The sequence below is a fragment of the Xyrauchen texanus genome, chromosome 38 (genome assembly GCF_025860055.1).
Source record: "Xyrauchen texanus isolate HMW12.3.18 chromosome 38, RBS_HiC_50CHRs, whole genome shotgun sequence".
NCBI classification, from domain to species: Eukaryota; Metazoa; Chordata; class Actinopteri; order Cypriniformes; family Catostomidae; genus Xyrauchen; species Xyrauchen texanus.
Genome location: NC_068313.1, coordinates 25,025,757 through 25,302,359, shown reverse-complemented (window position 1 = coordinate 25,302,359; position 276,603 = coordinate 25,025,757). Strand labels below are relative to the sequence as shown.

The window sequence follows — 276,603 nt, the reverse complement described above, 5'->3', positions numbered from 1 at the left end:
TGATGTAATGCTATTTGTTGTGTATTCTCGATGAACCTTTGTCAAGCAATTACAAAGACTTAAAAACATCCATACGTTATTGACCAGTTTTACTGAGAACAAGAAGTTCTTCTCTAAGACAAACAAGACATTTGTGAAAAGTACACTCTTACATAGTTATGAGGAACCATCTCAGGAAATTTGGGCCATGAGACACATGGATGACATCCACAAACAATGACCCTATTTGTGAGCTCAGAATCCCAATGAAGATGAACAGTTGAGCCAGAACGATCAGCAGACTTTCAGGAGTTGTGATTTATTTTAATTTCCATTCCTCATGAAGTTCAGACTCATTTGTGCATATCAGTTTAAACAAAGTTTAAATCACAAGTCAATGCCAAAATCAGGTTGTCTTAGTCAAGATTTGTCTGAAGTGTTGGGGTAACAATTACAGTAAATTGCAAAAAATTCACCCTACAGTATATGCAAAATGACAATAATGCAATATTCCATTGTCCTGTTGGCTTTTCCATTTGTTAGGTTTATGTCTTTGAAAGGGGATTTTAAAATGTCATACACGCTTCCGTATTGAGCCATCAAAATAAATGTAAATGCCACAATAATGCTGTGCTCTGCTTTTGTTGCCTTTCACATACTCCTGTCTGGATGAAACATGACAGGCCAAAACAACACATTTACTGGCAGATGCATCTTGAGTCAAGCTACGGTGTTTTACAGAATTAGGACTGTCTGTTTTGATTATACTGTAGTAATCTGCTTACAAATTCAACCATTCTGTGGACCATTAGTGTAAATAAAGAGAAATGAAAATACCAGTCGCTTCTGATCAGAAAACCTCCAACATCTTGCATAATCAACTTGTCTAGAGTGGCATTAGTTCAGCAGTTGAAGGTTTAAGCCTTATGAGCTTATTAACAGTAAATCTTTACAAATACTCGACATTCCTCTTTTAAGACTTTGTCGAATTTAATTGAACTAATTCATCCCCCAATCCTTAATATTTCCCTCTGTTATAACAATGAATCTCAGATTTGTGGATGTCCTGCTGATGAAGCCAAGCCAATACAACATTTGCAGACAACACCTAAATATGTGATTATCTATAATTAGAAATTAAATGTAATTTAATTGAGAAATCACAAAGTAACTATTATCTTAGCACAGTGATATGTAAATATACCTGAAGTATGAAAGTTGCTGTGTTTGTCAGATTGAAGCACAATATCAGGTGAAAGGTCATTAAACTTGTGTGGTGTATCGTACATGTCTGTAGTGAGAACCTTTGCAACAGCCTGAGGTCGGTAGGTCAACCTGTAATGGTGTTTGTTTACCACAATTTAGCTCATTATTGTATTACTGCAGGATTAAAGCAAAATAAGAGTTTAGAGTTGCTCACATGGCTCTATATAATGATGGGTTTAGGGTAAAAATTTGATATTTTCAACATAGTGCCTATACTGTACAAGTGTAAAGTTGTAATCTGCATAACTTCAACAGAACCATGAAAAACCTTCAAAAAGATTTGAATTAGAATGTTTTCAGTAAATTTCAAGCACAGAGTAATACTGTATATATTCAAAAATGTGTTCTCAGACATACAAGCTCAGACACTTTTAGGAATGACCTGAGTAAGCTTGCTGTGTGTCTCTCATGTGACTGGCCTCAAAGGTCTAAATAATAAGGTTAAGAATGACTTCTGAATGTGCTAGACTGGTGATTCCCGGTGATTGTGTAATTAATATTATGCCAGGGGGCTCTGACTACATTTGATTGAGGAGGTGGGTGGGATATTGTGGTCAGTTCTGATAGAACAGATCTGCAGGGACACAACGTTAGTGATTTTATCAGATCAGGAAGAGTATTGGGAGATGTTTTTTTTTTGTATTATTATTATTGAATCTGTCTATATTTAATCGTTTAAACCAGGAAGAAATGGGAAGACCATGTAGTTCTGAATAAGACAACGGAAGAGAATAAACAAAGCCAAAACTGATGATGCTACATTCTGTGTGTGTGTTTTGGGGGAATAAATGTCGAAGCAACAAAGGCAGCATAAAATCTCATTTATTTTAAATCAGAATGGACTTACATACCATTTAAAAAATACTGTATTGCTGGGCAGTATATTAATTCAGATCCACTCAATCCTCAGCTTGATAACAGTTAAAAACTGTTGCTTTGGTGTATATAATGTTATTAATCTTCACACTGACCTTGGCAATTTATCGATCTTGACCCATGCAAGCATGAAATAAAAAATTCCTGGAGGCTTACATTTCTATGTTGTAGATCATATAAAGGTATATAAGCCTTTGTGGTTAATATAATACAACATTATAAATGTTTGCAACACAACACATTAAGGTTGTATACATTAACATCAATGTAAAAGTTAAACTAATAATGAACTATACTTTTTGTATATATAATATAGGTTAATATGAATTTCTACATCTTAATGTATTATGAACTAGCAATGTACAAGAGTAACCAAGATTAATAAATGGTATAAAAAAAATTTCATTCTAGTTCATGAAACTGAATGCATTAATATTAAACAACTTTATTGTAAAGTGTACCTACATTTTACACTTTCAGCTGTAGACAAGAAAAATATAAAGTTGCTGTTCATGCAGATCATCACACAATTTACTACCACCATTATGAAAAGGCTTGACAGTTTGTTATAAAAAAAAAATACATTTGTATGCATCTAAAACTGACAAGTAGAGACAAGATGTTATGAAAGTGCTGAAGCATGAATGATCAGAGCCTTAATTTTCTTAGTTTTCTGGATTATTGCAGCACAGGTTTATCTCGGAGATATTGAACAACTACAGATATGGCATAATGGAATTAAGTGAAACATTCAGGTGTCAATAACGTGACAACTACAGCAAACATTTTCCCATTATAGTGTTTTTCAATATATTAAAAATACACTTACACAAAAAAAAAAAAAAAAAACATGTCAAGCCGCTTTGAAACAATATATGTTTTATATTAAAGTGTAAACCATTTATTTTAAGCTAACTGCCACAGTAAGAACTTGGCGGCAGAGGGATGGACTCAAATGCAGGAGTTTGACAAGGAAAGGGATGAGAGGTGAAACAAACAGGTGAGGTGATACAAACATGGGTATCATAAGAACAGCAGGTGAATAAACTCAACAGGAAATTGAAGTGCAGATGATCAGAAAACTCACAACAATCTTTTGGTCTTTGTCAGAGGCGTTTCCAGCATTGATGGACATCTGGGGCTTAGCCCAGACCATTTTATTTTCACACTAGCAACCACTTCTCTGTAGTCCAAAGCTGGTGAGAGGGTATTCTTTGAGTTTTGCTCTTGCTGGGCCTGTTTCTACAGTTCCTAAATCTTCCACTCTAGTACTATCTTCAACATCCTCTCTCCTCCCTGAATCATCTGTGATGCAAAAGAACAGATACAGCACATAACTTATTGCAAATCAGCTTCAAACAACTAATTCATCATCAAGTGCTACATGTTTCAAATTGTAGACCAATACCATTGAAGAAAATGTATTGGGAAGAGCAGATCAGTGGGATTGCCCTAAGATCTATCATGATTCTTGAATTGTCGTGTACATTACCATAAAGTCATCACAAAAGAGTTATATTATAGTGAGTAAAGAGAAGTAAAAAATTTTTTTATATAAATAATTTATATTTTTTGACATAAATAGTCAAAATGATGTATAAGATCCTAAGTTAAAGAAATACATGAATGACTTTAGTCTAAGTTCATTGATACACCATGGCATCGAACTGTATATAATTCTCCATGTTCATCTGTCAAAATCCTTTCATTAGGATCATTGGGATAAACAATGTTTCACTTTTAACTTTCTCTAAAGTAAAGTGACTGATTAATTGTTACCAGTTTCCATGCCTGATTCTGGCACATCTTTGCTACCCTCAAAGTGTATATTTACTACAAAGTAATATCACAAAACAAGTCACACATACATTTTATGCTAATGCTTATTGGTTATCCTTAGAGAAAACAACACCTGATAAACAAGAAAATTATGCTCCGAATAGGACTCCAACCGTGGTCTCCAGCGTGAGAGGCGGATGCATTAACCACGAAGCTAGAAGCTATCAGTTGGTATTGAAGGTCTTGAAGGTTTATCCTACTGTGGGATCCATACAGCCAGATGATGATCTTTAGACTTTAGGGACAAAAACAAATGTGAATTCTTACCCACTGACTTCTTTCGGAAATTTTAGAAGCCTCATTTGCTTCATTTTTGCTGTCTTTCCTGCTAACTGCTGTTAACGCGCCACTAAGTAACGTAAGTTGATGTCAGCTCCTCCCCTACCTGCTGCATATTCAACAGAGAGGAAGAAACGGAGTCGCCCATAGGCTACCGACAGCAAAGAAACTTATTCTATAGGCTAGATTATGCCTATGTCTATTTTTACAGGCTGTATGCATTATGTGCAAAGCCAAAGCACAATGAAATAAGGCAACTTGTGATTTCGGGGGTTTACATAGGCTATTGTCCAGTTTCATATTTGTCAGTGAACTTTTCAAAATTCATTCGGGGCTACACTCAAAACATTCAGGGCTGAAGCCCCGGCAAAATCGGCTGCCGCCGCCTCTGGTCTTTGTAGGAAACGTGACAAACAATGGGAGAGTCAAATCGCTTGAGAAATACACGGAGGATGAAACACACTCCAAACTCAGACGATGGGAACAAATAACAAGGTAGGTAAACAAACTGGTAAGTATTGCAGTAGCTAGGGCGTCCGTAGTCTTAGTGCGTACATAGACGAGAACAGACGTCGAATGACAATGTGAGCGGTTTTTTTATGCAGTCCATGATTGGCGTTCTGATGACGTGCAGGTGCGTGTAATCAACTCAGGGGAGAGTGACAGCTGTGTGGAGTGATTGAGAGGGAGTCCGGTGGATCCGTGACAGGTGACACTAATAAGAGATATTCATTTTTAGATTGAATTCTAGTCTAACAAGGAAATCATTAGAACAACCTGAAGAGTTCTTGTTCCATCTAGTATTTCCTGAAACTGACTTGTGATCTGTTAATTGAAAATAACTGATAATGTTTGTGATGTATTCAAGTTGTATTAATGTATATTTTATAAACTTAAATTTATAAAGTTAATGTTGAAAATTAAGACGTTAGTCAAATAATAGATCATCGTTTTGAAATCATGTTTATTGTTTAGGGCATGTAAATAATGAAGATTACTTCAGTTATATGATTATGACAAAAAAAAAAAAAAAAATGAAGAAAATTACTCTTTAAGAAATTAAGTCATTAAGAAATATACATTTGATAGGTCTCCATTTGGAATCTTGAGTAAAAACATTACTTGAATAAGGAGAAACCATCCTGCAGCTTGTACATGTCTGAATAGTATAACTAACAAAATTACATTTTTAAGTTGTACTTTTGGGAGAAGGGCCTGAGATATGACAGATTTTAATTTGTTATGTCCTGATGCCATTCAGACACTGAAAATGTTTAGTTTAAATGCAGATGCTGTTCCTAAATAAAGGCAATATCAAGTGGAATACATTTTCAATGATTCCCAAAGCACTTAAATCCACTTGGCAATTGTTGCTGTAATTACTGTACTATATATATATATATATATATATAGAGAGAGAGAGAGAGAGAGAGAGAGAGAGAGAGAGAGAGAGAGAGAGAGAGAGAGAGATTCAAAAGCCACAAAACTCCAATTTTGATGTCATAGGGGTCTTTAAACCATGTATTGTCACTGCTGACTATGACATCATGCTGTATTCTGATAGCACAGAGACTACGGAAGGTTTATTGATATTTCACAGAAAAGTGTTTTTTAGATTTCACAGTAGGGACAATTCTTACAGACTGTATATAATGGAATAGCAATATTTGAAAAATGTAAGCACGAGATTAATGTGTGTGCAGATCGAGCTGTCTAATAAAGTTAACAAAGTTGACAAATGAACACTGCAGGGGTCTTGTTAAATAATCATTTTTGAAACAATTACTGTAGCTGTACTTAGATCCTAAACTTTAGTTGTGGTTGAAGTTAACTTAATATTGTATTTTTGTACACATATTTCACATTTTGATCTCAATTATTTTGCAATTAATCAATAGTTAGTGCACACCATTTTAAGACCCCTGATTTATATCAAGATACACACACAGAGCGAAAAAGGGAGAAAGAGAGAGAGAGAGAGAGAGAGAGAGAGAGAGAGAGAGACTGAGTTGAAAACAAAATAATAAATAAATAAATTATATAAAATTACAATATGCTAACAGAATCTACTTCAGTCAAACTAATATTTGCTCATTTTCAAACATCTTCCAAGAGTAATTCAGTGTTCAACTGAAGCTAAGCTCTTTTGGAACATATCCACGAGTCTGTGAGCTGATCTGATGTGTCTCATTTGCCAGCTGAGATTTAATACATACTTAATACCTATTACCTCAGTATCTGGCACTATTATCACCAGAACCCAGACTAATCACTAGATGCTGTAATTCTAGATTTTTCTAAAGGCCCATGCAGCTCTGAGAAAGACAATACAAGAAACCCACTACTTTTGTATTTTATCACATGTGACATACACACTACAGTGGACAAAAGTATATGGACACCCCCTTCTAAATATAGCCAGTGTGTTGCAAATAAACAACACAGATACAAAAATATATTTTGGGGGTTTATTCTGATGGCTGTTTAAATAAAAAAAAAGGAACAGTGGACGATGGGGATGTATTGTATTTGAGAAATAAAGAAAGGAAACAACAAAAAATGGAACAATGTAATATTCAAAAATAAAAATGGAAATTAATTATGGTAGAAGCTAATGTCAAATGAAAAAACAAACAGGGCATGGGTAGGCTTACCCATATGTTTCAGCATACATCACCTTAATACATGCTTATAACACTCACAGTATTAAAATTTTTTTCTTTCTTTCTTGAAGGCACTGTGTAGTAGGTAAAGGATGGGCAAAGAGGAGGCAGGAAACGGCTGAACAATCAACATAAAGTTTAATGATTTAAATTAACTTAAAACAACATAAAACATAAAGGAACACAGACACACATGCAGTGTGGCTGCGAATGCCTCTCTCTCTCTCAAACTAGCGTCTCCGGCTCCCCTTTATCTCACTCTCCAGCTGATTCAGCACCAGCTGTGTACCATCGCAGCCTGGCCACACCCTTTTCCTCGTCAAACACTGTCTGTTCCAATGTGAAAATGCTCCTGTTAACAAAATGATGTCCACAAAGAAATGGCTTTCTGAGCTTTGTGTGGAATAATTTTACTGGTCTGCCTAAAACCCAGACCTGAACCCCAATGAACACCTTTGAGATAAATCGGAATGCATCAGTAGCATTTTTCAATAAGGATCGATTTTTTTACATTAGTTAATGCATTAGGTATCATAAACTAACAATGAACATAATATTTTTACAGCACTCACTAATCTCTATAGTTCATTGTTAGTTCAAATTTCAGTAACTAATGTTAACAAATATAACTTTTAATAAAAACAATTGTATCAGTATATGCTGAAGTTAATAAATGCTGTACAAGTATTGTTCATTGTTAGTTCAGGCTAACAAATGATATTAACTACTTTTAAATGTGCACTCAGTAACTTTTGTCGTTGTGTCATCTTGGACTTTTACTGATACCTAGCGGCTTGGATGCAGCATAATTTGAAATCAATAGTTTTCAGTTTCAGATGCCATTTTAGCCAATTAATTTAGTAATCACAGTCAGCTATGATTACTTTAATCAATGAGTGAAAGTGTCAAATAAAATGACAGTTACTGAGAGTCGGCTAGCCATGTGATCTAACATGGCAGCCCCCTTGTGCAGACTCTCCCCATGTAGAATAAAACAACTTTAATAAGGTTACTGATATGACTAGAGTCTTCATTTTAATGTGAGTGATTATGATTTACTACATATTGTCATTGTCTGCTGAAAAGCACCTATGTCCAAAAAATTTATGTTTCAAGAGCATGAAAGATCTCTTTTTCTCATAAACAATCTATTATTCAGCTTTAGCACCATAAATAGAATTCTATCATTAAACGTCTGTTAGTGAACTGTTCGATATTTTAATTGGACTTACATGGATTTGTGACTAACATGGACATGCACAGTTTTCTTATCATGGGTTCAAATGGCAGTAACAGACTCGAGTCTAACTGTTCGTATTCCCAGAACTCAGTTGGTAGGTTATCGATTGCTAGAGAATTTATTTTTGTATATAATCTGAGCTTTCACCTATTATTTTAGAGTGGAATCAATTTTATGACTAGGGTTTCTAGTCCAGTTGTTGAGTGGGCAGTTCGGTTTTGAGACATTTTCCGCATCCGATGCATATTTTGGCCATCAGAATTAGCTTTCTCTTGTGGTTTTGTGAATATAGAAATCTGGCAACCATATGTGGCTGGTATAGTCTACTTTTTAAAGCCACCTGACATTGTGCATGCATGAAAGGCTTTGGCTGTCAGGGAAATCACAGAGTCAGCGTGATGAAGGCAATCTCAATCTCTACACTTCAGCTGGACAGCTGAGGTAAATTAGTTAAAGCTCTTCAAAACTTAAGGGTTAACATACCTGGTTTTGATTGACAATTCTCAAGGCCAATGGAGATACTTGTTAAACAAATAGCCTGATTAAACCTCTTCAGTGCACAAGTCAAACAGTAGGAAGAGGTCATTTGGCATATACCATCTATGGTAAAATGTAAAAATTGTCAAAAGTGGAGATACATGTTTTACATTAGACAGTGTCGATATATTGCAAAATTTCAATTCATGTCTTTGGGAGTTTTTTTCTGAGTGAACCTTTAACAAATGGAACCTTATGGAACCCAGTTTTATCCTTTTGTGTCTGAATGGGAGCAAATCCCTGCAGCCATGGGACAGCCGTGGAAGCTGTTATAGCACCAAAGGATTTAAATACTGTAATTCCAATACTTTTTAATTGAAATATTTAACAAGCACATATGGGTATGGTGTTCTGGTGCCCATATACTGTACTTTTTCGATATATATGTAGAGTATCTATGGTCTCGTAGGCTTATGCTGCTTTGAGAATCTTTTTTTCAGGTGATGTAATTGTGATGAGAATAATGAAAAAAATAAATAAAAAAAAATTTCTGAAATTGTTTAATTGTTCTGAGTAATGAATGCAGAGAAGATAATCACAAGGTGACATGTGGCCATGTGAAAACCCTGGAGGAACACTTGAGGTTTGAATGAACTCACTGGGCAAGTGACCAATCTTGAGTCACCATATCACTAAAGCCGTTCCACCAGAACTGTTCTCTGTCCTGAGTACAGTTTGCTAACCATACTGAGAAATCAATTTTGTGAACAGTTTATAATCAAACCATACCATGCGGACCGTGCTCAGAATTCTTCAGCCTGATGATGGAAAATCTGATGGAAAAGTGACATGGGCACCTGCCAATATCTTTTTGTAAGACCTAATATGAGTACAAAACATGCTTTACCACGGTGCTCATTGAGTTTCCCAATGCAGTTGAAGGATAGCTTGAAAGACAGCTTGGATTTCATGTGTTCTTTTTTCATCTGTATCTAAACAAAATAGCCTGTCTTCTTTTCCAAACGGCTGCTAGTAGCGCTGATATGGCTACACCATGCAGCTGTGTGGATGTGTCATTCTGCACCACTTCAGTCTGCCAAGGACATAAGAAAGACATTGGAGAACTGAGCGACCAATTATTTTAATGTTTGCTTTTTAAAGGAGGATAGATGAAGGTCCCAGGTCTACTACAGGTGAGGATTCTACAGTATGTGAACGTGGAGAACTATGAAGTATCCCATTTTGCCAAGAGGTCAAAAACTTGATCTTTTGGCAAGAATTAAAATTAGAAATCAATACAAGCAGGTGGTCAGGTGTTTCCAGTCTTTGCTTGGCGACTCTGTTTGTTTACCATCACCAGGGTGATGCTACCACATGTGCAAAGAATTCTTGACAGGTGTGTAGAAACATTTCCTTCAAAAAGCTAAAAAGTTAAAGATCTTTTGCAGCTTCCTCTGTGGCAGTGTGTGTAACAAGATGATTGGTCCTTTTGCCTCAGTTATGAGTGGTAGATATCTGAGCAGTTAATGAATACTGATATAGTAAGAGCATAGGTATCAATATACAGTATGTGGGTACGGCCCTTTTGAATGTCATGTTTTGTAGGTGACAATACAGTCTAACTGGTATACTTGAAAGTTTTTATCATGCAAACTGGTTTGTGTTGCACCTTCTGCAAGGCCAAATTCAATTTCCAAATATAGCATGTCTTTAAAAAACTTTCACCCACAGAAATTATTAATATGTCATCATTTACTCACTCCACCCTTACTCACCCTGCTCCATGGGAAAAAGAAAGTCATAAAGGTTTAAAATAACATAAGCGTGAGTAAATTATAACAGACTTTTCATTGTTGGGTGGACTATACTTTTAGCAAATAATATGGATCGCAAGTCATGAAAGCGTAATGCAGGAATGCAGTGGTACTTACTCTGTCATTGGTAACCTAATTACCTAATTCCACATTTACGTTTGTGCCACCTTAATGTACAGTTCTCAAGACTGACAATAAAGTTGATTCCCTTGTTGTCACCTACAAAGTGGTACTAGCCTGAAAGTATGACTACTCTATATTTTAAATGGGCAGTGACACACGCACAAGGGGCTGACCACCTCTGTTTGGGGTCATTATGAGCTTTGATATGGCTTACTTAGTGGAGTAAAACTGGGGTTATACCTACACTTATTAGAACTGCTGCTTTGGACACTCCTTTATACTGTATAGTTCCTTGATTACACACTGTAGAAAACATCCTTTGGTCTCGCAATGCCTAAAAAACAAACCTAACCTAACACTTCCACTTTGTATTGAAACCTCTGCATACACAATGGCATGATGTTCTTAAGGGGTTAGTTCATTCAAATAGGAAATTATGTAATTGTTTAGACCATCATTTAACATTTCATACCGTTTCAAAACTTGAATGCCGTTTTAAAACTTGGCTTGCTTGGCTTCAAAACTTGCTTCTACAGAAGTAGTAATCGTTACCATAAAACAAAAAACATATGCACTTTTGTTGAAGTTGTTTTGTGTTTGACAAGAAAGTGCTTGCCTTGACAATTAAACTGCAAATGTTAGAACTCTTTTGGAAGAAAACCAAAAAATGGTGAGCCATACTGTTCATGCATACATAATGTAAAACCATTGGACTTAAAATATTACTTTTTCCTGCTCATCAAACCACTTGATAAAATGTACACATTCACTTCTCCAACCATGTAACAAATACATTATAAAGCCACATGCAAGGTATCATGACAACATCAAACGTAACTTTCACTTAAATACAATGAGAAATGGATAAGACAAATGTCCTTTAGTCTCAATGGAAGGATGTTCATAAGAAGAAAAGGAAATGGGGTGACCCCATCATTTCTAGTCCTGTCTTTGCATAGTTGAGGTTAATGTCAAACAAAGGAAGGTGGAAAAGGCATCCTGGAGTGATGAACTTACTCTCATTTTCAAGTAGTGCTGGAGCATTAAAATAAACTGTTAACTGAAAGGCCACAACCCCATCCATATCAGGAGCTTAGTCAGATATTTGTGCTGATAAGAAGTAATAATACAGTCTTTTTATTGATATTATGCTATAGTGTCTGTCCAGTGGTGTCTTATGGCAGAATGATGGACGAATCTGGAAATCACAATGCAAATCTTTCTTGCACTCCCTCTGTCCACAACCCAATTAAAACTGCTCCATTCAACCTCAAATCGGGGGTAATCAGATAAGCTCTGACCTTACACAGTGCACACAGAGGGCATCTGCCCTTTGATAGCCATCTGAGATTTCTGTGTCCTCTCTGTGTTGGCACGTTGCCACTGAGGCACAAGATGAGAAGTGAATTGACAGAGCAATGGGGCATATAATACGCCCCAAGTACATCAAGTCAATACACCAGTTGTGTATCATAATGACCTTTCATAACAAGTCATTAACAAGCCACTGTTAACATTAACAACTCTTAATTTATGACTCTGATGACAGAGATGCTCAAAAACAGTTTGAGAGGTCGCTTCCTGATTAAAAGAATAGTTCACCAAAAAAGAAAATTCTATAAGCATTTTCTCACCCTCATGTTACAAATGCATATGACTTACTTTCTTCCATGGCATGACCACAAAAGCTAACATCTCACCAAATGTCCTGCTCTTTCCCCTGCAGTTACAATGAACTGAGACTGAAGACTTCTGAAGCCAAACAAAAGCTTTGTGACAAACAGTCAAAATGTAAATAATTAAAAGTCTTGGCATTGCCCTTGCACTATTTGGTATGTTAGTGAGAGTTAATAAGAGACCAGCAGCGATTTCTAGTTCACAAGTTCCTGATCAGGACCTGGAGGGAAGACCTCCTGGGAAAAATGAAGGTTGCTGCTGGAAGAGGTATTAGGGAGTCCAGCAGGGGGTGCTCAACCTGCTGGACATATGGGATGGCAAATGAGATGCTAATTTAAATGTAGGGTATATTGCTAAAATAGATAATTGAAAGTGAAAGTGCAGAATGCTTGACTGCAATATAAACAGTCCATCCTTTGTTTCAGCCATATCCTGTGAGCAGAATCATGTACCATTAGAACCAGAGTGGTATGGATTCTGATACCTGGGAGTCCATTACATGACAGTACAATACCCATTGTGAATACTTTCTTACACACCAAAGATCTATAATGAAACATCAAATTAATTAATTAAATTACAGGAATGCAGTAATTGAAAATATAATATTGATTGCTGTTTTCAGGATTCCAACTCTTTTTGAACCAATGAATTTCAATGACTTTTCTGAATTTTCCAGTCATTTATGATTACTAGATAAGGATTTTGGCAAATCAATTCGTAGAGATTTCTTGGGCTGTTTTTCATTTGTTCAAATCCTTGAAAATAATAGATTGTTAATTCCACTTTGTGTCCCATAGTCAACAATATATCAGGTAGCTACTAACATCTGCAGTTATGTGAATGTTGTCATGCGGGCGTGCAAGTTTTACTCTATACAAGCACTCGCAAAGAGCAAAATTTAGCTGATAAAATATTTCAGAGTAGCACAAAACTAGAAAAACTTCACTTTGGAAGTATGCATGACTTTTCAGATTGTATTTATTTACATGACTTTTCCAAACCTGGAAATCATAATTTTTAAATAGCTGATATTTCTATGTTCCCTTTACAAAAATCTTCACTATGATGCTGCGCTTTTGCTAAGCGCTACGGGGAACAATCCTGCATTGTGAACAGCTGTGAATTTGTGTGTAACACGTCAATGAACGTTGACCGGAATTTATAGCCTCGGCTGGTGATGATCATTAGATGCACCGGTGGCCAGGCTATAAAATAGAGGCGTCACCAGCGTGTCGTCAGATATTTTTCATTCAGAGCATACTGTGCTGTGTGTCTCACAAACCTGCTAAAAAACTTTCTTCCCTTTTGTTAGGACTTAGAAATTGTTAGGCAGTGCGCAGAACTTTCTTTCCTTTCTCTCTCTGCTCTGAAAGAGATTTTATATATATATATATATATATATATATAAAAAGAGAATGGCGGAGAAACAGAACAAATGATGCGTGTTTCCTTGTCAGTCACGCATGAGTTTTGTTTTGTTTGTTTGGGGGAAGAGCACGCGGCTCTCGCATTGGGGCAGGGCGGGTGCGTGCAGTGTGACCTTCTTTCGGTCAGAATGCTTCGCGCTCGCCTCGCTTACTTCCGAGAGCCAGCACCCGCACTTCATTTGTGGGGCTCTAGTATGGATCTGGCTGAGGAGTGAGAGACGGGTACGTCCCTTTCGCTCGCTCTCTTCCCAGATCCGGCTGGTCCTTCGCGTGATCTTGAAGTGCGCTCCGGCGCCTCTTCAGTTCAGGAGGGGGACCTCGATTCTCTTGGATCTGTAGATTTCTAGTTACCCACATCCGAGCACTCAAAGCATGACACAAAATCCTCTGAAGAGTGACTTGATGTGGTTACTCGTGCAGTGGCCAGACTTCAATTAGACTGGCCACGTGACCAAGAAACCCCCAAACGCTCCAAGTTAGAGGACAGATTTCTGTCTGGTGGCCAAGGGAAGGGAACACCTCATCAGTCCCTTCCCTTCTTTGTTGACCTCCACGATGAGCTTGCTCGTTCGTGGAGGAAACCTTATACCTTGCGCGTTCACATGCCCTCGACGTCGTTCTATTCGACTATCGTGGGTGCTGAGGCGCGAGGGTATTCAAGGATGCCACCGGTCGAAAAGACACTTGCGGGTTATACCGGGTTCGGCATCATCTTTGAAAAAAACTTGCTCTCCCCTCTAAGCCATGCAGAACTACCTCCATGCTAGTGGGGAGGGCTTATCAAGCGGCAGGTCAGGCTGGTGCTGCGCTGCACACCATGGCTGTGTTACAGGCGTACCAGGCTGACCTGCTAAAAGATCTGAATGCAAGTAAAACTCTTGACGAAGAGGCCTTTTCAGAGCTTCGTCGAGCTACAGATTTGTCTCTCCGTGCAACCAAGCAGTCAGCCCATGCCATTGGCCGGTACATGTCCGCTTTGGTCAGTACGGAGAGGCATTTATGGCTTAACGTTTCAGGCATTCGAGATAAAGACAGAGTTTTCTTACTCGATGCCCGGTTTCGCCTTCTGGTCACTTCGGAGACGCCATGAATACGGTTATCTCCAGATTCCAGGAGGCGAAAAGCCACGAGGAAGCCTTTGGGCAGTTTCTTCCTCGCCGCACTCAGGGGGCGGGGCCGTCGGCCACCCAGTCTCGCCCCGATTCTGCTAGGAGAGAGGCTCAAAAACAGAGCGTGGTGAGTCGTGCTCCCCCTCGTAGGGACTGGGGACAGGCTCGTCGCCCTCAACAGCCGCCCAAGAAAGACCTCAGGGCTGTGATTTCTAAAAGAAAGAAACCCTGACGGTCTTGTACCCAACCTTGTGAGGGTAGTTCCCTTCGGGACGGGACGCGTGTATCATCCACTTCGGCCCTCCCGATACCCTCACGAAACCACTTCACTCCTGCCGCCTTTGGTGTTTCGGGTGATAGAGGCTTCCAACAAAGAGTTGGGTGTACCGTTGCTTCCTGCCTTAATCCAGGACACGGAACACTCAACACCCCCTCAACAGGAAGTGTTGAAATTAGTTTCACATCTCAGAGAACCTGGCAGCGTGGAAACTTCTGCCAGGTATTTCTATGTGGGTTCTAAAGACAGTAGGAAGAGGCTACATAATTCAATTTGCTCGCCGCCCTCCGCGTTTCAACAGCGTGGTGCCCACTACCGTAAGACCGGAGCAGGCATGTCTACTGTGGAAAGAACTGCAAAATCTCTTGGCAAAAGGGGCCATAGAACATGTTCCCCTTCCAGAGAAAGAGTAAGGCTATTACAGCAGATACTTCCTGGTTCCCAAGAAGGGTGGGGGGGTTGCGTCCGATTCTAGATCTTCGAGGCTTCAACCGCTCGGTCAGGGTGTTCAAGTTCAAGATGCTAACTGTCAAGTCGGTCGTGTCTCAGATCCAACATCATGATTGGCTGGTCACGATCGATCTCATGGACGCATATTTCCATATTGGAATTCTGCCACAGCACAGGAAGTTCCTGAGGTTCGCTTTCGGGGATGAAGCCTTCCAGTATCAGGTTCTTCCATTCGGCCTAGCCCTATCACCCCGCACATTCACGAAATGCATGGATGCAGCACTGGCTCCTTTGCGACTCCAGGGCATCTGCATTCTGAATTATTTAGACGACTGGCTGATACTAGCACAATCTCAAGAACTGGCAGTTCAGCACAGAGATATCGTCTTGGCTCATCTAGGTTCTCTGGGTCTGGGGAATGGGAGGGTCATCAGCTCGATTGGCACATCAACTGCCTCGAGCTGATGGCGGTATTTCTGGCCCTGAAATACTTCCTCCGACATCTGAGAGGCTGCCATGTCCTTGTGTGGGTGGACAACACAGCAGCAGTCTCCTACATAAACCATCAAGGAGGTCTACGTTCTCGCCACCTGAATTTGCTGGCACGTCGGATTCTCCTTTGGGCCCAGGGCAAGCTCCTGTCACTCAGGGCAATTTATATCCCTGGACACCTAAATGTGGGAACAGATTTTCTGTCCAGACAAACATACCGAGGGGTGAGTGGAAACTCCACCCCGAGGTAGTACAACAAATTTGGGAGAGATTTTACAGAGCAGAAGTGGACCTCTTCGCCTCTCAAGAGACTGCGCAATGTCCCCCTCTACTTCTCTCTGAGTCACCCAGCCCCCCTGGGTCTGGACGCGATGGCGCATACATGGCCCAGAATGTGTCTGTATGCATTTCCCCCGGTTTCTCTGCCCCCGGGAGTCTTAGCCAGAGTTCGCCAGCAAGGGTCCCCTGAAGGGTACCAACTGAGGGACACAGGGCTGTCGCCTGAAGTTATCGAGACCATTCTTAGTGCTAGGGCTCCCTCCACCAGAAGAATCTACACCAATAAATGGGGTGTCTTTGAAAAGTGGTGCAGTTTACATGGGTGCAGATCCAGTTAACTGCCAAATTGTTTCAGTTCTGGACTTTCTGCAGGAAAAACTGTCAGCAGGCATATGCCCCGCTACTTTCAGGGTTTATGTGGCCGCCATTTCGGCTTGCCACGCCTTGATGGAGGGGGTGCCTTTGGGGAGGCACCCTCTACTCGCTCGCTTCATTCTTGGAGCCAGGCGACTGAGGCCTCCTTTTAGGACCAGAACTCCCTCATGGGACTTAGCAATAGTCCTGGAGGGTCTGGTTGAGACCCCCTTTGAACCTCTAGTGTCAGCGTCTGACAGACTTCTGACTCTCAAGCTGGTTTTTCTTGTGGCGATTACCTCTCTTAAGAGAATCGGGGATCTACAGGCTCTGTCTATTTTGCCGGCCTGTTTAGAGTTTGCCCCAGGTATGGCCAAAGCTATCCTGCATCCTCATCCTGACTATCTTTTTCGACACTACACCCTGTCACTCTGGAAGCCTTCTGCTCCCCGCCGTTTTTAACGCTGGAGCAGGAAAGTCTTCACGGACTCTGCCCAGTCCGTGCCCTTCAGACTTATGTCCACCACACTAGCCAGTGGCGTAAGTCAGGGCAATTATTTGTCTGCTTTGGGGGCCGCAACAGGGGGGCGGCCGCTACCAAGCAGACTATGTCACATTGGGTGAGGGATGCTATTGCCCTGGCCTATGAGGCGCTCAGTCAAGCTTCGCCAGTAGGTGTCAGTAGGTGTCAGGGCTCACTCCACCAGAGGGGTCGCCACCTCTAAAGCCTTGGCTAGAGGGGTCCCTCTGCAGCAGGTTTGTGATGCGGCAGGCCGGTCCTCTCCGCACACATTCATCAGATTTTATAGTTTGGATGTTCATGCTACTCCGGGCTCTTACGTCCTTGAGTCGACATCCCAAGCTCATGCCTGAACAAGTTTGTGACACGGCAGGCTGGTCCTCTCCACGCACATTCTTCAGTTTTTTATGGCAGGCTCATGCCTGAACACGCTCGTGATGCGGCAGGCTGGTCCTTTCCGCACACGTTCATCGAACTTTATGGGTTAGATGTTTCTGCTACTCCGGACACTTACGTCCTTGCGTCGACATCTCAAGCTGATGTCTGAACAAGTTTGTGATGCGGCAGGCTGGTCCTTCCGCACACATTCATCAGATTTTATAGTTTGGATGTTCATGCTACTCCGGGCTCTTACGTCCTTGAGTCGACATCCCAAGCTCATGCCTGAACAAGTTTCTGACACGGCAGGCTGGTCCTCTCTGCGCACATTCATCAGTTTTTATGGCAGGCTCATGCTTGAACAAGTTTGTGATGCGGCAGGCTCCTTTCCGCACACGTTCATCAAACTTTATGGGCTAGATGTTTCTGCTACTCTGGGCTCTTACATCCTTGAGTCGACATCAAGCTCATGTCTGAGACCTGTCGCGTTTTTGTGAGCACACCTCACAACCGTAGGGGTCCGGACAGCCCCAGTGCGGCGGTGTGGGTATTGCGTTCCCCGTAGTGCTTAGCAAAAGCGCAGCATCATAGTGAAGCTTTTTGTAAAGGGAACGTCTCGGGTTACATGTGTAACCCTTGTTCCCTGAAAAAAGCGGAACGAGATGCTGCGCTTTTTTGCTGCACTGGGACGTCCCAGGACTGCTCTTCAGAAAAAGGTATCTGACGACACGCTGGTGACACCTCTATTTTATAGCCTAGCCACAGGTGCATCTAATGATCATCACCAGCCGAGGCTATAAATTCCGGTCAATGTTCATTGAGGTGTTACACACAAATTCACAGCTGTTCACAATGCACTATTGTTCCCCGTAGCACTTAGCAAAAGTGCAGCATCTCGTTCCACTTTTTTCAGGGAACAAGGGTTACACATGTAACCCGAGACGTTTTCCATGACCATGGGAAACCTGTGTATCATTGCATTGGGATGCCAACACAACATACACTCAAAAATATATTTTGGCCTATTTTTGAGATTTACGCATTTCAATTTCATAACAAAATTCCATCAAATTTTGTTTGCATATTTTGTCAAAGATAACTCAATTTAATGGAATTTGGATATGAAGTTGAAATGTGTAAACCTTAAAAAATAGGCAAAAATATTTTTTTTAGTGTACCTGTTGTTTTAGGGGTAAGATTAGAGTATGTGTGAGATGTATGTCCTGCCTTACAAAATGTGCTACTTATTTATTTTTATTTTTTTACACATTTTTCAAGGTTGCAGTATGCACACCTTGTTATTTTCAGCCTGAGAAAATGTGTGCAACACATGATTTTCTACACGTTTATTAAGGTATATCCATCATTAACACAGTAGGATGCCATTTTACAGAAACGGTACCATATACTGTACATATAAGTCATCTCTTGTATTCAGATGCAATGTTGTTTTTATGTAGTGTCTTACATCCTCTGCGAGGACTACTCATCCTTTTTTTATTCCATTTACACACATTGCACTGATTAATATGCCTGATGTATCACCTCAGTAATATGTTCAATTAACATTCAATAAGCAATCACTTAGATTTCAGCTATAGACACTTTTGGAGCACTTTTTATGAAAAAAAATTCAGTCTTGAGGACCTCTGAAGTGAGTGTGATTACAATTAAATGACAAATACGTAATATTTAATCTATTAAACCTGCACTGACCTCTACTGTTAGATACTAGAAATAACAATTGTTCGACTGTCATGGACAAGGCTCAGTATGACACCAACATCATTTGCAAGTACCTTTCCGCTGATAAATATCTTTCGAGCGATTATACTAGGAAGTAATGATCTGTTAATCTCGTATACACTGTATGCATGTGCTGCGCAAAATAGTCAAATAGCATGATGGGACTTAATCCTCGGGGCGCCATAATTTGACTAATCTGTATCTCATATCTGAATTTCATACACGCTTCATGCTCATGTGGAAGTAGTAACTGCAAATTATAGGACTCCAAGAGTAAACATGCTGTCTTGTTTCCTGTGGGGAGCGGATCAGCAGTGAGGCTGTTGCTATAGAAACGCAGGCAGCACAGGTTGTCGTTGGCTGTATGGTGGAAAGGTATTGAAGGTGCACTCGTATGTCAGGAAAGAACTAGGCTGGTGGGTCTGGAGACCGGCGATTAAAATAATAATAATAATAATATAGGATTTGATAAAAAGAGACGGACATGTCTGAGCGAGTCGCGTCATGTGGGAACCTGTATGATACAAACACCCTTCTGCTTCGATATTGCAACGGTAAGTTTGGCAGCGACTTGACTGAACACATATGCGCGCGAGACAGCAAGAGACGCCAGTATTTGTTTTCGTCACACGCGCAGGTGTGATCGATTCAGATATATATTGTTTCGAATGTTGCACTTTTTAGTCATTATGAGGCCATTCAGAAATTAACATTCCACTAATGCTATGAAAATGCCGTGTCAGAGTGCGTCACTGCCTGCGCGGGTACAACAGAAAAACGGTCTCAGTGCTATTACCGGAGACTATATTTGTATAAATTGATAATCAGTTTTGAATACATGCAAATACATCATACCACCCTTAAAACACATTTTCTTATTATCGCATATCCGCGGTTGGTTTGCGTTGTCACATGGTTTCGTCTGTGTGAGGGTACCAAAAAGGGAATTACTCAGATTCATACAGGCTCTTGAATGATAACAAATATTTCTGTTGACAGAAAATCTATGATTTGACTTCAAGATTGTGTGTTTACATTTTCTAGTCTGTGTCAAGCAGGTGCCCTCATCAGCTTAAGCATATGATTCCAGCCTGTTCCCATTTTCTAAGACAGCACACATATTCAGCTTATTAAATCACTGTGCCTATGATTATTGAATTAAGCTATAAGAAAGCTTTTAGTGAAAAAAAATACATAGAGTTACTTATGTATTGTGATACATTAATCTAGTGTATAATATATAATCCCTTAGATGGATATGTCTTGGTTAAAGTGTTGTATCCCTGCATACCAATTTCTAATGGACAGTGAGTTTGCCAAAGCACTCTATTACAGATATAGTGTCAGGAAGCATTAGCAATATAGTCAAGTCGTGTTTATTTATAGGCATAAAACACATTTAAAAACAACAGAAGTTTGAGCCTAAGGGCTGTACATTATAAGAAATTATTTCAAAGCAATTAAGAATTTAAAAACAATTGAATTTATTAAAAAAACTATTGTTTACATGCATGCCCTCACACCGATTATAAGCCGGCAACGTGTATGGTCATGTAAGCCATTAAATGGTTTTACTTTATCTATGCAAGGTAATAAATGGCTTAAGAATAAACTGACTGACACAGGTAGATTTTTGCCCATTATACCAATTTCGTGAAACATGTAAACACCTTTACCAGTGTTCATGTAATTGTTGAGCGCATACCTTTTCGTATTTTAAATTTATGTTAATGTGATTTTCTTGCTTTGTTGGATTTTTTTTTAAATAAGCTGATTTTTGGGAGTGCATGTAAACTGGCTCATTATTTGGGTTTTCAAGTAGGTCAATATCTGCGACAGATGGTTGGCTGAATGACAGATGGATGGGTAGACCCTATATGATGAGAATAGGCTGGTGGTCAGAGAGAGTGTCAGTCCATGTTGTACAGACCGATTAGTGCACATCAAACAATACATGGTTCATGCCCTCTGTGTCTGTGTCTGTCTACTGTTTAGATCCAGGGTTTTCAACCCTTGAGGGACTGTGACGTGAAGGTACTGCAGGAGGTTAGTGGAGAAGGTCTATAAAATATATGCAATTTTATTTAAAAAATTGTCATGACATTGTTTATCTGTTTTAAAAAAAAACATAGACTAATGATCTGATAAACATTATATGATGTAATAAAGATTTTTGTTGTTTTTCATTAAACTTTCCTGCATTGGGGTTCCTGGGTTGGCTGAGGGTCTGGATGAGAGGGTTCCTAGGTCTGTAACGGTTGATAAACCCTGGTTAGACTGATTTAATATGTTGGATCTCAGAATCTGAGATTTAAGGTCTGGCTATGATAGAAGCATAATCACTAATGTGAACAGTATTGAATCAGATTATAAGAAAACAAGCATGCTCTCCAGGGATTTGATGCAAGAGGTTGTAAATTGCCAAACAGACAGACACACTTTTTGTGTGCTATTGGAGAGGCTGGTCAGTGCACTTCCTGGTAGTGCTTGGCCAATGCATCAGACAGGTCTGGAGTCCAGCCAACCCCTTTTCTCTGCCAACAGCACCACCAGCAGTTTTATACCGCATAAGAGACGGCAGTGAAGAACAGCATCCTATTACAAACATCACTCTTCTCTTTACTCACTGCACAGAGTGGTAAAGAGTGGGGGGAGGGAGAGGAAGGGACCTGGGATCAGTTATCCAGCAAGCAAGGGGAAGGTGGGAGAGAGAAGCCTTAGCCGGGAAGGCATTTAGTACCTTAAGGAAACCCCTAGAGAAGTACAGTGGCTCAGGCTTTCAGACTGGTTGATTGACAGGCGGACATAGCACTGACTGGAATGGCAGGTAGGATGGGAATACAAGCAGAGCGGGATCAATGAATATTTCAGCAGGATCGGTTATTGAGCATCTGGTTTCCTCCAGACTGCTGTTGTCTTTAAACATCGTTATATCATTTTCTTCAATCTCCAATCCTCTCTCCTCCCCTCTCTTACCTTCTACTTTTTCCTCCCATCTTGTTTCGCTTTTGTTATTGCAGATGACATGCTTGCCACCTGCTGATGGTGCCTTACGACTGTGATCTCTGTGTGTTTAGCAGGTGCAGGCATTAAAAGAGGTTTATTAGATATGCACATTTGGCGTGCAGCCCGTTGTATTGCCCTTGGGAAATGAAACTGAGACAAGCAGGCTTTGTGAAATATTATATTGTGGAGCTAAATTTGGAAAAAAGAAAAACTGTTGGAATAGATTCTGATTCTGTTTTCTGTCATATATGCATATGTAATATATAGAAGTTTTAAACTTTTGTTAAGATTTGCTTTTTTGTTTGAAGACGCATTCACTTTTTTAAATCTGGTTTGTGCTGAAGATCAGTGGTTTTCAACTGGTTTTGTGGAGACCTAAAACAAGTTATTTATAGTACTAAAGTAATTAAACATTGATTACCAACATACGGTAACATGGAACAAAGTTGGTTAGCTTTGACCAAATGACAGATGAGTTTGTACCAAAATATATTTGAATTTGATTGGATGCACTGCCTGTAACTTTAACAACAAAAGTTAAAGGAACCCTTTTTAAATACATAAGAATGTTTAATTTGCTACACCTACTCTGTATAATTACTGTATTTTATTAAGTTTTTACGACCATATCAGAACAGACTTTTCGCTATTCACCAGTTGAAAACCACAGATATAAATTGTTTGATTAATTATTTATATCAGTATGTACACATTATGTTGTCTTACCTTAGAGTGCATTTATGCCATGCTTTACCAGTTAAGCTACAGCAACAGCTTTTTGAAAATAATGCTAAATGCCAATAACGAAATTACATACAATTTTAACATTGTATTACATCTGTCTGTCTCCCTCCTTCTCTCTCTTGTGGTCAGATGATAACTTATCAACCGGGAGTGGGATGGAGATGGATGACCGTCTGTCTCACCTGGAGCAGAGGGTGCAGTTGCAAGAGGATGAGATTCAGCTCCTGAAGGCGGCGCTGGCAGATGCTCTAAGACGATTGGGCTGCTGTGAGGAGAACACCAGCAAGAAAGGGGGACCCACTAAAGGTCAGAATTCCATTTTGCCTCTCTGTTTAATACCAATATGGTCTGTAATACCAGGAGAGAGCACCACAAGAACAAACACAGTCCCAAGCACTTTCTAACGACTATCCTGAGCTCCTTCAAAAAAAAAAAAAAAAAAAAGTTACTGGCACAACATCTATAATGAAATGTGTTTGTTTTAAAAATGATGATTGCATTGAAAGTATGTCAATGTGCACAAGTAATTACACTGTAACGGTTACCCTCTCTTGTCCCTCTGTTGCCCTCTTGTTTTCCATCTTGTCACTTTTGCACTTCTTAGTTTTCACTTTAGTCCCTTATGTAATTCCATAGTCCTTGTTAGCGTTCGTGTTCACTGTTCATTGTTTACACCTGCCCTTGTTAATTTGCCTTTGGTTTCTGTTAATCACCTTGTTATCTTGTTTGAGTTCTGTTCTTTCATTGGCCACCTATCCCATGTTTGTGTATTTATACCCCGTGTCTTTGTTCTGTCTTTGTCGATCGTCGTTTGATGTTTAACCTGATGTTCCTTTCCTTCCCGAGTTCCCTGTTCGTGTCAACCTTGGTCAGCTCATTCAGTTTATGTTTCATTTCCCCATCGTGGGTTGTTGCTTTGTGTTTTGCCCTGTTTATTCAGTTAAATAAAGTTCAACTGCGTTTGGATCCGCATCTCCTCGTCAGCCTCATTAATCAAGCGTAACAGAACGATCGACCACACAATGGATCCAGCAGTTTTTCGAGCAAATTACGATCTGCTCAGCCTAAAGCAAGGGGACCGACCTATAGAAGACCACATCCACGACTTTCTGGCTCTGGCAAACGTTTCAGACTTTCCTAATTACTCCCTCGTGGTCTTCTTCCGAGGCAACCTGAATGACGGGCTGAAGGAGCGGCTGCCACCGGCAACGCGCGACTGGACGCTTGACGCGTTCGTTGAGGAGACCCTACAGATCTGCGGTTCTCATTTAACAGTGGACATCATCGAGGAGAACCCCGTAGCGCCTCCCGCAGAATTGACCCTCCATTCGCCCGTGGTTCGTCCTTTCGCGCCGGTCAACGAGCCAGCGCGGTCCTCTTCGTCTGCCCGGAGAAGGAGGAGAAGACAAGCTTCCGCCTCTCGGCCCATGCCGGCCCCTGTCAGCGAGCCCGTCCCCACGCCAGTCGCCTTCCACGAGCCAGCGCGCCCACTGCGTCTGCTCGGAGGAGGGAGAGAAGACGGGCTTCCGCCTCCCGGCCCGCGCCTGCCACGGTGAGCGAGCTAGAGCCCACGCATGTCACGGTGAGCGAGCTAGAGCCCACGCATGTCACGGTGAGCGAGCTAGAGCCCACGCATGTCACCGTGAGCGAGCCCGAATCCTCGTCAACCACGGTAACCCAGCTAGAGCCTGTAGCCTCAGACGTCAGTGAGCCAGTGCCGCAAGCCTCAAACGTCAATGAGCCAGTGCCGCAAGCCTCAAACGTCAATGAGCCAGCGCCTGTAGCCTCGACCGTCCCTGAGCCAGCGCCTGTGGCCTCGACCGTCCCTGAGCCAGCGCCTGTGGCCTCGACCGTCCCTGAGCCAGCGCCTGTGGCCTCGACCGTCCCTGAGCCAGCGCCTGTGGCCTCGACCGTCCCTGAGCCAGCGCCTGTGGCCTCGACCGTCCAAGAGCCAGTGCCAGTAGCCGTGACCGTCCAAGAGCCAGTGCCAGAAGCCTTGACCGTCCAAGAGCCAGTGCCAATAGCCATGACCGTCCAAGAGCCAACGCCAGTGGTCGTGCCCATCCTAGAGCTCCGCCTCTCAAGCCTCTCGAGCCTTCCAGGGCTCCGCCTCTCAGCCCTCTTGAGCCTACCAGGGCTCCGCCCCTCAAGTCCCTCGAGCCTTCCAGGGCTCCGCCCCTCAAGCCTCCCGAGCTTTCCAGAACTCCGCCTCTCGAGCCTGCCAGGGCTCTGCCCCTCAAGCCTCTCGAGCCTGCCAGGGCTCTGCCCCTCAAGCCTCTCGAGCCTGCCAGGGCTCCGCCCCTCAAGCCTCTCGAGCCCGCCAGGGCTCCGCCTCTCAAGCCTCTCGAGCCTCCCAGGGCTCCGCCTCTCAAGCCTCTCGAGCCTCCCAGGGCTCCGCCCCTCAAGCCTCTCGAGCCTCCCAGGGCTCCGCCTCTCAAGCCTCTCGAGCCTCCCAGGGCTCCGCCTCTCAAGCCTCTCGAGCCTCCCAGGGCTCCGCCTCTCAAGCCTCTCGAGCCTCCCAGGGCTCCGCCCCTCAAGCCTCTCGAGCCTTCCAGGGCTCCGCCTCTCGAGCCTACCATGGCTCCGCCCCTCAAGCCTCTCGAGCCTTCCAGGGCTCCGCCCCTCAAGCCTCTCGAGCCTTCCAGGGCACCGCCTCTCAAGCCTTCCAGGGCTCCGCCTCTCAAGCCTCTCGAGCCTTCCAGGGCTCCGCCTCTCAAGCCCCTCGAGCTTCCCAGGGCTCCACCCTTCAAGCCTCTCGAGCCATCCACGGCTCCGCCTCCCGAGACTCCTGCGGCTCTGTCTCATGAGCCTCCCTCTGCTCCGCCTCCTGAGCTTTCCAGGGCTTCGCCCCCCCGAGCCTCCTACGGCTCCGCCTCCAGAGCCTCCAGAGCCTTCTAGGGCTCCGCCTCTAGAGCACCCTACGGTGCCACCTCCCTCGGCTCCACCTCCAGGGCCCTCCAGGCCTCCGCCTCTGGAACCTCCTTCGGCTCCGCCTCCTGAGCCTCCCTCAGCTCCGCCTTCTGAGCCTTCTACGCCATCGCCTCCCCCGGCTCCACCTCCCGAGCCTCCCTCGGCTCCGTCTCCCGAGCCTTCTACGGCGCCGCCTCCCAACCCTTCTACTGCTCCGCCCCCAGGGTCTCCTGCGGCCCTGCCTATACCTCCTGCGGCGCCGCCACCCAAGTCTTCGACTGCCCCGCCTCAGAGGTCCTCCTTGGCTCCGCCTCACGCGGCTCCGCCAGCTCCCCCAGTGGCCACACCTCCCAGGTTCCCTGAACCAGCCCTTGCCCTGTGGTCATCTTCCAGGTCCCCTGAACCGGCCACTGGCCCACGACCACCTCCCAGGCCACCGAAGCCGGCCTCTATCCTATGGCCTCCTCCCAGGCCTCCTGACCCGGTCCCTGTCTTGTGGCCTCCACCCAGGCCTCCTGCCCCTGTTCCTGTCCTGAGTCCTCTCTCCTGGCCTCCTGACCCAGTCCCTACCCAGTGGATGTCCACCAGGCCACCTGACCCTGGTCCCTTGACACACCCCCATAGACTGCTTGCCTGCCCTCTCGGCCTCCATGGTCTACCTGTCTACCCTCTCCACCTCCCTGGACTGCCTAATGGCCCCCGTGGACTGTCGCAGTGCCCCTTGTACCCCCGTGAACTGTCTCTGTGTGTTTGCCCCTGGTGCCCTCATTTTGTTTTTTCTTTGTGGGTCTTTTTGTCTTGTGTTTTTTTTGTTGTTTTGGATCGTCTGGTATCCGATCTTTAAAGGGGGGGCTATGTAACGGTTACCCTCTCTTGTCCCTCTGTTGCCCTCTTGTTTTCCATCTTGTCACTTTTGCACTTCTTAGTTTTCACTTTAGTCCCTTATGTAATTCCATAGTCCTTGTTAGCGTTCGTGTTCACTGTTCATTGTTTACACCTGCCCTTGTTAATTTGCCTTTGGTTTCTGTTAATCACCTTGTTATCTTGTTTGAGTTCTGTTCTTTCATTGGCCACCTATCCCATGTTTGTGTATTTATACCCCGTGTCTTTGTTCTGTCTTTGTCGATCGTCGTTTGATGTTTAACCTGATGTTCCTTTCCTTCCCGAGTTCCCTGTTCGTGTCAACCTTGGTCAGCTCATTCAGTTTATGTTTCATTTCCCCATCGTGGGTTGTTGCTTTGTGTTTTGCCCTGTTTATTCAGTTAAATAAAGTTCAACTGCGTTTGGATCCGCATCTCCTCGTCAGCCTCATTACTCAAGCGTAACATACACTAGGGTTGCAGCGGTATGAGATTTTCACGGTATGATAACCGTCACAGAAAATATCACGGTTTTACGGTATACGGTATTACACAATTACTATTATTAGTGAAAACAGAAGGGTTATTTTATTTATTTATTTTTGAGCAAACACTTTATTATAATTAAAGCTTGAAACCATTTATTTTATTGAAGTATGTGTTACACTTTTAAGAATGATGTGGCGTCCACTCTTGGTACATATGTGTAAAAAAAAAAGTATCTGTTTTGAAAATAAATAAATAGAAAAAATAAGAAAGCTAACAGAATTATAAACATGATAAAAAATATCATATAGCTATAACATGTTGTACGATAAAGCATGTTAGTTTACATGTTATCATAGCATGTTAAATGAACTACTAAATTAAAAATAACATCAGCTGTGTGAGCTTTTAAAGTAATGTCCTATGATTATTAATAATTAACATATATTGCTCCTGTCTGTACCTTTATCTCAGTGCTTCTCAACTGTTTTTGCTTCAGGGCAGATTTTACATTGAAAATCAAGTGTCGACCTGCCATAGATTAAACATAACCTGTATTTAATGTATCCTGGGTTGCATTTCCTTTTATGTTTCATAGTTTTGTTCATGGTTTTCCAGTACAAGGACATGCATCAAGTGACATTATTTATGTTGATGATGTCAACAACAAAATCTACAGGAAGTTTTCTCTCCCCCTTTTAAAAATTGAACAGCATATTTACTTATATGAGCCCATTATTATCCCGTTTGTTACCTAATATTACATATTTATACTCATATTACACAGAAGGAAAGGCTCCTCGTTACCATGGTTAGGTCAGTGTGCTAGTCTTAAATAATAGTAATAATAATAATAATAATAATAAATGTATTTATTTATGAAAAATAAATTCTAGCTGAAACACATCTTGAAACGTTAACTAAAACTGCCACTGTTGAAATGAGGTCTAATAGATTCTACTTTTAGATTATTTCATATGAAACTATAACATTTTGTCAAAATATAACAGTTTGTTTTACTCATGTAAAATCCTGAAACAAATGTTTAAAGGTGATGTGTGTAATTATTAATATTTTTAACTATTTTGGTAAAGGGACCACATCGGGCTGTAAGTAGTGCATAGGGGGCCACATTGTATTGCTTTTGAGATACAATGTTCTGCATTGATTTGGTTTTTGTATCTTTTAAGCCCATAAATAGTTGTGACGCACACAAGACGAGATAGTCACAATGCGGGTTAAAACTGCTTTATTTGCAGGCAGGCAAATGTACAAAGGGGCAAATCCAGATAAGCGTAGTCAGAGGGAAGCGTAAAGTCGAAGCCGGGAGATCAAAATAACAAATACAACACGAGAGAAGGTAAACTGGGGGAAACTAGCGAAACACTAGAGTTGGCAAAGCGAAGGGGTAAACTAAACAATAACCAACAACTGTGGGGAGAAAGGGCAGGGTATAAATAGAGGAAATGAACAGTGCAGGTGAAACTAATATTCCGGTGATTGGGAGCGAGTGTGAGAGCCAGAGGGGGCGGAGTGAACTTGGGGATTAGAGTTCGTTACAGTACTTCCACCTCTGCAGCGGACGGCTCCGGACGGCCGTGCTCGGTTGCGAGGAGCGCGACCTCTGGGGGAATGGTGCGGGACGATCGGGATGCTGGTGATGGTAATCAAGCTTGAGAGCTTGGTCCAAGACATCCCTCGACTGTACCCACGACTGTTCCTCAGGTCCGTAGCCCTCCCAGTCTACCAGATACTGCAACTGACCACCATGACGTCTGGAGTCCAACAAGGCCCGGACCGCATATGCGGGATGACCTCCAACATCGAGTGGTGGAGGGGGTGTCTGGGATGCAGTGGGTGGGATAATGGGGCTGTAAAACACTGGCTTAAGTAGGGAGACATGAAACACAGGACAGATTTTGTAGCGGGGTGGCAAAAGTAATTTATAAGTGACAGGGTTAATTCTCTTTAAAATCTTAAAGGGACCTACGTACTTGGGGCTCAGCTTTTTTGACGGGAGATGAAGACGGATGTCTCGGGTCGATAACCACACTCGCTGGCCTGGATGGAATAGAGGCGTAGGTCTGCGTCGGCAGTCGGCCTTGGATTTCTGGGTTTGGCTAGAGTGCTGAAGACGGTCATGGGTGGCTCTCCAGACCTGGGTACACTTCTGGGCCCAGGTATCCACCGCAGGAACATCACTCGGATTTGCCTCCCAAGGGAAAAGGGGAGGCTGATACACCAGGACACATTGGAATGGGGTTAGACGGGTCGAAGAGCTGACCAGGCTATTTTGGGCGTATTCGGCCCAAGGAAGGTAGGTGTGCCAGTTACCCTGGTTCTGAGCACAGTAGGCTCTCAGATATTTACCTATCTCTTGGTTGAGGCGCTCAGTCTGACCATTCGTTTGGGTGTGGTATCCCGAGGAGCAGTTTAGCTGGATGCTTAGTCTGTCACTGAAGGCTCGCCAGAATCGAGACGTGAATTGGGTCCCTCTATCCGAAGTAATCTCCTCGGGGATGCCAAAGTTGCGGAAGACGTGACTGATCATGAGGTCGGCCAGCTGGGTTGCATTGGGTAGTCCAGGTAGGGAAATCAAGCGGCACATCTTGGAAAACCTGTCTATCACCACTAGGATCTCCGTCTGACCGTCTGAAGGAGGTAAGTCGGTAATGAAGTCCATGGCGATATGGGACCACGGCCGATCGGGTATGGGCAACGGTTGGAGGAGTCCAGCGGGAAGGTGACGAGGAGTTTTGGACTGGGCACAGACCGGACAGGAAAGGACATAGTCGTGGACGTCGTCCTTGAGTGAGGGCCACCAAATTTTCTTAGTGAGCAGCTCAGTTGAACGGGTGATACCCGGATGGCCGGAACAAAGGGAAGTATGGACCCACTGCTTGAGCTGAGGGCGAATAATGGTAGGTACGTACATCTTGTTGGGGGGGGTTTGAGGAGGCGCGGGCTCGTTACCTTGAGCCCGTAGGATGGCCTCCGTCAATTCCCACCTAATGGGGGCTACGATGCACGATGTGGGGAGAATAGTCTCTGGCTCCGGAGGTTTAGAGCCGTGGTTGAAGAGTCTAGAGAGAGCGTCAGCCTTGGTGTTTTTGGAGCTCGATAAAACGAGTGAAGAACATGGCCCATCTGGCTTGTCTGGGGTTCAACCTCTTGGCTGAACGAATGTACTCCAGGTTCTTGTGGTCGGTGAAGACAACGAAAGGGAACTTAGAACCCTCCAACCAATGACGCCATTCCTCTAAGGCGAGTTTAATGGCTAGCAACTCTCTATTCCCGACATCATAGTTTTGTTCGGGGGGAGACAGTTTATGGGAGTAGAAGGCACAAGGGTACAGCTTCGCGGGAGTCCCGTGTGGCTGCGAGAGTACCGCTCCCACCCCCACCACAGAGGCGTCCACCTCCACCACGAAAGGGAGAGTAGGATCGGGTTGCTGGAGAACAGGGGAAGTGGTAAAAGCGTTCTTTAGAGCTTGGAAGGCCTGTTGAGCAGGTGTGCTCCATGTGAGGGACTTCGGGTTGCCTCGTGTCAGAGCAGTGAGGGGTGCGGCGATCTTCCCGAAGTTTCGGATGAAGCGCCTGTAGTAGTTAGCGAAACCCAGAAACCGTTGGAGCTCCTTCAGTGTCCTAGGTTCGGGCCAGGACAGGACTGCAGCAACCTTGTTGGTTTCCATCCTCATCGTTCCTGCGGACAAGACATAGCCCAGAAAGGAGACAGAGGAACGATGAAAGGCACACTTCTCTGCCTTAACAAACAAATCGTGCTCTCGAAGTCTCTGTAACACCCTCGAGACGTGGTTAGTGTGTTCCGAAAGTGTAGAGGAGTGAATTAAAATATCATCTATGTAGATGACGAGGAATTGGTCCATCATGTCTCGGAAGATCTCATTCATGAAAGACTGAAACACCGAAGGAGAGTTAGCGAGGCCGTACGGCATAACCAAGTACTCGTAGTGCCCCCTGGTGGTGATGAACGCTGTCTTCCACTCGTCCCCCTTACGAATGTTGTATGCGCTCCTGAGGTCAAGCTTAGTAAAGATTTTGGCTTTGCTGACTTGCTCAAGGGCTGGCTGGATGAGAGGCAAGGGATAGGCGAACTTTACCGTTACCCTATTTAGGGCACGGTAATTGATGCAGGGACGAAGCCCGCCATCCTTCTTGTCTACGAAGAAGAAGCCCGACGCTGCTGGGGAGGTGGACGGTCGTATTATGCCGAGACTGAGCGCCTCGTCGATGTAGTCCTCCATGGCCTTGGTTTCAGGCAGCGTTAAGGGGTATACTCTGCTCTTAAGGAGCGGGGACCCCGGAAGAAGATCGATGGCGCAATCCACACTACGATGTGGAGGGAGATTAACCTGGGTCTTTTCGAACATGTCAGCATAAGAAAAATACTCAGGGGGAATGGAGACCGGAGATCTCACTTCGGGGCTCTCTACGGATGTTGAGCAAACAGGTAGGTGAATACAGTGAGACAGACAATGGTTATTCCAGCGCAACAGCTCCCCTGTGCACCAGGAAATATGGGGGTCATGGAGAGATAGCCAGGGGTGACCCAAAACTACTGGGTCCCTGGTTGATCGAATAATAAAAAACTGAATGATCTCCTTGTGGAACAAACCTACTTGAAGGGACAATGGCATAGTTCTGTGGGAAATTAATCCCAATCCGAGAGGCGCACCATCTAAAGAATTAACCTTGAGAGGTGGTACAACTGGACTAAGCGGGATACCAAGTGTTTGGGCCAAGCCATCGTCCAAAAAATTCCTCGCTGCCCCGGAATCAACTAGGGCTGGGGCAGAAAAGGAGACATCATTAAGGATCAAAACCACAGGGAGGCAGACTTGTTTCTGGGTAATGTTAAGAATGACAGATGTTCTGACCTGGCTTCTGGAGAGAGAAGGCTGAGGGCAGACCGGGCATGAGGCAATACGATGACCCGGCTTGCCACAGTACAGACAGAGGCTCTGTGTCAAACGTCTAGTACGCTCTGCAGGGGTTAATGGAGCGCGGCCAAGCTGCATGGGTTTAGGATTGGAAGAGCTTTCGAGAGGTGGGGGGTGAGATGAGTTGGAACCTACAGTACGCTCTTGGATGACCGAGGAATTTCTAAAAGCGCGATCGCGTAGGAGATTATCAACTGTAATGGAGAGTTGAATATAATCCTCCAGCGACAATGATTCTCCTCGACAGGCTAGCTCCATCTGCAGTTGACTACTCAAACCCAGGCGGTAGACAGTCAGAAGAGCGGGGTCGCTCCACCCGCTACCAGCGGAAAGGGTGCGGAAATCAAGGGCATAATCGGCTGCAGTGCGTGACGCCTGTTTAAGGCGGCTGCCCACATCTCTACCAGCTTCAGGGTGATCAAATACAACGGCAATCTGGTGACAAAATTGATTATATGAAGCTAGAAGTGGGCTATCAGCTGTCCACAACGTGGTGGCCCATTGCCACGCTTTGCCAGTGAGAAGTGAAATTAAAAAGTGAATTCTCTCACTGTCAGAGCATAAAAGGGGGTGATACTTCATGTAGACACTGCACTGCATTAAAAAACCCTGGCAAGTGTCAGAAGACCCATCAAACCTCTCGGGAGGTTGAAAACTCACAGCGCTCGGAAATACGTTGGGAGCATCAGCAGGTTCAGGTACATGCACAGGTAGAACAGGATTCAACTGATCAGAAAGAGCACGTACCGTTTGTAGTATCTCTTGGATCTGCTGCCCCTGGGTTGCAAGCGCTTGATCGTGTCTCCTAACAGTAGATCCTTGGGCAGAAATCGCCGCACAAATCCGCTCTAGTGAGCCGTGAAGGTTTTCCGCGGAATCCATCGTGACTAAATTCTGTCGGGTTGGTTATTTTGTGACGCACACAAGACGAGATAGTCACAATGCGGGATAAAACTGATTTATTTGCAGGCAGGCAAAAGTACAAAGGGGCAAATCCAGATAAGCGTAGTCAGAGGGAAGCGTAAAGTCGAAGCCGGGAGATCAGAATAACAAATACAACACGAGAGAAGGTAAACTGGGGGAAACTAGCGAAACACTAGAGTTGGCAAAGCGAAGGGGTAAACTAAACAATAACCAACAACTGTGGGGAGAAAGGGCAGGGTATAAATAGAGGAAATGAACAGTGCAGGTGAAACTAATATTCTGGTGATTGGGAGCGAGTGTGAGAGCCAGAGGGGGCGGAGTGAACTTGGGGATTAGAGTTCGTTACAATAGTTGTGTACTCAATTTTCTGAAGTGTATCTGTGACTAGTGAGACTATTCTGCACTTGCCTAAAGTATTGTATTGCTCTATTAAAAACTGTTTCTTTCAGTTAAGGAACATTTCGAAGATAAGAGCCTTAGTGTCAAAAGCCGAGCTAGAGATGATCATTCATGCTTTTATCTCGTCTCGCTTGGACTATTGTAACAGTCTTTTTATCTGCCTTAATAAGAAGGATCTTGGTCGTCTTCAGACTGTCCAAAATTCTGCTGCTAGGCTTTTAACCCACACGAGTAAAAGGGCACATATTACTCCAGTTTTAGCTTCACTCCATTGGTTACCAGTGCTATTCAGAATGCACTTTAAAATTCTGGTCCTAACTTTTAGAGCCCTACAAGGACAGGCACCCTCATACATCTCTGACCTGATACAGCTGCGTACATCCTCACGTAGTCTGAGATCAACAGGTCAGAGACTATTAGTTGCCCCCTTTGCACATTTTAAAACTAGGGGGACCGCTCATTCCAAGTTGTTGCACCCAGGTTGTGGAACGCTTTGCCTCCTTCAATACGCTGCTTGGATTGTGTGGAAAAATTTAAAAGTCAGCTAAAAACTTTGCTTTTTAAAGAGGCTTTTGATTAGTTTGGAGGATGGTTGACGCCGGTCTATTGTGTATGTGTTTGAGTGTTGCTTATTTTACTTATATTTTATTTTATTTTGTTTTGTGATTGAGATGTACTTATGAGAGCTGCTTATGCTTTCTTTTGTTGTGAAGCACTTTGTGATCTTCATCTGAGAAAAGTGCTATACAAATAAATTTTACTTACTTACTTACTCTACAAAGATAGATACTTTTCTATCAGGCATAAAAAAACTGAATAAAGGTGGAGATTATAAATGTATTTTGCCATCTCTACTTCCCTGTTAATTTATTATTCAGTTTTAATAATAATAAAAACATTTTGTAATGTTTGTCGCAAAGCGGGCGAGTTTACTTTTTTTTCTAAAACTTTACCCATTTACATGCTATTAGAGTCATGATGCGGGTCTCCTCGATGGATTGACTTTCAGCACACAACTGAATAACACAACTGCATGAATATGATAAATGATTACTGCAAGAGTTATATTAACATACAGGTGCGAAGGGACTTCAACGTTTCTAAATTGCACAAATAAAAAATACATTTACATATTCGTCTCTGGCTTGCTTTTGCTCGCATGTTAATGATTAACCCTCCGTGTGTCAATGATGCCGAGATCTACTTTTGTATTTAATTTAATCACTGAGAAGGTTTACCTGCAAAATTAGTAGCACCAAACATCACAAGCAGCCTCAAGAATGGACACAGAGTAGCCATGTAACACTTTTCGTTGAGCAGAATATTGCGCTACAGATCGCTATGTTGGTTCAAAGAAAGAGAGATGTGCATGGTTGCCAGATTGCACAAAATAAGTATAACATTAGGCAGAATATTTCCAATTTACGCAAGTATAAATCTCAAACTGGGGGTGTTTCGTTAAACGCTTGTGGAGTTAACTGAAATATCCAATGAAAAATAAAAACGCTTTTACGATAAATGAGCCGCGGGCCTCATTAAACCATGTGGAGGGCCTGATCCAGCCCGCGGGCCGTATGTTGCCCATGTCTGCTTTAGCTGTTTGCGAGATTATTATTAAATCTACGTCGGCAGTCCTAAATAGTCTATACCTTGGGCGGCCTCCAAAATCATGGCATTGCTCTTTCCCTGCTATCCGCGACCCAGTCCGAATAGACCAGTTGAGAAACACTGCTTTAACTCACACCCACACTCATGTCAGACCCCCTCGCCTCGCTTCTCTCAGAAATTGTCTCCGCTGCTCTCGCGCGCGTGCGTGTGTGTCGCAAGTTGATGAGTCTGACAGGCAGACAAGGAATAAAGGAGATGCGCATGCGCATGTGAGATTGTTCGGTTGCATTTTTTTTCAATAACGTAGATCAGCAAATGTACATGGTTTGATAACTGTCAATTTTCAAACCGTGGAATACCGTGAAACGGGCAATTGTCAGAGGGCAATGTTCAGTTACCATAAATAGATTGTATGTGGGAGGTGAATTTCATTTGCATATGCCATCTCAGTTCTTCTTTTTCATCCTTACTGTTTAGTTCGGCAGATATTGCAAGCTCTGCCATCCAAGCCTCTTGCCAATGGCTATGTACAGACAAAACGCTTGAGTGGCTATCCTTCCTCTCCCTCCTCTCCTAAGAAGGAGGTGTTGATGTCTATCAAAAGGTGAGAGTAATACGCAAGATATATAAACGTTGTTTACACATTTTGCATGCTGTTATAAGATGTCAAAAAAAATGTCTGAATCAACAGGGAACGTCTCAGTTTACTCTTGTAACCTCTGTTTCCTGAGATGAAGGGAACGAGACATTGCTAAATACTTTGGGGAAATTCCATTTCCACGACCTAGTTGAAGCCTTTGTATCATAACGGCAACCCAATATAAACGGGAACTCACACACCATTTCTTCATAATTTTCTGACTGAGGATGAGAATGCATCACTCATTCCTCTAAGTTCTGAAGTTGTAGGACAGCCAAGTTTGCTATGTATCTATCGTTCCCTTCATCTCAGGGAACCGAGGTTACAAGAGTAAACTGAGACGTTCCCTATTGATTCAGTTCACGAGATATTGTTGAACGCTTTGGGGAACAAAGTCCAATAATGCAGCGCTACGTAACTGTAAAGGTATTCAATGGAAAGGAGGAGGCGAGAACCGGCTTTTCAATATAAATAATATTTTAATGAGAAACTTAAAAGACAACATAAACACACACATGACGGACATGTCCGCTAACGATCTCTCTCTCCCGCACGACACCCTGCAGTCGACCTTTATACCTCGGAGGCTTGATTAGCCTAATACGGGACCGGGTGCATAGGATCACGACCCGGCCCCGCCCTCCGCCCTGCCACAGTAACGTAATACCCTTAGATTGGGTAGCGGCCTACATAGGCGATTATTGAATTGTATTGTATTATACTATATTAAAAATAACAGGTAGCCAGCCCGTGATAAGGGGTTTGGGCTCACCCGCCAGTTGTTGGAATAATAAGTTATCTAGACAGAGAGAACTCATGAAGCAATGGTCTAGGTTATAAAATCTCGCAAATGTGTTTTTTGAAGACCATTCTGCTGCAAAGCATATATTCTGTAGGGATATACCATTTGTCCATGCCCATGAAGAGGCCATGCCTCTAGTTGTATGCACTTTCATGCCATTAGCGCATTTCATGCCCTGTGATTCATAATCGAGGGCGATCGCTTCAACGATCCAGTGAGATCATTGCATTTGGTCATTGCATTTTGTGCATCCTCCATAACAAACAAAGAGCTGATCTGACAGTCTAAACTGGTGTGTGTGCAATGCCTTTACGGGGCATAATATATGCATTACCTGCTCCTCATTCGAATTAGATGGTGGAGAAGAGAAAGTTTGCAGGTGCTCTCTCTGAGCCCTAAAGGGTATGGAAAGCACCTTTGGCACATAGTCTTTTTTGGGTTTAATGTTGGCTTTTGAAAGCCCAGGACCGAATTCCAGACATGAACCGACAACCGACAGCACCTGTATATTGCTAACCCATTTGACTGAGGCCTGAGCCAACAGCAGTGCCATGTTTAAAGAAAGCACATGTAACTCAACGGATTCCAAAGGTTCAAACGGGGAGTTCGTGAGCGCCCTCAGCACCAGATTCAAGTCCCTTTTTGGAACTGTAGCAGGGCGAGAGTGGTTCAAGCGCCTCACACCCCTAAGGAACTTTATGATTAGATTGTGTCTGCCAATAGAGGAGTCAGCCTCTGGGGAGTGAAATGCAGAGATTGTCAATACATAAACCTTCAGAGTTGACGGAGTAAGTCATGCGTCCAACCGCTCTTGAAGGAATGTAACCGTTTGGGGAAAAATTCACTGTGTCAAGATGGTCTATGTGGTAACTTTAGTCACTTGCAGTGCCAGATATGTGGCAGTGTGGAGCTCTTTAACTGCATAAGAGTTCGGGCCTTGCTCATACACATTTTTGAGGAGCATTGCCTGAAAGACTTGAAGCTCTGCCATGCTATGGAGTGCCGAAGTAGCCTGGCCCACCACTGTGTAAGCTCTTCCAGCCAGTGTGGACATCAGTCAGCACAGCTTGGAAGGGTGGGCGTCCCAGGATTTGCATCCCACAGGGGCAAATGGACAGAGATGTGCTGCAACCTCCTCTTTAATAATGGGAACCTTAGCTTATCCTCATTTATATCCTCAGCATAGTCCACTGTTGTGAGGACCAATGCTCCTCTGATCTGGAAGCAAAATTATTAGGTGAATAGACTTCGGAGAAGAACGGTGCAGTTTTCCGCAGGAACGCTGCTGGCCTGCAAGAACAACTCGTCTAGACTTTGCCGGCTCCTCTCCAGGGTACCACTTGAGACTGAGCTCCTCAACCGAAAATAAGGCAATCAGTTACCATGAGAGTCACGGCATCGTTATCATTATTAGTCCTGCCAGAGACGACCACACCGCACTCATTCATAGAGGGCTGGAGGTCAATGTATAGTTAAAAATTAGTGTGTGAAACCTATTATGCATTGTTGAAAAACATTGCAAACAGTAGTATGCTACTGTGGCAGGGCGGAGGGCGGGGCCGGGTCGTGATTCTACACACCTCGTTCCTTATCAGGCTAATCAAGCCTCCGAGAGGGAGAAAGGCCGAATGCGGAGGATTGTGCAGGAGAGAGAGATGGTTTAGGACATGTCCGTCATATGTGTGTTGTTGTCTATTAAGTTTATAATTAAATTATTGTTTATATTATCAAGCCGGTTCTCGCCTCCTCCTTTCCATTGACTGCTTTACAGCTAAATAGTCAAATTGACCTCAATTTGTTACATGTTTCAACAAGTGGTATCCAGTTATTCAGTTATAAAAATGGTTATTTGAATTTTTTCATTCTAATTTTGTGCAAAAATGCCTACTCTAGACAGTCTGATCGAATAAGGAGTTAAGAAGGAGATTATAGCTTACCACCGGTTCATTCGTCACACTGAAAATGGAAGGTCAATTTAAACACACTGCATTGTGGAAGACAGTATTCCACACAGTTAGTTTGCATACTACACATTTTAGCAAATGTTGGTCATCCCATTCAGTGCATAGGCTACTAAACATTTGCATACTGCACACAATATGCATACTGCATACTGCAGGAAGTATTACAGTAAAATGGTAGTGTGATTTTCTGAATATTTTGAAGCCTTTGTTTTTGTACAAGCATGCTACAAACGGACTACTACATCAGTATATTCTCTGTACTGCATGATTTCTTTTTAAATAGTATACAATTCTGTACACAGTATTCAAATAAATGTGCAGAGTATTCAGATAAATGTGCATGTAGAATTTATTTTTATATTTAGCTTTATTGGTATGATTGTATGATTGCACACCTATGAACATCTTAAAAGACCAATACCTTATAGCAGATAAAGTCTTATAAGGGTTGTTCAATATTCAATGCCTAAACCGTGATTGTATTTTGTTGTCAGCCATCCCCAAGGTCTGCATTGTTCTTTCTCTTCTTCTCCTATTTTTTCACCAGTTCTGTTCAATCTCATGCTCTTGTCTCTTTGTGTCAGGAAGAGCATGTCCACAGAGCGTCTGTCCACGGTGAAGAAGGAGATGCCTGACTCCCGCAGCAGAACCACCTCATCTAGCAGCTCAACCTGCGGAAAGAGAGACAGGTGATCACACAGACATCATAAACTCATTCTTCAAGGAGAATGCATCACATTTCTCTTTTACCTTCGTTTTCGAGGCGTAGAGTGTCTACTATAGTGAACTAGTCAGACTGAAACAGTTGTGCCTTTTATCGGCTCTCTGTTGTACTTGATTCTGATTGGTCAATCACAGCATCCTGCCATCAGATTTTTATTTAGAATGACTACTAAATTGATAATTTAATTGAAGATTTGATTGACGATTGTCCTTGGCAACCCAACTCCTATGCTACCACTTGTACGTGGCCTCTTTCAAATTGCAAGATATAATTTCTACTTTGAAGAAAATGTAATTTCCATTTGTTTACTTATTTGCCAAGTAGCCTTGTAATAATTAGAATAAAATACATTCTGCCTTACTCTTTGACAAAAGCTCAGTATAGTCCTCTCACTCTTTTTCATTTAACTTAAGTGCATGAAACTTAATGGTTTTTCCAGAAACTGATATGGTGTATTGAAAACAGGAATGAAAAAGCTTTTCCTCAAAACCATGACTCTAGAAAAAGATCTTGGGCCAAGATAGACAAAAATAGTCCATGTGTTTAAGCCACAGCATCTAATTAGATGATAGCCACAGACCTTTGTTCAGGGAGACACCCAGCAATTATTAGGTTTCCATTATCGGCTTTGGCTCAAAGCAGAAGAGCACATGCATGTTGACACAGATATGACAGATAGGTCTACTGTTTTGTTTCTCATTTAAAAAAGACATTACATTTATTTTATGCATGTGATATATTCACTACTGGAGGTGCATTGTTGTGCATTAAGGCAGCTTAGGAAGAATATGATCAAATAGTCAAATAGTATAAATTATTTAGGATCCAGGAAAGAAGGTAAACCTGATGTTCAGGGTATATAGCGGTGGTATCGACTGAGATACAAACAGCTGTATAGCCACCAGCCTTTCCTACCACTGGAATAGGCTCATTAAAATTTTATATGCAAAACAAAAAAAAAAAATAAGAAGAAAAAACTTTAGCCACTGTACTACTTTAAATAAAAATTTATTATCAGTTTGTTCTTTATTATTATTGTAGTGTTTCCATGTTTTGTTGACACTTGACTTTGTTTTCAACATAAAGATTTTAACTTCAAATTGATAAGACTGTATAAGGGAATTTGTATCATATCTTAGACCATTTCTTTAAAATGTATAATTGTTCAAGTATATTTTAAATGGTCCTGCAGTGGGACAAATTAATTTGAAGTTAAAATATTCAATGTAGTCTCATAATTACTGAGGTTATAATATCTGCATGCATACTAATATTTAAATAATTTGAAAAAGTTTGTTAAAATCATTTTAAATTAAGTTTTGTTTGTCACAGGCCAATGTCAATGATAATGTCAACTTCCCAATAGTATTTCATGTACCCAAATACTGAGTAGAGAAAAATTCATGATTGTTGCCATTTGTTAAGCCTTTATTGGTACTCCAAACCACAACAAAATTAAAACTTCATGTCAATAAAGAGTTAACTGTCAGATCAAACAAGTTCCCCACTGAGCATGTGCAGGGTATTTGTACAATAGGTAATGCTTCATGATAACAGTGTTTTATACTGTATATGGCATGCTGATTGGTTGAGACTAAACATTGTCATGTGCATGGCAGCTCTGTACACACGGTTGGTTGACATGCTCACCACTGAAAAAGTCTTGACCACAAAATGCATCATGTTACTGCATAAAGGACTGGGGGGTGTGGTCACCCAAAAAGGGGCTGTCATGTCTAGTGAGAAAGTGTTCTGCCATTGGCTAGTTAGGTCTGAAGCTAGGAGCTGAAGTTAACACAAACAAGGAACTGATTCTTTTGCCAGACGGTTCTGCAAATTCCTACTAGTACTTGAACTACATAACGGAAAAACACCATGAAGAGGTCAACAAGGTAAACAGCATTTTTGTTTTGCTCTTTCTTGTCATCAAAAGACACAAAAAAGAAAAAGATAAAAAGTTTTGATAGCCTTCTTTGTGGGTAAGTTTGGTCATAGAGTGGTTGGTTTCATTTTCCTGTAACAAAACAAACAGAAGTAGACAAACACAAATGTTTTCAACAGCATCCCTTTGAAAACGCAACCAAAGACTTTTGTTGATAAACATAGTGTGCACACCTGAAAAGAGTTCATGTTTTAACTTTCTTTTTTCTTTGTACTTCAAAAGGATAGATTTCAAATGTGAAAACAATATTATTGGTAAATGTTAAACCTTTTAGATCCGGAGTTCACTCTGCTGTTTCATTTTTGTATCCAGTTTTATTTGTTTATCCTTATTGTACTGAAGGTTTTGTGCATGAATCATCTTGCAATAACTTGCATGTTTCCATCTGGCTTTGATTGCTCATCAGCGTTGTCAAAACAAAATGTAGTTATTGATTTCCTGACTTCTACTGAAGTTGAAACATGCAACGTATAAAACAAAAGTTTTACTAATTGGCTCAGCACATTGCTTATTTGGTATTCTGTGCAGAGTGAACTATTGATTTTCACTGCTGCTCAGCATGTATTAAACATGGAACCCACCCATGGAAAATTAGAGTGCTCTGCTGCAGCATGTCCATTAAATGCAGGCAAATGCTTTTAACGAAATCTGTCAGTGATTTTCTTATTTTAGAGATTTTAATTAATCCATTATACTTTGTGCAAGTCTTGTGTGTTGTATTTCTGGATATAATTTATAAATTGTGAAAATGGAGTACCTCGCTAGCACTGTCTAGCACTGTTCCGGCTCTCACGTCCTTTGTAGTCATGCACATTAGTGGTACACATACAAACAGCATTATATTGAGTGTGGTTGCTACACAACCTAGAGTGCTTGGTGGTAAAATGTATTTTTCCAGTATGTGCTAACAGGAAAATGGATTTGTTGCCTGGTCATCTAACATTGTATGTGCCATCTATAAACCTAAAATAAGATGTGTAGACCCATTTACAAATATAAATAGTTGTATTTATACAGTTAGGCATAATATGTTTCTGTGTGAATGTCAAGATATTTTCAATCCACACTACTCTGTAAAGGATGAGGCTTGCTTTGGTGTGGCCTGCTTTGGTTTAAGCTTAGCTTTTAATTAAGGATTTGGATGGTTTTAGCAGTATCGTCGGTACACAAACAGAGCATTGAGGGGCTTTTTTTATTCAACGCCACCCACAATCATTCTGTCTCTTCTTTACATACTTGAAGAGACTTTGTTTGGCTCTGCACTGTAAGGAAGATTAGCTCTTCATACCAAAGACTATATTTGCAATCCAACTCTCCCACTCTCCATTAGTGTACATGAGTTTCACTCACGTTTACCAGCAGATTCCTTACATCAATACTGGATTGACAGGTCTAATTTATCAGTGGGGTACATTTTGCTGTAATAAACAAGCTGTCAATCAAACCAGTCTTATATCAGCATGTAGTGGAAAGATGTGTGGTTGGGAAAACGTGATACAAAATGCACACACAAACACTTTTGATTTTTCTTTAGTTTGTCTTTATTTCATTAATTTAATCTACAATACAATACATTCTTAACATGTTGGTGCAAGTGCATAATTGTTATTAGAAAAATATTATCCCCAGTGCCGGCACCCCCAAATCTGTTGTTTTTGTCCAGCACACGGCTCTGAATCTGGCTGTATTGAAGTGGAAAGCAGTTTTGGGTGACCCTCTTCTCCTGTCACTTTAACTCTGTGTTCTCTCCATTGCCCAGCAGTATACAACTCTATGAGCAAGGCCACATGAAGCAGGGTCGGAAATAATTACAAAATACAAACAAGTCAAAGAAAACATGCAAAACTTTCAAATGTTTTCCAGTTATGGGGCCGTTTTTGGCTTAAAAGTCTATTTGGTCTATGAAGTAATGAATTAATAAAAAACTTGTCTCTCTTTTTCTTTCAGCAAAACCAAAGAGTGTACCCTTAATGCTGGTAAGTTTTCATACAGTGTATTCTTTTCTGAAGTAATATGATGCAAATTAAAAAAAGAAGTGTTTTATTGTTCATAGGTACATTTAATAAGAGGTCAAGGCAAATTATTAGTGGTCCTTACAAAGACAACATCACTGTTACTATTGCTCATATTAATGCTTTGAATAATACCCTAAATATTAAACTTCTGTTGGTTTTGTTTTTGTTGTATTTGTGGTTGAGCTCTGACACCCCTGTTTAGTGTATTGTCTAGTCTAAGTGAGAATGCATGGCTCGCCCTTTTGGTGTTGTTATGCATTCTCTTGTCTTGTTGGTTGTTGGAACGAGTGCATTGCTCTTATGTCACCCTTGCTGCATGCACTAGTGTCAGTTGTTTCATGTTTACCTCTCGTGACCTCGGGCATGCTTCGTGTTGTGCTCGCTCTGGACTGCGCATCTGCGTCGTGATCCTTTGTAATGTTGTGCTGGGGTTCGGCCGCTTCTTTCTTGGTGCCTGTTTATCTGTGGCCAAGCCCTCGCACAAATGTCACGTCTTGTCATATGGCATGAGCGCGTGTTGCCTTTGTCTCTGGCGATATGTGCTTGTGTCATTCGGGTGTTGTCTGTCAGAGAGCGTGGCTTTGTATAGTTTCTGTATTGCCACGTGTCTCTCAGTATTGCGTCACTCCCCGCCATATCTGCTCATTATTAGTTTATTCATTTCACATTTCTCTCATTTACCTGTTTGATTTCTTTCTTTATTAGCTGCTCATGTTTGCTGTCCTGTGCTGGATTGTCTTCATTCGTTTGTTGGCTTTCTTCCCTGTCTGTTCAGTTTATCGTGTATTTATTTCAGTTGGTTTTGTTGGAGTTCTTTACTCCTTCGAGAGAGTTTGTTTTTTATTTACAATAAAATATGCCATCTGCACTTGGGTCCTTCCTTGAAGCACCCCTTTACATGACAACTTCAGCTCCTAACTCATCTTGTACCATTTGTGGTGTGCTATTACTATTCTATGCAACTGTGCGATTTTTGCTTGGGGACCGATAAAATCGGTGAGAAAAAAAAATAAATACATATACTTTGCATAGTGGCATGAGTCTTGCATAGGCAAGCTAGCACCACTTACATTTTCTTCAGAAAACTTAAAATGAGTTTTTAATTGGCCCATTACTGTGTTTCTATTTCGAAAGGAGGACATGTTTTATCTGTATGCATGTTGTTTAACTGTGGTTAGTGCAGAGAGACACTGAGCCATGTGCTACCCTGTGTGGAATGGGAAAAGACTCATGAATTAGTCTGACCGCATCTGATTATTGTCTACATTACAGATGCAAACCATTTTAGTTTGACATAATGCATCCAACAGAAGCTTAGTGAGGCTAATTGTTTAATGGCAAGTTGGATTCAGTGGCAAGTAAAAATGTATATTTTTTTGTAGGGCCACAATGACTTGACAAATCATCCTTTAACAAACCAAAATCTATTGCTTGCATCTGCTTTTGCCACTCATGTTTCTTTTTATTTTTTAATCAAGCATCCATTTTATAACCGGTCACCTGTTTCACAAAAAATTCAATTTTTTTTTTTTTAAATGAAATCAGCAACAGTGTAGTTTTAGTTGATCACAGATGAGGTGATGCCATTACACTTTGCAATGGTGTTCATCACAGATTTAACCGTCTGTCACCACTGATACCATAATATGTCCCACTTCAAAATGGGCCTCATGGAAAGCCACTCATGTTTGTCACATTTGAACAGATGATGGTTATGTGAGGATGTTCTTACGAGGACGTCCAATTACCATGCATATTCCACACCAGCTGAGGGACAGCTACAGCCTTGAACACAAGGTGGCACTGCCAGAACGCAAGCTGAAGCTTCAATGGGTGTATCCTTGTAATTTCCCTGAAACTTTTTCTGAATGTAACTGAGAAAAAAATGAATGCTTTTCTTTGTTACCAGACAAATCCAAATGCATAAATATTTGATCTCATCTTCAAAAGCATTGTTGTTGCTGGATATATTAGACAGGCTTCTAGATGGGAGCCCATTTTACTATAATTCAACCAATACAGAAAGTAAATTAAATTAATAATATAATGTATCACTGACTATCAGTTAACTTTAAGCTCATCTTCTAAATAGATTGAACTGAAACAGAATTAACACCTGGGAAGAGTGGGAAAAGGAAACTGATTGAAGAACACATACAGTAGGCTATCTTAGGTGATTTACTGCAGCCCTTGGCAAGCTTTACATTTCTTAACACACTTCATTAGGTATGGCTATAGGGGCAGAGACTGCCGTTCTAACCTCTACTTGCTGCCGACGGGAGAGATTGTGTACTTCAATGCTTCTGTGGTGGTGCTCTACAATGTAGAGGAGCAGCAACAACGACACTATCTGGGCCATAATGATGATGTCAAGTGGTAAATATATCAAATATATGTACTTAGACTGTGCTGTCTGCATCTGCTATGTACTGTAAATAGGGTATATAATATATACAGTGGCCCCCAAAATTATTTGGATCCCTCATCTTTTACTCACACTCGTTCTATCCCAGATGTGTTTGGATTTCTTTCTTCTGCAGAACACAAACTAACTATTATACTGAATTACACCTATTATAACTTCTAAAGACATGGATTTAACCACTGGAGTCGTATGGTTTACTTTTATGCTGCCTTTATGTGCTTTTTGTAGCTTAAAATGTATGTCCACCAACAGAGCTGAAGTAGTCTTCTAAAAATCTAAAAAGTGTTCAGCAGAAAAAGAAAGTCATATACATCTGGGATGACATGAATGTGAGTAAACCAAATACTGAAGCACTTGGATGGTGATCTTTGATAAAGCCATTACCAAGTGTCCAAATCATTTTTTGTCTTAATTTTAAACAGAATATATACTGTTTTATATTGTGATGTTATACATGGAACACAGTCTTTTATGCAGATTGTTCTCAAATGAGGTTCACATGTCCATCCATAAGTGTTATCAATGTGCTTATCATCGAAGTGAGAAAACACATTGTACAACTGTCCATCAAGCAACAAAAAGAACCAAAGTACTCAGGAAGTTTTGCTAGTTTCTCTGCAAATTTGCATTTATAGGGCCAGATCTGACTTCGGTTAACAGACTGTTATATTCAAGATAAGCGAATCTTGCTGTATATTAAAATGAACCTGTAATCAAATCAGATCTTTTTTGCCTTCCGTTTTCTCTTTGTTGTTTGGCTGCTAGGCAATTCTTGTGTTATTAAAGGGGCAGCACAAAAATGGTTAATTCTATCATAATTTAATCACCCACATGTCATTCCAAACCTGACTTTCTTTATGTGGTACTTGAAAGGGGACGTTTAGCAGTATGTCCATGCAGCCCTTTTCTTACAGTGAATGTGGATGGGGACCAGGGTCTGTCAAGTGCCAAAAAGACAAAAACACCAAAAAAAACATCATAAAACATGTTCAAACAATCTGAGCTATATTCCAAGTCTTCAGAAGCCAAACATTAAGTGTGTGCTAGAAACAGACAGAAATTAAGTAGTTATTCACTAAGAATCTCGCTTGACATCTGTGGTCACCATTCACTTTTATTACATGGAAAAGAACAGCTTGAACATTCTGCTAAATGTAACTTATTTTGTGTTCCACGAAAAAAAGGGTTGTTTTGAACTTCCTATAACAATTCAGATGCTATAACAGTTTGTCTACACAGCAAATGAGCAATTTGTTGTAAACCTAGCTAATTAAAATTTGCTGAAATTAAAATAGCACTGTTGAATATGCAAAAGTATGTATGGAATGTTCTGCGACTTTTCAAATAATTTGCTGGTTGGCAAATCAGTCACAGTGTTCTGCTTTTCCTGGGATCAGACTGCATTCATTTCCTCTTCCCTGGAGAGAGAGATTGGAAATATTTTCTGACAAGCACTGATCTCTTTGCAGTTTGGCCATTCATCCAGACATGGTCACCATAGCAACAGGACAAGTTGCTGGAACATCCAAAGATGGCAAAGTAAGGTTAAAATTTACATTATTTAGGAGTATATCAATGTGTTGACCTTGTGGCTTTAATAAACACTCGAATTATCCCATTTTCCATTATCTATCTGACTACATATGTTAGATTATCAATTTGCCATTTAAAGTGCATTAGATAAGCCATATACAGTGCAATTTAATTCAGACCTTAATATGTATAAGAGAAGATCTTAAAATCGAATTGTGTTTACATAGCTTCATCTTTGTTTTCCCATTAGCCTTTGCAGCCTCACATCCGTGTCTGGGACTCTGTCAGTTTGAACACCCTCCATTCAATCGGAATGGGTGTATTTGACCGTGCTGTCACCTGTGTTGCCTTCTCCAAGTCTGTAAGGGTCTTACCATTTTAAATTCTGGATAAATTGTCTGTGCAGTTTATTGGTGCTAGTATTTGCTCTAAAATATATGAGAAAGTGCACAAATGTGTGTAGACGATGAGTATTTGAATACTTTTGAATGAACAATAGTGTTTTACATAGCTTTAATATCTCTCCCTTCACAGAATGGTGGTGCTCATTTGTGTGCAGTTGACGATGCAAATGACCACATTTTGTCTGTTTGGGACTGGCAGAAAGAAAAACAACTTGCGGAGGTTAAGGTGAGACTGGGTGCCTGACATGCTTAATACTTAAAACAAAGCAGTATTGTTGGGCTTAACTGTACAATTTCCCAGTATAGTGTGGCTTGTGTTAGATGTCTTTTTATACACTTAATCAAGGTTCCCACACATCCTGGAAAATCTGGAATTTTGCAATGCATTTTTCCAGTCATGGAAATGTCATGGAAAATGTACTTATTTTTCTAATGTTCTGGAAAATAATAATTTGTCCTGGAACATATTTTAGTATAATAAAATGGGTTGACTGTTGCTAGCAAGGTTTTCGTTACATATACAAAAACATGATCGGGACTAGGAATAGGTATCAAATAAACAAACTCGTATAGTTTTGTCTGTGCTGGTGGCTGCGCATTGTGTGAAAACGTCAATGGTTAAGGACGCTTACGCCCTCATGATTGATTGCAGCAGCGTCCAATCGTGTTCTTTGCAATCGCAGTCCAACCGAGGCAGTTTGCTTGATTAGTTACAGCTACAGCCAATCGCGTGCTTGGTGCGTGCACAGTGAGTGGCACTCATGAACCTTCTCATTCAAAAACAAACTGAATGACCTGGAACATGTACTGACAGACTGAATGAGAGGAGAATGTTTTTTGTTCACTTCAGCATCGGCATGTGAGTCTACCTTGTTCATCATTGAGAGAAAAGGGCGGAAAAGCTATTAATGCTTTGAAGTTACTGATGTTTCTACAAGTTGATGGGCTTTCACATGACTCGTGTCAGCGCTGCCGAATACATTGAAGTCTATGAAGTGACTTGTCAGCGCAACCTCGACTCGAACTTCACACCAGTGTTTTTCACATACGTTTTTATCTCACAAATAATGTCTTTGAGAGTACAAAGCTACAAGATATATATTTTTAAACGGTCCAAATTTATGAAAAGATATTGAATGTCTCATAATTTATTTTAATTATTACCTTATTGTTTCCAAGTATCCAGAGACCCCAATTATTGAACTACAGTAATTACATTTAACAAAAACAATGCTTAGACCTAAACAAGTCCTCTCTTTATTTTCTGCAATCAAAGCAATTGCCATTTTTTTTCTCTTCCAAATACATGTTTATAATGCACACTTCCTGCTTTCTTGCGTGGAAGTTGGTGCTTTTTGCTTATTCTTAAACAAACAAACAAACAGAAAACAGGTTCATGGATCAGTAATTGCCTGAAATTGATGAAAATGTAAAATTAAAATTGTGATATGTCCTGGTGTGATAATTAAACTAAAAAAGGCTCTGATTTAATTTAATTAATAAATAATCTGCAAGTGATGCACGCTTCAAAATGAATGTGTAGAGCCGGCCACTCATATAATGAAAACACCTCATCATCACGTGCACTCTTGTGTATGTGAGATGACAGAGACAGAGAGCACTCTGAAGTGCACAGCACATACAGACTATGTATTTATTAAATTCAATCACAGCTTTATGGGGATTAATAATCACACTGGGCCATGGAGCATACTGCTTATCTGGAGATGTGAAAATACTGTCTAAAACAAACAGAAACGCCAAAATAAAAGCTTGATTTAAATGGAAGCATGTGTTTTTGCTTAAATATTACACTTGTTGGGTACATAAAATGTCCTGGAGAATTTTGCCTTGAAAAGAGTGAGTTAATGTTTCTTACAACAGGAACCTGAGTATTTGACTTTTCACAGATAAAGTGGTTCAAAACCCTGACAGTACAGATGGCGTCTGTTGGATCTGGAAGATGTCATTTTAACCAGCGTCAGAACTTTTTTATGAAGGGGCAATATTTCCCCCTAGAGTTGATTTTCAGGGCATTTTTTACCTTTATGCTTTTTCTATGAAGCAAAAAAAAAATGTTTGCTTCATAATCTTCCATTAAAATATACTTGCTCTCTTATAGACATTTCTTTACGGCTAATAAGGTAAAGGCCACTTCTCACATCCAATCAATTCTGGAATGATACAATCAAGCCTGGCCCTACATATTTTCCCTGTTCACCCAGTGAAATGTGTAGCAAATGCTGTTTCATGTTGACTTTAAAGCATTAGCTTTTCTGCAACACATTATAAAACACTAAAACGTTCATTGTCAGGTGTTACAACAATATTCATCAGATGTATTCCTTGCTCCTTTTAAGATCTTAAACAGTTGTTTGAAAAATAAATGACACGTAATCTGTTCAAACAGAACAGATTACAACCATCTCGACAAACATCTCGTAATTTTTAATAGACTGCAATGTTTTACAAATGATGTACTCTTTCACACTTTGTACTCCTTCACACTTTGCCACTTTGTTTTAGGAATAGGTAGATAATGATAATGTTTCCTTTTACATTTCTCATTTTGTGTCAAATTTACTTCGCAGTGTTCCAATGATTCTGTGCTTGGTGTTGTCTTCCACCCTATGGAGGCCAACCTGATTGTCACCTGTGGGAAATCTCACCTCAACTTTTGGATGGTGGAAGGGAACATTCTGACAAAGCGCACGGGACTTTTTGAGGTTAAAATTATTTACTTATAATAATTTACTTATAATATTCTATATGATGTACAGCATTTGCACTTCTTTATCACAAACAGAATGAATTTCTGTGTAAAGTGTTGAAAAATCCAATGTTCCATAGATTATCAAGTTTCTGAATTGTTTTACAACCAATTTACAATAAAAAAAATTAAAGGCCACTTTCTGCATGTGAATCATTGTGTGTTTGTTACATGTGATTGCCCACACTTTTTTACTCATATTTTGTGTGGTTTCAGAAACATGAAAAACCCAAGTACGTACTGTGTGTTGCTTTCGCTGAGAACGGAGATGCAATCACTGGGGATTCTAGTGGAAACATTTATATCTGGGCTAAAGGTCTGGAAATAATTATGCCTTTACATGTTTCCATACTGTTATTGACTTATCCAGATGCCAGATTTGAAAGTCTGAAATTTCTAAATAATACTTCTGTTCATGCACTTTCCAAACAGTACATTCATATATTTGACTGCTATTTGTGGAGATTCTCCCTCAGTGTTCCTGTGACTTGATGGTGAATCTGATTTTATGATGAACTTTGATTTAAAGGTGGTAACAGGATCAGCCAGGTAGTTTCGGGAGCCCATGAAGGTGGGATCTTCTCCCTATGTTTGCTGAAGGATGGAACACTGGTATCTGGTGGAGGAAAAGACCGCAAAGTGTTGCTCTGGGACCATGATTACCGTAAAAAGAGTGAGATTGAGGTAGAATTATTGTTTTCTCATTCTTACAAAACAAACTCTCATAATTAAATCCAGAGAGCAGAGTGGAATACTCATCTCAAAGAGGACATGAAAGCAATTGTTTTTATTGTGTGTTAATGTTAACTAATGTTATCATAGTACTGAAATCCATTTCAGGCATTGCATTTGTCTTATCTATTAGATATAGCAGCATCAGCAATGCTGAGTTCACTCAATTTAGAACAATGTGGACAATTTTTGCTGCAGCTGAGATGAACAGATTTGATGCAGAGGTTACATGTTCCTTAAAGTTTTCTCTCCGTAATCAGGTTTCTGAGGCATTTGGCCCCATCCGCACTTTAGCAGAGGGAAAACAAGATGAGCTGTTTGTGGGAACAACCCGGAACGCTATTCTACGGGGCTCTTTCTCTGGTTCCCTCACTCCTATTGTTCAGGTATAGATGGAAAGCTGATAAGAAATTGTTTCTTTAGATGTCTTTGATGGAAAGTTGCCATTCTAACCCTGGTCTCTATGTATTCTCTTTATGAAAGGGTCACACAGATGAGTTGTGGGGTCTAGACGTGCATCCCAGTACTGAGCAGTTTGTGACATGTGGTCAAGACAAGCAGGTCTGTCTTTGGGACACCGGCTCCCATTTGCCTCTGTGGAGCAAGAACATTGAGGTTATTATGAACGCCAACTCTCTCTTTCCATTTGGAATCATTTTACAAATATTATCTGTTGTGCAGATTTAATTTTTTGTACTGTATTATATACCGTATGTGGAAACGGAAAAGTGTCTACTGTGTTTACATTGACTTTAGGAAGCTAATTACATTTTAGCCTGGAATTTGTTTTGTGTCTTCACATTTAAATGTTTATTTGATCATTTTTGTTTTGCCGGGGTGGCTCCAGGACCCTGGTCGTTCTGTTGGCTTTCATCCCAGTGGCACTGTGCTTGCTGTGGGCACCATGACAGGAAGGTAAGGTTGCTCTTGTGAACTTAACAATAAGGTTGTACCTGTCACATCAAGAGCTGACAGCTGATTTTAACCAAAAACAATTTAAACCTAAAGATTTACTTGGATATGTATATATATGTACATATAGTATTCCTCGACATATGCTGAAACCTGGTGGTATGGATGCAGCAAAAACAAAAGTTTTTGGTTATGATGTCATTATGCCTTGTTTGCAGTCAGTATTCATTCATTTATGCGGGGAAACATATTTTACTGGACTGTCCTGGTTTTAAAAACACTAGATATAATGTTTATATTCAGAAAATACTTTATTGGATGTGTTTAAAAAGGTTTCACCTGGAATTTTTTTTTATTTCTTTAAAATGTCATATTGAAAGATCTTGTAAAGTTTTTTGTAAGATGTAAGTAATTTTTTAGTTTATTGTTTGTCTTGTTTTCTTTAACGACTTTGATCTTGCCATTTAAAAAAGCCATTGATTAAAGTTAAAAGATTTAAAGAATTCTTTAGCTATAAATTACGATTAAAAGAATAATAAATAATTATATTCTGGGAGCAAGGGCATCCAATAAAAGAGGGGGCTAGTGAGATATTGTGAGAGTAGTATTCGACTGGTCATCTGATCAGCTAATAAAACCATTTTTATTAGGCTTCTAATATGACTGAAGTCATCTTTTTATGTGAGCCTATGTTATTTTTATTGTATATAAGTTACAAAACGTTTTTAACAAGGTAATCAAATACTGAGTACATCTTTTTAAAGCAACACATTTTTTAAAAAAAGCAATGTTTTCATATTAAAATCTCTTCTCAACTGTTGATTTAAAATATAAATATGTTGTTTTTATTTATTTCATGACTGCTTAAAATTTACCAAAAGTGTTTGAATTATTTTAGGTGGTTGGTGCTGGACACTGACACGAATGATCTAGTCTCTATGCATACAGATGGCAATGAAATCATCTCAGCTGTTAAATATTCTCCAGGTGTGTTGTCTTTTTTTTCTGCTTTTAGCCTTTAGTCATGACTTATTCATTCACTGGCTGACTGTTCCTTGGCTTTTGCTTTTAAACCTATTTCACCCAGGTGAAATGTATATGAAACTTATGTGTCCAGGAATCACTGCTCACATCCTCTCTCGCTTTCGTTCTCTGTCTCTCATAGATGGAGCATATCTGGCTGTTGGTTCCCATGACAACTTTGTTTACATCTATTCTGTTACTGAGAATGGCAGGAAATACAGCCGTGTTGGCAAATGCACTGTGAGTTCTATAAGGAAGCAAACAAATTCATCATCCCTTCAGAAATGTTGCTTTAATTCCAAAGCAGATTCACAGCTATAGAGGTCAGTTGCATGGTACTCTTTTTATAGCAGTCAGTTTATTTACTTTTCGTTGCATTTGTAGGGACACTCCAGTTTTGTCACTCACCTCGACTGGTCCGCCGACAGCCAGTTTATTGTAACCAACTCAGCCGACTATGAGATCTTATTCTGTAAGTTGTTTTATTATCTTACACTTGTTGCAGTGAATGGAGCTCATATTTCATTGTCTTACCAGCCTGTGTCTTGCCTCCTGTAAAAAGGGGAAGCGTCCAGTGGGAAGCATATAACTAATACAGAGTCCGTGCGTAACCTAGAGTGGGCCACCTCCACCTGTGTGCTGGGTTTCAATGTTTTTGGTGAGTCATGCCTCGCACATAAAATCTCAAACTCAACCCTTCAAACCATTTTATAAGCATCCATCTAATTATTTATTATGGAAACTGCTGTGAAATGTTGAAGTGATGTTATCTGTATGTTATCAAAGCATGCTTTTTTATTTCTTTCTTTGCTTGTATCTGTTTTGTTTTATTGCTTTGCTTTTGTGTTGTCCTATTGTTTTGCTTTTGTTTCATGTTTTTATTTTGCTTTTATTTAATGGGTTTGTTTTGCTTTATTTAGTTTCATGTTTTTGCTTTGCTTTCGTGATTTTCATTTTTGTTTTGTTTTGTTGTTCTAGGCATCTGGCCAGATGGTGCTGATGGTACAGACATTAATGCTGTTTGCAGGTCACATGACAACAACCTCCTTGCCTCAGCTGACGATTTTGGCAAAGTGCACTTGTTCTCTAACCCCTGTTCCCAGCCAAGGGTGCGATTCATAAATACATTTGTATCCTAGGCTAGCTTTTGTCTTATTGGGCATGTTTTTCCCTATTAGATCGTACAACATTTTTTAAAATATATTTATTTAATTTTATTTATTTTATTTCCTCAGGCCCCCAGCCATTCCTATGGTGGTCATAGCAGCCATGTGACCAACGTTGCCTTTCTCCATGATGACAGTCATCTAATCTCTACTGGTGGGAAGGACACCAGTGTTCTTCAGTGGGTGCTCGCTTAGTCATGTCTGAGCTATCCAGGTGCAACAACGCTGAAGATTCCTGCCCACTAGAGGGCAGCACTGCTGTGCCTAATTCTCTATATTACTTTCCTGTTTGCCTGTGCTGTGTAGTATGTTATTGTTTTTTTTTCCATGAACTGCTGGCATGGGGCCAGTTTTGTCTTTGTCAAGTTGTAATTACCATAATGGTTTGAGAGGTGGAAGCTGAGCTTCAAAGATTGCTAATGGGCAACCTCTTATCTAAAGTGAAATGTGCATTTCACAGAAGCACCACTAGAAGGAGAACTGGTGCAGGAAAATAAGCATGTTCTTAGCTCTTGACACTATTTAAGACTACTTAAAGTGTTTTAGCTGCTATTTGTGTTGCTGAATCCTATAGAAATTATTTACTGCTGCAGCTTAGTAGAAGTTGTATTTTAATATTGGAATAACATAATGTTGTGGCACTTAGCTTTTGACGCATATCTAGGGGTGAACTTAAGCTGTGCTTTGCCTTTTATTTGTTATTTAAATTTCTCATATAGCTATGTCTTTGTTCCCAAAGATATGTCATTGAATTCTAGTAACACATTTTCACATTTGCAACTGACAATAAAGTTGAACAACTTTGCATGACATACTAGGACAAAGTACACTGAAATTGACACTTTTTCTTTTTGAAAGCACCGTATAAAATGCAAATAATAAAGGACAGGTATATTCGTGGTCGGCCTATATGGATTTTCCAATGGCAAATAACGAAATATATGAAAACAAGTTCATATAATTTTTTTTACATAAAGATAAATCTGCCCAAGTTTCAGCAAGGCTGGAATCTTGCAGATTCATCTTTGTGTTGGATGCATGAATCTAGCCAATATCAACGTTATCCTGGAAGAATACTTGCTTCCTTCTGCTCTGACAATGTTCCCCAACTCTTGAGGATTGTTTTTTTCCAGCAGGACAATGCTCCATGCCACACAACTAGGTCAATCAAGGTGTGGATGCAGGACCATCAAAACCCTGTCATGGCCAGCCCAATCTCAAGACCTGAAACCCATTAAAAAAAAAAACTCTGGAATGTGATCAAGAGGAAGATGGATGGATACAAGCCATCAAACAAAGCCGAGCTGCTTGAATTTTTGGCTAGGAGTGACATAAAGTCACCCAACAGCAATGTGAAAGACTTGGAGAGAGCATGCCAAGATGCAGGAAAGCTGTGATTGAAAATCAGGGTTATTCCACCAAATATTGATTTCTGAACTCTTCCTAAGTTAAAACATTAGTATTGTGTTGTTTAAAAATGAATATGAACTTCTTTTCTTTGCATTAATCAAGGTCTGAAAAGCATCTTTTGTTATTTTGACCAGTTGTCATTTTCTGCAAATAAATGCTCTAAATGACTATATTTTTATTAGAATTTTTAAATATTCATTTTACTCAAACACATACCTATCAATAGTAAATTCAGAGAAGCTGATCATATTGCAGTGGTCTCTTTCCAGAGCTCTGTGTGTGTGTGTGTGTGTGTGTGTGTGTGTGTGTGTGTGTGTGTGTGTGTGTGTGTGTGTGTGTGTGTGTGTGAGCGTGAGCGTATTTATCACTTTGTGGGCACCAAATGTCCCCATAAGGATAGTAAAACCCGAAATTTTTGACCTTGTGGGGACATTTTGTCAGTCCCCATGAGGAAAACAGCTTATAAATCATACTAAATTATGTTTTTTGAAAATGTAAAAATGCAGAATGTTTTCTGTGAGGGTTAGGTTTAGGGGTAGGGTTAGGTTTAGGGGATAGAATATAAAGTTTGTACAGTATAAAAACCATTATGTCTATGGAAAGTCCCCATAAAACATGGAAACACAACATGTGTGTGTGTGTGTGTACACACCCACACATAAATATTTAGTTTTTTATTGCCATAACCATTATATTCTGTTTGCGATGACCTATTAACTAAATTACTGGAGTACAGCTCTGTTGCTTGTTTCTTTCGCCATGGCCTTGCACTTGTAACTCCTAGTAGAAGCTTATTTAGGAGTATTTACCACTTTTGTACAGAGACAGATAGAAAGGTCATGAGGTAAAACCTTACAACATAAGAAACCACCTACGCCATCTATAATTTCAAGATGTTGACATTCTGAGCATTACATGTGCATACATTATCAGTCTTGGTTCTGGCAGTAAATGGTATTTCAGAATAGTTCTTTTGAATTAAAGCAATCATTCATAGTACTTTTTCTAAATGCCCTTTCATAATTTTGTTCAATATGTAGGTACAGGTACATACTGTCTTGTTATTGCTTGTGAGACATTAATTGCTTTCTTCAGTGGCAAAAGTTGAAATTGCTGAACATCTGTCCTTCCATTCCTTCCTACTTTCTCTCTAATCATACGTTTCCTTGGAATAAAACGGGAGAAGAGACAGCAATATTCTTTACACCCATCCACCCTTTTCTATGCTGTTACAGCTGAGCACAGCACTATGGCAGAGCTCTGGTATAAGCTTACACAAAAAACACCTCTGTCCTTTAATTTCCTAATTTACCAGATGTTTAATAATTAATTGGGCATTGCAGCAATCTGATTCACTGAAGTCTTTTAAAGAAATGCTGAAATACCTTCATCTTGACATAGAGCACACATTAAAGTCTCCTGGAGGGGAAAATATATAATAACATTAATAGCACAAAAAAAGAAAAGAAATATCACTCCCTTCAAAGAGGAAGTGCAAATCTTGTGTAACTGGTTACACAGCAAAGGCACAGTAGATAGTGGCTGTGAGGGAGCACTAATCTACAGCTCTGTATACAGAATGGAGGAGGGGAATAATATCTGCTTAGCGAAATGAAAAGCGCATTCCCATCTATTTAGACAAACACTTAATTAGAAGAATTAACTGGAAAGAACTTTTCTCTACAATAGTAATGAGCACCTGCATCAAGTGATTTTTGCCAGATTAAAGCCAATATCAGATATAAATAGACTTGCTTTTATATCATAAAAAAAGAGGAGGCATCTTTCCATATGAATGTATTATGCCGAGTTTTATCCCAATGACTTTATTTATGATTTATTTATTTTTTGTGGTTGCCATTTGATTCTGCAGATTTCATACTAATTTAAAGGAATTTTATATATATATATATATATATATATATACACACACACACACAGGCGGCCAAAAGTTTGGAATGATGTACAGATTTTGCTCTCATGGAGAAAAGAAATTGGTACTTTTATTCACCAAAGTGGCATTCAACTGATCACAATGCATAGTCAGGACATTAATAATGTGAAAAATTACTATTACAATTTGAAAAAATAAAAATAAATCAGAACATCTTAAACTAATTCAAAGACTTCTATTCAAAAAATCCTCCACATGCAGCAATGACAGCTTTGCAGATTCTTGGCATTCTAGCTGTCAGTTTGTCCAGATACTCAGGTGACATTTCACCCAATGCTTCCTGTAGCACTTGCCATAGATATGGCTGTCTTGTCGGGCAATTCTCACGCACCTTATAGTCTAGCTGATCCCACAAAAGCTCAATGGGGGTTAAGATCCATAACACTCTTTTCCAATTATCTGTTGTCCAATATCTGTGTTTCTTTGCCCATTCTAACTTTTTTTTTTTTTTTGCAATTCTTCCCATAAGACCTGCACCCCTGAGTCCATGCTTTACTGTTGTACATGAAACTGGTGTTGAGCAGTTAGAATTAATTGAAGCTGTCAGCTGTATCGATTTCTCAAACTAGAGACTCTGATGTTTATCCTTTTTAGTTGTACATCTTGTCTTCCACATCTCTTTCTGTACTTGTTAGAGTCAGTTGTTCTTTGTGTTTGAAGACTGTTGTGTACACACCTTTATATGAAATCTTCAGTTTTTTGGCAATTTCAAGCATAGCCCTCATTCCTCAAAACAAAGTTTGACTGATGTTTTCTAGAGAAAGCTGTTTCTTTTTTGCCATTTTGACCTAATATTGACCTTAAGACATGCCAGTCTATTGCATACTGTGGCAACTCAAAAACAAACATAAAGACAATGTTAAGCTTCATTTAATGAACCAAATAGCTTTCCGCTGTCTTTGATATAATGGCAAGTGATTTTCTATTGCCAAATTAGCAATTTAGCATGATTACTCAAGGATAAGGTGTTGGAGTGCTGGAAATGGGGGCCTGTCTAGATTTGATCAAAAATGACTTTTTTGAAATAGTGATGGTGCTATTTTGTTTACATCAGTATTGTTCTGACTATACTTTGTGATCACATGAATGCCACTTTGGTGAATTAAAGTACCAATTTCCTTCCAAAATAGCAAAACCTTTACATTATTACAAACTTTTGGCCACCAGTGTGTAAATATATATATATATATATATATATATATATATATATATATATATATATATATATATATATATATATATATATATACATACACCAATCAGCCACAGCATTAAAACCACCTAATATTGTGTAGGTCCCAGAATGCTATTCCTCACATCAATTGCACAGAGCGGTTATCTAAGTTACCATAGACTTTGTCTGTTCAAACCAGTCTGGCCATTCTCTGTTGACCTCTCTCAACAACAAGGCATTTCTGTCCATAGAACTGCCGCTCACTGGATGTTTTTTGTTTTTGCCATCATTCGGAGTAAATTCTAGTGACAGTTTTGAAAATCCCAGGAGATCAGCAGTTACAGAAATACTCAAACCAGCCCATCTGGCACCAACAATCATGCCACTGTCCAAATCACTGAGATCACATTGTTTACCCATTCTGACGGTTGATGTAAACATTAACTGAATCTCCTGACCCGGGTACATATACATATATATACCACAGTTAGTTCCGGTCCTCGAATCTGATTGGCGTTCCATGAGCACTGATGGTGTGACAGCATCAGCACTCCAACGCTTCACTGTGTGTGTATCACTCTGCTTGTGTTTGTGCCATTCTAAACTAAAGTGTATCTGTAAGGAGTTACTGTCTTTATTTTTGAAATTACATATGTTAGCCAGCAGGTGGTGGCAAAATATCATTTTTGTGTGTAATATGAGCCAGTTGGTGACATAAAGTGAATCCGTTAATCATTGTTTACATAGAACTGGGCTCTGTGATCTGGTAAAAAGCTAGGAAATAGCTGTAAACTGACAACTTCATAATTAAGGCTCATACTGAGAGACACAACAGACTGATTTATTACAGAACTCAAGTGCTTACCTTTTATCTGTGTTTCCACATTGGATACATACTGTTTAAAATGGCGGAGGACATTGCTGTTTCTATAGTGAATGACTCTTGCACACCTGCTACCCCGAAATAGAGAGGAATACCCCCACTTGGACATCTATTTTCCATTGAGAAACATCTTATTGGGTGTGGCAACAGGTGATTGCACACACTTCCTCTCTCTTTCTCTCTCTCTCTCTCTCTCTCTCTCTCTCTCTCTCTCACACACACACACACACACACACACACACACAACACACATCCAGTATATATATATATATATATATATATATAAAACGCACACACACTCTAACGGTCAAAAGTTTTGAAACACTTATTCGTTATTTACTTTTTCTTTTTTTTCACATTTTAGAATAATAGTAAAGCCATCAAAACTATGGAATAACATAAATGGAACTATTTATGGAATTATGTTGTGACTAAACAAAATTCAAAATAAATCAAAACTGTGTTATACTTTAGCATCTTCAAAGTAGTCACAGTTTGTCTAGCATTTGCAGATATGACACTCTCAACAACTGTGACATTCTCAGTTGACTTTTAGTTTGTGTACTTTTATTTTGACATTTCCTGTTTCCAAGTCTTGTCATTTCCTGTTTTCCCTTCTTGTTCATGTGTCCGATTTTCATTGGTTCTTTGTTTGATTACTTTGTTTCAGTTCTAGTTTGTTATTGGTCTTAGTTAATTGTCTTGTTATCTTGTTTTAAAGTTCTGTCTGTTCATTGGCCTTTGTCTTCCTTGTCTTGTGTATTTAAACCCTCATGTTTGCCTTAGTCATTTGTCAGGTATTGTATTTGTAACCTTGTTGTTCTGCCATAGTCTTAGTCTTAGTCTTAGTCTTAGTCTTAGTCTTAGTCTTAGTCTTAGTCTTAGTCTTAGTCTTAGTCTTAGTCTTAGTCTTAGTCTTAGTCTTAGTCTTAGTCTTAGTCTTAGTCTTAGTCTTAGTCTTAGTCTTGCCATTATTAGTTAGGTCCTTGGTTTCTTGTTTTGTTTACTTTCACACTGATAGTTAGGGATTTGGTTTCACGTTTGGAAGAATAAACTGCACTTGGGTTCATCTTCACATCATCATCATCGTCTCAGCCTGTTTTGTGTCTTCATCGTTACAACAACTTCTTGAGGCATCACCCTGGGATGCTTTTTAAACAGTATTGAAGGAGTTAATCTATGTTGGGCAACTATTGGCTGCTTTTCTTTATTATTTGGTCCAAGTCATCAATTTCAAGAACTTTTTTTGTTTTTTATAAAAATTTTGTTTTGTAATGAAATAAATTAATATGGTGGCACAATTATATTTGGCTACAAAACTCATTTCAAAATTTAAGCGTACACCGACAGATCAAACGATTTTTAAGATTGTGAGAAACATTTCAATCAAGTGTTTCAAGTTTGACTGGTAGTGTAGACAGACAGACAGATGGATGGATGGATGGATGGATAGATAGATAGTATAGCCTACTATATACAGGCAGGCTAATAATTGCATTTGGAACCTACAGTATTTTTACATTGTTTCAGAAATGCAGAGCTGTATTTTGATAACAATTTAGATAAACACAGCCTGTATTTCCATGCCAGTTTTGTGCTCCACTATTTACATGTTGACACTATTGAGCCAGCACAAGGTAGCTTTTAGTCACTGTTTATCAATAAGAAAGGTGTATGAAGTAATTGTCTTTACATTTTTATACAGTATAATATTTTCAAAAACATTGGGTTTTCTTCCAAATTTAATTTCATTATAAAATAATTATTCAGATAGTAACACTATATTTTAAATGATCTGATAAATGGATAGTATTGAATCCAAACCTGTATGACTTCCAAGGAACTCAAAAGGAGATTTTAGGAAGAATGATAGACTCAGTCACCATTCACTTTCATTTTTATGAAAGAAAAAAAAAGATGCAATGAAAATGAATGGTGACTGATGGTAACATTCTGCCTATCATTTTATTATGTGTTTTTTTGAAGAAGATAAAGTAATTTGGGTTTGAAACAACACAATGGTGAATAAATGACAGATTTTTATTTTTGCTAGAGTGGTCTTTAAATATAGATTCATTCAATTTGCAGAATATTGCATTCTGTTATAGAATGCTACTATAAAAATAGAAATCTGAATAATTAAAACATCCAGGCTTAGTAGCCACTCAGACTCCATTGTGTCCTGACATTCTATCCTTGTCTCATTTTGAAGCCACAGTTTTCAGTCTGCTCCTTGGAGACAAGATGACAGAACAGAAAATAAACAGACTTGTCTTCTGGGATTGTCTGGGAAGTCAATACATCACTCTGGGAAATTGTCCAAGTTTTCCCTAAAACTCCACTCTAATGAGAGTTTGGAATGGGTTCTGACTTCTTCACAGATATGAATTCCCATTCCCCACAGTGTATTCTCAATGCACATCGAAACTGATTTATATCTGCTGTGAAATGTTTGCTGACATTGCAGTTATTTTCTTCCTGATTTAAAGATGGCTTTAACTTGGGTTCAGTCCACAGCTGAAAATGCAAATCCATCTCATGCTCTTTCTGACCACCAGCGTATACACATTCATTATATTGGCTCTCACTTTTTGCCAGGACACACCAGCACAGATATTTTATGGATGTGACACATAGGGGTTGATAATGGTGTTATTGGATTTCTCCACTGCATGCTCTGAGACAGAAGAACATCAGTGCTGATTGATGTTAAACTGCATGTGTGATAAACAGTACTAGATTCAATTCAAAGAGATGAGATGAGACGTCTCTGATAAATCAGAAATAATGATAGACTGGGTGAAAAATAGTTTCAGTATAGCATATTACACTGTGTGGCCAATTATTAGGTAAATGGCATTCCTCAGGATTCATTGGATTGTTGAACAAACACAATGCTCTCAGTCAATCTAAAGTGTTATTGAACCTCAAACCTGAATGTTTAACAAAGATAAAGTGAGTTTTGTTTTTCTCACAATTATTGCACAATTGTGTGCACAACTATTAGGCAACAATTAGTGCACACAATTATTAGGCAACTATTAGTGCGCACAATTATTAGGCAACTATTAGTGCGCACAATTATTAGGCAACTATTAGTGCGCACAATTATAAGGCTAAAATTGCAAACAGAATATCTATTGTTGTACTATTTAAAACCTAACTTGCTTGGAAAGTGTGCTTGTGCATTTTTCTTTAAAATGAATGGCATTAAATTACAAAAATTATTTCTCCCAACTCAGCTGTTTATTCTAAATTTTTAGAGTAGGTGCAACAAATAAGTAACACAAAATGACAATTAAATAAAATGTTTGGCCTTTCAAAAATATTCAGTGACCAATATATCCACCCTTCTTTTCAATAACTGCCATGAGCGTTCCATCCATGGATTTTCTTGATCTGTTCATGACCAACTATCACTGAAGCAGCAACCACAGCCTCCCAAATGCTGTTCAAAGAGGTGTATTGTCTTCCCTCACTGTAAATCTCACGTTTGAGAAGGGCCCACAAGTTCTCAGTAGGATTTAAGTCAGGTGAGGAAGGGGGCCAAGTCATTATTTGGGCATCTTTGAGTCCCTTGCTGGTTAGCCAAGCAGTGGAGAACTTGGATGCATGTGACGGCGCATTGTCCTGCATAAAGATCATGGCCTTCTTGAATGCTGAAGATTTCTTCCTGTACCACTGCTTGAAGAAAGTACTTTCCAGAAACTGGCAGTAGGTTTGAAAGTTGAGTTTCAGTCCATCTTCAACTCGAAAAGGTCCAAATACCTGATCCTTAATGATAGCAGCCCACACCAGTATCCCTCCTCCACCTTGCTGGCACCTGACTCGAAGTGGTACCCTGTGTCCATTAGTGATCCAGCCACGGGCCCATATATCTGGTTCATCAAGAGTCACTCTCATTTCACCTGTCCATAAAACCTTTGAAAAATCTCTCTCAAATATTTTACAGTTAATTTGCACCTTTTCTTCTCCGTGTGTTTTTTGGGCCCCAGTTGACTATTCGAAACAAAATGTTTAACGGTCTGGTGGTCACGGCTCAATAGTTTAGCTATTTCAAGAGTGTTGCATCCATCTGAAATTTGACTTTTCAGTGTCAGTTTAATCTCTTTTTTGGCCCATTTTACCTGAGGTAATTAAGCTGCCTAATAATTATGCACACCTTGAAATAAGGTGTTAGTCACTTTCGCCACACCCTCCCTCATTACACAAATACATACCACCTGAAAATGATTGAATTAAATAAGCATGCAAGTTTACATTGTTTGGAGTTGGAAAATGTGCATGGAAATATGATAAGATCAGAATACCGACTTGCCTAAAAATTGGGCACGCAGTGTATTTGGATTTGCATTGCACCATTACACAATACACACCAAACTTCAAGCATGCAATGTATGCAAACAATTAGCTATGTAAAAATTTTAATTATAATATTATATATATAATAATTCTGTTACATTCTGAAAATTATGTTGTCACTTATTCACCCTCATGTTGTTTCCAACCCATATGACATACTTTCTTCTGTAAAACATAAAGGGAAATAATTGAATTATCATTCCATTTGCTGAATTCAATACAATGTCAGCATGTACACAGATTAACTCTAAATAAACCACCCAAAAGTGTCATAAAAGTTGTCCATGTGACTCGTGCGTCACATTCAAAATTCCATGACATCATGCCACAACCCCACTGATTCTAAGTGTTAACGTGAATCACTCTTTATTGCCTTTGTATTGATTTCAGCAAACATTAATTAGATTATTTATTGATATTTTCCACAGGAGAAAGTAAGTCATGTTTGTTTGAAACAACATACTGTAAAAGTAAGTAAATGATGTCAGAATTTTCATTTTTGGGTGAACCAAACTTTTAACAATACAAGCATTGAGCAAGAAGTTCCACTGAATGTGTAGATGCTTATGAATCAGGATAGCGTAGTAAATCCAGCTTTCTTTTCAAGCTGCCAAATGCTAACTTATCTCCATGGAGATTTAACTGCCTTTGTTCATTGGGCTTGTTTGTGCAATGCATTTGACACATACCATTTTTCACAGCTGCAGACTGCATTTATGTAGCACTGCCTCATTACAAAGTTATTGTGACCTAGTGTTATTGTGAATTATGGAGCAAAGATGTAGTGGTTGCCAAGATGCAACATTCTTCAGAGTGTCCAATGCTAAAAGCCCTGCTTATGAGCATACAAAAGAGATTATTCCTCCTCAGATCATTTGCATAAAAAACAGATGTTATGATTGTTTAATCAGTGTAACCCAAAAGTGATTGCCAATGTGATGGGGGAAAAAAGCATGGCTCGTACTCCTATTAAAATTCACATTAATATCACATTTGGATTTATCCAAATCATCCAAATCATAAACCATGTCAAAATTGGTCACTCTTTGGTCACTCTTTTTTAAAAAGGACATGCAATCTTAAAGAGTATCTTAAAGTAGTTTATCATAAAAGTTTTCCATGCTCTGCAGTATAAGTCATTATTCACCAAAAATCTTGATGTCCACCCTAGTGCCACTGGGCACATTCAGGAGTTTATGAGAGACGTTTGTGAACTGATTTTTCAAATCATTTATCTGGTTTACTAAATCTGACCGATTGATTTCAGTCATAGCAGGGAACAGCTCACTGGACAGGAAGATTATCAGTGATTACAGATTAAATGATTGTTTCCTCATCATATGGGTTTGCAACAACATGAGGGTGAATAAATGAAGACAGAATTATAATTTTTGGGTGAACTATTGCTTAAAGTGACTGTGAATTCAACAAAGTGTGTTTTCTCAAAGCAAAGTGACTGGACAGTGAATTTCCATGACTGACCTAGAACAGAAGCCCTAAAAGTGATGCATTCTTTGTTTGTTCATCAAACAATCAAACTGCATTTCTACTCAGGCATAAGGTGCTCACTGTTTTTTTGTTTTTTATATATATATAAACTCGGCGCTACATCTAATCATGTTTTCCTGCTGTCACTCAGGAGAGGTCTAGGCACAAGTTAAATGGATGCTAATGGGCTTGTTAGGCCCTGGGGAACAGCATTGTGATGTGGAGCTGTTTCAATCCTATTCGCAGGTGAGTTTGGTTTTAAGTGATTTCTGCATTATGTAAGTAGCTAAAGATCCTTGTCGTCACTGCATTATTACTGTACAGAATTATTGAGTTGTATTATTTTATTAGGGAGTCCAATATAGTGTTTCCAGCACTGGTAGAGTATATAGAGTTAAGTCTAATAATAAAGATTGTGTGAATTTTATGAATCAAAGTTGTTTAGAATTTTAATAGATATGTATGATCACACTTTACATTATAATGTGTTACAATGTGTAAGTAGGATACAATATTGCATGTAAATGTATATATGAAAAGAATAATAATCATTAGATAACGTTCTTTAGCCTACATTATATAGCCTATAGGCCTATATATATATATATATATATATATATATATATATATATATATATATATATATATATATATATATATATATATATATAGGCTATATATATTGCTCAGTTCAATTTGATGGATTTTTATGGAACTGAAATGCGTAAATATTATTATTATTATTATTATTATTATTATTATTATTAAGTTTAATGTAAAAAAAAAAAAAAAAAAAAAATGCCCAAATATGTCTTTTGCCCAAATTAACTGATATGGATAAAACAAAACAAAAACAACAAGAAACCAAAGATGCGTTTTGAGACCAGCCCTCGTTTCCGGTTCGCTCTGGATTTCGAGGGATCCCGTCTTGATTTCTCAGTCGGCATTTCAATGGGACGGTCAGTGTTTGGTAACATACGTCACATTTCTCCGTGCCTCTTCAATAGCTACTCACTTGCAATTCGCACTATGACACTTCGCAAGTATTTCTGCCTGTCCGCTGCTGTGATGTGAACTACACGTGCAAGACGTTGCGTCCTATTATAAATAAGGCAGGCTTTTGATGTCTGGATCCTCATTCAAATGAGGGAAACATCAGTTGTGTCTGGAGATACGGAGATCACCTCTGCCAATGGCACGCAGAGACGGAGAGTATGAGGGTAACAGCTACTGAATGAGTTACGGACACAATAATGTAAGTATCGTACTTGTGTGTGTGTGTGTGTGTGTGTGTGTGTGTGTGTGTGTGTGTGTGTGTGTGTGTGTGTGTGTGTGTGTGTGTGTGTGTGTGTTTGTTTCAGTTTTTTTTGGACCATTTAAGTCAAGATAAACAAGCCTACTCGCTTTAGTCATATTTATGTTTCACAATGGTAAAAAACATGCATATAAAGCTCGTTTTCTCACTATAGTTTAAGTAATTTAAAATCACATCTATAAACTTACTGTACTCTGTTACATTAAAATTGAACACTTTTGCAACATAATCAAACTTTAGTCTCAGGATTACTGTTCATCACTTAAGATGCTTTCCAAGTATATTATAGCATATAAGGCAAACCATTATAATGTCAAACTAGACATTTGGTTGCTGATGCATAAACAAAATAAAAAATGCTACTTAAAGCTTTTGTTTACTTAAGGAAAAAGCAAACCTTTTTAAGGGGCCATTTTAACCTTTGTAATGAGGCATAATTGTAAAGGACAACAGTTATCCTGCTGTAGTAATAGATTATATATTAATGCATTTAGTTTGATGGCTGAGTGTTCTTTCCTGAAATTCCTCTGTTGAACACATGAGTTATGGAGTTGTGGCAAATGCACACAACAGTACATTTCCCACGATTTAACAAGCAATTTAACAAGCTATAAATGGTCTTTGGCAGTGTTTACATCATGTCAGTTGCATTGTGTTAAATATATTTTCACTCAAATCTGTCACGAATAATCGCATCAGTTAAACACACTGACAGTGTATCCATTTCTGGCAGCAAATAATAAAAAATATATTCATGAAAACCAGTACCTAAGCAGTCAGATTTCAGCTCAATAGCTGCTAGCTATACGTAATACAATATGAATTCAATACAGTGGCTCTGCATGTAAGTCCAGCACTTGTATGTATTCTCCACTCCTTCTCACTGTTATTTGTGGCTGATTTTGTTTCATGCAGAAGGGTGATGGCATATGATAATGTGGGACTTGAAATGGTTCTTTGGAATATTCCCTTGTGTTTTCGCCTTACATACGCATCTTCCGCTTGGTTTTGTTAGGAAACAAGTGGAACATTTAATAATTCCTTTTCGAGCAAACAGTAATTGCCCTCTTGGAGATGCGGGATAAGAACTAACATTAAAAGTATGATGAGAAGTGGAGAGTAATCACTCTGTGAACCTATGAGGTGTCTTCTCCAGTGCCACCCGTCTGCGCTAATAAGGGTGTTTTGTGAGGGTAATGTCTGGTTTGGGCAGCAGATTGTGTGAGGGAATCTATAACCCAGTGGCATGGTGGCCCAACAAGTGGCTGTTTTCAGACTTGTTTATGAACTCATACTATTTGAGCGTATAATTAAATATGTGGAGTAATCTGTAGTTTGAAACATTCACACATGGTTTTATTACAGCAAATGGTTCATGTTAATGAATGTTCTAATTATTTGCACGAGGCTCTTTGTGGTCAGCCTTTTAGTCCCCACCATAAAAGCAGTGTAGTTTCTCTGAAAACGTGGGCTGCCTTTGTCATCAATTTAAGGCACTTTCCAAAAATAGGGTTTTGGAAATTAGGGAATTGGAATCCCATTACTGTTTTTAAAGCATTAAAGGCACAAATTCTAACGTAATCACACATCAACATGTTGTTTCTGAGATTTCCGGTACCCTAGGATCGGTCAGATTATGGACCCCATTGACTTGCATTGCATGGACTATGGACATCATGTATCCTTCAAATACATTAGTTTGTATTCCGCAGAAGAAAGTTGTACGAGTAAAAGAATTTGTTACTTTATTTGAAATGTAAGTTTATATCAATAGCTAAAACTCAAACTAGCTAGCCCCTTCTGAATGGGGGCTTTCAGGGTTTCAGACCCCTCATCAGATCAGGAGTATCTCGGAATGTGATGCATCTGGGCTGCTTAGAAGATCTGGTCATGATGGCTGTCACCTGGAACATAAAGTAACAAACAGAAAAGTGCACAGAACTAGGCCGGTTAAAGCTATAAACTATTAACAATGGAGACTAATGCTTATGGATGGTAGCTGGGGAGGAGGCGGGTTGTTGTCAGGTGCTTGGCTAGGCTGGCAAGAATGCTTTGTTGAATATATATATAGGACATCCTTGATAGATAGACTACTGTGATTGGAGGAAGTAGGTCAGCTGGGTGTCAGCTGATGCTGAGCTTGTCATTAGTGAAGTCTGCGATGCACTATTTTTGTTGTAGCTTGTATACTGTATAGTCATGAGGTCCTTTGATTATTTCTTGGAACTCAATCATGGAACGCGCCAATATAGTTTGAGATCGCTCAGTTTCTACAGTTTCACGCTCTAACTAAGACATCTAAGTAGTTCGATAAGGAAGACTTCACGGAAGGCTGACAACCTGGCGGCCATGATGATTTGAGTTCATAAAACTCCAATATCTCTTCAATAACACTGTCTGGAGTTTTGTACGTACATCATGCCTGATCTCTGAGAGACATCTTGAAAATGATCCATTTAGTGATTTGGGTAACAATTCTTCAGCTGGCATGTGCGACAGTAAATTAAGGATCACTTATGCTATTTAGGCTAAAGCTTGGCTCCTCTAAAGGAAGCTTGGTTGTAATCAACAACGACAAATTCGTTGGTAATACAAGGTCAATTTCAATTGTTTTAGAAAATCCGCTTAGATTGTGTATCAAATATATATGGCTGCTGCATCCAAATGTATTCTTGCCAGATACAATTTAGCTGAGACTGGACACTTCTTTCAAAAATAAATGGAGGAATAGAAAGCCCAACAAAGAGCTCTAGCACCCGGTGGTCCACTTATGTGAAAGGAGTACGTCCTTACATGTTAGCCAATCACCTTAAGATATGGTTATATCACATACAGAGGTAGTCAAAACCACTTCGCATTTGAGGTTTAAAACACTGTCCTGATTCGTCCCGGATGGCAGCGAAGCTCCACCTCTCACCAGTCAATCACCCGCCGAACAGAGTTTAAACAATGTGTGGATTTAAAGTAAATAACCGACCACTCTGAAAACTTAAAAGTGATTACATACCCAGAATGAGAACATCTCAGTGTGCCTGTCTGATTTGAACATGCAGGATGACACAATGTATGTCCTCATGTAATCACAGACACTCTCCTCAAAATCCCAACGAAATAATAAATGAATGTACACCACAGCTGGTTACTTGACAACGGAAGTAATGCCCATGTTTCTCGCTAAGCATCACAGGACATAGGAAAAAGGTGGATACCTGCTGGAAAAATTGCTTGCATAATATAGGTAAAGAATCACAATTTATAATACCATTATACACAGATTTAATAGCTGATTTGATGAATATTCTTTAATCAGTTTTTACCAATTGTATTTGATATTTGGGCTTTCTCCATTCAAGTAGATATGAGCTGTACTGCATGCCTGGAAATTGCCTCCCAAGCATTCCAAAGATATCTGACAGTGGACTAACTTGCTAGATATACTGTGGCTTTATACACCTTATTTGGGACGCAGAATAAGCAGTGGCTGCATCCGGCGAATATGATGAAAGTCCTCTAGCATTAACCACAGTGTAATACTTGCAGTTATGCAGTTATAATATCAGAATATAGTGATATGGCTTATAACTATCACACAAACTCAGGATTCACAGCAGAATTATGTGCCGAAGCCGGAATATTTCCTAACGCCAGCATAAAAGTAAAGTGGTAGTGAATCGATCATTGCTTCTGTGTTGTATGGACTGAAATAAATCTGCTTCTCTACAGATATTGTGACAATGCAGTCTTTCTGTCTCCAGTGACAGTGATTCATGTGTACCTGCATAATTCCAATGATGCCTTATAATTATTTCCATGTGATATTCATAAGCCATGTTGAATGCGTTATCTGCATAACTGTTTCTATGCACCGCTAGAAGAGAGAATACTCTCTGACAAGACAGAGAGAAAAGTTTCTTTTCTCTGTCCTAGGTGAACAAAAATGCATTTGGTCTAAGAAAATTGAAGAATCTTGGGGGCATCAGACAGTGCCCAGGACTGTCCTTATCTGTGCCTGATTTCATGCATCCTGCCTGGAAATTTGAAGAACGAAGGCTAAAGCTATAATGGTAACTATATGTGCTCAGAGTTTATGCAGTCAAAAACAATATGTCGATATTTATTCGACATATTGTACTATAAACAGCGTGATGAATGTATTTTATCGCTAAAGCTCGAAGAGGTCCACATTCAAAGTTGATAATGGCGGCGCCCTAGTTAGCTGAAAATAAGGTGGATAGTGTAAGATAGATGCAGCAGTATATACCATTGTTGCCTCACTATGCGCCTCTGCTGCTGACTGATAAGATGCATTAACGACGGTTGCATTTAAGGAAAAAGGGGCTCTGGGAAATGTATCCTTATTGACACTTGCAAGACCTTAATTCATCAGCAATGACAAAACTCATGACCAAAAGACGCAATACAGTGATCGGGTGCTAGAATAGAGTTTGGAGAGGTCTTTGACGTTGACTGGTGAACGTCTCGTGAAACATGCATGTGAGGGGCATGCAAACTTGGTGATTCATCTCGCAACACTGCAAGTATGATATAACAGTTAGATTGCTAGCAATATCCTCATGAAGCTGAGGTTGCGTGGAAAGATGCAGCTAGGTCTTTCCTGAGATGGAGAATGAGTGTTTGTTGGGGATGTGTTAACTTGGCTGCGGCTACCATCCATTGCGGCCCATGGAAGTGAAGAATTGGTGACGGGTGAATGACGATCGCAGTCCTGAGTTTCAGAAAAACAGGAATGGCTGATCATGGTTGGGGTTGCAAGCGGCCTGGATGTCAAGGCTGTATGGTGCGTGTCTAGCTGCCAACGGAGCTGCACATGGGTGGGGGATATATTCCACTTCTCTGAATTAAGAATTGTGTGTCTTCGAGGAAATCCTTGAAGATCGAAGGCTCCACGGGCTATCCATCATGAAGGAGTAAGGTAAGACAAGCTAAATGTGTTAAATGTAATGGGAGCATGCTGTGGCGAGCCGTGTTGCTAGCTTGGTTTGTTGTCATGTGCTAGGCTAGGCTGGCAAGAATGCTGTTTTGAATATATATATTGGCTGTCCTTGAAAGATAGAATACTGTTATTGGAGGAAGTAGGTCAGCTGGGTGTCAGCTGATGATGACCTTGCCTCTCGTGTGCTGACTGAGCTAACGCTTGCACTCAATTAATATGCCATATATATATATATATATATATATATATATATATATATATGCTATATATGCTATATAGCTATATCTAATTACACCATCAGATGTATGCGTATCTTGCATACACATCTCAGTTCTCAGAATGCAAGCTGCCCTGTGGATCATGATTAACACAGCTGAAGTTTGGAATGGCTGGATCAGTAGAACCCTGTATAAACATTCCCACCATATCAAATGGGTTATATAAAAAGTGAAAACACCAACAATCCAGCAGGTCTCTGATGAAGTGTGTTGTTGTTTTGTCTCCACACTCGGTGGTGTAACTGAACACGTCCTCTGTTGTGAATAAACTGTAGCCTCTTGTGGTTTCATGGACAAAAGCAGAAGCTTTTAGTGAAGCGTCACTTGTGACAGTATTGACATACAAGAATTAAATAAAGAGATGGATTAGGTCATCGTCAGCAGTTTATCTCACTCAGAACAAAACATTTTAAAGCCTCTCCTTTGGCATTTATGTTTGACAAATATTATACAATAGTTTTATATCAGGCTTTCGTCAATAGCACGATAGGATATAATAACCCTTAGGAGACAAACATCTTTAAAAACTGTAGGTGTTGTTTAAAATTTGGAAACAAGGACACTGTTGTCCATACTGTATGTAGCCTACTCTTTGGTGCAGGGTTGCCTCAAAAGTCGTTTGGAGCTTTTTGGTTTTAGGAGCAGTTCCTGCAAAAAATTTTCAGGTTAATTTTCAGTATTATCATATAATATTAATTTTTTAATCTCTTGTGGCTTGTTGGACTTTTATTACAAGTTATTCAGCAATTCTACCCAGTCATTTTTTATTATTTTTCACAGCTAAAGTGCATTCAAGGAAATCAAAGTAGAAGCTTTTCTGTACCACCACTAGCGCCACCAAATAAAATAAAAAAAATCACGAGTTTTCAAGCAGGTTTCCTAATCAGTCCCCCGGCCACCTTTTGTTGACAAACAGATAGTCTTTCCCAAACTCAAGCCATTAGTTGAGCCAGTGTTACTTTGTCAGGCTGGTTAAGATACTAAAACAAACAGAGCATTTTGAGGAAATCGACCTTACTGTACTTTTAAATGGGTGGTCTGTATAATGAATTAATTGTGTACAAAACACTTAACATATGTGGAACTCTGCAAATATTTTTAACTCAATGTGCACGCTACATGTTGCACAAGGGAGCAAAATGACCCCCAACTGAACTGAACTGTTTCACTATGCAGTGCACATACACAAAATCAAACACAATCATTCACAGATAGACAAAATGCAAGCCCTTAACTGTAGTACACAAAAATGAACCTCTGTGCTTGCGGTCATAATGTAATTTAAGTTATTATGGGATTCATTAGAGTACACTTTCATTTTGACCCATTTTAGACTTTAACACAGATTTATCATAGCGTCATGAGTTCACTGGTTGATACAGTCCAGGAGCACATTAAGGTGTAACTTATTTGGTGTGCTGTCCATAATGGAGGTGCTTGAGCACAAGACTGGGCTTAAGCTCTGAGATCCCCCTTGGACTATCTGACTAAAGCAAGAAATATAAAGACAATTTTGTAATAATTGGTATAAGCATTATAAAATATAAAGGTGGAGATGGGGAGGTGAAAGCAGCCACTTATATATCCTTGGGATGTGATTAGCAGGCCAAGATAAACAAGCTCCTCCCGAACTTACAGTACATTTGGAACTCATTTAATGTCAAATTTCCAGCCAGGAACTTCATGACATCCTCCACAGATGTTATCTGAAAATGGCTATGTAAAGTACTTTCACTGTCACCATGTTTTTCACACAAACACTCGAGCTGTGATTTGTCATGTACTGTGTGTGCGCACGTGTGTGTGTATGTGTGTTTGTGTGTGTGTGTGTCTTTAAATGCAAATGAGCTGGTGCTCCCCTCCCCATATCCAGAATAGGGCAGAGTATTGACAACTTTGCTTCGGATAACTAGACATCATAAGCAATATGTCTGACAGTGAAAATAGTGGTGTTCGCCCCTATATGTTTGAACCAGAGTCATACAATGATGAAGAAAAGACTCCGTCAGAAGTAACAACTTTGAGAATGAACCAGGAAGTTTCCAAATGGTTATTTGATACATTTATTTATTATAGTTGTTTTGCAACGATGGATGAGCAACACACACACACAAATACTGTTACTACATTTGCTATGCGCTATAACGAAACAACACACACAAACATGTTCCGTCAGTAGTGTCCGTCAACAGTCGTGGGCAGGGCCTGTACAAAGTGACGTCACTTTGTATAGAATCTGTGAACAGCTTGTTCGGATTTAAAAAAAAAGGAGTGGGTGTATTTCTATCATTATAAGGTGGTTGTGTACACACACTGCCAACACACATTTATGTTCAAACACCATGTAAAAGTGAATTTTGCTTAATAGGTCCCCTTTAAGGATTTTCTCAGCATGACTCTGCATCTAGAGTTACCTTAAAACATCACTGGTTTTTAATAAGCAGGTGCCAGTAATCTCCTCTTGAACATACATTTGCAGGCAAGTTACAACCTGTAAACAATATTGTTGATGAAACTGAAAAATAACAGAAGTGGACCAGATGCACCAATGAGATGTGGAAGGGTTTCCTCTGTGCTTTATATACAAGAGCATGAAGCCTTCCGAGTGAACTAGAGGCAAAATAATGTGTTAGGATCCCTCCCTTTTTGACAACCACACTTCTACCCACTATTTCTGTTTTCAGAAAACATATTGTCCTGATACCTATTCTAATTGTGGTTTGGAGCAAAGGTGATTAGCAATTATGACCGTGGCCCAAGGAGCAGCCAGTTTAAGCCAAATTAAACCTCACCAATAAAACTCTTGAGTGGGGATTTGAGTGGAAAATGTGGCTCTTTTATTGAAGTCATTAATTCGCCTACCAGGATGCCTGCCCTGGTCTCTCTAGAGACACACGGCCACCTCTCCACCGAAGCATAAAACCCTGTTAGGAAAGGATTAATTACATGCCCTGAATCAATACCATGGGAGACAGGCAGTTTTTATTCAACACACCTGCCATGGTCAGCCTGCTAAGACACAGTGTACTGATATAATGGGCCATTCCTTTTAAAGCACATTGCCCCTCTCAGAACTTATACCTATTTGTGATCGGTCAGAACAAATAAAAGGACCAATGCTCAGTGGTTTTACAGAGGCACATTTGGTTAAGCATGGCTTAATTTAATGAGCAGGGATTTGATTTGACACAACTCAGAATTTTATCACAATTTGAAGGTGACGTGTGTAATTTATTCAATGTTAAAAATACTTTAATCTATTCCAGCTTAAAATGCAGAGACAACTTTAAGCAATTTGTAGGATGATTCCCTCTAAAATCCACCCTGTGGTGATATCAAAGCATAGCTCGGCTGCTCGACTCAACATTGAATGGCCGGCACTCCAAAACGCTGCTGATCAGGAGAGGGGTGTCTATGACGGGAAACTGTTGAGGCCCGCTGCCCGGCCCATGGAAACAGAATCAGAATCAGAATCAGCTTTAATGCCAAGTATGCTTACACATACAAGGAATTTGTCTAGGTGACAGGAGCTTCCAGTCAACAACAATACAAACAATACCAAAAACAGCAGCAAGACATAGGTAATTAAAAACAAAAAAGAACACAAAATAAATAATTATACATATATGTACATACACTCACCTTCATACATACCCACATACACACACGTAGTGCAAATCTAATACAATCTGTTATATAAAGAACAAAAACCTGTATATTATGTACAGAGCAATGTAAGTAATGGCAGAAGTGGATATGTTGGATAATATAAATTAAAATTAAAATTAAACTGTTTATTGCACATAATTATTGCTCAATGGGGCAATTTAATTGTTCATTAGATGGATGGCCTGAGGGAAAAAACTGTTCCTGTGTTTGACGGTTCTGGTGTTCAGAGCTCTGAAGCGCCGGCCAGAAGGCAACAGTTCAAAAAGGTAGTGGGTAGGGTGAGTGGGGTCCAGAGTGATTTTACCAGCCTTTTTCCTCACTCTGGAAGTGTATAGTTCTTGAAGGGGGGGCAGGGGGCAACCAATAATCCTCTCAGCAGACCGAACTGTCCTTTGTAGTCTTCTGATGTCTGATTTCGTAGCTGCACCAAACCAGACAGTTATTGAAGTGCAGAGGACAGACTCAATGACTGCTGAGTAGAACTGTTTCAGCAGCACCTGTGGCAGGTTGAACTTCCTCAGCTGGCGAAGGAAGTACAACCTCTGCTGGGCCTTTTTCACAATGGAATCGATGTGTATCTCCCACTTCAGGTCCTGTAAGATGGTAGTGCCCAGGAACCTGAATGACTCCACTGCTGCCACAGTGCTGTTTAGAATGGTGAGGGGGGACAATGTTGGGGTGTTCCTCCTAAAGTCCACAATCATTGCCACTGTTTTGAGCGTGTTCATTTTCCCTGCCTCACAAGCTGCTGCCTGTCCGTCAGAAAGCTGGTAATCCACTGACAGGTAGAGGTGGGAACAGGGAGTTGGTTTAATTTAGTCCGGAGTATATCTGGTATGATTGTGTTGAAAGCCGAGCTGAAGTCCACAAAAAGGATCCTTACGTATGTCTCCGGTCTGTCCAGATGTTGCAGGGTATGATGCAAACCCATGTTGACTGCATCATCCACAGACCTGTTTGCTCGATAAGCAAATTGAAGGGGGTCCTGAAAGGGTCCAGTGATGTCCTTCAGGTGGGCCAACACCAGTCTCTCAAATGACTTCATGACCACAGATGTCAGGGCGACAGGTCTGTAGTCATTAAGTCCTGTGATTTTAGGTTTCTTAGGGACGGGGATAATAACTGAGCGTTTGAAGCAGCATGGGACTTCACACTGCTCCAGTGATCTATTGAAGATCTGAGTGAAGATGGGGGCCAGTTGGTTAGCACAGGAACGAAGGCAAGCTGGTGAGATGCCATCTGGTCCTGGAGCCTTCCTTGTCCTTTGCTTCCGAAAGACACGGCACACATCGTCCTCACAGATCTTGAGTGCAGGTAGTGTAGCAGGAGGGGGGAGGAGGGGGGTTGCAGGAGGTGTTAATGGTTTTGTGAAATTAAGGTCCGAGTGCATGTGGGGTGTGAAATCAGGCCTTTCAAATCTGCAGTAAAACACATTCAGGTCGTCAGCCAGTCGTTAGTCCACCACAGGGTTGGGGGTAGGAGTCCTGTAATTAGTAAGTTGTTTCAGGCCACTCCACACTGATGCAGGGTCGTTAGCTGAAAACTTGCTTTTCAGCTTCTCAGAGTAGCTTCTTTTAGCCAATCTGATTTCCTTATTCAGTGTGTTCCTGGCCTGATTATACAAGACTCTATCCCCACCCCTGTAAGCCTCCTCTTTGGCATGACGAAGCTGTCTGAGTTTTCCTGTGAACCATGGTTTATCATTGTTGAATGACAAAAATGTCCTAGTAGGGATGCACATATCCTCACAGAAACTGATGTATGATGTAACAGTATCTGTGAGCTCGTCCAGGTCTGTAGCTGCAGCTTCAAAAACACTCCAATCAGTGCAGTCAAAGCAGGCTTGTAGTTCCAGCTCTGCTTCAGTAGTCCATCTCCTTATAGTCCTTACAACTGGCTTTGTTGATTTTAATTTCTGCCTGTAGGTTGGGAGAAGATGGACCAGACAGTGATCAGAGAGTCCCAAAGCTGCCCGTGGGACAGAGCGATATGCATCCTTTAATGTTGTATAGCAGTAATCCAATATATTCCTGTCTCTGGTGGGGCATGTAATGTGCTGTCTGTATTTGGGCAGTTTGCGTGTGAGATTTGTTTTGTTAAAGTCCCCAAGAATAATAATGACTGAGTCCGGGTATTGTTGTTCTGTGTCTGTGTCTTGTTGTTCTGTGTCTGTGTCTGTGATTTGATCTGTTGCCCATCATCCATGTGTGTACAAAGCACATGAAGTTCAACTGGGAAGACCTGCTCGACCTGAAGCATGGTCTTGTGGGCCTTGAGGTCAAGGATATGGCTGTGCATGGTATGCGTGACCTTCCTGCCATCTAACCTTTGATTGTCAGACATCTCAACCCCTCACAGGGAGGCTTGCTCGCTCCACCAAAAGCCCACTCTCCCTAACAAGATGGACCATTTTTCCGCCTCCATTTTTCAGGGCTCGCACAGAGCTTCCGCTCTCGCTGTCCGAGCACTGAATGTTTCCTCCCTTCTTTAAGCCTACCATGGAGGACATGGGAAAACACTTGGAGAAAGGCACTCCTTCGCACATGCTGTGGAAGGAAATTGTGACTGTCAATGACCTTGTCCTGCATAATGAGGCTGCCCAAGCCTCCTGTCGCTAAATGGCGTTATCCATCACGGGTGAACGTGCACTGTGGCTAAATCTCTCTGGTCTGCCGACAGCAAGAAAGGCGCATTGCGGGAGCCCCAGTTAAACCGGGAAAGGCTCTTCACCCTCATGCAGCAGTGCTGCGATGAACAGAAGAGTGAGGATGAGGCTTTTAAATCCAGAACTGTCGCGATATATGTAATAAACCACATAATTTTATTTTGCAAAAATGATGTCACAGTCATGAAATTCTCATGAGTTCACGCTGGCTCTCTCTGTATGAGCATCCCAACCAGTCCAACATGGCAATGGTACAGAAATTAGGCACTTTAAATATAGAATATTTAATCAGAAAGGAATTGATGAGTTTTCAATCTAGAATCTAGGACAACAGATATCATCACTTTGAGTTTGAAAATGTCTGATGCAGAACAAGACAGTCCTATGTGACTTTATTAGTATTAATTAGTATTAGTGCATAAATTGCCCATGTAAATTATTTTATGCTTGGATAGACGTGAAGTTAAAGCTTAAAAAATGTGAACCGTTTAAATATATACAACCTCAGATACTTACAAATCTTTACAAATCCTGTCCTCTTTCTAAAAACTGGTCTGAACTAGTATTCCTGGAACCTCTGCTATGAAATATAATTGAAACACTAGTGATGTCTCAAATTTGATTTATCTATGAAGTCAATTAATTAAATATTCTCTGAACCTAAACAGAGCATTTGCAAACATTTGTGTATATATAAAAATGTACATACTGTATGTAGAAAGCTTTCTAAATACAGTATATATTGCACTGTACATATCAGTATTAGTGTCTATTCAAAACTTACGTATGTGTGCTAGAACTACACCTTGAGTATGAATACTAATGAGAACACATTGGATAGTCAGAAGGCAAAATCAGTGGACAGAATGGTGAGGAATGGTGTTTGATCTGTTTGTGCCCTCAAATGGACACCATGAGTTTGTGTCCTGCCTAGCTACCTGCTTATTCATCGCACAGAAAAGGTTGGAAACCAATTGAATTAGTTCCCTCTCAGTTGCCCAATGTTCTCATGTTAAAAGCCTCTGCTGTTTGGACAGCCAGGTGCATCTTGGCAGTAAAAAAGTTTAGTGAGGCTACCCGACCACACCACCACTACCATCAGACTGAAGTCACGTTTAAAGCAGCCAGGTTTAAAGGAAATATTCCATAATCTCTCGTGATGACACCTTTATCAACTCTTTTGTAATTTTGGCTAATGCGGACCAAGCAAGACCAGAATGCTGTAAGTCTGTAATTACATTTGGCATCATGAAATGAATGTTTTATTTTTTGGTTTGCTTGTTTTTTCACTAACCTGTCACTGTAGGACAGGGAAGACTGGTTGAGGGAGAATATGTATGGCTAACATCAGGATTGTAATCGTATTTTCCAAAATTTCCAATGATCTGTCACTAAATATAATTCTGACATGCTGACATGTTGAATTTTTATCATTTAGTCCAATTCCTGCTCACTTTTGTTATTTGTTCCGTAACATATAACTGTTAAAGTATTTTGTTTGTAGTGTCATGGTAATCATCTCAGTAAATGCATTGCTGGTGATGATTATTTCATTAATAGAGTGATGATCATTTCAGAATAGAATGCTCTCTGCACTTTATGTATGATTAATCATAATTTACAAACTAAAAAAAGAGAAGACATTTAGACTTTATTGTTTGTGTCTCAACCAAATCAGTTCTGCCTTATTTTAACAAACTAAAATACATGCCTTGATTACAAGTAACCCTAGCCCCTTTCAATACAGGGACAGCTGTAATTATGTATGTGTGATCAGTCATTATTAATAATTATTCCTATTAAAGTTATCATAACAACTCACCCAATATTTTTGTCACAAAGGTATGTAGATTTGTTATTTTAGACTGTAAATTATGATAAATCATATACAGATGTATACACATACACAGCAGTTATTCAAATTACATCAGAGTGAGTAAATGGTGGCAGAATTGTCCATTTTGGGTGATCTGTTTCTTTAAATGTGTATGAGATTCAATCTATTGATTTTAAAATGTTACAATGTGTTTTGTGGCTGTTACTGACCAATTAGTTAGTGATTTATTTAGTATTGTTATCATTGTTAAAAGAAATGGAGGGGAAAATTGATTGGAAACCAACAGGTGAAAAGTGTCAAATCGCACCAGGCATTATTCTAGAAACAGCAGTTAACCGCAGGACTTGACCTTCCTTCTTACAATACCCTCCAGAGATATCCAAAGGGATTAACATGATACGAGTCTTGGTACAGTGTGGTCCTGACCTGGATAGGTCAGGTGGTCTCCTTTCTCTAAATTTTAAACACATTAAGCCTGAGAATGCATCATCTCACGGCAGCTCACATCTACGTTATCTATCTTTATTGACAGCTACTGTTGTTTGTGTCTTTCCCTCATAAAGTGGAATATAAAGTGGTAATTGCTGGGGTAAAACAACCTGCTAGGCGTGTGTATGTAAACATTGTGTACTTTTGTGATTTTTCATGAAAAGATGGATTGGGTTCTAAGAGCTGTTCTTGACTGAGCTCTTGCCGCTGAGCATCAGGGTTGGGGAGTAACTGAATACATGTAACTGGATTACGTATTTAAAATACAAAATATAAGTAACTGCGTTCTACTAAAGTTACAATTTAAATCATTGGTAATTAGAATACAGTTACATTCAAAAAGTAGTTTGATGACTGAAGAGATTACTTTGCAATTTATTGTCATTTGTTTCATTTAATATTTAGTCCTTTCAGATGGAAAACATTTATACATATAAATTATATGATCCAAAGTGCATTTGAACAGAGGTGAAACACTTTCTTATGATGTGTTACATTCATACGAGCAGACAGAGAAGTAAGTTTGAAAAATGTTTGGAACAGAAGAAATATAAATATACCTTGCTTAATTGTCAGCGTTACGCTAAGCTAAAATGCTATTGCTAGCCATTTTACATGCACGTTACCAGGCACGATCATAATTTTTATCAAGAAAATTCACGGTGGATCATAATTTCTTTTTTTCTAGTAAGACCTTTGATATTAGGGCAAAAATCATATTGTTTTCCTGTAAAACTATCTTAAAATCCTTAAAACAAGATCAATTTGATTTATCTTGTTTTAGAAACAACACTACATAAGATATTTAGGTTTTTCAGAGAATGTATTTAACATTGTTTTTAACATGTGTATTTTGTCTGACTGTACTGATAGAGTTTTATAGTCAAAACAAGTGAAAAAATCTACCAGTGCTGAAGAAGTAATCCAAAGTATTTAGAATACATTACTGACTTTGAGTAATCTAACGGAATATGTTACAAATTACATTTTACAGCATGTATTCTGTAATCTGTAGTGGAATACATTTAAAAAGTAACCCTCCCAACCCTGCTGAGCATCATTATCTGAAAGGTTCCAGGAACACTTTTGAAACCCTCAGCCTATTGCAGATTCTTTCACCTCAATTTAAAGAGGAAAGTTAATTTTCAGCAAACTGCAGTTTCTTTGTGCAAGAATTACACACACCTTGACAACCAAGAATTCTTGGTAATTGTGAGATTTGTGGGATGTATTTGTGTAGCGACAAAAACACTAACGTCTACGAATTTCAGTAGCATGACAGTACTTCTGTTTTCAAAACAAGAATAGCTTTTCAGCCAAGCTATAGACCCTTACCCTTTTCCAATAACAAGTCATATTTTCCAACAAGTTGTGGTGTTGCATGACAAAGCAATACTTTTATTTCATATTGTTTGCGCACACAGCTTTATAGACAAGTGAGCTGATTTAATAATCAACGTGCTTCCCTAAATGGTCCTCTATCATAGTGGATCATAGTGTTCCGATTCATTTTAGTGGACTGATTTGTTCTGACCGCTCGTGTAATTTAAGTAATTTAAGATGACATCATATACTTTTTTTATATATTTTTGATACTTATTCAATGCAACTCTGGGTTCAATTAACTAAATAAGCATAACATGGAGAGTGAATTCACCATGTTACATTACAGACAATTCTCAATTTCTTCAACGAAAGATATTGAGTCATATCACCAGTCTACAATATCGATTGAATGTTTACCATTTTCAAGTGCAAGTCAACGAGATCCTGTATCTTTAGAATCTAATGCTGTTAAAGGACTATTTTATCATCTCAGAGGACTCCATCTCTCAGTGTGTTCTGCATTTCTGATAAACCATTTTCTGTCGAATCAAAATTGTGATGTTTAGTTATGCTTTTATTGATGCTGTCTGGAAATGTTCAGCCAAATCCTGGGCCTCCTACCTCTGTGTAATGTTTATCTACACCCTCAAATTTTAAAAGTAGAACAGGACTTGGTTTTTAAACATTTAAATGTTAGAAGTCTTGTTCCTAAAATGGATATTATTAAGATTTGGGCATATACGACAAACGCTGACATAATGGTTTAATCCGAAACTTGGCTTAAGAAATCGGTAACTGATTAATTCATTTTTATGAATGGTTGCGAAGTCTATAGAACTTATTGGGTTAGTAAATGGAGGAAGGGTTGCCATGTATGTCAAATCCAAGCTTATTAGCCCTCAAAGTGGGTGTATCAAAAGTTTCTCATATCACTGTGGTTGGCTGTTATAGACCCCCGTCTGCATCAAAGGATGTTCTTAAATATATTTAATATATTGTACATAAATTAAATTATTTTGAATTCATCATTGGCTTTCAGGGACCTCAGATTGTTTTAAAGAACTGTGTGACTCCTTAAACCTTGTGCAACTTATTAATGAGCCCATATTATGCTAATTTACAGGTTCATCATTTTTCTCATACTGTACAATTCTTTTCCCTCTCTTCATACTCTGATTTACCTCCTGTCTCTTTAAAGCCCCCCTTTCCGAGTAGCCCAGTCTGCTCTGATTGGTCAGCTGGCCTAGTCTGTTGTGATTGGTCCACCACATAGAGCGTGTGTCAGAAATGTAATGCCCCTTAACAAAACCGAGTTTCAGCTCCCGAGTCTTCCTGAGCAGCTGTAAACACTACTGTAACTATGGTAATGGTGGTGTCAGTTTTTGGCATACCAGTTAAAGCCCAATAATGAATAAAATAATGAAAGTTTGGAAGAACAAGCTGATCGACCACATTTAAAATTTGCTGCAAATTTTTGTATTAAATTAAAGCAGAAAAAGCTGAAAAATTAAAGCAAAGTAATCAGAAGTGCAAATAAAATCATGTTTTCCTTGGTTATATGACTGTTTTTTGTGCTCTGACAATTTTGCTCATATTTTTCTTTGCTTTTGTTTCCAAGTTCTACGCTTGGTTTTCCAAAACTTGTGAGTAGTGTTTCATCTAAATCAGGGGTCATTTTATGTCCCTATTGGTCCACTAAGTTCTTGATCAACAGCTCCTCCTCTAGCCAATAATTTGAAGAGGGGAGGTAACGTCACTCCAATGCAGCTCCGATAGCTGCTGCTCAATATTATATAATTTATGGTTGAGTGATACGCTGCTTGTGTCTGTGTTCAGGATTTTCTCCCAGCTCTAGGAAACAAGAGTAGGTCATTATCACAGTCTGTCAACATATGTATAAATTAGTTTAAGCATTATTCAAGACTTCCTTGTTTGTAGCTTATTGGCTGCATATCTATAAAAAAAAAAAAAAAAACAACAAGGCTGGGTTGGTGTGAATGTTTGATGCATGTTTTTACTAGCTGTACTAATGTAGTCGCAAGTTCATAAGCCAACTTGATCAACTTTTCCATTAAATAAAATCCAGATCCCAACACCAAGGCTTATTACAATACTGTTGAATATAGAATTGCTTACATATAATTGGATATAGTTTTTAATTATATAAAAAATCTAAAAGGTGTGCATTGCTTCAAATGGTACTGAAGTTGTATACTCTATTGTGGCAGGCCGGAGGGTGGGGCCGGACTGTGATTCCTAATTAGGCTGATTAGGAGCTGGGTATGCAAAATCACAGCCTAGCCCCGCCCTCCACCTTGCCACACTTATGTTAAGGAAATGCTTTTAAATGTTTAGGATATGTTTGCTCAAATGTTGTCTGTATCTTTAGAGACTATCCCTAAATTTTACGACTATTTGTGAATAAAGAACTTCCAACGTTAAGCCAACTTTATTGCATTATTGTTTGACGTGGGGACGCTTGGTCACTTGTTTCTGATTTTGCTGCACTATTGTGGAAAAAGAAGCTACATGTAGCCATGCCAATGTAGGCACATTCCGCAACATGGAAAAGCGGATCAACTGAACTCGTGATTGGTACAGCTAGTAAAAACATGCATCAAACATCCACATCCAACTCAGGCTTGTTTTTTTTTTTTTAGATGTGCAGCAAATATCCTACAAAAAAGGAAGTCTTAAATAATGCCTAAACTAAAACTCTGTTAACTAATACTAAATCAATACATGTGTTATTGGACTATGTTAATGGCCTACTCGGACAACACATTGTGTCCTAGAGCTTGCAGAAAATACTGAAAACAGACACAAGCAGCATATCTATCAACCACAAATAATATACTATTTTATTTTCCATCTCTACACTTGACCAATTTTCATGATAGTAAGAACAACAAACAATCTGCATAATTCTACACAATTGTAAGTAAAAGTGGGCCCACAGCAGCTTAGCAAACTATTTCAACACAATAATATTAGCAGGTTAGCAGACGCCTACGGCTGTACTCTGGGTGTACACCATAGCTACAACACAAGACTCTGCATTTGAACTCTAGGTAGCAGATAAATCCACAAATAATCAAGCATACTTACAGGTTGTGATCCTGAAGCACCAGAAAAAAGTGAGAACTGCACCATCTTTCAGTGTTAACCGACTTGAAAATCCAGCATTGGTTGTGGTTGTACTGCTGAGGATTAGTGGTAAAAATACATTTTAACCACTGATAATTCAATTCGACTTCGTTTGGAAGTCCAAACAAAGAGGTTTTGCTTTTGCAGTGAAGAAAACAGTGTCTTCTCGACATGGTGACAGCACTAACCCAACTCGTCCTGGCCATGGATAAAACTATGTTTGTTTGAGGGCGGCCCAATATAACCCTTAAGTGGGCATTATGCAAATGTGCTAAATAGTGTTGTAGATACTTTATGGAAGAAATGGCTGGACTACAATCCAGCAGTTTCTTGTTGATCTTGGGCAGTGTTGTCTGTGGGAGAGGAGAACTCCCTTTTGTGTGGACTTTGTGCTTTGTAACTTTGCAGACCTTTTACATGCACATATTTTACACACTATAGGAAATTTAAAATTCCCAAATGCATAATAGGGACTCTTTAATGCATCAACAAGGCCAAATCCCAAAGTACAAAATAAATCTACCTTGCTTGATTTAATTATAATGAATACATCTTATAAATACACTGCAATTGGCATATTTTGCAATGACGTTAGCGATCATTGTGCAATTGCTTGTGTTAGGAATACAACATTTCCCCAGGTAAAACCCAGTTTAATTTTTAAAATAGAGCAGGCTTTTCTGCATGATTTGTGCTATAGTAATCTTAACAGAGTTTCTCTGATTCCAGATGTTAAAATGGCATGGGAATATTTTCATTCAATTTTTTTTTTTTTGTCTATCTTTAATAAATATGTTCCTATTACGAAGTTTAGAATTAGTGGTAGGGAAAATCCCTGGTGGTCTGACTGTCTTTCAGAGATAATTTGTTTAAGAAATAAATCATGGGCCCAAGCTAGATTGACAAACTCTTCTGCTGAATGGACTACGTTTATAACCCTAAGGAACAAGTGTATCATAATGATCAGAGATTCCAAATTAGAGTTTTATCTTAAGTCAGTTACAGAGAACCTAAATAACCACTCACAATTCTAGAAATTAATTAAAACTTTGTCAGGTACACATGTTCAAGCCTCCCTGAACATGTTCTGGTTGGTTCAGAGGAAATAAAGGACAAGGCTACTATGGTCAGTTATTTAACAAAAACTTTATCCATGCTGTGTCTGTATTTGATAGCACAAATGCTAGTACATCAGTCCCTTGTTCTATCTCCATGGAAATTGATGGAAATTGGGATTTGTTAGATTTTTTTTTTTAACCCATTTCAGTTGCTTAAGATTATAAAACTCTGAAAGACATTGACCACAAAAAGTCTGCAGGTTCAGACAATCTGTTTCCTTATCTTTTAAAGGTGGTTTCAGATTTAATTGCTGAGCCCATTATTTATATTTTTATTTTGAGTCTTTTTACAAATTCGATACCTAAAATGTGGAGAGCTGTTTATGTTCGCCCCTTCCTTAAAGGAGGAGACCCCTCAGAGTTGAACAACTACTGTCCGATTTTCAAACTTTCAGTCATGGCTAAAATCTTTGAATCCCAGATAAATTTGCAGTTAAAATAGTTTTTACATGATAATAATATTTTAAGTGATTTTCAATCTGGCTTTAGAACTGGTCACAGTACCATACTGATGAAATGGTTGTGACAAATGATCTCATTGGTTCCTTGGACAGAGAACAGCATTGTGCTGCCTTATTTGTGGATCTAAGGCGTTTAATTCAGTGGACCATGAATTGCTGCTGAACAAACTTAGGAATGCTGGTCTTGTTCCTAAGGCTACAAAATTATTTTGTACTCAGTGTGTCTATGCAGAGGACATGAATCTGTTTTTCTTGAGATAACTAAATGTGTCCCTCAGGGTTCCATTTTGGGACCTACTTTGTTTTCCATTTTTATAAATGAATTGGGTAACAACATTCAAGCAAAATTACAATTGTATACACTGTCATTTAGACATATGCTCCCTCCATAGTACAGGCAGTGCAAGGGCTTCAGACTGCATTTCAGTCATTACAAACTGCTCTGCTGAGTTTAAAATTGGTTTTGAATGCTCAAAAAAAAAATGTGTATGGTCTTCTCAAAAGCTAATTTACAGCTGCTTGATGATGTTAGCGCTCTCAGTTTGATGGTAAATCCATTGAAAGGGTGTGCTCGTACAAGTATTTGGGTATATGGATAGACGACAAGCTTTTATTTAATGTTCATATTGCTAATCTAGTTAGGAAGCTAAAAGTAAAGATTGGCTTTAGAAATAAATCTTGCTTTAATTTTAATGCCAAGAAAAAACTTGTGGAAGTTACGTTTATGCCTGTGATTGATTTCGGTGATATATTGTGTATGCATGCAGCCTCCTCGATTTAATGGAGCCTTGATTCAGTGTACCATGCATCTCTACGTTTCATTACAAATTAAAAGTCTCTTACCATTGTACTCTTTATGATTTAGTGTGTTGGACATCATTGACCACTCGCAGACAACTGCATTTTTCTTTTTTTTTCTTTAAAGATATACTAGGTAAACTTCCAGCCTACCTATGTACCCTTCTCTGTCTTCTCTCCATGGGTTGTGAAAGATCTGGAGAAAATGGCATTTTCCTACTATGCTCTTTGGACATGGAATAATCTACAGATAAAGCTAAAATTAAACTTATTTACTGTACATCTATTGATGAATTTAAGAGCATCATAAAGAATATGGTGAAGGAGGCATGTGATTGTTTTTCGTGAGAGACCGCTGTGTTTAAATATCTGTTCATGTTTATATGTTACATTTTAATATGTTGTTTGTTTGGCTGCTACCTTGGCTATGTCTCTCTTGTAAAAGAGATTTTTGATCTCAATGGTACTTTCTGGTAAAATAAATTTTTGCGACACCTGCTTTCTGGCACTCTCTCGTGTTAGAGATGTGAAAACATACTTTTGGAAAGAGAGCTCCTGGTTTTGTACATCGGTTGATAATTCTTTGGAAAATATAAAATCTTACACAAAATGCTGATAAATTGTATTAAATATGTGTTCACAAGAGTCATATGTTAAAATTGAGTGTTTGTTATGGATCATTTTTAAAGGATGCATATGGATTGCATGTGTGGAGTTTGACCACTTTTTGGTGCACATGCAAGGACTGGGTATGTAAATTTAGAATGAATTATAACTTATTTAATGATTTATAGTCAAGAGTGTTTTCCAATTAACTGAATATGTGTAATGTGAATTCTATTGATTTAAGCATGTGTTAAATGCATAAAATGATGTAGATTTCTTTTGTCATTAGCCTCTACTGTATTTCGTTGAGCCATATTTCATTTTTGTATTTCATTTCCATTTTTTTGTTTTAGTTTTTTACGGCCCCATCGACCGCTGTTTTTATTTATTTTTTTCTCTTTTTTCAACTGCCATCAGAATAAAACCCCCAAAATATATTTTTGTATCATGTGTCGTTTCTTTTCAACCCTCTGGCTACATAAATAAAAAATATATTACTTTTATAAAAGAGTAGCTTGGCTACTCTTTTTAAGTTTAATTAATTTAAATTATACATTTTCAAAGTAACTTCCAAATTCATCTCTGTTTGTCTCACTGTGCTTCCATAAACTGTGATCCATCTGTTCTCAGTTTAAATATGGGCTTAATTTCAAGTACATATATATCTGTCCTTTTGTCCTTCCCTTGAACATTTGCCCTCATGTTAATAAACCTTTTTTGACCCCGGTGCTTGCCAAGGAGTTTTGCCAGGCCTGGCTGTGCTCTCCTTGATCCGAACTCCTCCTAATGAGGGAAGAAATGTAGATGTAGAATAATCAGTCAGCTTTATTTTAGATTCAGCCTTTTTTTCTGGATTTCTCTCTCTCTCTCTGTATGTCTTTCTGTTCCTCTCGTGCCCTCTCTTTGCATCTCTCTCCAGCTCTTTCATTAAGGACTAGAGGAAAGCCACATCTCTCAGCACCTCCTGATTGGAAAGCAGCTGGCTCCTCTCTTCAAATGCTAACTATATTTGTTATTGTGAAGGTGTATTGGTAAGACGGGGTCCCATCAGACCAGGAAGGGGGCTAAAAGCAGAGAGAGTTTGTTAAGGCTGCATTGGGAAGCATTGTGTTTACACTCATTATTTAGCGTGACCCAAAAGGGCAAACCACAGAGACGACTGTCACAAAACATAAAGCTGTTAATAGCCCAGATACAATCCATCTAGCGGGGTCTGAACCTATATTGTTTTTCTTAGCTAACAAAAGTTATGCTGTTGCACTAAAGATTGAAAGTAATTTCATAATTTGTATGTAATAGTTAGCTATAATCAGACGGGATATCAAATCAGAGAAACAGCATTCACTTACTTTTGTGACAATATATAGCCATGTTGAAATCATCGAGTGCCTGATAACAGAGGCCAATTGGTCGATTAACAGAAGTGGTCAATATACAGTATCAGTTCTAAAATCTACAGAGTCAAATAATGTCAAATAAGTGCTCATTTAAAGATGACGTATATAATATTTTTGTTAAAAATAAAACAATTAAATTCCTACTATACCTAAACTATAAGTAAACCATTCTTAGACCGATTTCCCTGAAATGTGAAAACGTTCTGGCAAACTAAACATTGCTCTATTTTTTGAGTATCCCAACCAGCCCAACATAGCAACATTGCTCAACCAATGGTGTGAGTTTGGGGTGGGACTACCTGTTTGGCCAATGTTAGATGAGAGTGGGTAGATGGTGTTCAGGAATCCTGTTTCAAAATAATAATTTGGAGTGGTGGTGGTGTAGTGGTCTAAGCACATTACTGGTAATCAGAAGGTTGCTGGTTCGAGCCCCACAGCCGCCACCACCACCATTGTGTCCTTGAGCAAGGCACTTAACTCCAGGTTGCTCCAGGGGGATTGTCCCTGTAATAAGTGCTCTGTAAGTCACTTTGGATAAAAGCATCTGCCAAATGCATAAAATGTAAATGTAAATTTTTCAAAAGTTGTCAGTGAGTTCCTGCCCTATAACTTCCTCCATAAATTAAGAAGCCCCTTAGGGGGGTTAAATTATAGCCCAAGTCTGGGACCTGGGTAGCTCAGCAAGTAAAGATGCTGACTACCACCCCTGGAGTTCATGAGTTCGAATCCCAGGGGCATGCTGAGTGACTCCAGCCAGGTCTCCTAAGCAACTAAATTGTCCCGGTTGCTAGGGAGGGTAGAATCACATGGGGTAACCTCCTTGTGGTCGCTATAATGTGGTTCTTGCTCTCGGTGGGGTGCGTGGTGAGTTGTGTGTTGATGCCGCGGTGGATGCTATGTCTCTGCGGTAACGCGCTCAACAAGCCACGTGATAAGATGCGCGTGTTGACGGTCTCAGACACGGAGGCAACTGAGATTTGTCCTCCGCCACCCGGATTGAGGTGAGTCACTATGCCACCACGAGACCTTAGAGTGCATTGGGAAGTGGGCATTCCAAATTGGGGAAAACATTTTATTCCTAAAAAAAATTAGAGCCTGAGTCGAGCCTCATGCTCGAGCCCCTTCTTCGCGGACAGCAAGCCACATACGTTTACCCTTCATCATTCAAAGATTATATGAGTAAGCAAACTTGTGAATTATTTATATAATTAAATCGGAGCATTTTGCACTTCAGTAATCACACTGGGTCATATAACCAAAGTCTTATTCGGAAGTGTGAAACTATCATCAAAATCTTAGAACCAGTAAAGCCTTCACGTCAAAATTAAAGTTTGATTAAAAATAAAAGCTTCACACATAAAATGTAAGAAATTGTGACAGCAATATTGTAGCCTACTAATGTTTAGTAAAATGTATTTTATTTATCTCACAAGCAAGAGTGCTGTTGTACAGAATAGAAGTTTTTATCAATGTTTACATTTGGCAGACGCTTTTATCCAAAGCGACTTACAGTGCACTTATTACAGGGACAATCCCCCTGGAGCAACCTGGAGTTAAGTGTCTTGCTCAAGGACACAATGGTGGTGGCTGTGGGGATCGAACCAGTGACCTTCTGATTACCAGTTATGTGCTTCAGCCCACTACGCCACCACCACTCTATGTTTTTTTTATTTATATTGCGATGCTCAGTTGTACAACACTATAATTGACAAAAATAAGACCAATGTTGTGTTTTTAATTATGTTGTGATAACTTAAAAAACTTGAAGCAATGTTTGCTGAATTGAAAAACATTAAAAGAAAACATGCTATTGTTTTCATTTATTATTTACATAGATTTTTTACATTTGAAAAGGCAAGGAGTGTGTTCAATAGCATATTACATATTTTGCTGTGGTATCGAAAATTGTGAATTGGCTGTTAAAAAGCTCAAATAGTTCAGCCACTAGTTGTTTTTGTGTTAGAAGGTGTTTCCTATTTGCATTATTGCAAGGAATGTGCTATTACATGTTTATACTTTGCAGGAACTAACGATTTTAAATCCTAACAATAACAAAATTTGTCATTTTAAGACAGGGCCATTGCCTTGGGAGACCAGGGGCCGGTTGCATAAACATAGCCATTAACTTAAGACTGCATCTAACAAATAGTTTGAATAGCAAAAGACTGCATATAAAGCCTGTTGCATAAAACAAGCTCACATTTGTCTTTTGTAAGACAGTCTAATTTGCATTGCTTTGTGGGAAAAGTAAGACCCTAAAAAGCTTTAGAAAAAAAAATGGCGGACAGTGGATGCTCAAAACAGTTTTCATTTGATGAAAATATTTGCTTATTAGAGGACTACAGTGCTTCAAAATTGATTCTAATGAACGAATTTGGTGACGTTAACCCAAATAATAAAAAACATGACATTTTGTTACCATCTTTGAAGTCAAAGTCTTCTACAGAGTTTCAAATCAAGCCCCTTTCAGCCCTCAACTGAAGAACTCACAAGCTCAGCTGACAGTTATTTTCCATGGCAACAAGGAATGTAAACAAAAGTTAGCCTAGGTGTCTGCTGTCTTACATTTTGGCCTTAAAATAGACTGATCTAAGTTTTTATGCAACTGACTGAAAAAATGAAGACCAACATTTTAGACGACTAACTAGTAAGACCAGTCTAAAACAGTTTTATGCAACTGACCCGTGGTCACCCTGGAGTCAAGTGTCCAATGCTTTCCTGTTCTCATTAGTTTTCCCTGCACGTATCATGCCTGACCATGTATTCATACACAAGAAAGTGTGTTTCACACAACAAATCACACAACCACAGTGGCGGTTAAGAAAGCTGACAATTTAAGCCATTAGGGAAAAGCCTTATTTGATTGAGTACTGTATTCTGACACCCGTGACATTGAACCTATAATTAAACAACCATCCTCTGAACATGATAACATTTCGAGTTGATTATCACATATGAACACAGTAAAAGCACAATTTTGCTCATTGTCTATAATTAATTTGTTTGAAAAAGCAGTTAGTTGCTGACTGCCCACCTCTAAATGTTGCTTACACAACATGCTGTACTGCTTGGCCGTATATCCTAATATATCAAAAACATTAGTTATTAATAATATGTGTGTTCTACAATATCTTTGAAATTATTGCTTAATCTTTGCCAGGGAAGCCAGCCTTTGAGTTTTTGCCAATATTCTGGGCTTGAAATCAGGGAAAAGTTCAGAAATTCAATCAAAAGTGACTAGAGTCTGAAAGACCTGTAGATCACAAAAAACAACAACAACATGTTCCTTTTATGATCACTGAAATATCTTTCAGATTCACTTGCTAAATAGCAACATTTCCAGATTCTTTGAGTATAATTCATAGTAAAGTAATAGTTCACCCCAAAATTTAATTTATGTCATCATTTACTCACCCTCATGTTGTTCCAAACCTGTATTCTTTTCTTTCGCTCTTGGAACACAAAAGGAGAAGCTCTGAAGAATTGAATTGATGCTAAATTTGTATATGCAGAATCGTGCAGATTTAAAAGCTATGGTAAAAGGCAAGATGATCAATGACTGACATAAATCAGTTCCTTACATTAAACAATCATATGACTATAGAATACTTTGAATATAGTGCACAATTTGTGTTGATTATAATTTATGGCACTTTTATGATGCTTTTTTTGGTTTCAATATGTTTTCCCATATGTGTTCCATGGAAGAAAGTCATATGAGTACTATGGAGCGACATGATTTTGAATAATGATGACAGAATTGTCATTTATTCCTTTTACTCTTATTAAATATGATACAAGTGTGTAGTCGCACTGATGCTTTTGTAATGTTATGTGCACAATATGCATTATATTGGAGCTTATACAATCTCCAATACAGTTTCATATACCTGCTGGATTACAAATCTGTCAAACAGAATAGAGCATTTGGGAATTAAACTAACCTCTGCTGGTTTTTCACACAGTGGAAGACCCACCCTCACAGCCGTAAACACATTTAACTAATGAGTAACACAAGGAGAGCGATAACTTCTGTGAAAGAAATTCTTGGAAGAAGATCTGTGAAAACAGAGAACCTGTAATGTCACATGTAATGTGTGGGTTCCACAGCTGTGTGAATCGGCCTGGCCATTGTTAGCATGGCCACGAGGGAAGCTTATTCACTCAGCTGGTGTGCCAAACCACAGTTTGACAGATAACCCAGTTGTTAATCAGAAAGCTTGTCCATCTCTTTGGCTTTGAGACTGGATAGGCAATCACAAATCATTTAAAATATCATGTTGTCTCTCATGTTCTCCTAAATGCATAGTCTTACATTTACTAACCCTCATGTTGTTCCATAATCTTCAATAATGTTACCCTAAAGTTTTACTTGTATGCAGGTTTTTCCTGACTTGGTAGGTTCCATTCAACAGTTCTTTTGTTTGATGTCTTTCCAATTGTTTCATAAAATAACACTATTTCAAGGTATAGGCGTTAATACTCTTTCATTTCAGCCCCCCTAAACATCTACAATTAAGCTGTCAGTCCCCTTCAAATCTGTGATTATATAATCGCTCTTCAAACTTGCTGAAAACTGTGGCTGAAGTAAGATATGTTAGGGATAATGTACAGTCAGTCGGTTGTCATTGCAAAATAAACCCCAATAGGGCTGTCAACAGGGCTGAGTGACTAAATGAAAAAAAATTCACTTAAATATGACCAAAATTCTAATTATATTTGAATTTTAAAGACATTACAGTATTTCAGGTAAGGGAAAAAGCTACAAGACATCTGATTTTTAAATCGGTGTTGAGTCCTAGGTCCACAAAAGACCACAACGAATCAATATAAACCAAACACAACCGTGTTATAGCTATTGCTTACTGCAAAGAACATATCTGAATGTAAACAATGTGTCAGTTCATATTCGCAAGTCTTGACTTAAGGAAATAAGTAAAACGAGAAAAGAAACGCTTCAATAGATGGTTCTATGTTAATTTAGTTTTGCACATTAGTCTGTCTGCGATGGACTGGCGACCTGTCCAGGGTGTCCCCCGCCTTTCGCCCAATGTTAGCTGGGATAGGCTCCAGCCCCCCGCGACCCTGCACACAGGATAAGCGGTTGACGATAGATGGATGGATGGACATTAGTCTGTACCAGTGCCATGGTACTACCACAGACTCGAGTTTCATAATACCAACGATACCACAGTATTTTTCATTAAATACTGTACAGTTTAATGAATGCATCAGTGGCGATTGCTTTAAGATTAAACGGGAAGCACTGCTTCCCTTAAAATTGCGCTGTGACATGTTTATCAAATTGCATATAATCTCTCTAAAATTCTGATAATTATTGTCCCAGTTCAATATTTTAAGTAGCAAATGTGTGTGTGGCAGGGCGGAGGGCGGCGCCGGGTCGTGATTATACACACCCGGTCCCTTATCAGGCTAATCAAGCCTCCGAGAGGGATAAAGGCCGACTGCGGAGGATTATGCGGAAGAGAGAGATAGTTTACGGACATGTCCGTCATGTGTGTTTGTGTCTGTTTAAGTTTTATATTAAAAATATTATTTATATTGACAAGCCGTTTCTCGCCTCCTCCTTTCCATTGAATACAGTGTGCAATAGCATACTTCAATAACGGACGTTTGTTCCATTGATGTTATCTGCATGATTATGTCTGTCACAGTTTGCAGACACATGTCCAATAGAACACATCCCATTGAGTTCAGTGGAGCAAAAGATTGATGATCACCGGACAAGAGGCTCTAAACATGCCATTTTGATTCACGCCCAGATGGCGTGCCTCTCTGGGAGTCTACGGGAGCTTCATGAGCGCTATTTGCATGAGGGGAAATTATCTGATTGTTGATTGGACAGTGGTCTTTCAATCAATGTTTTTTATCCTGTCTGGAAGCCTGGCTTATCTATTTGATGATTAGTCGAGCTCTCAAATGGCCAATCATTGAAACGGTGATCCGGTGAGTGACAGCATTTTGAATTAAAACCCAATCGCTGTCAGTCAGCAGGTGCAGAGAAGCTTCCCCTGCTTTAAAAGAGTGAAGTCTTACACCTGCAACACAGTGGCAAAATCAAAATGAGCAGATTTCTCTGCTTGCCATTGGGAAGAAAATTGTCAAAACAGCTGGAGAAGAAACCATGTTAGTAATTGACCATTTCCTGCATAAAAATGTGAGATAGGACTTCACATTTAAGGACAATTCACTTTACATTAATGAACAAGAAATATTGATGTATGTTTAATTGTGTAGAGATCATTTTATTACGCGAGAAGAAATAAATAGCAGAGTCTCTAGAAACAGCTCAACATCCAGTATGCGTCTGAGTTATGTTGTTTGTTTGTGTGTTTTTTGTTTTGTTTTTGCAAAATTGACAGTCAATAGAAGATTGCTTGCTGGATAAATAAATAAACTGACACTTGCACCACGTCAAATATGCCAATATTACTGATATACTTGAGATTGATCTCACGGGAAAATTTGCAACAGAAGGTCAATTGTTTTGTCTGCTACAACTAGACTATGCTTTCCCAATGACTGAACCCAACTCAAACCCTAACCATAACTCTAACAGTACTGAGATCAAAACATCATTCTTTTGTGCAAATTTATTCTGTAATCTCACTAATTGAAATTTAGGAATATCCTGACACTGATAATGGTTACGGAATCATGTCCGATACCGCGCTGATGTACAGTTCTTGTAAACGTGCTCGTTTAATCCTTCGAAACAAAAAACGATACCATTTGACATAAGAAATAATTCCATAAACATTCAGTGCACAAATTAAAATCATGTTGTCCTAGTGGGATTATTAAACCACTAAGGCTGCAATTGAATAAGATAAACAAATAGTTTACTGTACATGTGCTGCATACTTCAAATGTGAGCACATGTGAATGTGTGGAGCCGGTGTTGTGCCGTCACAGGCTGCTTTTAGAACTCCTTGGCTCATATATGGAAAATATGTTTGTCTTTTTGTAGCACATGGCAGCGAGCAGAGCACTAATTCACTTTGTAGCATGAGGCACATACAGTCTACAAATGTATTTGATTAAATAGCCGCATCCTGCAGTATAATCACATTTGGTTACATAGCGGCCTGCATTTCCGAAAGTGAGAAGCTACCATCAAAAACATACGAAAAGGGCTTTACTCCAAAATAAAAGCTTCCACCTAAACAAAAGCTCATTTTAAATGGAAAAAATGATGTCAGAAATATATCACTAGTCCTTTTGTAGTTTTATTTCACGATTGGTTCTCCCTGATTGTTTCCCCAGGTGTTCCTCATTGTTATTGGTATTCCTTGTTTTCCTTTGTATATTTAAGCCCTTGTTTCCCCTGGTTTGTTTGTCAGTTTTTGCATGTTTGGTCTATGCTCTCTGCTGGTTTCCTGCATTTTGTTTACTTTTCTTATATTCTGAGTTAGCTTGTTCATTTTTTGTTTACATTAAAGCTGCATTTAGATCCTCATTCCTTGCCTATCTTGTCACAATAAGAATAGTAATTGTATTATATTTAAGCAATATCTCACATCAGTGATGCACTGTTATGCAGCACTTTATTTGACAAAAATAATACAATGTTATTTTGAAAATGAATTGTTCTATTTCCATTTGATTTAAATTTTAATTAATTTATTTAAACAATTTTTATGATGAAATTGAAATAAATTATCGATATGGAATTCACAAAAAAAAAATTAAAAAGCAGGTATCGGTATGGGCGAGTATCGGTACTCATACTTTTTCTAAAAAGAACCTACAACAACAAAAAAAATCAAAAGGGATCTGACATGAAAGGCACAGCGCAGGCATTTTTCAGGCTGTGAACAATCAAACATGGTAATGCTTTTCTGGTATTCGAAACATTATGTCCAAATTTGGGTTGAACTAACATTGATTTCCCATGTGATTATGTTGTATATACATCAACTGACAAACATATGCAATTTAAATTGGTTTGTTGAGAAAAATTGTATTTCATTACCTCTCGCTCTACAGATCAAATTAGGCAAGGGGCGAAGTCCCTGTACTGCTGAAATCCTTAAATCGCCCTTGTTTCAAGTCTCATTAAGTACCATAGAAACTAATTTCTTTGTGCTGTAGATTGTCAGTATTGTGATGAGCATGGTGATATCATTAACCAGTCGCTCTGGACAGGTGTCCCTGACTATTCATGGCCTCATTTCCAGGGTTATTGGAGATAGATCCAACATCGGAGTGCATTGTCCTTTATGATCGCCTGCCTATAGAGGGAAACTGGGAGTAACAGGTTTTTATTCTATGCTTGATGACACTGCAGTGATCGTTGATAAAGACCAGATATGTTTGTTTAAACAGTGTCAACAGATCTGCCGCCTTTGAGTAATTTAATCTGTGATATTATCAGAGTCGAAAATGCACACAAACTCAGTTTTTTGTTGTGAGACTTTTTTGTTTGTCAGCCTGCTCTTGTTTCCCCTTACTCTTTTTTTTTTAATCTCCTAACCCAAATTAAAATGAAGGCAGGCTGACAACTTTCCAGAGGTTTATATTCCATCATCTTTAAGTCTCTTTAGCCTTTTATCTATATTAAAGGCAGGCTTGGGGAGTAATGGATTACTTGTAACGCTGTTAGGTAATCAAGATACAAAAATAGGTAAATGTAATCTGTTACATCGGCAACGGCGAGAGAGGAGTAGACTATTTTATTTATATGAAATTCTGCACCTGCATTCCAGTTTACATCTTGATGTACCTCATGATCATACAGTGTGTTTTCATCTGAATAGGTTTAAATGTGACGAGACTGCAGTACCCAACTGACTCGTCAGTGCGTGCAAGCCATTCGTTCTTCACTTTGGGTTAAACACGCCCGCTTCACTTTCGGTTAAACAGGCCCGCTTTCGGCTGCGCCGATGACAGCCTACATTCCGTGTTTCATTTGTTTCTTTCTGTTTTCAGAACAGCACGTGATGTAATAAGGAAAACACCATTATTAATCCTTGAGATTTCCAACCCTCCTTAAACCTTGGTGACACTCAAAATGACATTAAACGATTAAAAGAGAAAACATAAAAATCTGAGTCTATTCAAAATGTAAATTAAACCTGGAAATAAAGTTTTAGGATTTTGCAGGTGCAATTCACTGAAAAGGGCTAAAAAGTTGATCGACTTGTGATGCTCGAATTGCTTGCACACACAGCGTAAGTCTCATCACACTTTAATGCTGTTTTGCCCCCCATTCAGCTGATGAAAACACGCTGCGTGATCATGAGGAAGGATTACATCAAATGTAGACTGGAATGCAGGTCAGGTGCGAAAAACGTAATATAAATAAAATAGCCTGCTCCTCTCTTGCTATTGCTTGTGTACTAGTGATTACCCCTCTGTGTGATTTTGAAAAATTTATGACATAATTTAAGAAATATTTAAGATTCCACACAATTTCGTGAACAGTAATCAAATTAAATTGCTTAAATCAAAGTAAGCAAATTTGTGACATTGACTATATAAACTCATTTTGTACAAAAGGATGGATTTTCTTTCATTAAATTACTTTTACAAGATGCTCTGTGAAAATTCACATGCAGGATGATGAATGAAAAAAATGGCACTCATGTCAAAAAGGTGGCCGACCCTTGGTTTAGAGTGAGAGATGGTTTAGATGAGTGTTCTCTTCGGTTTCTTTCTCATGACTCACTTGACTCCTACTGTCACATGCGCAAATAACACCTGTCTCACATCAGTACCCTACTCTCGAGGCAAACAGCTGCTTCATCGTGATGGCCACGGAAGAACATGCATTATTTTCTTGGAAATGTCGACATTTGTCTCACTTTAAAAGAGAAATGCGAAACAACATTAAAGTTCAGTGGCATTAATGCCTTCCAGCTGTGAAGATGCTCTCATTATCCAAAGACCTGAGAGATTTAAGGTAAGAAGAGCCACACAATAATCACATTAGCTAGGTTAGCTAAAATTAGTTAATAATTAAAATGTGTTAAAATGAGTTAGCCTTAGTGCTCAAAGAAATCCGTGGCCCTCATCATTTGGCTGCAGCAGGAATAGCTGCCAATACTGACATAGAAATCCCTTGGTTTGCATGGTTGCAAATGCAAACTGTACTAAATTAGTCAGGACGTCCTGTATGTTGCTTCGTTCTGTATTGAAGCTAAAAGAAAATGGCCCCTCTCCCAGATGTGAATGGTACTTAAACCTTCATCATTTAAGAATAAACAAGCATTGAATACAACAACAACACACAAATCAACTTAAAAAATACCTGCTATACTTTTTTTTTCACCTCTCATGATTTTGCATGACTGATCATTATTAACAAATCCAAACTGTACACATAAATACCAAATTAATTGATATTTATATGATAAGTTCTTAGGACAGAAAGTTCAAAGAAGAATTTATCGGAGTTTGTTAAATTATTGTTGAGAACAGTTCAAATGTCTGAGTGAGTCAAATGTTCAACACTTATAGTAATTAGGAATAAGTAATTTAAAGGCACACTATAAGTTTAAATCTGTTTTGATCTATTTTTAAAACTATATTTTGTTTTCATTTTGAAATCAAAACTTTTTTCCACCTTTAAAATCCTCCTTAAACATAAATATAGAAATCAGCCAACTGTTAGCTGGTGATGTTTGACTTTAGATCATGAGCAACAGACGAAAGACACTCTCCAGCATTTAATTATGACAATACTAATGAATACCGTCTGAAGTCAATGAATAGTGCAAATTACTATTCTGCCCTACAAAACAAAAAGGCAGTAACTGCATTTTTGGTCAAAAATGAGTTATTATCATTTTCATGACATTCAAGGCATCCTTTGTTATGTGACAAAACATCTTATCTCAAATGTGTGTCGTTTTGGAGAAAAATGGTAGTCGTTTGTACAGTAACTGCAAAAAGCCCTAGTGAAACAAAGCAAGAGTACAGTAACATCCATTACTGTATTCTTGTTATGTTTTACCTAACAAAAAATAACTGTGTTGCTGCGCAGTGAAGTTACTGTTTCCATGGTGAACACACACAGCTGACTTCGCGGCATCCTCACGGGACGGTTTTAACATTTGCGATTTCACACTTCTAACTTCACACAAATTTTGTTTGAGATGGCACAAAGCCGGGGAAAAAAGAAAGAAGATGGTCGAAATGGCATTGAAAAGAAAATACCCGGAGAATGGTAAGTAACAGTGACAGATTAAACATTTAGAGGCTAGGCTATCACAATATAAACACCTGTCAGCCACCAGGGCGGGACTTCCTCTCAGAGGTCCATTCAGATAGCATTATGCTAATTGACAGGCGATGTTTTAAATAGCTTTGCTTACCTGCCCCTGATCCTCCCTGCTCCTAGCTGTAACTTTATCCTCTGTAACTTCACATCATCGCCGATGCCATGTCATCATTTTGTTGTTCATGTCACAAAGTTATAATCCAACCAGCGGTGGAAAAATATTCAATAACTAGAAAAGCAATTTGGGCTAAATTTTCCCAATTTGGGCCTTGACACAGCTTAGCAATGTGAGACTTTAAGCAGCCGTTTCAGCATCAGAACAGCTTCTGGGTGGAAAATATTGACCTAAAATGGTCAAATTAGTTTGGGTTTGGTATATCCATGTTCAGGAAAACAAATGGTTCCAATTATTTCAAATACAGTGTATAAGACACCCAGAGCCCAAGTTGTGGCAAAATAGTTTTTGGAGAATCTGTAGTTACCGCCTTTTTCCTTGGTATGGTGCCACATTTTTGGTAAGTAATACAAAGCAAGAATACAGTAACTGCAAAATAGGGGTAAAATATCAAATTAAATATGAGGATTGATATGTACAAAGAATAAGCTAATATAAAGTAACAAAACAGCCACATGTCCAATAATCTACCTACAACTACTTAGGCTGGATGACAGCATAACTTTAAAGTCATTTTTCTCAGTTCTGCACTCTGCGTAGTTACTGCCTTTTTGCTTTGTAGGGCAGTATTGCCTATACACACTAACTGCAATACATGGTGGAATTACACTTTGCAGTGTTTTTGAATCTGAGGTATATCCTGTCAGATTTAGTTTAATGTTAACCAAGACATAGTTCTGTGCATCTGTTCTGATTATATTTGCTTTATGAGATATTGTATTTTTCTGTAGCAGACAGAGAACTCGCCTTAGTTGTGGGGCCTGGGTAGCTCAGCAAGAATTGACAATGACTACCACCACTGGATTCACGAGTTCGAATACAGGGCGTGTTGAGTGACTCCAGCCAGGACTCCTAAGAAACCAAATTGGCCCGGTTGCTAGGGAGGGTAGAGTCACATGGGGTAACCTCCTCGTGGTCGCTATAATGTGTTTCTCACTCTCAGTGGGGTGCGTGGTGAGTTGTGCGTGGATGCCACGGAAAATAGCGTAAAGCCACACACGCTACGACTCCATGGTAACGCGCTCAACAAGCCACGTGATAAGATTGACGGTCTCAAATGAGATTCATCCTCCGCCACCTGGATTGAGGCGAGTCACTATGCCACCACGAGGTCTTGGAGAGCATTGGGGATTGGGCATTTCAAATTGGAGAGAAAATCAACAACAATAAAAAAAGAATTGTTCAACATTAACTGCTCATTTTCTGTTTTCTTGATTGGGTGAGTGTACATGTTTCTTTTCCTTAGATATAATAACAGCTACAACAGTACTCATAATATTACTCAGACATGTTCTGTTTGCATTCAAGGCATACAGTACCTGACCTATTTGTTTCTGTTTTTGACTGATCTGATGACATGGTGAGTGAGTTTTTCCACAATCCAAGCCTTGAATGGATAAAGGCATATTGTAAAAACATACAGTACATGCAAATATTCAATATTTTTGTGATTATTAATCCTAATGAATTGTTTTTATTAATCATAAGCAGAGGCTATTTAGCAGAGACATTCATTAAAATGAATAGAGGAAATTGGAACGCCCAACCAAAGAGCTCGTGCCCAGCGGTCAATGAGTGTAGAAAGGATGTCCCGCCTTACAGTTAAAAGTCAATCACCTTTTAGATACAGACATCGCCTTTCAATAAACTCGAGAACGCACATTCGCATTAGCTATACAAGCCAGGAAAATAGTGTTTTTCAGCGTAATTTGAGGTGAAGATGTTTGATTTTACTGCTGATTTTAAATATGTCGTTTAAATGTAAGCTAGGATCTGCACTGTCATGACTGGAAACAGCCTCCCGGGAGCATCCAAAGATGGCAGCTAGTGGACTGACTTTGTCTTGAGGAATATTTTTCTTATCGTTTTACCCTTTTAAATGCCGACACTAGTATCATGGCCTACTGAGTACTAAAAAAAATATATTTTACATGGTAAATGTGTAAGTCTCAGTTACTCTAATGTCTACTGTATATCAATTGTTGAAGTCCAGTATTATAATGTGATTCAGAGCAGAATGATTTGGTTCATGGGAAACTGGTCTGGTTAAGAGTTCTGAATAGCTCTTAGTAATCCCTAGAGTCTGAATCATGTTGAGTCATTTCTCCAAATTGTTCAACTATTCCTAAGTTTAAAATGATTTCAACATGCTTTGAAATTGTCAAATTAGTTAGTTAGAGTAAAAGCCCACATAACAACAAAAGAAACTGTTACATTTTGTGTAGCTAAAATTCTCAGCTTTTTTATTAAATGTGTGTGAAATAGTATTGTCCTGTGGAAATTAGTGTCTGGAGGAATCCCTTTATGTTGTTAGTAGTGATGTTGTCACATATGGATGGGTAGGTCTTGCATGCCCGGTTTATTTCTATTTAGTTAGTTTGCATCTCTCTCAATTTATCTCTTCTGTAAAGTCTCTATCCATTTCTCTGAGAATTTATAAACAATCGCAATCAAACAGCAGGCTTGGTTTCCCACCAGGCACAGTAGCTGTGCCACACATCACTATGTGAGGGATAATGAACAGAAAGCCAGTAAGACACATTTAAAAAAAAAATGCTTGCATCTGCTAGGAGTGTTTAGGTCACCTGTCTGTAATGATGGCAGACTGGAGAAGGCAGGACCCAATTGCAGTTTTTCATAAAAACACAAAACACTAGAGACAATGTAAAACTACAAAACAAGAACTGACAATGAACAGGGGAAAACACAGGGATTAAATACACAGAGATGATGAAACTAGGGACTCCTAATTAACACAAAGACCAATGAACAAAGACCATGAAAAAGAACTACAAAACAAACAAAAGACTAAATTATCAATAAACATACTTATCGACCACAGGTGGTCGCCTGGGTAATCCTTCCACTGTCTCAGCATAATGTATTTTGTTTCTTATTTATTTAATTTCCTCCTGTTAACAGATATAATCAGTTTTATCTGTCTAATCAGAAATAAATGCTTATTTAAAAAATGTTAACCTAAAAAATGTGTTTCATGTGGTAGTAACTGCTTTTAATACAAAAAACTAACTTTAAGGATTTAATCAGGTAGAAATAACAATTAAAAGGTTACAATTAATGGAAAAAATGAACAAAAACAAGAAATACTAAAAGAAAGGTAAAAACTGCAGATTACCACTTTAGAATCGACAACAATACTTTTTGCAACTATGCATAGTCGCTTACGCAGATGCAGTGCAATACCAATTTGTTGCCAACGTGTAATAAGGTTAAACACATTAATGTGCTTTCCTGAGATACTGTGGCAAATATCAATTTCAAGGGGGTGATAGAGTTACCTTCAGAAGTCTGTTATTAAACTGGATGTGTCATCATTCAGGTGAGTTGCTATAAATATACTGACTTTAACTTACTTGCTCAGTTAAAAGTTGCTCCACCATGATAGTAGTTGGCTTGAACTAAAAAAAACGTAGAAGCCGATCATGACTTATGTCCGCTACAGCATCCCTTGCAGCAATGTGTGTATGCAATGCATGCTTGTGTTGTTGTGAATTGCAGTCTGACATATTTTGGAATCCAACAATGCACTAAATCTAGCTTGTGTAGCTAGAAGCGTCTGCACTCACATACTTATGTAGAGAATATTTCGGCCAGTGCCGTTAGAAATTCAGCTAGATATTTTGTTTCAGTATATGCAAATGTTGGAGAACAAATGGATCTTTGTAAGAAACAATAATTCAGTTGAACTACAAATAAACAAACCTGCTAATGAGGGAATTACCATGGTTAGGGGTGCACTGCAAACCATAATAAGTTAATTGCACTCATTTGATTGAGTAAACCCATTCCCTCAATGCCATTGAGTAATGGGGTCTCCCAAAACTTGAGTAAGTTCAATTAACTTGGTTTTCATGTAGAGTGAACTTAACTATTATGTTGAGTTATCTACATGCAAATAGACTTAACTCAGATTTGTTGTTTCTACTGCTGCATATTTTAATTTAATTGATTAAATGTTAGATCAAACAACAGCATAGCTCAAAAACAGATGATAACTGATTCTAGGTCAGTTATTAAATAATTCTTTACAGAAATGCATATATGCGCTTCAGCTGCACATGCACAAGGAGAACTGAGATAGTGTGACCTGGGTCCAACTTGACCAAAGAGACACAAATCACCCTAATGATGACATTACACCAAACATCTATTTGCAACAAAGCATAAATAATACAACAAAAGAGCTAAAACATCTATTAATTCTTAATAACAATTATTTAATTTCCCCAATCTGTTCCCTCTGACCTAGTTCAAGCAGCAAGGGATTGTGGGTATTCCCCGTAGCCTCAATTTTGTACTCAATATTTTGAGTTATTAGTTATTATTATTTATTTCTTAAGTCTATGGATTTTTAAGAAAAAACAAATTTTTCAATGAACTTAAATATTTGAGTTATGAGTCCAAAACCTGACATTTCAAGTAATACTTAATTAAGACAACTTGATTTTTACAGTAATGACAACTTTAGGGTTTACAGTGTGGGGATAAGAAAACATATACTCTAATCCACACTATATAACAAAACAAATCCAAAATGCTTCCCTGGAAACTTTAGAATTTCTCTATCATAACCAAGATAACAAATATCACAGTGACTGTAAAAATTGTAAATAAAGAAAAATACTAAAGCCCACTCCAAAACTCACTAGGAGGTACTAAAACCTCACATAATTGCTCTTTGTCCTCTTTTTACAGATGGATGTTCCTGGACAGACCAAAGAACATTAGTCATTGAGCATGACTGTTTCATACTGCTAAAAAAGCCCTGACCTCCATCTGAAAACACTTTGGTGATCATTTCACAAGGATTAATGGCATGTTCTCCATCCAGCTTGCATTTGCTCTTGTTGCTATGACTTGATGTCCTTCACTTGCATGTACAGCTCTCAGAGAGGCTGCAGCACTAGCCATGAAACGAGGTAGAGATATGTGACGTGTCAGACCCACCATGCTAGAACAGGGTGGGCTACAGTGTTATGATCACAACATAACACATGAAAGCTTAAAAGAAACCTCTGGCCCCCTTAGTCTTATCCATAAGTATGGCTTGAGTTGGGTCCTTAGGAAGCTCAGCCAATCTTAATGATTATATTAGTCTTTGATGAACCAAAGAGACCATGTGTAACATTTCAACCTCGTGCAATGTCGACTCGAACATTGATCAGTTCTTCCAGCCAGCGCTGTATATTATTATCATCGTACTTGGCTTCCCCACCAACTGCATGGCCCTGTGGGCTGCTTACATGCAGGTCAAACAGAAGAATGAGCTGGGCGTCTACTTGATGAACCTCTGTGTGGCTGACCTCTTGTACATAGCCACGTTGCCACTGTGGATAGACTATTTTCTTCACCATGACAACTGGATCCACGGCCAGGTGTCATGCAAGCTCTTTGGATTCATCTTCTACACTAACATTTACGTCAGCATTGCCTTCCTTTGCTGCATATCAGTGGATCGGTATTTGGCAGTAGCTCATCCCCTTAAATTTGCCAAAGTTCGTAGGGTCAAAACAGCTTTGCTAGTCAGCGCGGTTGTCTGGGTCACGGAAGTAGTGGCTAACTCTGCACCTCTCTTCCATGATGAACTCTTCAAGGATCGCTTCAACCACACCTTCTGCTTTGAGAAGTACCCCATGCAGGACTGGGTGGCTGGTATGAACCTTTACCGCACTTTCCTGGGCTTCTTGGCACCCTGGAGTGTGATGCTGGCTGCATATAGAGGTATTCTGAGAGCTGTACGAGGTAATGTCTCCACCGAGCGACAAGAGAAGGCCAAAATTAAGAGGCTGGCCCTCAGTTTGATCCTCATTGTGCTCCTCTGCTTTGCTCCCTACCACGTCCTACTTTTGTGGCGAAGTGTGGTCTTCCTCAGCAACCCCTGTGACTGTGGTGCAGAGGAGGACTTGTTTGGTACATATCATGTGACTCTAGCGCTCACCAGCCTCAATTGCGTAGCAGACCCTATTCTATACTGCTTTGTCAACGAAGGGGCCCGTCAGGATGTGGGTCAGGCCCTGGCCACCCTTTTGGGTCTCTTCCATCGGGGTCAAAAAGATGCACTGATGGGGGCGTCAATCACCGTAGAGACACCCCTGGCAATGAAGAAACCTGATTTCTATGGTGAGGTCAAGAGTAACGCCTATAAGTCTGACATTGAAGTGCTCAAAGAGGAGTGCCTCCAAATGACCATTCTCAGTGTTAAGAAGTGAAATTGCATGTGGACTCACCCCAAAGGAAAATTCTGTCATTTACTCGTCATTTTATGTTGTTTCAAACCCATGTGAATTTCTTCTATGGAACATAAAAAGAGACGTTAGGCAGAATGACAGCCCCAGTCACCATTCACTTTAATTATTTGGAAAAAATAAGTGAATGGTGACTGGGATTTTTTTAGGGTGAACTATCCCTTTAAGTGGACCCAAGAAGTATTTCAACACTTAAGCCATACTTTAAACTGTGTGAAATATCTAACCAAATGTTATCTGTGAATAAACTAATTAATGCAAGACCTTTCCTTAGAACAAATTAATGAAGACAAATACTTTTTTGTCTCAATTTAGACCATTATATCTAATAATTATGATTTGATGAATGGCACTTGGTTCAATATTTTATTTTATAATGCAAATACATTCATACATTTTTTAATTGTGGCTGAAGTTAGGGATGCACTGATATGGAAATTTTGGCCGATACGATAACTATATATTTGACGAAATTGCAGATAAATCTATATCTGGATATATATACATTTTTTGTGTCTGATTACAAAAACAAAAGGCTCACCTTATTAAGCCACATCTGGAGCTTTTCTAATAAAATCAATAATGTAAAGTGGATTATTTTTACAATTGCAGAAAACAAGGAACCAGCAAGAAACATCTAAAACTTAAAAAACTTAAAATAATTTACTAAATGTTGCCTAATTTCAACCAGTTAAATAAAGAAATGTTATATTCCTATAGCCAACTTCCTTTTATTTAAAAAAAGCTTAGACATTTAAAATTAATTTAATGAGTGAACTACTTTTAGAAATACAGTGCATTGCACTTGATTCAAACCCGTGAAAAGACAAAACTAAGGAATGCAAACAAGTCTCACACTCACTGTAAACACAAAAATATGCTTTAACATACAAAAAGAAACAAAATGCATATGACAAATAAATCCTGTATAATTGAGTGTTTACTCAGATCCAGAATGATCTTCTAAAGCAAAGCCAGAAGGCACCAATCAAAACCCATATGATGATTAGCATGTGCCTGAAAAATACATAACTAATTGACTTTAATATATCAGCTCAATATCAATCAGCTTTGATAACGGATCACTAAAGTTCCCATTTCTCGTCCGAGACCAACATGGCCGCTGATATATTGTGCATCCCTAGCTGAAGTGTAAATACGTTTTGGGATGTGTATGCATATGAAGACACACTTCTGAAGATAACTATAACAACAGCTGTGTACCTCAAATTTTACCCAAAAACACTGTCTATGATAAAATCTGATGTCTTTTATTTGGAGATGAGGATAACCAATGAGAGCACAATGTTGATGTTCCCTTCTCCTTTTGAATGTTTTATATGTACAGAATGTGTTCTCATGCCTGTCATTTGTGTCTGTTCTTTCAGATTGTTCAGGAAATATACTCTGATATCCCTGTTTTGACTTACAAAAGCATCGTTGCTCATTTTAAGCAACTTTGGTTATTTATTTTCCAACTCATATCACATGAGACATGTTTTAGAATGGTGCCTTATGATATGTCAATATTACAGACCTCATCCTAATACACTATATAAACAAAGCCTTGAGTAGCTTAACAGGACCATGTCCATTGAAACATGTTTCTCTCAGCTGTCTCTTTTGATTTCATACTTTCTTTTCAGTGATCCAGAGACACCCAAAATGGAAACTGTGTCAAACAATGGGCTTTGCAGTTGTTTAACTTTTTTGTTCAGTAGTTATCCAGGTGCCCTCTTTCAGCCTACTAAATTGTAAGTCCTGAATGCCAGCAATGTATAAGTGCAATGTAATGGATTTTCTGTTATGCCAAACTAAAAGAAATGATGTCAGTTCTTATTTTGTTGTAGTGCACATCTCTTTTTTTTATAGATGTAGTTAATTCTTCTGCAGGAAAGGGAAGCAAAAATGAAATGAAAAATGGAAGAGAAGTGATAGTTTACCCCAAAATTAAAAATATGTCATCATTTAATCACCATTATGTTGTTCTAAACTCTAGCAACTTTTTTCTTACACAACAGGATATGTTAGGTAGAATCACAACATCAGTCACCATTCACTTTCACTGTTTGGAAAAATTATGCAGGGAAAGTGTATGATGACTGAGACTCCATTTGACTTTCTTCCGAAAGTCATACAGGTTTGGAACAACATGAGGGTGAGTAAATGATGACAGAAATTTATTTTTGTGTGAACTATCCATTTAATGGAGCTCATTCATATTTCATTGAAGTATTATCTCTCAGATGTTTTTCCCTACGATTCCTCAAAATTAATAAGGATTGCCTATAGTTCAGATAATTTGGTCTTGATGAGAAATTCTGAGTTCACATTGAAATCTCTGACTCTTTATTGCAGACTAATATCTTGGCCAATCTGAGTACGGTTGTTGAAATCATTTCTGAAACTTCAGAAGTGACTTTTTAATGGGTTCCCTTCTCAGCAGAAAGAAAACTTTAACAAAAGTCTCAATTTACTCTCCATTTCATCTATTTTGTGATTTTTCTTATCCACAGACAAGGTTAAAAACACCAGGCTTTATTACATGAAAATGCTTTAAGAATTTCTACACGAGGTCGTTAGGTTTATTCTTTGGATAAACTACCAAACATTAAGGCAACTTACATTTGTGCCCTTCAAGTCAAGATGGTGTACTATCACAGATGAGTTAGTGTGACTCCCACCATGCTGTAAAGATGGTTCAGGTTACTTGTGAAGAGTCTCAGCTGATTAATAGAGCAGAACACATAGTTGATAGTAAAAATGCTCAGGTGGTGTAGGAATTCTCACATATTCTATAAACACAAGATGTTGTCACCAAAATATTTATGTATGCCATTTAAATCCACTGATTCCAGTGTGTCATACTGTACAGAGCAATGTTAAAACTTTCTGTCCCAAGCATCTGTTTTGTCATCACACAAAAAAAATATTTTATTTGTATTTTTTTGTCAAGGACATTTTTGTCTCCTTCTAGCTCTGTTAAACTCACCCATTTAATCTGTGTGTGTATGTGTGTGTGTGTATATGTGTGCACTTGTTCTGCATTGTGGGTATGTTATGGTCTCACCCCCTCGTTTCTCTGTGTGTGTGTGTGTGTGTGTGTGTGTGTGTGTGTGTGTGTGTGTGTGTGTGTGTGTGTGTGTGTGGGCATGTTTATGTGGTTTACGAGGATATTTTTTTAGGTTACAAACTGGTAATTACAAGGGTTTTATGCTATAAATGTGGTTTATGAGGACATTTCTAGTGTCCCCATAATTTAAATAGCTTAAAAAATATATATTAAACAATGTTTTATTGAAAATGTAAAAATGCAAAAAGTTTTTTTGTGATGGTTAGGTTTAGAGGATAGAATCTATAGTTTGTACAGTATAAAAATAATTATGTCTATGGAAAGTCCTCATAATGATAGGTAGACCAATGTGTGTGTGTGTGTGTGTGTGTGTGTGTGTGTGTGTGTGTGTGTGTGTGTGTGTGTGTGTGTGTGTGTGTGTGTGTGTGTGTGTTGTGGCTGATTTATAGATTTTGAAAAAACTGTTGTGTTATAGCCCCACCAGTTAATTTGTGTATGTGTCTGTATTTTGCACTCTGCATGTTGTATAGTCTTACCCCTTCATTTCTGTGTGTGTTTGTTTGCATTGTGGCTGATTTATAGATTGTATTTGACAAATAATAAAAAAATGCTCTATTTTTTAGACTTTCCCATTCATTTAGACTCCAATAGTCTGTCAATTTTGAAAATGAACAGGAAAGGTGTTGCTTTTTATGACCAATTAGACTTATCGAATCAATCGTCCAATTGTTTTTTGTGTGTTTAGATGGCAAGTGGAGGAAAAGTCACCAAGTCTTATAAAAAACATTTTTTCAAGTAATTCACCACTAATATTGGCACAGTAAGTTAGTGTAGTATTGCGTACAAAACTACAGTGACTTTATGCACAATTATTAGTGGGCAACACCAAGGTCATGTTTCCAGTGAACACAAACTAAATGTAGTGTAAGTTGCTTTGGATAAAAAAAGCATTTGCTAAATGTGCAAGCATAAAATGTAAAGCATATGATGATATTTGACTGTATTTTGGTGTTATTGTTGCTCGACTGGTAGAGTGTGGCATGAGCAACACCAAGGACATGAAGAAATATGAGAATGCCTCATGAATTGGGTGGGGGTAGATTGCAACAATCTGGTGAAAAATTAAAATCATTTAATGACAACAATAGTCACTAGATGGCTTCTGTGTTCTATGCAGCTACCTACCATATAGTCATTTTAAATTTGATCACAAGTTTTACATTTGGTTATATATTTAGGCAATATTTTGTTATATTTATGAAACTATTATTTGTCTAAGTTTAGCATTTGTTTTTTAATTGTTTTAAGTATCAGTTTTTGCAATGATGTCACATTATGCTTACAGGCAAACCTGACCATGGTGTTTCAAAGAGAAGATAGAATTATCGTTTTTTACCAATCATTAATTTCAAACATCAAAATGTAATAACTCAAAGTAAATTAATAATAATGTAAAGAAAATCAACAGTAATAAACAGAGAGATCAGCCACAATGCAAAACAAACACACAGAAATGAAGGGGTGAGACTGTAAAACACCATCACTCAGACTTTGTTCTTTGTGTGTGTGCGTGTGTGTGTGTGTGTGTGTGTGTGTGTGTGTGGGGGGTGGGGGGTACAAACAGGTAATTACAAGGTTATTATGTTATACATTTCTAGTGTCCCCCTTCTAGCTGTGTTAAGCTCATCCATTTAATCTGTGTGTATGTGTGTGTAAATGTGTGCGCTTGTTCTGCATTGTGGGTATGTTATGGTCTCACCCCCTCATTTTCTGTGTGTGTGTGTGTGTGTGTGTGTGTGTGTGTTTTACACTATGCATGCTGTATAGTCTTTCTCCTTCATTTCTGTGTGTTTGTTCTGCATTGTGGATGATTTATAGATTGTATTTGACAAATAATAAAAAATGCTCTGTTTTTTTAGCCTTTCCCATTCATTTAGACTCCAATGGTCTGTCCATTTTTGTGTGTTCATATGGGAAGTGAAGGAAAATTCCCCAAGTCTTGTACTGCTCAGATAAAGAAAACTATTTTTATTACATTGGAAAAATTTATTTCAGGAAAACATTACCAAACAGAATAGAAATCTTACAAGAAAAAAGATACTAAATTTTTGTCATGTTTTATGCTCATTTCTATACTCAGTGTGAAAGTGAAAAATATGCCAAATCCCCTTTAAGCTTCATCACCCGTGTGTTTATTTATAGAAATGTTCAATAGCACTTGCCTTACTTGCCAGTGTTTACCTTTCATCATCTGCTTGACTGAAGTCATGACTTTATGCTCCTTCTTATTCAACAATGTACTTCAGCACACCACCCATCTGTCCAAGGTCAATGTTCACAGGGTCACGTTTCTTCTTATGGAAACACAATGCCTTGGCACTTTGGCTCTGCGTCGGTGCAGTGTGGCCAGTCAGTGACCTGGAAAGGAGAAATGTCAATGGGTTCTTATCTGAAAGTGTCAGACTGTATCAACCTGCTGAACAAATGTTCAACCTACCTGTGGATCAGAAGAAGATATCAATTAACATTTTATTTATGATAAAATAAAAATGGTACCAAGAATGATGCAGGTACACAACCAAAGGTTTGGAAAAACTTTATTTATTTTCCTCATGGTCCTTAAAAGCTTTTGAAATTTGTAGACAAATATAAATCGTGCCTATATATTAATTTCTTTAAATAATTTAAATGTTGATTATTATTATTTTTCAATGGATGAGTCGAATTGGATGGACATACTGTTTAAAAAGTATAAATAGAAAAACTAGTAAAGTAGTAAATAGTAAAGACCGAAAATAGTAATCATAATTAATTAGTTGGTGTGTAGAATCTCTTGATTTAACACCACTGTCCATAGCAGACACATTCGTCCAAATAGCAGAAGAAAAGGTAATGGAAGAAACACTGGAGAGGATGGTCTCACCTAGTTCGAATAAACTAATTTTGCCATTTTGAAAGCATATGATATTGCTTATGATGGTAGTAAAAGCAGTAAAATTGTGTTTTCAGATAAAAAGGTGTCACTGTGTAAAAGAGGTGTTTTTTCTTCTTTTCATTGTTATGCTTGACAGGCTGTGAGCTATAATTACAACTTGTTTCACTGCACTTTGAACAATGGTTAAAGCAATATTTTGGACCTTGTGTCACAGTTGACCCATGTGAACTCTTGACCCATGCCAACTTATTTATTTGGTCGGGTCTTTAGACTGCACTCAGTGTGACCTACTGTACATATTGTATTAGGTTAAATTGCATCATCCCTGCAATATTTGGGTCTGGCCATTCACATCGATTTCAATTTGACATGTGCCACCTACCTAAACATTGTTGCAGACCAGCTACACCCGTTCATGGCAATGGTATTCCCTGATGGCAGTGGTCTCTTTCAGCAGGATAATGCGCTGTGGCAATGTGGAGGGCAGGGCCGGGTTGTGATTACACACACCTGGTCCCTTATCAGGCTAATTAAGCCTCCGAGAGGGATAAAGGCCAATGGCAGACGGTGGTGCGACGAGAGAGAGATAGTTTCCGGACATGTCCGTCATGTGTGTGTTTGTCTTTTGGTCATTCATTAAAATATTATTTATATTGCCAAGCCGGTTCTCGCCTCCTCCTTCCCATTGAACTCCTTTACACTCCAAAAGACAAACACACACATGACGGACATCTCTTTCTCGTCGCACCACCGTCTGCCATCAGCCTTTATCCCTCTCGGAGGCTTAATTAGCCTGATAAGGGACCGGGTGTGTATAATCACAACCCGGCCAGCCCTCCGCCCTTCCTCATGCGCCCTACCACACAGTTCGGGAATGGTTTGAGGAACATGATGAAGAGTTCAAGGTGTTGCCCTGGCCTCCAAATTCCCCAGATGTCAATCCAATTGAGCATCTGTGTGATGTGCTGGACCAACAAGTCCGATCCAGAGGGCTTGCAGGCCTGTTGAAAGATAGGTCCTTCCAGACATCACCAGCAACAACATTACCTATGTGCACAAACCCACTTTTTGCTGGACCAGACAGGACTGGCAAAAAGTGCTCTTCACTGACGAGACGTGGTTTTGTCTCACCAGGGGTGATGGTTGGACTTGCGTTTATCATCAAAGGAATGAGTGTTACACCTAGGCCTGTACTCTGGAGCGGGATCGATTTGGAGGTGGAGGGTCCATCATGGTCTGGGGTGGTGTGTCACAGCATCATTGGACTGAGCTTGTTGTAATTGCAGGCAATCTCAACACTGTGCATTACAGGGAAGACATCCTCTTCCCTCATGTAGTACCCTTCCTGCAGGCTCATCCTGACATGACCCTCCAGCATGACAATGCCACCAGCCACACCGCTTGTTCTGTGCATGATTTCCTACAATACAGGAATGTCAGTGTTCTGCCATGGCCAGGGAAGAGCCTAGATCTCAATCCCATTGAGCAAGTCTGGGACCTGTTGTATCGGAGGGTGAGGGGTTGGGCCATTCTCCCCATAAATGTACGGGAACTTGCAAGTGCCTTGGTGGAAGAGTGGGGTAACATCTCACAGCAAGAACTGGCAAATCTGGTGCAGTCCATGAGGAGGAGATGCACTGCAGTACTAAACCCAGCACAGAACCCTGGGGATACCCCGATTGAGAGGAGCAGTAGGAGATTTGTTTTTCTTAATTTAGGTGAAATATTTTCTGTTAGTGAGGTAAGAAAACCAGGATAGAGCAGTGCGAGTAATACCAATATCTGAATGTCGGGAAAGGAGTGTTTTGTGGTATACAGTGTCAAAAGCAAAGCTCAAGCAAGCAAGATCAGAATACTGAGTCAACAGAGAGGAGGATATCATTAATAACCTTCAAGAGAGCAGTTTTAGTGCTGTGGAATAGGCGAAATCCAGATTTGAAAGGGTCATAGGGATTATTAGCTGCAATATGTGATTGTAACTGGGAGTCTACAACTTTTTCCAGAAGTTTAGATATAAAAAGCAGGTTAGAAATAGAACAACAATAGTTGCAGAGGGAAGATGGATCGAAGTTGGGACCTTTAAGGACTGGTGTAACAGCAGCAATTTTAAGATCAGTTGGAACCATGGAAGATGCAAGTTATGTGTTTATCATATGCGAAATAGGAGCCAAAATGACTGTCACAGTGTGGGAGGTTGGGGCAGGGTCCAACTGACAGGATGATGATTTGTAATGTAAAATTAGATCACTGACTGATGATGGGCTAATGGGAGTGAAGGAGGAGAAAGGGTGGATAGGGTGTTCAGACAGACATTTGTGCAGAAGATCTTCAGAAATTGTTGATGTGGATTTTTGGTAAATGGAAACAATTTTATCTTGAAATAAGTGCAGAAATAAGTCACAATGTTCATCAGAGCTGTGTGAGTCCTAAGCCGGCACGTGAATTAGCTTGTTCACTGTAGCAAAGATGGCTCTATGTCTACAACTTGCTTTTTGGATGACAGAAGAGCTGTACGTTGAACATGCAGTGTTGAGTGCTGTTCAGTTGTATTTGAACAGTCAGTATCAACATGGATATTGAAATCACCAAGCCATATAACATGGGGAGACATAGCACAGGCAAGAATGAGTATTCCACTAAGTTCAGAGAAAAAGTGAGGCTGATATTTTGCAAGTCAATAAATCAATAACACAATGAGAGGAGTTTCACCAACAATCTTGAGAGCCAGATTTTTAAAGACGTGACATTATGAAATTCAGTCAAAACCATTCTCATGCCATCTCAACAAACAACAGCTAGCCCGCTCCCCTTTCCATGAGGTCGGGGTTAAGACAAATATTTGTATCCATGGGGGGTAAGCAAATTTTGTTGTAGAATGTCATTAGTTGTTTGCCAGGTTTCAGTTAGCTGTAGCATGTCCAGTTTTTATCAGTGATGAATTCATTGAGAATTGACTCTTTGTCCGTTAGACAGCGACAGTTCAATAGTGCCAAATCATGATGAACAAATACGATGTGTTTTGATGTGGAGTCTTTAGTTAAATGCCTCAGTGAAAGTGAGTTTGAGCATCTTGCCGAAGCAATATAAGTTTTACAACACTGTATTTTTGTCCAGATAGATGGAATTGCTGTGGGAGATGAACGATAGACAGACTAGATATTCTGTGGTGAGCGATGGATATGCCACAGCCGCCGGAGGATTCCGAGTTCACGACAGAGTTCATATGTCTCTGAGTCTAAATGCAGATGGCAGTTTAAGACTTTAAGTTGTGATATCAGTTGTTGGATTTCCATAACATGAATTCCAAGGATGAGAGTGAGGAAGATAAAAAGCACTTTAATAAATTATATCCAAGACTATTCTACTCCTAACAGATTATCGAGAGGAAGGCAACCCAAAAGAACAGTCGACACAGGTGATAAAGAGTGTGGAGACTCACTCAATACCCATGTCGAGAGAGGTGATTGACAGACAAAGAGTGGGCTCGCGATATATCTGTGAAAGGGAGCGTGAGCTGTCCCGTCTCCAATGGCAGGTAAATGTTGTTTTTCTCTGGTAAGCACAAAGAAAGTAATTCCAAACATGTTACAGTTTCAGAAGCTAACAGGATTTAACTTTATGCACAGACTAATAAATGAAAAGAAAAACAAATGGAAACAAACACGCGAAAAAATATAGTCAGAATGGGAAGTGGCAGCCAAACGTGCACAGTGTTCTCACACTAGCGGAAGTGATCAATGGCATGTTAGCATTGTGACAACATACTGTACATGGGGTATGTTGTCACAATGTTAACATGCCATTAAAACGTCTATTCTAGGCTTTTCACCAAAACTGAAAGAGTTAACTAAAAGTAAATAAATAAATAAAATCAGTTCATAAGACAGCATCAAACAGCATCATTTAACATATCAAACCATTGTTTTAGCCAACATTTTAAATACCGTATGTGACAACCTGATAGAACACAGATAACCCAGTGCAGACTTTCAATTTATTTATTTATTTATTATTATTATTATTATTATTATTATTATTATTATTATTATTATTATTATTATTATTATGTCAGTATGGTTTAATAATGTACTCTTGTTTACCCAAGAGGTATTACAAAAATATGATAATTCTGGTATATTTGTTCGAAGAAACAACAAACACACGCATGCACGCGCGCGCGCACGCACACACACACACACACACACACACACAATTATTCTATTTAAGATGATTTTGAATTCGGCATTGGAAAACAACATACAAAACCTCTACTAATGAAAACAAATTTGTGTAATTCAAAAACTCAAAAACGTATAATCACTTTGATATAGCTTCATCTAACAATGAACAAGCTGTATTAATATTTTTTAAGCATTTTTATTAATAGATTTTATGATAGAGCATTTTTTATTTTATTTTTTGGTCTCTAATTTGTCTCTGATTACGATTCGTCAATGATTGTTTTGTGCCGTCAAGCGAGTTTTTGTCTCTACGTCATCACTCCAGTCAAACTGGCCCATAGAAAAGCTTTATAAGTGCCCCCTCTGGTGTCACACCAATGTATTACAGCTCTCTGGTTGCAGCGACGCCACAGTGCTTCTGGTTTGATGTGTGCTCCCTTGCATCTACGTGTGCTTTACATGTACAATTGTACTCGGAGCAACATATTGGTGACACAAGTGTATGAATGAATTGTATTTGGCAAAGTTGAGAAAACGTCGTCCAGATTCTGTTGTTTGGTGTGTCGTCCAGTGAAGAATAGACTTCACTGGCACAGAAAGGTTGGTGCTACCTAGCTAATACTGCTAAACTCATACTACACCGAAATATATAATACCTAGTATGGTGATAACTTTATTTTCCCATCTAGTTTTAATATCAGTGCCCGGTGGATTTTGTCCCTCTTTTGTATGATTCCCCTTCAAGTGCCTTATTGGATGGCGATAAACAAAAGGAATTATAGCTCATCAAAGCACCTGCTTTTTTCGATCCGCAATGATTTCCTATAACATTTCTTGGGATCTATTGAACTGGAGATGCTGATTTGCTAATTGCAGAAATTATTTGGGATACTTTGTTTTAGAAATAGTGACATGGTTCCTACAGTAATCAAAAACATATAAATGGGGATTCATAAAATCAAAACGGACATGGAGTTTGTAAATTGGGTAAAGACGTGTTAGTTGGACACTACCTTTCTGTCATTATGATCTATCATGTACATTGTACTAAAACTAAGCATGAATTAATTTTATCCATCCATCCATCTTCAACCGCTTATCCGAAGTCAGGTCGAGGGGGCAGCAGCTCCATCAGGGGGCCCCAAACTTCCCTATCCCGAGCCACATTAACCAGCTCTGACTGGGGGACCCCGAGGCATTCCCAGGCCAGTGTGGAGATATAATCTCTCCACCTAGTCCTGGGTCTTCACTAGGGAGGTGGCCAGGGGGCATCCTTACCAGATGCCCAAACCACTTCAACTGACTCCTTTCGACGCAAAGGAGCATCGGCTCTACTCCGAGCTCCTCACGGATGACTGAGCTCCTCACCCTATCTCTAAGGGAGAAGCCTGCAACCCTTTTGAGGAAGCATTTCGGCCGTTTGTACTCGCGACCTAGTTCTTTTGGTCATGACCCATCCTTCATGACCATTGGTAAGGGTAGGAACTAAAATTGACCGGTAGATCGATATCTTTTCCTTCCATCTCAGCTCTATTTTCGTGACAACGGTGCGATAGAGCGAGTGCAATACTGCCCCCGCTGCCCCGATTCTCCGGCCAACCTCCTGCTCCATTGTCCCCTCACTCAAGACCCTGAGGTACTTGAACTCCTTTACTTGGGGTAATACCTCCTTCCCTACACAGATTACGTACTCCATCAGTTTCCTGCTGAGAACCATGTTAGTTTATGTTCATGTTAGTTTAATTTATGTTAGTTGATTCTAAATGGCACTGATTCTTGATATAAGGGACAAAAATTTTTAAGTCTTAGTTTTTATTGCTAAATTCATTTTAAATTGATATATTTTTAGACAAACGTCTCAGTTCCCCTCAGAAGGGAACAGGTTTTTATAAAAAAAAAAAAAAAAAAAAAAATTCTGAACATTTATTTACTTCATAACCTACATCTTACTCTGATATGTGTCAACGCCATCGAACACACTATTTTAATTTGATCCATCCAATAAGAGTGTAAAGTCTTTAATTATGTAATAATGGTGTTCGGTAAAGGAGTTAACAGCAATGTGAAAGAAAAGAGCATGTCAAGATGCATGAAAGCTGTGTCAGGGTTATTCCACCAAATACTGATTTCTGAACTCTTCCTAAGTTATAACATGAGTATTGTATTGTTTAAAAATTAATATGAACTTGTTTGCTATGCATTTATCGAGTCAGTAAAAAAAAAAAAAAACATTTTACTCAAACACATACCTATAAGTAGTAAACTTAATTCTGCAGTGGTCTCTTAATTTTTTCCAGAGCTGTATATATATATATATATATATATATATATATATATATATATATACGTACATACAACAGTTAGTTCTGGTCCTCGAATCTGATTGGATGAGAGACGTTCCATGAGCACTGATGCTCTGACAGCTTCAGCACTCGGACGCTTCACTGAGTGTATCACTCTGCTTGTGTTCGTGCCATTCTAAACTAAAGTGTAAGAGCAGTACAGATCTGTTAAGAGCAATGGTTTGTCTTTTTTGTTTTGACATTACATATGTTAGCCAGCAGGTGGTGGCAAAAGATAATTTTTGTGTGTAATATGAGCCAGTTAGGGGACATGATATGAATCTGTGTCAACCAGTGTTTACATAAAACAGCTCCTTATGAACGCTTACTACACTACACTACTAAAGCTAGGAAATAGCTTTAAACGGCTTTAAATGAACAAATTCAGCATTATGGCTCATCACAGTTGAGAGACACAACAGACAGATTGATTACACAATGGGTGCTGTTTAAAATGGCGGAGGACATTGCTGTTTCTATAGTGATCGACTCTTGCGCAACGGCTACCGCAAAATAGGGAGAATTACCCCCGCTTGGACGGCTATATTTCCACTGAGAAAGCTGATATTCCAAAAGCTGACAGCATCTCTGCTCGAGTGTGGCAACAGGTAAATCTCTCACTCACTCACACACACACACATCCTTTTTTATCCAATAACTTGTTAGAAACAGCACAAGCCATGATACTATTTCTGAAGTGACATTTTTTAATTACTAACAAAGGCTTGGATGCATCATTTGGTTTGAACTAGCAATGGCAGATTCTGATCCATCGTGTAGAAAGTAGTTCCATGCACAAATGGGTTTTTGTGACCGTACTTTTTAAAAATGTACTAAATGTACTTACTTAGCAATATCGCAATCGTGCTATATGGCCCTAAATCAGCACTGCTTTGATTACCTATGGCACTTGTCCTGCAACCGAATGCTGATGGATGGCCATATCACACTCTTTAGCCTAATACGGAACCGGGTGTGTAGGATCACGACCCGGCCCAGCCCTCCGCCCTGCCACAGTGCATTTGAACAGTGGTGAAACACTTTCTTATGATATGTTACATTCCTACGAGCAGACAGAGAAATACATTTGAAGTAAGTTTGGAGCAGAAGAAATAGAAATAAACCTTGTGTAAATTGTCAGCTTTACACTAAACTAAAATGCTGTTTCTAGCCATTTTACATGCACATGTTACCAGGCACGATCATATTTTTTATCAAGAAAATTCACGTTAGATCATAATTTATTTTTGTCTAGTATTCTTGATGATAATTCTTGTATTCTTTTCCTGAAAAAATATCAGAAAATTCTTAAAGCAAGATCAATTTGATTAATCTTGTTTTAGAAACAACACTGCATAAGATATTTAGGTTTTTCAGAGAATGTATTTTTAACATGAATATATTTTGTCTAACTGTAGTTCAACCAGTGCTGAAGAAGTAATCCAAAGTATTTAGAATACATTAATGATCTTGAGTAATCTAACGGAATACGTTACAAATGACATTTTACAGAATGTATTCTGTAATCTGTAGTAGAATACAATTAAAATGTAACCTTCCCAATCCTGTATATATAATGTTTCATCTTTTTGTCATATGGGAGAAACTTACCAGACCATTATGCACCATACCTACTATTGTATCCACCATGAGCAGGAAGTGAGAATGGGTTACTCAGAGTTATAGCTGACCATGACATTGTCTGATAAATCTATTCTAGTAGACCCCCAAAATAAAATTACGAACCTGTAAATTAGCATTATATGGGCTCTTAAAGTCATTTATGCTAGAAATTATTTTTCCCCGCCCGGTAGGGGGCGAAATGCATGAAGAATGTGAATCACCAAAACACAAGAAGAAGAAGAATGTGAAGTTGAGAGATTGACTGAGCAGGGAGGAGAATTTCTATCGGGAAGATACGCAGGCTTGAGTGAATTTTAAGATGCCATTTATTTGATAAATGTAAAACAGAAAGTAATGTCTCTCTCTTTGCCGTAGGCCCCGTCCGGCGGTCCGAGGGAGTTGTACCCAGAACCGTCATGTCCTGCCGGAGATAGGAGGCAGGGGCGAGGAGCCTACCCCCTTGCGGGACAGGGCTCAACTGGTGTTGGTGGAGGTTGCAGTGTTAGCACACCGAAACAGCAATGTGATAGATTGGCTAGGAATTACCCAGCTAATGATGTGATGATGTACAGCTGCTAGTCTTCCTGCTAGAACTACGCTGCGCTTCCATTTATAGTAAAAAAAACAAAGGATTTAAAAATTTATCTGTTTCTCACCCATACCTATCATATCACTTCTGAAGACATAAATTTAACCACTAGATTCTTAAGGATTATTTTTATGCTGATTTATGTGATTTTTGGAGCTTTCACTTCCATATTGCCACAACCATTAGGTGGTGATATGCACAAATAAATTTAATTGCCAAGAAACCAAAGAAGAACAATATGGAAGTAAAAGGGGAGATTTATATTAAAAAAGGACTTAAGTATTGATCACCCACACCTATCATATTGCTTCAGAAGATTTAGGATTTATTTATGCTGCCTTTATATGATTTTTAGAGCTTAACTTGCATTAAATGTCCCTACAGAGCTGAGGAATTCTTCTTTTTCAAAAAAAAAGTGTGTTCGGCAGAAGAAAGTCATACACATTTTAGATGGCATGAGGGATTGTATGTGATTGTCACTTTTGGGTGAACTATCCCTTCAACAGATTCATAAGGTGCCAAATGTTTCCTATGGAACACAAAGCACTGGTACAAATGGAAATCAACCTCAGATATCTCTACAAACTGATTTGTTAATATTTCTCTTAACTAGACACGTCATTGTAGTTCATTGGTTCTGAAAATGTGGGAACTCTTTGAGTTGTGTGTCATGTCTTTGCATGATCTGTGTATCCTCAAGTGTTGAAGGATTCCTTTGGTTGGTTCCCAAGAAGCAAAAGAAATATGTACTTTTTTGCTTTGTGTCCTCCATAGCTTTGTAAAACTCAGAGTGCCCTTATTAGGCCTCGAGATGGTCAAGTCTTGTGGCAGGACACCTCAGATCTACAGTGTTCTAACTTCTAAGTGGTAAAATGTTACCTTCAGACCTTCATTTGCTCATTTCCAGTGGGAAAAATTAGCAGAACAATTCCCTTCCCTCACAATTTCAGGCTTTGCTGGTGTCCTTAACATCACAGAAAGCTATGCAATCTGCAATGTGATCAAAGTCCCTGTTCCCATTCCGGCTGCTCCGGCTACTTGCATCCTACTTGGCCTCAAGCAACGTTTCCAGCCCTTTGGTAGTTCTATTGCAGCTCGCATGGAATATCAGGTCACCATAGTTCCTCCTAAAGCACCTAAACGAACAAGATTGGATCTGGAAGAGGGTGAAGAACGAAAGAAGAAGAAATCAAAGAGGGACAGGGAAGGGCATAGTGAAGAAATTTATATTAAACAAGAACAGGAACAGTTTGGATGTGGTCAGATACAGTTCCCTGAACCTATGGAGGATCAACCAAGAGAGGAGAGGAGGATGAAGAAAGAGAAGGAAAGACTGAGTGAAGAGACAGTTGATGCAAGTTTCTTATCACTAGTGACTGGATATGTCTTATGGTGACATTGACCATATTGAGAAAAAAAAAAGAAAAAGCACGTAATGAGTAGAATGTTACAGAACTAGAAATGTTTTATGAAATTGTTTGTCATGTTCGTAAATGCTTATTGTGATATTTAAAGGGATAACTCACCCAAAAAAAATTCAATAATTTTCTCATGTGGTTCCAAGCCTTTTTCGTTTTTCCATGGAACATAAAAGCAGATTGCATCTGTTTCCCATACAATGAAAGTGGATGGTGACTGGCTAACATTCTGCCTAACATCTCCTTCTGTGTTCTACTTAAAAAAGAACGTTGTACAGGTTTTGGAAATACACTGGGGTAGGCTAAGTAAATAATGACAATTTAATTTTGGGCTGATCTATGCCTTTAACTATCAATGGAAAATGAATCACTATGTCTTTGTATATCATGAAATAATTCTTAATTGCTGTACGACATTTTATTTTATCTCATAAGTGTTGATTCCTAAAGAATCTCCTGCTGTATATCAACATTTCTATTGTATTTTTTCAACTACTGGCGTATGTATAGAAAATGCACTGCCCAGCTTGGAGAATGGTATTCTAATACAGGCATTCAGTTCTGCAGTATTTACAGTTCACAGTTAGGTGGCGATAGATTCCTCTTGTCTGCTAGGAGCGCTGGTGGTCTGCAGCTTGTTCTGCACTGAGGTATGGTCATGTTTTCTAATGAGCACCCGGCGGGACTGCCTTCTGTAAATTCGGTTTCTCTGCCTCTGCCACTGCGCACAGGCAGGTAGCGCTCAACATTCCTGAGTCCAATGGGATAACGTCGAATTATATATACATGGAACGCTGTTCGATGGCGCTTTAGATTGGGGTGTTTCAGAATGGTTGCACCTGCTGATTCTCTCAATGGGAACTTCTTACAAAGTGATCTTATTTTGCTCTGTTTATTTTGCACAAGTGTTATAAGTGGCATAATTGTGTTTAGGTACAATAAACCCACACAATTCTACTTAAAGGAATAGTTGGCTCAAAAAATTAATATTCTTTCATCATTTACTCATCCTTATGCCGCTTATATCACAATATAGTTACATAAAAATAAAAACAGGAAAAATAAAAAAAAAGGTTGAAAAATTAAATAATTATGTTGTAAAGCCTATTTGTGAATAATCAAGTCAGTGAATAAATATGAATGAAAACTACTTCCTCAAATAATTTTCTCTTTATTTGGAACTTGACAAACAGTCGAAGTAAGAAAAAAATCTGTTTGGTTTTAAATCAACTTTACCATAATGCAAAATTTCACATTATGCCACGTTTCAGTCTAATGTTGTTCACTAATATTATGATTATAATAAACTTTCTTCAATAAACTTTATATTTTCTCCAAGCAATGATACAAAAGAAATAATACATTATATATATATATATAGGTGATCTGAGATCATCCGTCCATACAGAATCTCTACAGATCCTTCAAATTCAGAGGTCTATGTTGGTGGACTCTCCTCTTCAGTTCACCCCACAAATTTTCTATGGGGTTTAGGGGACTGTGATGGCACTGGCAGAACCTTGATTTTGTGGGTAGTGAACCATTTTGTGTTGATTTTGATGTTTGTTTTGGATCATTGTCCTGCTGGAAGGTCCAACCAGGGCCCATTGTAAGCTTTCTGGCAGAGGCAGTGAGGTTTTGATTTTTTTATCTGTTGGTATTTGATAAGAGTCCATAATGCATTTATCCAAACAAGATGTCCAGGACCTCTGGCAGAAAAATAGCCCAACAACTTTCAAGATGCAGCGCAATATTTAACCGTGAGCATTAGGTACTTCATCTCTGAGTATACCAATCCCATCTCTAGTGTTTGCTGCCAAAAATATATTTTTTGGTTTAATCTGATCATAGAACCTGGTCGCATTTGAAGTTCCAGTAGTGTCTGGCAAACTGAAGATGCTTGAGTTTGTTGTTGGATGAGAGGAGAGGTTTTTATTCTTGAAACCCTCCCAAACAACGTGTGGTGATGTAGGTGATTTCTGAATTTTATAATTTTTTTTTAGACTTTCTGACCCAATACCCAACTAATTTCTACAATTTTCCAGCTGTGATCCTTGGAGATTCTTTGGCCACTTGAACCATCCTCCTCACCATGCGTGGAGACAATATAGACACACTTCCTATCCCAGGCCAATTCTTAACATCTCCAGTTTATTGGAACTTCTTAATTATTGCCCTGATGGTGGAAATGGGTATTTTCAATGCTTTGGCTATTTACTTTAGACACTTCCCATTTTGTGAAGCTCAACAACCTTTTGCAAAAATACATTATTTAGTCTAACCCACAGCGATTGATGATTAAGGGAATTTGGCCTGTGAGTTACCTCATATTTATACCCCTGTGAAACAGGAAGTTATGGCTGAACAATGTCATGTTCCTGGTCACCTAGGTGCACTAAAAAATATGTAAAATATGAATGGGAATATACTTCAGATATATTTTACTCATAATAATTTCTAGGGGTGCCAATAATTGTGGCCAACATATTTTGGAGAAAAAAAAAAATTTAATAATGAGAAATGTCCCTTCTTTCAATTGTTTTACTTCAATTAAAGGTTAGATTTTTGTGATTTATTTTTAATGAAACAAAAGGATAAGCAATGCAGATTTTTTTTCACAGCATTCTTTGCTCATATTTACCAAGGATGCCAATATTTTTGGCCACTACTATGTATATGTGTGTGTATATATATATATATATGCAAATTAATTGTGACCAAAAATATGAAGCTGCAAAAGGCAGCATAAAAGTTATCCATACGACCAGAGTGGTTTCATCCATGTCTTCGGAAGCAATACAATCAGTTTGGGGTGAAAACAGACCAAAATATAACTCCTTTTTCACTATAATTCTTGACATCAGCAGTCTCCTTGGCCAGTACCACCACTCCCTATACACATATCACAAAGTCTGCGTAGGGCAAGAGCCCGGTTGCAGTCACAGAACACAGACTATCGTCTCGTGCTCGCAACTTAGACACAACGCCTCACCTTTGTTGTTCCAAAACCTTATTTATCTGAGGAACACAAATTAGATGTTAAGAAACATGTTGGGGACTCCCAGCCTCAGTCACAATTTTCTTTTCTTTCAATGCATCTTTTTTTTTTTTTTTAATGCAATGAATGTGAATGGTGACTGAGGTCATTTAGCCTTCCATGGGAGAAACTAAATCATATGGGTCTGGAACAATATTATGGTGAGTAAATGAGGATTGTGAATGTTCATTTAATAATTAATATCAGACGCTTTTGTAAATAACTACATGCATCATCCACAAATGTGCACCTGTTTAACAGCGCCCACACTTTGCATTCTTTGCCATTTTAATTTCTGTTTGAGTCACAAAAAGTGATTTGTCACCACCTGTGACTTTATCACAGAGGCAGGAACGGTAATCATAGTGGAACAGGTAGACAAAGACTTGTACAACCTCTTTGCCTTGAGTATATTTTTTCATCCCCCAACTCATTAGTATTTTTTTAATTTGTAATTTTATTTTTGTGCGTTATGCCATAGGCACTATGAGATGCTTGAACAGTGTTGGGTGTCTGGTGAGGCAGATAAATAATTGAATGCAGTCTGAAGTTTGGAAGCAACGTGCCCAGACTGTAAAGCAGGCATGGGCCCTATGCACCCTAAACTGATGCAAACGATAAGGTTTGGAGGGGGGAGTAATGAATTTTTTGAGCCAATTTCATCTGTGCCCAGCCCCCTCTTTCACTGCAGCAATTCTTGCCTTTCTCGACTGTGGGGATCTCTCTCACTCATTCGCTCCATCTTTAGTGCGCTCCTAGTGGACTGCAGGATTTGGGGGAGTTGGGGGTGTTACCATAGCAACGCAGACTTGCCAAGGACTATGGAGCTGCATGTCATTCGGAATGTGGTTCAGCACACATCAACATGTACCATCATTCCATCAATGATGAGCAAAAGACACACAATCTTGTCTTTCTCCCATTCTCTTTTCCCAAGCTATGGTGGTCAAAATGTTTCATTGATGACTGTGGCACTGAAGTGTTTGTTGGGATGAATTACTGCACCAAAAACTTGATTGCATACTAATGCATTGACATGATGCACACAAAGCAGTCTATTCCAAAATCTGTCTTTGATCCTCCTCTGCACCACAAAAGAATTCTACAAGCTCTTCAGTGAACAGGGTGGCATTAAAGGGATAGTTCTTGCAAAAATGAAAATTTGGTCATTTACTCATGTCTTTTCAAACCTTTATGTCTTTCTTTTATCGAAAGCAAAAGGTGATGTTAGGTTGTTTGTTTAGAACTGACAGTCTCAGTCATCATCCACTTGAATTGATTAGATTTAAAAAGGTGACTGAGGCTGACTTTCTGCCTTACATCTCCTTTTGTGTTCCAAGGAAAAAAGGAAGTCATCTGGATTTGGAACAACATTAGGGAGAGTAAATTATGTCAGAATTTCCATTTTGTGGTGAACTGTCCATTTAACTTAAACTGCTTGTCACCACAACAGACTTCCATTGACATTTCAGCACTAGGGTGTCAGAAATTAAGGGTTGTTATTTTGATTTATTTGTTTATTCATTTTGTATCATATCTGCAAAAATGCAGTTGGACGATTTGGCTTCTGCATTGCATAAAAAATAGTTCTGATTCCACTGTTGCTATGTGCACGCACAAGTCAAGTCAGACATATGTTATAAAAGCAGCGGGTCTTTCAGATGGTTGCCAAGACAACCGTAATGCCATTTTTCTTCATTGTTAACTTCCTCACCTCTATGAATGTGTGTAAATCATGAAAGCGCTCAAGGGCTTGGTCTTCCTGTCACTGGCCAAAACCTGTTGTTGTAGTCACCAGAAATATTGTTTAGGGGCATATTATAAAATAAAATAAAAAAACACATTTCAAAAAGCTTTTGGCTGTGCTGTTAAAACCAGTGGAGACTGGCCAAACTCAGCAGATGCTAGTATTCGTTCGCCCTACAAATAAATATTTCAGCAACGTTCCCAGCACTTTGACTGAATATGGACAGAAATAACTACTGCTTTACTGTTTATCCCTACATTACAAATTTCTTGCCTTCTCCTTTTTGAATTCTACCACTGAGAATTTGTAGCATATGGTTTTGCATGTAGGACACTGTGGCTGTGTTTGCAGACTGTGTAATAAAGTAGATGCTTTCAATGAGTTTACATTTTTTATTTTTTTGTTAATGCATGCATCCAACTCCCTGTGCACTGTGGACATCCTTGGCTTTTCAGAGATTCCAAATGTTTGGCCATGACAAATTCTTCGTCTTGGTCTGGCATGTCTGACATCACAATTCAGCACAGTGGTGGTGGTGGTGGCATGGTTGAGCGCCGGTTTGTGAATGGAGAGCAAGTTCGAGAGATGTGAGTGTTAAGGATTGGCACCTGGGGAAATGTATCTGTGACACCTGTTTTGTGTTACAGTAAGAGCTGGAGGGAGATAAAGGAAGTGCCAGAGCCACAGTGGGTGAGAGAGAGAGAGAGAGAGAGAGAGGAAACAGAGTTCCTAGAGGACGCTGTCTATGTTAAAGAGGATAATTACTTTTGTGTTTATCATTGAGCGATGGAGTGTTTTGTGTTGGTGTGTGCGCTGGAAAGCAGCATGTAATAAATGATGCTAAAGATGCTAAATCTGGTTTCCGCTTTCACATTTTCCTTGAGACTGACCTGAGACCTGTCCCAGTGGTGCCGAAACCTGGGAAACTAGGAAGGAATCATTGCCATGGAGTCCTCGCCATTGGCCAAAGTGATTAAGGCCCTTGTCAGCATCCAGCAAACCCAGCACCATGCTCTCCTGGACCTGCGCACAGAGCAGGAGCAGCGGTTCCAGGTGCTCCTTCAGGCAGCGGGTCGGTCGCAGCCCTGAACAGCACCGCCAGCTTTTCGGGTCTCTGACGCTTGGAGAACTTGGCTGCCCATTTGCCTTTGCTCAACAGCTCCGTGACTCCTGCCGGCGGTGATTGCTGACAGCAGAACGTGACTACATTGCAGTAGTCAATCTGGTGGTGCTGGAGTCTATCACCCGGCTACCGAAAGTGATGGCGGAATGGGTCCAGCGCCACTGCCCGGCATTGCTGGATGCAGCCATCCAGCTGGCAGAGGACCACTTGGTGGCGGTTCAATTTTGGGGACAAAAGTGTAGTGTCCACCTATATTTCTATAAAATATGAGATATTCCTATGAAATGAGATTACTGTTCCAGAGTGCTGATAACCACTCACTATAATCGAACACAGATTAATGCAGGCACTGGTAATTCACATGCATACATGAGTGCATTAAAAAGAAACATATAAACAAATATCTTTTATATATGTATTTCTTCCAAGCAGTTTTGCATTTATTTATAAAAAAAAAAGTTTAATTTGTCCCAGAGACTATATTGACATTACACATCTTTTTTAGTTTTTAGTTTTTTGCTTGGTTTCAGGGTGATATTTTAACATACAAGAGCAAACTTTTTAGCACTGTAGAATGTATTGAATTTCTGGAGGTTCTTTTTATGACATCAATGTGCATTTGAGAAAAATCTGTGCAGATGTAAGATGGTTGTGATTTCAAAATGAGAAATATTTTAAATAAAATGAGAAGTATTTATTTCCTTTCTTATTTTTTAAATACTGATGAATGCATGGAAAATTTATGTAAATAGGGTAAATTTAGTCAAAAAGTGTCAGAAAAGTGGTCCAGTTTAGTTGAATTTATGCTGTATAAGGGTGCTTTAAATGAGTTCAGCTGTTTTGCTTGATTTAACCATACATACCATCTTGCCAAAAGCCTTAATTTATAAGTAGCCCTAGCATATACTTGCTAGAACATGACATATTCCCTGACAACAATCATATTTTCTGTCGGCTGTTTTAGAATAGTGCTGTCCGATTTGTGAATGGGTCATTTTTTTTTTGTGTCTTTTTTATTTAGTGAATGATTTGGAGTGAGCTTTCCAATAAGTTGGTCAATTGGGTTTGCTGAAAGGTATGAATCAAAAAACGATTCAGTCAGAATGATTTGAACAGCTCACTCACACACTGAATGTTTGGAGTGATTTCTCATGCATTAAAGAAATATTCAGGGTTCAATACAAGTTAAGCTCAAAAGATTGCATTTGTGGAATAATGTTGATTACCACAGGAATTTATTTTGACCCATCCCTCCTTTTCTTTAAAGGGGTCATGTCATAAGGAATAACATTTCCCTTGATATTTGGACACATAAGGTGTCTTTCTGCTATAAAAACCTACAGTAATTTTCAGAACTCAAAACTTAATCCCCAATGCAATAAAAGCAATTATTGAAGATGCTCAAATGCCCCATTCTCTACTTCCGCAACTTCCCTATGTCACTAGGGGGTACGCATTAATTAATAAATGCCTCAACAGCAAGGTTGATACGCCTGCTTAAAATCATCGCAGCCATGGCCCCACCCACTGGTGGCTTAGTTCGTAAAGAGAGAGTGAGAGAGCTGGGCATAGATCTACTGTGGCCTAACTATTCCTTATTTTTGTATATAAGCCTGCACTACACAGACATCTTTGACTGTTGTCATGTATCTCATATTGCTTTTAAAAGATGCGATGTCAAGACGCGGATTCATCAGCTGCTGCTTCTTGTTGTTTTGTGCATAAACTGCTCAACAAACTGTTCTTTTGCCCATCTGCGTTATTTTTAATTGTGTTTGTATGTAAACACGCACTAGATGGACGTCTTTGACTGTTTTAATGTGTTTCCATCTGAAAAATGGATGTGTGCATCTTCATTGTGCTTTGGACTGTGTGCGTCTTCATTGTGCTTTGGACTATGCAGGGCTCCAGACTGTGACTAAAATGGTCACAAATGCAACCAAAAATAATTGGTTGTGACAATAGTTTCAAATCTAGTCGCCATTGACGACAGTCGGGTTATGTGCGTCCATATGCGGTTTCGTCAGATATCATCTTTTGAGTTATTGAATACATCTTTAGAACACACACAACCACTGTGTCTCTAGCTGCTTTCACTCGTTTTGTTTCTGAAGAGATCGCTGAACTGCACACTATGCAAGAGAGTCATGAACAAATTACTATTTTGTAACAGGTCTTTTTCATGAATCATCCGATAAGAACTGAGAGTTTGAACTAATGTTAGCAGTTTGAATCAGATTGTGTCGCTGTCCTTTTCTGCACATTGCTGCCCCCTTTGGCACATAGCGGCACCGTTTTGTGGCCTGTTCCACATAACGCGGCGGCTCATTTCAGCTTATCGCGGCCCATTTGGCCCGTTTCTCCCGATGGCCAGTCCGCCCCTGATCAGCCCCAAAGTACGTCGGCTCACCGGGAAAATGCCCGGTATGCCAGATTACCAATCCAGCCCTGGACTTGATCAAAAACGCAAGTAAAGAGTTCCATTCATTAATATTTCAAATGTCATGACTGTTTGACAATATATGGTGCTGACTGCCTGAGGCCATTTACACGTGTCGACTCAAACTTTCTAAACCGTTTATTTGTGTTGTGAATGGAATGGCCTTACTGTTGCCATGATGTGCTGCAACGGATTCTTCCATTGTAGACAGCATTGATTATAAAGCATTCTATTGTCCATTTTGACAGAGATATATCTAGCTGCAGGTGACGTATGGCTCTACGGCTCCCCAAATGGATATTATTGATTTGACGTGGCCTCTCATGTCCGGTGTAGACATGGTGTGAGTGTTAACAGTTGTGCTTGAGATGCAGTTTTATTATATTGTGGGGTTGTTCATTCTCTTCTGATTGAGTTTCAAATATGGCTGTATTTAAGGGGCTGTACCTGCACAATGTTATTAGCCAATCAGAACTGTGGCATTTACATTGACGTTTAAAAGAGTAGCCTAGCTGAGGCCAAATCCGAGCGTTAAAAGACCAGGGGTATTCAATTAAGTTTCCAAGAGGTCCGGTCTCCACATTTCCATCCCACTAATGGTCCGGACAATAATAACTTGTATCATTTCGTAGCCATTCTGACTAAGGAATAAAAAAAAAAAATTCATAGTTATTATACATTTCCAAGTTGGCAGCAATAGTAGCCTACTTTGTAAAATAAAAAAAATAATAAATCAACTGTCAAAATTTCTCTTAATAACTGGGCAAGAATGAGGACACTGTGGCCCAAAGACAACCAAAGTAGTGGACTATGGAGGATAGTCTACTGTTTATTTATAGCCTACACTGGAAAGATGCTGTATGGCGGTTCAGGGGTAACACCTGAGAGAAAATGTAGGTAATGTAAATTATTCTTAATTAACAATTTTTATATTTTCCTTAATATGCATATCTACCAAAAACAAACAATGCACAACTAAATAATGCAGTTTTAAAATAGTGTTTACTATAGTTAATCATAAATTGTTTAAGTATCAAATAATGGAAATGTTTTTCCTCATAAGTAGAGATTTTGTAATTTCTAAGTTTTGGTTGCCTTTCTTGCCTTACATGCCAGAGATGATATTATCTATGATTCTCATTCAGTTTCACAAAACTTAAACAAAAATCTATGTTTATTATCAATAGGATCAAAACATGTTGATTAATATAGCAAATATTTGATGAAAAAATCTATTTTCTAGTTTAAAGGTGCTCTGGAACCACGATAAATTGTCCTGTCACAAACCTTGATTAGCTGAACCGTCTGTCAGAGTCATATAAGACACATGTTTCTGCTTCATTTTCATTTTCTGCAGTGTATTTTAGCTAAAGATGCCAGTAACGAAATACATGTTACTCAATATATTTATAAGAGTAACTGTATTCCACTACAGTTATAATTTAAAACATTGGTAATCGGAATACAGTTTCTGTCAACACCTGTTGACAAAATGTAATATTTATCCATCTTAAGCATTTTGTTTTGTTTTGTTTTTTTTTTTCATTTAAAGCTGCCTCTATAACCTAAACTAAAATTCCAAAATTATTCAACAGTTTAACAGGAATTATCATAATGGTAATTATTGAGTTGACATGTTCAATCTGTGAACGCAGAGACTTTTAAATATAAAACTTAACAGACCATGTGTCCTACTGTTGTATCCACCATGAATAGGAAATGGTAATAGCGGAACATGACATTGTCTGATTTATTCAAGTTTATAAAAAAAGCTGATGAGTTGACGCAAAATGTGGACACAACTTTGCTTGACAGTTATTTTTATGGAGAATATTATTAAAAGTTTTCTTTATGTATTGTCTGATAACTTACAGATCCCTACCTTTTTTATATTTATGAATTTGTTGCATTTTTAAACACTTTTGCAGTTTAATATGACCTCTTGCTGAGGACAGGTTAAGTTAAAAGTGCTTCCAAGTAGAGCATGCATTTAAAAAAATTCTAATGAAATTATTTAAAAATATAAGTAATGCATTCCCAGAGTAAACACATTTGCTTTAGATTTAACTTTTTTCAATGTTTGTATTATTATGAATGTCTTGATTTTTAACATAAAGAGGACAATGTACTGTATGTAGGACATGTTTTTTTCCCCTTGTCTCAAGAATCAGTAAATTCTATCAAGAAAATCCACATCAGATATGTATTTATTCATTTAAAATAAGACCTTTGATAATAGGTCAAATATTCTTGATTTTCTTTATTGTTTTTCCTTAAAAAAAAATTATATCCTTAAATCAAGATAAATGTACTGAATCTTATTCAAGAAGCAAAACTGTATAAGAAATGTAGGCTTTTTTTTATATTTTTTATATACACCGATCAGCCACAACATTAAAACCATCTCCCTAATAATGTGTAGGTCCCCCTCGAGCTGCCAAAACAGCACCAACCTGCATCTCAGAATAGCATTCTGAGATTATAGTTTCTCACCACAATTATACAGAGTTATATGAGTTACCGTAGACTTTGTCAGTTCGAACCAGTCTGGCCATTCTCTGTTGTAAATTATATTAGTAGAATGCTATTCTGAGATGCGGGTTGGCACTCAGTGAACCTACACAAAAGTAGGATAATTAGGCAGGTGGTTTTAATGTTGTGGCTGATCGGTGTAAGTGTAATGGTTTATTTTGTTTTACTTAACTAGAAGATTTCTTTTACTTGTTATTATTTTGTTTATAGTCAAAAAAAGTGAAAAAAATATGTTATAATTAAATTTAACAGCATGAATTGTGTAATCTATAGTGAAATACATTTTAAAAGTAACCCTCCCAACCCTGCTCCTTGAACAGTAACATATACAAATATGATGAACAAAAAGTTCCATGGATGAAGTTAATATTTGATACGTACAATGACATTCAAAAACCAAACCTGCATCATATCATTTGCCAGTGATCAAGAAGGTCTATATTAAGTTCAACACCTAGGTGGCAGCTTGAGAATGACTCAGGTAAAGACAATTAACCATAAGAGAATAAAAACATCACACAAAAACACTAAAAGTTCCATGATATGGCTTGACATTTCACATACCTGTTCATATTATGTTATTCTTTTAAGTAACATGGAGTACAATTGAAATGTCATTGTCTATATTAATATGGGAATAATTCAGTCATGTTAATGCATGGAAATACAGTTGGCTACATTTTTAAAGGGATTTTTGAGAAACTTTGCTTGTCATGGGAATAAAACACACTTGTAATAAGTTTTATCTTTTAAAATGTATTTCTAATTATAATATTTAATTAAAATAAATATGAAGTACATTAAAGGAACATTTTGTGTTTAATACAAGGAAGCTCAATCGACAGCATTTGTGGCATAATGTCGATTACCACAAACATTTATTTTGACTCGTCCCTCCTTTTTAAAAGCAAAAATTGAGGTTACAGTGAGGCACTTACTATGGACGTGAATGGGGACAATTGTTGGATGGTTTAAAAGCAAAAATTTAAAGCTTATAATTTTATAAAATCCCATACATTAATTCTTCTTTCAAAATTTTGTTTTTGAAATATAACGCTGTTTGAATCATAATTTTTAGTCACAAATTCTGTCTGTCGTCATGGCAACAAATAAGTATAATTGGCTGTAACTTTACACAGAAAAGTTAGCTAGTGATTTTATTGCACTAAAATCATGTTAACACATATATTGTTAAAGTCTTGTGGCTATTCTTTTGAAACAGTGAGTATTTTAATGAGAACTGAATGGCATCATTCACTTCCATTGTAAGTGCCTCACTCTAACCCAGATTTTTGCCTTTTTTTTAAAGAAAAGGAGGGGCAAGTCAAGTATTATGCCACAAATGCTGTTGATTGAGCTTAACTTGTATTGAACCTGGAATATTCCTAGTTTAAACACAGCAAGTTGCTTTTGAAGCAAGTAGTGTTTAAGATCATTTCTGTTGAAAACAGACACTCGTCAGAATAATTCAAGTTAAGCTTGAATACATACAGTAATATCAGATATATTTGCTATAGTGTATTTGGTCAGTTTAGCTAGAGATACATTTTAAGTAACTAGCCCATTGCTGGAGATATCATTTTAGCTCTTGTTTTGTTTAATTTGTCAAAAATAGTGGAAACCTAAAATGTAATTTTTTTTAGTGGGCCTATGCATCGGAATAAATGTTTGTAATGCCTAAGATGTTAATAATCAAAGTGCAGAAGTTGGGTGCATTTTAAATGCTGGCTTTGTGATTGGCATTAATAAGTCGTTTATCAGTAGATTTAATTGATTGTAACTCAGGGCTTAAATGTGGGGAAAGACAAATATTGTGTGTGTGTTTGTATTTTGCAGTAAGTTACAAAATCAAGGTCACTCGGCTGCTCGTCTAAGCAGCAAAGAGACCTGGCGAGTCTTCTCCCTTTCAACTCACCATAAAATGTTTCATGGTCTTCGGTGCTGTGGTGACTTGCATAGAAAGGTCACAAGATGTATTTTTTCTTCCCCTTGTGGCTGAGTAAAAGAGATAAATGAGTCCCCTTGGCCTTCATCCTATCTTCAGTGAGTGTCACCTCGGAAGTTGAACATCATCTGGAGGACGGGAGTCGGGCGGGGGGTGGCACAGCAGCATTTCAACTCAATGTCAGACTGTCCAGAAGAAATTCTTCTATGGTCAAAGAACTGCATTTGTTTTAGGCAACTATTGCAATTAGGTGTTTATACGAGGGAGTTTATTTAAGTGAGAGTTTGGGATAAGTTCTCCATTTGACAGTTGCTGGACAGAGATTTGATGCCTGAGATTCATCAGTGAGTCTTAGCTAAGCACAGACCTCTTACCTCAGCCTTCAGTGTCCACAATGAGAGTTGATCATTAGAGAAAATATTGTGCTCAGTTAGACTTTGACCAGTTTCTGTGGTAATTAAAAAATCACTTGCTTTGATTGTGATGATTAAAATATTTTTTTTCACAATCTGTGCTCTGAAAAGCATGTCTATCATTTTATTTGAAATATGGATTATATTTATACCTTATACACTGTAAAAAAAAAAAATAGCAGCTGTGGTTTCTAGAAATTTAGCATAAATGCGGTGACAATGTTTCAGGCATTACAGGATGGCATTTTGAGGGCTGTATGTTTATCATATTTATACTTTTAAAAAACATAATTTTAACAATCTATACATTTTATTGTAGAATATTATATACAGTATATTGTACTTTTTGCTTGTTAAACATAGCCTAATTTTAACAATATTTTACTATAAAAGTATGTATTGATAACATCACGGTTACTGTTGTAACCTCCATCTTGGAGAGATATCGACCGCATCCAGGAACTACACTGAGGCAGAAGGGCATCTTGAAAAAGACGCATCCTGAAAAGGACGTTCAACGTCTGTGTATTGCTCTTTTAAAAGTGAAACTCAAACTCTTTTAGAGAATAAAACTCTTTTAGGAGGGGAAAAAAATATTTTAGGCAGTGAAAGCACTGTCGAAGCGCCCAGGGGCATGGACTGCAAAGCGTGCAGAGAGAGAGAATGCCAGCTGTAAACGCGCCATAGGATCCAACAGTAGTGCTTCTTGCAAGTAGAGGTGAGTGGAGCAATGGTCAACTTCAGCTTGTTGTCACACGCCCGCTTCCCTTTATACCCATATGTCTGGGGGCGGGACATGCAAATTCTGTCTGTCAATTTCTCATTGGCCTTTTCTCAAGTTCAGAGGTACGCGAGGCTCCCAAGGAAGACCCCTTGTGTCATTTCATTCGACACAACGTCGAGTGAGTGACAGAAGGGGAAATATACATTTTCAATGTAAAATTATATGGAAATGGATCATTTATAATTTTATAATTTTTTTACTAGTACAGTAAAATACATTTCTTTGTTTTATATATATATATATATATATATATATATATATATATATATATATATATATATATATATATATATATATATATATATATATATATATAAAATAACAGTAGGGCTGCACGATTATAACAAAATCGTAATTGTCCATTATTTCCATTGAAACTGTAATCAAGATTATTACTTTAAATTAATAGAATTTACATATAATTAATTTTGTGTGTGGCAAATTGCAATTCATTTTTTTTATGTAAGCTATGTCTCCAAAACAAGTTTAGAATTGTGTTCCTTCATTATTGCTGTTATATCATTTTATTATAATGGGGGCGTTCTAGTTTTGTTGCACCATTACTGATTGGCTTATGTACTCAACGTCATGCAATGCTAAACCACTGAAAACATTTTAAATATGAAAATTTTTATTTAACTAGTAGATCTAAATGGAATGCTGTAATTGACACTTTTCACAATTAGTGAATTGCAGCAGCTGTAATTGTAATCTCGATTATTTTCTCAATTAATTGTGCAGCCCTAATCAACACCATGTTCACCCAAGTCTTCTATCACAAAGACCTTCCCCCAGATGTGTAGGCATTTATCATTGTGTCTGACACTGTCAACCTACACAGAGAGTGTGGAAAGATTTTTATAAGTAGTACAAAGTTTCTTTTTTTATCTCACGTCTTGGGAGCATAAATTGTTGTCTTCATTGTGCTCTAGTCATATCTCTGCAACTAGTGACCTAATTATACTCTCTGTAGACTAACAGTGTAGTGCAAGGTTGCAGACAAACTCCAACATGTGCATTTACATCCCAGAAGGGTTTATCAACACTAACGTACATCACCTATGAAAGACTTTTCAACTAGATTCCCATGTACAGCGCCATAGCTAATTATACACAGATGCAGGACTTGTTGGCTTTATTCCGACAGGATAATTAGAATAAAAAAACAGTGAAAAGATAAGGAAAGCATGACCTATATGGAGGTGTAAGAATGTATTCTTTCAAGAATGGCCTCAGTGATATACAGTAAAAATAAAAATAAGATAAAACCTTATTTATTAAAGCATATGCCCATGAACAAAAAGAAAAAACAACAACTGCAGAAATGCAGAACATATCATACGTACCATAAAATTGATAAAACAAATCACTGTACACGCTACAGTGCTTTAAAATCACAGCTTTGCATTGCAACTTTCTAAATGTATTTATTTATCATATTTACATATACTCAAAAAACACTCATGTTAAAAGTTATTATTTATACGAATTAACTCTAGTATAATTTATCAGCTTCATTTGTTAGAAATATTACAACAGCAAAAAAAACTAAACAAAAAAAACATACAAAATTATTACAATAATTTTCAGTGTTTCCATAGAGAGATGGAACTGCAGTGAACAAATGGAACTTAATGGATATTTTGGTCAGTCAGAAACAAATCTAGGCAAATCTAGGCATTCCCACTTAAGGAAATGTTATGCTCTCCAAATAAAGAATGCAAAATTATAATAAGTTTACAATTTAATACTAAGAAAATGATCTTGTTGGAAGCCTGGGATTGATTTTTTCACAGTTGAAGGAGATATCGTTATCTTGCTACAGCAGATTACGGTCTGCTTTTTAAATTGCACTTATTAGAACACAAACATTCATATAATGGATAAAAATGTCTTATAAATGTACATAACTTTAATAGGCGAGAGTGATTACCCCAATCAATTGCTTTTGTCACATTTGTACTATTTTGTCAGAATACAGTTTTGCTACATATTTCAAAATTCAGTCAAAATATGAAAGCCATAAAAAGGTAGCTTATAAATTCTGAACATTATTGCTAATAAAAGGACATATTTCTATGAACCACATTAAGTTTACCACCAACTGATTTGGTTTAGTCTCAGAAACAGTTTTAAGGTCAGATTTGTACATTGAAGACTTGAACCTGTAAAAAGTTTTTTTTCTTAATCTACTGAATATTTATCTTGTTTTCTAGTAAAAAATATCCAAACTTCCTTTACACAAGATACACATGAGCAAAACTTTTTAAGATATTAAAGACTTGAATGAAGTTGATTGTTCTCACGCCACTGGAAAACACTTTTTCTTCTTTTAAGCATAAACCTCACTAAATATTGTTAACATTTAACAAGACAACACGTCTTAATATCTTGCACAATTTGCTTCGCTCGAAAATGTATCTTGATTTGAGGATGCATATATATTTTTACTAAAAAATGGGACTAAATCAGTTAGTACTGTATGTTCACTTATGTGATGGAAAACAAAGTAATTTTCTCCTGCAACTCAGGATCAGAGTGCAGACTTTAATTTTATTCTCTTCTTGTGGGCCAGATTCTACCTCGCGTTGATGTGATAGTCAACCTCTGCATCAGCATTACCCTTCACGTAGCTGTGAGATGCACTGGCTTTAAATCGATTAGACTGAACCACACTGAAGGGTTTTGTATAGTAGGTATTTTTGAAGGAGTCAGCCCAAGTTTATGTACAGCGTTCTTGCTGAATACATGCTGTTCACTCCAGCATTACTGCACAGTCAGTAACCTGTTGTGAAGGAAAGGAAACAAGAGGGACAGCGCTGTTTGTGTGTAACTGCAACCAAAATGATTTACCCTTACAAATTTGTGGTGACGTATTCTGTCTGCTTCTTTATTTATTCTGTCATCTGTCAGTGATCAGCATTGTTGTCTTGTTTTCCAGTATAAGGATCTAAGCATGCTTAAAGCAAGAAAAAAAATACTTGATAAGCAAAATTGCATGAGATTTTAAGATTTCAAGACTGCTTTCAGAGAAAATGTCTTAAAAGAAACTTATTTTTCTTACCCCATTTCCATGGGGAAAGACATTTTTTGCAACATAAAATATATTATCTTACACAATTTTGCTTCCCAAGTAAGTTGATCCTCTTAAGGATGTTAAGATACATCCAACAAAATTAAGGAATTTTTTATTTATTTTTTTGGATTTTAAGATAACTTATTATTTTTTTATTAATTAATGTATTTACTATTAATTTATTTGCAGTGTAAAACATTGACCAATACCATGAGTCTGGGGTGGTACTATAAGTTGGACAATAGGAGTGGTGGTCTGGGAAACCCAACCCAGTCATTATTTTTGCAATTCAGTTTGGTGATGCTAGTTGCACAGAAATTACACACTGCACCAAAAAATTTTCACAGCTCTTAGAAAATGCAGATAATAAAGATAAAAAACAGACAGCCTAAATAAAAATATCTGAGAAAGTCCGAAGCTGTCTCAGAACAGAGTACTGTGTGTGCTCCCATTAAAAGTGTTGGACTAAGGACTGGAGATCTTTGCACATGTTCCATAGGCCTGCTTTCCAGCTCTAGGGATTTCTGAGGGCTGAGAGCATATTCTTGTCTGCCTCTCTCTCTCTCTGTCTGTCTCTCTCTCTCTCTCTCTCTCTTACACTCCTTTTAAACCCCTTGCGAGGGGAGAGGGGCAGAAACAGTTATGCTGAAAAAAGAAAGAGTCTGTTGGGTCTTGTCTAAGGGAAAGGAACTGAGCAGGAGAGGGAAAATCAGTTGTGGCCTAAGGCTGGTAAAGGAGCACAATTAGCGAGATTGGATACATTTGAAATGATGGAGCTCCGACTTGCCCCGGTTATACCAGTTCACCAATCCCAATGGAGACAGATAGAGGGAGCGATGATTCCTCATGAAAGGCCTAATTATTCATCATGACAGTTTCCATGTTTAAAAGGGAGCATGGAGCTTTGGGATGGGTTACTGAATGCAGATACAAACAGTTTTAAACTCAACCTGCACCAATTATTGCAATACATCCTCTTAGACTTGCATACCGAATCTCAAATTAAACAAGCCCCATCAACACTTTATATTCAACATCACAAGAAAACAACAATTTAGTGGTTTTTCACCATTAGAAGAACTCTGAACTCTGGAGATACTTCTTTAGTTTGATGGTTGGTTTGGTGAGACAGGTTTTAAAACATGCAGAGAATGTTAATTTCCCTGGGGTCTCCACCACAGATCAATGTGCTGTAAGCCAACATGAAGACTGGTCAAGCCCGATGACCAATGGACATAATGAATTCTCCACGGTGCTTTAGCTGGTGTTGACTTGGAGACATTTTGGAAGTGAAGGTGTTTTTTGAAGGTTGGATGAATTAGTGCACAGAAAAAGTGGGTGGATGACAATGGGTAAGAAACTTTATAATGTTAAGATATTCTTAAATTTAGTTGACCGGATGCATAATCACTCCATGCGGGTTGTCTTGCTCTGGTCTAGAACCAAGCTTATAATGGCACATTACATTTTGTTACATCAAACCCACATCATTTTCAGTCTTTTCATTCAGTATTATTTCATTGATCCACTGTTAAAATTAAAATGTTGAATTTTGTCTCTTTCTGCCATTTTTCCCTGTATTTGCAGGAAGGCATTGTAACATGTTGCATTTTTGTGAACAATTCTTTTAAAATCAATCTATTATTGTGTCTCATGTCTACATCTATATCATTTCAAGACCATTTCTCAAACCACTAAGACACCATATTTGTCTATTAAATAAAATATAAAATGTTAAATTTAAAGGAAATTAAATCTGTAAATATAAAAAAATAAATGTAAATATATATTTTCCTTCATGTAACTTACCTCATGTGCGGTTAAAGTCACAGGATGAGCTCTGCCTGTGTTTGACTGATTGTCCCTTATGGATTCCTGTCAGCTTTTAGAGTTGGTGTTGTAAATGGCCGTCTGGCCCTTCACACTGCACTCATGTCTCCCTGATACTTCCAGTACATCCTTTATTTTCACTGTCACCATATACAAATATGAACAAATTCTATACAGTAGCGCATTCACATTTGTTTTGGACTGGAGTCCAGTACCTTTCTCCAAGATACGTGAGATGAACACTGACATCAATGTATTTTATTAGTAGTAACTAAATGTAGCTCTAATTTGACACTGTACCAGCCATTCCGACATTTAAAAAAGATTTAAGTCATTGCAAAAATAGTTACATGCAATGTTTTCAAAAATGCCTCATTAACACATAACATGTCACATAGAAATTATAATTTAAAAGAAACTCAGTTTGAACTTACGTCTTATTAAAAAACTGTCTTGAAACTCCTACACATTCTTTAAACAGCGTTGGTCTCGTTAAGGTTGTAAACATTACAGCATTTTGCTTGCTTCTTTAATTGGGTGCATATCATTCAGGTTTTTTCTCTCTTGAAGACTTTGATAAGCAATCATACATGGTAAATTGTCTTTGGGCTCCTTAAAAAGCATGAGGGAGAGCTGGATTGTGGCTCTGTGAACTCAGAGCAAGGTAGATTACGTAAACACCCTGAGAATCACTTGTCTGTATTTAACTCTTTTTTTATTATTATGTATTTATTTAACTTTTTTTATTATTATTCATATTTAGAACTGTCAGGTTGGGCGTGGCCCCGTCAGCCAATAAGGGATGGTGCGCGAATCATGAGCGGATGGTGAGTTGACGGGCAACTGCCACCTCTGCAGGCATGAGAACAGTTAATGTGGGTTCTGGTCGAGTAGTATGTTATCAATGGAGAACATCACATGGTGTGAGGGTGCGTGGCGAGGGAATGGCTCGTAAAAGGGAGGGAAAGGTAGTGGTGGAAAGTGGTTGGGAGGGGGGGGCAGATATGGACGATAAAATTAACTAGGCTCACATGATGGGTTTGAGCTATAACATAAGCAGGTTCCATTGGTAAATGGAAACCCAACAGGTTTTAGCTTTGGTGGACAGAGGACAGAACACCCACCCACCCACACAACCCTTTCACATTCATCCATATCACCCACACTCACACGCATCATGGTACGGTCACATTACATTTTGCGCATGTGAAATTACTTTGCTCTGTTTCAGTTTTTTGTAAATCACAAATAACAAATAATAATATTCAAAACATGAAAAATAACAATATACTACACTTTTCCAGCAAAAGCCAAGAGGTAAATGTGGTTTCTCAAATTGAATTCACCAAATTTGAACTTTGGTACGCAGCGCAAGACAAAACTTCTTCACATGAGTGTATGAAAGGAAGCAAATGAAGCACGAAGTTTAGTGTGACCGCACCTTCTCTCACACAGCATGGCCCCTCCCCAAGCCCGAGCACATGATTTCAGGCACAAACTTGCAATGTGTTATTTGATGAAACTGAGTGTAGTGGGAGGTGAAGAATAAGACAACAGAAGACAGGTGATGGTAAAATGAACATTTATAATGACTGCTGTTGCTGTCGGAAAATAATAACCCTTAAATAAAAAAAAATAATAAAAAAAAAATGACTTAATAGATATAAGCACTAAATTGCTGACTTCACTGGTAATCCACAAGTCAAGAAACACAACTCACTATTTTTTTACAAACACAATGCTACAGTTACATTAAATATTTAATACTTTATAAGTCAGTTAATGGATGATGTTAAAAGAAACCACTAAAATACTAAAAACAAAACAGTAATTCATCTTTCCAGTCATTCCCTTTTGTCTAGTTCTTGATGCCATTTATTAATAGTGAATAGTAGTTTTAAAATAAATAAGCTCATGAAGGGTTATCAGAAAATAAAGCTGGCAGCATAGAAACATTAGATGTGGAGCTCAAAGCATGGTTCAGGCGAATGCAAATGGTTGATCTTTCTTAATCACAAAGAAACATTTTCTCATGAGACACCTATAATCAGATCAGAGACACCTATAATCAACACATATCACAGTTTACACTTGTGACATCTGATATGCAAAATGTGATTAGCAACTACCATTGGTTCAAGTATGAAACCTATTCCAATTGTCTACCTTAATTGTTAGAAGTGATTATGTATTGGAACGGCCAGAAATGGTTTTATATGAACTCAATTTGTCATCCTGGCAACTTGATGTATCTCTAACCATGATCAATTATCAAGCACGTTACATAAACAGGAGAACAGAATTTGTTTCTAAATCATCCTCCTCCCTCTATGATCATGCTGCATTTACACCAATTTCGAACATCTAAACTTTTTGGAGACTTTTCTTGACTGGACACTCTCTAGGAGCTGCTAGTCTGGCAGCAGTAGCACAACCAAAATGACACTGAAGGTCAGCTTTCTAATGCTGGCTCCTAAAAGCACTCCACAAAACCGATTTTATGCTGCCAGCCCCATTATGTTGAACACGGTTCTGGTTACAGTTCAACAAAACCTTACAAATATTTATTTACAGTGAGAGAAAATAATGAAATTGTGGAGAAACAGCTTGAATCTTACTGATATTATTCCCTTTTTTTTATTTCTTATCTCTGAGAATCGTCCCCAATGATGACTTAAAAAAGAGAAATAAATCCAATCATCTCAACTAGAACTGCACAGTTTCAAAAAGGTTTGGAGATGGAATGGAGTTTTTAAGTCCAAACAGTTGATGAACATAGAAGGGGAGGAAGAAGGTCAATAAAGTTCATGAGGGGTGAGAAGTTTCAAAGTTCAGAAGACAGAAGATGGCTGCACAGCTGACGTTACACTCCTCAGCGTGTTTTTATGTTAAAGAAGAAAAAAAAAACCTGCCATTAAAATGGATTTTTCTTTGTTTGTGGTTAATGTTTTCCATCGAAAAATCAAATGGAGAGACTCAGGGGTGAGGAGAGTGACAGTGCCCCCAACATTATGGCACACAATCAGTAATGTCCTGGAGGTTGAAGAGATGACAGAGAATTAGGAAAAGCAGTTTATGAGAGGTAGCCAGCCTTTTTTTTTTTTTTACCATGTTTATCCAGGTCTCGCTTTTTACGGCTTGCTTTTTGGGTAATGTTGAGGCGTCATGACTGACATCATGTTATGGAGAAACATGCTGGCTTCATGGGTGCGTCCGATGGATGTCCAACATACAAGAGAACTCAAAACGTTTGGAATGGTACTGTTTTTGTTTGGCACTCAGGAGAAAGTCAGGGAGGGTGTGAGGGGGAGGTCGGCAGAAGAGTGGGGAGTGGTTGGGAAAAAAGGGAGCAGTGAAATAGTGCAAAAGGGAGAAAAGGGGAGAGTAAACAGGATACATGTGAATGACATTTTTGTTATACTTGGTCTAGGTTAGAGAGTGTCATACAAATAAAAACAGGAAAATAAAAAAGAGAGAACAGAACAGTGATATGACAAATGTATTCTAACATTGCTGGTGCTTTTATGGGTACAAGCTCAAAAGTGACCCCACGTTTTTGAGTTTTCTTTTGTTTTTTTTTTGTTGTTTTTTTTTTTCACTTCTGATGGTGGGGGGCCAAGGGTGGGGTTTGTGTTGGGTTGTACTGGGGGCGTGTGGGGTTTAGGAAGAGCAACAAGCTCGAGTCCAATGCCTACATAAAAGCAATAACCTTCTCAACATCAGCTAAACCATAAGTTTGCATTCATCTTGACTCAACTGCATTTGACAAAGCTGCTGAACCCAGTAAGCTGGGAGAAAAAACATCAGTGCTGCTTTTGTGGGCACACTGACATGAGTTGCACAGCATGTCATACATACGAAACTGCTAAATGCATGCACAAAAACACAAATATTACTCTTTTTTCCAACTGAACTACTGTCTCTATTTTAAAAAATATGCCTGATATAGTTTCAAAAGCAACCATAACTAAGCATAGAGCAATTTTGATGTTAAGATGTAGCATGGACCTAAATGAAAAAATATGACACCAGACATGCCCTTTTTTGACACCTATTAATAATAATACAAAACACTATAAAAACAACATTTCCAAATTCTGTCATTTTTGGTCAGCTTCAATAATCTGGCTGTAGTGCCTTAATCATTCATTGTATTATGATCAGGAATTCTGTTCATTTAAATAGTTCTAAAAATATTCCTTTTTTATGGATACTTGAGGTAAAGGGTTCAAGCAGTGCCATTGTATTTGCTCTAATTTGAAAATAGGGCTGTTTTTACTGGGGTGGCATGAAATATAAGAGAAATATAAAGTGCTTATCACAAGAATGGATCAAACTTAATGTGCATTAATTGCAGAACAAGCTACAGAACAGAAGAGTGTAACACTGCCTAATGATGTTAGTACTGACACAATTTACAGTGAAAACGAGCCTTAGAATCATGATAGAAAGAGTGATATGCAAACTTATGTAGAGGTGAGTACATTCATGGCCATGTTTTAATGTTCAGAAGGAGAAATCGCTTTTGCTATAAATTAACCTTCTTTGCCCAAAATTGTTTTCATAGAATATCAGAAAATATCAATTACTTTGTACAAAATGAGTGCTGTATTTATGATGCTGAATATGACAATGACTATGAATGATTTTGGTTTCTGTGGTCTAGCTTCCTTGGAAACAAAAACCAACTTGGTCTTAGCAAAACTAAAAAACTAAAATAAAAAGAGTGAAAAATGTAAAAAAGCTAATTTAATAGCTCTAACTGTTGTTGCCATGCAAATATTTGTCCTCAAAATAAGTGCAGATTGCCTAATTGTTATTTTTTTTAATGATATTTTGTGTCTTGATATTTTTTAAATCCACGCTTCACTTGGTTTCATGCAATATCGACGTGCAAAAAAGATAACATCTATCTTCACAAAATACATTTTAAGAATTATAAAAGGCTGACTTAATTATGCTGATAACTTATAAAACTTTAACCATGCTAAGCTAACTTGGCAGTCTTCTAGCCCCAAGGATGTGTTGATGGCCACATGGCACCCTGCTTTTTTGTTTGGCCTACAAGATGAATCCCTCCTTATTCTTTTTCATAAGGACTAGATATTAAGAGGGGCAGAAAACTCTCAACCCCACACACTCACACAGCGAAATCTTTAGGATTCATACGACTTTTCTAAATGTAGCTAATTCGTATGATATCATCCAACTGCACACGTATGAATTTGTACGAATTTCACTACAGTCTATGACATCGCTGGTTTAATTACTCGCTTCTGTCACATACAACAGCTTCCTATCATGTTTACACACTCTATTGATCAGGTTTAGATAAAGGGTTTGGGTAAGGGCATAATATTAATAAGCATGATATATACGCTTAGTGAGTGAAACTCACGCTTACTTCCGCATTATCCAGGCATTTGCTCATGATGAAATAGTACAAATTTATACGAACTAACTTGTACAAAATCATATGAAATATCCAACTTGTAAAATAGGTACGAATTTTTAGGAGACTGGGTTGCTCAACCTTATACTGTAGTGCTAATGTCAGTATTTTTGCTTTGCTATTCACGTTTATCCCCCGTTAGTTATATCTTAACTGTGGCTTGTTTGGCACTTTCACATTTTTTTTTACTACAAAAGTATGTCTGCTCTTAACTAATGGAGTTTAAATCACATTTCCATCTGTAGAGATCTATTTTGGCACGGGTTTATTTAATCCATCGATATAGCAATTATTATTTCAATATCAATGAAGTATTTAGTTACACCTCTTAGAACTACCACATCCTGCTAAATGACTGACCAGATATGTTTTATCTAAAATTTTAGTACATCACTTATTCAATAGCAGCATCTTCACAACTTAAAAAATAGTATTTGCAAATCTACTCAACATCTAGGTAAATCCAAAGCTCCTACACAGACAGAATAAAAGGACAAGACATGACGACATGCTACTACGTATATTGCTTTCAGTACTCATCACACTTGATCTATTTTCCCAGTTACTAACAAAAGAAAAAACTGCGACCCTCCCCCACACCATATGTACTTTTAGTACTGAATACAAAAACTAAAAAACAGAAAGCTGCTCCTTGACACAACATTGGCACCTTAATTAGTTTTCACATTGAATTGTCACAGTAATATCTTGCTTTTTTGTATTAATCAAATTAAACTATTATGTGATCTTGATTTACAAAAATGTGTCTGTGTGTGTTTATCAATGTGTGTCTTTGTATGTTGGGATCTACTGACACTAAAACATGACTGATTCCACTGTTCAAGTGTCTCCTAAAAGTACTGCATCATCATGGGTAAAACCGAATGCACAGATGCACTCTAAAATGCGGAGGCACTCGATTGCCATCACTTCCTCGGCTTGGTCTTTGTAGCTCTCTCTTAAAAAATTCCTAATATAACTATGATATCCCTTCGTTTGGAAAAAAAGATCACATTGCACATCATAAATGGGCAACTAGCTAACTGAGTACATGGATTAATTGATGTTTTGCAAAACAAACTTCTCCATCTCTATTCAGCTTGTTAGTCCTCCTAACCTAGGGCACAACTGCTTTAAGTTCAGATATAATCCCAAACTCTAGACTGAAAGCTTGCTGCACACATACCCACACTCACCACACAAAAATATTGATGGCTCAGGACAATATCCCTTTTAAAAAATTGGCCTTAACATGACAGAAAATGGTGTGTTATGCTCCATTGCGATCTATTGCAAGCTTCTACGTTCTACTCTGTAGACACATCTTCCCTTTTTGTTACCTTCCAACATTGTTTTGTGAAAGAACAAGCAAACATGCACTGTTACACCAGACTTTGCCACCCATGGAGAGATGTGAGAGAAGGGGGTCTCTGGGTTGATGTGTCAGAATGGGGGTGCACGAAGGTAAAAAAAGGTTGAGAAGAGGTGAGGGGAGGTAATGGTTTTTAGATGAGAATAAAGAAGCCTCCTTACCAATTGGTTCAGATTTACTTTCCCCTGGTGCTCCAATAGCAAAGGATAGGAAAGAATCATAACTTTAGTGAGGGGAGAGAGAGCACAGCGCTGTCTAATTCTGTAGCCGTCCAATCTGTTTGGGAATGCTCTCCATTTGAACGTACTGTATGCAAGCCTGGTCTTTTAGAAAATTGCAAAACATCCTGATATGTATTGGTAGTAGCTTTTAAATAGATTTCATCCAGTAAAAATATTAAATATGCCTGTTTCTTTTCTAGTCGTATTACTATTTTGGAGGACACAAAGTTCATCTAGATGAAAATAAATACACCATCCACTGCCTTTTCACAATACATATACACCCTCTTGATTGGGATTCGGTTATTGGGGCTTGGAAAACTGGAAAATGAAGGTTAGATCCAGCAACATGATGTGCAATAATCTCGAAGCACCTGACCCCAACCTAACCATTCCAACATTGATCCTCTGCTTCCTAACGGTGAACAATACATTGACTCCATGGAGGTTGGTATAAACATGAGAGTACATTACATCACTGTGGTGCATCAATACGATAATGATAAAGAAACCTGACTTTTCTTGGCCTTCCATCATGGCCTCCACACTTCACAGTGCATTTAGACAAAATTCAGTGTACTCAGACTTAAAAAAAAAGGAAAAACAAACTAGGACCTCATCAGCAGCACATACGTCACACTTGGGTAGTTCTAATCTGCACAGGAATTTGTTTACATGAAGAGCCCATTAATTTTGGAAGGGTATAGGTGATCCTGATATAGGTAATCATAACGCACCCAAAACAATTCTTAGACTCAGTAGTGGTTCGGGGACTTGTGGCTACTATTGGCCGTAATAGGGCCAGCAACCTGTTTCAACAATGACACAATTTTTAGGGCAGACTATGTAACTAACCAGCCAGTGTCGATCAGAGTGTAACTTTGTTCATGGCTATAATTGTTCAGTAGTATGTTCATTTTCCAATTTGATCGGGAATATCTATACAAATCTCCCAATGACATCAATAGAAGATTTGTGCAGACATTCGACTGCAGTGGCTCTAAGTGCACAATATCTTTAGCACTGCAGAGTTCTGGACAGTAGGGCAGCGTAAACTACAGACTGACTTTTTGGACATTATAGAAAGGGATGAACTTTAATATAGAGATGTTTTCTTGTCATTGGTACACTCCCTTGGACTTGTGCAAAGACCTACATTCTAATTCAGTAGATCTGCTAATAAATTGTCTAGTCCCATTGTGATTTCAAGTCTGCTCATGATCAAATTCAGCATTTGATCTGGTAATAGTGTGTGTGTTTGAGTGTGTCAGAGTTTTTTTGTTGTTTAAACTGTATTAATATCTCTGTACAGTACACTTGCTCCTATACTCTGTTGGTGCCAACAGTGCAGTTATCACTGGACATTAAATAAGACATATATTCCATGGACACATGATTCAATCTACTTAAATAAAAAACTGAATCCAAAATATTGTCTTTACATTCATGTCAACCTGAATTCACAGATTAAGAAAAACAAAAAATACCTCAGTCCTTATGGGTGAAATCATATTAATAAATAACGTTGATGGTGATGATAATTCGTAATAATAATAATAATAATAATAGAAGTAGTAATAATAATGATAGCAATATTTGTATAAACACCAGACTTAAATTTCCATAGAGAAATTTTCTCTGGTACTAAATATTCTGACCATAGCAGGTGCATTTTTTTGTCATGGCCTATGTCCACAATATGATCTGCAAGCTTCCCTTATGCTAACAACATCTGTAGCATGGCGTGGCATATACCTGGTCAAACTGAGGCCCCAGATCAATGTCTAGTGGCGCTGAGAGACACTGGAGCAGCCTCACATCCCTTGCCCTATCCTGCCCAGAGCAGGGCAGGGTCGGGCTGGCTGGGATGGGGAGGGCCTGGGTGAGGGGGGCTGGGTTATGGGGTTTCACAGACTGGGGGGATTATTTTCAGTCTCAAAAAAAAGGTTGGGAATTAAACTAAGGACTAAAAAGTAAAGAACAAAAATCTCTCAGCTAGGAGGGGATGGGGGTGGGGAAAGGGCTAATTCCAGCGGGGTTGGATGTCCAATTGCTCCACCCCATTCTCCCCCATCCCACCACCTTGCCCACCTGCTGGGAGCCACAGTGCAGCAGCATGCCAGGTTGAATTGCCATTCACTGCTGTCCAGAGAAATGCACAAAAAACAACAAAAATCAACCAATAAAAATGTTAAAAGATTAAAACTTAAGAAATAAACCCATATTTACATTTTACACATTTTTGCGATTTTAAATTTTCCACTTTGAGAGGATATTTTCCCATCTTTTTTTAATACTGAGATTTCCACAAAATATGTGGTTGATTTTCTTCATTATTCGTGCCCTCCATCTCTTTCTCTGTATCTTCCCCATCCCCCACTCTTGCTCTCCTTTTACATACTCCCTGTTTTTAGCCCACCTTCTGCGGATTGGTGGCCCTCACACCCTGCTCATATGTGATTCGCTGGCTGATAAGATATTGGGCTGCCTGTGTAGCGGCTGGCGATCCGGTAATGGTAACTTTACGGTTTCTGGTGCCAGGAACAAACTCTCCCTTTTTGGAGATCTGAATGCGGGCTCCGGTCAGTTCTTGGTACTCCACAAGCGTCTTGCCTCCTTTCCCCAAAATGGCACCAACCAAGTTCTCTGGCACAGCAATCTCCACCACATCTTTTGCCCCCTCTGTTAGCTTCTCAGTGGCCAGTAGAGAGCTTGCCACCAGTGGGGAAGCAGCACTCAAGTAGCCATTGGTAGCTCCGGTGGCGGCGGCTAGTGAGCCTAGCGTGAAGCCTCCAAGACTGGCTGCTGGGTGGCCGGCGCTGGTGGATACATCATTAGCGTAGGAGGCTAGCAAGTTTGCGGCTGCAGCTGCAGCAGGGTTAGCACTAGCAGCCACAGCGGCGAGGACTCCTGAGGCAGCTGCGGGGTTGAGCCCTAGACCCAGGGAGTTGGTATTGTATCCGTAGCTGGCTAACGTGTTCAGCGCCGATGTGATAGTCAGTAGGTCATTCCCTGAGAAGCTAGACATTGTGGTGGGGAAAGCACCCACTCCAGCCAGGCTGGCCTGCCCCAGGAGACTGGAAGCTGTGGCTGCCGCTGCAGCGGCAGCCGACGGCATCACCTCCGCCGAGTTGGCATACGGGGAACCTGTGGGGTTGGAGTTGGCCACGGGGCCAGAGATGTTGGAGTAACTGATGTTGAGACAGCTGCTGCTCTGTGGATCCTCCTGGATCTTCTGCACGATGATCTCCACGGCTTTGCGGTTCTGCTCAGGCTCTCCGCTGATGGTGACTACGCGTTCCTGCAGGTTGATGCCTTCTGGTTTCTGTGAGAGCTGAACCCAGGCCCCAGACTGCTCCATGACGGCCTTCACTGTGGCACCGCCCTTGCCGATGATCAGCCCTGCCGTGCTGTTGGGCACTATCAGCTTGGCCTGAAAAGGACATAAGCAAAGAGCCAAAGGTCATGGTTCTGTGAATGAGTCACTCTATGTGCCTAAAAAACTGATTTTCTGGTTTTAGCTGGTCTAACTGATCTGCCATTCTGCCTAAGCTGGGCTTCAGCTAGTTAAACTGGTCTACTAGCCTGGCCAAGATCAACTGGTTGGCCAGCTGGTCTTCCAGGCTGAACATTTGAAAAGAGCAAAAAACCATCTAAAACCAGTAAACAGATAAGCATGAAGCAAACTAGACTGTTAAAAAGTATGCCATTACTCATGCAACTTGTTGTTAGTTTTGGGATTTGCAAGTAGAATGTGTGATTTCATCTCGTTAGTGTTAGCACAACTATTGTCTTTGAACAAAAACAACTATTTCTGTGGGAACAAAACCCATATGTTTTCAAAACCAAAGTCTGGCTTTTACAATTTATGGTAATTACTTCATTTCATGTTGCTGTTTCATCAGTTGTTTGTGTGGCTGTATAACTAAAGCATAACTCCAATTGAAGTTTCAGCTGACGGAGTTTAATCAAGTAATTTAATGCAATGGCAACATGGTGTTCTCAGTGAGTAACATTTAGACAATGTCTGTAAAAAACAATTTCCTCTTTGATAGAAGGAAAAAAAGTGTAAACAGTGGTTACCATGGTTTCTTCCCTTACTTAGAAAGGCTTGCTTCTCTGATCAAGCACAGTGACTCGTGCTGATACATTGTTCTAAAGCTTCACACAAAACACAGAACATACTGATCTTGTTAAAATGCTGCTAAAGACACTGTTAGAGATAGTAAACATATTCATTACATTTCACCAGTGATTTATTTTCTAATATAAACTGAATTTGATTTTGTTTGTTGGTAGCTAGCAAATGAAATGTCCAACTTTATTTCAACATTAAGATTTTAGGTTAAAGTGTACATCAATGTATAAGAGAACGTCTATATTTTAAGTGCTGCTAAACATTTAATTTAAGGTTCTCATCTTTTTTTACATCATATTTTTCCAGTTAACTTAAATAGTCCTGCAGCCCTCCACATAGCTTCTCACAAATTACATAACTGGAAACACAAATTTAAAATTTTCTAACTATGTTTTGTTTTTACATGTTTTTTTTTTGTGTTTTTGTCACATTAGACTGACTGCAAAAATATGTGGATCATACAGCTTAAGTGCTGCCAAATGCAACATGTCACATTGAAATACAACAAATCTGACACATTTTAAAGCATTAAACAAACAAAAATATTACATTTACCCAAGATACGAAAGAATAGAAATGCCTAAGATTAGTGAAACAAAACTAAAAAGTAGATACAATTATATTATTTGGACAACAATACATAAATATTACTTCCATCATTATTATAAAAAGGCCATAACATGTTGTTACAATATGGCACATACAGCAGCACTGATGAGCGCAGAAAATATTAGATATTTGAAGATACATATAAAGATGCAAGTATGTTTGTTCTTGTACTTTCTGAGCTGTGAATCAGTAGGTAAAAAGAGGCTCCTCCTGAAAAGCATCGACTCCCAAGGGTCAGTGTTTCCATGGAAACTCAACTCCAGCATTCAAGGGGGACTGAAAGGGAGTCGGAATGATGCATAGCAACCAACCAACCACCCCCCACCGTATACGCTCTCAAGCATTCACTTAAAACCACCACCTAGTTATTCCATAATACTGCATGTCCACATACACACCTATCCAGTACTGTGCTACAATACTCTATAACACACATAAACGCCATACACTAATGAAGGACACTTTTGCCTTTGAATTGGGAAAAGATTAAAAAAAAATACGATTAATTTCCACCACGTTACTTGAAATGTTCATTCATTAACTGATCTGACAAAAATTTGTGCTTGATGTCTTTGATCACTGCCAGATACATCTACGCATTGTAGCAGTGTGAGAAAACTAAACATGCATTGTGCTGTTTGATTTTGACAGTTAATTACTCCGTATAATGAAAACCTCCAGCCCTCCCCATTGATAATGCTGGATTCTGAATATTTGCACTGTCAAAATGACAGATAGAGAGATGAAAATTGTAAAAGGGTAGACAAGAGAATTGAGTAGATGTGAGTGAAGATAGATGTGTGTGTCTGTGGGGGCGTGTGTGTGTGTGTGTGTGTGTGTGTGTGTGTATATGAACAAAGCGAAGGAGAGAGTGGAGGAAGAAGAGAGGGTGAGGAGGGGTTGGTGTTCGGCTCAGTCTTACATTCATTTCTTTTACAAGTCGTTCCATTCTTTTCACTCATTCCCCCAAGGTCTGCTGTAGCTTGCTGCCCACAGACATATCTTTAAAGAGGCTGTTTAGCCTTGCCCCTGTAGCGCAAACTCTCATTCAGCTTAAATGAATTAGGATAGAAATGAAAATCTGGTGACAGGAAATTTCATGGACTCAAAAATGTGCTTTTTACCTTGGAAGAATACACAGAAGAACACATGTATTGGTGAACGCTTTGAGCAAATTAATCTTCACAGTTGTCTTTTAATGCAACAGAAATCAGATTGTTTTTATATTCACCACCAGAGAACATTTACTGTGATTAATCATTACTGCACTAATGCAAATGCAGCAAATTGGTCCTGTTCCAGATCCAAGCTTAACTCTATGTGATTATATATTACAGCAATTAAGGAAAATATTATTAAATAAATTAATTAGATTTTAGGGAAATTATTATTATATTTAAAGGTTATGTGTGTATTTGTTTCTATGTTATATTAAAGGATTAGTTCTCCCAAAAAATTCTCATAATTTACTCACCCTCATGCCATCCCAGATGTGTATGACTTTCTTTCATCTTCAGAACACAAATGAAGATTTTTAAAAGAATGTTTCAGCTCTGTAGGTCCATGAAGAAAGAAAGTCATACACAACTGGGATGGCATGAGGGTGAGTAAATTATGAGAGTTTTCATTTTTGGAGGAACTATTACTTTAATACTTCCTCATTTCCCAACTTAGTATGCAAAGACAGCTATAAGCAAGCCATTTGTAGGTTAAATCAGCAAAAGTGCAAATGCTGTGTGCTTGGGTAGAAATCTGTTTGATCAACCAATGGTAGACAGGAAATTGAAACCTGTCATTACTTTTTGCAGTAGAACGCAACAGCAACAGTGCCCGTCCACAATTTCACTCAACTGAGATTCATCCCCTGCCACCCGGACTGAGGCGAGTCACTACGCCACCATGAGGACTTAGAGTGCATTGGGAATTGGGCATTCCAAATTGGGGTGTAAAGGGGAGAAAAAAGAAAGGGGCATTTGATTAAACTTTTAGCAGATCAGATCCTTTTTCTTCTCTGCCTCTTTCCTTTCTTTATGACGCTATCATTTTTGATGATCGCATTTGGCAGGAGAAGTGCTGATAGAATCAAGACTCTTGGGTAATGATCCAGCCACGTCGACATATCCAGGTTAATTTCAGTGAATGCATCCAAGTGCTGAGCTAGAGGAGGTGGATTCCCCCTAAATCTATAAAAGAGTGAAAGAAAGAGGGACGCTGAGACAGAGAAAGTAAGAGTGCAAAGGAGATAGAGAGACGCCTACTGCTGTACCACAAGTCATCTGGGACTACAAGCCTTTGATAAGTTGTCGGGAGGATGCGGCAGGGGGTTGTGGGTAATGGGCAATGAAAGATTGGTCAGCCATGAAGGACAAATGTACGTACTCCCTATGTAGACTGTATTACATATTTCTAGTACTGCAACAACAACAACAAAAAATATTAATAATAATGAGACCAGCATCAGAGGCTAGAACAAATTAATCAAAAGATACAGTCTCTCTCTCTCTGAGTGGGTTTTGCTGAAACAGCAGATGAGGCCCCCTGAGTCTTTGTAGCAGCAGATCCGGCTGCACTCTGATTTAAGATGCATTCCAGTTCAAACAGTTCAAACTTCCTCTGAACTCTTTCTACGGATGAATATGCACTCGAAGAGGCCAAATGTAGGATACCCAGTCCTTGACAACACCAAGTTTTGTACCGTAGAGGTGGAAATCAGCAGGGTCCTCCTGGGTATACAATATGTGACCTGCTCCATCACATTGACCCAAAATCACATTTTGAGTTTTATGCATTAAAGTAAAAAGGAAAGTCTCAGCTTTCTAATGATAGGATTTATGATACTATCCCACACCGTTGCCGAGATCTTGTTTCTAAATATGCAATTTGCGCATCCATTGGTAGATCGTGACACCTCCGGCCCTGAAACAAGCTAACAAACTATGGACATCAGATAACTTTCCAGGGATAAATGTACATTGATTAGATGAGAGATGATAATTTCAGCCAATCACATTGTGTCTTTCAACATTCGTCTGATGTTTATTGAAGTGGTTTTGTGCTCTAATTTAGTATTATAGTGTAGAGCTGATCGGAGGAGAGATGCTTTATGCAGCGCTCCCTTCAGAATTGACAGCCGCATGATTTGACACACTGCATTAAAGAGCAAAAAAATAATATTAATAGTTTGAATTTCATGATAAGATTTACATTGTTTGAAAGCTGAGACTTTGTTTTATCAAAAACAACAAAAAACCCAAAACAGTCAAAAGGATGCCAAAGGTCTCAAACAACTCCAGCAACTGTTAGGCCCCCTCCCCACCTCTGTCCCCGGAACAGTGCCTGACTCTAGAGCCGTAGCTGTTTGCACTTTGAAGTCTTAAGCGCTTGCCTTTGGGTTAATCGCCTGTCTCCTGATCCTAGGCTTAGCCGTCCATCTCTGCACAGCATCTGCCTCTGTCTGCATGTGCTGTTTGCTGGCATTGACAAATAAAAAAGGACTCCACAGGAGTTAAAAATAGCGTCCTCTCCTCATCCTCCTTACCTTGGTCTTATGACTGTCGTGAGGGGCTGTTGCTTGCTAGTGAGGGTCTTGCAGGAGTGGTCGCACTCTCTATTCTCACTCTGTAATTCTTTCTGTAAGTCACAGGATTCAAACTCACAATACGGCTTGCTGCTGACTTGAATTGTAATTTTTTATTTCTGTCTCAGGAACTAGACATGCTGGTCGAGGGATTACACGTCTGAACTCCTCTATGAGAGTGTAAATCTCACGCTCTCATTTAACCTCTGTTTAATCTCACATTAAACTCAGTTTGCATCCTCAGACATGATGATGCAGAAAACAAGAAATTTGGAGCCATAGATAACAAGTTTTAAAAAAGCCTATAGGAAATTCTTTTCATTTGGCCATCTAACAACTAGGATTAATATTTCAACATCATGTCCAGGTCACATTTCAACCCCTATCTTAATAGTTCTAAAAATAGGCTTTGTTTTATTTTACCAAAATATACACACACACACACACACACACGCACACACACACACACACACACACACACACAGAAAGTTTGGAATAATGTACAAAATTCAGACATGTGAGGCGTCTATTTCTCAAACTTGAGACTCTGATGTGTTTTCTGGGCCTTCCACTTCGCTTTCTGTCCTTGTTAGAGCCAGTTGTCCTTTGTCTTTGAAGACTCTAGTGTACACCTTTGTATGAAATCTTCAAGCATTGTATAACCTCAAAACAAAGTTTGACTGATGAGCTTCTAGAGAAAGCGGTTTCTTTTTTGCCATTTCTGACCTACTATTGACCTTAAGACATGCCAGTCTATTGCATATCTATGAAAAACAAGCACAAAGACAATGTTAAGCTTCATTTAATGAACCAAATAGCTTTCAACTGGGTTTTATATAAAGGCAAGTGATTTTCTAGAACCAAATTAGCAATTTAGCATGATTACTCAAGGATAAGCTGTTGGAGTGATGGCTGCTGGAGATGGGGCCGATCTAGATTTGATCAAAAATGACATCTTTCAAATAGTGATGGTGCTGTTTTTTACATCAGTAATGTCCTGACTATACATTGTGATCAGCTGAATGCCACTTTGATTAATTAAATTACCAATTTCCTTCTGAAACAGAAACAAAATCTGTACATTATTCCAAACTTTTGGCCATCAATATATATTTATTTATAATTTCCTCCTATTGGTTTTGGAGTGAAATATGACCCGACATGTTTTTTTCATGAGATTAATCTACTAAGGTAAAATTTGCATTTATAACATCAATATAGATCAATATAACTGATCTTAAATAAAGAGGAATTTCCACAACAAATCAGCTCTCTAGACTGTATTTAAAAACCCTACGCGTAATCACAAGTGGTTGTGAGGCACCCAAAAATAGTATGTCCTGTAATGAGTTCACTGCGTATTTAAAATAGGACCCTCCATCTCCCCAAGTACCACACCACATTACAATAGTGACTGCATTCTGACAATACATGTTCAAGTATATAAATCTCAGAGCCATTTTAATTTGCACTCATCTCCCCAATGTGCATTATGTGATGGAATCTGGTGAAACAGTTCAATTGCTGGAATAGTTCTCCCTAAAAGATTTCAAACCTATATGACCTTCTTTCTTGGAACACAAAAGGAGATATTAGGCAGTATGTTCAGTCTCAGACACCATTCACTTTCTTTGCATGGAGAAAACAAAAAAGATCCAATGAAAGTGAATGATGACTGAGGCTCTCCTTTTGTCTTCCATGCAGAAACAAAGTCATATGGATTTGGAAAAACATGATGGTGAGAAAATGATTTTTGAGTGAACTGCCCATTTAAATCAAGCTCATACAGGCTACTCAGTGAAATGATTGAAGATCTAATGCCATCTTTATCAAAATAAACAAATAAATAATCTCACATTGAAAATAATAATAAAAAAATGATTTTAACTATTCTTGCCTTGAAGTGCTAGTCTTGACATCACAGATCTCTCTATAACCCAACAGCAAAAAAAAAAAAAAATATGCACCTTACAAATTTATATTTTATAAAGGTCTGATTTATTATTGATTTTTATGCCATTTCAGACAGCTTAAGTCCTGCATCCATCAAAGAATGTTAAAACTCATTTCCCCAGGTGTCTGTTTTAGGATTAGGGATGTGCGATCTTTGGATAGAGCCCCTCATCTCACACATAGACAATATGAGATCACACAGTCCAACATCAACAGGACAACTTGCTTTTAAGGTTGTCCCTTACACTGACTGTGAGACTTGATATAGACATGTCAACTCTTCTCAAATGCCCTACATGATCCCTGATAATATTGCTCAACATTCTGGCTTATTAATATCCCTCTGAATCATTGCACATGACATCTGATGGCTTTCTATTTCATATTGAGAAAAAACAATATTAATTCTTCACGTAAACAATATAGGAAAGACCTAGAACATAGAATTCTAGCCTACTATTATACTACTGTATGGAAAAAAGATGCAATGAAAGTGAATGATGACTGACGGCAGCTAGCATTCTACCTAACATCACACTTTGTGTTTCAAAGAAGGTTAAAAGTCATAGGGCTTTGGAACAACAAAAGGGGGAGTAATGTTGACAGAATTTCCATTTTTGGGTGAACTATCCCTTTAAGACTTACAGAAGGTATTCACACTCTTTTGCTGTATGCCATGACTACATTAAACAAACATTATACTAACCAAACACTAATGACAAACAACCCAAACTGCATCTGTCCTTTCTTTCTCCCAAAAGAGATTCAAGCCTGGCATTAGAGGATGTAGTTCCTTGTCCGACAAACAATGTTGTGTAAGGCTCTCTTTCTCCACTGGCTCTTCTTGAAATTAGAACGATACCCTGTAGAGAGACAATGACCTTTTTCCTAGCTGGCTGATGGATTTGAAGGTTAAAAAATGCACAAAATATTTTAGCCAGTCACCATCCCTCTAGAGAACCGTGAGAGGAGGGGAGAGTAGAGAAAGTGTGGTTGAGCTATTGGGTGAGAGGATTTTTTTCAATTTCAGACGTTATAGCAATTTTCCTGATGTCGCTTTTAATTTAGGAGACGAGTATGCAACACGACAGTGTTACGCTTGGCTGTCTTGCTGTGTGTGTGTGTGTGTGTGTGTGTGTGTGTGTGTGTGTGTGTGTGTGTGTGTGTGTGTGTGTGTGTGTGTGTGTGTGAGTAGTGCTCTAATGAGAACTTTTATTAGATTCCCAATGCAGGATAATTAAATAGGCTGGATTTGGTGGTGTCGTAGAGGGATGGGATGGTTTGAAACAGCACAGCTATTAGGGCAATCCCACTCATCAATGTAATAGATGTAAAGCTGTGGGTTATTATGGGAAAGGCCATTGATGCATGGAGAAAAGTATTATTATTATTTTTTTATGTTGAAGAATAGAGTTAATGGGAAAACTGTTCCACTTTTCAAAGTCATAAGCAAAGCAGGGGGAGCCGTTAATGATCTTTCAAAGATTAATCAAAATGTTCATAAACATGAGATACCGAAACAGCCATATTCAGTATTGGGTTTCTTGGAAGTGAACAAGCTTCAAATGTCATAGCGGATTTCATAGCTGATCTTATATATATATATATATATATATATATATATATATATATATATATATATATATATATATATATATCTTTATGAAATATATATATCATTGGCAAGGCCAGAAATTTCCAAGTTAGTGGACCTTGGTAGAACTGTGTGGACCAGTCACAGAATTTATATTTATAAATTGTCAGCCAGGCAAACATAATTTTTATTTTTTTTTAAACACATAATAGTGTGCAACAATGCTCGTCCTGGTTTCGGAAATGTTTTTCCAATAATTTTTTTCCATAGCGATTTCATAAAAGTCTTCATAAAAGCATTATATGCAATAAACCAAACCAACCAGCTCCGAGGTAAATCAAAAAAATTACAAGCCTTGATTTTAAAACAAAACATTTTTGAAAATTGGACAAAAAGACTAAGGTACAAGAGTGTGTACTTAATGCTTTAACTAAACTGAATGAACTACATTCCCATGAAGCACTGCAAATAATGCATTTAACAATGGAAATTGAATTTTTAAAAAATTTGTTGATTTTATGTAGAGAAATATTTAGTATTTTATTAATATTTTGGTATTTTAAATGTATTGCAAAATATACAGATTTATACAAATATGTAATTATTTGGAGAATATAGGGAGACCAACTCTATTGCATAATTTGCAGCATGTCATGGGAGTGGGCGGTCGCTGCAGAGGTGAATGTTTGATTGGTGAATGTTTCTCTTCAGAATTTACAGTAAGTGTAGTTCTTCACAAAGAATTCCGCTATGTAAAAGAAAATTAAATACAAGATTTTACAGCATTTGTGGCATAATGTAGAATTACAACAAAAAATTATTTAGACTCTTCCCTCCTTTATGAAAGCAAAATATCTGGCTTACAGTGAATCACTTACAATGGAAGGGAATGGAATGAAAGGTGTCAACCCATAGATGTTAAAATAATAACTGTTTCAAAAGCATAGCCACAATATATAAACTCAATGCGTGTTAATATGATTTTAGTGTGATAAAATCACTTACTAACCATTTCTGTGTAGTTATATCCTATTTTACAACTTCGTTGCCATGAAGACTTAACGCCTTAAACCCTAAACCTGTAAAAACTATGATTTAAACAACTTTATATGTCAAATAATACACAAGTTTTAACAGAAATGAATGTAAGTGCTTTTAAAAAATTATAAGCTTCACATTTTTTCCTTTAAGCCCTCCAAACATTTCATAACCATTTGCCTCATTCACTTCTATTATAAAAGCCAAACTTAAAGAAAAGGAGTGACGAGTCTAGTGATGTCAAATGTTCCGGAACATCAGTACCAAATTGGTACTAAAATAAAAAAGCTATCACAACACCAGTGTTTCTGCAGTACCGCTAATATGGAGCTCCAATTTAATCTGATACTCTCACGCTGCCTGACTGACACACATCTGCTTCCAAATGCTCTCACACAAATTTTACATGTTTGAGGAAAAAATGTATGCACAATTAGTCAAATTAAAATCGTGACGTGTCCTAGTGTGACTGTTAATATGCAAAAGACTGCAATCTTGGTCTGCATGAGCTTTAAAGTGAATGTGTGAAGCCGAAGAAGTGGAAGAAATTGCATCAGAAATGTTACTTTATAGTAAAATGTAAAATTCACAGTAGTAATAATAATGCCACCCAAGCACTTATGTGGCCACGCCCTTGAGGTAAATTAAAAATATGCATTTTTTTTCTCTCTTGAATGATTTGCAAATTATTGTAATGGCCATGTGCAGTACTAAAGATTTTCAGTTGAATAAATTACAGTGGGATTGATTTGTCTGGGTAAGCGTATTGTTTGCTCAAATATAACTCTTCAGTGGCATTAATGCCCTTCTAAAATTATTGGATGAGTATTTGTGACTACTTTTATACAGAATTAGATGCTTTCCTGTGCATTAATGGGCCAATTCCTATTTGGATAGGAAAACAACAGGAAGTAGGAAGCAGGCAGTGCTGTGCTGAGGAAAAGAACATAGGAAACTTGTGCTGACCGAAGGTAGCCACTGAGGTGTTGCCCTTCAGAATTTCAACATTATCTAATATAATTTGGCCATAACAATGAGCAATGTGGATGATCAAATTTCATTCCTGTGTTGTGGATGAAGTGGAACAGGCACATGGAATGACGGTGGGTGGGAGTGGAAGGTCAGCTTTTGAATTAAGTAAGGTGTTAGCCATGCCCATCTGCAGACCATTGGTTTGCAGGCTCAGCGGGTGTCGTTCCTGACCCAAGATCAGCAGCTGTTGCTTAATAATATGACTTCAAATCTTGCCTTCTACCTTTCAATCAGTCTGCTGTCTGATGTGAAATGCAATGGCTGACATGCCATGACAGCAGCACTAGTGGTTATAATTGCAAAGGAACACAAAGGCAAGACACGAACACGTGACTGCAATAATATCAAAGCAGACTTCGGGTGTGTCTAAATCAGTTCCCTAGATCAGTAGTCAGGGCACTGATCAGAGAGTCAGTCATTTTTAGGGCTGTCTCAATTGCAAAATCATTCCAGGGCCCTGAAATGTTCGCTCCCTAAAAATTCCACAATGCGGCATAAAAACCAGGGAGAACCGTTGCTCAAGTCGTTAGATGACGAGCACAAGTGTAAAACTAGAAAAAAAAAGTTCGTCGAGACAAACTTTAAGTTGGCTTGTGAAAGTTTGGACCAGAAAGTTTGAAGAAGTTTAAAGTAGTTTATAGTTTAAAGTAGTTTATAATTTAAAGTAGTTTAAAGTTTAACTTAGTTTAAAGTTTAAAATAGTTTGTAGTTTAAACTAGTTTAAATTTTAAAGTAGTTTGTAGTTTAAAGTAGTTTAAAGTTTAACTTAGTTGCTAGATAGATAGATAGATAGATAGATAGATAGACACTCAGATAGATACATAGATAGATAGACACGTTTTTAGCATGTTTTATCACTTTGCTAGGCGAAGCTAGCATGTGTTAACATGATGCTAGCACGTTTTTAGCATGTTTTAGCACTCCGCTAGGCAATGCTAGCATGTGTTAACATGATGCTAGCATGTTTTTAGCATGTTTTAGCACTTCGCTAGGCTATGCTAGCATGTGTTAGCATGATGCTAGCACGTTTTTAGCATGTTTTAGCACTCCGCTAGGCAATGCTAGCATGTGTTAGCATGATGCTAGCACGTTTTTAGCATCTTTTAGCACTTCGCTAGGCGATGCTAGCATGTTTTAGCATGATGCTAGCACGTTTTTAGCATTTTTAGCACTTCGCTAGGCGATGCTAGCATGTGTTAGCATGATGCTAGCACGTTTTTAGCATGTTTTAGCACTTCGCTAGGCGATGCTAGCATGTGTTAGCATGATGCTTAGCACGCTTTTAGCATGTTTTAACACTCGCTAGGCGATGCTAGCATGTATTAGCATGATGCTAGCATGTTTTAACACTTCGCTAGGCGATGCTTAACATGTGTTAACATGATGTTAGCACGCTTTTAGCATGTTTTAAGCACTTTGCTAGGCGATGCTTAGCATGTGTTAGCATTATGCTTAGCACGTTTTAGCATTTTTTAACACTTCGCTAGGCAATGCTAGCATGTGTTAACATGATGTTAGCATGTTTTTAGCATGTTTTAGCGACTCGGCTAGGCGATGCTTAGCATGTGTTAGCATGATGCTTAGCACGTTTTTAACATGTTTTAGCACTCCGCTAGGCGATGCTAGCATATGTTAGCATGATGCTTAGCACATTTTTATCATGCTTTAGCACTTCGCTAGGCAATGCTAAGCATATGTTAGCATGATGCTAAGCACGTTTTCTGCATGTTTTAGCACTTCGCTAGGCAATGCTATCATGTGATATCATGATGCTATGACGCTTGCATGTGTTAGCATGATCTTGTATACGTTTTCTGCATGTTTAGCGCCGGCTAGGCTATCTAGCATGTACAGTGTGAAACATACAGTGTGACCAGTGTAATCTGATTACAACATTAATGACTCTAATGAGCCAGTTCTTTTGAATCTAAAATGTGAAACATACAGTGTGACCAGTGTAGTCTGATTACAACATTAATGACTCTTATGAGCCGGTTCTTTTGAATCTACAGTGTGAAACATACAGTGTGACCAGTGTAGTCTGATTCCCAAATTAATGACTCTAATGAGCCAGTTCTTTTGAATCTACAGTGTGAAACATACAGTGTGACCAGTGTAGTCTGATTACAACATTAATGACTCTAATGAGCCAGTTCTTTTGAATCTACAGTGTGAAACATACAGTGTGACCAGTGTAGTCTGATTCCCAAATTAATGACTCTAATGAGCCAGTTCTTTTGAATCTACAGTGTGAAACATACAGTGTGACCAGTGTAGTCTGATTCCCAAATTAATGACTCTAATGAGCCAGTTCTTTTGAATCTACAGTGTGAAACATACAGTGTGACCAGTGTAGTCTGATTACAACATTAATGACTCTAATGAGCCGGTTCTTTTGAATCTACAGTGTGAAACATACAGTGTGACCAGTGTAGTCTGATTCCCAAATTAATGACTCTAATGAGCCAGTTCTTTTGAATCTACAGTGTGAAACATACAGTGTGACCAGTGTAGTCTGATTCCCAAATTAATGACTCTAATGAGCCAGTTCTTTTGAATCTACAGTGTGGAACATACAGTGTGACCAGTGTAGTCTGATTACAACATTAATGACTCTAATGAGCCGGTTCTTTTGAATCTACAGTGTGAAACATACAGTGTGACCAGTGTAGTCTGATTCCCAAATTAATGACTCTAATGAGCCAGTTCTTTTGAATCCACAGTGTGAAACATACAGTGTGACCAGTGTAGTCTGATTCCCAAACAAATTACTCTAATGAGCCGGTTCTTTTGAATCTACAGTGTGAAACATACAGTGTGACCAGTGTAGTCTGATTACAACATTAATGACTCTAATGAGCCAGTTCTTTTGAATCTACAGTGTGAAACATACAGTGTGAGCAGTGTAGTCTGATTACAACATTAATGACTCTAATGAGCCGGTTCTTTTGAATCTACAGTGTGAAACATACAGTGTGACCAGTGTAGTCTGATTACAACATTAATGACTCTAATGAGCCAGTTCTTTTGAATCCACAGTATGAAACATACAGTGTGACCAGTGTAATCTGATTACAACATTAATGACTCTAATGAGCCGGTTCTTTTGAATCTACAGTGTGAAACATACAGTGTGACCAGTGTAATCTGATTACAACATTAATGACTCTAATGAGCCAGTTCTTTTGAATCTACAGTGTGAAACATACAGTGTGACCAGTGTAATCTGATTACAACATTAATGACTCTAATGAGCCGGTTCTTTTGAATCTACAGTGTGAAACATACAGTGTGACCAGTGTAATCTGATTACAACATTAATGACTCTAATGAGCCGGTTCTTTTGAATCTACAGTGTGAAACATACAGTGTGACCAGTGTAGTCTGATTCCCAAATTAATGACTCTTATGAGCCAGTTCTTTTGAATCTAAAATGTGAAACTTAAAGTGTGACCAGTGTAGCCTGATTCCCAAATTAATGACTCTTATGAGCCGGTTCTTTTGAATCTACAGTGTGAAACATACAGTGTGACCAGTGTAGTCTGATTCCCAAACAAATGACTCTAATGAGCTGGTTCTTTGAATCTAAAATGAAACATACAGTGTGACCAGTAGTCTGATTCCAAACAAATTACTCTAATGAGCGGTTCTTTGAATCTACAGTGTGAAACATACAGTGTGACCATTGTAGTCTGATTCCCAAATTAATGACTCTAATGAGCGGTTCTTTTGAATCTACAATGTGAAACTTACAGTGTGACCAGTTTAGTCTGATTCCCAAATGAATGACTCTAATGAGCCAGTTCTACAGTGTAGTGTTAAAAAAGTTTAACTTAGTTGCTAGATAGATAGATAGATAGCTAGATAGATAGATAGACACTCAGATAGATAGATATTTACCCTTAGATATATAGAGAGATAGATATAGATAGATAGATATTTACCGTCAGATAGATAGATAGAGAGAAAGAGAGAGAGAGAGATTTTTTATATAATTATGGTCATAAATAAATCAACCCAGAAGTCTGTACGATTTTCTGGTGCAGAAATATTTGATTTGTTACTCGGTTGCTAGGGTAAGCCCATGTGGTTGCTATGCAGTTACCAAGGTAATACAATACATGGCTCCTTTCCATCCTGAGTGAAATAAGTCAACCCAGAAGTCTCTACTATTTTCTGGTGCAGAGATATGTGATTTGTTACTCGGTTGCTAGGGTAACCCCATCTGGTTGCTAGGCAGTTACCATAGTGATACTAATGAAGTCTCCTTGCCATCCTGATTGAAATAAGTCAACCCAGAAGTCTGTACTATTTTCTGGTGCAGAGATATGTGATTTGTTACTTGGTTGCTAGGGTAACCCCATCTGGTTGCTAGGCAGTTACCATAGTGATACTAATCAAGTGTCCTTGCCATCCTGAGTGAAACAAATCAACCCAGAAGTCTGTACTATTTTCTGGTGCAGAGATATGTGATTTGTTACTTGGTTGCTAGGGTAACCCCATCTGGTTGCTAGGCAGTTACCATAGTGATACTAATCAAGTGTCCTTGCCATCCTGAGTGAAATAAGTCAACCCAGAAGTCTCTACTAATTTCTGGTGCAAAGATATGTGATTTGTTACTCGGTTGCTAGGGTAACCCCATCTGGTTGCTAGGCAGTTACCATAGTGATACTAATCAAGTGTCCTTGCCATCCTGAGTGAAATAAGTCAACCCAAAAGTCTCTACTAGTTTCTGGTGCAGAGTTATGTGATTTGTAACTCGGTTGCTAGGGTAACCCCATCTGGTTGCTAGGCAGTTACCATAGTGATACTAATGAAGTCTCCTTGCCATCCTGATTGAAATAAGTCAACCCAGAAGTCTGTACTATTTTCTGGTGCAGAGATATGTGATTTGTTACTCGGTTGCTAGGGTAACCCCATCTGGTTGCTAGGCAGTTACCATAGTGATACTAATTAAGTGTCCTTGCCATCCTGAGTGAAACAAATCAACCCAGAAGTCTGTACTATTTTCTGGTGCAGAGATATGTGATTTGTTACTTGGTTGCTAGGGTAACCCCATCTGGTTGCTAGGCAGTTACAATAGTGATACTAATCAAGTGTCCTTGCCATCCTGAGTGAAATAAGTCAACCCGGAGTCTCTACTAATTTCTGGTGCAAAGATATGTGATTTGTTACTCGGTTGCTAGGGTAACCCCATCTGGTTGCTAGGCAGTTACATAGTGATACTTATCAAGTCTCCTTGCCATCCTGATTGAAATAAATCAACCCAGAAGTCTCTACGATTTTCTGGTACAGAGATATGTGATTTGTTACTCGATTGCTAGGGTAACCCCATCTGGTTGCTAGGCAGTTACCATAGTGATACTTATCAAGTCTCCTTGCCATCCTGATTGAAATAAATCAACCCAGAAGTCTCTATGATTTTCTGGTGCAGAGTTATGTGATTTGTTACTCGGTTGCTAGGGTAACCCCATCTGGTTGCTAGGCAGTTACCATAGTGATACTTATCAAGTCTCCTTGCCATCCTGATTGAAATAAATCAACCCAGAAGTCTCTATGATTTTCTGGTGCAGAGATATGTGATTTGTTACTCGGTTGCTAGGGTAACTCCATCTGGTTGCTAGGCAGTTACCATAGTGATACTTATCAAGTCTCCTTGCCATCCTGATTGAAATAAATCAACCCAGAAGTCTCTATGATTTTCTGGTGCAGAGATATGTGATTTGTTACTCGGTTGCTAGGGTAACCCCATCTGGTTGCTAGGCAGTTACCATAGTGATACTTATCAAGTCTCCTTGCCATCCTGATTGAAATAAATCAACCCAGAAGTCTCTATGATTTTCTGGTGCAGAGATATGTGATTTGTTACTCGGTTGCTAGGGTAACCCCATCTGGTTGCTAGGCAGTTACCATAGTGATACTTATCAAGTCTCCTTGCCATCCTGATTGAAATAAATCAACCCAGAAGTCTCTATGATTTTCTGGTGCAGAGATATGTGATTTGTTACTCGGTTGCTAGGGTAACCCCATCTGGTTGCTAGGCAGTTACCATAGTGATACTTATCAAGTGTCCTTGCCATCCTGATTTAAATAAATCAACCTAGAAGTCTCTAGGATTTTCTGTTGCAGAGATATGTGATTTGTTACTCGGTTGCTAGGGTAACCCCATCTGGTTGTTAGGCAGATACCATAGTGATACTTATCAAGTCCTCTTGCCATCCTGATTTAAATAAATCAACCCAGAAGTCTCTACGATTTTCTGGTGCAGAGATATGTGATTTGTTACTCGGTTGCTAGGGTAACCCCATCTGGTTGCTAGGCAGTTACCATAGCATGTTTTAGCATGTGGCTATGAAGATTTTAGGTCATTACTTTTTGGCTGCTTGATAAAATAAATCCTCTGAGGGAGAGAGAGAGGGAGAGATGCAGGGCTGACAGGCCCTTTTTGTCTGTGTGTGTGAAAATGTCAGTTGGGATTTAAATTTCTGAACAATCCGCAATGTTAAGTCAATGGGAGTTTTTTCCGAGTTTGATCGTCATTTTTAGGAAAACCGTAAGTCCGATCAGTTAGAAAAGATATAGCAACTCGAGTCAGAACAGTTTGATTGTCTGAGCCGAGTTTGGAGTATGTGGAGTTAAAGCTCTAAGAGGAGTTAGATATAGAAATTTCACCGCTAAGAAGAATAATAAGAAGAATCGGAACTAGAAAAAAAGTTCGTCGTGACAAACTTTAAGTTGGCTTGTGAAAGTTTGGACCAGAAAGTTTGAAGAAGTTTAAAGTAGTTTGAAGTTTAAATTAGTTTAAAGTAGTTTATAGTTTAAAGTAGTTTATAGTTTAAAGTAGTTTAAAGTTTAAATTAGTTTGTAGTTTAAACTAGTTTAAAGTTTAAAGTAGTTTGTAGTTTGAAGTAGTTTAAAGTTTAACTTAGTTGCTAGACAGATAGATAGATAGATAGATAGACACTTAGATAGATACATAGATAGATAGACACGTTTTTAGCATGTTTTAGCACTTTGCTAGGTGACGCTAGCATGTGTTAGCATGATGCTAGCATGTTTTTAGCATTTTTAGCACTCGGCTAGGCGATGCTAGCATGTGTTAGCATGATGCTTAGCTACATTTTTAGCATGTTTGTAGCGACTTCAGCTAGGCGATGCTTAGCATGTGTTAGCATGATGCTATAGCACATTTTTGGCATGTTTTAAGACTGCTCAGCTAGAGCGATGCTTAGCATGTGTTAGCATGATGCTTGACTGCGTTTTTAGCATGTTTTAGCGCTCGGCTAGGCGATGCTTAGCATGTGTTATCATGATGCTTGCATGCGTTTTTAGCATTTTTAGCACTTCGGCTATGCGATGGTTAGCATGTGTTAGCATTATGCTATAGCACGTTTTTAGCATTTTTTAGCAGCTTCAGCTAGGCGATGCTTAGCATGTGTTAGCATGATGCTATAGCACGTTTTTAGCATGTTTTAACACTTCGCTAGGCGATGCTAGCATGTGTTAGCATGATGTTAGCACGCTTTTAGCATGTTTTAGCACTTCACTAGGCGATGCTTAGCATGTGTTAACATTATCTTAGCATGTTTTTAGCATTTTTTAGCACTTCGCTAGGTGATGTTAGCATGTGTTAGCATGATGCTTAGCACTTTTTAGCATGTTTCAGCGCTCGGCTAGGCGATGCTAGCATGTGTTAAGCATGATGTTAGCACGTTTTTAGCATGTTTTAACACTCGCTAGGCGATGCTAGCATGTGTTAGCATGATGCTTAGCTGCGTTTTTAGCATTTTTTTGCACTTCGCTAGGCGATGCTAGCACGTTTTTAGCATGTTTTAGCACTTCGCTAGGCGATGCTAACATGTGTTAACATGATGCTAGCATGTTTTAGCACTTCGCTAGGCGATTTTAGCATGATGGCTAGCACATTTTTAGCTTGTTTTAGCACTTCACTAGTTAATGCTAGCATGTGTTAGCATGATGCTAGCACGTTTTTAGCATGTTTTAGCGTGTGGCTATGAAGATTTTAGGTCATTACTTTTTGGCTGCTTGATAAAATAAATCCTCTGAGGGAGAGAGAGAGGGAGAGATGCAGGGCTGACAGGCCCTTTTTGTCTGTGTGTGTGAAAATGTCAGTTGGGATTTAAATTTCTGAACATTCCGCAATGTTAAGTCAATGGGAGTTTTTTCCGAGTTTGATCGTCATTTTTAGGAAAAGTCCGTAAGTCCGATACCGAAATTTCACCGCTAAGAAGAATAAGAAGAAGAATCGGTATAATAATAAGTTTAAGTAGGATTTCAGTAAGTTGGCTTTCACAAGCCAACTTAATTATGAAGTCCAAGCATTATTTCTCTTTAAACAAGATGTTATTTGTAATGTCTTTCATTCATAATTACCATGAAAGTGAAACAATCTTTTAAATATTTGTTACACTCCTATATATTTGTATTTATGCCATTTATTTGTTATAATAACCCTGTACATTTGAATATCTTCAAGGAAAATGAACGATATTGTAATTTATACAGTGATGGTGCTGATTAATAACAGCTGTGCTTGAATGCATCATGTTGCAGGTGACTGAGTCCCAAGTGTCCCAATATTCAGTGGATGAACACCCATGACAGTGCCCGAATTTGTGTTCACGGTATACTGATTCACAACATAGTTATCTAGGGAGTTGAATGAGACATAGGGCAAAAATACAACCAAAAATAGGCACTGGCTAAATCTATCCCAGTCTGAATTCTAACTAATGAAGAATCAATTAGATCATCCAACAAAACAAAACAAATGTCAAAAAATGTATTAAAATAATTATAAATGACATGTATTATGAATAGAGTAAATGTGATTATAATAAAGTCCGTCTGTAATGTTTGATCAAAGGAATAATTTTTTTTTTAAGAAATTTTGCTGTGGCTCAATTTCCACATCACAGGACAAAGATCGTCATTTATTGCACAACGCAGCAGTATGCACACACTGCATGATGTCCCATTAGAGACAATAATGTGGACTAAAGTGAGGTGTGTTGCTTCTCTGATAAGCCCTGTAATTACATGCATAAATAATTAGGTCGGCAACTCTGCAGGGCGAGCATCTTGGACTTATGTTTCAGAAATGTAGGTTATGGCCCTGTCTTCACAGAGACTCCTCAATAAGCACAAACATGGCGCTTCCTTAATGGAGAGGCTTAACTAAAAATTAAGAACACAGAAAAATGCAGCATGTTTTAAATTATTCATGGACATGACTGACTCTCTCTTTGTCCTAAGGGTAGATAAATAGGCCATAAAAATGGACTGACCAGTGGCGATAATCTCTTAAATAGATAGCGGTACACGATCAATGGCTTGTCTAATTAAGACACACTCCGAATCTCTCTGAGTTTGTTTGCTCTTAGTGTAAAAGGCCAAACCAAGTGGGATCTGTTAGACTGAGTTAACAGTGTTTATCACAAAGGATGATATAATCAAAATGTCCCTCCTCTCAATTCATTTTATCCTGTGGCTACATTTACTGGTATTTTTTTTATATAACTTATAAGATGAGTTTTAAATAACTTAGATACTAAAATAACAATACTGCACAAATCAGTTCCTTAATTTGTATTTCTGTATTGTTTTCCATTCCAAATATTTTCACATCCATAAAAAAAGATAAAGTTACTTGAGAAGCAAAAATATGTACAATAATAATACTTGTTTTCAGAGGTAATATTTCTTACCTCATTAACATAAATGTATGTATAAAAAAAGAGAAGAAAAAACTACCAATGAGGTAATAAATAAACTTAATTCAATATATATGTCTTGAAAACAATTCTTATTGTCTTAAGCAATTTTGTTACTCAAATAAATGTACCTTGTTTAAAGGATGTTTCGATTTTTTTATTGGAAACTAAAGACAAAAATGTTTTGCTGTTAAAAACAAACAAACAAACTGAAAATTAGGTGGTAATGATACCAAAGTGAAAAATGTCAGATTAAAAAAAATGAATAAAAAGGTTTTCTTGTATGTGATCTAAAACTGTACAGATGGAAAGGAAACAGGAAACAGGGGCAGGGGACAGGAAGGGAGGCCTCACCTGCTTGACACGGTCAGGGTTGACAGTGGTCTGTGGCTGAAGTATGCTGACCGGCTCTGTTTTCTGAGCACTCTGCGGCATCTCCCGAACCTTCTCTGCGATGAAGTCATGGACGTTATTCAGCGCCTCTACAGTGCCCTGGATCAAGCAGACACGCTCTGTTGTTCCTAAAAGAGGAAGAAAATGACCGTTCCAGTTTAACCCCAGTATGAATTACAGATGTCTTCCTAAGCATTAGGGTTGCCACATTATCAAAACTTCAGTATTCTACAGCAATACCAGTAAAATGTAACGATTCTTGATACCAATTTCAAACCACAGAAAATATTTGCACACTATTGAACAGTACATTATTTAACAAGATAAAATGTAATTGTCAATATTCATATACATGTCATTGTATTAACATTGTAGAGTACTTACAGCTACTAAAGTCATCCAGCTAAGAGCAGTGAGTGGTTTTCTCTTTTATATTGTTGGTTGATTAATATTAACGACATAATAGGCAGTGACAAGTTTATTAGGCTGCATTTACACTGTAAGGTCTATTGCAAAGAGCGAATATTTCGACATAAATAGCCTCCTGTTGACATTCACGTAAGACAAACTAATACCTTGCCAAGATGGACATTTTGGCTATGAAGTGCATTTGACTGTTGAGTATCAGTATCAACTTGGCAATGAAGTACCGGTACTTTTGAAATCCTTACTAAGTATACTGTGCAACACAATAGTGTGGACTAAAAGGTCCAAGGGAGTGCATTTCCTATATATTATTAGGGATGGGACAATATGGTTTTCTCATGGTTCAGTTCCATATACAATATGAGGTTGACGATTCTATATAATCTTGATTCAATACAATAACATTTAAATGACAAAGTGTGACAAAAATTGTGTTTGACAAATGTAATGTTAATGTTTGAGCAAAATGCACATTATAGTTTCTCATCAAAATAAAGTTATTCAAAGGTGCACTCAGTAACTTTTATCTTTGTGTACTCGTGGACTTACACGACACCAAGCAGCTAGGATGCAGCATTATTTAAAATCAATAGTTTTCAGTTTCAGATGCCATCGTAGAAATGTAGTATTCACAGTCCGCCATGATTAATTTAATCAACAAGTGAAAGTGTCAAACAACAGGATGGTTACTGAGATTAATTAGAGTAGTATTCGGCTGGTCATGTGATTCTAAAATGGCAGCCCCCGTGTGTGGACCCTCTCCATGTAGAATATTACAGCTTTAATAAAGTTACTGATATGACTGGAGTCTTTATTTTAATGTGAGTGGTCATGATTTCCTACATATATTGTAAAATTACAACTCATCTCTTTAGGAGTAAAATTTTTTAATGAGGAAAAAATTACTGAGTGCACATTTAATACACAATATAAAAGCAAAAAGTTTAAATAATAAGAGTTTCTCATATACCTTTCTCTATAAAAAAAAAAAAAGATCACAAACAAATGAGCCTTCAAAAATAGTGCGCTACAATCAGGTTGATCGGGTGCAGAACAAGTAGTATAACTGAACAGAACCTGTCATGAAAATGTGTGTGAAAGTGTTTTTCATCATTATTATAATCACATTATAACTTTTTCAAAATATAAATATTCTTCATTCTATTAAACAATATTATTCCATCAAATTTTACATATAATAATGATATTTACAAGTAATAAAATGTCGTTTATATCGATTTGTATAACAAGCGCTAAATTGGTACAGTCACTTTAAGAGTTCAACCTGCATCTCATAGAGTTCTGATTTATTAAAGATGGAGAAGTTTCTCTTATTGTTTTTTGTATTTGTGTTATGTATGATTAAAATTGATATTTTTTTTTACTTTTTCATCTGACTGTAAAGAACATAAAGGATGTTAGGTGGGCCTGGTAGCTCAGCAAGTAAAGACGCTGACTACCACAACTGGAGTTGCGAGTTTGAATCCAGGGAGTGCTGAGTGACTTTTGGTCTCCTAAGCAACCAAATTGGCCCGGTTGCAACAGAGAATAGCGTGGGCCTTCACACACGCTACATCTCTGCATTAACACACTCAACAAGCCACATTGAGATGCACAGCTTGACGGTCTCCGATGCGGAGGCAACTGAGATTTGTCCTCCACCAACTGGACTGGGACGTGTCACTACACCACAACGAGGATTTAGAGAGCACATTGGAAATTGGGCATTCCAAATTGGGGAGAAGGGTTTTTTTTAGCCTCGATATGGTTCATAATTATTTTGGTCTGCCATATACAGAACTTTGATATATAGTCCCATCCCTATATATATATATAATACAGAAAAAAATGTTTCCAAGAAAATTGTACAATCCAACTTTTTACTTCTACTGTATACTACATTTGTCACCATGAAAAAAGCTTCCTGCTATTATTTCACATGAAGTTCTCATAAAGATTTCTGCAGCAACCCAAAGCTGTGTTTCTGCTGCTAGTGTATAATTGAGGTTGTACAGCATGTTCCTGTGATTGATGATTTTTGGAACTGAAACATGGTGATGGAATGCTTTTTTCCTTACATACACACACAGTAAACTATGATCAGCTGACAACATCAGAAATCATTGATAATAGAAGGCTTTTTTTTTTTTTTATCTTTTTACTTAACTGAGATATTATAGTGCATTGTTGGTTTGACAGCACATACAATAGTTATAATATCTTATGTGTGTTAACAAACAATGAATCCATCAATCACATTACACTAGAGGCTACAGACATTGTGATAGAAGACAAACTACCAGTATTAAAGCATCTGTTCATGTAAATACCATGGATCTATGTACATACAGGCTGAAATCATGGGAGCAGCTGCAATAATAGTCCCCTGGCAATGCTACTATTTTAGGCAGTCTATTCACAGAAAGCCTTCCATTAGATGCATAGAAGTCTCCACTTTCAATTAATTCTGACATGATATTGGGATTTCAACTCCAATTCCACTGTCTCTTCTGCAGAATACAAGGCGGTTACATGCGCACACACAAACACAATTGTTTTACCCTGGTTTCAGTGCAAACTCAAAAGGAATTATCTGACTGCAGTGCTTTGAATGGTTCCTAATCCTATACTTTGCTCTAACATTTAGCCTGAAAAAGTGTTTCTGAGACATTTATCCTACAGAAGGAAAAAAAAATCTAATCACGAGGCAGTCAAACATGTGGTCTTTTTAAGTTTCAGAAATAAAAACAAATCCACAAAAGCCAGAAGAGGATGGCAAGAGTAAAAAAAAAATGCAAATATGCTGATCCAAAGCCAGGATCTCTTGGCTTCCAAGAGGCTGGAAAGAGAATCTGCCCTTATCTGCACTGCGCAGTTGGGTGTTCCGGTTTCCTTTAACTGTCTATTGTTTACTAGCATGAAAATAATTGGGTTCAGTCCCAGACCGCTATATGAAGCTCTGTTAATATGGTGAAATTGAGGAATTATAGGATCATGCATGGTATCTTCCAAAAAAGAGAAAGAAAAAAGCTTTGCTGAGCTTCTGACAGCTGGCGGCCAAAGTAATCTGTGCTGGACCAATCGGAGCAGTAGATTATTAGAGCAGAGATCACCATTGTTTTGGCAGTGAGATGGGAGTGGGTATGGTGAAACACTAGTCAAACAACTGTCAAAGATGGCGTATGAGTTTTAGCTGCAACATTAAGGGTATATCAGTGGGGTTCAAAAGTCCAGTTGTGGTTCCTTTTCCTCCTCCTTTTGCTTCCATACAGCAAGGTCAATGTCACAAATTAGCTTATTTGATTATTGAGTTACAAATAGTTTAAACATTTCTTATATGTTTTAGGTAATAATGTTCTTATGTTTAAAAATGTTCCAGTTATTTCGAGGTTTAAATTGGATATTGTCTCCCATATGTTCAATGTGGACTCTGGCTTATCCCCACTGTATCTACTATTAACAGCACCGCTGACTGGTACACAAATATACACATTTTCAACTACATTTAAATGCCTTAAAGGGATAGTTTACCAAAAATGAAAATTCTGTCTTTTCATTTCTGTCCCTCATATCATTCTAAATATGGCTTGCTTTCTTCTGTTTAACACAAAAGGAGATTTAAGGCAGACTGTTACCCTCAGTAACTACTCACTTTGTTTGTATGGAAAATTATGCAATGAAAGTGAAAGGCACATGGATTTGGAACAACATTAAGGTACTTTCAAATGTAGGAAACATTGTAGCATATAAGATGTATGCTTGCTTAATTGATATGTTGACTGCTTAGTTAAGGGCTGCTGGAGAGGCTGTGATGAGTCTGTTGTGAGATAGCCAGCAGGATACGGAGAGAGGGGGTAGACAGAGGTCGCAGAAAGCCTTCTTCCCTCCTGCAAAGGGAAGGGTCACATTCTGACACACATTTAAGTATCTGCCCACAGAGCTCATTGAAAGTGACGGCCAGTTTGCTTTACCACCCATACAACCTATTATGCTTACCACCCATTTTGCAACCTTTATGCTATTAGCATGTTAACCAGCTTTCAGAGCAAACCACGACTTAAAAATGTGGCTAAAATTAAGAAAAGGTATAAGGCAGTGTGAATGTGTTTTATATAGTTGTCTAGGGAATGTCCCCTTGGCTCTGTTCACTCTTGTGCTAAATTGTTTTTATACAGTTGTTAAATACATGAGTCATACATTCCTTGTTCCTGTTGCTAGATAGAGTTCCTCTTTGGTGATTTAGCTACTGAGAATATTAACACACATTATTATAATTCTTGGAGGGGGTATCCTATCTCTCTTTATAGGGATGCCAATCTTGTACCCAAAAGTTCTGGAATTTCCAACATGACTGGTCAATGCAATAGCATGTTGAAACAAAGGAGGGGGGAGGGCCGATTTTCTGTACTGTAGGGTCATGAGTGATGGAGTGACTGCAATCTTGACTTCAAAACTTGTTTTCCTTGATGTCATACATCTTCTTATGTCTTGTGTCCTCAACAGAATTTATTTTAACTATGTTGATACAGTAGTTGCAACTGCCACAGCTAAAGTTTCCTTTAGGTTTTCTTAGCCATGTATCCTTTTGTAGAGCACTATGGTGAGACTATTAAGTCACTTCCTGTTTCTCCATTTTGTGACACCCTGATGAAGGCCTGTTATGGCGGATACGTGATGGTGCTTTTTTTAAGATGTATCCCCTATAATAAAAGGCTTTTTAATATTGAAATGCCACGTGAGTGCCTGGATGTGGATATATGTTTCCACCATTTTTATGTAACTAGCCCCCTTTCCAGAGCACAGGTGGCATTTTTGTGTACCAGGTGCAATCTTGGATATAATTTATTTTCATACATATATATATATATATATATACACACTGGCAGCCAAAGTTTGGAATAATTTGGGATTTTGCTCTAATGGACAAAATTGGTACTTTTATTCACCAAATTGGCATTCAACGTATCACAATGAATAGACATTTGACAAATTTCTGTCCTTGTTAGAGCCAGTTGTCCTTTGTCTCTGAAGACTTTAGTGTACAACTTTGTATGAAATATTTTTCAGTTTCAAATTCTTCAGTTTTTTGGAACTTTCAAGCATTGTATAGCCTTCATTCCTCAAAACAAAGATTAACTGATTTTTTTCTTTTTTGCCATTTTTATACCTAATATTGACCTTAAAACACAACAGTCTATTGCATATTGTGGCAACTGAAAAACAAACACAAAGACAATGTTAAGCATCATTTAATGAACCAAATTGCTTTCCGCTGTGTTTGATATAATGGCAAATGATTTTCTAATACCGAATTAGCAATTTAGTATGATTACTCAAGGATAAGGTGTTGGAGTGATGGCTGCTGGAAATGGGGTCTGTCTGACTTTTTTAAATAGTGATGGTTCTGTGTTTTACATCAGTAATGTCCTGACTATACTTTGTTATCAGTTGAATGCCACTTTGGTGAACTAAAGTATCAATTTCCATTCGAAACAGCAAAATCTGTACATTAATTCAACCTTTGGCCGCATGTGTGTGTGTATATATATATATATATATATATATATATACACACACATATATATATACCAGTATTAATCAATACTGTAAAAAACATTGTTCAGTGTTATAGTTCATGATACTTAATGCATTTACTAATGTTAACGCATGGAAACATTTTGCAAAATGTTGCCAAAAATGTATATTTACTATAGAAATTTCCATGACTTATCCAGGCCGGGAAATCAAAATTTTAAAATCCCCTGATACTTCCAGGTTTTCCATGACCATGTGAACACTGATGTACAAAATAGTATCTACAAACTAAATAAGTATGTACTGAAGATACTATGCTTACTAGATGCAAAAAATCGTGTGATAACATTCATTGAAGATTCTCAGACAAAATGCATCACAAACAGGCTTATGGCGGTAGACAATATCACTCAAACAGTGTCCTGTGTCTCTAAACTACATGCCCAGCTTGTCATTTGGGAGAAAATTGCAGGGTCACGTAGGTCACAAATGCTTATCACAAGTCCCACCAAAGCGGCAAGATTGACCCACAGATTGACATGGCTCTGGACCCACACAGATGACCACAGCAAGCTCAATAACCAATTCAACTGCTGCATGCTGCATTACAAATGAAACCACTGCTGGGACACATTGAGAATCTTTCAAAAGACAAGCTACACAAGTTCGTCCAAGAAACAACGCTACTACACTTTATCCTAATGCATTTTTTGACAGTTTCCTGAGAACATCCATGGCCCGAAAGACTTCTAGAACATACGACCCTGCCCATAGACAAGGGTACAGATGTTTCCTGGCTTTGGTGTTGGGAGAAAGGAAAAAAAGAGGTGGAGAGATGTAGAGGAAGAAAGACAGAGAGGAAGAATGAGTTTGGGGGGTGTGGTGGGGGAATAAAAAGCCAGGCATATTCCTTCCTCAGTGACTCGTATTTTCCTGCTCGCTCTTCAAAGGACGGTTGATTGCAGTCTCCACATAGATGACTCCCACAGGAGCATGTGGGTCATTGTTTCAATTTGAAACACCAACTACAAAATGAAGAGTGGACTGTGTGGACTGCAAAATGAAGGAAGGGGCCACCTGGTTCTTTTGGTGTCTGTGCGCCATCGGGTTAAAGAGAGTGCACCCAACAAAATGAAAATTCTTTCGTCATTTACTCACCTCATGTTTTTCCAAACCCATATGACGTTCTTCCATGGAACAGAAACTGTTAGGAACTGATAGCCTCCATAACAATTCACAAAAACAAAGTCATGTGAGTTTAGAACAACATGAGGGCAAGTAAATAAAACAGCATTTTTAAATTGGATGAAATCCCTTTTATAACTTTCTGTATATATGAATGTTTGGGAGAGGGCAATGAAAGTATATAACAGATACATCACCACAGCAACTGGCAGACCCAGAAAATATTGTGGGGCAGCTGCTAATGATGTAATGTTTTTTTTTTTAAACAGAGGCAAAGATGGGGTGTTGCATGTTCTTATATAATCATGAACAGTAAAAAGGACAAAGAGCAATGGGAATAGAAAATTACAGACTGTTTCCATTCAAATCTCATCATGACTTTTGAAGCTCTATTTTATAGTCTAGTACATCTGATGGTCCAAATGGGCACTCCAAATGCAGATGTTGCTACAAAGGCCTTAACTAACCCATAAGCAGTCACTATGGCAGAAGGGGGGAAAATGCTCTGGTCACCTTTCTTGAAAGGGAAAGTTAATTCAAAAATGAAAATTGTAATTCCATTAAATGAAGGTGAATGGGGCTGCCAAGCTCCAACATAAGAAAAAAAAGCACCAAAGAAGAACCACAAAAGTAGTCCATGGAACTGGAAGGATGATAGATCTGTTTTTACCGATTAATCTGTGCCGAAAGTTGATTATTGGAACTATCAGTTATCTGCAAATATCTATACTAATAGTTTATTATTTTCTTTTATGAGTTTTTCTTTTTCCCCCATTTATTTTATTTCTCATATATATATATATATATATATATATATATATATATATATATAAGCAATATCACAAGAGCAAGAGTGCAATATGGCACTACATCAGCACTGCAGTGATTCGGCCGTAGGTAATTACAGCGGTGCTGATGTAGGGTCATATAGCATGATTGTGAGTGTGATATTGCTTATATACAACAGTTCAATGTAGTACAAGTGTACAAGTACATTTAAAAAAATTAGGAAAAACTGAGTACGGTCATAAAAATGCATTTGTGCTTGGAACTACTTTCTTACATGAAGGATCAGAATCTGCCGTTGCTGGTTCAAAACAAATGATGCGTCCAAGCCTCCATTAGTAATTCAAAAAGTTCACTTCAGAAATATAATCATAGCTTGTGCTGTTTCAAACAAGTCATTGGATAAACAAGGATAGACGGCTGGATGTGTGTGTGTGTGTGTGTGTGTGTGTGTGTGTGTGTGTGTGTGTGTGTGTGTGTGTGTGTGTGTGTGTGTGTGTGTGTGTGTATGTGTGAGCGTGTATTTATCACTTTGTGGGGACCAAATGTCCCCATAAGGATAGTAAAACCCGAAATTTTTGACCTTGTGGGGACATTTTGTCGGTCCCCATGAGGAAAACAGCTTATAAATCATACTAAATTATGTTTTTGAAAATGTAAAAATGCAGAAAGTTTTCTGTGAGGGTTAGGTTTAGGGGTAGGGTTAGGTTTAGGGGATAGAATATAAAGTTTGTACAGTATAAAAACCATTATGTCTATGGAAAGTCCCCATAAAACATGGAAACACAACATGTGTGTGTGTGTGTGTGTGTGTGTGTGTGTGTGTGTGTGTGTGTGTGTGTGTGTGTGTGAGCGTGTATTTATCACTTTGTGGGGACCAAATGTCCCCATAAGGATAGTAAAACCCGAAATGTTTCACCTTGTGGGGACATTTTGTCGGTCCCCATGAGGAAAACAGCTTATAAATCACACTAAATGATGTTTTTTGAAAATGTAAAAACGCAGAAAGTTTTCTGTGAGGGTTAGGTTTAGGGGTAGGGTTAGGTTTAGGGGATAGAATATAAAGTTTGTACAGTATAAAAACCATTATGTCTATGGAAAGTCCCCATAAAACATGGAAACACAACATGTGTGTGTGTGTGTGTGTGTGTAGAGAGAGAGAGAGAGAGAGAGGGAGCGAGAAATGGAGCGTGTGCGATCACCTGTTGCCACACCCATTCAGAGTTGCTGTCAGCTTTCTCAGTGGAAAATAGATGTCCAAGTGGGGGTATTCCTCTCTATTTCGTGGGAGCCATTGCGCAAGAGTCATTCACTATAGAAACAGCGATGTCCTCCGCCATTTTAAACAGTATGTATCCAATGTGGAAACAAAGATAAAAGGTAAGCACTTGAGTTCTGTAATAAATCAGTCTTAAGCCTTAATCCTGAAGTTGTCCATTTAAAGACGTTTAAAGCTATTTCCTAGCTTTGGTAATGTATTAGTAATACGAGCGATCACGGAGCGCAGTTCTATGTAAACAATGACTAACTGATTCACTTCACATTACAAACTGGCTCATATTACACACAAAAATGAACTTTTACCTCCACCTGTTGGTTAACATATGTAATTTCAAAAATAAAGACAGTAACTCCTAACACATCTGCAATGCTCTTACAATTTAGTTTAAAACAGCATGAACAAAAGCGGAGTGATACACACAGTGAAGCGTCTGAGTGCTGATGCTGTCACACCATCAGTGCTCATGGAATGTCTCTTGTCCAATCAGATTCGAGGACCGGAACTAACTGTGGTATATATATATATATATATATATATATATATATATATATATATATATATATATATATATACACACACACAATAACCTCTTTTTATATATATATATATATATATATATATATATATATATATATATATGTTATAAAAAGCTTCATTATTTTAATACTTACATATAGAGCATTGTTAAAGGAGTGAGGACTTTCATTTCAAAATAAAAGTCCCTTATACCTTTTGGGCTTGTTTACAGTTAAAAGTTCCCTATCATGCACCAAATCTTAAATTTGTATGGTTATTATTGGAATTTTGGTGCACAATAAACTGCTTCTATGATTTTATCGATTCTATACTATTGTAGCTTCTGCGCCTGTGCCCATCATAGTAAGGAAAGACAAAAAAAAAAAAAAAATTCAGATCATTTCTATAAATTAATTTTACAAAACTATTTGCCAGTTAATTGGTTATTCGCCTTTTCCACCACCTTAGTTATCGGTATCAGCAAAATGCACTACTGGTCGACCTCTACTCCATATGACCCCTGTGCTATATTTTTTCTGAAGCCATACAATATCTTTGTGTGACAAATAAGCAAAAATGTATGTAATTATTCACATAAAAGCTTGCCTCTTACTGTAGTCTCAAATCAAGTATGGTACCTTTAGATGCATTGCATCGTGTTTGGGGCAGTGGTGGCTCAGTGGTTGAGGCTCAGGGTTACTGACCAGAAGGTTAGGGGTTCAAGCCTCAGCACCACCAAGATGCCACTGTTGGGCCCTTGAGCAAGGCACTTAACTCCAGGTTGCTTCGGGGGGATTGTCGGTGGGATTGTCCCTGTAATAAGTGCACTGTAAGTCGCTTTGGATAAAAGCGTCTGCCAAATGCATAAGTGTTAATGTAATGTGTTTGATGTTAATGATGTCAAACATCTTTGATTCTTGCATGTCTTGTGACCAACTTTGATTGTGACAATTTTTGTCATTTTGGAGCTTGACAGCACCAGTCCCCATGCACTACCTATATATTGAAAAGATCAGCCAGGATTTTCTAAAAAAAAGAAAAAAAAAACTACTTTTGTGATATGGAAGAAAAGACAGTACTAAGGATTTGAAATGACATGAGGGTGAGTAAATGATGACAGAGTTTTCATATTTGGGTGAACTATCCCTTTATGTCCACTTTGTAAGAGGTGAACAATCAACTCAACCTTGCCTCCCAATGTCTTGCAGCAAGCACTGAAAACAGCAGAGGAAGGATAGAAGGGTCTCCAAAGAATAACAAAGGATCTGGAAGAAAGAGTGAATTCCTCTTCAGTGATGTCACTCTTATTGAGATGTGCAGGGTTTATCCACTCCTTTTCCTCAGTTCGACCTAAGCCGCCCCCCACATCTATAGAGATTTTGCCATGGTTACGAGGCCCATGCCGGGCAAACAGCTGAAGAGATGCTTGGACTGGGATCCTGTCTTCATTTTTTGCCTTGTATTCTCTCTCACCCTCTCAAGACCTTCCTGAGCACCCCTCAAAGAACACACAGAGGGCCAAAAAGAGAACAAGAGACAAAAAACAGCCAGAAAACGAGAGTGAGAGAAAGGGAAATGTATAAAAAAAAAGGGGGAAACCAAAGGAGGCGAAATAAACTGGGAAGAGGTAGAAAGGGATTCTTTATTCCATATGTCCTACCCAATGATTAATAGTGGAGAGGGGGGCAACATTACTCAGTGAGAAACTAAACTCTCCAAAAGAAAGATGAAGAATAAAAATTAGGTAAGGAGGTGGGAAGGGGGAATCTAAATGTGCCTGCCAGGTGCCAAACACTGTTTTAAAGGCTCCTGGGACCTGTGTTTGCAGAAACATTTTCTCCACTTTGGCTCAAAAGAATGTTGATGTTTATTTTATACATTTTGTAATACGTACTGTGCTCCGTTTCAGTGATATTTGTGACCTATTTGACAAAATGTTAAAGGGATAGTCCACCTAAAAATTAAAATGATGTCATCATTTACTCAACCTTATGTCGTTCCAAACCAGTATGACTAATCTGAATTCTGTGCAACACAAAAGGAGATGTTAGGCAGAATGTTAGGGACTGATTGCCTGGAGCAGTCAGAACTGTGGCACAGTGTAGTGCATTCGGTTACAGGGACCCAGGTTCGAATCAGGCTTGGGTCATGTCGCAATCCCATTCCCCATTTCTCTCCACTTTCCTGTCCGACTCTACTGTTCTTAAAATAAATGCTAAAAAAGCCCAAAGAGTGTATACAAAATAGTTAAATAAAAAGAGGCTTGTACACTCATTCACATTTGGATGAGGAAATGACTCAAGAAGTCAAGGCCAGATCCACTGGTATGCTATGCATTTTTGAGAAGAGGGATCTGCATTTGGAGATGGTTAATCTCAAGAAACAAGGGAAAGAAAGTAGGACTCCACTGCTAAAATGAGATGTTACAAATACTGTGATCCAACGTGACACAATTCTTAACTTTTCTTTTCTCAAACCAAAGCCCTGAAGATCACAACCGGGCATTTTCCCAGTGGGCCGATGCACATTGGGGCCGATCAGGGACGGAGTGGCCATCGGGAGAACCGAGCGGATTGGTGTGTCGGCCGTGAAACGGGCCGAATGGGCCACGATAAGCTAAAATGAGCCGCCACATTATTCAGAACGGACAACAAAACGGCACCGCGATATGCAGAAAAGGACAGCGAACAGCTAAACTTTTGGGTCAGTTGCTATGTAAAATCCCCTGCCGATTTCTCTTCCCAGTCCACTCCTGCAACCAGCCATTGTGTTATTTACGTAAGTCTGTACGTCAAATGAGAATTTGATGTTATTTCTTGAGAATTACTTTAAAAGTGAACTCAAACCCACAAATTGAAAATACAACAATATACCAGTCTAAGAGCAGTTCAATATATACAGTAGCTAATTTTTTCAGCAAAGTGAGTAAATGATGGCTGATTTTTGGGTGAACTGTCCCTTTCACACTCTTTACTTTGGTGTTGCATCATCAATGGCTGAATGAGTTATGCCTTCTAATAAAAAATATCAAAAGTTATTTTGAGCTGATAATTTTTTTAAGGTCCATGATTTACGACTGTTGACATTTAAATAGACCAGTTGCCTTTGCCTTGCAGAGAAACAGAGAGAAGGTGTAAAAATCCATAGATGTTTTGGATCCAAGCTCCTTGTTAGAGTCGACCCTGCTTTACAGCCAATGAATTTACAGCTGAAAAGATTTTGAGTGTTGCACAGACTATGGTTTCAATCAGCTTGTTATACAGAATGCGCCTTAGCCCAAACACAATGCCTCACCCACTACATATACATTTAGTTACACACTCATGTTTCTTAATGTGTGCTTTTCACACAAACTCACTCTGTCTGCCTTAATCCCCATGCAAAAATTCACTTCGAAAGCATGCTTGTATTAAGCTATAAGGGCAGGAATTCTATGACACTAGAACACACACATGCTTGTTGTATATGGGCTCATATCCCAGTGAATTTGCAATCTCAAAAGGCTGATGTGGTAACCGGAGCTGGTGTGAATTCCTGGCTAGCACAAATGATTCTAACAGTGACTAATGGCCATCTACATGAGGCTACAGAGAATTGGGGAAATAACCTACTGCCCCAACAATACCATAAGTCTATTGAGAATGAGTGAGGGGGTCTGATGTGAACAGATGACCAAATTAAGATCCCTCCCCAGATCTCCCTCTTCCTTTCGTCTGTCTGCCCAATAGTATGAATAATGAAGCAGTAACAAAATGATGAAGAGAGGAGAGGCTGAGCAAAATGAAGGAAAGTTTTTGTCAAGAAGACACTGTAGATGACTGTCAGTGCCTCTTATTTGTTTTTTTAAGGATTATTTTCCCTTTAAATTATTTTCTTATTTACAATGTTGCTAATGCAATAATTACTATTTCTTTTGCTCAAATTTAGGGTTATGAGTTTGAACAATCACATTAATTGAATGTGATTCATTTTACTAAAATAGTAATCCCAGCCACTTAACAATTTGGCCAAATGGGTGATTGAAATCCTTTACAGATGCCTTTGTAATAATACAAAAATATGATCTAAAATACCATTAACTGAATGATAATGCAACAACTAATTAATAACATTTTGCCATATTACCATCTGCTCCACTGCACTGTCTGCGTCCTGTGCCAGCTGCACTGCACTGCACTGTCTGTGTCCTGTGCCTGCTCTACTGCACTGTCTGTGTCCTGTGCCTGCTCTACTGCACTGTCTGCGTCCTGTGCCTGCTCTACTGCACTGTCTGCGTCCTGTGCCTGCTCTTCTGCACTGTCTGCGTCCTGTGCCAGCTGCACTGCACTGCACTGTCTGCGTCCTGTGCCTGCTCTACTGCACTGTCTGCGTCCTGTGCCTGCTCTACTGCACTGTCTGCATCCTGTGCCTGCTCTACTGCACTGTTTGCGTCCTGTGCCTGCTCTACTGCACTGTCTGCGTCCTGTGCCTGCTCTACTGCACTGTCTGCGTCCTGTGCCTGCTCTACTGCACTGTCTGCGTCCTGTGCCTGCTCTACTGCACTGTCTGCGTCCTGTGCCTGCTCTACTGCACTGTCTGCGTCCTGTGCCTGCTCTACTGCACTGTCTGCGTCCTGTGCCTGCTCTACTGCACTGTCTGCATCCTGTGCCTGCTCTACTGCCCTGTCTGCGTCCTGTGCCAGCTGCACTGCACTCTCTGCGTCCTATGCCTGCTCCACTGCACTGTCTGTGTCCTGTGCCTGCTCCACTGTTCTGTCTGTGTCCTGTGCCTGCTCTACTGCCCTGTCTGCGTCCTGTGCCAGCTGCACTACACTCTCTGCGTCCTATGCCTGCTTCACTGAACTGTCTGTGTCCTGTGCCTGCTCCACTGTTCTGTCTGTGTCCTGTGCCTGCTCCACTGCACTGTCTGTGTCCTGTGCCTGCTCCACTGTTCTGTCTGTGTCCTGTGCCTGCTCCACTGCACTGTCTGTGTCCTGTGCCTGCTCCACTGTTCTGTCTGTGTCCTATGCCTGCTTCACTGTACTGTCTGTGTCCTGTGCCTGCTCCACTGTTCTGTCTGTGTCCTGTGCCTGCTCCACTGCACTTTCTGCGTACTGTGCCTGCTCCACTGCATTGTCTGCATCCTGTGCCTGCTCCACTGCATTGTATGTGTCTTGTGACTGAGCCCCTACATTGTTTGTGTCTTGAACCTGGCTCACTGTATTTCTTGTATCCTTTCCCCAGTCATCTCCTTTGTCTATGGCTGTCTGTCCCTTCTCTGCAGTCTCTCTCTTTTGGCTAGCAGTAACTGAGTGCCTATATGATGACACATTAGAATGTAAGCTATTGGTTACTACCTGCCAGCTAGCTAGCTAAAATGTTAACTTTAACCTTACTAAAACATGTTGAGGTTAGCTTACCTTTGTTAAGCCTCACTGACATTGAATTCTGGATTTTTTCATTTTCTCCATCATCATCCTACTCTTTTATTTAGCTTAATAATACATCTTCAGCAGTTAAAAACTGTTTTCTTCTCATGGTTGAACTACCTGGCTTACATGTGGTGTCGGCCATTTTGACTCATGTGCAATCCACAGGCTTTACCCACAATACATTAATCAATGCCAAAAGGGCGTAAGTGCAGTTACGCCCTTTTGGCACCAGCTGGCTTAGTATGTTCAGTGTTAAGTCTTTTGGTTTCTAATGAATGACTCCAAAATAATTAAGAATTAACTTGTGTCCTTTTGTCAGTAGAAAGAGCTCATCAAGAGCTTTAATTTGATATATATATCTCCATTTCACCCAAAATGTCACTTACGCCCATCTGGTCCTCACCCCTCGATTTCATCTTTTTCGGACCTTAAAAAAGCATCCAGCTGGGATTTTGTAAATTTGTGAAAAATGTCCGGGATTTAGTTGCATTATGATGTGATTTAGTTGCATTTGTGCGCACGCATTTTTGCATTTCTTTTACCCCTCTTTGTAAGTCCCGCCTTCTCGTACACCAATTGGTCAATTATTGGCCAAATTCCTGCCTGTCAATCTCTCCGCTAACGCACGTAGTGCAGTTGTGTTTGGCATTAAACAGTTGCTTGACAGTAGCAGCAAATAACAGCTGAGTGGAAACAATGCCCACATGAAAGTGCAAATTTAAAGAAGATTTGCACAAACAATTCCCATACTTTCGTCCAGGTCGAGATCCGTGGGAAGCAGAATGTATGACATGTAAAGCTGGCACTTATGTGTCAGTTGCTAATAAAGGTGCAAGTAATTTAGAAGTGATTATCTCTACAAAGCATTAAGGGTCAACAAAAGGTGAAAGTTCATCAGGTAAATGAACGGACTACTTTTTGCAACCAGGTAAAATTATCACATTGCTTTATTTTCCATGGCCATTCAAAATAATAGTAATAGTAAATGAAGGTACACTCATGGAATCAAATATTTTATTTTAGTACATGGACATTCAAAAGAATGGTAGACATTTATATATATATATATATATATATATATATATATATATATATATATATATATATATATATATATATATATATATGTTATGCTAATAGAATGTATTAAAGTTTGCATTCATAGTAACACTGTTTTAAACCCTATCCATAAGGCGGGGAAAAAAAGGTGTCCTCTTTTTGGAAAACCAGAATATGGTCACCCTAATTAAAGGAAGGACCCTAGCTATGTGTACATAAAAGACCAGATTTAATAGAGACTTGGAGGTGGGCTTTTTGACTTTTTGCCAGGGGGCAACCTCTTAGCAACCACCCAGAACACCTTAGCATCCCCATAGCAATGCACTTAAACCACTCAAGACATCTTTGCAGCTTCATGTCAATGCCCTGGCAACCACCCCAAGAAAATTCCTAGCATTGTAGCAGCAAGTTTTGCATGGGAAAGCACCACTCACAATTTCTTTGGAAAATCTAAAATTCAAGATTTGTTTAATTTTTCAGTTTGAATAGTTATAGACAGGCTGCTTCGGTAAGAACAGCTAGCCAGTACATTGCCTCTTGCTAGTGCATAACTAGGTCTGTAACTAAAACAATCAATGCTGTGTCTTATAATATGAACATAAATAAGAGCACTCAATGAGGAGTGCTCCATTTGCAAACTCAGTGGAATCTTTAAGTCTCAGCATCTAAGTATAAAACATGAAGTAAAACAATTAGCAGAGCATGTCATCTTCAACACATGGATGCACATCATAGCTGAAAAGAGTGGAGGATTGTACATATAGGACCAGAGAGCACTGATTTGTACTGGAAAAGCTGATGACCTTGTCTCGAATAGGTACAATAATGGTAAGCATCTGGAAATAATTTAGCACAAAGGCTACAACAGCAGAATGTCTCATGACCCTCAAAACATTTCCCTCCAATCTAAACGCTTTTCCCTTTCACATACCCCCTGTCCTCAACTTGTTGAGCGCATCTCCCTACGGAGGTGTAGGGTTCCACACAAGTGCTCCGAGCCCAACACACCTGTCTCAGCTTGCCTTATGTCCATCAAAGACGTCTAAACATTGCCTGTCTACAGAATAGGCAGATTGAGTCAGCTGGCACAGCTGCCCCAGTCCCTGCCCCAAACACCCTACATAAGACCAAACCTGCTCCCACTTTCCCCAAAGCTCTGTCATTTCTATGCACTTCTAATTGCTAATTGTCCTCTCCAGTCTGGGCGTCCTCCTCTGGCTGGTGAGTCATCTCTTTGGAGCTAACCGAGGCGCCCAGGCCTATGGATACTGGGCAAGCTCTCTGCTCTGGTTCTTTATCACAACCTTCCAGTGTCTCCAAACCCAGAGCCAAGTTTCAAATCCAGCCCACTCTTTATCATTACCTTCACTTCTAACTTAAAATTTTACTTCAATTGTAATATTGGACTGCAAAAAGTATTTTCCTTGATCAAAAAGATGAATACAGTATGACTGATGAAGATCTAAACATCCTTAAAACAAGATATTTACTAAAGAAGCTAAATTTGGATCCAGGTAGATAATACAAATTGTTTTCAGATAATATATTTTGAATGAAGTCCTTTTCTTATCCCATTGGAAAATGACTTTTCTTTCAAGCATAAATCTACAAAATATAGTGATGCTTAAAATGAGAAAAGCAGTTTGCCAATGAGGTAAGAAAAATAATCTTTTCAAGATTCTGTACATTCAACAAAAATTACTCACATTCACATTTTGTCATTTAACAGACACTTTTATCCAAAGCAATTATAGAGGAACATAAGCAATCTGTCATACAAAAGTCAAGAAAATCTGCAGTATAGCACCGCCAATTACCAAAAGTAGAGTTGAGCAGAAGAAAGAGACAGACAAGGAAATGCTTTTTTATTATTATTAAATCATTAATTTGTAAGTGCCATTATTGTGAAGTCCTCACAAAAGAGATGTGTTTTTAGTTGCTTCATGAATGTTGAGATATTTTCAGGAGATTGTGTAGAGGTTGGAAGTTCATTCCACCACAGAGGAACAGAGAAAGTACTGTAAATCATCCACTGATGTTAAGATATTTTACTGGAAAACAAGGCAAAAATACTGATTAAAATAGTTATGGCAGTGCAGAGCTGACCAACTGGGACCACCAGAAAAGTTTTCTTTTTCAGGCAAAGCTGTTTTATTGTTGTCCTGAGCATGTGCTGTTGTTTTTTCAGTTTTCTAGTTTTCATAATGTGTATTAATCTGCTCGGAGTTTACTCAACAGATGACCTTATCCATGGCAACGGTAGAATGCCTGCCGTTTTACATCATGCACACAATCTGTTCCCCATTTCGTACAGCTGGAATTTGAGTGAGGCAATGGGGTAGAGGAGCCAAGCAAGTCCATAGAATTCAACCTGAAAATGCAACACCCCCTCTACCGCCTTTTAAGGCTCTCTGCACCAGGAGAATGTACTGTCAGGCTCACAGAAATGCAGTGTTTAAAATGAAAGTACACAATATACAATTACCCACATATGAATGGATTTCACATCTGCTCCCTGTTGCATACAGATGTGTGGACAGAAGGCGTTTGTATGTAATGTAGAACTGGCTGACACAGAACTGTACATTTGTAGCTGCATCACTTCTCAGATGAAGACAGTTGGGTCTGGTAGAGTGACTGTGCCGGTACAATCATTATACAGCCTTGATAAGCCTCAGGAAACCATGGCAAGCAACTTGTGCCGCCATATAGACACAGCCGATAATTGCTTGTCTTGCTGCACAATTAGAGTCCAGCTCCAAGCCCCTTTGGGCTGCCTTAGGTAAACGTACATCTCACGTCAAAAAAGATGCAATCAGCACTGGCTTGTCAGGAGAAGATTTACTCTGCAGAGGCTGCCAAAATGCATACGTAACCAGAGCTATTATCCAACTCTACTGAGGGAGTTACAGGAGTTACCAAACACCACTACGAATAAAGAAGTTCTCCCTTAGGAACAGAGAAGTATTACACTCATTCAAGGGAGTGGGTGTCTTTACAATGGACTTGGCTTTTTTCCTTTCTCCTGAAGTTTGGCATTGAGTTCCCAGTTCTGGCCAGCCGACAAGCTCCTGTGCAGTAGAGTAAAGTGGTAGCATTTCATGACAATTGGGCTTCTGAAATGCTGCTCTCTCTGCCTGCACCTGTCCAGTGTGGGCGAGGGAGGTGAAATAGTGGGTATGTAGGTTGAAAGCACTGACAGTGAAGTCTTCTGTGCACGTGTGGCCTGCCTAAGTTCCCACTCCGCTTCCAACTTTAGCATGAAGATTGAGGGGTTAGTAAATAAAGACAAGGCAAGAGTGACTGGAAGATCCATCTTTCCTGACTTATTTGCATGCTCCTTTTTGGGAAAGCCCAAGTCGTGCATCCGCTTGATGTTTTGGGAAGCATTTGGCTATGGCGATAGCTGAGAAGCAAATAGCAATTAGCAATCAGCAAAATAGCAATTAGCAATCTTCTTTGTGTCTGCGGTCGAAGGTTTTATGTGACTGAAAAGGCAACATCATACAGCTAGACTGCAACAAGAGCAGATTAAAATCTACATCTTGTTTTGGAAAAAAATACAAAATAATCACAGGGATGACAAGATTTAATATGTAAAACTCCAACAAAAATAACTATTAAAGATATATTCACCAAAATCCTTTTAACCCTTACAAAAAGTACTGTGGTGGTACTATGGTGTCTGATGGTAATAACATGGTACTTTTCATATACCATGTTAATTATATGATACTCCATAGTCAAATAATTATATGGAAATACCATGCCCATGTTCAAAATGCCATGGTATTTTCTTACTAGAGAAATACTAGCAAAGTTTTATGTCCAAGAATACTTGTTCTGAATTCATTTAATTGTATACATGCCATTCATGATCCTGCTTCTTGCTAATTATATTGTATGATTATTATATTTTATTATATATTTTAATACAATTATATTATTTATAAGGCTGTTGATTTAACATGTTTTTCAGAGTGATCATTTATAAAAATACAAAAAATTTAAAATTACTAATTAATAATGCCACCTATACGTAAATTCCATAATAAGGTATTTTTCTAATTTCAAATGTAATCAATTGATAGCCCTAATTATACATTTAATTGTATTTTTTTAATTAATAGCAAAACAGGTACACACCTGTCTTATAAACAACAAAGAATACCAAATCACACCTCCCATTTCTCATCCTCAATAATTCTAGAAGGCCACGTTCACATGACCATCTCCGGAGGTCCCCTGTACTGACTTGAAGAACAACTGTTCTCCCTAGCTCTATTGCTGATCCACATACAGCTCTGCCACACTAGGCTCCAGTATCAAGGAGAGATTATCAAATAAACAGTATAATAATTCTGGATATATCTCGATAAGTATCAAGTAGCAGTCTTGCTTTTGGATATTTATGCACGCAAATTCCCAAATGTATACTCTCTGAAACCCATAGCTGATGCATATGCATGCTAGTCCTACATGGCTAGGGGGGTCAAAGATAATTAGCCATGGCCGATCTGTTGTAATTAATACAAGCGTACAGCCCTTGTGCTGAAGGGGACTTTTCGACAGCTGATGGCTTTGTAGACTGAAGGAGAAAGGAATCACTAGGGTCTGGTGTGCTCGAGTTGGTTTATAGAGAGCAGTATATTGAGTTTGTGAGAGTGGGTAAGATCAAGGCAGGGTTATTATAGTTTACATTTATAATTGAGTTTCTAATTTATTTTTTATTTGTCCATTTAATAATTTCTTTATGTATATATATTCTGTTTAATTTCAAGTTATTTTCTTAGTATTTTAAGTTAATGTGTTAACTAACTTTATTCAAATACGTTTAAAGTGTTACATTTCTCATGGCCATCATCACCAGGTGTTATCACATTGCTATAGTGGCATTTTCATGTCTAATGAAGGCGGATTGTAAAACTTTCAGATTTTATAATAAACTGTCTATCAAAAACTAAACCTTAAACTAATTTGTGGTCATTTGATTTATATTGTATTTTTGAAGTCATGAATATGTATTTTAGTTTAGTTTTAGCTTTTCCTATAATGTTATAGTTTGTTAAACTTGGTCAAACTAACAAATACCTTTTCAAGAAAATGTGTGTATATACAATACCATTCAAAGGTTTGGGGTCACTTGCCTGAAATGTTTCTCATGATCTTAAAACTCTTTTGATCTGAAAGTGTATGCTTAAATGTTTGAAATTAGTGTTGTAGACAAAAATATAATTGTGCCAACATATTAATTTATTTAATAACAAAACTAAACATTTAAAAATAATAATAATTATAAATAAGAATAATTAAGAAAAGCATCCACTAAGTGCCCAACATATAGATGGGAACTCCAATATTGTTTAAAAAGCATCCCAGTGTGATACCTCAAGAAGTTGGTTGAGAAAATGTAAAGAGTAAATGTCTGATGATAAAGATATAAAGATGATAAAATATAACATAGTTTTGATTTATTTATTTTTATTCACAACATAATTCCCATATTTCCATTTCTATTATTCCATAGTTGTGATGACTTTACTATTATTCTAAAATGTGAATAAAATAAAGAATGAGTAAGTGAACCTAAACTTTTGAATGGTAGTATATATATATATATATATATATATATATATATATATATATATATATATATATATATATATATATATATATATTTATTATATTATTATATTTATTGAGTTATTAAATTTATTATTATCATTATTATTTTTTTTTTTAAAGTTTTTTTCCTTTCATTTTCATTTCAGTTTAGTTAACAATAATAACACTGGTTCAGGGGTCATTCAGTGAGGATTAGATATATTGGGAGGAAAATGGGTGGAGCAAGAGGCAGCTGCGGAACCCAGTGCCTTTAGAGACTGTGGAGGCATAGAGAGGGAGCTTTGTCCCCTCTGCAAGGAGGCTGGACCTGCTCCAAAAAGAAACCCACCGCCAACACTCAATGCTCCTCTTTGTCATCCCACACCACCTTCCGTTTTAGAGGAAAGGTGCCCCCCAACTCCACACAATGCAGCTTTCCATTGTTCTAATGTTATGTAAGAGGCTTTTCTTAAGCCCTAAATGTTTCAGTGCAAAGACTAAATTGCCCCAATCCAGGACACATGCATTAAATGAGTTTGCACATATAACCTCAATATGCAATGGAAGGGATCACTACAGCAACCAGCAAGTCAGGTGTCATTATGGTGAACCTTTAATGGTAGATTTTAATTGAAGATTGCAGCTGTATAATTAGTCTGTGTTTATAGTGTATCAGGATTTTTTTATTTATATTTAGTAATATTCATTTGATTTTCTTAATGTATTTTCCAAAAGTTTAGGTACAAAGAATTATCTGTATCTAAGATGCCTTTTTCAAAACAATAATTTCCAAGATGTTTCCAAAATCTTTATAAGACTGTATTAATTTTCATGACTTTTCCAGTCCTAAAAACATAATATTAAAATTCCCTGACATTTCTAGGTTTTCCGTTAGCGTGGGGACCCTGTGTATTTTATTTTTCAATTTTTTTTATTTTTTATATAATAATTCTTACTCGTTTTAATAAATATCTCCACAAGAGATTAATATCTTTTCAATTTTGAAATTGTCTTAAGGCAACTGTTTTTGTTTATGTTCTGTTTTAAACAACCAGTGAGAGCAGCAGGACATCTGCCACTGCTTTCTTTCCCCTCCGCGGGAACTTCAAAATGGAGGCAGCACTGCTGTTATACAATTGGCTGTGGGAGTCTGTGGCCTCTCTACGTGACTGGACTGCAAGTGTACACATCTTTACTGCGGCTGATTCTCTCTCTCAGACAGTGCATCTGTCTCACACTAAGCCTAGTGGCACACATTGGCACAGAAGCGAGAGACATCTTTGTCGCCTGTCTACCTGCCTTGTGAAGCTGCAGTGACAGAAAAAGACCTCAATAATGATGGTGGTAGAGGGGAACCTCTTGCTTCTGGAGCTGTCACTTTAATTCCCATCTCTGAGGCAACTGAGTGTAGAGACTAACAAAGCATGCTTTGTCTCTAAACGGGGAGTGAGGAACCAGAAGGAGGAGGGTGTGTCTGTGAAAAAGATACGCCCTTCAGCTCTGCACCATACCCCAGGAGAGGTCCCACCTTTGTGGGACACATCTTGCTCACCTTGTAACCACATTACAGCAAAGTCCCTTTAAGGCAAGTCAGTCCCATTGGCTTCCACTTTGTAATGTTCTCCAGAAGCTATTTTCTATGTAGGTAATAGGCATACAAGTACAGCTCATATCTGCTTGAATAGGGAAATACATATTTCTCCAAAGTAAAGAGTACACAAAGCCTTTCATACATCATAAATGTTGGGTTTTTGTTTTACTCAAATCATGCTAAAAACAAGTTTTCAATCTGGGCCAACTACATTTAGTATAACATTTACATTTATTCACTTAAAAGATGCTTTAATCCTTACAAATGTATACAAAGCAACTGCATTCAAGGTCTACATTTATCAGTATGTGTGTTCCCTGGGAACCGAACCCATGACCTTAGTGTTGATAAAAATCATGCTCTAGTTGTGCTACAGGAACATCTAATGTGCATATCTGTTCTAGAGTAAACAAACAGGCGAAGCTTCTATCAAATTGTTATTGGCCCTGTTAACTAAAAGGTGGGACTTCCGTTCCTATCACATCCATATTGAGTGCTATGATTTTTCCCATTGGTTTCCTATGAGTGGTCTGTCTCCTTCCCTTTTAACTGTCTCTGTTAAAGTCGTACCACACGCTCTAGACTATGTTAGCGAATCTAACGCCATTTCACCCTAAGACATGAAGGTCAAAAAAAATAAACATGTGTGCCTGAGTGTGTTTTTGCATAACTTGAGCTGATAAGGTCACTTGTTATCTATCTGCCATAACTACGTAAATATATGTACATACAAAATAAAATTTCTCAAGCCCCTGAATTGCTGAGCTTTTATTGACAAAGGTGGGTTTATCTGTGTGGGTGGGGTTAAGTGATGAGCTCATTATAAAATGTGCAGCAGATGACAGTGTGAATGCAGTGAGAGATGACGATGGCTGTCTCCCACTGACACATTCATCATCTCTACTCCACTGACAGACGCAGACAAAAGAACAGAGACAGACTTGCTTATGTAACATTTCAGGACTATATGACATCCTGAACACTGTTGAAAAATGGCTCGTACCAGCCAGCTGTTTCACAACTACAATTCTAATTTTATAGCATTAGTAGCAATATAGTCCACTGACATGGGTTTTTCAATGGCCGAAAGCAAGTTGATGGCCCATGTATACATTTATGATTTCAAGGTGATGTGTGTAATTTACTCTGTTAAAATACTTAACAGTAACACTCATCTCAGCATAAATACTAAAAGATATCGATCTACCATCTGTAGGTTGATTACCCCCAAAAGTGTAAAGGCTGTAGTTGCTCTGTTTGTCTGAGCATCCTGACAAGCCCAACACAGCAATGTTGGCTCAACCAATAGTGTTAGTTTTTGGGGTGACTATTTGTTTGTCAGACAAATAAAAGATGGGGCGAGTGTTTTGGAAATCTTTTGGAAATTAGTTGCATCCAAATTCACAAATTATCAGAGTATGTATTGCATATGATGAAGAACGTACTTCTCGGCCATTAAATAGATTTCATATGGGAATGAGGGAATTGTCGAATGTACTGTACTGCATGATGCATTAATAACAACCGTGAAAATTGTTTTACTCTAGTTTTGTTAAACAAGTACAATTTAACCACAAGGAATATGTTTATTGGTATATATAGCACATACACTAGAAAAGAGCTGCCTGATTTGCGGTTCTCCATAATTTTTTATAATTCATCATTTTGAATATAGTCATTTCAGTTACCATGGGATTATAAGATAGTAAAGTGTCCAGTGGATGTGCACTTAAGACTCTTGCGGATGTAGTTGGTCATCCTGTTATTTCTCGCCTACTGTTTTATGAATACTGAGAATTTGGATGTACTACTCAATTGGCAAGTCTATGTGGTGATGCTAGTTGTGCAGAAATTACACACTTCACATTTAAATGTAAACTGATTTTGCACAATATTTACTCAAATTTGAGTAACGTTTGTCATCTAATGAGGTAGGCTGGTGGTATATTAGAACTAACAAATATCAGCCAACCAGGAAGGGTTATCATTTTTTCAGGTAAATGGACAAATAGCGCCCGATTAGTCAGCCTTGCCTGGATTACTTAATATTTAAGTCTGTAATGAATGTGCACTGGCAATTGTAGTCAGTCCAATAACATATTAATCAAGTAAATTATAGTCAAATAGCATATGCATCAAATAGAAATAAATCTAAAAGTGCTATATGCATACATTTTGTGAAACTTATTCACATTAAAATTGAATTTAAAAGGTCCACAAAACTTTAAATTTTTTGTTTCACTCTTTTTTTTTTTTTTGTCTGTTTCTCCATCTCCACACATCACACCAACACCTCCTCAGGCAGATGGGAGACCAGCCTGTCCGCCTGCACCTCCCCCACGCTCAAGGACTGCATCTTCCACAGTGTCAATTCTATTGTCATTAAGAGTGCTCCACTGCTCCTCATTGTCCAAGACAATTTAGACTCATCATTGGTCATTCAAACAACTGGATATTTGATCACTCCTCCCCCCTTCACTCTGTCTTTCCTCACTCCTTATCCTCACATCTTCTCTCCATGTCTGCATCTTTTTGTCCCTGTGTTTTATCCCTCATGTTCTGCTTGGAGTCTTGAAGTATCAGACTGAAGTATCAGGCATTTACAGTGAAAGGTAACTGAGGTCATCTAACATCCCCTTTTGTATTCCATGATGGAGAAAGTCATATGATTTTGGAACAGAATTTTCATGTTTAGGTAATCTACCCCTAAGGGAACAGACAACATGCAATGCAAAGGGACCATCCATAACTGCTTCTCCTTTGTCATAAATATCTAAAATCCCAGGATATATTCAGACAGAGACACAAACATACACAACTCACAGTCTAATATGGATGATGACAAGGGTGTGAAGCAGTAAGCTCAATGTCCTGCAGAGGTTGTTATATAGACCAGAGGACTGACCCACAGCTGGGTCAAACCTTTGTCATGCAACAAACAGGGACTGAGGCAAGATATTTTTGGCTCTTAAAGCCAAAACCCTCCTTGCCTGAATCCACTGCCCCATCAACCAAGCATGACATGGTTATTGAGGTCCTAAGCCCTGCGCCCATAAGCTCTCGCCTACTTGGTGCCTGATCGAATGATGTAGATTCGAATGGATGACAGACAGGGAATTCCACTCAGACCTACAGGAATGCTGGATTAGAGACTCTCAGATCTACAAAAAGCTTTAATGTTGGGGAATATTCTCATAACTGGCTGCATTTGTGGGTGCTGACAATGAGAATGAGAACTATTAAAAAAAATCCAAACATTTTACATGATGAGTAATGTCTGTTACAACAATTGTATTGTTGCTATTGTGTGCTAAATACTGGCTCTAGATACTCAGGATCACACGAAATGTGTGCCTGCAGAACTTTTACAAATTTACATTTATTCATTTAGCAGCCACTTTGATCCAAATGTGCACAGTAGTAAGCATCATGTCATTCTTTCAATTTAGGCATCTCATCCAATCATAATCCAGCCTATGCTTTATAAACTCTGTATAGCTGTCCTTCATTGTTTCTTTATGCTTCCATTATTTTCACCCTCCACCACCCCATCACCACAGGTTCAGGTACTGTCCTACTGTAAGGGTTAAGCTCTTCTCCCCGTCGTCATCATCTTCCGGCAGAGTCTGATGGTATGAGCGAGAATCTGAGCGTTGAACCGTAGAACAGGTCTTGTGCCAAAGGAAACTATTCTCTAACTTTATTCACATTCTCTGAGTCTTTCTGAAAGAATATATTTTACAGGGCACTCTTATGAATTGGAATCCAATTCATAACCTTGGCTTTGCAAGCACCAGTTGAGCTACTAGAACAGAACTCCATAGAAATTCCTTCAGAACAATATTTGAGCTAAACTGATTATGTGCTCAGCTACAAACAAAAGTGTAGTAATCTCAGATTCGTTGAACACATTTTCTGATGTTTAAATTCATTGAATCTGCAAATGTTCCCTCAAAATGAGCACAGAAAATGTGAATGGGTCTGCAGATAAGCCTCTTTGTCTCTAAATCAGGTAAGCGAATAAAAGAAAATCTCACGTTTTAATGTTCTGTTACTAAGAACACCTGCCGATTCTATTGAATCAAGCTGTAAATGATCAAAATGCCTTGGTCGGTGGACTTCCTGGGGTGAAGGAAAATAGCTTTTCAAATTGGTAGGGAAGACACAGGAGGTGGAAGCATCCAGTGGCTATTTCTGTCTTTCTTTTTCATTCTTGCTCTGTATGTTTTTATGGTTCATTTTGTCTCATTTCAAGGAGCCGTTTCTCTTGACAGATCAATAATGTTTATACTAAAGCCACAAAGAGATGATGGTCGGGCAAGCGAGGAAGGGAGATGCAGAGGACAAGGCACCACTCCCATGATGCAAAATTGATCCCTAGAATACATTTGCAGTGTTCTATTTATGGGAAGTCCCACTAAGGCTTTTTACTATATCTGACGGAAAAGCCACACATTTCGGCAGCGAAAGGAAGAAAGAAATTATGAACTAAAGATTTTTTGATGATAACTGGAAAGGTTTTGTCACACTTCTCATTCTTCTCTAAGTGGGCAACATGCTAATTATATCATGAATGTACTCTGATGTACTAGCATCTTCATAATTTTCAAGATCACTGTCTGCACCATCACTTCCATCCTCCCCCTCACTTAGTGATCCTCTCTATATTCATCTATCTATGATGAGGCTAGGGTCAAACCCACTCTGGAAAGCAAAGCTCTATTGTATGAAATAGTCTGACAGTGAGTCTAAGGCACAGGCTGACACTGCGGGCTAGCAGCCACAGAGAATGACGTCACATGCCTGAAAAAGTTAACAAAGCCATGGGGATTAAGGGTACATCATCTCTCCTCTGGCGACCTCATCACCAGCCACTTATCCACAGCCCAGATGCTGAATGCATCTGTATGCATCTGTATGCATGTCCAGTATGTTGTTCTCTGGCAACGGAGCTTCTACATGCTAGTGCAGTTAGCATGTAGGCTAGGCACAGCATTATATGAATATGTTTATTAAGAGTTCACAGACAACCTAAAGAACAAGAACTAAATTATGTCAGACATCATTAATTAGAATGCACAAGGTGGACCTTGAGGACATTTTGGCATTTTAGCATTTTCCCTGATGAATTCTGTTATCATTGCCACTAAAATGCAAAAACCATAGCGAACAATCTTCACCTTTTTAGCAAAACTCTTTAAGTGTGGAACTTTTTAAGGTTTCTTCACACATTCTCACAAGTCGAACCCACTGTAAGTCACAGACAAAGGTCACATGATTATTTGTTTAAACTGATTTTCAAATATAATAATATATGGTGAATCTAATGTTAAAAAGGTTTTATCACCATGAAGTGCTCACTTTTTAAAGTTGAAATTTATATTAAAATATAAATGTAACTGTATACCTTAGGTCCTGTGACTCTTTTAGAATGTTTGAGCTTTTGCCTTCACTAGTTCATCTCAATGGTCTTGCAGGTGTGACAAATTATTTTTACAAGTACAAATAGCCGCTCAATTAATATGAGGTAATAGAATGTGCATGCATGATGATCATTTTTAGTGTAGCATTTCATGTAAACCAATACACTGTGGTACTGAATACTTAACATTTTAACATACCATATTTACATGGTTCTTTTAGGTAGTTCAAAGAATTTCATGGAATGGCATGTCAAAACAAAAGTACACAAACTACTGAAACAGCATGAAAAAGAATAACATCAAACTGAATGAGAAAAGGAGTAAGAGAGAAAAATAATAAAATAAACACACAGGAAACTAATTTCAACCCCTCAGTTAGATATGTAATATTGCAGCTTTTCATCTTTGGGCCAGAAAGCTTAGGCCTTAAGCAGATTACACAGCAGAGAAATCAGTAATGTTTATAATGCGTTGGGGGAGAGGGGGTGAGGGGGGTATTAAACATTGAAAACTGCAATCATGGTGCAGGATTAAAAGAAAGCTTTAATATTGTGCTACAATCTGCTCAAAGGGACAGGGAGGTTGGATGAGGATCAGTGACTTGGACAGGGAAAAGTCAGAATCTACACATGCAGGAAACCTGAGAGGGAGAGTACTGGTTGATTCTAAAGAAGAAATGGTGATGCAATTTTCTGGACTCTTATGTGAAAATATTGTGAGAAAAGCAAGCCAGCTTCACGCATATAAATAATTACTTTTGGTGCTATTGCATTTTGCAAATGACTGTGTGGAACATAAGTGTAAAATGAAAGGGATTTTTTTAGTAATTAAGGAGTGGGCACTCAACCATAACAGTTGTTTTTCAACATCCACATGCTGTTTTGCATTTGCATGAATTTGCAAGCTAGTTAATAAAAATGGCAACGCAAGCTGAACTGAGTAATTTCTGTACCACTTGCATCAATAAATGGAATCGTAAAAATCAGGATTGATTTCAAAATTCACTACCCTGTCTGTGATCTCCCAAACTCACACCACCAGTCGAGCCAATGTCGCTGTCTGATTGGTTTGGATGCTCAAACAGAGCAATGTTTTTTATAATCCCCTTTTCTCACAATTTGGAATGCCCAATTCCCACTACTCAGTAGGTCCTCGTGGTGGTGCGGTTACTCACCTCAATCCAGGTGGCGGAGGAAAAGTCTCAGTTGCCTCCACTTCTGAGACAGTCAATCCACGCATCTTATCACATGGCCCATTGTGCATGACACTGAGGAGACCCTGCATGTGGAGGCTCGTGCTACACTCTGCAATCCACACACAACTTACCACGCGCCCCATTGAGAGCGAGAAGCACTAATCGCAACCCCGAGGAGGTTACCCCATGTGACTCTACCCTCCCCAGCATCTGGGCCAATGTGGTTGCTAATGAGATCTGGCTGGAGTCACTCAGCAAACCCACGATTCAAACTCACGACTCCAGGGGTGGTTGTCAGCGTCAATACTCGCTGAGCTACCCAGGTCCCAACAGAGCAATGTTTTGGTAGTGCTACAGAGCCACAAATGGCTTCCTTACAGACATCTCTGCATATTAAGCTGGGATAGAAGAAATAATTTTAACATAAAAACAAAAACCACACTTTAAATAAATTTGAAAATTCAGTGCAATGGAGGAAAATGTTTTCCCTTAACAGCCCATGCACTTAACAGGCTTTGAAAATAATTGCGATGCTTTGTGGTGTCTGTAAGATGAAGAAGTGCACTTCAGAGATGCCACAGAAGGTCGTTGTAAAATATTGCTGTTTTCCAATAAATGCTGCAGGAGCTATATTTGGAGCGAAGGCAACTAATAAATCTTTTCTGCTGAAATAACGGATGCTGGCCTGTCTCGGCCAGTAGTGCTTTGTCAAGAATTAAATGCCAGTGTGGCTTTTATCTCAGATGAAGTAAGGACAGTGTCTTTAGAGACGTGATATGGACCTTTAAACGTTTAAAGGGATAGTTCAGTCCAAAATTAAAATTCTGTCATCATTTACTCACCCTCATGTTGTTTCAAACCAAAATAACTTTCTTAGTTCCATTGAATGCAAAAGGAGATGTTAGGCAGTATATTAGTCTCAGGCATCATTCATTTTCATTACATCTTTTTTCTAGGTTTAGGGTAAATGAGCCTGTCATTCTGCCTAAAATCTCCTTTTTAGTTCCATGGTTGAAGGAAAGGCATGCAATATGTTGTTTTGAACAACATGAGGGAGAGTAAATGATGACAGAATTGTCATTCTTGGTTAAACTATCCCTGTAAGAGATTTCGATATACCGGATACTTCACCCAAGATAAAGAGTTCCCTCCTTCCCCACTGTGAGAGCAGCACAGCAGATGGATCTTTTGACTTGCACCCAAGGAAAAGCTCAATCTAATTTCCATACAGATGCCCCCTTCACTGGAGAGGAAGAACCCCCCGTTAAACACCCAAACAACCAAACGCACCACCGGCAATCACTACCTTCCCAAAATCCTCCTCTGTGTTTCTCTCTCCACTAATGTTCCTCTCTCTTAACTCTGTATGCATCTTAACCCCCCAGCTCTAGACATTGGAGCACACAAGGTTGCCAAATCCAATGAAAGGGGGTGGGTAGGAGGTGTCTTGCATTTGGCATCTGCCATGGCAGGCCATTGCTCCAAGGGGAAAAGGGACAGAGGTGCCCTGTTGGAAGTGCCAACCATGGGAGGATGAGCAAATCACACAAAGCCCTTTTAAGTAACAGCCCAGAAGCCCCCACCACTTCTCGTTTCCTCTCTTTTACCCCATCGCTAAAACAATTTGAAAGAATTCCAAAACATACACAGAGACACAAAAAGTAGAGTCTACTTCTGTCTAAAGGGCCATTCACATTTTTGCATCTATCTGCACTCTTTTTCAATTGTTCTTTAATGTAATCATGTACATGTAAAGATCTTTCTGGGGGTTTTTCAGCACAGCAGTTTTTAGGCAAATTTCAACTTTTCAAAATGCAACTCGACATTTCAGCATTCTGCCCCATTCGTTGTGCTGCGTTTAATGTAGCTATTTTTAGCTGTCTAAACAGCCTGTAACAAAGGCCCTAGATGGATATTAGAGCTACACATTTATTTAAATAAATAATTGAGATTACAATCGCAGCTGCCACAATAAAATAATTAAGAAATATTTTAATTCCATTGTAACAAATTACAGACATGCCATGTTGTTGGCTTTCTTTGTAAAATTAATTCAAAATTTTAATAAGTGTTTTGTTTTTCATGCTTCTAAGAGGGTCAATGCGAAGTTCACCATTTAAGCTCTGTTGTGATTTACTGATGTGTGTAACAGCAATAAATTAATTCAGGATGTTTAGCTTACATAAAAAAGGTATGCAGATGCCCCAAACAAAACAAGTATTTCAATGTAAATGCTATCGATCAAAATTAATCATAATTACAATATCAAGAGAAATAATCAACGATAATTGTGCAGCCCTACTCAAAAAGGTACCATAAAACATTGTATGAGCATCCATACGAGATACATGAAAATCTTCTTCAGAGCTCTGAACTCCATTTTTTCTCCTTTGCAAGTCTCTTAACTCGCTTGTCCACGCTCTATCTGCTACGCTGCACAATCTGAGCTCTGATAAAGGCCATATGGTGTGGCTGCAAGCCCAAAGGTGACAGCTCCCCATATGATTCACATTAGGAACAAGTCGCAATGACTTTGGGAAAGAGGTACTCTTGATAATGCATTAACATGGACCAAATAATGAATTAATTATTCTATAAAGTAAGCCAGGTGCTTTTAATTTTGTGCTGTTTAATTGTGATCTGAATGACTGTAGACTGAATAGAAAAGGTTGATGAGAGATTCATTTTAAGGTTTTCTGGAAGCTGGAGACTTACCTGGGTAGAAGTCTTTGGATTTGGACAGTTTTATGGTGGCCCCTGTCTCTTTCTGTAGCTGGACAATGGTCTGACCACCCTTGCCAATGATGGAGCCTGCAGCGTAGCTCGGAATCAGCACCTTTAAGAAATATTCGCCTTCCTCTGGATAGTACAAAAGAGGAAAAATGATTCAAACAAAAGCATCAATTAATTAAACAGCATTCACAGAATCAGAAGGTGATTAATGTACAGTAAATTAGTCAGTCACCCATCATATCTAACTTAGGATGTGTATTAAAAATAACTGCATTTAAAAATAATAAAATTGATTAATACATTTTTCTACATTCCTAGATTTTAAAGATTATCTACACCATACATAATATCATAAACACTTCTTACAGAGTTTTTCCATGTCATTTTTGCCTTCAGTTTGCCTAATTGGGGGTTTGGAAGCCACTATTATTCTTTGTATAGGTTCTTTGGAAGAATATGTTTTGTGATAAGCACTATGCAAATAACTTGAATCGAGGTTGAATAATACATACAGTCTATTCTATACACATGTCATTTGTATTTTTTTGATAGCTTCATTTGTATCTAACTTCATCTAGCTTTTAGAGAGCCATTCGCCCTACATATAAGTATATATACTGGCATTAAATCAGAAAAGGAACATTGTCATTTGGAAAAAGAAAGCAGCGCTACTTCACAACCTGATCAAAAATCTCCTACAGTCACCAGCTAGGAGGTCTTAAGGACACATGTTCACCAGCTAGGAGGTCTTAAGGACACATGTTCTAACTCAAGTCAAGATCTCATCAAGGTAAAAATAATGGCTACATAGACCATAAATTTACATTAACATTTGTGGTAGAAGCTTTTGTTTAAGTGGCAATCAGAGAAGGTATCTATAAATACAACTTGTAATGCTACCGCAAGTGGTCTTAAGAACACCAGCACTGAACTAAAGGAACACTATAATAAGATCAGTTGTATTAACGGGTCATAATTAACACTGAACCACAAGTATTAATGTTGCAGCTGATAACCGTCAAGGGCAGTACTCTAGCATAGGTTAGTGGCAGAAGAAAATTTGAGTTATGCAAGTAGGAAAGGTCAAGCATGAGGGTACATTTTGTTAAACCTGTCAATCAAACCAAGTACAAGCATTAAGGTGAATTCTGAAACTATTTTGTCAGTAACATTTTAGGTAGTAAACCTAAAAATAAAAATATTGTTTTGGGTAAATTATCCCTTCAACAGATAAATAGTTAATGTTTATTAAAATAGCTAGAAATGTCATGAAAATGTAAGAAGTTTTTGTTTTATAAATCTTTTTCTCAGACCCCTGATTGAAAACTCTTAGCTACACTGTGCATAATTTTGGTCCATATAATAATAGAACGAGTCATCCTGGTTTCACTTTCCTCCTGAAAAGTTCCGCAAAGTTTTTTTGAAAGTTGAGTAGCAACAGGGCAGTAAACTGTTGCATCTATTGTTGGGTTCTACCTGGTTGCTGCATATCCAGGTCAGAAGAATCACAGTACTCATGGCCCCTGCACAGTGACTTTAACATGACATTGTATCCGTCTGCTTGGGCCTATTGGGTACATGCTTAATATTCCACCACAATTAATCTGTGTCGGCTCCCAGAAGACGGCTGCATTAGATTAGATTGTTATTGTGGAGAAGCAGTTTATCTTGTCAAGCTAGGGCTGATGGCTAAACTAAGCTACACACACTTGCAACGTAGTACTGATGATACGGTACAAAGAATGTGAGGCTGCGTGGAGTATAAATTATAGAGCGCAGCTGAAAAAATAACACCATGCCAATGACGGCAATGACAGCAAGGATGTATGGCATGTTTTGATTGAAGACCCAGCTTAACTAGACAAAGTAATGACACATGTCTATCGTTACATATGAGCCAAATTAAGAGAAATGTTAGCGTTCTGCTAACAAGATGGCAGATTGCTTTAAACAGGAAAGGATTGTGGGGGTTAGTATTCCCTGTTGTAAAGACCGGCATTAATTTCCATGCTCGTTCATGCTGGTGTATGTTGGTTTGGTGTTTGTCTAGATGGTGGACTAGAATAGCCATTCTACTATTAACTAGCCATTCTGTTCAAAAGCAAAACATGCTGGTCAACCAGAATTGTCTTTCTGTTGAAGCTGGTTGCTCAATGAACTTTTACTAAGCTAGCCTAGTGGGGACTCACTTTTAGAATACAATTATTTTTAACTACTATTTTAACTTGTGAGCAAAAAAAAGTTACTTTAAAAGTTAAGTAAAAAAAAAAAAAAAAAGAATATTTTGTTTTCCTGAAAAACTTTACATAAGGTTCTATTTGTTAACACAAGTAATTGCATTAGGCATCATGAATTTACAATGAGTGAACAATATTTTTTATACATCCATTTATTAAACTTGGTAAATGTGAATTTATGACAATAAAATAGTTAATTGTTGGTTAAAGTTCATTCATAGTGCATTAACTTATGTTAAACCATACAACATTTAATTTAAATAAAATATTAGTTTACGCTGAAAATAACATGTGAAAAAGTGTTTTATATTGTTTGTTCATGTTAACTAATGTAGTTAACTAAAGTAAACAAACTTATTGTAAAGTGTTGCTGAATGTTCTTATCTTTTTTCTTAAACTGTAACGTTTATAACAAGAACTTAATCCAAATGACTTTCCAGCCCAGCAAACCAGTATGCCATGCTTGGGGCCAGCATCTAAAATACTAGGGGTGGGTAAAAGTATTGATTTTCCAATCTCGATATTGCTTCTTAAATGTCAACATGGATCTTTTACTTCAATGAGAGGAAATCAATTGCATTTGCAACCAAATTTTGCGTTATGCAACAAAATGTATATATTTGGCAGCTGGCTGGTATATGTTCATATTTCACTCACCAGTAATTGTGTAGTATAGTGGTGAAGTATTCAGCAGCGAGCCTTTCACTGCATGTTGAGAGTAAAAATTATTCCATGTAATGCGTGTCCAAAGACAAGATCCACGCAACCCATTTGTCACTGAGTAATGTCTCGTTTAATAACCTTTCTGTTCTCTATAGTCAATTGCTGATCAAAAACAAAACAAAAATAAACATTTAATATTAATCGTGCATAGCACAGACGAAGTAACGCTTTTTGAGTCTCTCTCATTAAAATGCTCTCAACAACAGACATTCTTTACAGAAATGACGGTTTTACTACAGTAATGAGACGGTTTTAGCACGTATTCAACAAATCAATGTAACTACATGTAAATAGTAAAAATTATGCAATTAAACAACAAACATGTAACAAAAATAATATATGAAATGTAATATCTTATTTATTGATTGAATACATAGATTTTTTCATTAGTAAAATGCCAAAATGTGACTAGAATGATGAAAAACTAAAAAAACCTCTTTAGAAAATGTTATATTTCCATATTGTAGCTAGTTAAAATGTCCCCTGAATAATTAATTAACAGCATTAGCTGGGAGCGAATGTCTTTCATATGTAAGCAAATTTAATTGATATTGAATTGAATCGAGAGCTTGTGATTTGTAATCGAATCGGGAAATCTGTATCAATACCCAGCCCTTTAAAACACAGCACACAGTATGCTGGTTAGCAGCGATGCTGATCTTTTCCACAGGGTTAATAAAGCAGATTAGTTTTGAAGTTAACAGTAGGCATTGGGATGATTTTAACAGTGTTTAAACCAGACAATCTTCTTGAGGTAATCTCATTAGAATCAGAGCGTGACTGATCTGGATGTATTATAAAGCAGATCTCTGACAAAAGTACAATCTCATTGTCTAATTGCTCTAGTTTGACTGAACGCCACCAGGTTGAAGACCTCATGAAATTGTTGACGAGTAAAGTTTTCTTTCCTGTGTTGACATATTTCCTTTTTGAAGTATTTTGGGTGAGACATTTTAAGGGTTTGTCCCTTTTTTAAACTGACAATAGGCTTTAGTTACGTCACAGCCATGAACCATGATTTGCTACTTCATAGTTGCAGGTAGGTTGCATTAGGTGGACATTCCCATTCTAGAGAGCATATGATTGGGCAAAAACCTGTTTAGTGCAGGATGAGTCACCCAAATATTTGGTCCTCTTTCCCAGAAGAGAAAGCTTGTAAGATTTAAATGTGTACATCTGCTAAAGGTGAACTTAGTAAAATTTTAGAAGTACATTAGCAGATGGCTTTAAAGCTAATAGACATGGAGTAAAAGCCAAAAAACTCCACTTTTGATTTCATGAGGTCTTTAAGCATTGCATAATCAAGGGAGTAATTAGGTTATTGTCACACATACAAACTCAAAATTCGGATTCACGAACACCTCTAAATGACAAGTCCTGATTATCACTAGCAAGCCAAAGAAATGCTGTTGTTTTCACACATTATAAACAGGCAGCTCAAACGGAGTCTGCACTATGGATACATGCTTTTCTGCAATGACCCAGATTTCTCAGCTAAGACTGTCCTCCTTTTGATTTGGATTATTCTAATTTTATCCTTGATTAATATGGCAGAGGTTCATAAATAATGTGCATCATGCATACATAAGTATTCTCTCTTCAAAAGCATCTAACAAAAGTCTGTCATAAATTGGATCAAGAGGCTGGGTCCAGACCTGCCATAATTGGCATTATCTACTCCAATTTGTGTAACTCATTTAACACATGATATTTCATCAAACATCAAATTTTCATAATAATATTAGGCAATTTTAACGATTACACATTTTTGTATTTTTACAGAGCATAGTGTGTTCTGCAGTATGACTCAAAACAACTTCCAAAAAAAAAGGAAATGAAAAGAAAGAAATATTAGAATTAAAGGTAGACTCTGGTTCGCAGATAACAAGATCTGTGTGTGATTTGGCAGAGAATTAAACAATTTACCGTGAAATCCGACAAAATCTGATGAAAATGGTGGATCATGGATGGCATCTTGGTTGCAGCTCTCTAAAAGAATGTGAATGAGAAAATTAATCTTGGTGGAAAAGTCAGGTACAAAAACAAAACAAACTGAAGCACAGCTCAGGCCTGTTAAAGGACAATTACAGAGTCTACCTTTAAAGCTCCTGCTCTAATCAAGAACATATTTGTAAATGTTGACCAGCTCGCTTTGACGTCATGGATATGGGTACAGGAGAAACAAAAGTAGTATAAATGCATGTTGTAATGAAGTAATGAACTTTTAATAATGGCCTCTTTATTTCCTGTTTCTTTTCACTATTATTTTCAATCCAAAAGGGCCTGATGACAATATTTTACATTCAGAGGCATACTGAATAGGCGTACTGGGAACATAAACTAGAGTCAATCCTGGTTTAGTTTCAAGAGAGATTATCTGTTTCTTCCATCCCTAAAACATGGAAAAATGCCATCTAAAGTCCAAGTTTGAGTTGAATCAAGCATATTTCCTGTCACTTGTCAACACAAAGCCGTGGCTGAGAAAAATCAGAGGATAACACTACATGTATATCCGTAGTGCCTTTGAGGGAAATGGGCCCAACCCAACATTGTGCTATGTAGGGAACAAAACAAGAACAATTTGTACGTTCTTAAACTTATTATATTTTCCCATCCAGCACATTAAATATCTTAATAAGCAGTGCCTTGCATATATTTATATATGTATTTATGTGTACTCTGTGCCAGAATAATTAATAATAATAAAAAACTATTGGGTATTACTATAATAAACCAGTAGTTTTAAACACAATCATTGGTTGCTAGAGGCTCACAAGAGAACAGTGGTCAAAAATAAGCAACATCAGCCTGAGGATTGAAGGATCAAATACTGAGAGCTTGTGGGGGCATTATGGGCCAACAAACCAGGCTATAGGCACAGAGTAATAAAGGCAAATACAGCCCTCTTAAGCTTTGGCACGTTTCTTTGTTGTCGTATTGGTCTACTTGCTCATAACAACTCTGCAATGCAGATTCAATGGAATAATTCACCCAAAAATGAAAATGATGTCATCCCTTACTTACCGTTATGTTGTTCCAAACCCATATTACATTCTTTCTCACATAGAACATAGAAAAAAAGAGATGTTAGGTGCAATGGTAGCCTCAGTCACCATTCACTTTCACTGTTAAAATGATGCTATGAAATTGAATGTTGACTGAGGCTGCCATTCTGCCAAACATATGTTGACATCAGGGTGAGTGCATAAATAATGACGAAATGTTGTTTGGAGTAAACTTTACCATAACACTGCATTAGATTTGCGGCTCAACACTGGTTTAGCGAGCATTTGTGCTTAAGCATAACAAACAAACATCTAATAATAGTGGTGTGATGAAAGAACACTCTCTCTGTACGGCTGTCTATGCAAATGCCTGATCAAAATGGCTTCCGATATAAACATTGGACTTCAAACGTTTTTCTCTGACTCTGAATTGCTGATGCGCAAGCTTGGTTTTAATAAGCGCAAAGGCTCGAAGAGGAGGCTAGATCTTCCCCTTTCGCATTGCTTCTTTCATCCGTCTCATACGTATTCATCAAAGGTCCCGTCCTCCATTCCATGGCAGACATGCCGAGAGAGGCAAGCAAATCATCCAATGTGGGGCCACCTTTCACTAAACCCTCCCAAATCCTCACCACCCAGCACAAGTTTTTTTTTCTTTGACGCAGTGCTTTAAAAGAAAAAAAAACGAAGCAGCGCCGCCTCCGTTTTGAACCCATCGTACACAGATCAATATGCACACATTGCTTGTGATCAATGACTTGCTTTTATTGATGGAAAATTGAAGAGATGGACCCGATGGTGGTGGAACAAACGATCGCCCAACCCCGAACAGTGATTAGAGGCAAAAAGAACAAATGATGGGGGGGAGAATAGGTACGACATGCACCCTAAATACGTTTCCATAAAGCAGCCATACTAAAATCTGGGTGCTTAATCTGAAAGCTGGTATATGTGAGTGAACGATGTGGGGAGTGGAGACAAATCAGTTATTTGTCCCCCATATAAATGTCTAAGGAGATGGAGGTCCATCTTCAAACAAAGCTGGCAAATCATGTTTATGTAACATCTCCTTTTAAGACAGATTCTCTGTCTGTTTTCTCATCATAGCGAAAGAGCTAAGGCAGTTAATCTAAAAAAAAAGAGACTAGTCGCTAATTCAGTCATGAGCAGCATCCCAAAAAAGGCTTTCTATTGTAAAAGCAACACAGGATTCTACACAAATGGCCTTTGGAGGGTCACAGTGCCCTCACGCCTAGCGTTAGGACATCTGTATGCCCTTAAACAGCCTTAGAAAGTCTTTTGTAAATGGAATCACTGTCCTGTGCCAGTGCATCCATTTACAAAATTAAAACCTTACATCTTATGGGACAGCTCTGGAAAGTTGAGAGAGGCTCTTTGGTGAAGTTTAAACTGAAACAGAGTGCAGATTAATGATCAATTGGCTTGGATTTTTTTTTTTTTTTTCTTGTTTTTGAGCCAAATGACTCTCATGATAATGTTTGAAATACAATATTTGTCAATAAAAGGAGACATGTGGTATTAAATTAATCAAATAAAATGATTTAAAACAAAACGCAAGTCATTTGAAATTAGACACTAAACTTAGAAATATGTAAACAACAAATCAAAGAGGGTAAATATAATAATCAAACAAATTAGACATTTTCTCTTTTTAATCAAAGACAGATATTTGTCCTTGATTATGTTTCCTGTGTTCAGTGCATCATACTGGGCCTTTTTAGAGAAAAGCAGTCAAGAAAACTATACATGGTTGAGTTTCTCACAAACCAATGCATTTCCTGTCCAGCTGCTGGTGTCTAAACATAACGATTTCTTTTCTTAAATCTGTCATCTTCACTTACTTAAACCAACATCATGTGATAAACCTACATCTGACTGATAGAGCCAAACATTTTGGGAAACATATTACCCCTAAACTAAAATAAAGCTATTGTACAACATTTTCAATTTCTATTAATAAATGCATAAATTCTAGAAAATGCAATTCCACATATTTGGAAATAGAGATAAGAGATACCAAACACTCAATTAAAGATAAAAAAATATTTAAAAATATGTCATGATTTATGTTTTAACACACAGTTGTGTTTACATTTACCATGGCCTTTCCAAAGACACGCACTTTATGCATTTCCAAAAATTCTGTTGGAATATCGCAGTACACAAATAGCTAAACCATACCTTATCCTCTAATTATAATGCTAAAATAAGTTAAGTTATATTATAATATTAACATCCCACACTACTATAAATATACATATGATAACATAATACAATACCATGTTATGATATTTCAAAACATTGAACTCTGATTTGGATTAACTGATTATTTGAATAGGATAATTCCTTTTGGCAGATATATTCCACTGAAGGATGGATCTCTTTATCGTCAAAGCTTTTTTTATTTGGGCAAATGGATGATGCATGTTATGCCTCCCACGGGTCCAGCATGCTTCTTCTGACTGACAATTCATAACGCTTTCAGCATCGATTCGTTCATGTGTAAACATCCGCCAATCACTTTATTTACGCGCCACTATTAAGGACTAATGGCTACAATTTTAATTCATTTTAACTTGTTAAATAACAGTTTAGTAGATACGAGAAGTAAAATTCCTACAGCATCTGACGGAATGCAAATAAGCACGCATGTCTCCAATATAAACAATACGCACCAAAACTGATGGATCTGTATAGAGAGCACTATTACTGCAATGATATGTTGATTATCAGTGATGCTAATAGTGTACACTCAGGCATGCAAATGTGCACAAAACAGCCTAGGCCATAAATTTACCCAATTTTGAGAACCGTTATATATTGAATTTTGCAGCAGGCGTGTTGTAATAGTCATTCGTTTTGAATATTTCTCTAATAGGCTACATTTCTGGAGTGTTTTAATGCCAAATCTTAAATTAAAACAAAGGAACCGCATCTCAACGCAAGGTCATCTGTGGTGATGGCAAGGATGCGTCTGTACACGCATGAGCCATGTTTTCTGTTTGGGTACGTGCCCATGACATTAGCCTATATTTAGGAATATGCGACCCCTTTATCCCAAACATAAGCCTTGTATTTACGAAGATTCTGGTCAGCTACAAACCACTTTCACTGTCGTAGTAACTACATCCGTTAGACTAAAGACGATCGCAGCAATTCAGGGCCACTTAAAATGGACGCAAATACGCACATGTATATAAAAACTGAAAATACGCACATGTATATAAAAACTGAAAATACGCACATGTATATAAAAACTGAAAATACGCACATGTGTGGTAAAGCATGACCACTTTCGATTGTACGCACCATATCAATATGGTCACGTTTGGATACACGATGAGCCTTCCATTAACAACCATTATGCATTCATCCTTCCCCTTTACCAATGGGACTTTCATCATATCACTTTTCTTTGGAAACCGTCGCATCCTTAATCAAATCTCAAAACCTGCTGTGCTGCCAATTTAGTCGGCTTTTTAAATAGTCTTACCTCCTGTGTTTGTGCGTTTGGTGCTGCTGGCCTCCGTCGGGGTCTCCAAGGGTCTTTTGCGGGAATCGGGGGGATCGGACTCCATGTGCGGCTGTTGATTGTGATGATGCGGATTGGAGAAAATCCCGTTTTGCTGCACTGCCCCACCGGCCATCATTTTTAAAGAGAAGCTTTAGACTCTTATCTTGCTTTTCGTATCAGATATAATGTTTCTAAATGTGAAACCACGATGATATGGATGTTTGGGTTGCGTCGATATGGTTGTTGCAATCCTCCGTCAAAACACAGTAAGACCACACCGAGTCTTCGCGGTATCCTAGATACAGAATTAAAGACACATAGATATCCAGTGGCTCGATTATTGTCAGGCTGTAGCTACTGATATTAATTTCAAGAGATGTGAGTAAAGTCCTCACTCTTGGTTGCTCAAGCGATTTTAACCCTCTTTAATAACAAGCTCCGCTCTTTGATGGCGCTCTCCTGGCGAAAACAATATATGACCTACAAACTGGGAAGTCGCGCGAATGATAAATAATAACGGGAAAATCTAAAAGAGCGACAGGAAAAACGGCGTTCAAACGGTTCCTCGGCTATCGCATGCAGGTGTTCATACCCTGCAGTAAGAAGTGGATGGTGTTGAGTAGAGTCCAGGAAGGAGAAGTGCTATGTCTTGGTAGAGATGCGATGTTTTTTTGTAGGCTCTGACTCGGAGATGCTGTAGCCTTGCTTTCAGAGCATCTTTGCGCGTTACTGCTGGAGCGCAGAGCAGAGGGTGACGTCATGTGGAGCCGGATCCGCGGCTGTCAAATGTTTGGAAACGGGCACGCCCCTTCTGGCTGTGATTGGACGAGATTTAATTTTCGCCTGCAAAGCGAAGTCTAAATCCTGCATGTCATATGACAATACAGGAGGAAGTGGCTGTGATAGTTTTGCAAGAGCATCGTTTTAAAATAAGCGCAAGAATGTAAAAATAATAATAATTTGCGCATAATTCAAAATGTCTAATACAAATAATTTTATTTAAATATTATCAATATTGTTGTTGTCTTTTTTGTTATTTTGAATAGTCAAGTTCTTATGTTTTTTGGCAAATAATTTTTTGGTTGTATTTACTTAAATTTTAATTTTTTCTAATAATTTTCTTTTTAAATATAGTCCTAGTGTTTTTAATAATAATAATAATTACTATATATATATATATATATATATATATATATATATATATATATATATATATATATATATATATATATATAGATACCAGATCTGCCCGACCTGCTCGAAATCCAGCATGGGAGGTGGACATGTTAAAGAGGAGGCTAAAGGCCTCCTCTTTACACACACACCGCACAGCAATCAGATACCAGCTGGCTCCCGTTACATTCCCCCCACTCCCTAAACCTTACTCTCATCTGGGTCACGGCACCACTGTTACCGGTCCTACTAAACCCCTGGGATTCAAACTGGGGTCTCCGACATGGGAGGCAGACGTGCTAATGAGGAGGCTAAAGGATACAGCCTCTAGTGTCAGTCACTAGTCCGCCTCTTGAGGATAGGTGAGTATATATATATATATATATATATATATATATATATATATATATATATATACTACTGTTCAAAAGTTTGGGGTCACTTACTTACATTTTAGAATAATAGTAAAGATCACAGCTATGGAATAATAGAAATAGAAATATGGGATTTATGTTGTGACTAAAAAGTGCCACACTTTGCCAAGATTTTGCAGAAATGTACTCTTGGCATTTTCTCAACCAACTTCTTGAGGTATCACCCTGGGATGCTTTTTAAACAGTATTGCAGGAGTTCCCATCTATGTTGGGCACTTATTGGCTGCTTTTTAGTCCAGGTCATCCATTAAAAAAGGTTTTTTTTTTTAAATAAAATTTTTGTTTTGTAATTAAATAAATTAATATGTTGGCACAATTATATTTTTGTCTACTAAAATTATTTCAAATGTTTAAGCATACTCCTTCAGATCAAAAATTTGTAAGATCATGAGAAACATTTTAGTTAAGTGATCCCAAACTTCTGAAGGGTAGTGTATATGTGTGTGTGTGTGTGTATATATATATATATATATATATATATATATATATATATATATGGCAGCGGTGCATGGTGAAACAGCCGTCTAAAAAAAGGGAAAAGAGGTGAGAACCGGCTTAACAATATAAATAATATTTAATGGTTAACTTAAACAAAAAGCCAAACATAAACACATACAAGGCAGCTGCCCGTAATTCTCTCTCTCTCTCGAGCTGCCGCCTCCGATCAGCCTGATTAGGGGCTGGATGTGCAGCATCATGGCTCGGCCCCGCCTTCCACCCTGCAACATTTTATATATATATATATATATATATATATATATATATATATATATATATATATATATATATATATATATATATATATATATATATATAGTTTATGTTACAGTGCAATTCATTATTAGTAATTATTTACTTCTACTGGTAAACTCCTTGTATCTGGCCCTAAAATAAATAAGTAAAATAAAATAATAATAAAAAACAGAAAGTAAAGCTGTTGTAGATGGTTGGAGACAGAAAATACCTATGCAGAATCTAGTCCTATTCCTCCAAGGAAAACTGCAGAAGTACACTTAGTGCTGAGTGTAGTTCACACACTTTGCATCTCTTCCTTTTACCCACACACTGACACAAACTCTCCTCCCATGTCAACATAGAGCCAGAGGCAGAGCACTTCTCTTATTCCACATTCGCATCAAGGTGATGCTGCCGTCTACAGCTTGCACACAAAGAACCACCTCACACAATTTCACATTTCTGTGGAGAAACTCAGAAGTGAGCCAGTATCATCTGAAATGCATAGGCCTATACGCAGTGTTTGTGCAGATATGTGGCAAAGCCATACAGAGACATTTGGCTCCCATTTATATGAGGGTTTGAAACAGAGGGCAAAGTGAATTACCATAAAACTCTTGTGTTCTTTTGAGTCCAGCCATCCGTGAAATGCATTCAATGTGAAGTAGCTTTGTTTATTTCTGCAAGTCACACATTCCAGTGAAGCTCATTATTCCTTTAATAAACTAGGTGAATATTTTATTAAGACTACAAAAGCTTCAGTAATGTGAGAATTATTATAAGTAATACCATAATATGCTGTGGCTAATCACTGTTAAAAATGGTGCTTTCCATGGTTCTGCAGTCCAGTACATGTCTAATAGGGATGGAATGGGGTTCATATAATCAGGCTAGTATTGTTCAGTTGATATCTGCAGAGTTGTGAAAGCTGGGGGGTATGCTATGATTTGTTTTACATTTAACTGGTTGTAAGTAGTTGCCATGGAGAAAAACCATCTAAAAGTGTATTTTTTTCTGAATCAAATATTGTGATCACATACAAAATAACTAAACCAAATCTAATTAGGCTTTATAATTACAAATATAAAATATATAAAGGAAATCTTATGGCAAACAAAAATTTACATTGAGTTCACCGGTAAAACATTGCACGCAAATGTTCATTTCAGACAGATGGCTGTGGATAAAGCTCTCCATTCCTGCAATATGGGTTTATGAGCTTTCACATAAACCTTTGCAGTTCCCCTCCCCCTGTCTTACTGGTGAAAGGTTGATATCTAGTCGTGGATGACTTTCAATGCATAACACCCTCCCCCACGCTACACATATTGTTTGAAGATTTGAAGAGGGGGACCCCATCTGCGCCCTTTTCCATAGGAGCACCCGCTCTACTATTGTTTCTGCAACTCACAAAGGAAAACCTTAAGAATTGGCCAGACTGGGCAACATCTGGCATTTAATTCCACATTTATTTATGAGCAACAACATGGCAATGTGCTGGTTTAAAGGGAGACAAGAGTATTTAATCATTCAGCTTGCATAAATTGGCTTTGTTTGGAATAATTATCAAGTTGTTACAACAAATAGCAGCAATAAACACATGAGCATAAGTTACTCCCTAAATATCTTTCAATTTGCCTTAAAGGTGCTATTTGTAATATTTTTACTGTACTAAATCATAAAATGATCATAATGAGTCATTAGAGAATTAGGAAATCTAATACCGAAAAATACAGAATATTCTCCGATAACAATGCAACAGCCAGTATATTCTACTTTGAAGTTTCCATTCCAGGCCGGAATTTCTGTTTAAGTTTTGGCCTATGTGATCCCGCCCACTGCCCACTCACCAATGGTATTTCGACACAGTCGGATTGCCAGATTTGAACAAGTTTGCAGGCAAACAACACTGCGTTCTGCAGCCATGGAAGCCAGCAAACAACTGGATCAGAGGTAACAGATTCCACTCAGCCTAAAAAGCCTCACCATCCATCTAAAAACTACCATGAGGCTTAGTAAAACAAGGACAAATATTGGAGATGCCTTTGGAAGATGGAGACAGCTTAAAGCCCAGAAATCCTTTAAAACGGAGGCAGAGTTGGCTAATTTGCATGTCAACATTCTGGCAACCCGCATGAGCTGCAAGTCTGGGGTGGAGCAGACAACTCTCCAATATTTTTAATTTGGACTGCAGTACCCATTTTAAACACTTGTTGTCAACCTTACATATAGCACCTTTAACCAGAATAGCAAATATGACCATTGAGCCACTGAACTTTGACTGATTTATCGATATTACTTAATAAAAGTGAATCTTTAATGGTTACTTTGTATGTCTCCCCTGGTGCCGAAATGTTTGTGTGACTTCACACACCTGCAGCTCGAAATCGGATGCTGTCTTCAAGTGCACCAAGCTCGTACCTCCAATTCGGACATTCATTACAACAACATGTCATCATTCATGTGGGAAACAAAACACAAAAGAAGCCAAACTTAAACAATTACGCAAAGGCCCTTTTTCTGTTGAATAAACATTAGTGAATAAACCTGCACCACTTATAATAGACATATATGATTTATTAATGCATAATATCTAACATTATCAATTGATTTGCTTAAAACAAACTGTGAAGGGTGAGTCATAGTTAACTGTCATATATAACAAATTAATATTATTCAAATAAATTACAGAAGTTGAAATCTTATTATTATTATTATTATTCCAGCTGCTCCCGTTAGGGATCGCCAGAGCAGACATCTGTGATCCTAATATTTGTCTTGGTACAGGTTTTACACTGGATGCCCTTCTTGATGCAACCCCCAGTGGCTGGAGGACTCTCACTCACACCTACGGGGCAATTTGTCTCCAATTCACTTAAACTGCATGTTTTTGGACTTGCGGGGAGAAACGAGGAAGCCCACGTGAACACAGGAGAAACATTGGACTCGAACCTGGGACCATCTTGCTGTGAGGTGACAGTGCTAACCACCATCATCTTTCATGTTTAAACACCCCTTTGTGTATCATCTAGAATTTCAAGTTTCCCACTCATTAATACGACTTTTGAATGAAACTCATAACGATATTTCCAACTCAACTCGATAGATGAAACTTTCTGCATGAGTTTCCCAGTTTCCTACTTGAAGTGGTGTTCCATTGCATTTTTACTAGTGAGAAGTAGAAAAATCTGACTTTACGAGCTGAATAGAATGCACCATAAGATAAGGTGAGGATGTGATGGTCGATTCTACTTGTTGCAAAAAAATATAATAATTGCTGGCAACTGGTGATGCCATGTGAGAAGCAGACGTGTGAGAGACAGCTCTGCGCACTTTGCTAACTTTTTTTATTATTTTCATACCATAATCTGGTGAAATTCAATACACCCAGTGACTCATTTTCTCTTTGAACTAAACATGGCAAATAAATCAAAATCATTAGGTTCTGAAGACATTAAAAGACACTTAGGTGTTCAAGATGTTAGCTCTGATGGGCCTGTGGACTGGGACTCGATTTGGATGGAGCGGCCGGAGAAATTCAGCATCAACTGTCCAACATGTTTGTGATGCTGATGAAGGTTGTTGCTGACTTGGAGGATCTCGCTGTAATACATCGATTGATTACGGCGATGGAAACAAAATTCGAAATTCGAGTTGGTTACAAGAGTGGCAGATGTTGAGAAATGGGTCGATTATCTGGAGTGATCGGAGAGGGAATTATCCGTTAATCCACCCACGACCAAAATGGACATGGAAGGCATTTTGGAAAAATTGGAAGATAGGAATCGCAGGAATAACATCTGAATTGTTAGAATTCCTAAGCATGAGGAGGGCAGATATGGTGGAATTCCTAGACGAGCTCTTCCAGAGTCAGCTCGACATAACAGATTATTGGAAGAATCACAATATTTTCTTGTTCCAAGACTTTACAAAATTGACAAGAGAGAAACGTGATCGGTTCAAGGAATGTAAGAAACTCTCACATCAACAGAAGATTGCTTTTGCACTGATGTTTCCGGCCAGACTGAGAATAGACACCAAGGATGGCCGCAATGTATTTTTGTGTAAAAGTTAACAGGCACTGTTAACTTTTACACTTACTTGGATCTTTGTCTTTCTTAAGAATCAGAATGATCCAGGCTTGTGCCATGGTTGGGTAAAGCTTTTGAAGCAAAAGTGTGTAAGCCACCTAGAGGAACATTGCAGCACACAGGATGTGTAAAAATCTTGGTCTTGCAGATATTTGGTGACTTTGAACCCATCTGGTAGGGACTATACATTTTTTTCATCAGTCCATAAGATTTATTCTAGAATAGATTATTTTTTATATCAAAGTCCCTCATTTCATCTGTGGTTGATTGCTCAATTGGAAACATTTTAGTCTCAGATCACTCCCTGGTTAGTTTAGAGGTGTTGCCATACAGAGAAAAAGAAATCATATAGTTGGTGCTTTAAGGTATCCCTTTTGCAAAATCCTGATTTCCAACAAATGTTAAAGACTGAAATCAGTGTTTATTTAGAGACCAACTGGTCCTCAGTATCCTCTGTGGGCGTGGTTTTGGAGGCACTTAAGGTGGTTCTTAGGGGCTGGATCATACAGTATGCCTCATTCATCAAAATATTGTGCGAGAACTTGTGGAGTTGGAAGGAAATATTAAAAGTGCAGAGAACTGACCCAATTGAAATACAGTTATAATACTATTTTGTCGCAGAACGTGGAGTTTTGGCTATTCAGGGCAAGTCAGTCATACTTTGAGTTGGGGGACAAAGCAGGAAAACTTTTGGCTAGACATATAAAACAGAGAGAGTTGCTTTCTACCATTCCCTCAGTGAAATCTGCTGGTGGTGAAATCTTTACCTCGGCCATTGATATTAATAATGCTTTTAAATAATTATATCTTGATCTTTATAGTTCCATGTCTTTGTCTACTGATGAAGATATTACAAAATTTGTGGAACCATTAGAAAAAATTATCTTGATTCTGAGATAAACTTGGAGGAGCTTGGTGAGGTAATTAAATCCTTACCTACAGGCAAGGCTCCTGACACAAGCCTGGATCAGTCTGATTCTTAAAAAAGACAAAGATCCAAGTGAGTGTAAAAGTTACCATAAAGTTTCCCTGATCCAGTTAGATGTAAACATTTTGGCAAAAATTCTTGCTGACCGATTAAGTAAAGTTATGACTATTCTTATACATATAGATCAGGTGGGGTTTATTCAGGGCCGCAGCTCTTCTGATAACATTAGGCGTTGCCATCTCACTTGACACTTTATCTTTTTAAGATTTTGGAAATGTATGGGTTCGGGAGTACATTTATTGTTTTGATTAAGTTACTTTATAGACACCCTGTAGCGGCGGTACAAATAAATTGATTCATTTCAGATTATTTTACTCTGGATAGGGACACCCAGAAAGGTTGCCCTCTTTCCCCATTATTGTTCTGTCTTGCCCTGGAATTATTAGCAGCCGCAATTTGGAAGGAGGATGATTTTCCAGGGGTATTTAAGGGAGGCGTGGCATAGCAGCTTCTGCTTTACGCAGATTATATTTTATTAATTGTCTCTGACCTTACTAGATCTAGGCCTTGCCTCCACAGAATTATTAATTCCTTTTCCAGGATAGTATTTACAGCTGCGCCACCTGCTCTGCACTGTTTTTGGGAGTGGCACGCACCCCCCTAGTGCAGCAGATACTCTGGGAGTGGTGATTGCTGCTTTTGGAAAGGGTCATGAGGCATCAGTGTATTACTCCCTGCTAATCCAGAGTCTGGGGGACTGAGCTTTAAACTCTCACAAAGATTATGGGAGGAAGATTTAAATTTGATTTTGGAGTAGGGAGTGTGGGCTAGGATTCTTAAAAACGTCAAGTCTGCATCTAGAGATGCAGTTTAATTTATGCAATTTAAGATTTTTGGGGGGGATGTAAAGATTTAAGGTTTTTGGCTGAGGGTTCAGAATTTTATTTGTGAGGTGTTGGCTGCTCGGGTTTCATTTAGCCTCAGGCTCTGTGTTCTAGTTGATGGGATTGTCATTGATGTAGGAGATGGGTTCATGAAGAGTTGGGTCCTGGCTGGTGTCATGATAGGAAGGGCAAGTCATTTTTAGGGGATGGAAATCAGATGGAGCACCCTCGTTTTTGGAGTGGTGCGCAGAGTTGGGCAGGGTGGCGGCTTTTGAGGGGATGGTTTATAGAAGGCTGGGCAACATGGGATTATTTAATAAAAAAAGATTGTGGAGGGCTCTCGGGGGAGACAGTGGAGGGAGATGGGTAATATTGAATGTGTGTGTGCGTTCTTATTGGTTTTTTTTCTTATTTCTTTTTTTTCTGAATACTGTCTGTTGATGTATTGTTTATTTTGTGTGTCATTATTGATTTGATGTCAGGCCACTGGGGTATTTGTGTTTGTGTTGGGTGGGGGGTGGGAATGTTCGGAGGGAAGGGTTTAGGTTTATGTAATGTGATTCCATGTTTCCTGTTATATTTATTGGATTTGTCATTGGAATCAATAAACATTGTTAATTACAAAAAAAATATATAAAGGTAACTATGATACTACTTGCCAATGTGTTAACAGTGAGCAAATCAAAACTAGTCAGCAGCTAGTCTAACTATCGTTGGCTAGTTCACTTGCTATTGTTAGCTAGATCGCTATCTAGCAAGCTAAAATTGAACATCATTCAGATTTGCCTTCAGTTAACATGAAGGAATAAAAGAGCACTGGCAGGACGAATAGCGTTAGCACTAGCACTGGACATTAGTGCTAGCTATTCAGTCTTGCTAGTTAAATGGTTTTTGGTGTTAGCAACTGCTTGTGTATTTACTAGCTAGTCAAGTGTATAAAGCTTTACTACTTGCTAGATAGCAAGAAAAGTACCCACTGTTTAACACATGATTTATTTAATAGGGTTTGCCACAAGTAATAGCAGGCTGCAATGTAACCAGGACAGAAATAAGTACAGAAATGGCAGATACTTGGCATTGTGCACTGTTTAAGTTTGTAATCATGTACCAGTTTATATATAATTGAGGTGGGTGAAATGAAAACAAAAGTTTCTAAGCATTTGTACTGTTAAATCTTCTTTGCATTCATAATAGGTCCACATAGATTTCAGCCTAATAGTTATACTTTGAATGGCCAATTTTACATGTAGGTTATTTTGTGTATTTTCAAGATAAATGTTAATGTATTTGTGCCCATTATGGTTACTGTCCTCTTGTGGAAAAGAGTCGCAGTTCATGTTATTTTATGTGACAGTTTAAATTATTGCCACCAGAGGGCGGCAGTCCCACACCCGTATTTTATGATACCTATGATAACTAAACATGCTTTAGTTTGAATATTTTGATGTAAATAAATTGAATGGTATGTGAAGTTATTGTTTAGTTTTTACTGTTTTATTTGTTACTTCTCTTTTTAATCTTTATTGGCCACATAAAAGGCATTTATGATTTTATGTTTTAAATATTGTTTTCATATTCCTGTCAAATTCAGGTTATTGCTTGTTTAAAGGTATATTCCGGGTTCAATACAAGTCAAGCTCAGTCAGCAGCATTTTTGGCATAATATTGATTACCACAAATATTATTATTATTTTTCTTTATTTTTTATCTGGTTTACTGTGAGGCACTTACAGTGGAAGTGAATAGGGGCCACCTTTTGAACATTAAATACTAACTTTTTCATAAGTACAGCTGCAAAACATAAACAATGTGTGTGTTAACCTGATTTTATTGTGATATCACTTACTAACCTTTATGTGATGTCATCAAACCCTAAAATGACTGTAAAAATGGTTTAAACAACTTTACAGCTCAAATAATACATGCGTTTTAAAAAAATAATTATTGTAAGTGCTTTTATAAAATTAGAATCTTCTAAAAATTAGAATAATTCATTGTGGGGCCTGGGTAGCTCAGGAAGTAAAGACACCGACTACCACCTCTGGAGTCGCCAGTTCGAATCCAGGGCATGCTGAGTGACTCCAGCCAGGTCTCCTAAGCAACCAAATTGGCCTGGTTGCTAGGGAGGGTAGAGTCACATGGGATAACCTCCTCATGGTCACTATAATGTGTGGTTTTCACTCTCGGTGGTGTGTTTGGCGAGTTATGCGTGGATGCCGCAGAAAATAGCGTGAAGCCCCCACACGCGCTATGTCTCTGCAGTAACACTCCTTTAAACCCTCCAAAAATTTGCCACATTCACTCCCTTTGTAATGCCTCACTGTACCCTTGTTTTGTTTTTTGTTTTTTGTTTTTTCAAGAAAGGGAGGGAAAAGTTTAACTTAATTTTTAGCTTAAAGGGTTAGTTCAACGAAAATGTTTAATCCTCTCATCATTTACCCACCCTCGTGCCATCCCAGATGTGTATGACTTTCTTTCATCAGCTGAACAAAAATTAAGATTTTTAGAAGAATATCTCAGCTCTGTAGGTCCATGCAATGCAAATGAATGGGTGGCAAAATTTTGAAGCTTCAAAATCCACATAAGGGCAACATAAAATGAATCAAGATTACTTTGGTGGTTAAATCCATATCTTTTGAAGTAATATGATAATGTAGGTGAGATATATATATATATATATATATATATATATATATATATATATATATATATATTATTGTGTGTGTATATACACTCACCTAAAGGATTATTAGGAACACCATACTAATACTGTGTTTGACCCCCTTTAGCCTTCAGAACTGCCTTAATTCTACATGGCATTGATTCAACAAGGTGCTGAAAGCATTCTTTAGAAATGTTGGCCCATATTGATAGGATAGCATCTTGCAGTTGATGGAGATTTGTGGGATGCACATCCAGGGCACGAAGCTACCGTTCCACCACATCCCAAAGATGCTCTATTGGGTTGAGATCTGGTGACTGTGGGGGCCATTTTAGTACAGTGAACTCATTGTCATGTTCAAGAAACCAATTTGAAATGATTTGAGCTTTGTGACATGGTGCATTATCCTGCTGGAAGTAGCCATCAGAGGATGGGTACATGGTGGCCATAAAGGGATGGACATGGTCAGAAACAATGCTCAGGTAGGCCGTGGCATTTAAACGATGCCCAATTGGCACTAAGGGGCCTAAAGTGTGCCAAGAAAACATCCCCCACACCATTACACCACCACCACCACCAGCCTGCAAAGTGGTAACAAGGCATGATGGATCCATGTTCTCATTCTGTTTACGCCAAATTCTGACTCTACCATCTGAATGTCTCAACAGAAATCGAGACTCATCAGACCAGGCAACATTTTTCCAGTCTTCAACTGTGCAATTTTGGTGAGCTCTTGCAAATTGTAGCCTCTTTTTCCTATTTGTAGTGGAGATGAGTGGTACCCGGTGGGGTCTTCTGCTGTTGTAGCCCATCCGCCTCAAGGTTGTGCGTGTTGTGGCTTCACAAATGCTTTGCTGCATACCTCAGTTGTAACGAGTGGTTATTTCAGGCAAAGTTGCTCTTCTATCAGCTTGAATCAGTCGGCCCATTCTCCTCTGACCTCTAGCATCAACAAGGCATTTTCAGCTCACAGGACTGCCGCATACTGGATGTTTTTCCCTTTTCACACCATTCTTTGTGACCCCTAGAAATGGTTGTGCGTGAAAATCCCAGTAACTGAGCAGATTGTGAAATACTCAGACCGGCCCGTCTGGCACCAACAACCATGCCACTCTCAAAATTGCTTAAATCACCTTTCTTTCCCATTCTGACATTCAGTTTGGAGTTCAGGAGATTGTCTTGACCAGGACCACACCCCTAAATGCATTGAAGCAACTGCCATGTGATTGGTTGATTAGATAATTGCATTAATGAGAAATTGAACAGGTGTTCCTAATAATCCTTTAGTTGAGTGTATATCAGTGCTAATAATTAAAGGTGGACTTGTTTTTGTTTGTTTAATCTTGGATTTACATTGACACCTAATGGTGTGGATGCAGCATCATTCAAAATAACTATAACAGTTTAGTTACTGAGATTATGCTAGTAGTGTTCGACTGGTCATGTGATTCTAACATGGCCGCCCCCATGAGGGGACCCTCTCCATGTACAATAAAAGCACTTTTTAAGGTTACTGATATGACTGGAGTCTTCTTGTAAGTGGTCATGATTTTATACATATATGTCATATTATTATAACAATTCATTTCTTTAGTAGTGAAAAAAAAATTAATATGGAAAAAAGTACCTCTACATTTTACAAATTCACTCAAATTTGACGTGTTTTTCAATTAAATATGTATAAAATAAATAAATAAAAACGCCTCTGTTTCAAGACAAGACCCTACTTGTAGATCACTCGTTTAATCTTTTTGTATCCTCCGCTGACATAAAGCCCTCAGAAACAAGATATGGCAACCAGTGCAGAGAGATATGCGATTTTAGTGGATTTCCTGTTTCCGGAACTCCGCACAGACTGACTGGTTGTCGGCGAATGAAATAAACAAATACCCACAAATCAGACTCCACCACTCCTTACCTGCAAACATGGACACTGGTGCGTATGTGTAAATATTGTCTTTTGCAGCTCATCGGTGAGGGTTAATGGCTCAGATTGACATGAAAGTAGTAGCATGAGTGGCTAACTAGCCCGAGCTGTTTACTAGTGCTGAAAGTGACTAAGCAAAGGTGTGAGTTCGACATTGAACTCTTGATCTCTTATAATAAATTAAAAGTACAGGACGGACACTTTTAATAAACTATACTTAGTGACTGACTGTAATCGTTTAAAAGAAAAAAATGTTTAGAAATTAAAAAACAAGCTAAACGCCGGTTCTAAATCAGTGAAATCCAGAAACAATTAATGGAGTCAAACTGACGGCAGAGTGACTGTCACTTACTTCATTTGTGTTTAAAACAATGTTTCAACTAAACAATCATGACAGTTTGACAATCTTCTGTTTAGGACTTTTGAAATTGGCAAATTATTCTTGGGACTTTAAGCCAGGAATACAGAGCACTACGTTTACAATGATTAACTGTTGTTCATTTGTTTGTGCTGGTTATATGTCTCACTTTCTGTTAAATTTAAATGGCTCATCAGGACCAATGAAGGAATTTGTAGTTACAACCACTTTCATAAGTGGTTATCTAAAGTCACCCTGTCAGTCTGCCTCTTGCTATGGCACCGCTGTAGAACAGTTTGATTCATGCTTAAGAAAAACAGATACATAAATTTTTAAGCAAAATGTTACACAAGGAAGAGTTCTGTTGTGGCCAGATCACAGCTGTGCTGATATTCAGACCAACAACACGTGTGATATTGCTTTTGTACAACAATTTTGAATAACTTGTGTTTCTTCTCAGCTAGCAAAAATAGTTCTAAAAGAAGCCTAAGCACAGCTCACTTTCTGCTATCCTCTCATACTCTGGTTTCCTTCTAGTGTTTCATTTGTAAATTAATCTGCGTTTTGAACTAATCTTTAAGGTGAACGAATCATTATCGTATCTCGTATTGCTTTGTCTGTGAATAACTGTGTTGTTCATTGAATCAGTTAAAGCTGAAGTGTGCAACTTTTTCTTTGTTAAAATACTTTCTTTTATCACCACTTGATATTGCAGACAACTGTAAGTAAGCAGTTTGTTGGTTAATTTTCTTGAAATCTGTACACACTGTATCTCTGTGGCTCTATAAATATTCCAATATATTTTGAGCGGCCTGTCCATACAGAAATGGAGTGAATTGGGGGCTGGACTATCTGTTTGCGTGATCAACAGAAGACGGGGGCACATTCAGAAAGTTGTATGAAAACAAGCGTTTATCTTTGAAATTCTCCTTCGGTGGCACTAGTGAATTTACACACTTCATCTTTAAGTCAGTGATTTAGTGATTCGCTCTTAAAGGAATATTTCAGCTATTTACTACGTCTTATGTCATCCTTGATGTGTATGACTTTCTTCTGTGGAACACAAATGAAGATAATGAAGAATATCTCAGCTCTGTTGATCAATACAGTGCAAGTCAACAGGGTCCAAATCGCCAAAAACAAAAGAAGAACTGCTCTTAGGATAGAAAAGCACTTAGAAGGGCTGTTTGAAAGTGGAGATTTATAGTAAAAGAGAACTTGAATATTGCTTATATAACATATCGCTTCTGAAGATAGCCTATAGATTTAACCACTTTAGGCATATGGATTGCTTTTATGCTGCCTTTATGTGCTTTTATGAACTTCAAAGTTTTGGACCCTGTTAACTTGTGTTGTATGAACCTACAGAGTTGAGATTAATGTAAAACAATTGTTTGCCACCACCTGCTGGTCTAAAGATGTTGTCTGCAGAAAGAGTTTGTGAATGAAATAAAAATTAAGTAATCACCACTATTTGGAAAGCAGCAAAAACATATAAGTAGAGGGATACAAATAGTGAAGCATTCCAGTGACGTTATACTAAATATCACCCATGGAACGCTGCTTGACCATGTACCATTGATGGTTGAAGTGCACTAAATAACACAGAGGTGCAGATCTATGAATTTAGAAATGAAGTCCTCTTGTTTTGTGTTTGTGTCCTTTTGCTGTTTCCAGGCCTGAGTCAGGAGAAAGCATCTGCTTTTGTGAAGCGCTTCCGCTCCGAACCTCGATATCTGCTGGCCCAGAACGTCTCGACCTGCATTGATCCATTAGAGGTGTGCTTGCACCGGCAGACAGTTCAGGACACAGTGCACATCTTCCAACACAGTATCCCCACAGAGGGCAAGCCTGTCACCAACCAGAAAAACTCAGGTACCTATGCCCCAGAAAAAACTGTACACTCAAACACAGTATTTATTCACGTATGGTTTATCTACAATGGCACCGATAACCAGTCTTCGCTAAAGAGTTTGCTAAAAAGTTCCTTTAAACCCCATCACAAGATACCATAATGTAGCTGAAATACGTGCAATTACAGTTTGAACTGCACTGTTTGTTTTTTCAGGGAGATGTTGGATCTTCTCATGCCTCAATGTCATGCGTCTTCCATTTATGAAGAAGTTTAACATTGAAGAATTTGAATTCAGTCAGTCTTATCTTTTTTTCTGGGATAAGGTAAGTCAGCGTTATTACTTTACTGTTTTCATCATCAGAAATGTCAGGCTCTTGAGAATTCAACATATTTATTTGTTCTAAGCATACCGTAAACTCTGCTGTGTGTTGATTTTGCAGTCTGTTGGTTGCTCTTTCTCATTGTTTTAGTGGTAAATGTGCTGAAAGTCCTCTTTTGTTGGAGATGTATTGTTGGAGAATGTTTTTGGCCCACTGGTGTGTCATTGAACCCTCTTTGCCCCTCCACCTTAGTACACACCCCTTGATCCTCTCATTCCCTCTCTGTTTCTCTCTCGATCTTTCTGTTCAGGTGGAGAGGTGCTATTACTTTCTGCATGCTTGTGTGGAGACTGCTCAGCGAAAGGAATCTGTAGATGGCAGATTGGTCCAGTTTCTCCTGTCAAATCCTACCAATGATGGTGGACAGTGGGATATGCTGGTTAACCTTATTGGTCAGTTTAGCCCCTTTACATTGAACTCTTCTCAGATTTGTTTGGGGGTGGTATTTGTGTCAGTCGAAAATACATTTAGTTTAGCAATCTGAAGGTTACGAGTTGTTTGGCATATAAATTACTCCTCAAACTTATGACACGGTGCATTATAAACTGTAACATTTAATGGTGCTATAATGAATTTAGCCTTATTAAGCTGTCACGTGACTGAGCTGTTTAATTAGCCACACCCCCTCATTCTAAACCCCCACCCTCCAAAGATAACTTTGAGACCAAAACAGAGCAAAAAAAAGGATTGTTTGTTACTGTGGTTGTCAAATTCAACAGTGGCACAATAGAGCTCTCAACTGACAAACATTATGAATCATAGCCTCAATGATCCACATCAAATACAACACTATGAGAACGAGCAAAATGATTGACAGGTGAAAAGCATCAGGGCACATTTTTATTTGCTGTTTACAAAGTCTACAGCTGTCACAGAGACCGGTGAAATATCTCAGGACACTTAATTAATTAATATCTTTAAGGTAGTAGGAAAATGTTTTTGCATACTTCTCCATGAATGCAACGTGACAATGCAACGTGAGTCACTTTTCAGTGTAACATAAAAGTTTGCTTTTCAGCGTAACATTTAAATAAATACAAACACTGCTTTTCAGCACAATATACAAACACACATAGATTTTCTTTTCAGCAGTACAAACGACATCGACCGACATACACGTCTCCGTGCATCTTGCTCTCTCTGTTTCTGGCTCCTCTTTATCTCTCCCGGCTGACCATCCCAGGTGTCCATCCTTACCGCTCGGCCCAGGGGTCCATCCTTACCGCTCGGCCACACCCTGCTCGCCACACAGATATATGCATTTAAAATGTACAATCTTTACAAAAAAAAACTACTTTTTTGCTTGTTTTTAAAAAAAAAAACAACTTGGGGGGCCGTTAAATTGCATTCTTTTAATTAACGCCTCTTCTCTATAGATTTATGTCAAATGAAATGCTGTCTAGAATGAGAAGGTCCCTTTCCCTAATACAACCTTATACAAGTGAAGAGGATGTAGCAAATCACAGTGCTGGGTAGATTACTTCTGAATTGTAATCTACTGATTACAAATTACATGACTGAATTTGTAGTCTGTTTCCTAATCTCTTAGATTAAATTTAGATTAAACCTATCCTCTTATATTAAAATTATTTGTTTTTGGGATACTTTTGGATTACTTCTGTAACCTAATTGTTGTTTAATTTACCCTGTTTCCACCTGGTATTAAGATGCGTTTTTGGTGATCGGATCACATGTGGTCAGCGCTAAATACAGGTCTAAATGGGGTCACATCCGTAGGTGGTCAAATACGCATATGACTTTTTCTTTCCTGACTTTGTTGCATTTTAATATCATGCAGTAACACGCTAGCATAGTGATTGATGTGTGTCTTCATGAAACGAGTCCCTCTCCTCCAAATCCGAACACAAGTGGTCATAGTAGACGATTTTATGTGACCAGGTTTAAATGTGTCTCACCTGACCACATGTGATCCGATCACCAAAAAAACACATCTTAATACCAGGTGTAAATGGGGTCTTTGATGTCACATGCTGAGTATTGAAACGCTTGTACCATTTTGACATAATTGTGCTTAAATGTAAAGTAAAAACAGGCTTAATGGATCAAAATATAAGGAATGGAAAGGCTTTTTTCTGTATGCATGTTTTATATGCTATTTTTCTGTTTCTGAGTGAAATAAAAGACTTCAAATGTTCTTACTCCAGCAATTTTGGCATTACAAATGCCATCAATGTGTGGTAACAGATCAGAACAATTATATTTGTGAATCAACATCTCAAAAGTTGTAGCAAAAGCACATTCATGTACATGTTTGAAACCATGTACTAAACTTTAAAGCACTAATTCAATAATTTTTGTATTTATGTGTGGATTTCTGCTTCATCTTCATTGTAATTATGGGTGGTGGCTAGTATTAGGGCTGTATGTGCAGTTCCACCTCTGCCCCCCCCCCTCCATTTGAATGTGAGTATGTATGAAACATATCAGATGTAGAATGCTTTAGAAGATAAATAATTTAAAACATTTCAAACGAAAAAGAATTAGAGGAATCAATAAGCCTTTTTGGCTATTTAAATAAAAAAGGACATGCCCTTTGATATTTCCCATCAAAAATTGGAAATACAAGAAAGAAAACTGCGCTCATCAGTTGATTCCATTGGGTCTTTCAATTAGATTTTTACTTCTTTACATTCTAAATGCCCCGCGACCCTGTACACAGGATAAGCGGTTGACGATGGATGGATGGATGGACATTCTAAATGTATAAACTATTTTATGTTTTCCAGAAAAATATGGTGTCGTCCCAAAGAAATCCTTTCCTGAGTCTCACAGCTCCGAGGCTTCCCGAAGAATGAATGATATCCTCAATCACAAGGTGCATTTGAAGCAATGCTCTAATCTGGAAAGCTTAGTCTAGAGTGCCGTACATCCCCTCTAGCTTTCATTTTGACATTTACTGTTTGAGGACTTAGTGGCTGTGTGTGACCACATAAGCATTCTCAAGGAACGGAATGAGCAGAGGGGAATTTCACCAAGGTTTCTTCCCATATCTTGTAAATAAATGAGGAAGATGGCAGTTTCAGACTGTTCACATGACATTTAATAGAGAACAAAAATGAATATGTGAAAATGAGCCTGTAAAGGTTGAAAAAAAGAGTGTTTCTGCCTCAAAAGAATGAAAGGCTGAAGGATTTACACATCAGTTCAGAGTTTTGGTGTAGATAAAAATGATGCATTTGTTATGTGATACATTTTGCCTGTAGACCTTATTCACAGCTGTACCATCTTTGATTTTTATTTAAAATGTGGCTGTGAGGGATAGACTTGCCATCTCTTCATTGGCACGCCAGTATAAAGCTTCTAGATCCCAGCTAGATCCAACTCATTTTGTCTGGAGTTTTTTATCTACAGAATATTCTTGGAAAGGTATTTTTTTCAATGTCCAAAAACACATTAAACTGCAGTTAAGCCCATTGAAGAGACTCTTTGGCTGTCCCTCACAGCCTCATTGTCATTACTGTTAAAAATCCAAATATTTCCTCCATTCCCTGCAATTTGTAATAAACCATTAATTTGACACAAAAGTGTAAATGCTATGGTGCTTTTGAAACTTTGATGAATTGTTTAGGAAATCTATTTAAAACAGAAACAAATCTTTGCAATTTTGTATGGTGCTATCAGTGCCACTGAAATTGCATGCTTCACCTTTAATGTCATTTGTAATCATGATTTCCATGATTTTGCATACTGTAGCATTATATTTCCTTCCCTGTTATAAAATAACGTTGTGGCTGTTTGTTTGTGTTTCAGTTGAGAGAGTACTGTCTAAGGCTGAGAAACATGGTGGCCAGTGAGGCTACTAAAGCGGAGCTGGCTGAAACTATAGACACCATGATTGAGGAGGTGAGTGTGTTTGTTGGGATTAAATTACCTAACCATCTCTTTAAGTTTTCATACTGAATGCAGCTCCTCTTTTTGGCCATATGGTGGTGCCATAATACTGCTTTTGAGACCACAACTTGCCTGAAAATCAAGGTTATCTTTCACAGACTTCTGCAGCTTCAATTACAACTTTTGCAAATTTCCCATAAATAGAGAAATTATAAATTGGTATTAGGATTGTTAAGGTATTTTTTGTAACACTGGGATTTGCAACTGCTTGTTCATATCAGCATTTGTCAGCTTTGAAAAACTGTCTCCGCAGTATTAGCCTTAAAGATACAGTAAAGTTTAGAAACAGTGTATTCAGGATATACAAACAGTCTGGAAGCATGATCTCTTTTCATAGTTTTGTTTTTAAAATTGACGCTAACTTAAGTATGATAAACCAGGTCTTCAGCCAGATAGATTTAACTCACTCCAGCAAAAATCACATGTTTGTATTTAAACATTTGACTGGTTGTGCATCAAAAAGTACATATAATAAATAAAATAGAAGAAAGTATATGTAGTAAATTTATCGTTATTAAAAAAAAGGTCATATTTTATTTTACTATTTATGTTAGTATTTTGTAAATTTACTATGTACATAGGTAATTATGTAGTAATACTAATGAACTACACTCACTAAGCTCTTTAATAGGAACACTATACTCCTAATAAAGACGTGGTCTTCTGCTGTTGTAGCCCATCTGCCTGAAGGTTCAACTCAAGGTGCATTCTGAGATGCTATTTTGCTCACTACAATTGTACAGAGTGGTTACCTGAGTTACCATAGACTTTCTGTCAGCTCGAACCAGTCTGGCCATTCTCCACTGACCTCTCTCATCAACAAGGCATTTCCGTCTGCAGAACTGCCGCTCACTGCCGTTTTTTTGCATCATTCTGAGTAAACTCACTAGACTGTTGTGCGTGAAAATCCCAGTAGATCAGCAGTTACAGAAATGTTCAAACAAGCCTGTCCGAAATCACTGAGAGAAACTTTTTCCCCATTCTGATGCTTGATATGAATATTAACTGAAGGTCCTGACCCGTAAAGTGTAAAAGAAACCTTTTCACCTACAATATGTCAGTCTGTGGGTGAGAATTAAAATATTCCAATTGTGTTGTGTAATAATTGTGTTCTAAATATTACTAGTGCCTTATCAAGCACATCAATAATGAAACAGTCATTTATCAGCCTGCAGAGCAATAACAATATCAACCACCTGTGAACCAAAATGCAAATACAAAAAGTGCCCCTGGTTTCATGAATGTCTGCATATGTGCATTTGAATGGCTCTTTTATACATTCACGTTGGTTTGCACGCGTGTGTGTGTGTGTGTGTGTGTGTGTGTGTGTGTGTGTGTGTGTGTGTGTGTGTGTGTGTGTGTGTGTGTGTGTGTGTGTGTGTGTGTGTGTGTGTGTGTGTGTGCGTGTGTGTGTGTGTGTGTGTGTGTGTGTGACAGAGAAAAAGCGAGATTGAAAGAGCAAGCGCCTCCAGGAGTTGATGACAGAATGTTCCACAAACATGATCATTATCGCCCAATACTCACTGGCAATATTATTATACCTCCACCATCTGCTGAGGCAAGAGACGCAAGGCGCACAAGTCTAGGTTAATATCACTCTAAGCTTGTTCCGTGCACTCCTCTCCAAGGATAAGCAGAGCCCAGAGTACCAACTACTTCCCTGTTTATCTTGTTGTGAAACGCATTCTCCTGATGCTCGCTTACGCTCAGTGTTTTTCTGTTTTTGACGGAATGTTTGTTTGTCCACCTTGTGTTGGTTTGTTTTCTGTAACACTTCAGTGACAGAGGAGTTATTGCGAAGTGTTTTGAATGTGCACTCATGCGTGTTTGTGTATTTATCGGAGGCATGGAGGAACACTGAGTTTCAGTTGAATCAAAGTGGCAAGCTACAGAGGTTGGGACAGTTGGGATCACATGCAGAGAAGTCATATAGACAACAGGCTTTTAGTAAAAGTAGTGTTATTCGTGTAATTAGTCCAGTGTAGAGGAAACAAACAATATACGTTTAGTTGCTCCAGAAACATTTGGCTGTGGTGCTCATGTGAAGGACTTGGGTTCAAATCCAGCATGTGTTGGGTCCCTATCCCATCCCCTGCCTATATCCATCAGTTTTATTCATAAGTTTTAATTTCGACTTGTCAGTAAAATGGTACAAATTAAAAACCAAAAAAATGCGTAAATGAAACCAACAAACCCTACTTTATTTATGCTGGTGGCTCCAAAATCTCTATTAGATATTGTAATATGTAATATAAGGGCTGGGTATGAATACAGGTTTCATGATTTAATAAGATTCCAAATTGTAAGCTCTCGATGCTGATTTTGATACATTTTCATTCGACTGTGATTTTAATATGGGATCATTTCAGTTTTTAATGTCTATTTTGCATGCATATAAAATAAATTCTCTCTCAGCTAAAGTTGTAAATTATACAGGGAACCTTCTAACTTGGAACATTATGGAAATATAAATTAAAAAAATGAACAGCAGGCCATAAACTATGCAGTTCAGTTGCTATTTAATGGAAATAATAGTTAACACAATCAAAACTGATGTAAACTTTAAATTAGAAAGTAAAAGACGGGATCGGTCAAATTAAATGTGCAATTAATCAAAATCTTTATTTTTTTTATCCAGCCCTACATACTACAATGAACCCTGTACCTCATTATGTATGTGTGTTTTTTTTACTTTTTTGGGGAGAAATTTTCCCCCATGTAGAGTTGAAGCCAGAAGTATACATACACCTTAGCCAAATACATTTAAACTCAATTTTTCACAATTCCTGACATTTAATCGTAGAAAACATTCCGTCTTAGGTCAGTTAGGATCACTACTTTAGTTTAAGAATGTGAAATGTCAGAATAGTAGTAGAGAGAATGATTTATTTCAGCTTTTCTTTCTTTCATCACATTCCCAGTGGGTCTGAAGTTTATGTACACTTTGTTAGTATTTGGTAGCATTGCCTTTAAATTGTTTAACTTGGATCAAACGTTTTGGGAGCCTTCCACAAGCTTTTCACAATAAGTTGCTGGAATTTTGGCCCATTCCTCCAGACAGAATTGGTGTAACAGAGTCAGGTTTGTAGGCCTCTTTGCTCGCATAACGTTTCTTCAGTTCTGACCACAAATTTTCTATCAGATTGTGGTCAGGGCATATAGATACTTGAATACCTGTTTCCTCCAGCATCTTCACAAGGACCTTTGCTGTTGTTCTGGGATTGATTTGCACTTTTCACACCAAACTACGTTCATCTCTAGGAGACAGAATGCGTCTCCTTCCTGAGCGGTATAATGGCTGCATGGTCGCATGGTGTTTATACTTGTGTACTATTGTTTGTACACATGTTTGTATTGCTTTACACTGGTGCCGAAAGGAGGAGGGATACGCCGTAGTAGAGTTCTCGCCACTATCATCCACCCCAACGGAGCAGCCGCGAGGGGAGAAGGGGCTCCTAATCGACCGCCTGGAGCGGTCAGGGCTGCTGCCAGGGGCGGAGGAGTCTCCTACCGGCTGCTGAAACATGGTGGGACCGCGAGTGGGGAGGGGCTCGCTGCCGACCGCCTGGAGCGGGGGAACCACTGCCACGGCCGGGGGAGACCCCTTCTGTTCTCCGAGAACGCGGCAGGGCATTCCGTCCGCCAGGGGCTGGAGGACTGCCTCCGATCCGCCCGGAGTGGCATGGCTGTCATCCGTTAGAGGGTGGAGGAGTGGCCGAGGAACAAGCTACGGCGTATCGGAGAACTGGCAAGTAAGTGTTTTTTCTCTCTGTCTCTCACTGCCGATCCGCGTTGGCCTTTTCCCTCTCGTTTAAATTTTACAGTGTTTTTTGGGGGGTACTACACTGTTACAGGAAGTACCCCCCATTTTTTTATATTTCTGTTTCCCTCCACTTGTCCCCTCCCTCATCCAGGTAGACGGGGATGACCTGCCGGCAGACGGGGCTTAGGGCACGCCCTCCCCCAGGGAAAGGGGGGGGGATGTACGTCATGCCGTGGGCTCTCCTCCCTATATTTATATTTGCACATAGCATGGATGCAGTAAAGAAACTACACAACTCTTCTCACGCTATGTGTGCTCAACCGCAACTTTTCTGTGAGCCGGTCATTGTACTGCCACCATCTTAAAGAGCTAATACCATTTTAGAGCTTGTCATTAATGTAAACTTAAAATACTTGTGAATAGTACAAACTATGCAACAACAAACATGTAACAAAATGTTTCACATTTTAAGTTTAGCATTTTTAAAAAGCTGAAATGTGATTAAAATGAAGTATTAATTATGAAAAAAATATACACTCACATACTATAGCACATGAAGTCGTGTGTATATATATATATATATATATATCTTGGATCAATGTCTTTTTCATACATTGATAATCAGAATATTTTTCCTTTGATTATCAATCTATATCTGCATTTCTTTTTTTTTTCAGATATAAATAGAGTTATTGAATTGGAAAGCACACAAATTTGTTCTTCTAACTCTTCTAATTTAAATGTCAGCTAATGTTAATATATCAATGCCTGTAATACGTATTGAGAAAATACCATGCTGATCAATATCGATATTTTATGGCCTATGTCATAAGGCCCGAGACAGCTGGGATAGGCTCTAGAACAGGGGTGCCAACACTTTTTTGCATGATGATCTATTTTTAAATGGCCAACTCAATATTAAAAAATATATATATATGTAATAATGTTCAATGTTGATATCATTCAGTTTTAACACTAACACCTACAGCACAATAGATTACAATAGCCAGGGCATTTACCTTATTCTGATGATTTGTACTGAATGGAATCAGACAGTAGCTGCTGGTAGCTAGTCTCAAACACTGCTAGCTTCGCAATTTCGCGCTATGTTCTCAGATGCCCTGAACCTAGTTCTCATGGCAACTGAATAAACAAAAATCTTGCCTGGTCAAAATTTACTCGTCAAGTGCAAGTCAGACAGAAACTAAAAAGAAGGAAAGACATATATATATATATATATATATATATATATATATATATATATATATATTTTTTTTATTAAAATTTAACGAATGCACATTTAAATTTCGTGCGATCTACCAGTATTGCCTTTGCGTTCGACTGGTAGATCGCAATCGACGTATTGGCACCCCTGCTCTAGAAGATGGATGGGTGGATGAACCCATATATATAAATATATATATATCAAGTTGGATGTGGGATATTTCTACTTGATATCTCCGACCATAAATGCATTCCATAATGTATGTATAATATATTATACATACATTATGGAATGCATTTATGGTCGGAGATATCAAGTAGGAATATCCCACATCCAACTTGAGTTTAACGCAGCATATATGTACCCTGACGAAACTAAAGTTTTTGCAAGCAAAATTTAAATCGCAGATATTATTAGATAGATTTTTCCAGGTATTATAGACCTCCTTGGTAGATTCATATGAAAAATTATGATTTTTGAATGTCTGTTCAGCAGACAGAGCTGCAGTTAAAATTAGGCTTGCTTGAGCATTAAGTGTCATTTCAAGTTCTGGCTTTCGTGCGTGGATGTGTATTTAAAATGTCAATTGTTATTACTAGTTAGCTGTGACAATGTATGATGCTCAAAGACATAGGGTGTCTTATTCATTGTGAAACTGTTTCCTTGATGGCATGAATCACACTGAAGTCCTGGACTTAAAATGCATGGCCGCCACATATATATGTATATATATATATATATATATATATATGTCATGGCAAAAGTCTTATGAGTTAAAACTAAAATGTATTAGCTAATGGCAATTCTTTCTCCGATGTGTCCATAGAAGGTTGGAGGTGTTTTTGCAGCTTAGTATCAGTGAACTTCAGACTGGGTCGAAAGTTCTGAAAGTTTCAGAATGTTTTTATTCTACTTTGACCTGTTTATTTCAACTGAAAGAAATATTTTAGATTTGATTTTCTAATGATCCCTTTAATGTTTAGAAACAATTCCTTATTTTTGCATTTTATGGACATCTTCCATGCTCTGCTTCATACGCATGTACATGTACTTGTTTGCACGTGCTGGAAGACGTAATGTTTATGTATATTAGAGGTGACGGCACTGTGTTTTGGCCTAGCTCTGTGGCAAGTCACTGTGTTGTTGTTGTGTGTAATGCAATGGGACCAAGCCAGCACTGCAAAGACAGAGTCATATACTGAAACTGCCTTGTTGATTGTATTTGTTAGTGTCTATATAGACCCCATGTGTTTCATATTTACAGGAAAAGTTCAAGTTAATCAATCAAGAGCATTTGTCTACACTGCCCCTCAAGCTCTGATCATGCTATAAATTATATTTTGGCATGCATTTATGTCATATTGTCCACATAACAAAGAGCAGTCAAATGGTCCAGAGGGATTATTGACATTTTGTGTCGAACCATGTTATTCTCTTTACTTTCTTGCAGAGCTATGGTTGGAAAACAGATGCAAACAAACCAACAAAAATGTTAGGATCAGTGCCTCTCTGTAATTATGTTTGTCAGTCTTATAGAAAGACCAATGTTTATGGTAAAGAGCGTGTAAACGGCTACATGTGTCCTGGAATGGTGCCATTTTGTGGCTTCGTATGCCCAGCCAATTGCATGAGTGATTGCCTGCACAGGGATGAATTTGACGTGAAACAGCCTGCCAGTGTCTTCTTGTTCTGAATTACCTCGTCAACAAACCAATAGCAACAATTACTGCACATATGCGCCACATTCACATCTGGAGCACCCTGTGTCCACACGAGGGCATATTATTCACCCAGTAACAAGTGCTTGTGATCCCAGGTATGGTCAGTATCTCAACCCTCTGAAATGAGAGGTGATGTGTGGCATTGGTTAGATCTGTGCCTGGGTGACCTGGACATCCCTCACAGCATATACAGGTTTTTGAATCCACCATTAATTTTGTATGTAGGATGTCAGAATATTAGTTTTGAAATTGTAATTTAATGTATAGTTACAGTAGGAATAGTTATTGGATTGCATTTATTCCACTAAAATGTATTTGAAAAGTCCCTAAAAAAGTCTGTATAAATACACCTTTTTGCAAGAATTGTATAAAATGTGTCTCTTATTTGATATGTCTGCCCTGATCTGAAATCCGAAATGATCAAATTATTTGCCAACAGACTGCTGAGGGTAGTAAATGCAATAAAATTTGTATTTCTTATTTCCAAATATTAAGAATCGTTAATGGAACTATTAAGGATTTGGATTTGTTTAGAGGAATCATATCCAAAATTGCAGAATCCTTACAAATGCTTGTGCCTATCTGTTCAGGAGGTCCGAGGCAGTAAATCTTCATGCACTATCTTTTTTTTAGATCCAGTACCCACTGTCCACATTTTGCATCCAGTTATACTGATAGTTTCAGTGGTACATTAAGCCATCAGCTCTGGCCTACACAGACACACAAACAACATGATCAATGTCAGGATATTCAAACAGATCAAAGGTACACCCTAATCTTTTTAATCAAGGTACGTTCAAACGTACCCCGACTCACAGATCCTGCATGATCCAGAGTCAAGGAATGACAGGACAGACAGAGCAGATGAGATTTAGGATATGTTATGTTTTTCTCAAGCCAAAGATATACATTGTGCCATGGCGTGCTCATCTTCCCGGCCTGTGCTCCAGCCGCTCCACCCTGGTTGAGCCTCTTAGCTTTTCCTGCTGCCATGTGGCCACCCAACCACAGACAGGTGTTTCAATATTGACTCGCTGGTTCTGTGCTGACGTCAGTGAGCCTCGACCATTGTTTCAACGAGCGGCACTTTTCAACAGGCAAAAAAAAAGGGTGTTCGTGTTGTTTGGACGGTTCTGCGCATTTATCTAACCTGCCAAGGAAGAGAGAGAATGTGAAAGCATGCAATGTAGAGGTGGTTTGGCCGATTGGAGCATCTGGGTCCACTGCTGGGTCAACAGGGAGGAAAAAGGGCTGGGCACCACTTTATTTACTCATCCTCTGGGAAGACTGGACAGAGAAAATAAACTGAAATGCGAAATGGTCTTACAGGGATAAATCTGGGAAAGAGAGAGAGATGAGGAAAGAGGGTTGCCTTTTGAGAAAAGAAAGCAGATCATGGTAATTTTATACTGTCAAACTCAGAAGACGAAAGCATTCTAAAAGTAATCGCATACACTCTCAACAACCTCAAATCTCATTTGCCATTGTCGTTTAAATGTGGTGCCTCAGCATACATTGCTCAAGATCTGATGTCAATGCTCTCAAACCTCAATGGTACATGTGCATCTTGTGACAGAGAGCATCTTTTTTTTTAATTGACCACTTTTTTTTTTGCAACCCCAATTCCCAAAAAAAGTTTCCATGGTATGAACAATGCCAGTAAAAAGAAAAATTTGTGATTTGTAAATGTACTTTGTCTTGTATTCAAACAAAAGCGGTATTAAGAAAAGGTACTTGTTTTTAGTACTGTACAAGGTAATGTTTTACGTAATCAACACCAATTATTTTTTTTAATTGATGCCTGCAACACATTCTAAAAAAGTTGAGACCGGGGCAAAAACAGGGGCAGACGAGTTGAAATAAGGTGATGTGAAATAAGTGATGCTAAATGGGTGAGGCAATCGTGTTATACTGTATATAAGTTGCCTCCAAATAAAGCGTAGTACTTTAACAGCATGGATTGGTTGAGGCTCACCAAGTTGCCAACAGATGTGTCTGCAAATAATCTAGAGTTTTGAGAACAATGTTCTCAAGACAAATTGGAAGGATTAGGGGCATTTGACCATCTACATTGCACAATATAGTTCAAAGAATTAAGGAATCCGGTCAAATCTCTGTGCGGCAAGGCTGAAAACCACTTCTGAATGTGCATGATCTCAGATCCCTCAGACATCACTGTCTTAAAACAGTCTTGTGTCTGTAATGAATATCATGAATGCTTGGGAATACTTCTGTAAACCTTTGTCAGTCAACACCATTTTCACCGCTGTATCCACAGAGTTGAAGCTTAACTATGCAAAGCAGAAATGCCACCTGCTTCAGTGGGCTCGGTCTCACCTGAAATAGTTTTTTGACCTTATGAGTTCAAATTTCAAATAGTTTTTTGGAAAAAAACAGCTGCTGTGTTCTCCGGGTGAAAGGCGAAAAGGACCATACAAGCTGTTATACAAAAGTCAGTGTCTTCATGCTGTGGGGGGGTGTCAGTGCCCATGGCATTGGTAATTGCACATCTGTAAGGGCACCACTAATGCAGAACTATATGGACAAATTTTGAAGCAACATATGCTGCCATCCAGACACCGTCTTTTCCAGGGACATCCCTGCATTTTCCAGCAGGACAACACCAAACCACATACTGCCCGGATTACAAGTGCATGGCTGCATGAGAAGTGGGTGCAGGTGCTAGATTGGCCCGCCTGCAGTCCTGAATTGTCTCCAATTGAGAATGTGTGGTGCATTGTGAAGCACAAAATAATGCAATGTAGAACTGCGCTGCTGAAGAACTGCGTAATGAATGAATGGGAGTAAATTCCACAAGTTAAACATAACAAACTTGTGTTTTCAGTGCCCAAATGCTTAAGTGTTATATGAAGAAATTATAATGTTACACAGGTAAACACTTGTCTGTCCTGTCCTTACTTTTTTGGAGAGTGTTGAAATCATGTGATCTGAAATGAGTGCATCAAAAATAAAATAAACACAATTAAATTTGCAAGGTTAAACATAACAAATGTATTGTTGTAGTGGTTTCAATATAGCACAGGGTGAATATCATTTACAAATCACTTGTTTATATTTGCATTTTGCACACTGTTCGAACTATTTTGAAATTGGGGTGTATTTGTGCTTTTTTAAGTGTATTGTATATCCTCTTTGGAACTTGACAGTATAAATGACCTATTACTTTTGGTGTAAGTGAAAAAATAAGTTCTGACATCCTGCAAAATATTTCCTAGTAACACTTCCAATTAAGGTTCCATTTGTTAACTTTGGTTCACTACATTTAACATGAACTAACAGTGAACAATGCTTTTACAGCATTTATTAATATTGGTTAATATTAATTGCATTTTTAAAATTAAAAGTTGTGTTAGTTAGCATTAGTTAATGCATTATGAACTAACAGTAACTAACAATGAACAATTGTATTTTTATAAATGAACATTAGCCAAGATAAATAAATACTATAAAGATATATTTTACATTTGTTAGTTCATGAAACCTAATGCATTGACTAATGTTAACAATTAATGTTAATGTTTAAAGTGTGTAAAGCACTACCTCTTTTGTGTTACATGTAAGAAATTCATGCTAGTTTGGTATATGATGACAGAATTTTCACTTGTGTGGGAACTATTCCTTTATAGAGCTTCAGAAGCCAAAAATAATTTCATGTATCTTTATTCACCATATGAGATTTCATTTGCTTGGGACTTTACAGACAGACAGTTGAAAATGTAGTCAACCAGAAATCTCTGTAAAAGTCAGTGTGTGTGGTGCACTTCTTTGTTGATCCATTTACTTGTGCATGCCAAAAGGAAAAGGACCAAAACATCTTATCTGTTCAGTTTTTGCCCTTCCTGCCTGTGCGTGTTTGTGAGAAGTAGAAAGAAACCTGTATTATCAAGGTCAAGTTAATCTTGGCTACGAGAAATCCACGTTTCAAAATGTAAAGCTGAGGCCATGGTCAGGAGAGGGAAGGAAATGCCTGAGATTGCTCTATCGGGGTAACAAAGGCTAAGTTCTGAAAACTTAAAAACAGTTTGAGTTCAGAATATTGAAATGGCCCAGTCAAACATTGGAAGCTTCAGACACGGTGTTCTATGTGTTCTTAGTGCTTATCTCAGCTACAACCTGTCAAAGCCTGGGCTTTCTCTTATGTGCTTGGCTTGTCCCAGCTCTCATTTGAGATATCATTATTTGAAACCTAATGCAAACTTTAATCAACCATGTTTAAAAAATTGTATTCTGCTTGGGTGCCTGTTTAGAAGAAGTTTACGACCTTCCACTATGCATGTCACTATTACTATTGCTCCAAGTAATAAGTATTACATTTAGGCACATATCTCATCCTGCACCATTTTTCTTAAGGGCAATATAATGAACTTGTTGAGGTATACTAGGTAATCTTGCTTACGATTTTCACCTGTTGGATGAAAAATAGTGAAAACTCCCATAGATCCAATCACATTGAAGGAAGTCCCAAGCCATATCGAGGCACCAGAATATCCTAGTGGCCTAGGACACATTTAAACTATCTAGGTTACATTTTCATGACCTCTCAGATTACCTTAGAATTGTGGTGGCAAATTTTGCATGGGAAAGCACCACTCGTATTGTCTTCAAAAATGTCATTATGTACTTGTGTTTGGGTTTCTTATTGTCTTTTCTTTTTTTTTATGTGTTCAGGTGTTTCGAGTGGCCAGTGTGTGTCTGGGCAGTCCTCCAGACACCATTTGTTGGGAATACCGGGACAAGGAAAAGAACTTCCACTGCATGGAGCCTCTAACACCACTGGAGTTCTACAAAAAGCACGTCAAGCCCCTCTACAATCTCCAGGACAAGGTATGAGTAGAACCAACTACCTCAACATCATCTGTCAGTTGTTATCATTCCACATCCATCAGTTGTAGCCCTCACTCACAGGTTGCGTAACATCTCTATTCAGGTCTGCCTCGTTAATGACCCTCGACCCCAGAACCCCTATGGGAAATTGTACACCGTGGAGTTTCTGGGTAACATGGTGGCCGGCCAAAAGACGCTTTACAACAACCAGCCCATCGAGCTGCTAAAGAAAGCTGCTGCAGATTCCATTAAGAATGGAGAGGTGAACCCAACTAGTTGTCTGAACAAGTAGTAGTAGACTAGTTGGTCTTAAGCCAATGTTAGGCATATTAGATGTTTCACAAAAACATTTGTCTTAAGATGGTTATTTTATACCTTCTGCCTTTGTATGTCAAGGAAATATCAATTTTACATTTCCAAATATTCCTTATGCAAATAAAAGTAGAGCAAGGAGTCATACAACAGATGGTATGGCCTCCACAGAGCCCAGATCTCAATATCACTGAGTCAGTCTGGGATTACATGGAGAGACAGAAGCAACTGAGACAGCCTAAATACTTAGAAGGACCATGTCAATATCTCAAAGATGCTTGGAACAACCTATCTGACAACAACTTTGAAAAACTGTGCGCAAGTGTACCTAGGAGAATTACTGCTGTTTTTAATGCATAGGTTTATCACACTAAATATATATATTTTTTTTATGTTTACTGAAATTTGTTTGACGTTATTCAGGGCATAATTTCTAAAAACATTCTCACTTTTCAAATGTTTTTTTTTTTACAAATGCCTAAAAATCTTGCACAGTACTGTATAAACATAATCACAGCCACAGAAAGATAAATATATTCAACAAATATATAAGATAAATATCTTCAACCTTTTGTTACTTAAAAGCTATCACAGTCCTCATAGAAATGTTGTCATTAAATTCATCTTTCAACCACTGCTGCAAAAAAATTGTAAAGCTGGCTAGTCCCTGTTGCCAACTGAACTTCCTTCATCCTGACCCAACTTATTCCATTAGCATTTGAGTGAAAGCATATTTACTAGTCAGATATGAAGAAACAAAATACATGAAACAAATGTAACATTTTCTGGAAAAGTTTGTACACCTAAATGTATTGTTTGGTACTCAAACAATTGAAAAACTTCTAAAAGACGTCAACTAAAAAATAAAAATATGGATCAATGGCAATGCAGTACAATAGTACAGCACAAGCTCCAGGAGTTTGTGTTAGATATATTGGTTTTGGTTTGGGATTTTGAAAAAATACTTTAACAAAGTTTGTAGAATAACATTATGTTGGTTACGTCAGTTGTTCTTCTCAAAGTGGAGTTTGGCATATTTGTATTAATTAGTGTCTCTCATTTCTGGTTTCAGGCTGTGTGGTTTGGCTGTGATGTAGGCAAGCATTTCCATGGCAAACTGGGCATCAATGACATGAATGTGTGAGTATTGCTGCTTGCTTCAGTTATATGATGAGAAATGTATATATGCATACATAATACCAAGTTTTCTCTGTATATACATGTAGGTTTAACCATGAGCTGGTGTTTGGCATCTCGGTAAAGAACTTGTCTAAGGCAGAGAGGCTGATCTACGGAGACTCCCTGATGACCCACGCTATGATCCTGACTGCTGTCACTGACAAGGTATTGAGAGCAAGGCACACTCTCAGAAACACAGTACACGCTCTCAGAAACACAGTACACATTAGCTTTGTGAGAGACTTCCGGCCCAGTTGACGCAACTGTTAGTGCTGCATTGTCTTGCATACATAAACATTTGCTTTCATTGTGATTTAAATTTAGTTTTTTTGAACATTACTGTTGCAAATTTTAGCTGATTTAAAAATATGTCACCAAGGGAACATTCTCTAGTAGGGCTGAAACGATTTGTCGACATAATCAACAACGTCACATGAGATCATATGAAACTCAAATGATGATGCGAGAGAGTGACTGAGGAGATGAAGAAAACACATGTCCAGATGCACTCTAAACTTTCCAAACAGCTTCAGGTGATGTAGATCACAAAATATATCTGAATTATAATGGAAAATGCAAAATAAGGAAATATAGAAGCACTGTCATCGTGAAATAAAGCAGAGCCGGATCTGGCATTCCACTTAAGCAAAACCTGCATGTCAGAGCATCTAAAAAGCAAACAACCTGGCATTATATCTTTAATGCATCCTTTATTAAAGTTCAAATAATAAGGAAGTGTATCATAAACAAACAACAAAAATGTGTGTCAGCGCCACGTCTGTGAGTCTCGTGAAGGGGAGAAACGGCACCCAACTGAGTGCACGTTGAAAGCTGGGGTCAGAGCGCAGGGTCAGCCATGAAACAGCGCCCCTGGAACAGATAGGGTCAAGGGCCACCGAATGTGATGGTTTTCCAGCAAAAGTGGTTTATGAATTTATAACCATCATAGTTCTTTATTAAAATACAAATAAATCTGTTTAATGAAAAGTGTCAATTGTTTACACATAAAAATATGTTGCATAAAATAGCTATTTTATATTGTGACTACTTGGCCAGTGAGAATGTTGGAAGAACTATTAAAACTCTTATTGAACCACTGGTCTGAAAACATCTCGGTCAGCAGACAAGATCCTGAACATGCTTAGATTAGTACAGAAACTTGTGCGAGCTTCAAAATATTTAAAGGCCAGTATACTGAAATTGCCCATTGGAATTCTCGTGACTTCATAGGTCATTACCCTGCCTGCTCATTAAGGGCTCTTACAGTTAGTTTGACCGGGTTAGAGTTTTTTTTTTTACAGATATTCACCCTGTTTTAATTAGTAACAGTTTTTGAGATTACTGTCTACTATTTCTCACCAAAATGACCACATCTGTGTCCAGATTTATTCTCTTGTCTTATATTGCTCTCTTCTGGGGCATACCGCTGGCCAACCAGAGTATACATGTGCTGTAAAGCAAAGGGCCTCTTTGGCCAGTCTTATTAATCAGTGGGGAAAAAAAGCCCTTGTTTGTATGGAAGAAAGAGCAGTGGGAGCTTTAAAAACTTTGAAATATAAACACTTTTGAAGTGCTATTCATTTAAGTAAGCAGTGATTAAGCAGACACTTACAGTATATCCAAAGCAATGGTTTCTTTGGGGGTCAGTTTATTTTGTTATTAAAATATTCAATTATTACAACAATAACCCTAGAGCAACTTGCAGTTAAGTGTCTTGTTCAAGTTTGCATTTCTTTAATCATTTTTGCCATTAAATAATTATAAACTTTTGCATATAATACACACACTACCAGTCAAATGTCTGGATATACTCCTGCACTATTTGGTCCAACTCATCCTTTTAAAAAAAAAAAGTCAAATTCTTTTTTTTTTTTTTTAAGAAATTCACATGTATACCCAAAATTCATATGTATACCCAAATGTTATTTTGTCTACAAAATTAATTTCAAGCATTTAAGTACAAGCCATTCGATTTTCAAGATTTTAAGAAAAACGAATTCAGTCAAGTGTCCAAATCTATATTGGCTGGTCGGTCGGTCTGTCATCTTATTTTAATTTTTATTCTATGGTTGTACAGCTGAAATGGAAATACGACACCCCAGATAGAGTTTAGATATCCTTGGTGATCTTATTTGAAAAGACATCTTTTAAGATATTTCTTTGTTTGGTTTTGAAAGAGGGGGCATCGCTTAGCATGGTCTCTCATAACTGTGTCAGGGTGAATGTGCTTATTATTAATGTTTCTCATTCTTTTTCTTAACCTTTGTATTTTTCAGAATGGGAAGGAGGAATGCTACGAGAAGTGGCGTGTGGAGAACTCGTGGGGAGACGACCGTGGGAATAAAGGTGAGGGGTCACCACCAGTCTGCCTCTCACACATGCTTCACAATTCACAGATATTTGGCTTTTCACAATGAATAATTCGATTTGCAGCAGGATTACCTCTGGTAGCTTCTTGCTCCACTTTCCAATGACTAAATAATTAACTCATAATCGAGAAGACAGGGAGTTGGATATTTGATATAGCACAGGTCTGTGCTGGGCCTTTTTAGATTCAGAGGCTTAGGGCAAAGATGCAGCATGTGCTACTCGGACCGGCACATCTGTAGTTCAGCTCACAGCTGGTCCTCATGTCCAAACTCACCCAATGACGTTACATTTGAGGGGCTGTTTAATTAGCTTTGGCTGCCTGAGAGAGAAAGTGTGTATACACACACACACGCACAGGATTTAGCTTTCCACTTCCTTACACATGCATTCCTCTGCAGCTTATAAAGGTATTTTTGACCTGCTCGTTCTTTGTAGAAACGTTTACTTGCAGATTGCTTTATCTGTGTTTAAAATTCAAAGTTTTCCATAAAGGTGAAAGTGTAATTTTTCCATTTTTAAAATACTTCTATCCCATTTTAATGTGCAAAAGCAAATCTAAATAAGCCATTTTTAGGTTGACTTCTTCAAAGAGTGTAAACACTGGCACTTTCAAAGCACTCTGTTTGAGAGGTCTGACATGTCTACTTCTGGCTGTTTGCTAAGGCAAGCATTACTTATTATTGCACATACTTTGAACAAACCACTAACCCTATAAAACTTTGTGCGTAACTTGCCTTCAGACACATCTGGGATGCCAGAAGGTTGAGTAAATCATGAGAGAATTAAAATTTGTGGGTGATCTATCACTTTAAAAGGGGTTGTACACCGGGCAGCGTCTTTCGACAGAGCCTAGCTATGACTCCGGAGGCTGCTCAAATTGATTATTTACTCTAGCCATCACTGGATGATATATTGTATATATGTATCTTTCATATAGTTTACACCATGTTTTTTCAGTTACAAGAATGTCTTTTAGTGGTTTTAACAGTTTGAATGAAACCAATTCAAGGCATACTGTGTGAGAGTACAAACTGGAAATTTTGCATAATAACTGTCTCCATTTCTAATCGTTCAGTTTGCGCAGTTACACTACTTTCATACACTAACCTGCAAACTCATCAACATCCCATTGTTCATTCATGAAGAAGTACAAAAACCTTTGTAAATGTTGTGTGTTTGGTGACTAGATTCAAAACTCTCGACTGCCACCTTCACCGCATCAACATGTCCTGTGGGTGATACAGTACCTTTGCCTTGTTAGACCCATGACCTGCATCACCCCTTGTGGTCTCCCAAAGCTATTACACCAGACTACCTTAAACAGGAGGCCAACTGACAATGAATGGAAAATCACTCAAAATAGGCTTCTAATTTAAATGTCGGGTTATTTTAATAAATATCGATGCCTTTAAATCTTAACGAGAAAAAACTTGCCGAACAACAATCAATATTGATATTTTGTGTCATTTCTACTAGCAACCTCCCAGAACATCATAGCAACCATGCAGCAACATGCTAACAACCACTCTGAACACTTCAGCAACCACGCAGCAACCCTAACATTGTGGTGACAAATTGCACAGGCAATCACTACAGTATAGTACATCATCTTCTAGTTCTTTTTGTAATATGCATTTGTGCATATGGCACAGAAATTAAACTTTTTGCAATTAATCTTCTAAAATCGTATTTACAATCTTCTGAATATTCTAAAAAACGTCTTCCATCACTGTAAAAACAGCAGCGTGTGTAATAAAAAATAAATAAATCATAACTAGTCACAACCATGTATGTTTTCAAATCACAGTCGTAAATGAATAGTGGCTTTTTTGTGGGTTGTGATGAATATTTATTTGACAGTAAGAAGAGGAGGGAGAGCAAAGTCATCAGTGTAGGGGAGAAAATTATTATTCTATTATATATATAATGTTTTTTTTTTTTTTTTTAGGTTTAAAGGGTTAATGGCTATAAAATTGGTCATAACAGTCATTTCCCCCTGGAGATTAGGCAGTAATGAGATATTCTCAGGGGGGTAGGTTGAAAGGCTTCAGGCTTCCAAGAGTGATTTATTTATATCTCATTCCTGCCTATTTTTCCTCTTTAAATATTGTGCCACAAACAACAGGTTGGAGTGGTAATTTTGTAACTGATTTTGACAGAATATTTATATGCAGTAAATGGATCACTGGTGGCCGCTGAAGCTTGTAAATTTTATGACCGTAAAAGTGGAGTGATGAATGGAGATATAAATATGCTCTCAGATGGAATTTGCCTCTCAAAAACGGATGATTTTTATTATGAACTCAAAGTCTGCTTTTAGGTCTTGTAACAGTGTAAATGCGTGATGTTTTTTAGCAGAAATTGAGACACTTTCAACACTACAATTTGTGTTAAAATTAAGAAAATGGAATGAGATTATGTACTTGTCCAAATTGTGTCACTTCAACACTTCCTTGAACTTTTATTGAACGTTCCATTGGATCCAAAAATCACAAATGATTGTAAAAAATATAGAAATTGATTTGTCAAAAGGTGTAGGAGACCCTGAGGACATTCCATGCACTCTGTATTTTGAAATACCACACTTTAATAACCAAAGCATTGAGCTGAGGTATTGATGCGTCATTAGGAAATTCAGATATCCTTTGTTGAAAATGCTCTACTGGTTTGTATGTTCTGCTCTGTTTCACAGGATGTTTTTTCAGCTCATTGGCCCGGTTTTAATTGATCTTTGTCAGCCGGACATGGTTTAAAAGTGAAAAACCTTATCCTCATCCACTTCCTGCTTTTAGCAGGGTGAACCATGTCGAACTTTTTTGCTTTCTTAATGATCTGCCGAAGTGGTTGCGATTAGTAGAGGAACTCAGTTTATCAGAATGCATTGTTGGAGACAAATCCCCCGGCACACCCTAAATGAATGTAAAAGTATGTTGTGTATTTGTGTAAGGAAAATCTTTTTGGTTTGAGCACAAGTTTCAGACACTGAGTCCAAGTGACGTTTCAAGTCTTGATCCACTGAACGGGAAGCTCCATGCTTTGTTGCGGGTAGAACACTGCACAGGTATTACACACAGAACGTATCGATTCGGTGAATGTAGGTGGCAGTTGAAAACAGTGAATCTACATTAATCACTATACAGACAAAAGTTGCAAAGGTTTTTGCACTTCTTCAAGAATTAACAAAGTGATGTCGACGAGTTGGTGTATGAAAAAAGAAAACATTCCTTGATAACGTTTTGGGTCAAATTTAATTGGAAAAAAAATTATCAGCCTCTAGAGTCTTAGCTAATGTGTGTACATTCAATGTTTTTTTTTGGACACTTATATGCATACTAGGTTTTGAAACCGCCTCTGTGTCAGAACCACACCTATGATGCCATAAAATGCAGTCTAGGTAGGCAGCTCTCTAGGTTGTAGAACAGAGCTATTTACACATGATGCCACAGTCACCTCTTTAAACCCTTATACGGCATCTGGCTGCATTGGCAACCCATGAAAATGTGTTTACAGAGAGTTTAGTAAAGATAATGAATAGACAAGGTCTCAAAAGAGCTCTTGCTTGATCCTGTACTGCAAATTTAAACCCCTAGCAGTGACATGATAGTGTTCAAACCCTCCATTCCGCTATCTCATTTTTGCTCATCTCTCATTTTAGCTGTCTATCTCTGCCTCTTCTCCTCGTCTCATCTCTGCCTCTTCCTGCAGGATATCTGATCATGACAGACGAGTGGTTCTCTGAGTACGTGTATGAGGTGGTGGTGGATAAGAGTTTCCTCTCTCCTGAAGTGCTGGAGGTCATGCAGCAAGACCCCATTGTCCTCCCGGCCTGGGACCCCATGGGAGCTCTGGCGTAGCCATAGAAGCGATGGAAGCCAAGGATGTGCAGAGCCAATCCAATCTCAGCCTGGTCTCCTTGACTTCACCTCAACTGGTTTTACCCCTCCCATAATCTCCCACAAAACCTGTTTTACATAAAAAGAAAAATATTAATAAAGTTTTTATGTCTCATTTTTTTATCACTGGATTCTGTGTGTTTAGTCATTTCAATGCTTGGGGTCACATTAGGGCTGTTCCAAAACCTAGTAGGCTGCCTTTGTGCCTATTGCCTACATAGGCAGCTGCCTACCATAGCAGAATTCTGAGCTTCATAAGAGACCTACTTGGAATGCTCTACATAGGCAGCAACTCCAGGTATCACTCGCAGTGCCCGGGAGACCAGATTCACTACTGATTTCAATACAGGTAATACAAAAGGAACCATGCAATACTCTAAGAACCATAAATATACATAGCCCACATTTTGGGTGAAAAAGTCAGTTTTCTATTATTTAAAAAAATAATTGTTTATACTTTTCAGTACTGAATCTGTGGCCGTGCACCTATGATGTCTTTATGTGCTGTCTCCGGAGGTATCTAACTAGGTTTTGGAACAAACCCAGTGGGTAGCTAGAATTTTTGTCATTTAGGACAATCCGTGTGTCGTGTACAGTACTTGCCTACTGTAGCCTGCTTAATGTTCCAGGTTCAATACAAGTTGAGCTCAATCAACAGCCGGTTACTGTAAGGCTCTTAAAATGGAAATGAATAGGGCAAGCCCAGTTCAAAAACGTTCAAATACACACAAGTATAGCCACAAAACATTAATCGGGGACATAAAAGGGGCCGGTGGATGAAGTTAAAGAGGGTAAAATGTTTGGATTTGTGAAGGTCATTATATAAGATGGAGCAAGTCAATGTAATGCATCTATACTTGGCATTCTTTAAGGACGCAGTTAATCCACAAAAGAATGTAATCGCGGATTGATGGTCTCAGAAGCTTGAGCAACTGAGACTTGTCCTCCGCCATCCAGATTGAGGTGAGTAACCGCACCACCACGAGGACCTACTAAGTAGTGGGAATTGGGTATTCCAAGTTGGGAGGATAAATATTGTTTATAAAAAAGCAATATTGCTGGTGCTTGACAGGGAATTGACTATATAATAGGACGCAGATGGTGGAAAACCCAGAGAAGAACCTCATAATTAAATTGCACTTGAACAAGCCTATTTGCGCTTTGCGTGAGCGATTTCGCCAAACCCACTTGTGCATAGACATCACGCATGCTTGCACAAAAATACCAAAACTTCATCACCACTGACTTTGCGCTTATGGCATAGGGCTTTACATGGCGCTAGCGCTCTTAAAATAAAGCCTTATATGTGTTAGCATGATTTTAGCAAGATAAAATTACATACTAACCTTATCTGTGTAAAGTTACTCTATAATAGTGGTAAATCCCTGATTTTATCATACTAAAATCATGTTAACATTTATAATGTTTACGTCTTGTAGCTATACTTTTGAAAACTTGTGATTTTTACTGTTTATGGACTGGCACATTTCAATTCCATTGTAATTGATTACTGTAAGCTGAACTATTTTATAATTTTTTTCTAAGTATTAGAGGGACATGTCATATTTTTTTGTAGTAATCAACATTACTTGTATTGAACCTGGAACATTCATTTAAGTAATAAGATACAAGAAGTCTTGCAACAGTGTGAATATAGTCGTGGCTAAAGGGATTATTTGTCAATAAATGTCAAATAAAAAAAATAGTGTTTGAATGGTTTATAAGTTTGTTTATTATAGAAAATGCTACATTCTTAATGAATATTAGCCAGCTATCTTGAATGATGAAAACACAGAAAAGAAAGAAATCAAAACTATCTATGCTAAATAGTGGAATATTTTAAATTTGCACATCTAATAGTGTCATTGGGGGCTGAGCCCCCCTATGATTGAAATCGTAGAATCGCCCCTGGCTTGACCCATGTGTCAAATATCATTAAGAGGACTTAATTCGTTTTAATTTCATGCACATATAATACAAAAAAGATATAAAACAACTTTGTTGTAATTGTGCACCTACCCAATGTAAACATATTGAGTCAAACTTAAAATTAGAGATTAAAAGAACTTTCAGATAACCAAATATTAATTTGAAGCATAAGGAGCACATATACATATGTCTTGGGGTCTGGCCCTTTTTTTTCTCAGAAGCCCCATAAAATAGGCCTTTAAAATATGAAATGCATTTCCTATGGTTTTCCTGGTTTCTACAGAGCCAAGATGGAAATGTTTGTTCATGATCAGCTTGGTTCTGTCAACAAGCAAATAATTTATATCCAGCCTATTTTATAGCAATTTTAAAGTTAAAAAAGGACATAAAGCTTAAAACTAAGCAAATTCCAATACTGCAATTCCACCATCATAATAATATTATCAGACTATTTTGCATGCATATAACACTGCGGTTTTCCATTGCCATAGAGCAATAGATAGTGTCTGAATGCACCTTGAGGGGACTGTTGTCGTAAGAAATACTAGGGCCCCATGAAAGATTAAAACATGTAAATTGTCTGCCCTTATATATTGCTTTTTTTAACCTTAGCGGTATTCAAAGCTCTTTACACTGTGTCTCATTTACCCATTCACACACACACGATGGCAGAGCTGCCATGCAAAGCACTAGCCTGACATTGGGAGCAACTTGGGGTTCAGCGTCTTGCCCAGGTACACTTCAGCATGTGGAGTCATGTGGGCCGGGAATCAAACCACCAACCCTGCGATTAGTGGCCAACCCACTCTACCACCTGAGCCCCAGCTGCCCCATGTGTGGGGTTTTTAGTCGTCATCCTAACAAAAAATGATTCCAAGAACTCTTCTGCTGAAGGTGTTTTGGATCCTGCTTGTTTTTGCCCTTCATTCATTCACATCTCATTTTGTTGCTCATCAGAAAGTTAAGGGAGAGTGCCGTTGTCATAGACAAAACAGTGTGGCGCAGTGGTTGAGGCTCAGGGTTACTGACCAGAAGGTCGGGGGTTCAAGCCCCAGCACCACCAAGATGCCACTGTTGGGCCCTTGAGCAAGGCCCTTAACTCCAGGTTGCTCCGGGGGGATTGTACCTGTAATAAGTGCACTGTAAGTCGCTTTGGATAAAAGCGTCTGCCAAATGCATAAATGTAAATACAGGTGTGAGTGACTTCAGCATTTAACAAAACCTAAGCTTCTTATTTCCTGCCTTAAAAATCTGTTTCACCTATTTTAGACACCCCACCCCTCTGTTTCCCTACTAGCTCAGACAGATTGGACAGACTTGCTGTTCTCCATACTGTGAGTGTGTTAGTATGTCTGTCAGACAAGTGTGAATATTAAAGTATTGTGAGTGTGTATGCTATAATAAAAACTATTGTGAGTGCCTATAAACTGTCTTGTCTGCCATTGTGTGTTTGTCTTTGGGGATTTAAGCAATTTGTAGCATCTATTATGTCTAGCCTTAAGTCTTAAGGTCAAAGAATTTTAAGCAGTGTGACATCAAAGCTTGTGGACATCCGGTGCAAAATATTTTATCAGTACTGACAGGCAAGAAAAATTAGATCTGGATGCAATGGATCCTTACTTCAGCAAACGTTTTTGGCGCCTTACAGTATGCATTTGATTTCCATGTAAAAGTTGTAAAGTTGTTTGTATTGTCCCCTGTTTGTCCCCTCCTACAGTAGCCCTGGAGGGATGCGACAAATGTTGAAAATGTTAAACATGAACAACAAACATCAACTTGACACCTGTCAGGTAGGTAACGCCTCTCTCTATCTTTCTATTTCTTTATATAAAGAGAATACTGTACTCCTTGCCCTACTCTAATGCTTTTTTGTTCATTAGCATTGTCCATTTTGAGAGTTTTAATTGCTGTTACAATAGAAGTATTTTTTTAGGGTTGTGATAAAGAAACAAGCTGGTTGAGTAATACAATTCTTTCTCTCATACTCCTTAGCAATATTTATACACAAACTCCAACTTTAGCTGCCAACAGACCTTATTCACAGTAGTGCCATGATTGTGAAGAATCGACTCACCATCTCTTAATGGCACACACGTTATAAATATATCTGATTTTCCACAACTCATGCTGTCTGGTGTACTTTTTCTACTGAATGTTCTTGGAAAGATACTTTTTTCAATGTGTTGTCCATGGAACGATCCAAAAAATTTAAATTTTACTGCAGTATAGCCCATTGAAGAGACTGTAAGTCTATATTCCTCACAGATATAGTCATTCCCGTTCAAAATCAAATATGGCGCGACTATGAATAAGACCACTGTACAAGTTGCCTGCAGTTCCTTGCTGATCTGTAGAGGGCGCTGTCCCTGCAAAGGTTCAGTACAAGTAAAGCTCAATCAACAGCATTTGTGGCATAATATTGATCACCACAAAAATACATTTTGACTTGCCCCTCATTTTCTTAAAAAAAAAAAAAGGGTTACTGTGAGGTACTTACAATAGAAGTGGATGGGGACCAAGTTAAAATAATCACTTTTTCAAAACTACAGCCTCAAGACAAACAATATGTGTGTTAACATGATTTTAGTGTGATTAAATTACTAACCTTTTCTGTGTTATAGCCAATTTTACAATGTCATTGCCATGATGATGTAATGTCACAAACCTTAAAACGAATGCAAAAATTACAATAACTTTACAGCTCAAATAATACATGAGTTTTAACAAGAATTAATGTAAGTACTTTTATAAAATTGCAAGCATCACATTTCTGACTTTAAACCCTCCAAAAATTGGCCATGTTCACTTCCATTGTAAGTGCTTCACTGTAACCTTGATCAGAGCTTCTTTTTTTTTTTTAAAGAAAAGGAGGAATGAGTCAAAATACATTTTGTGATAATCAACATTATGCCACAAATGCTGTCGATTGAGTTTAACTTGTTTTGAACCTGGAATATTCCTTTAAAAAGACTGAAACAAATCACAATTAAACAATTCAAAATAAAAATGATCAAAGGTGAAGGTTGTGATTTTTGTCGATGACCAGAAACCATTATAAGAAAGCCATTCGTTGGTTGAAAAGTGTAAACTTTGTGGCTCTGTGACACTTATGTGTTTTAGCCACAGCAATGTTGACCCAACCAAAGGGGTGATTTTGGGGTGGGATTATGTGTTTGAGTGAAAAAGAGTAGATGGGGGAATATTTTGGGAGTAATTTTTTCCAATTCCGTTTGGAGACACTATAGTGTCATAGAAATTACTTGCTTCACTTTTGAATGAATAAGGATGGAAAATGAGAAAAATTTGTTCAGCACTTGAAATAGACTGGGTAAAGAAAAAGTCCCTTTCAGTCCACCTGGCGGCCATTTTTGGAATGATGCTGGGCAGCTATTTTCTAAGGTTACAAGCGGCATAAATGTTCACCTCCTATCTAATTGACTGGCGAAAGACTGAAATCTCCAAAACAGATTCCGATCAACCATATTTAAAATCAGCAGTAAAATCTGAAAACATTTGGTTCATAAATTGTACTTCTTTAGCTCAGATCAAACACCAAAATATGCTATTTTCAGGCTAGCTTATGCCCATGCACATTCTCGAGCTGATTGGCAGGCAATGTTTTTTTCTAAAAGGTGATTAGCTCTTTTACTTGTAAGGTGGGACTTCCTGTTCTACATCTGAAAAAGAATAGGCATTCCAATTTCTCCTATTCATTTTAATAGAAGTGGTCCGTCTTGGGCTAAACAGTCTTCGGTAAAGGTGGATAAAAACAGAGGCGAGGCACGTGATGAGCTTTACCTGCCACGGTTCACCATGTAAAGTTGCAGGAGCTGCCAGTCATCCTTAATAGATTAGACCTTCTGTCTCTCCCTGAAGTTGCCAACTCTCTTGTTTTCTGATTAAGCCAGTATATGTACTGTCCTTCTGGAGGATGATTAATATGAGTGCTGTGACCCCTAAAAGTTTTTGTTTGCAGATGCCACTTGGTTTGATATGTTGTTTTCTCACATTTAGTATCCAAATACTTTTTGAGGCCACTACATGTGCTCTAATGATCTTCAAACCCCTTTGATAATAAGTAGAATGTAGCAGAAATGTATATCTAAATCAACTTACACTTACATAAGTACACTTATTAGGCAAAATCCACCCTGGAAAAACTTGGGTTTAAGTGCTTTGCTCAATGGAACTACATTAATAGCTTACAGATTATAGAGTTCAAACTTAAAACTTTTCAGTTATAAAATGTTTTAACTACTATGCCAAATTAAATTTGCTAGCTACGTACCTTTTGATATAAGGTATGATATTTGATGTAAAACCGCATTCAGCTTGTCATAAGGTGTTTGCATAGTTTAGTGTTCCTAAATTCAAATTATAATTTATTTTCGCGTGTGTGTTTGTATGCTTTAACGGGAAAAAGCTTTGCAGTGATGGCTTTCATTCAGTAAATACAAAGGCATTTAAATGATCTCTTACACCATGTCAAGAATTTTACAGCTTGCAGTATAGAGAAATCTAGACTTCTGAGGTTACACAGTTGTTTCATAATTGCTAAAATTAATGTAATAATTTTTTCCTTTTGATTCAGATCTTTTTGTTTATGTCTATTGTTTAGATTATATATTATGTGTCCCACATGCAAGCCACATTGCAAGTTCAAATGTATCTCTAAAATTGTGTTGAAAGTTAGTCTCCCTAATGGGTGTGTAATATTTGTCATGGACTTGTCAAACGTGCAATAGTTTTTTACAATTTTATCTGGTTGTTCAGTGAGCTACCCAAACAAAATAATCATGAATTGTATATATTATGTTATCTATATATTATGTAGATGGAGGTATCAGCAATTGTTTGAAATTAGTGAGCCCCTATTATATATATTTGATGTCAATTTGAGAGTCTATGTGTAAGTAGAATATCTTAATGGGATTTTGAAAATGTAGGTCAGGTCCTTGGCACAAAATAATACTTGAATGTGCATATGACAAGTACTGGAATTCTTTATTTATGTCTCTGTGTTTTGCATGAACAGCTGCTTGATAAAAGGGATCATTATTACATCGATTGTTATATGTGCCTCAGGGTGCACAACAAAACAACTTCAGCATCTATTATACATGAGACTCATATATTTATGATATTTTACAGACTTACTGTGAAACTTGACTTAAGTTATTTATTAATATCAATAGCACCAGAGAGGAATTCAAGAGTAACAACCCATTTTCATTCTCATGATTTATAAAACAATAATCGAACATCTGTTCGTGAACTGAAATTGAAAGAAAGGGAACAATGTGTAAGGTCAGTAGAGTTTGTGTTAAAAGGAGAGTGAGAGAGAAAAAGAGAGAGAGAATAGGGGTGAAGGGGGTGTGTCTTGAGTACTAGGCACTCTGGGACAGTGTTGATCACCACCCTAACACAGACCCCTACAGAACTGCTCAACCACAGCACGGTAGGGTTGCATTGTGCATGGTGTTTGTGGCTATGTGTGTGTTAATGGAGCAATTTTGGGTGACAAGTTTTTGGTTGTGTCTGTCTGTACACATGCCTGCATGTGTAACAGGAGGCATTTTTTAATTTTCTCTATATTGTCATTGAATCGTCAATAAGTCAACATGTTGATTCATAGTGGTAACTCTAGTGTAATCAAACCTATTGTACTTGAACTGACTTTTTCAGTTCATAAAGGTGTGAAAGTCTGTATGTACAGTAGTTTTGCAGTAGTGGTAGTTTTAGAGTTGTAAAGAACTAAACTTTGTGGCAGCTCATTCGATTGGGTCTAATGATGCTATAGCCTAATGGTACTCTAGCCTATACAAATGTTTCATCAATTGGTTGTAAAAAAAAAATCATATTCACTTTTTTTATGTTTATTATGTAAAGGTTTTTTAAATTACATTTAACATGTGTATATCAGATGTGTAATAATAATGCTTTATTTTAGACACATCTAGCTTGACCTCTTGGTCACATCTTGGTTACAAAACGCATTCCTTCCACAAGAAAGCTGTTCTTATCTTGACCTTACTGTTATTTATGGTTATGGACAAAATATGAACTTTGGGGTGCATGAGACTGAGTATTCAGATGATTTAATATATGTGTGTGTGTGTGTGTGTGTGTGTGTGTGTGTAGAGAGAGAGAGAGAGAGAGAGAGAGAGAGAGAGAGAGAGAGAGAGAGAGAGAGAGAGAGAGAGAGAGATTTGTGAGTTGATTTAGTGTGTGTGAGAGAAAGAAGCTAAGACAGAGGGTTGTAAATAAAATCAGGCAGTTTACCAATCATATAATCGTTTGACATATACTTCACTGGAAAACCCCTCTAAAAGTATTTTCCTCATGTCGCACTCTGATGGGGAGGAACTGCGCTCTGAGCTCTCAGTTTATTTTATTATGTTAAATAAATGATAAATGCGAAGCGAACTTTTGTTATCAGTATTTTAATTAAGGCTCTTTATCGTTCCACAAAAAAAAAAAAAAAAAAAAACGTTTGCGCGTAATTTCCTAGGCGTGGAGTGTTCTAAAATACTGTTAAACTTTTACTTATACGAATTAATTGTATTGACGAGTTGCCAACATTTCAACACTTCTCTTTTTGTCTATTTCTAACAGTGCGGAACGCTTTCCACCTTCTACACGATTATCATAAAATGATTAATAGTATTTTTTTCTTTTCTTTTCTAAATGTGTTAGAGGAACAAATTAGCCCTATTCACCTTTAATAAATAATAATCTCTTTTTTTTATGACGAAAACTTAATTAAGTGAGTTCGCTGCTAATAATTTAACAGTAGTTTGTGGAAAAGGCAAGTAAATTTCCCTTTCAATGCTGAATTAATTATGATTATTATGCTGTGATGAAGCAGTTGGTTAAAATCTAGACTGGCTCCATTACTGATAGCTCACTGCCTCACAACTATTAACCACGAACAGCTTTTACAGAAAGTAATGTAGTTTCTGAAAGCATATTCACCTACCCTCAAACTAAAATTTGGATGCTGTGTATGTGTGTGTGTGTGTGTGTGTGTGTGTGTGTGTGTGCGCACGCTTTAATGCAAGTAAAATAACTTAAATGCTTTTAACTGAATTTTATAGAATTGATAAGTATTGATCAGCTGATCAGTATTATTTGTTATGGTCAGTTTTAAACTATGATACTTTATCTTCATTTCTGCCATAAGAGCCCTGATGTGATCTTCTCGTGAACGTGAATAGTTAATGCTGACATTTCAAAAATGTTCCTTGAGAATGTTTACATTATTTCACTCCCACATTTTGCTCATGTTTTTAAAAATAAATGTTCTGTAAATGTAAATACAATATCCCATTATAATCTTGTCATTGCATATCAGTGTAAAGGCTCAGTGTATTTTTTATGTTCAAATGAATCTGTGTAACATTTGTACCGTCTTACTGTAATTTAAGTAGCAACAATGTCATAAAAAATAAAATAGATACCTGTGTCTTGGCAGCTCCCTATGGCTTAATGTTGCTGTGGCATGTACAGAGTTCACTTAGCATTTTACAGCTTTAACCCTGTGTTGTTAGGGCATGCTTAATTATAATCACAACATATCTTGCAATACTAGTTCTGTTCTCTGACAAGGATGATGTGGTAAATCTGTTACATTTCCTCCAGTCTCATCTAAGAATTCCCCTCTCTTTGTTTTGTAGCTGGGCCCAAGCAGTTTTTCCACCTGAGCTTAATATCCCGGGTAAGAACCGGTTACATTCTATTTGCTTTCTCCACCCTAGCCTGCTCAGTTCCACCCCCTATTCTCCAGAATCTCGTACCCCTGATGGGCGCAATATCAGCCAGTGCAAGAGGACCACCATCTCAGCCTACATCTCAACCCTAACAGCAGTCCTCACCATGGAGATGAAACAACCAGTGATGATGAATCGAGAATATGAGGGCGAGCAGGAGAAAGAACAGGAGTCACAGAAGAACGGCAGGCTGGTTGCAGACAGTGTTGAGGACAATGGTCCGAAATCAGGCTCAGGGCCTGGGCAGGTCTCCAACGGCTACCCTAGCACATCCCCACAAAGCCCCAGAGAAGGTGCTGGCGCTGGTGCTGGGACGGACAGAGGAAGCACCCCTGTAATGTTCAGGACTCTGGTTGTCCAGCAGACCAGTCTGGATCCACCTAGGGAGACCTGGAGCAAAAAGATGGATTTCCTGCTCTCTGTCATCGGGTATGCAGTGGACCTGGGAAATGTGTGGCGCTTTCCTTACATCTGCTACCAAAATGGAGGCGGTAAGGTCACGGGAAGAAGGCAAATTTTAAAACTAAATAATAGTGCTGCTGAAGGTATAGGAAACTTTGATTCTATGATGTTCCAGGTGGGATGCAGTCTATATTGTGTAGTGTCTCAGTAATAGAAATATTTCCATCTTTGTGACAAGATCCACTAGTTAGTGTTTGCATAAAAAGAACAAACAGACAATGATGAAATCTGCTGTTGTCTCAACTCTTTGTGCTATACAGCTCGCCCCCTCGGTACAAACAGGCTTTAGACTCCTTTCATTGAATTTGAAGTAATAACATCTTTGTAATTTCCTGTTTCTTCATGCAAGGGGGATGCATGAGAGATAGAGCATGCAGGGAGACACACTCGCTGCAACCAACAGCATTAATTGTGGCTGTCATGGGTGGGTCTTCAATCTTTCTCATATTGTTCAATAATCTGGCTCACTGCTGCTCAATCAACAGCTATCTTTGCTTTCATGGCAAAAGATCACTTGTAAAGCATGAATCAAGTACAGGGGGCTTGTCTGAACAAGGGCTTCTTGTTTGTTTGTTTGATTTTTCCATGGTGTTCTACAATTTAAGGGGTTTAGAGGTATAATAGGCACATGTTTGTCACAGAAAATGTATATTTGTGATTTCAGAATGTGTTGCCAATGTAAGCCTATGTTTAAGTTTTACTTCCTGTCTAAATACTTTTGCTTAAGGAGCTTTTCTCTTGCCGTACCTGCTGATGGCTGTTTTTGGTGGCGTCCCTCTGTTCTACATGGAGCTGGCGCTGGGCCAGTTTCACCGCAGTGGGTGTATCTCCATCTGGAAACACATATGCCCCATCTTCAAGGGTAAGGCTGGTCTGCTTCACAAGGCTCACACTTCTGAGGCTAAAAAAACTCAGGTTAAGGGTTACACAGGTAACTGCATACTGAAATGTGTATGGCTGATAGTATGCACTACCTTGATCTTCTCTTAAACTTCTTACCAATCCCTCTTTCTCTCTTGCTCTCTGTTTGTTGATTGCCAGTACGAGTGGGACTCTGTTATGTAAATTGTCACATTTACCTCGTAAAATGCCATCTGCTTAAGAAACTTGATTTTATGCAAATGGAACTTGTACTAAATGTCATCCACTGTCTTTTCTCTGAAGTAGAATGTGCTTGAAACGAAGTAAGATATTTGCGAGTCATGTTGACCATTTGCCTAAGTCGACCTTTCATGTTCTTTTGCAGGTATAGGATTTGCCATCTGCATCATTGCACTCTACATTGCCTTCTACTACAATACCATTATGGCCTGGGCACTCTACTACCTCCTGTCCTCTTTCCATTCCACACTGCCCTGGACCACCTGCAACAACCAGTGGAACACTCAGAACTGCACCCACTACCTGTCCACTGACTCGAATGTCTCCTGGACCATCAATTCCATCTCTCCCGCTGAGGAGTTCTATATGTAAGTTCATGTAAGTGTGTATAAGGACCCAGGGCCTAGATAGAAGCCAGAGCTGAAAGGGAAAATGAGAGAAGGGAAGAGAAGAAAGATAAGGACTTTGATTTCCCCATCTTCTTATGATTAAAAGAGAGAACGTGTTCATCTCTCGCAAGAGAAAGGGGGAGGTTGGGTCTGGTCCGACTGATGTTTGTGTATGTTTGTGTGTGTGTGCGTGTGTGTGCATTAGGAGATTTAGAGGCTTTACTTAGTAAATTGCCCCCACTTGTTCTAGGTGGTGCCGGAATTTCCTGTTTTTCTCATAAATGTTATTTTTCTCTTTTCTGACTGTCTGCCAAACACTCTTCATTCTTTTCCTAACCAATGAAATTTAACCTCTGCCTTTTACTATCCTGTACTAGTATGGCATAGCATTGCCCTTTTCTTCCAAATTCTACCCCAAATTTAAAGTCCTGCTTTGCTGGTCACCAACCAACATGATCACACAGGAAATCAACATGATTCTTCCGACATGAAAGTTAATGTACACTGAAATAAGCCCCATACAATCGAATTACTGACAAATGCCATTTTGCATCAATTTAACAAGGATTACATTTCCCTCGAGTGCTACAGAAAGCGTGTTGAGACGAGGGTTCTGTAATCATGTTCACATAAACAATGGTGAGCGCAATTTATTACATTTTCGGTCTAAAAGATTACATATTTACTCAACTAATGTTTAGGTTTAGGGTTGGGGTTTGTTTTAAGGTGTTAATTCAATAAGCATTCTTGTTGACTGTATTACATTATTTACAATTAACAATACAATTTGTTTTTGGCACCACTCTGTGGACATTTCACCAAGAAACTGAATTTCACATACTGTATGCTGATTTCATCAGCAGAGTTTTCGGCCTAGTGTTGCTGAATTCACAGTGTGATCAGTCAACGCCGAAGTACAGCATGTTTAGTTTTCAATACTCGTTTACAGCATTGAGTGCTGATATTCCCACCATGCTTTGTAATATGGTTAACAAGCAAGACTTCCCTGGTCAGCCAGCATCACCAGAAAACCAAGCTGTTAACAATTTATTCTGGTTAACAGCTTGGCTATGTTGGTCCACTAGATAGAAAAGCACTAACCAGCTAAACCCAGACTGGGCCAGCATGGACATGCTGGTCTAAGAGAGTCTTTTCAGCAGGGACATGCGTTCATTTCTATCTTTATTCCCTTTATAACCTGTCAAGCAACATAAGGCTTACCTCCTTCCTATCTCTACCTGTCTCTCTGTTAGACGGCAAGTGCTGCAGGTACACCTATCCCCTGGTCTTCATCAGCTGGGAGGGGTGAGCTGGCAGTTGGCCCTCTGTCTTTTCTTCATCTTCACTGTTGTCTACTTCAGCATCTGGAAGGGGGTCAAGACCTCCGGCAAGGTCAGATATATATGGAACCTCAAAAGCTTGAGGATAAATTTTAATGTTCAACAGTTGCACATTGTTGGACCCTCTGTTCAGCAGATTCTTCTTGACTCTCTGGTAGGTAGTGTGGGTGACTGCTACCTTTCCATACCTGGTGTTGTTTATCCTGTTGATAAGAGGAGCCACGCTGCCCGGAGCATGGAGAGGAGTGATCTTCTACCTGAAACCTGATTGGAGCAAACTTCTCACCACATCAGTGAGTGAAAACCAACACAACCAACCTGAATAATTTGATCTTTCCACAATGTTTTTCCATATTGAGGCTTGCTGTGCATGTTATAAGAGAACTGCTTACTGTCTTTCAGGTAGAGTTCATTCATTTGATGAATGTACTCTGTCTAGCATTCTACTGTATGATGATATGGATGAATGGAAAGTTTAAAGGCATCACTCCATCTGTGATATTGTTTTCAGGTTTGGCTTGATGCAGCTGCGCAGATCTTCTTCTCTCTGGGTCCAGGCTTTGGTGTTCTCTTGGCCTTTGCCAGTTACAATCCCTTTCATAACAACTGCTACAAGTACACCTGCCTCACATTTATAACATTTTCTGTTATCCACACTAATTTACTCACCCTCACGCTATCCCAGATGTGTATGAACTTCTTTCTTCTGCAGAACACAAATTAAAGTTTTAGTAGAATATTTCAGCTCTGAAGAGCCTCACATTGCAAGTGACTGGTGACCAGAACTCAGAAGGTCCATAAAGAACATAAAGGCAGCATATAAGTAATCCATAAGCAATATGATAGGTGTGAGTGAGAAACAGATCAATATTGAAGTCCTTTTTTAATGTAAACCTACACTTTCACATACTGGTTGGGGGCTGGTCAAAAGTGGAGATTTATAGTAAAAAAGGACTTAAATATTGATCTGTTTCACACCCACACATTTTCATATCACTTCTGAAGACATGGATATAACCACTGGAGTCATATTTGATGCTTTTAGGACTATTTTGGACCTTCTGAGTTTTGGTCACCATTCACTTGCATTATATGGACCAACAGAGCTGAAAAGTTCTACTAAAAATCTTAATTTGTGTTGTGGCAAGAAGTCATACACATCTGAAGTGGCATGAAGGTGAGTATATGATGAGAGAATTTTCATATTTCGGTAAACTATCCTATTCCAGTTTCATTTTTTTTCATCTTTTACACACAATTCTTGGCAGGTTAGAAGTTTCCATTCATACCTGTAGATATAAGACTTTAGTTGCAGTATTTCACCATTTTGTTTTCTGTAAACTCTATATATACTCTCTGTCTCTTTCTATCTGAAATCTTAATCTCCTATGTTTTCATATTTTTTTCTTTTCGCTTAAGTCTTTGTATTTCTCTTTGTGTCACAGAGATGCATTAATCACAAGTTCAGTTAACTGTTTGACCAGTTTCCTGTCAGGCTTTGTGATCTTCACAGTGCTGGGCTACATGGCTGAGATGCGCCATCAAGGGGTGGAAACTGTAGCTAAGGACGCTGGTTAGTGTGTTATTTCCCTTCTTAATTCTACATAAGTGCTATTTCCATTTGAATTAGTACTCATGAGCATTGTAAATTATTAGTTAAACCACAATATCCAGTAAATCATTGGATATGAAAGTTAACATGTCTGTTTACACTCTGTTTTGCACAGCAACATTATACTGGAGCTACAGCTGGTTTTTGCATAGTTGAGCAGCAATCTGATGCGATGCAGTCACATGCATTTTTGACCACATTCTTGTGTGGTTTTTGTGATCCAATCCCAAAACCTTTTAGACCCTGTTTAGACTTGTATTTAGCGCTGACCACATGTGATGGGATCACCACAAATGCACCTTAATACCAGGTGTAAACGGGGTCATTGATATATCTTCCAGGTTAAATACACTACATGCGTCACCTATGTTTTACGGACCATGCGCAAAACACCAAGCTAATTGTGGTCCGGTTGACATGTATACATGCTGGACAGAGCCAAGCAACAATAAAATGTTTTAGGCCTGTTAGTCCAACTTCATGTGCGTAAATGTACTGACAACATTTTTTATTTTGTTCCTGTAGCTCAGCTGATAGAGCATGGCACTAGCAGCGTCAGTTTTGTGGGTTTGATTCCCAGGGAACATGCATACATAAAATGCATAGCTTGAATACACTGTTGTTAATATGGATAAAAGTGTCTTCTAAATATATGAATGAACACATTATTTCCATTTACCTGTGCTAATTTGATCCATCTGTTCTAAGGTCCCAGTCTGCTCTTCATCATCTACGCTGAGGCTATTGCCAACATGCCAGCTGCCACATTCTTTGCCATCATATTCTTCCTCATGATAATTATGCTGGGACTGGACAGCACGGTCAGTCTTTCTTTCTTTCTGTTTCTTTCTTCAAATAGTAGCCACTGAATTGTCTCTTAATTCAATTATTTTTTTGGCTTTTGTCCTTTGTTTACTTAGCTTATTGCCTCTGAATATAGTGCGATATACTGTCAACTGCGCTTCATTAAATTAGGTCCTTAGTGTATGATCATAGCTAACCCCTCGGCTGTCTTCTGGATTACACTATAGTATTCTTTCATGACAATACATGTTCCTATGGTGACCACACATAATGAAAGTACTTATTGCAGTCTGCTTATGACATAATCTGCAGACCTTATGTGGTCTATTACTGTTTCATTATAAATGTTGTCCCTGTCAAATCTTACAGCCAATGACATAGTGCTGTATTTATATTAAGGACCATTATTTGGAGTAATGTCTATGGGTTCAATGACCTTTTCTGTTACCCCCTACCGCTCTTGTGTGTGTTTGTGGACTACAGTTTGCCGGTCTGGAAGGGGTAATTACAGCCATGTTGGATGAGTTCCCCCACCTGTTGGCCAGGAGGAGAGAGTGGTTTGTGCTGGGTCTTGTGTGTGTCTGTTACTTGGGTGCCCTCTCTACTCTCACCTACGTGAGTCTAACTGTACCTCTAAAAATGAGTCTGTTTCATTTAATCTTAAAATGATATTTCACCCAAAATATCTATTAACATTTACTCACCCTTGTGTTTTAAACATTGTCCAGAGACCAAACTTGGAATTTCACTAAAATAATATTCAATTTTCCATGTTGTGTTTTGTAGTGCGCTCATTATTCATTCCTTTTAATAATCAGAGTTCTGTGTTTTTAGGGAGGTGCGTTTGTTGTTAAACTATTTGAGGAGTATGCCACAGGCCCTGCTGTTATCACTGTAGTCTTCCTCGAAGTCATTGCTGTTTCCTGGTTCTATGGTATGTACTGCATTCCAGTTAAATCATACAAAATATGACTTTTAATTTGAATGTTAATTAAGTATGCTGCTGATATCTCAATCCATGTTACTTTGACGAGGCAAACTTACGTCTACATAGTTTTCAAAACAAAATCGAATTGTCAAGACAAGGTAGTAACTTTTAAGCTTTTGGGCTGGAACCCCCCAAAAAATGGCTTAGAGTTGCTCAAAGTCACTCAAAATTACATTGACTTCTAAAGAAACATTTGCAGTATTACGGTCGGACCCCCTGGCAAGTGTCATGTACTGTATATTGCTTTCTGTGTTGCCATTGCAGTGAGATGTCAACAGTGGTTAAACTACTATCTAATTTATACTCACAAACTATACAAACACATTTTCTGCCTCATACATTTTTTAAATGTAATTTATTTATGAATGGAGTGGTGGTGGTGTAGTGGTCTAAAACACATAACTGGTAATCAGAAGGTTGTTGGTTCGAACCCCACAGCCACCACCATTGTGTCCTTGAGCAAGGCACTTAACTCCAGGTTGCTCCGGGGATTGTCCCTGTAATAAGTGCACTGTAAGTCGCTTTGGATAAAAGCGTCTGCCAAATGCATAAATGTAATGTAATGTAAATGTACATTTTCAATACAGAACTTGCGATAATTGAAATGTTTCTTGTGTCTGTTTGCAAAATTCATCCAGGGATAACACGTTTCTGCAATGACGTGCAGCTGATGCTTGGCTTTTCCCCTGGTGTGTTTTGGAGGGTCTGCTGGGTAGCCATCTGTCCTTGCTTCCTACTGGTCAGTCTAACAAGTGCACATGAAAATGGGTAGTTGACATGTCCTGTGATGTGACATGCCATACTAACTAAAACTTTTTTCTACTAACACACAGATTTTCTAATTTTATAATTAATTTGCATGCAGTTTTCATGACCTCATATTAACTTAGAGACTGCATGGAATATTTGTAAAAACTAATTTGTCACACTTCAAGTCCAGTTAAACAGTCTTGCCAAACTAGTGAAGGTAAAAAGGTGATTAAAAACTTAAAAGAAGACCAGTCACATCCACAGACCTAAAATATAGACTTTCCCTCATACTGTATGTCCATTTTAACCTAAAATCTGGAAAATGTATGGACATGTTATGCTTCAACCTCTTAGACAAACAGACATGATCTCTATGTTTAATTTAGTAATGTTTTGACGCATCAAACAAACATTGAAGTATGGGGACAAAATGGCATTCAGAGATGCAAATGCAGTTTTTCAGAGTGTCATGTTTTCTAATTTGTTTCATGACTTTAGTTCATTATTGGGAGTTTCCTGGCCTTCCCTCCAGAAGTAAGGCTGTTTAACTACATGTACCCTTTCTGGACCACAGTACTGGGCTACTGTATTGGGGTTTCCTCCTTCATCTGTGTGCCTTCCTACATGGTCTACCTTCTGCTCACCACCAAAGGGACCTTCAAACAGGTGAGCTTAGATAAAAAAAAAAATTAAAAAAATCTAAACAGGTTTAGGAAGTGAGAGAAGCATATTAAAATGACACTTAGATGTAAACATTACACCAAAACTTAATTACACTTACACACTGAAACACATGAGTCTGGTCACGTTGTTAGCTCTCCCTGTTTGAGATGTAAAGATAGACATCAAAGGACATCAGAGCACATGGTTGTAAGTCAATAAAGTGGCTTGCATCTGCTTCATCCATACAATGTGAGTGAGTGAGTGCGTGAGTGTGTGTGTGTGAGAGAGAGAGAGAGTGAGAGTGTGTGTGTGTGAGAGAGAGAGAGAGTGTGTGAGTGTGTGTGTGTGAGAGAGAGAGAGAGAGAGAGAGTGTGTGTGTGTGTGTGTTTTTTCACAGGGTGGTAGCTCTGTTTGCCTAAAGGTGAAAAAAGACATGCAGCAGAGCAAGGTCAATCTTAGTTGATTCTGTGATAAAACAGCCAATATGCTGTTTGCATGTCAGATTTAAGGAGTGTAATTATATAGCCAGCAGAGGAGAGCTTTAGCCCACGGCTGTTCAACTGCAAATGTTGCAACATATCTCATGGTATATTTTGAAATCGCTTGATTGATATAAAAAGCCATTTTCAAGATATTTTTCATTGAGGTTTTAGCTGTTAGACACTTTAGATATCTTTCCACAGCAGGGCCAGATAATTGTCTTACAAGATCCCTGTGGGCATGGTTTCTTTATGAAAGTAATTAACTAAGCTCAAAACTGTTTTCGCAACAAAATATTAGGTTATGAAAGCTGAAATAAATGTCTTGTATCAGATTGCAACTAACTGTGTGTGTATCTCTGAGCTGCCAGCATTCAGCAGCAATGCTTTTACATTTTGTACAGTCAGTCATGACCAACGCTGTTTCAATTATTGCCCATTGATTGTGAAATCCCACCCATCAGAGATATCAACTAATCATCACACAGAGAAGACAGGCTTCCAGGTGGAACATGGATAGATAGATATATAGGTTTGAAAGCCTAATATTCAATAGACAACACTGCCCACCCACTTTTTTTAGCTGTCTTTAGCTCACTATTTCCATAGGAATTTCATAAAATCCTTTATAAATGTGTTTTAAGCCATGAGCTAAACCAATCAGTTCCGAAGTGTCACAACATTATAAACTTTGATTTGAAGCAAAAGAGTACTTACCAATCTGAAAAAAGATAAAGGTACAAGACTGTGTACTTAAAGTGTTTGATGAGGGAATAATAAGCATTGCGAATTGAAGTAAAAACTATGGAAAAATATAAAACTATTGATTTAAAGTCGTTGATCATAAGTATAAAAGCAATATGTGGCAGGGCGTGATTACCCTAATACGGGACCGGGTGTGTAGTATCACGACCGGGCCCCGCCCTCCACCCTGCCACACAATATATTTAAAGTATATTGCAAAATATTAATATTTATGCAAATACAGTATATAGGTAGTCTGAGAGTGTCGGGGAGAGCGACTCTTTTGCATCTTTCGCAGTGCATCATGGCAGTGGGCATTCACTGCAGAGCTCTTTTGCTGCAGTTTGTTTGCCATAGTTCTCTGATTGGTGGATTTCCCCCATAGGATCATGGTATTGCAGTTCTTCCCCAGGAATTCTGCTTTTAAACACAATTTTTTGTTGAAATAATGAAAACAGATGGCTTCAACAGAAGCAACAGCATCAGTTATCAACAGTACTTACATAAGGTCTGTCTTTAAAGGTTTATAAGTTGTCCTTAATAATCAATTCCCCTATGGAAAAAGAATTATGTTTTTTTTTTTTATTTCCAGGACCAGACTGTAATGCTCTATAGGTAATCAGGTGCTGAATCCATGCAAATAGCACTCACAAAGCTCCCTTAGACTCACTAATGATGTGTTTAGAGCCTCTCATCCAATAAACATCCACCTTTAATCAACTGAAATCTCAGGTATATGAGATACAATATCTGTCATAGACTCACTTTAGTGCAGCTATAGGCCGTACGTTCACTGACATTTTAAGGACATATTAATATAAAAACGCAGATTATGTTAATTAATTACGTTGATAGTGATGTGTGATATTTAACACTTATTTGCTAAAATATTGAAATGCACAGAGTGTACAAATATTAAACTAGTCATTGCAGAATTTCTACTGACATTTTAGGGGAAGCTGTGCTTCCTTTGTAGTCTTTAAGCAGTCGTCGCTGCCCTGTCTTAAATCCACCCGTCTTGTACCTTCAGTTTGGTACAAAATCCTTTTCCACCCTTCCAAACCTCAGTACTGAGTGCACTGCTTTGTACCACTCCAAATATGTCTTTGTTTCCTCCAACAGCGTCTTCTAAAGAGCATCACTCCTGAGACTCCTGAGGCTCCAGGGTCCAGCGACTTTCACAGAGACACAATTGTCGTCACCAATGCTGTGTGACACTAAGACATTTCGCCCTCTACTGGACAAAGAGCACAAACACAGGGGACCCGTGGCCCCTGTAAGGGCCCCAGCTGACTTTCCATCACACCTCATTCCAAAGGAGTCTGCTACCTCTACTGTGTGATGGTGGGACCAGGCCTCTGAATACAGCAATTGTTTAATTTTTATTCATGACATGCCTCTGTCATTGCTCATGAGTTACTGTCTGTCGTGGTTTTAAATTCTCGAGATGACTGAGTTTGTGGTTTTGTGCTTCCGCCAACTTTTGATCACCATAACCAATATGTTCATGATTATGGCGTGAATTTATGACTATATTTACATCTGGTGAGCGTGGTTTGGGTTTGGGAACAGAAATAGTTCTATTTACTTTATATAATATACATTTTATAAAGATTATTTTTAAGTATAATTTGGCTATTAAATAGTATTTAAATATGTTCCAAAATACATAATGAATATATTAAATTATGGTTTTACATTTGTGACCAACTTCAGGTATATTTTACACATGCTTATACAGTTATTTTTATTACAGAGGCTTTTTGTTGTTAGGGACTGATTATTGATATATTTTCATGGTTTTTATGTGTCATTTAGAAGTTTGTATGTACTTTACATTGTTTTTATGGAGGATGGAGGAATACAACAGAGAGAGAAATATTTTTATGAGAGAAAGGGCCAAATATTTGTAATTTTGGTTGTTCACATGTATTTGTTTTTTGCACAAGTGCGTTTGTATTTGCAAATGTGTGTGTGTGTCCACCAGTGTTTAGCCTATATTTGGCAGGTATGTTATAACTGTCAGGCATATCGTTAAAATATGTATTAATTTGTGGAAAATTAGTGGTATTTCATTCACATAATGCTTATTTTAATTATTTGCAACTGGATCTCTTTGTCTGCCTACCCAGTTCCCATTTACATGTACTGTAGCATTTACAAGAATGTAACCAAATATTCAGGATTTGGGGGGGACCACATTATTTTGTCACTGAAAAACCCATGTTGGTCGACCACTAATTGACCATGAATATTGGGGAGTAGTGACTTCCTCATGACTGATTACAGTCCTGAGCATTTATTTACATACTTCTTTATGTGAGTTACACAAAGTAGCAGAAACCAAATACTAATGTGCTTGTTACAAATGCTTCAGCCATTATCCTCAAGATTTTTATTTAATAAGAAAAAAGGTGTGACTGGACATCCCATTGTGTACACGTGTGTTTTGTGAGTCTTGCTATTCTTGTAGTCCGGCGTTCTGTGATGACTTGTTCAATTAGTAGAGTGGGAAAATGTGAGACTGTCAATTTCTCTGTTGAACTGACATGTGTGAGCTGTACATTGAGGTAGAAGTAAAAAGCCATGGTCAGCTCTGTCAGTGTGTGTGCGTGCCTTAGACGTAAGTCTATATTGTGCATGCGTGCGTGTGTGTGCTTCAGTCGTGTGGAACTTTCCCTCTACTTTCTCATCAGAATTTACTATTCTGTCTATGAAAGTATTGAGAATCTATTGTACTTTATAAAGTCTAACTATGATCCATGTATGTCCACAAGACTGTTAAAAGAAAGCATGTGTAGGACAAAGACATATATGAAATATTAGAGATATAAAATAAAATTATATGTATTAATAATGATTGTGTTTATAGCATTTCTAAGATGTCTTGTAAGATGGCGAATGAGGGAAAAAAAGTCAAAAAGATTCATTTTTACTAATACATTTATTTTTTTCCATATGAAGAACCCATAAACATGCTATCATACAACATATGTGGTCATTTCAGAATCATTATTAGAAAATATTAGTTAATGTCAGTGTTGAAATTCCAACTATAGAAATGTATATTTAATTTAAATATATTTGATTATATTTCATGCATTGTTCACTTTGGAAGATAATGGAAGATTACTTTTTTCCAGAATGCTCTAATCTAAGTTTCTACTAAGTAACATAAAACAGGCTTACAAGATGGAAACATTAAACAGAGCAGCTACGAAGTTATCTGTTTTTGCCCATTTTGT

At 38.3% G+C, this 276,603-nt stretch overlaps 5 protein-coding genes and 1 pseudogene across 12 annotated transcripts; 5 read left to right on the top strand and 1 right to left on the bottom strand.

The window, feature by feature from the left end:
* Positions 1-19,660: 19,660 nt before the first annotated feature.
* Positions 19,661-55,790, top strand: LOC127631820 (echinoderm microtubule-associated protein-like 2). Of its 4 annotated transcripts, XM_052110180.1 has the most exons (23): positions 19,763-19,822; positions 21,264-21,314; positions 23,148-23,324; positions 35,644-35,770; positions 39,157-39,261; positions 43,186-43,214; positions 44,959-45,088; positions 45,480-45,629; positions 47,148-47,217; positions 47,462-47,572; positions 47,746-47,841; positions 50,207-50,341; positions 50,602-50,701; positions 50,915-51,069; positions 51,378-51,503; positions 51,601-51,732; positions 51,965-52,032; positions 52,928-53,016; positions 53,195-53,292; positions 53,437-53,524; positions 53,615-53,710; positions 54,031-54,161; positions 54,288-55,790. In XM_052110180.1, the coding sequence occupies exons 3-23, from the start codon at positions 23,174-23,176 to the stop codon at positions 54,411-54,413; spliced, it is 2,313 nt and encodes a 770-aa protein (XP_051966140.1). In that variant the 5' UTR covers positions 19,763-19,822; positions 21,264-21,314; positions 23,148-23,173; the 3' UTR covers positions 54,414-55,790. The 4 variants fall into 4 exon arrangements, with proteins under 4 accessions (XP_051966138.1, XP_051966140.1, XP_051966139.1 ...); XM_052110178.1 differs by lacking the exon at positions 21,264-21,314 and having other exon boundaries at positions 19,661-19,822; XM_052110179.1 differs by lacking the exons at positions 19,763-19,822; positions 21,264-21,314 and adding an exon at positions 21,944-22,095.
* A 50,317-nt stretch (positions 55,791-106,107) lies between these two features.
* LOC127631574 (G-protein coupled receptor 4-like) lies at positions 106,108-107,199 on the top strand. The gene has a single exon (XM_052109756.1). The coding sequence runs from the start codon at positions 106,108-106,110 to the stop codon at positions 107,197-107,199; it is 1,092 nt and encodes a 363-aa protein (XP_051965716.1).
* Positions 107,200-115,812: 8,613 nt separating this feature from the next.
* On the top strand, positions 115,813-123,374 carry LOC127631681 (DNA-directed RNA polymerase I subunit RPA34-like; annotated as a pseudogene).
* Positions 123,375-148,377: 25,003 nt separating this feature from the next.
* Positions 148,378-216,371, bottom strand: LOC127631573 (RNA-binding protein Nova-1-like). 3 transcript variants are annotated; one of them, XM_052109754.1, is made up of 6 exons: positions 215,661-216,371; positions 211,068-211,130; positions 206,164-206,307; positions 173,398-173,564; positions 151,788-152,801; positions 148,378-151,510 (listed from the first exon to the last, which is right to left on the bottom strand). In XM_052109754.1, exons 1-6 carry the CDS (start codon positions 215,815-215,817, stop codon positions 151,505-151,507), a joined length of 1,551 nt encoding a protein of 516 aa, XP_051965714.1. In that variant the 5' UTR covers positions 215,818-216,371; the 3' UTR covers positions 148,378-151,504. The 3 variants fall into 3 exon arrangements, with proteins under 3 accessions (XP_051965714.1, XP_051965713.1, XP_051965715.1); XM_052109753.1 differs by having other exon boundaries at positions 148,378-152,801; XM_052109755.1 differs by lacking the exon at positions 211,068-211,130 and having other exon boundaries at positions 148,378-152,801.
* A 12,007-nt stretch (positions 216,372-228,378) lies between these two features.
* On the top strand, positions 228,379-254,442 carry LOC127631462 (bleomycin hydrolase-like). Its single transcript, XM_052109576.1, has 12 exons — positions 228,379-228,524; positions 230,551-230,748; positions 230,942-231,051; positions 231,359-231,500; positions 233,856-233,944; positions 234,880-234,972; positions 246,419-246,574; positions 246,678-246,836; positions 247,959-248,026; positions 248,113-248,230; positions 250,342-250,411; positions 254,141-254,442. Exons 1-12 carry the CDS (start codon positions 228,515-228,517, stop codon positions 254,287-254,289), a joined length of 1,362 nt encoding a protein of 453 aa, XP_051965536.1. The 5' UTR covers positions 228,379-228,514; the 3' UTR covers positions 254,290-254,442.
* A 103-nt stretch (positions 254,443-254,545) lies between these two features.
* Positions 254,546-276,347, top strand: LOC127631461 (sodium-dependent serotonin transporter-like). 3 transcript variants are annotated; one of them, XM_052109574.1, is made up of 16 exons: positions 254,546-254,677; positions 257,975-258,047; positions 263,934-264,517; positions 264,838-264,912; positions 265,216-265,350; positions 265,735-265,957; positions 267,232-267,370; positions 267,477-267,611; positions 267,830-267,933; positions 268,764-268,891; positions 269,639-269,751; positions 270,218-270,349; positions 270,569-270,668; positions 271,361-271,461; positions 271,971-272,138; positions 274,481-276,347. In XM_052109574.1, exons 3-16 carry the CDS (start codon positions 264,133-264,135, stop codon positions 274,571-274,573), a joined length of 2,031 nt encoding a protein of 676 aa, XP_051965534.1. In that variant the 5' UTR covers positions 254,546-254,677; positions 257,975-258,047; positions 263,934-264,132; the 3' UTR covers positions 274,574-276,347. The 3 variants fall into 3 exon arrangements, with proteins under 3 accessions (XP_051965534.1, XP_051965533.1, XP_051965535.1); XM_052109573.1 differs by lacking the exons at positions 254,546-254,677; positions 257,975-258,047 and adding an exon at positions 261,607-261,715; XM_052109575.1 differs by lacking the exons at positions 254,546-254,677; positions 257,975-258,047; positions 264,838-264,912 and adding an exon at positions 261,607-261,715.
* The last annotated feature ends 256 nt before the right edge of the window (positions 276,348-276,603 follow it).

What these genes read in the sequence shown, in the direction of transcription:
- LOC127631820 (XM_052110178.1), top strand. Translation starts at nt 19,753, where the DNA reads ATGTCTGAGCGAGTCGCGTCATGTGGGAACCTGTATGATACAAACACC. An exon ending in GAAAGGGGGACCCACTAAAG is followed by an intron (nt 23,325 to 35,643) that starts GTCAGAATTCCA and finishes CTTACTGTTTAG; the next exon opens with TTCGGCAGATATTGCAAGCT. An exon ending in GCCGTGTTGGCAAATGCACT is followed by an intron (nt 53,293 to 53,436) that starts GTGAGTTCTATA and finishes TTGCATTTGTAG; the next exon opens with GGACACTCCAGTTTTGTCAC.
- LOC127631574 (XM_052109756.1), top strand. Translation starts at nt 106,108, where the DNA reads ATGTGTAACATTTCAACCTCGTGCAATGTCGACTCGAACATTGATCAG.
- LOC127631573 (XM_052109753.1), bottom strand. Translation starts at nt 215,817, where the DNA reads ATGATGGCCGGTGGGGCAGTGCAGCAAAACGGGATTTTCTCCAATCCG. An exon ending in ATCCAAAGACTTCTACCCAG is followed by an intron (nt 173,565 to 206,163) that starts GTAAGTCTCCAG and finishes TTCCTCTTTTAG; the next exon opens with GAACAACAGAGCGTGTCTGC. An exon ending in ACCCTGACCGTGTCAAGCAG is followed by an intron (nt 152,802 to 173,397) that starts GTGAGGCCTCCC and finishes TGTCCTTTTCAG; the next exon opens with GCCAAGCTGATAGTGCCCAA.
- LOC127631462 (XM_052109576.1), top strand. An exon ending in TCTACAATCTCCAGGACAAG is followed by an intron (nt 246,575 to 246,677) that starts GTATGAGTAGAA and finishes ATCTCTATTCAG; the next exon opens with GTCTGCCTCGTTAATGACCC. An exon ending in GGCATCAATGACATGAATGT is followed by an intron (nt 248,027 to 248,112) that starts GTGAGTATTGCT and finishes ATATACATGTAG; the next exon opens with GTTTAACCATGAGCTGGTGT.
- LOC127631461 (XM_052109574.1), top strand. Translation starts at nt 264,133, where the DNA reads ATGGAGATGAAACAACCAGTGATGATGAATCGAGAATATGAGGGCGAG. An exon ending in CCCGCTGAGGAGTTCTATAT is followed by an intron (nt 265,958 to 267,231) that starts GTAAGTTCATGT and finishes TCTCTCTGTTAG; the next exon opens with ACGGCAAGTGCTGCAGGTAC. An exon ending in AACTGTAGCTAAGGACGCTG is followed by an intron (nt 268,892 to 269,638) that starts GTTAGTGTGTTA and finishes ATCTGTTCTAAG; the next exon opens with GTCCCAGTCTGCTCTTCATC.